This window comes from Drosophila rhopaloa, unplaced genomic scaffold (genome assembly GCF_018152115.1).
Source record: "Drosophila rhopaloa isolate 14029-0021.01 unplaced genomic scaffold, ASM1815211v1 contig_3, whole genome shotgun sequence".
NCBI classification, from domain to species: domain Eukaryota; kingdom Metazoa; phylum Arthropoda; class Insecta; order Diptera; family Drosophilidae; genus Drosophila; species Drosophila rhopaloa.
Window position 1 is genome coordinate 7258757 of NW_025335123.1, and position 247395 is coordinate 7506151.

Sequence of the window (247395 nt, forward strand, 5' to 3'; positions counted from 1 at the left end):
TAAGCTCGATTTTTTTTCTGCGCTGTTCTTTGCTGCTCAATAATAACAAAAAAAGATTTGCTTGTGTGTGAATTTTTGCCTCCCTGGGTCTTTTTGCGCTTGTGTGTGTTCAGGCAGGGTTGCATTCAACGGACAGTGTTGGTTAACGAGCAAAGGGCGCGCAATTTTGCCCAATATTTAAAAGTTAATTGGTTTTTGGTTGGGTCGTCACACAAAAACTACCTTACTTTTGTTTCTCTTGCTGGATGACCCCTTCCACTTCTTGTCCTACTCCTTTCCTTTTGCCTTCTTACCCTTGCTTAGACCCACACACACTGGGACACAACATTATTCTCACGGACACACAACGTCAACACAAAACAAAATACATACAACAGCGACCAGCAAAATGTTATTAGCTACTTTTTCGAAAACAATCATTATGTTTAATATTTAAGAAAATTTAAAACCAAAATCCCAACCAAATATAAGGTTAATTTTTTGACACATTTTTAAAACAATAACGATTAACAAATTTAAATTTTTTAATAAAAAAGTTTTAAAAACCCCTTTTCTGTATCTTAGGTAAACGAACTAAAATAAATTAAACATAGTAATTAATATACTTATTTATCATGAGTAAAAATGCTGTTACGGGTATACAATTTCAATAACTGTTGCCTCGCTAATCTTGGAAATATGTATTAGAAACTGTGGTTTGCATTTGAATTTTACTGAAGTAAATAGTACAATAGGTTTTTATCCAATATACATTTTTTTTTATTTGTTATTATTTTGCCCATCACTGTGCTCAAAGGACTGCCAGAACTTGGAGCCCAAAAAGGGAGCAGAAAAACGGGGTGAGAGGAGATCTGAGGGGGAAGAGCTGACCTAACAAGCGGAAATAGGCACAAAAGAAACACACCGAAAAGCAGGCGGCGCGAGCGAGAAGGATGGAATATAGGCGAATGCCGAAAGTGCGACTGAGAGCGCGATTGCCTCAGTGGTTGAGCGTCATGCGATAGACAGTGGGGCAAAAAGACCAACGAATTTTTGAATTGGATAATTAATATAGATTTTTTTGACAAAACAAATGGTCGATTTTACAGTAGAAATTAGGAGTTCTTGTACAAATATTGAATCAACGATTGTCATTAGTTATTTTGTATTGAACAAAATTTAAAAAAAAGCTATATATAATAGCTGATCTTATTATTGCAAAAAAAAAATACCCTGTTTGTCGCGAAATGTATTTTAACGGCCCCAGTGTACGTTGGGTCTCGCAGCGGGTGATGGGGAAATGAAAGGGATGGGGCGAGAGGTGGAGAAGCCGTTTTATTTCGACAGTTTTTGAATTGCGCTCTCTTTCTCTCTCTTGTTTCTCCCTTTTTTCGTGTGCTGCTCCTGGAAATAAGAGGAAGATGGAGAAGAAGAAGGCATCATCACCTTGGAAGAAAATTTTCAATGGGAAATAATTCGTTTCGTTTTTTTTTTGGGGGGGTGGTGGGTGGTTTATTGCTCAGTGATTTTTTGCCGGGTAGCGGGCGGGGGTGAGTAACATATTTTGGGGGTTGAAAACACACGCACACACACTGCCACACATAAAAAAAGGGATAACAAGGGTTAAAGAATATCCGCACAATAAAATAATATAAAATAAAATCCACACACAAAGGCAGCTGGAAACTCTCTCCCCCACAGGCACACACACTATCAAAGAAAAGAGAACTAGTTCTTTTTGTTTTGCCATCTCTTATTCTTAACTATTTGGAAATCACATATTACACATTTGCATGCAATATACAAATCTTTTAATTGTTTATATTATTAACTGGCACCGCTCTTTTTTGTGTTCTCTTCTTCACACTTTATTCGTACTTCACGCGCACTCACACACCCACACAAGCTACACGCACACTCCTTTGGCTTTTCCAATGGTTTTACTCACACTTAACATCACATTTTCGTTTGTTTGCCTGTGTGTTGCAATGCAATTGGGTTTAGTTATCACTGGTTCTCTTTTGTCCGGTTTTTTAATGTTGCTTTGATTGCGTTTTATCTCCTTTTTGTTTTGTTTTGAGATTTTTTTACGAAACTAAACTTAAAGGTTGGTAGTGTGACCAAGGCCTGAATGTCGAAATATACCATTTCCCATTGAACAAAATACCACTAAGGTGATTAAATACCTCAAATTTGCAAGCCAACACAGAGTTGTCTTTGTTGGGTATTTTTCATTTATCGGTATATAGCTTACTTTTAAAACTTCGACAAACTGTTTATTTTTGAAAAGTTTTTATTACTGTATAATGTTTTCAATGAATATATTTATTTCGAGACCAGTGATTCTTACAAGAATCACGACAGACTGCACGCAGAATAGCAAGCATGGTCACACTGGTTAACGTTTTTTTTCGATTTCGATATACACTTACACTACAGGTTTGAATTCGAACAGAAATCTAGCCTTACGTTTTTTTCCGATCATCTCTAACGTTGAGACTTACGTTATCCCGTTACGATTCAATTCAAATCAATCTTAATTAATAATTTATACGCTTTATACTCGCAGATTAAGATGGAAAATCGATGTCTTATAACGGTCATGGGAACTATTGGGTTAAATTGGTTAAGTTTGACATTTTTGAAGAAATTTGTGCATGTTTTTATCTAGTTTTATACAGTTGGCTGTTTTTAAAAAATTATGTGAATATCTCGCTGTTTTCTGCCTAATATGGTAGTTTCATATCATTTCGATTCCTCTTTTAAAATGATTTAAAATAATTCAAATTACGATAAAATTCGATATAGCACGCAAAATACAAAAATATATTTGGTATCTCCCTTCAAAACCACTTATGAAAAATATTTCAGCAACCATAACTTAAATTTAATTTATTAAATTTATTTTTTAGTACAAGGAACCAATTTGTATTCCTACCAAAAGTATTTTAACGTATATGACCGATGTGTACTCATATAAACCATACAGAAAATAAATAGTATACTGGTTTTCTTCAAAGAGACCATATAAAAGTAGAAACAAAGAACTCACAACACAAACTTGTTTTTATAAGTCTCGTCATATTTATTTTTCTTGCTGATAAATTAGTATTTATTACCAATAAATAGTTACACTTTGGCTTTGCCATCCAAAACAAGGTATAATTTGTATTATTAACAATTTTTTATATTTAATTTTAGACAGTTTGCAATTTTAAAAGAAGTGTTATACACGCGCCCCGGCAAAAATTTCCCATCGACCAGCTGTTCGAGAGAAAGTCAGAAAAGAGCTCTCTCCCATTTGCGAGAGAAATTTAACATTTTTGGTTTTCCGAGATTCAAAAACTTTGGAGATTTGCCCTTCATTGCAGATGGCGCGATATAAAGCGTGGCTAATAAAACTAAACAAAACAAAAGTAAGCTAAATTAAACTGAATAATGTTATACAATTATAACTTTGATAATTTAATTGGATTTATAATGTTAAATCCAGTTTTCAAAAATATTGAAGGTTTCTTTAGATCTAATGAAGAAACTTTGAAATAAAATTGTTAAAATGATGGGCGTAAAAGGACAGATACCTCTTTTGTGCAATCCATTGGTAACTTTAATTTAAAAATATTAACTCGAAAATGGGTCAATGGAATTTGTTTAAGCTGGTACCTTTTTCAGAGAATCAAACTCATACATAATTTTCTTCTTACAAACATATGTAGTTTACAGAATGTTAACCGTTTTAACCGATTGACTTTGGAGTTCCTAAATTTTAGACCGCGATTCACCCCCTCGTAGACAAGAGAGAAAGAGAGGATGTCTCAAAAGAGCAGGAGAGAGAAAAACAATTCCCTCTCTCTCAGTCTTCTTCTTCTTTCTTTCAATTCCAATCAACAACCGTTTATTTCTCTTTCTCGTAACGCGAAATTCACTCTGTTTTTTGCAGCGCGCGCGGTCGCATCGAGGCGGAGAAAGCGCACAGCGGAGAACGTTAACGAGAATCACCGAAAAACAGAGAACTGAAACGAGAAAACAGAATCAAAAAACAGCACAAAACGCTGATCAGAATCGCTGAATTAAATAAAATTAAAATGCGGAGGTGAAATACGTGAAATAATTCAATTAATTCATTTTGCGAACAACACAACGTTAAAAGAAAAATGGTTGTATTTTGTTGTTACGTGAACGTTGCGTTTTTGAATTTATGAATCAATTTTTTGTTGCCTCCCGCCGCGTATTATTTTCTCATTATTTTTTTGGCACTTTTTTTTACTGTGTATGTGAAGACAACAACAATAATAATAATGGTAACAAAAACAACAGCAACAACAAAACATAAACAACTACAGTAAACAGACTAAAACAACGGCAGAAAGCGGCTAAAAACAACGTAAATATAAAGTTCTACGCTCTCTTTATTACGTTACGTTTTGCTAATTTTTTTGTGTTTTAGTGTTTTTTTGAAATATTTTTTAGTTTTTTTTTATTCGGGGATGGTGTTTAGTTTTGTTGTGTAGTTAGTTGGGCCAATTAGCATTTTGGTGTCACGGTGTTTGCTTATTGGGATATGACAAAATTCAACAAAGCGGTGCAAAATAATAAGATAAAAAAATCCAGTGGCAAGAAGCAGAAAAGCCGCAACGTAGAGAGCGAGAGAGCGCGAGAGCGAGTTTGTGGTAAAAAATTACACTGATAAAAAAAATGTTAATTGTAGTTTGTCTTCTGAGATGTTATATAAACAGATTGTGCGTCATCCGCAATGAACAAAATGCAAAATTCAGCTTTGTTTAAAGAGTGTTTTTTTTATATATTTTAAAGATTTTTTTCATTTTATGTGTATGTCATATTTTTTCAGTGTAATAAGTTAACAAACTGACGACGTGTTTTTTTGGTCTAAGGAAGAGAGAGAGAGAGAGAAAGAGAGCGAAGCTGGGTGGTAAAATGAACAAGGAAGTGAAATAGGAGGGGGATTGGGGAAAAGCAAGAGAGCGTTTCATTGATTTTTCCCACTGAGAGCGCGAGAGCAGGAAAACAAAGGAAAAACTTGTCTCGGCGTGACTGCAATTCATAATTAGATGGCGGCAATTGTAATAAAAACAAAAACACAAGCAAATACAAATACAAAAATCCAAAACGGGTTACCCCCTCGCCGTCCCCTTCTTGCCCACCTGCCGCCTTGCGCCCCCCTCCTCCCGAAAAAGCCACCACCAAAACCAAATTCTGTGTCTCTCTTTTTCGACCACCAACAAAAAGTTGGGTAAAAAAAACAACGATAAAACACCAACAACAACAATGAGAGAACGTGGGCAAAATGACGGGGAATTTAAGTTAGTTAGTTAAGCCGAAATTTAAAGGCCCTACGTTCTATGAGAACATGTAACTAATTGTTACAAAAATTCAATAAAATCTTCTTATCCTGAAATTCTGATCAACTTGATTTACTTTTTTAAATTTACAGTTAATCATTTTTAAATTATAATTTGTATATCCTGTAATAAACAGCGAACCTTAATAATTTAGTAAAAATAGAACATGATTCGTTTTATTTAACTATAACTAATAGAATTTTTATTGAAATGTAATCTAACAAAAAAATGAACTTCAACAAACATTTTAGCGAATTTACATAATTATAATTGCCATTTTCAATTTAATTTAATAATTCAAAGAAACTATAATCTTTTTTATTTACATTTTCGGGTTTGTTTTTTCTGATATACACCGTTAAGATAATTAAAACTGTTATTTTAAATTTAAATGATATTTTATAGGTTATACATAATTTTTGGCGATTAAAACAATAATGTAACTCAATATAAATCAAGAGAATATTCTCCGTAATTTCAAAGAAACGTATATATAAATTTCCTAACCATTTTTTAGCCACGAACAGAGGAAGTTGAATGGCGGTTCTACTGATCTTCTTGATCGATTGAACGCGTGACTTTCATTTCCAAGTATCTTTATTTTATTTCGTAACGAAATTACCAACTTCTCTTTCTCTCCCTCTCTCGTTCGCTCTTTTACCGGTTCTCCCCCTCTCTTTTGGCCATAAAAAATAACAACTACAAAAAGTGGTAGCAGCTCAAAGCCAACAAGCAAAGCAAATGAAACGCAATGAGACTCGCTCTCCGTATTGGAATTTTTTCTGTTGACGTGCAATTAGCAAAGTGGCCGCATTCAAAAATCCGTAAGCAAAACTCGGAATCGTATAAAGAACAAACAAAAAAGAAGAATCACCTGCTCTATTCAAACCAAAAAAAAAGTAGTACCTACTAGCCACCAACAAAATTTTAAAAGAAAACAAAAGTTATAAGAAACCAGTCATTGCTGCTGTGCCTGTTTTTTGCCACGCCGGTTTTTCTTCTTTGGTTTTTTTTTCTAATTATTTCTTCGTTTTCGTACTGTTTATCATACAATTTAAGTGTATTTGAAACAAAAAAGAGCTTGCCCATAGTAGAAGAATGTAAAACTGCATTTCTGTAAGCCCAAAAAAATTTCCCCTCTAAATGCCCTTCACTTCCTTCCTTTTCCCCAAAAAAAAAAGTATGAGCAGATATTACACAATTTTTGTATACAAAAAATCCTGCTTTCTTGATAACCTTCAGTTTTTTTTATATAGTTGAGATTTATGTACACAATAAAAATGTATAAACATTTTGCTAAGCTATTTTAGTAATCAAAATTTAAAATATTTCGGTAGTGGCTAAGTTTTTAAAATGGTAAATATATAGTTCAAATTTTCATACATCATTTTTTTTTTTTGCATAAAAATTGCCTTAAGAAATAGTTAACTTATTAAATCATAAGGCAGTTAACAAATTTCCACCCCAACCAAACTGGATTGCAAATAGAACGCTGTCTTCTTAGACATTTTTCCAATAAAACCCCTCGAAGAGTTTTCTTTTAACACAGCTGCGTTTCTTTTATAGCCTTTCCATCGCCAGCTGAATCAAAAGCACACCTTGTTCTTCAGGTGTGTCAGCGTTATATATGTACGCTATTTTTTACTAGCCTCGTTCAGTGGTGTTTGCTGAACGTTTTAGAACTTCGAGGCTTCGACAGTTTTCCCATGGTTTTTCCAGCACTTTAAGTACGGCGGGGCATTAACCCCAGTCTTATCGTCGGTGCGTGACGAGCCAAGAAAACTATAGCTAATATACAAAGTGTTTATGCCAACTGACCAACAGAAGCATAAGCTAATGAAATGGATCATTGGCCAAGTTCCACATAGATAAATACGCTAAAACGTGGTTTTACATTAATCTGGGTCTAGATCTTGCCGGGAGTTAATGCAAGTCAGTTCAGCTCAGATAATGCATACAGAAAAAAAAACCAACCAAAATAACAAATAAAACGAAAATTATAAATGCACATAAATTCCCCAGACAATTTTCCACTTTGCTCTGTGAGCAGCCAAGAAGTGAATGAATAATGGAACGAAAATTTGCTCCATCAAGCACGTGTATGCCGCCCTGTCCCCCCAAAACCCATACCAAACCGAACCCCTCACATCCACGCCCCTGCAAACCACTAACACCCCTCCCCCTTAAAAACAAAACCTAAATCCCCCGAAACTTAACCCATGGCAGATCAAACGAATATTTAGAATTTTGCTTTGTAGCTGGATTATATGTAAAATAAGAATTTAATTTAATTTTTTATGTACCTACTCATTTTAATTTTGAATTATCAAAACCAGCACGGTGCGTTTTATGGCCTTAGGGAGGTTTAAATAAATGAGATTAAATATACTGAGGCAACAACAAATGTATTGATAAACACTTAAACAATAATGGAAACAGATGCATCATATTATTTATTAGGTTTAGTTCTGAAACTATTAATAAATTACACAACATGAAAAGATAGAATTTAACAGTTTTCTCACACTAAGTAATTTGCATTTAACTGAGTAAAAAAATAGTGTAAAAAATATACTTAAATCAGGCTTTAAACTGACCTACGCCTCTGAAACGCACTGTACCCAATCATACCGGAGTTATTGCATTCGTACTCATGTACCTATTTCTCTTTCTCTCTTTTTTTATGTATGTCACCACCACAACCACCACACCAAAAATCACCAAAACCTCAATCAAAATAATTGAAAAATATTTAAAATTTTTTATAAAGTGTGCAATTAAAATATATAACCAAGTATTATATCAAAAAATAATGCAAATTTTGATAAGTGTCGACGGGAAATGTTGCTCAATATGAGCCAAAAAAGCAGCAACAACAACGACAGAATAATAGCTGCCCCACAACAACAACAACAGCAAATTAAAATTGAAAAAGTGCAACAGCACAAATGATGCATATATAAAATAAAATCAAAATAGCAAACAAAACAAAAAATCCAGCCAAAAAAATTAAAAATTTGAAATAATAATTTTTTCCTCCCCTCCAATTGCCTGGCAATATCTAATTGTTTATATATATATATATAGCATTACCATCTTCATATATATCTATTATATATGTAAATGTATTATATATTTGTGTATCTGTGTGTGTGTATTTTCGTGTGCATTCCATCCATTAATTCTATAACTCAATTTATGTAAAACAAAACAAAAATAAATAAAAACCAAACACAAAAAAAAAATAAATAAAAACGAAAAACAAACAACAAAAAACCGCATGTAAGCCGCGTAAAACTAAATAAATAAATAAATTTACAACTTACAATTTACAATTAACACCCGTGAATCAAACAAAATAATCTGAACCAAAAATCGTGCACCAAAATGGCGGACATCATGCGTCCGCCGTACAGTGAGATCAAGCGGCCGGACGAAATCGTCAGAATGACAACCGCCGACAATCTCAAGTTCGCCGTCCTCATCGGCCTCATCGAGGTTGGCCAGGTGACCAACCGGGAGGTGGTCAATACCGTACTGCATTTGGTAAGTGCCAATTAACCACATTAGCTATATTTATAACAGGTTTTGTTACTTTTGGCCGAAATCACCAAGAGTTGGCCAAATATCGACAGCTGTATCATAATTACCAAATTGTGTTTGTTGTAGTCTTTTACCAAGGCCTTTATTTTAAAATGTTTTGATAGTTTTAATGATAATTTTCATCAGCATTTCACATTTATGAAAAATATATTTTAAATCAATTTGGTCACCTTTGCCCACCTCTTAAGAATATTAAAATTTTTTTAAATGTTTTAAATTAAAGAATAAGCAAAAGAATAAGCAAAAGAATGAGCTTTCCATATTTCTAAAATTTGATTTTAGTCGAACCAACTCCTTTCAGCTTATTAATTTGGGTAATTTTATTATAATTTAAAAATGGTAAGGGTCATTGCTTTTCTGGGTCATAACATTGAAGTGAGATCAGAAAAGTGATTTGGTCAACGCATTGCTTGGAACTCGTCCAAACTGGTGCTTTATGGGTTCCATATGAGCTCACAAATGAGAAAACATTGAGTTAGACATTAAAACAAATTGAAGCAGTCCACAATTAGCCCAAAGTTGAAGTTAAATTAAAAACAAAACAACTTAACAGCTTTTTTCAAGGCTGAAACCACTTATCAAAAATTATATGTAAAACGAAACATTGTTTGTAGGTTATACAAAACACACACTTTTTAAATATATTCGCATCTTAAAGCTCTACATCCATTAACAAAATAAATAGCATAAAAATTAATATTCATGCAGGTCAATGCGATGCGCACAAAAACTAAATGCGGTTTAATTACATTCAGGTGTCGCAATGTTGCGTAAATAAAATTAAAATCATATTATATCATTGAAAATTGTCTGCCACATTTAATTTGGCTTGAAAACTTTAAGAGCCTGACAATTAAAATGGGAGAAAAAAAAGTTCACTTCAAATCTCGACAGCAATTTAACTCTCTGTTTAGAAAGTAATTTCCTCACACAGCAAGACCGACTTTTTCTCATTCCCATTAGAGGAAAATTAACATTTCCAGCAAGCCGCAAATGCAAAGGATAAGAAGGGGGTGGTGTGTGGGTGGTTGTGTGGGTGATTGTGTGGGAGGTTTTTGGAGGTCGCTGTGAATGTGGGTTAAATTATAAGAAGTATGCCAAAAATCTCGCCCGACTGTGGGGCTCTGATTAGGATCAAAAGACTGGGGACTAAGACAATGTCTATGCCAACTTGTCTTCTTCCTGTCATGGCATTTTCCAACCCCCACATTTTCCCTCCCACAACATTTCCACCCTCCTTAGATTTTCCCCAACACCCTCACGTGGAGAACATTATTATTATAACATATTTAAATTTCTAAAGCTTAATGAAAACACGACACCGTCGCTCATCATTACCGCTCAGTTTTTTCCGCCCCCTCGTGAAAATGAGAAAAACCCAGCGTCAACTGAACAGTCTCCGCCAGGTGGCGCTGCCACTCAGTCGGAAAAGTTATCCGAGTTCCAGCGAAAAAAAAAATTATAAGAAAAACAGCACCTCCACCAAAATGAGGGGCCACTTATTTGGCGTTGGCTCAGCTGAAAATATGGAAAATATATTTATACGCCTACAGTGGAAAAAATTGCAATCTACTTTGGAAGTGAAGTCAATTTTTTTCACCGACTTAACACTCAGAAGGGTTGTGTTTGAACCCCCAAATCGTGCTGCGGATCTGACATAATAATTGAATGTTGTTTTTAAATCAAACAAAAAAATGTATATTCTAAATTAAAAGGTATTTTCCATCTGTAGAAAAGTCAACAAAAATGGGCAAATTAGGCAAACGAAAGGGGTAATGAAAAGTATTAGAGGGTGTAGTTTGGTGAGTGCCTCGTAATAAGAAATTTTATAGAAATTGAATTAAAGTTCGTCATCCGCTCAGTGGCGTCGTCGCCGTCGTCGTCGTTTCCATCGCACTCGAATAGCCCCAGATAAGATAAGCGCAGCCAACCCGGCAGATAAATTGTAGATACAGACCGGTACACAGGTGCACACACCTATATAAATATAAAGCAAAAGCGGAATGTGTGCCAAGTGGGGGAATATATATGTACGTACAAACCCATATAGGTACATTATATGGCACGATCTGATAAGCGTGAAAAAATGCGTTGACGTGTTCCAATGCCAGCTACAGACTCGAAAAACTCTCCTCGCCGCCCAAAAAATTTGTGCCGCACAGATAAAAAATAAAAAAAAAAGTGAAAAATGTAGGAAAGTACCCACTCCATGTAAGAACCATGAAAAAACCCCCCGAAGACATCGCAAACCCTGAAAATCAATAGAAACAACGTGGTCGATTAATGTTTATGGATATGGAGGTGCTAATGGATGGCAAGGTTGATAGGGATATGAGTAGAAATATGGATATGGATAAATTAGATTGGAGTAGGTAAGGTAGGACTAGAACTAGGGGGTTTTATTTTGGTAATGGAAACGATTTATCGTATCTCACAGATACGATGGTGGATAATGGATGGCTACAAATTTGGAAATTCCATTTGGTTAAGGTTTTTAGCTGATTAAAGTACAGATAATTTGGTTTTTGCAAATATAAGTTTAGTGTGACCAAAAATGTAGTTTTAAGGCATTGCTAACTTTTAGTATTCAGCTTAAATAATTAATCAATCATTTTTTTTTTTTGCTATTATTTGTATCAGCCAAAATTTGATGCACGTAATTTTAATTTAACTTTATATGCATTATATAAATTTTGTATTTATTGGATTCTTAAATTGTTATTAAAAGTTATGAAGAGGCCACAAACTTGATCCATTTGCCTTGGGATCATGCATTAATTTTCTCTCCTTAAGAGCTTTTTTCTGTTTAAGTTTTTTTACGGCCCCACCTCAACAAAAACGAAACCAATCCGAAGTGAACTCAACTCATTTGGCTCACTTGAGGGTCACTCGCCATGTTGGCTTAATCGGTCATTGGGCTTGTTATACGGCTCAATTATGCCCGTTTTGCCATGTGGCGCATTTGCTTCTGGCCCTCAGCAACTCCCTCTCACACCCCCGCACTCCCCCTGTTCTGGCCACGGGCCATGGGCCATGGGCGGTCCACCCTCTTGCAAAAGACCACCCACCCACCAAACCACCACCACCTCTCTTGAGTCCAGAGTTTCAGAGCCTTCTGTTGGTGTCACGTGCAAGAGAGGCGAAAGCCTTTTAATCGATTTCTCGTTTTCCCTGCTCCGCTAGTAAAATAATCGTTTAATGCAAATCGCTTTCTGTTAAGCCCCTAAAAATAAGAAGGTATTTCTTGCATTAAAAATCCAAGAGGGAAATGCATAAAAAGGATAACGACTCGGTTGTGTTTTGTCAATGTTTTATTCTTGCTCCTTTTTTAATTACATTTTATTTGAGTTGAAAAACACTTCCTTGAAATTTAATTAGGAATTTACAAATAGAAGTGGTCGTAAAGTTATTGGACCCTTGCAGATGGTGTAAATGATACAAATTTTAGCTTTATTGTATTTTCAAAAATAGGAATACACTTTGTTCATTGTTAACATTTTCCAAAAGTCGGTTTTAGTTTTATAAACATCAGCCGACAAAATAAAGAATTCGAAATTAGTAAGGTACATAATTAATTCAGTTCATAAGGTAATGATAAAACAAAAATGTATTATAATTCTAAGTCTAATTCACATAATACATTTTTGTAAAATAACCATAACGAAATAATTAAATAATACAAAAATATAATGAAATTGGCCTCTGCAGTTAATTAAATGAAATTGAAGTGGTATTCTAAAAACATTCATACCTTCCTCAAATATAATGCATAAGGCAATTAGATGAATTTATAACATCACTTGAACATATAATAGTACTAAACAGCTAATTTAATGCCATGTGTAAATTCACCATATGAAAATTTGTTTTATAAATATTATCTGGATACATATTTGCACACATTCGTTTCACAATCAGCGATTGTTGTCGAAAAGGCAGAAAAAAAAAATAAAATAAAAGGTGGAGTAGGTTGTTCTTCTCCACATTTATTTGGTACTTTGCTTTTCACCCTTCTCTATTTATCTTATTCTACGTAATTCCCCTTTTTGTTTAGTTCGCTCTTCACCTTTACATATCATTTTCTGGCTGATAAAGTCGTTCAGAACGAAGAAAAAAAGGTGGAAAAATACAAAAAAAAAAAAGAAATGAGGGTTCTACTAAATAATGTACGAACATACTTTGCTACTTTTACTTAATTTAATTAACGGCCCGGGCAACGACAACAACAATAGCAACATGACTTTGACGTCGACGCCTGTCAGCTGTTCAAGTGTCAGAGAGGAAACAATGAAAATAGGCTTTATATTGTTGGCATCCTGATGAAGGACACCGTTGCCAGATGAGAGGGGGTGGTTTTAGGGGGTGGCGGCGACGAGTGGGTAGATTTGGCGGCCGCAAAGAACACAGAAAAAAATTACAGAGTTTCTAAGCTTATTATTTTAAAACTTTCTTTTAAATATAGCTTACAAAGAATATGAAAACAATTCTTTATTGCTCTGCATATTTAAAACTAATCTTAAATTAAAAATGAACTAAGTAACAAAAGTACTAATACGTGTAATAATAATATTCACAATAAATAGAAAACTTGGTATTCAATAAAATTCGTGATAAATGATCTTTCGATCTAGTAATTTTTCGAAATTTAACAAATAGTCATACATTATTAAGGCATATTATAACTAGTATTAAAATGAACAAATAGCCAAAGTTAAACTACTAATATAAAGTCATGATTATTATTTGTATAAAATATTTTTAAATAATATTATTTTTGTAAATTTAATTTAAAAAAAAACTTTTTTTTTCCGTGACTAAGTAAAAAGTGGAGAGCAAGGAAAGAAAGTGAAATGAAGAACAAAGGGAGAGAGCGAAAGGAAAACTTGCCTAGACAACGTGTGGAATGCAAGTGGGTGGATCAATTTTCGGGGGGGGACTCCCACCTCCCCTCAACCATCCCCTCTTTTTTTTATCCCCTTTTGCCCTCTCTTATCAGCCAAACGAAATGAAACGTCACTAACTTCTTCTTCTTGTGAAAACGAAACGTTAACGTTAATACAAAAACAAACAACAGGGATGGGCCGTTCGCCCTTTCTCGCTTGCTCTTTCACCCTCTGCACCTCTCTCTCTCTCGCTCTCCCCTTCAACCCTAAATGGAAAATTAAACAACAACAAAACGCGACGAGAGACGGCGCCGCTCTGTCCTCAGTTTTGTTTTTGCTTTTGCTTTTCCTTTTGGCCAACTGCTTCTGTTACGCGCCCCTTCCACACTTTCCCCACTTTCACCCCCTTGCTTCCCCCAGTTTTTGGCCTGTTCTGGAATGAAATCGAATGGTTTTGGGCTGCTTTCTCGTACTTTTGCCAGCAGCAGCACCTATAACAAAAACAACAGTGATAAAAACAACAACTGGAGTACCCTTGCACAATGGTCAACAATATACGAAATTGGTTCACATAACTACAAAAGATTTCCAAATAATATTTGCAATACGATAGTTTCAATACGATAGTTTCAAACATTTAATTTTAAATTTGTTAAGCTGTATAATATAAAAGTGCATTACCAGTGCTGCAGATGCGCGTTGTACTTTTTCGAACACAACATTAGAATTATTCACATGAATTCAATAAACTAGGCTAGTGAATTTTTTTTTTTCAGCAAATGCAAAAAACATTTATGAAAACAAATCAACGACTTTTTCCCACTGCGCCCAACGCATTTAAGATTCACAGCCAGTTGGAAAACGTGGCCACCAAAGGCGTTTCCCATGTGGGCGGTGGGTGGTTTGTTGGATGGATGGATGGGTTCACAAAACAGCACAAGGGAGGAGCGGCTGAGTGTGGGAGTGGCAGGGGCGTGGGCGGGAAAATAGGTGGCAAGGGGGTTGGTTGGGAGCCGCGCCAAAACGAAGACACGACAACCGCAAGAGATTTAACGACCAATAAAGAACAACGCAATGTTATTTAAGGACGAGTCTACGACTGAAGGGATTCTCGCATGCGCCCGCCGCATTACGCATTACGTGGGCACGTAAAGCCGGGAAAATCTAGCTACGGGTTTTTGGGCGGTACGACAGACTACGGACGTATTATGTGTAACCGGTAGCCATTTCATCGGCCCTTTGATTGCACGGCTCGACCATTGGTTCAGGCTGTGTGTTTTAAATGCACTTTCCAGAAGAGCATAACTAGTTTGGCAGGTCATTTGGTTATTAATTATCAGCACTCAATTTATTCCAGAATGGGCTTATAAATAAAGGCGACTCTGATACAAGCTGGAAACAAATTATTCGTATATTTTTGACCTATCAATCCATCTCTTAGAATTTCTATGTTCTTAATTTCTAAAACATAATATGTTTAAAATATAATTTTAATTCAAAGTTTATAATTTTTTGAAATTACTTTTCTTTAAGAGTAGTTTCATTGCCGGTTATCTAAAATATTATTTTCCATTAGTTTTCCGTGTTTGGGCTTGTTGTGGGGATGGTGGAAGGTTAGAAGGGAGGAGAGGGTGGATAAATTGAAGGCGTGACACATTTATGGGCACATTGTGTAACGCAACGTGGCAAGCTGATGAAAACTTCTGTGGCAGCAACTGTGGAACTTCATTAACGTCATTATCAGTGTGTGGCTCACTTCGTAAGTGTGCAAGGAAAAAGAAGTCGAAGCGTAGTGGAGGTTGTGGTGGAAAATCGAGGAAATGGAGGGTCTACCCACATCGATACACCCCTGCACCACCCGTTGCAACCACTGGCTTATAATGCCTCTTGGCCAGTGGTCACATTTGTTTTTTCTCCTCAAAACAACGTTCGAATTTAAGGGACCCCATATGTTTCTGACACTTTGAAATATAATTTCGCCTTGCTATTTATCGTTTTTGTTTTATAACTTAAATATATTATTTAATATATGTATAAGAATATTTTCAAACTTAATAATTTAACTTATATTTGTTGATTCGATTTTTTAAAGTACGTAATGCAATAAATATAATTTCAAAATATTTATTAATCTAGCAATAATAGTAATCTTTAACAAATAGCACTTAATGAATTCATCTACTTTTTGTTTTTAATAATCCAAATAGTTGCATTTTTGTAAATATTCGTATCTATATTCTCAACTTTTTGTTGTCTATATAAGCCCAGATCTTCTGGCTAATCAAGTTTTATCTACAGAACTTTGATGGCAGCGATAAGAAACTTAATATGGAACCGAGATGTTTCCTCTTCAGATTTTAATAACATTTTCAAGAATGGCGAACACAAAGGGGGCGGGTTTATTGGAGCGTGGGTTGGCAAATTACGTTGACGACAAATGCTGAACCGAAGTCGAAGAAGAAGCAGCAGCAGTGAAAAAACAGCAAATGAAACGTCGAAGAAAAATCAATAAAATTCAATAGGAGGCAAACGGTTTTATGGTCGCTTCGGGTGGCTATATTAGTGATAAAGCTGACGGTAGTGGCGGCAAAAATCTGTTTTAATTTTTTGCGCTGTTGTTTCGCATTTGCCGCCCACCTCTCAATTTCCTTTTTTTGGTGCCCCTTCTTGTCGCCTTTATTTATTTATATGGCATGTATATGGGAAGCCTGATCCTTGGGTTCCCGGACTTTTTTGGGTGGTCCGCAGTCCTCTGTCGCCTGCTTATTTATGTATGTTACTTTGGTGGGGGGAAGGCGGAGAAGTGGGCGGGGCTGGATAATGGATACCATGGGGTAGCAGTACGAAATCGGATTAACATTTGGTTGATGCCGGATGTGTTGAAATTTATCTCGTTCGGCCCTTAAATGATTGCATTTAACTCGTTTTTGTTATTTAAATATAACGTTTCTTTAGGTTTTGTCATCAGATTTGTGAATATAAATTATCCACTATTAATCCTGGTTTTATTTTATACAGTACAGTACAGTAAAGGAGTTTTTGCAGGAATATTTTTTTTAAATGGTCTGTTTAGAATTTAAAAATGATCTGTTAAAAAATGTATTTCTCAATTGAATTCTTAGTACAGGTATGCAGAATGTGATATGTTTTATTTCAGAGTTCGGCATTAACCCCAAAATGGATGTGATTTATTTGTATGTATATTTTATCCTAAATTTTATCTGCATTTTGAATGTCTGACAGGGTCAACAGCTCTATGTGGAGCAATCTTACCGTTCGCTTTGTGCGTTAATCTGCCTGTCAGCGATTCCTTTTCGCCCAGCCGACAATTTTCGCAAAAGTTCTCGAGAGGGGATCTGTAACCTTAACCGAAACCGAAACCGAGACAGAGACCGAAAGAGAAAAGGATACAATAACCATTCCAACCCCCTTGGCCTTATTCCTGTTTTTTATTTTATTCAAGGGACCCCCAACCCCTCCCCTGGAGAGACTTCCGCAGGACACTTCGAGGAATCCTTGGGCTTCCGTGTGCGAAAAGGAATCGTTTGCGATTATGTAATTGACGGCATGGGATGAAAGCTATTAAAGCGTGTTTGCTTCTATTGATTTAATTTAATTTGCCGTAGAAAAGAGGGAAATTATGCGCTTTTTGGTTATTTTATGCTTTTCTATAAAATATTCAATGATAAATAAACATCAACTAAAAACAAGAAAGGAAAGCTAACTTCGGGCGGAGCCGAAGTTGAAATACCCTTGCAGAATATTCTGCAAATTATATTCTCCAAAATCATTCATAATGCATTCTTAATACTCATAAAAAATCCCAACTTCCTAACTTTAAAAACACCAATGTTATGGCATTTCCAATCGTTCAGTTATATGGCAGTTATAGAATATAGTCGGCCGATCCTTATGAAATTTAATATGTCGGATTGATTAGGCAAAAATAAAACCCATAGAAAATCCCAACTTCCTAACTTAACAAACACCAAAGTTATGGCATTTCCGATCAATCAGTTATATGGCAGCTATAAGATATAGTCGGCCGATCCTTATGAAATTTGGTACGTCTGATTGATTGGCCAAATATAAAACCCATAGAAAATCCCAACTTCCTAACTTTACAAACACCAAAGTTATGGCATTTCCGATCAATCAGTTATATGGCAGCTATAAGATATAGTCGGCCGATCCTTATGAAATTTGGTACGTCGGATTGATTGGCCAAATATAAAACCCATAGAAAATCCCAACTTCCTAACTTTACAAACACCAAAGTTATGGCATTTCCGATCAATCAGTTATATGGCAGCTATAAGATATAGTCGGCCGATCCTTATGAAATTTGGTACGTCGAATTGATTGGCCAAATATAAAACCCATAGAAAGTCCCAACTTCCTAACCTAACAAACAGCAGAGTTATGGCATTTCCGATCAATCAGTTATATGGCAGCTATAGGATATAGTCGGCCGATCCCGGCCGTTCCGACTTATATACTGCGTGCAAAGGAAAGAAGGGTGTGTGCAAAGTTTCAATTCGATATCTTTAAAACTGAGAGACTAGTTCGCGTAGAAACAGACAGACGGACAGACAGACGGACAGACGGACAGACGGACATGGCTATATAAACTCATGAGGTGATCCTGATCAAGAATATATATACTTTATAGGGTCGGAGATGTCTCCTTCACTGCGTTGCACACTTTTGACCAAAATTATAATACCCTCTGCAAGGGTATAAAAAGATGGATCACCGACAGATTCAAAATAATATTTAATAAATCTATTTCTATATTAATGCCAATAAGGAAAAGTTCGAGGGGGTTGAATTTTATTGATTGATTTTATTGATGATGATAGCTATGATAGCCATATTCTATGACATATTCTATGACTAAGTACAAATTTTCTTATATGTACCAGAAGCTCAATAACAATTCTAAATTAGGTTTAAAGGTAAATCTGAAAAGATCCTGACGAAATTTGGTATGTCGGATGATTGGCCAAATAAAAAACCCATACAAAATCCCAATTTCCTAACTTTAAAAACACCAATGTTATGACATTTCCGATTGTTCCGTTATATGGCAGCTATAGGATATAGTCGGCCGATCTTTTTGAAATTTGGTAGGTCGGATTGATTGGCCAAAAATAAAACCCATAGAAAATCCCAACTTCCTAATATTACAAACACCAAAGTTATGGCATTTACGATCGTTCAGTTATATGGTAGCTATAGGATATAGTCTGCCGATCCTTATGAAATTTGGTAGGTCGGATTGATTGGCCAAAAATAAAACCCATAGAAAATCCCAACTTCCTAATATTACAAACACCAAGGTTATGGCATTTCCGATCGTTCAGTTATATGGCAGCTATAGGATATAGTCGGCCGATCCTTATAAAATTTGCTAGGTCGAATTGATTGGCCAAAAATAAAACCCATAGAAAATCTCAACTCCCTAACTTTACAAGCACTTAAGTTATGGCATTTCCTATCAATCAGTTGTATGGCAGCTATAGGATATAGTCGGCCGATCCCGGCCGTTCCGACTTATATACTGCGTGCAAAGGAAAGAAGGGTGTGTGCAAAGTTTCAATTCGATATCTTTAAAACTGAGAGACTAGTTCGCGTAGAAACAGACAGACGGACAGACAGACGGACAGACGGACAGACGGACAGACGGACAGACGGACATGCTTATATCAACTCAGGAGGCGATCCTGATCAAGAATATATATACTTTATATGGTCGGAGATGTCTCCTTCACTGCGTTGCACACTTTTGACCAAAATTATAATACCCTCTGCAAGGGTATAAAAAGATGGATCACCGACAGATTCAAAATAATATTTAATAAATCTATTTCTATATTAATGCCAATAAGGAAAAGTTCGAGGGGGTTGAATTTTATTGATTGATTTTATTGATGATGATAGCTATGATAGCCATATTCTATGACATATTCTATGACTAAGTACAAATTTTCTTATATGTACCAGAAGCTCAATAACAATTCTAAATTAGGTTTAAAGGTAAATCTGAAAAGATCCTGACGAAATTTGGTATGTCGGATGATTGGCCAAATAAAAAACCCATACAAAATCCCAATTTCCTAACTTTAAAAACACCAATGTTATGACATTTCCGATTGTTCCGTTATATGGCAGCTATAGGATATAGTCGGCCGATCTTTTTGAAATTTGGTAGGTCGGATTGATTGGCCAAAAATAAAACCCATAGAAAATCCCAACTTCCTAATATTACAAACACCAAAGTTATGGCATTTACGATCGTTCAGTTATATGGTAGCTATAGGATATAGTCTGCCGATCCTTATGAAATTTGGTAGGTCGGATTGATTGGCCAAAAATAAAACCCATAGAAAATCCCAACTTCCTAATATTACAAACACCAAAGTTATGGCATTTCCGATCGTTCAGTTATATGGCAGCTATAGGATATAGTCGGCCGATCCTTATAAAATTTGCTAGGTCGAATTGATTGGCCAAAAATAAAACCCATAGAAAATCTCAACTCCCTAACTTTACAAGCACTTAAGTTATGGCATTTCCTATCAATCAGTTGTATGGCAGCTATAGGATATAGTCGGCCGATCCCGGCCGTTCCGACTTATATACTGCGTGCAAAGGAAAGAAGGGTGTGTGCAAAGTTTCAATTCGATATCTTTAAAACTGAGAGACTAGTTCGCGTAGAAACAGACAGACGGACAGACAGACGGACAGACGGACAGACGGACAGACGGACAGACGGACATGCTTATATCAACTCAGGAGGCGATCCTGATCAAGAATATATATACTTTATATGGTCGGAGATGTCTCCTTCACTGCGTTGCACACTTTTGACCAAAATTATAATACCCTCTGCAAGGGTATAAAAAGATGGATCACCGACAGATTCAAAATAATATTTAATAAATCTATTTCTATATTAATGCCAATAAGGAAAAGTTCGAGGGGGTTGAATTTTATTGATTGATTTTATTGATGATGATAGCTATGATAGCCATATTCTATGACATATTCTATGACTAAGTACAAATTTTCTTATATGTACCAGAAGCTCAATAACAATTCTAAATTAGGTTTAAAGGTAAATCTGAAAAGATCCTGACGAAATTTGGTATGTCGGATGATTGGCCAAATAAAAAACCCATACAAAATCCCAATTTCCTAACTTTAAAAACACCAATGTTATGACATTTCCGATTGTTCCGTTATATGGCAGCTATAGGATATAGTCGGCCGATCTTTTTGAAATTTGGTAGGTCGGATTGATTGGCCAAAAATAAAACCCATAGAAAATCCCAACTTCCTAATATTACAAACACCAAAGTTATGGCATTTACGATCGTTCAGTTATATGGTAGCTATAGGATATAGTCTGCCGATCCTTATGAAATTTGGTAGGTCGGATTGATTGGCCAAAAATAAAACCCATAGAAAATCCCAACTTCCTAATATTACAAACACCAAAGTTATGGCATTTCCGATCGTTCAGTTATATGGCAGCTATAGGATATAGTCGGCCGATCCTTATAAAATTTGCTAGGTCGAATTGATTGGCCAAAAATAAAACCCATAGAAAATCTCAACTCCCTAACTTTACAAGCACTTAAGTTATGGCATTTCCTATCAATCAGTTGTATGGCAGCTATAGGATATAGTCGGCCGATCCCGGCCGTTCCGACTTATATACTGCGTGCAAAGGAAAGAAGGGTGTGTGCAAAGTTTCAATTCGATATCTTTAAAACTGAGAGACTAGTTCGCGTAGAAACAGACAGACGGACAGACAGACGGACAGACGGACAGACGGACAGACGGACAGACGGACAGACGGACATGCTTATATCAACTCAGGAGGCGATCCTGATCAAGAATATATATACTTTATATGGTCGGAGATGTCTCCTTCACTGCGTTGCACACTTTTGACCAAAATTATAATACCCTCTGCAAGGGTATAAAAAGATGGATCACCGACAGATTCAAAATAATATTTAATAAATCTATTTCTATATTAATGCCAATAAGGAAAAGTTCGAGGGGGTTGAATTTTATTGATTGATTTTATTGATGATGATAGCTATGATAGCCATATTCTATGACATATTCTATGACTAAGTACAAATTTTCTTATATGTACCAGAAGCTCAATAACAATTCTAAATTAGGTTTAAAGGTAAATCTGAAAAGATCCTGACGAAATTTGGTATGTCGGATGATTGGCCAAATAAAAAACCCATACAAAATCCCAATTTCCTAACTTTAAAAACACCAATGTTATGACATTTCCGATTGTTCCGTTATATGGCAGCTATAGGATATAGTCGGCCGATCTTTTTGAAATTTGGTAGGTCGGATTGATTGGCCAAAAATAAAACCCATAGAAAATCCCAACTTCCTAATATTACAAACACCAAAGTTATGGCATTTACGATCGTTCAGTTATATGGTAGCTATAGGATATAGTCTGCCGATCCTTATGAAATTTGGTAGGTCGGATTGATTGGCCAAAAATAAAACCCATAGAAAATCCCAACTTCCTAATATTACAAACACCAAAGTTATGGCATTTCCGATCGTTCAGTTATATGGCAGCTATAGGATATAGTCGGCCGATCCTTATAAAATTTGCTAGGTCGAATTGATTGGCCAAAAATAAAACCCATAGAAAATCTCAACTCCCTAACTTTACAAGCACTTAAGTTATGGCATTTCCTATCAATCAGTTGTATGGCAGCTATAGGATATAGTCGGCCGATCCCGGCCGTTCCGACTTATATACTGCGTGCAAAGGAAAGAAGGGTGTGTGCAAAGTTTCAATTCGATATCTTTAAAACTGAGAGACTAGTTCGCGTAGAAACAGACAGACGGACAGACAGACGGACAGACGGACAGACGGACAGACGGACAGACGGACATGCTTATATCAACTCAGGAGGCGATCCTGATCAAGAATATATATACTTTATATGGTCGGAGATGTCTCCTTCACTGCGTTGCACACTTTTGACCAAAATTATAATACCCTCTGCAAGGGTATAATAAATCTATTTCTATATTAATGCCAATAAGGAAAAGTTCGAGGGGGTTGAATTTTATTGATTGATTTTATTGATGATGATAGCTATGATAGCCATATTCTATGACATATTCTATGACTAAGTACAAATTTTCTTATATGTACCAGAAGCTCAATAACAATTCTAAATTAGGTTTAAAGGTAAATCTGAAAAGATCCTGACGAAATTTGGTATGTCGGATGATTGGCCAAATAAAAAACCCATACAAAATCCCAATTTCCTAACTTTAAAAACACCAATGTTATGACATTTCCGATTGTTCCGTTATATGGCAGCTATAGGATATAGTCGGCCGATCTTTTTGAAATTTGGTAGGTCGGATTGATTGGCCAAAAATAAAACCCATAGAAAATCCCAACTTCCTAATATTACAAACACCAAAGTTATGGCATTTACGATCGTTCAGTTATATGGTAGCTATAGGATATAGTCTGCCGATCCTTATGAAATTTGGTAGGTCGGATTGATTGGCCAAAAATAAAACCCATAGAAAATCCCAACTTCCTAATATTACAAACACCAAGGTTATGGCATTTCCGATCGTTCAGTTATATGGCAGCTATAGGATATAGTCGGCCGATCCTTATAAAATTTGCTAGGTCGAATTGATTGGCCAAAAATAAAACCCATAGAAAATCTCAACTCCCTAACTTTACAAGCACTTAAGTTATGGCATTTCCTATCAATCAGTTGTATGGCAGCTATAGGATATAGTCGGCCGATCCCGGCCGTTCCGACTTATATACTGCGTGCAAAGGAAAGAAGGGTGTGTGCAAAGTTTCAATTCGATATCTTTAAAACTGAGAGACTAGTTCGCGTAGAAACAGACAGACGGACAGACAGACGGACAGACGGACAGACGGACAGACGGACAGACGGACATGCTTATATCAACTCAGGAGGCGATCCTGATCAAGAATATATATACTTTATATGGTCGGAGATGTCTTCTTCACTGCGTTGCACACTTTTGACCAAAATTATAATACCCTCTGCAAGGGTATAAAAACTTTTCAATAATTTAAATTCCTTTCTAATTTTTCAAATTAAAGCATTATTTGATTAAAGCTTTTTTTTGTACTTGGGTCTCTTCTGAAACATTTTAGTAAATAACTGCTTGACTTTGTTTCAAGTTTAAATATCACACACTAGATGTCAATTGGCCGGGGGAAATGGAAATCCTGCGGCACTTAATTGATTGTATAATACTTTCCGATGACTGCACTGCAGTCATGATGTCCAAGGACATATATACATATATATATATACATTAAATATATATACGCAGCAGGTCCTGCGTCTAATGGCGATTTTATTTTCTCTTTCCCGTCTCTTGATGGCTTTTCAAATAAAATGCAAACATAAATGCGAACCGAGCCAGCGGTTGAGTGCAAATAAAAGCGAAAATCTTGCCAATTGAGCTGAACAGATTCTTTTTTTTTTTGTTTTTCTTCAGCGGAGCTTTGGGAAAATTTGGTACAGGGGGTTTCTGCGGAGGGGTAGAAAAATGGGCGGGGGTAGAACCCACAGGGGAGCCGTGACTCGGTGGATTTTGGCCATTTGCGTTTAGCCAGAATTGCGTTGTCAGGACTTAACGATGACACGAGCCTACAATTCGAGAAAAGAAAAGAAACACAGAATTATTATAAATCATTCATGATATTTTCTTATCTTTCCGCAGACTTACAATATTTTATTCTCTTTCTTGCGATTGCATTTTTATCAGACAAAGAAATTTTGTACATATTTTTGTAAGATAATTCGTTGAACTTTTAATTACTATTTTTTTAAATATATTTATTTAAAAATATATTTTTTTCTTATTTCAACCATATGTTTTGCTTTTATTTATTTACTTTTGTTAATTTTTTTTACTCTCAAATTTTATTAATATTGCTTTTAAATGTTTTCTATTTGTTTTCTTTTAAATTTCTTCCGTATTTATTCTGTCTCTTTCCTATCTCTTTTAATTTATATGCTTTCTTTTTTTTCTCTTTTTCTTTTCTCACTGCACTGCGGATATTTTCATTTTGTTGCCATCTCTCAGCGGCAAGGCAAATCGAATCAATCATCAAATCAGTGGGGTGAGGGTCAGCTCCCCGATTTTCCCCAGTTTTCCCATCTCCTTCAAGTGCAGAATGTTGCATGCATAAATGAATGACATATATTTCACATCTTCGCCGCTCCCTCAAAGGAAAAGTGGCAGAGGAAAACGTTAACATTTTTTACCGCCCCTATTTTTTCCCTTTTTTTTTTGCTGGTGAAAAAGCGGTTTGAGGCCAATCAATATGTTTGCACGGGGGAGCAGAAAAAAATAGAATTGCGCTGCAACAGTTGGAAAATACTCTGGCAAAAGTAAATTAAATAAAAATTCCATTTCAGAATAAAGTGAAAAAAATAACTTAAGAAAACATGTGAGCATTTTTAATATGTCAAAAAATATATATTGAAATGATTGCTTAAATAAACAAGGATAGCTCAACGCCGAACAATGAAATCCAACTATATTAAAAAAAAAGAGTTTGCAGGAATGCACAAAATATAATTTTTGTAGTCAAACTAAATAAGCAACTTTAAAATTTATTATAAGTTATTTAAATTGACCCCCCAAAAAATAAATCAGTAACTGTGTACTCTTTTTCTGCCCCAAAACCAGTACAACATGTTCGATAAGAGTTATCAAGGAATTCCCTAGAAAATTAAGAAGGATTCATGTGCCAACCACTCGGTTTAATATCCTTTGCCCTTCTCTCCCTCTTTGAAAGGACTTTCCCTCATATGGTCGTGTAATGTGATTCATAATTTATATAACTTTAATGAACAACATTAATATGCGAATTATGACAAGCCAGGGGACAACGTCCCACGCCTTTGTATCCTTCGTTCGCCACCCTTTTTTGTTATACTGGTAGTCAGGACATGCCGCAAGGACATTGTCCGCCCACATAGTTGTGGGCTGCCCGCCATTGCCAGCTGGACACAAACAGAAAACAAAAAATGTATAAAGAGGGGAAAAAATAAACTGAAAATGAAATGAAATGACAAAAACTCGACAACACTTTTGGGATAACATTGTAAATTTTATTATAGCCCATAGAAAGGATTGTCCCGAGAGTAAGGGAAAGGGCAAAGGATCCCAAAAGGGATTTCGCTGGCGCAAAAAACATAACTAATTTGTTGGGGAGCAAAATCAAATGTGAGTGCGCTCCGTATGGCACAAAGTATATAAATTAATTTACTGGATCCCAAGCTTAGTCGGGGATTACGATAGATAAATGGAAGCAGCACAAGTGGAGTACGGTAGAAATATGCTTAACAATCGCAACAATTTGTCAGGGAAGGTAAGGGATAACAACCCGACACGAATGCGAAACTATTCACATTTAATTAATGGTCAAGTTGGAAACAGTTTTTGTATTTACAAAAAATTAAACAATTTACATTAATTATATTTCCTTTTTTTTAAATGAATGAATCATTTCAGTTTATAAATGCAATTAAAAAGTTAATTCTATCTATTTCCTGGCAAATAAACATTAATTATTGTTATGGCATACAAAAGATAAAATCTCCGAACATTTAGTACCTGGTTTAGTTTATCTTAATCAGCTTTTATCAGTTTTATAGCCCCGCAAACATTTGCCAACTGACTTTTCCAGCTTCCCTGCAGTGTCACAGTTGAAGTCAACCGAATTTGAGCACTCTCTGCGTTCTAAAAATATCAAAATAAACCCGACAGACAGTCGTTCCATGGCAACCCGCCGTGTGTCCGTGTTCTGGTGGTCAGAATGCAGCTCCACTGTAAAAAATATTATACAATATATTATTGCAAAAACATTTTACTTGTAGGTTGATAACATACATTTGCATGCATACAGTTAGCATTAACAAATGTATAGAATTAGGCAAATATTAAGTTTAAAAAATCATTTCGGTAATCTTTTTAACAATTTTCAAACACTAACTAAAACATTTGATTTTGGTTTCGAAGAATAACTGTAAACATTATTGAGGATACTTTTTATAAAAGTTTGATTATTCTTTTGCTTTATACACAAACGACAACAAGTTTACCAAGCGCAAATAGTTTTCTATATAAAATTTTAATTGAATTTATTATATTGCATAAAAAAGGAAATTCAAAAATAAAATAAATTAATGATGTTAAATTTTTTGTTTATGTGTGGTTAAAAGCTAGCTGCCACACACATACTCTGGGGCTTATGTACATTCCTTGACAATCAATATATCCGCTGCATGTGCACATCCGTTTGTCAGACACAACAGCAACATCGGATCGGCAGGAGCAGGAGTAGGAGTAGCAAATTCAGGAGCGACACGGACAAAGGAAAGGTGTGCTGCCAGGTTCATTGTTTGTTGGCCATGTCCAACCATCCTTCCATCCCACTAACCTCCCCGAAAACCGTCTATGTGTCCATCTGTCCATTTGGCCATCAGCTTTCACCTCGCGGGGCTGCTCCTCTCAGTTGACCCAACATTGTCGCCATGTTTTGTGGTTGCAAATGGTTGCGCCGGTCGACCAACAGAAAAGGAATGGCAAAATAAATAACCAATTTCAATATCAGACAGCGATGAGTGCGTAACGCAATATGAATAACGATATAACAAATAAGTCACTAAAGAGAAAAATAAATAAATATTTTTTATCTTCAAGGCTATTTAAAAACTTACATAAAAGTCAAAAGAAGCTAACTTTAAAATAATCTTTATATTTATATAAAATAAATATAGAACAAAAATAATAAAGTAGTTTTTAGTTTTACAATTACAGTTTAATGAGCTCTTATTTAAATTAAAATAAGCTTTTGAAAGCATTTTTTTTATAGATTAGTTCATTATTTTGCAAAACCATTTCCGATGATATCCTGCAGAAACAACTCTTAAACACTTTCATTGTAAAAACTCGTGTTTAATTGCTAAGCGAGCTGCAATTTAGTTGTCATCGCCCTTTGGAAACTATTTACCAGGGTGGGTGTGGCGAAGTTAACCCATGCTGACCAACTTATTTACGCCTGGATCAGATCCTTTGTCCGGTAGCCAGTTAGTTGCCTCAACGCCTGTCCATTGTTGTGGTTTCAACTCTAATGGTTAGCCATACCCCCTGTTTTTTTCACATTTTTTTCTTGTTTACGCAGTCTTTGGCACGTGTAAAAAGTGACGCATTTAGTTACTATCGTTGAAAAGAGTGGTGTAGAAAAATAGCTTAACATAAAAGTCTCATCTCGTTGGTAACTTAATTAATATTAATTGTATTAAATCATTTTGGCCAGCTTTTGTGCGTAAGTGTGACTGCTGCTCAAAAGTTGCAACGAAAATATTTGTTTCGCAAAAAGTTCACCATGAGCACGGGCTTTTCTCTGCCCGCCAACAATGTTAATTACAAACTTTCGAGTTGGACACAGAACTAAAACAAATTACATGAGCGTTGACTGCCGAATGGGGGTGGGTGGTGCACAGGGGGTTAAGCAACCAGGGGGTGGTGTGAAAACGGTGGGGCGGTGTTAAACTGACAGCAACAGCAGCTGCTCGACGACGTAAGGGTGCAAAAAAGAAGAAACAAAAAAGGAAATACATTAAATGTGGAGTGTTAAATACCCTTGTTAATATGTGAAAAACTTTTATACATTAAAAATAAAATTAACACCATTAAAAGTTCTTAAGTAGAGACTAAAGATAAAGTTTACTAGACTTATTATAAAGCATTCGACATTTTTTTGTTTTATTAGAATGTGATTAATTGTAAATATTCCAAAATATCGATTTCTTTTTACTCAATATTTCTATGACATTTTTTTTTGTCAATAAGAAATATTTATTTTTTTATTGTAATTTAATTTTCCAATATTTTCCCTTTTTTATTAGTGTAGTATGTGTTTTTGTTCATTATCTACTTTGCTCGTATTTAGGCAATAGATTCATTAATAATTAATTACCAACGGAAGTCTGTTGAAGATGTCCGTTAACTGTTGCAAACTTTGAGGAAAATTGTTGCATAGTTAGTGGAGCTGTTTCCCCTTTCAGCCAACTTCCCTTCGACATAGTTTTAAGTGGTGCATGTGTTGGCCATTGTTGCCTGTTTGGCGCACTCGTTGTTGTCTAGAGTTTGCCAATTATGTGCCTAAGTAGTTGCTGCTCTGGTAATCATGTTCGACACGCCCTCATTTTGGGGGCGGTCCCTCCTGCCCTTCGATCTTTTGTTGCTGTTATTGCTGTTTATATGTGCTAGGCTCGATAATTGATCTAATTGATGAATTAGCAAAGCCTGGTGGCTTGTGTTTATTTTTGTGGCGATCGGAGGTCAATGACATAAATTCAGTTTGAAGGGTTTTTACAGACAATGAATAGAGTAATGATTAGAGTAGATTTTATAAATGGCATTTCTAATATTTGTAATATTTTTAGAACCAGTTAATGGAGCATTTTGGAATTAAATTTAATCTGTAATAAAATGGGCTAATAAAAAATGTGTATTTCAATCGATCCAAAAATATTATTCTTGCTGTTTATATATGTTTTCTTCTGAATTCAGTATAAATCCTTTTATTTAAGGGTTTATAAGGGCTTAATGCTTCTCAATATATTGTATAAATTCTTTTTATTGCTTGCATTTTAATATTGAACTAAAAAATGGCAGCCATTTAAGAATGATTTATGTTCTTAATAAATGTCATACAATTTCTTTGTGCTCATATGATTTTTATAGATGGGCATTTTATACGAAGCTCGTATTCATAATGGGGAAAAATGACAAATCCGTGACTGAACTCTTGCGCAACTTGAACCCACAATGCAACTTTTGTGTTGAGGGAACTTTCCCCAAGGATGTGATTATGTCCTCCATCTTTCATCCACATCTCTTCGTATGCTGCTCAACTTTGTGGGCGCTGTTTATTTGCTCTATATGGTTTGTTCCTTGCTTTTTCTGCTTTGGCGCACTTAAAAAGCAATTTACTCTAATTACATTAAGTAGAAACAGCGGCCAACTTGTGCGTGTGTCAATAAACAAACGGTAAAAGTACTCAAATATACGTAAGGTCTTACCGACTTGCCTGCAGGAAAAAAAAAAACAAAAAACACACGGAAAATGATGGGAAGGGGGGCAAAAATATTGCGCTTTTAGACCATAATTACCTGAGAAGTTTTGCCTCCAACTTCTCTTCCTCTTGCCGGTCACTTCCGTTTTGCCTTTTGTCCCTCCGGGAATCTGTCGTTTCCTCCCTTTCCTCCCCCCGAACCACTCCCCCCTATTCATTATTACGCATTATTATTACTTGGCCGCCGCATCTTTTTCTTTTGTTGTTTGGTTTTTCTTTTGTTTTCAGTAAATAAATCAGCGTTGCCCAAGTAACTTTTTCACACACAACAAGACACAACAAAAAAAAAATATTGAGATGGAAATGGGGATTTGATGGAGAAGATTCTGGTAGAACGATCTCCCGGGGACTTTGACTTTGTCTTTGGCGCTTCCGTTGTTGTGTCGGCTCTTCTCGCATTGATTGGTTAATTATAATGAGCTTAGCCACTAGATGAAGATAGCCAAACAGCGAAACGGAGAAGAGTACAAGAGAGAAAAATATAACAATTAAAGCGATAGCATATGGAAATCTTATTAAGAGCATCAAACACCCAGTGATATCCTCAGAGCGAAGAAAAATATATTTTCACAAAGAAGGTATATGCAAATTAATAAAAATAAAAAAGCGATTTTAAGTCGATAAGGATTTAATATTATTTAATTTGAATAATATTTTATATTAAAAAAATATAAGCACATGCATAGATTATATATCCTAAAAGTGCTAAATTTTTTCGCTGTGGACACAAAAGAAAATAATAAATCTGTTGTCGGCCACGACTTCAGTTTGATAATAAACTTAATTGCGTAACGAACAGGATTCAATAAATGAACTGAATATAAATTTCGGAGACTTCAAACAAACTTAGGTTGCGAGTCTCAATGTAAGTTTTACAGCAGTTACTTGGCTTGCGGATTTGATTTGATTTTCAGAAAATTGTTAAATGGGATAGCAAGAAAAACGAAAAGCTTGGGGTGAAGTGGTCGTGGATTGAAAAGAAAACTGGCAAATAAATCAAATGAAATTTGTGTGACATTTTCCCTCTCTCTCATAAACACACACACACACAGTCTCTAGATATGTCTGTCTCCTTTCCTCTGCCCACAAGTCATGTAAGCAAGCAGAAAAACAATGTCCGTATTTATTTAACGTTATTTTCTGTTGTCAAATAAAATACAATGAAAGCTAATTCAATGCGTCACTTTACTTTCCCCTGTTTTCCCAGATTTTCTCTGTTTCTGTGTGTGTGGGATTTTCCTCTCTGCGAGAAAATTATCCCTAACAACCAAGAAAAACACAAAAGGCATCATCCCCCCACCCTCGTGTTGACCTCAAAGCACAGCAAAATGTATTACAAATTCAATTATCAAATATGTTTTAGGGGCTCTTGGCTTCCAGTTACAAAGCAGCCAAAGAAAAAAACAAATACTTTTCATTCCAATATGTGTGTGTGTGTGCATGCTGAGCCAAACAAATTTTCCTCGAGGCGGAAACGTTCGGAAATGGCAGGAAAAATTCGAGAGCATCACCAAATTACATCCGAGAGAAATTTAAAATCTCGAGCTGCTGTTTATTTGGGCTTATGGTTTTTTACACATTGTTTTCTTTTGCTTGAGTTTAAAACAATAACGAAAATTTGTATTGTTGTTTATTGAAGTTTTAAGAGAACAGAATTTGTTATATTTATTTTAAAACCATTTTGAATTATTTTGTGCCGTCTCATTATTGAATGGGCAGATATTCAAAAAAATAAATCAAATGAGAAAACAAAACGAAACAAATTGGTGTAATTGAAGAGATATTAAATAACAACTTTAATGTTTTTTTTTTGTATTTATGGTAAGATAAAAGTAGTTTTAGATGTAAGCCTACTCTTAACTAACCATAAAGACGAGAAAACAAGATTATTTGGTATTTCAATTTAACCCTAAATGCAAACCAAAGTTGGCTTCCACTTTAATAAAGATCCTTGAAAAACTTTCAAATGCAATAAAAATTCAGACCCCAGGAAATCGCAATACTATTACAGCTCAGTAGATGCAATCAGCTTTCCCGCCCGATTATGACAATTTTCTCTGCCTCCAGAATTTTACCGAGCTTCCTTTATTCCTTTTATTTTTTTTTTTTTGGCGGCGGATAAGCGACATTGAATGGGTCACATGAGTTGGCTGCGATATTTCAATCTCATAATGCCAACATCACAGGCAAATGATAATGACTTTGCGGGGCTTTGGGGGGTGGGAAATACGGGATGAGCTGAGAAAACTTTCCTTTTCCGCTGCTCTTTCCTTTTTTTTTTTATTCCAGCTTATGCAAATCAAAGTGTTGTGCAATTTTAATGAGCTGCTGCCTCCTGCTGCCTTCTCCCTTTTTTCCCAGGATAGCTTGAAAATGACAGAGGGAAAAGGGCGAGGGAAAGTAAGTTTCCTCATACACACGCCTTGGATGTGCAGCAGAATTATCAAGCTAAAAAAAAAGAAAATGCCAGAAAGGAAAGCTCAACGATTGGCTTGGCCTAGCTCCCTTTTTTCCAAAATGTAACATACTAAAAAAATAGATCTATATATAGGTACAAAAAAGGAGAAAAAAGGAAAACAAACCGAAACAATGAAATGAGGGAAAACTTGAGCGAGGATGTATTTTTGATGGCAAATCGAAGGCAAGACAAGTCAAGTGGGCTGAAGGTTCTCCACCTCCTCATCTCGCCCTCCTCCCTTTTTCGGCTGTAAAGTGGGCGTGGTAAGTTTAAGTGTGTGTATGTGCGAGTGTAAGGATTCCAGGCAAGCGATTTGCATATAAATGATTACGGAAATAAAAAAGGAAGTTGAAAATAGACAAAACTTTCTGCGGCAAGAGGGGTGGAAAAAGAGGGAAAAGACACTCAAAAAAATATAACCCAATTGGATATGATTTAAAAAGTCGTATTAGAAAATATACTTCTTAATTTCTCTTTATTTTATATGTATAAACTATAATTCAGAAGTCAAGCTTATATTATTAATGGTCTTAGTATCAGATTATGTTAGATTTTTGGAATATTAGAATTTTTTTTATAATGAATCAATTTAAATTGCTTTTGGTTTCAATTAAATATGTCTTGAAATCATATTCATTTGTTTTGGTATAATAATATTTATAAATAAATAATATATTAAATATATATATAAATTATGTTATAATTTTTTTTCTGTGTTGTGAGGCCACCATGACTTGTCGTTGGGAATGTTTTTCGGGGGTTCCAAGGCACCGCTAGCCAAGTAAGATGTCATTGCTAGGCACTAAAAATGAAGGAATAAGAGGGGCAAATAAGAGCAGACTTAAGGGTGGTTTCGGGGGTTAGAAGAGTAGCATTCTCTCCATCTTAAAAAATAGTGTGGGGGCCTCCAAGTTGGAATGCATTTCGCTTACATTTTTGCCACATTTCTGCCAAAATATTTGTTGCAATGCAGCCAAGAATAAAAGCAAGAAAAAATGCAAAAAAAAAATGAAAAAAAATGAAAAAAAATGAAAAAAAAGAGAGAAATTTGGAGAAAGACCAGTGAAAAATGGAGAGAGAACCCCGGCGATGGAGAGCTCTTTGGCTTAGTTGGACGGCTGCCCGCTGCCCGCATAAGTATGCTCTGAAAATACTTTGGCATCTGCATGAAATGCAACGCAAACCAAACCGAATAAAATTTCAATGTTTTGGCCCGGATGGAAATTTCAATGAGGCGAATTCAAACCCTAAATAAGCCCAAGGATTTTGTTATTTAATGAATTCTACTTCCTTTAAAATTCGAAATGGTTTTGCAAATGGAAAATATGATAAAATTAAAGGTTAGCAATTTCAACTTTAGTTTTGTGCAAAAAGTTAAACTTTCTGATAGTGAATAAAATTTATGGAATGGAGAAAAATGTTAAAAAAATTATATACAAAAGTCCGATATATAAATAAATATATATATAAATTATAAATTATATATATATAAATTCGAATTATCAAAAATAGACCTTTATTAAAAAAAATACAAGCTATTTACAAGTTTAGTTCATTTCTTGGAAAGTATTTCTTAATTAAACATTTACAAAGTTGGTTTCAATACATTTTTTTAAAATTCTTATCCCCTTATCAAACAAATTTCAGATAATCTATTGCAATTTTGCATGCCAAATTCGTTGCGTAAGTTTTGTATGCTAAGAAGCACTAGCCCAAAAATAAATCATACGCCCCGTGTTCAGCTTTGATTTACTTACCTTTTCCGGCCATCCATCCACCTCCTCCTTCTCCGCATTGCACTATGGGGTATTTGCCCGATTTTTTGGAATAAATGTATTTTTTAAAAGTATGCCGATTTTCAATTTTTTTGTTTTAATGTATTAGGAAAACATCAAGCTGTTTGGTAACATACCGCAAATGTTAACTTAAAAGTCTAGTATTTAAATACCAACTGTTAAAGTCAGCTGTTGCAAGCGCACATGGTTTGTTTACATTTTGCTTAACTTTGAAGCTCACTTTCAAATCATTATCTCTGCAACAAAATAACGTAAGACAGTCAAATTTGAAATGATTTCCAATTCTTAAGGTATGTTCTGTGTAAAAATACTTATATATTGCTTAATATGTGCGTCCAATTTTAACAATTTGTAAATGTAGCAGGTGATGTTTTCGTTTGGGTTTTGGAAAGAAAGTTAAACTTTCAATAGAGTTTTAAAAAAATGTTCAACTTTGTTCAGTAAGTGTCTATATCCATGTTGTAGAGTCATTAATTCCGAACTCAGAACATATTGTCTCATCGTGCGCTTCGTGCGACTTTTCGCGTAATTTAATTTTTTAGAAACCAATCTTTTGATCATTTGAAGAAGCGCGTCCGAAAACATAAGCTGCTTGCTCTTCCACCAGAAGTCATTTAATTGTTATTATGCGAATATGAACCTGGAGACGAGTCTTTAGATGTTGATAATTATGAAGAAGAAAACGACTATGATTTTTTGTACAACATTGAAATTGGAAATTAAGAGCATATAGAGCTAAATTTGTATTAAAAAAAAAAAAAAATTTTGGTATACTTTCACTTTTCCAACAGGTGTGTATAGGTATGTAGAACACTATAAAAAAAACCTCACTGAAATATGTTACATAGTTCGCGAGTTATTAATTTATTCCAAAAAATCGGGCAAATTCCCCATAGTGCATTGTTGTCATCATCATCATCCTCCTCCTCCTCCCCCTCCTATTCTTCTTCGTAATCCTCCTATGAGCTAAACAAAAGCGTAACAAAATTGGCAAAGGACAACAAAGGGAGACGAAGGAGGGGGAGAAGAAAGCGGAGCAAAAGCAAAAGCAAAACAAAGACACGAAATGACATTGATGAACGATGCCCGAAATGATAGATTGATGAATTGATAGATGAAGCCACGTGCTCTCCGTGTGTGTAACTGTGTGTGTGTGTGTGTGATTGAATGGAATGACTGAGCCAATCTCTATTTGCCCCCCACCACGTCCCTCCCAACTTCACCGAACTTCTTGAATTGATAATGAGCAGCTACGTCTCGCCTTAATTAATTTTTGCACCACGCCCACTAATTAAACTTTTCTTGCGAAATAGAAAGAGAGGAAGAATAATGGAGTTAGAACGAGAGAGGGGGAGAGTGAGATGGCAAACTTTGAAAACTTTAACTAATTTCAAATTTGCCCCTTACACCCAGAAAAAAGAGTTTCCAAAAATTCCAAAAAATGATTTTTACTTTCAAAGAATTTTGATAATTTCAAAATTAGTTCTTTATTTTCACGAACTCTTTATACATTTTAACAACATATTCCTATGAATTGAAAAAAACAACAAACAAAATGAATAAATTTTATTAAAAAAGATTTAATAAAATTTTGATCTCCAGTTTCTACACATTTCCGAAAACTATCATCATTCCCTAATATTTAGCTTATGAACTTATAAAACATTTTTATTCAAAGTAAGAAACAATTTCCCATTTGGTTTGCAATTAAGTAGCTAAAATATGTGTTTTTTTTTGGTGTAAGTATGAGTAGAAGGTGACGATTGACTAACTGACGTATTGCTGGAAACAACAGCATCCAACTGACCCCCGACCGGGCAAAAGTTTTAATTACCAAGCAACAAGGAGGAGTAACGGCAGGACTACAGGACTACAGTACGGAACACGGAATGACGACGAGGAAAGGGACCTGCTGCCATAGCCAGCGTCTTTCAATTACAGTGGACTAACCAGGCCCGAGGGCGTCCGGCGAAACAGAAGGACATCAAACCGTTGGAAAGTCCGGACTTTGGACTCCGGCGGACCAAGTGGAAGCTACAGAACCAGACGAAACCCACTTGTTTTCAATGTGGCCGAAAAACTTATTGTGTGCCCTCCCCCTCCCCCTTCTCTCTCAGGACTCTGAGACATCACCCGCCCTTCCACAAAGGTGCAACACACCCACAACAAAAGTTGAAAAAAAAATAAGTTGAACTACAAAAAGCGAACCGGAAAAGGCGAGAAAAACAAAGTTTATTTGAGTCGAGTTGCGGTTGCAGTGGGCAAGGACTTTGCGGTTATTCTCGAAAAGGAAATGAGTGAACAAAGAAGTGAAATGAATTGAGAGCATCCAAAAGGAGCTATTCAAAGATTATAACAATATATTGTATAGTAGAGAAATTTAGTAGAGAAATTCCAGTAATGAACATTACTTGAAATATTTTATAGTTAGAGTACTATAAGATAATAAAACTAGAATTTATTTTTGTAGAAATATACATTTATTTATGATCGAAATAAACTCATTTTAATCATTTGTGACATCCAATTTTTTGTTTTTTATTTTGCCATAAAAATATTAATATAAATTCATTATTGTAAAGTCTGTTAAATAGGAATTCCAAGATACCCCTGATACCCTTCAGTGTCAGATTTATGGGCCAGTGCTGGATGCTTAGAGGAGTGTCGGAAAGAGCGGTGGCCTGCCAAAGTCCAAAATTATTTGCCAAGCCAAGGCAGCGCATGAATTCAAAATGAAGCGAAAACAGCCGACCCACCGAATGCGCCATTTCCCCCCATATCCCCCATTTTCCCAACCGAAACTCACTATTCCTGGGGCTGTGCAACATTTTTATTTGCGCTAAATTAGCCAGGCCAGCGTCCAAAAAAATAAGGAAGGAGGCACTGTTCAAAATTCAATATCTACGGGCGGTCGTGGGTTAAGAGGGACCGAAGGTTCGCTGAATCATAAGCTTCACTGCCACTTCAAAACCCGCCCACCAAAAAAGAAAAAAAAACACTCACGTACCAATAGGTGCACAGACTTCTGTCTCTGGACAGAAAAAAAAAACAAAAATGAAAAGAAGGCAACTGTTTCGAAAAGTTTCCTCGGCCGAAAAGTCGAGACAGCAAATTGGAAATTTTATGCCATAGTTTCGACACCCTGCCCCTCCCCTTTCCGTCTCTCATTTTATTCCATTTTTTTAAGGATATTTTTTTTTTATTTGTTGCCTCTCATAAAACAGACTACGTGATGGCCAAGTCCAGAGTTTTATTTTATGGGTGTGTCTACGGGGGTGGATTGGGGATTCGAATGCATTCAGGGGTGGTTGCATGGGCTTATCCACTTAGGCAATTGCACAAAACTCGGAAGTTGCAGCATATTTTTTCTTAAAGACATTACCTAAGCTTCGAATTTAATTAATAACATACAAATGTTACAATTAGAAGACAAAGGTCACACAAGATACTAATGCTATTTGTATTTGATTTTTAAAAATGTTTAGAATGCTGATTACTTTTTATTTACAATGTTTGAATAATTAAAGATTTTGTAAATATTTAATATAGTTTTTTTGTACTTCGGCATTATTATCATAAATCCTACGATGTTCAATTAAATAAAAAGAAAAGTTAAATTTATTTCCAAAGGTTTTCGTAGAGTTTCTAATTAATTGTTAAAGCTTCTTTTATCCATAAATTTATTTCTGCCCCTGTTTTTTAAACCTCATGAAATGTAATCCAATTGAAATATTCTGACACCAATTGTCTCTACCTTTCTTTTTGTCCTTTTACACAACCCGCGTAGAAGTTTCTCAATTTTTTCTGCATGTCTTTGAGGGTCTTCAACTTGGGGTCCAAAAGTTTAGCTTGATTTGAGGCTTGCTGGATTATGGATTATTTATTCATTCATAAATTATTTAAAATGCCTTCAATCCACGAACGAAAAAAGGTCTCAGATTCGCTTAAAGTTTGCCGAAAAGTTTGAGGGGATGAACGACAAAAAAGAAGTGCTTCCAGCTGTGGAGAGTTACATAACCTGTTGCTAAAATATTTAAAATGTCGCATAAAGGTGGAATCCCTTGCATATAGTACGTATATCTATATATGTGTGTTGTGACAAAGTCTTTAAATATTCCATGGCACTTGCCATGGTTTTTATATTTATGAGTAACTGGGGGATGAGGACCAGAAGTCATTAGGCAGCAACTCCTTAGTGTATATTTACCAGAACTTCATCTTGTTTTTGCCTTGTTGTTTTCTGTTTTGTGTTGCACAAGGACTTTGATGTCCTTGTCCGGTCTAGTTTTTAAATAATAAATTGCTTTCTGAAGCTTGTTCCTGGCTGTGTTTCTTCCCATGTCATCCAACCAGCCAACCCTTCTTCTGCAGGCCATAAAATTTCATTAAGAATTTAAATCAAGTTTGACCTCTGGCCTTTGCACATCTCGCTTCATCGCTCAGGTGATAGTGTAAAGATTGTTGTTTTGACCAGAATTTTATTTTGGTCGGATTTGGGTTTATTGAAGCCTTTCGCATCCTTTCATTTACGAGTAGTTGGCTCGGATTTCTGTGCTTTGGGGTGATCTTAAAAGTTTGTTTGGAATGATACCATTAAATGTATGGAAAGTTGATGGCTGTGCATCACTGAATGTGGTTCTGAACACGTATGAAATATTTAATTTACTAGGTATTTCATCAGAAAAACAAATTGTTCATATTTTTATTAATATTGCAATGTTTGTAATAAATGTTGCACTACGGAAGCTTTAAGAAACGCCTATTTTACCACATCAAATTTATAAATTTCACTTCCCAACACCCACAAGCTAAGACACTGGTCACGTAAACATTACATAATGTTTTAAAATAAGCATCGATAACTTTGCACTGGAAACAAACCACAAAGCACACATTCCCCACCAGCCAACCAATATATGTATAATCCCTTTTAGGGATCCACATTTACGTGTACGTTTGGCTAATTGAGTGACTCTACATAAAGCTCAGAGGCTAACTTTGGTTGCCCAACTTTTCTGTGCGTGTATGTGTGTGTTTATTGTTATGCAAGGAGAAGTGAACCAAAAAAGTTGTAGCTCTGTAATTGAAAATATGTTTGCATAGAGGCGACTCAATTCATTCAGCGAGCAATCCATGCTGGTGCCCAAACCCCAACCCCAACCCAAACCCAACTTCAACATCCCAACCGAACCAAAACCCACGCCCATTTCCATTCCCAACTTTCCACCATCTTGCCAACTCATTTGAAGCCCTGCAGCATGGCAATTGCTTGCACAGCGTGGTTATATTGAACATTCCGAAATTTAAGGGGGGTTAGGAAAGTGGTGGTTCATGGGCGTTGGGTGGCGATGATGGAATTGCCAGAGGCGCTGGGGCAATAACAGAAGCAGAAATGCTAGAAACTGATGTAGTAAACTACTGCAGATCGTTTTATGCACTCGACAAAAATACAATGCAACACTAAGATGCCCATGTCTGATGAGTAAACTGTCATAACGAACAAAACATATAGGTTTTCTAAATAACAACTTGGGAATTATAAACTCACATTTACGGCAAAACTTTGAAAGGTACAAATGAACAAAGTTATAATATATTGTAGGTACAAATCTTTCAAAATTTTTCCGTAAATGTGAGTTTATAATTCCCAAGTTGTTATTTAGACAACCTATATGTTTTGTAAAAATTCCGAGTGTTCCCTCCCCTTTGCATTCAACCATGCATATGACAAAAGTTATGGCATGCAGCTTGGCCGAAAGGACTTGAAGAGGCATCGGCTCCTGAGCTTGGTCAAAAACAAAACTTTGATTTGCACTCAGATGTGATCCCACCCCGTATCCCCTCAATTGTGGAAAAGTCGAAACACTCTCCCCTCCCGTTTCTGGATACCCTTCACTGTTTGTGGGCCCGAGAGGAAGTTCTATTTGCCCTTTGTGGTTAGTTAGCTATGCGTACAGTGCCTCCCAAACCTTGTTGCGGAAGGAAGTGCGGAAGGGGTTTGAGAGGGGGTGCGAAAGGGGTTGCGGAAGGGGTTTGAAATGGTGGGTAGTCCCATTTGGATCGCCTGCTCCCTCGCTTGCATACATACAAAATGCACAAACTTTATGAAAAATCTAAAGCAATGCAGGAAGCGAAGACAGGGACACGATGCAAGGCGGGGAAAACCGGGCGAAAAATTTTCTCGTTAAATTTTTCACATTTTTTTTTATCACCAGAGGGAGAGAGAGAGCGATTTTTTTTTCAGCTGTTGCAGTTTCAAACCAACAATTTGTAGGGATTTCGTTCTGGATTAAGTGTTGGCCAAAGTTTCCAATTTTATCTATATTTTTTTTTCATCTCGTTTTTCTTTAACTGCATTATGTGCTCGATTGAGGGAGAGAGCGAGAGAGATAGAGATAGAAAAATCTGGAACGGAAATTCGATGGTAAAATATTTAAAATTTGGCTGCCTTGGGGCCAGTTAAGAAGATTAGTGAACAAGATAGATGAGTGGATTTTCGAAAAAAGTAGTTCTGAGCGGAAGCTGAGCCTTAATCGAAGACTGTGACTTATCAGATTGCCTGCGTTTTGCATGAAAGTTGTAAAATTGCATAAAGCTGGTAACGGTTTTTAACTTTCAATGTAAATGTAATTCTTAATAATTATATTCGGTTAAATGTAAGTGTTCTTGCTCATACAGAAAGTTCTTTCATTTTTTAATAAACACGTTTTAAGCTCATGAAATACATTAAAATTTAAGTTATAATTACCTGCAAACATTTCTCTTTTAATCTACTTATATTCGTAAAGTAAATACTTTAAGTCTACAAAAACCTGCTCGTATAAAAAGTGCACAAAATTAATGTTTGCCATTCTCTTTTCCTTTCAGGTAAGTCCTTTGGAATGAAGTACGATGCCAACTGCATTTACCAACACTTGCAGCTCTAATTTGGTTTGAGACCTTGACATGCCTTTATTGGGGTGGAATTTTTATTTTTTGGGGGCAATTTTATCAGCTGACAAATGATTGAACAGGACACAGACGATAACTAAGTGTGCAGAAGGTGAAATAAAATGGAAATCAAAATGGAAAAAATACACTCTGCACTCAAGGTGCCCCAAAAAATATGCTGAGAAAAGAGTGGTGTTTTATTTGGTAAAAAAAACTGATTGAATTTGTAATATTGTTCACATTTAGTTTTGTTTTATTTTTCTAAAACAGACTTTAACATCACTTTTGAAAAAACTTAATTATATAAATTTTAAGTTTATATTGTAAGTAGCTAGTGTTCATGTTTTCAGTTTCTTTCATTTCTTTATACATTTTTGCTTATATCTTATATTCTTTTTAACGGCCACAGCTCGAGCAATCAGTGAGAAAGAATTTCGAGTGGCAACGTGTTAAACAATACAGGCAGGTTTCAAGAGGTGGAGAAAGTGTAACGAAATGAAATTCGCAACAAGAGCAAAAAACAAAAAAAGAAAAAGGTTGAACACACACACACTCACACAGTGAAGGGACGACAGGAAAAAGTGAAATTAGTCATTTGTAGCGAGCAGTTTTTAAGGAAACAGGAGGGCAGTGGGTGGTAAGGTGCAACAAAATGTTGAGGTGGGGGGCGTGGACTGGCACGGCTGTTGCACATTCATATAGCATGCAATTTGCGCTGGAACTTTGCCCTCCTTTCGAGCATTGTGTTTGCCATTGAACACGCACACATTGAATGCCCCTCTGAGTGTATGGGTGGCTACATCTGTGTGTGTGCGTGCTCGAAGCCATTGTTCACAGACACTCTCCCACACACAAACACCTCGAAATTCTGTAAATGGGCTCACGGGCAGCATTGTTGCTGTAATTGTTGCAATTGAGCGTAGTTCGGAACAAAAGCCACCACCCACACTAGTAAAATTCTTCAGCTCGCACATGCAGTCATATAAGTTTATATATATGTATATATAGAGCTTACAATGTGCCACGCAAACCTTCACTAATGTTATTATTTTTTTTTTTTTTTGTTAAAATTCTGCCTAGCAAATTCAGGTTATTTAAATGTGTTGGTATGTGTGTGCCTTATAAATTAAGGTATTGTTATCCAGAAGTGTTGGAAAATAGGTTGTCATTCAAGTTGGCAAATGGTAATTAACGAGTAGAAATCAGGGTAACAAATTGTACATGCATATCTTAAGAAACTTGCAATATATTTTAGGAACGGCTTAGATTATTCGATATAATTCGCAAATTCAACATTTAAATTGCAAAACCAAGCTACTTCCCAACACTTTAGTCAGTAGTAACAAGTGTTGCAAAGTAGCTTGTTATTCAAGTTTAAGAACGGTATTTAATGAATGCAAATCCCAGAATTTTTTTAATTAAAAATTTTTGGTTTAGGAGAAGGTATTGTTAGAACGATTCCCATATTAATATTTAATTTAATAAAATTAACAGAGAATAGCAGTTAAAAAAGGATTTTTAACAAGTTATTGAAAGAAGTCCTATGAAATGTAGTCAACAAATCGATTCAAAGATAATTGTTTAAACGTTTTATTTCTATTATGCATATTTCGGCATTCACCATCGCTTGAGCCGCCCCCTGTGTTCCATTTCTTTCGAGTGTCTCAACCTTGTGCGAACAAGAAAAATGTCAATTTCCTCGAGAAAATGTTTCTCTAGATTTTTACATTCAACTGCAACTTGAGTGTGAAAATAGAGGCCGGGGATTGGTGGAAAATTGTGGAAAACGGGGAAATAGGAGAGGATAACATACAAGCAAAACATAATTTACACGCCAATATCATGTCGTTTCACACTCGTGTCTCTATGCGCGTATGTGTTTGCAATCTAGCTCGCCTACACACACAGGCACACAGACATCAGACACTCAAACGAACACTCCAGCCACTCACACACACTCACACTCGCATAAAAATGAGGTCAATAACAGGTAGATTATCAAATAACTATTACACATTGCGTGTTGTACGAGACATGAAGCCGACGAAGACGAAGGCGACACCAATAACGTTCAGGATGTGGATGTGGTTGGGCATTGAGAAAAACATATTGTAGATTTTCTCAAAAGTCAATTTTGATGTTAGAAAACTAATCTTCGGTAACACAATACACAGTTTAAAATTTGTTTCAAATATGTTGTTGCAAAAAAAAAAACCTCTAAATTTTACTCACGTTGTCTTTCGACATTTATCTTTAGGAATTCCGAGATGAACGTTATATACGTATCATTATTTAAAGCAAATTTTTAAGTTTATTAAAAACCTTATATGAAATGTAATTTAAAAAATATCAATTAACTTTTTTTTTATAATTTTTTCTATGTAATGTGTTATAAAAGTCAAGATACTTTTTTACTTGAATTTATAATAAAAAAAATAAATATCCCCACTCTTTATTTTGTGCATAAGACGTTTAGATTTTAGAATATGTTAGTTCTCAATCCCATTTATCCGCACTGTGTAGATGTTGTTGAAAACATATTGCCTTCGTGCCACACATCCTTCCACAGCTTGTGGCTCACGCTCAAGACTTTATAAGTTGGCTTCGTTCGCTCATCTCTTGTTTCACCTTATTCAACACCACCCACCCCTTCGCCCCCCCCGCCCCTTTCTGGCACCTCCTCCACTTACCATCGCCCACATTTCCTTTCCTTGGCAGTTGGGCAAGTGGCCCCGGCTCATGTGGTTAGCAATCAACGCCTACACGACTTGCCTTGCACCACCCAACCACTCAACCACCACATCACCAAAAACCCGATCCCAATTCCAAAACCCATCAGCCATGCGTGAAGGTCAATTTATCGCCTAATGACGTTGAACAATGACAAGGGATTCCAGATTCTAGAAACTGTGGAAACGTAGCGAACATTTAGTTTGATTTATCTGGTTGGAAAAGCGAACATTAGGGCCAGACCATCGATAAATTTGACTGAGTATTTCTATCTAAAGGCATAAATATTAATTTATGCAAATTTAACTCATTTATCTGTTGAAAAATGCAATCATTTGAATAATGCATTTAAAGAATCGCAAAATCAAGGTACCATGAAAAAATACATTTTATTTACAGTGAAATAGGGTAAAATGTTTTAATTTGAAAGCCCAATAAAGCAAACAAGAATAATTCTTAAGTGGAATTTCAAATTTTACCTAACAAACACAGAGGCCTAAATAATCTGATTAGGTGCAGCCACTTGACCCAATGAACACTAACAATAACTCAGAAAATGCATGTTTAACTATCCTTTTGAAGCGTTCATTTATAGTCATGGGGATCAATACCAATGCACTCAGGAAGGCAATTGAAACGGAAAGCCCAAACATGCGTAACCATAACCAACTTAGCAGCATCCTGGTTCCAGTTATAGAAATGCGGTTAGGCATTCAGCTCCCATCTTCATCTTCCATTTTGGCCAAAGGAATTTGGCTTTTCAGCCCCATGATTTTGTGTGTGCCACCCCTTTTCGTCGTAGAGCCACCTGACGATGTTGGGTGATGAAGTCACAGAGGGCCAGCAGGATATATAGAATCCAGGTTTCAGGATCCGGGAGTTCCGAGCTGCCAAAAACAAATACAGCAAACTGACTGAACAAACAGAAAAATAAACAAAAGAAAAAAAAACTGAAATTTACCAAAAGAAAAAAAAAACGAAAAAAAAGAGAAGAACATTTTGGAGGAAAAGCGGAAGGAAAAATTGAAAAGAGAAGGAACTTATTGCTCGGCAAAGCGTGAAATGTTTACGAGCGAGTGACGATGGCGACTCAAGTGCTGGAGGATTGGAGGGGTAAAAACAGGAGACAGGGGAAAGGAGTCTCGTAAAGAGATTTGTGTGTGTTGCCTAGTGCAAATCTCGTTCTACACCACCCCCCCTTTGAATTTTCCTTGCTTTCGCTCGCTCTCTCGCACAATTGTAAAGAAAATGTTATTAAGGATTTTATATTATATAACAAAAAGGCGCACTAAAAAACACACTCTCACACACACACACACACACACAAATCGGAGGTGTGTCTGTGTGAGGCGCATTAAGCACTTGACATATACACGCTTTGGAATTGCATCCATCCGCCATCTTCTGCCGCTCGCATCGTCGTCGTGAAGTGGGTCCTTTAAATACTCTTTCCTTGAGGTGACCAATTTTCCAGGTGCAAAATGGGTTTTTTCATTCATATCCCCCAAGGCAAATGATGAGATGTACAGATTTCAACAGTTTCAAGAGATTTAATTAAACAAAAAAACAAATGAAGACTAATTGTATTCTCTAACATTTTTTATCAAGTTGGCTTGGACAAATTGAGAAATTAAACTAATAATAACTTTTATTAAATTCTGTTAAGCAAAACAATTTCAAAATTGTAAATCATCTGAAGCGCATTTGAAGTGCCCACGTAAATTGCGCATACGACACGTAGGACAGATTACATTTTCAACAATTTTTAACTTTGCCAACGTTGCGTATACGTGACAGTCTTAGAAAATGGTTTAATTAATCATTTTCATATCTTAACTCATTATTATCAGAAAGCTGTTTATTTCTGGCAATAAAAAAATATTCGTGTGCATTAAATTGAGAGGGAATAATAGTTATTACATTTTGTAGATTTACTTATTATTTTCATAATTTTTCTCATTGCTATTTTAAGATTATTATTATTGCTATACCATCGAAGATATCAAATCATTTCCAAGATAGAGTATTACCAAATCGTTTTTCGACTGCAACGCGCTTTTCATTTTGGGCGCAGGCATTAGACGAGTTTTCATCTACTTAGTTTTCAATGCCCCTCTTTCCTTTCCTCAAGTCCTTTTCTCTTTGCGAGTGTGTGTGTGCGCGTCAGTCAGAATGTTGACAAGTCGATGACGGTTCCTAAGAATGTGTGTGTGTGTGTATGTGTATGTGTGTATTTCCTTTAGCGTTTGTGTTTGCGTTTGTCCGCTTTTCTTCTGTCTCTGTGTGGGTGCTCAAGGTTTAGCTACGAACATTAGTCAAGTCAACCCAAAATGAGCGACCAAAAGTGGCGCAGTCAAGCAAAAAGGCTCTCGTTGCAATGACTGAATGACTGAATGAGTGAATGAGCGGCTGACTGAGCGAGTGAATGCGAGTCCGAATGAATGACGGAATGCGCGACTGACTGGATGACTGACTGGATGACTGACTGACTGCTGGATCCTTGAAGGGACCGACCTACCAAAGGACCCCACGCGGCAGCTGGAATGCATATTTCTTCGTCCTGAATTCAAGCTCCCACTTCCTTGCCGACTTATTTTCATTTCACCTCGCGATTCCTATTTCGCTTGCATCTCCTTTGTCACACTCTTGAGGAATGCGACGACATACAGCGGCACAGTGGAACAATTGGCCAAATATGGTTCCAAAATTGTTTGCAAAATAAGCTGCCTTGCAACAAAATTTAGAAGATTGACAATTTTAAATCGCACTTGCAGGGTCTTTGGAAACAAATATAGTTAAAATATAATATATAGTTTTTTAATATATATTTTTGTTATATTACCTATTTTTGAAACAATTGATTAGTAAATAGCAATATTTCTCTTTTCATTGATCAATCTTAGCTTTATAAATTATAGATCATTTTTTTCATGGACTTTAACCCACCGTGAAGTTTTACTACTTCAGATGAACGACTGTCGCTTTGTCCTGGCTCCGGTTATAAACATGTTTTCCTTTTCTTTTTATTATTATTATATTTTCTGCTACGGATTTTACGCTTTTTCACTCCCTTTTTTATTTTTATTATATACAGCAATGCTGTACTTTGACTTTAACAATGTCAACCATTTTGTTCTTTTGTGATGCCCTCGTGCAGAGAGAGGCCAAGGGAAATGCAGTGAACATAAATACCACGACTGACACGGGTAGGTGGAAAATGAAAGGCAAGTGGGTGGTGATAGCAGCCTTCTTCAGGGGTTAGAAAATCCGAGGGTGCCTGCTGCAATCTGTTGCAATCTTCTCGAGCAATTCGTCGTTCGTTCCGCGATTCGATTCATCTTGGTAGGGCAAAAAGTGCACGACTTCGTTACGCATTCTTTAATTGAATATTTATCATGGCTGCAGAAGGAGCTTTAGTGCACAGCGAAAAAAACTGTTGTAATTTTCTAAAAATATCTCTGTAAAGGGCACCTTGATTTTAAAATATGTACACAGAAAAGGTAAGCTCTGAAATTCGACGGGTTAGGTGCAACTACATCGTAAAAACAATTTAACAATTAAATCAAATGATTATAAAAATAATAAGTAAATATAAATTTGTATAAAGCGTTTTATGTATAAAAATGTTTTTCCCCTGTTTTTGCACATTTAACTTTAGCTAATATTCTCTATGGTATAACATAATGATTTTAATTTTTCGTCAAAAGTTTTCACATTATGGGTTAAATTTCATTGCTGTGTTGAGACACCTAATAAAATTTTACTAACTGTCACAGCTTGTTAAAATTGTTTCGTAATGTTTCTGGCACCACGAAATAAGTATTAATAGCTAAAATATCACTTTTGAATAACCCATTTTCCAGTTGTAGATATATTTTTTGTGTGTAGTATAAGCTGTCACTTCCTTTTATTCAGACCTTTCCGCGCCCTTTCTCACCATCTATTTTTCGGTGGATAGGCAACCTGATTCGACGTTTTCGCGTCCTTGTAATTGCAACTAGAGCGAGTGCGCCTTGTCAGCCTTGTTTTTCGCCATCGGTTATGCATTGTGTGCTGCATGCCAAGGCACTGAGGATTCCGTTCCAGCCCGGAATACCCCCGCGGTTCCACCCATTTTGTAAACCATATCCTTATCCTTGCCTGCATATGCAATGCATCTAAATTGCTTTCGAGTTCTGTTTGTTTGTTGTTTTGCGGGCAGAGTCGCATCTGCTTTGGCTTTGAGATTTACAGCTTTGTTCGTTCCGTTCTGTTTCTATTTCGATTCATCTCTGTGGGCCACACCTCCCCACCCCCTCCCAGTCGTCTTTCAGCAGTCTTCCATTCAATTTCTTTTCCACATTAGTAGGACTGCTCGAGATTCTCCATTCTGTGTGCATCCTTGGTTTGACATTTTAAATGTTATTTAATGGTCCCCGGAACTTGGTAGCTGCACCCTGGAATCCCCACCATAAATTCATTATTATTATTTTCCCTTCATTTGATTCTATGTAGAAGAAGGTGAGCCAAGTCGAGGCGGTTTACTCTTGATTTATATTGGCTCTTTGTGCGCAATTTATGGCCAAGAACAAAAAAGGAGAAAAAGATGTTGGCTCGGCGACGAGCTCTCGATTTTATTGGCCATTTACTCAACGTTTGAGCGATTCAAGGTTAAGATATAGGGTATATGCGAAAAACTCGAGCTATTTATTTGTCTTTTGCTGTATCAATTAATTGGATGTAGGATTTTCGGGGATTTTCCGTGCTGAAATATACTTACGATGTCATCGTTAATTAAGATTTTATTTGGCTTAATGGCATTTACGGAAATAAGAATCTAGTTATAACATTTTTTATACCGGTATATAAGGTTATAAGCACACATTTAAGGCCACAGTTTAGTTGAAAATGTAACCCTTGCTCCAAATTAATAATTTTTTTTAATGTTTAACCAGCTTTCTTGTTAACCCCCTGTTGACCCCGGTTGTTTTTTTATTCTCCTCAACCGTTTTTTCCTATCGCCAGGTGAACACTCGCTTTTTAACCCCTTCATCCTTTTAGTTCTTAGACGCTTCCACAATTTATCACAACTTTAATCTGTGGCACGACTGTTGGGGACAAAACCACCCCCTGCACCCCCTTTCCCATCATAACATCTGCTAAGCTTCACCCGCGGCGATTTCTCGCTGTGTAACTAAATCACCAGCAAAACAAAACAAGAAAAATAACAAAATAGCAGGAAAAACGTGGAAAATGCAAGGAAAAGCGCGTTGAGAAAAAATCCAACAAAACAAAATAATTACAAAAAAGTTATACAAATTACCAAGGATCCTTCGGTTATCCCCACAGAGCTCCCTTTTCAGCTCGCTTTGACTGTAATTAAATGATGTTTATTAAACGCTCTCCATTGTTTATGCCTCGAGCGAAAATAACAGGGTGTGTGGTTGGAATGTATTTGGTTTTTAATTTGCAGAAGATCGGTACTTTAGTAATTTGGTTAAATTTAATGTGGTTTGATTGTCTTCAAAATTTCTGCAGAATTATTGCATATCAAAGAGGATTATTTTATGGGAATTGAATTAATATTTGATTTAATCGTAAGATTCCGTTATTGAAATACGCAAACTATTTAAAACTAATAATAATTTTTTTAACTTACAAATTATCATTAGTATTGTTTTAAAAAAATATAAAACATTAGGTAAATAGGGGTCAACTTGTTATGATTAAAAAATTTAGAGAAATAAAAAAATGTAAATTGAGTTTCGCACTACGAAATGAAATGGGTATCAAAACAATCCATCATCCTTTTAATCCATAAACATTTCCAAGCAGCACGAGTTGTTTTGTGGCTCCTGTTGCGCTTTTTGCATTTGCCAGCAAGTACTTGAAAGTTTAAATGATGGTAAGACAAACAAGACTTATATACGAAGTAAATTATATAAGAGAACATGTATAAAATGTATATAAGGCTGGGAGTATATACTTTTTGCAAAGCAAAGGAAACACACAAAAACCACAAAAATGCCACCTTCTCTGGATGCTGATATTTTCGTTGTTGTTGGAATTCTGGGGCGGCTGTGACGCCCATCAAAGGGTTAGGGCGAAAGGGGTTAAGGGGTTAAGGCTAAGGCAGAGGTCGGATTTTGGAGGTGGCAGATGGGTTGGTTTAGTGGAAAAGCGGCAACACATCCGCTTACCCTTGCGGCATATCCTGTAGCTGAATTTCCCAGCCCTTTTACCTATGTTTCCCTCCGCATTTTCCCGAGTTTCCCCACCTGTCAGTTTATCTAACACGCACTCCAGGCTAAAGAGAAACGGAAGGATATTGGGACGGAGGCGGTAAAGTGCCAGGGAAAACGGCAAAAATAAAAGAACAAGAGAAACGAGACCAAAAAATACGTAAATTAACAAAACCTGCCGCCAATCATGAGTGTGTGTGTTTGTTTGTAGGTAAATGAAACCCTGATGGGAGAGTTTTTTCATTTTAGCAAAGGGCTTTTTTGTAAACTGAAAAGCATCGGGATACACTTTCAATCTCCGATGGGATAAAAAAAAACTAATGATTGGATGAAACCTTGCAAACATTTTAAAGATAATCAGAAAACAAAAGCTTAGGCTTGTCTAAACTTGAAGTTTTTAATTTTTTTTAATTTTAAAGGGTATTTTAAAAATTCGACTTGTTTTAAACGATTTCTCCCATGTTGTGTGCTTTTCGCCCCTTTTGTCAGAAAACAAGCAACAGGAACAACAGGAGGTACTAACTCCTGTGGCGTGACTGTGTGCGTGATTGTGAATGTGAGTGTGTGCGTGTGTGCGTGTGGGTGTGGGTGTGCGTGTGCGTGAGGGTGAGTGAAATTAGTTTAGGGCAACGAGGCGCATTTTTGAGATTCATAAACTTGCGTGCGTGTCGTTGTGTGTGCGAGTGTGTGTTAATTTCAAGTTGACTCCTCGTTTCACTCGTTTAATTGGCCCGACTGACACTAAACACACTCACAAAACACACATCCTTACACAAACTAAACATGGAAAATAACGAAAAAAAAAGAAGAAAATTAACAAATGAAGTTCATGCTTATGAATTAATGACGCAACTGGAGAACGAGAAAGAAAAATGAAGGTAAACCCAAATGGCAGACCTTGGAGGAGAATTGGGCTTAGGTTCATTGAACCTCAATCCATGGGCTTGACAAATTTCAATTAATTAACTCATTTCGTATTCATCTTCATTAGCCCAAATGCAATGAAACAGTTCAATTAAGCCAAGTCAATAATTCATGGTTCTAGAAGGACTCCTTCCTTAAGTAGCCATCGAAAATTCTGGCCAAATAAGTATTTGTTATACTGCATTTGAAGCAGTTGAATGATGGCAAATATATTTTGTTAACTAAAATTCAAACTTAGTAACCAAGTATATTGTAAATGTTTATTTAATTGCAAGAATGTCCTTTTGTTAGTGGTGAATATTTCGTCCTCCACCTTACACTTGAATTATATAGTATAAATCATTTTTATGTTAGCTATTTCCAACTTGGTTATAAGAGCCCATAACTTGTTGTACTTACAAAGGTATGCCACTAATGTTTGTGGTTGAATTCTCTTATAATCTGCAATAAATGATTTCTTGTTAATTTAACCATTTTCAAAAGCTTGAAGCTTAAGTCTCTAATAATCTACATATACATTTTTGTTTAAAATGTTTATGTAAATACTTAAAGCCTAAGAACAAGGACAATAGTAAATGTTAATTAAATGATAAGTTTGTGGGAAATTTTGCTTTGCGTCAGTCACTTGATTAATTCCAAGGAAATGTGCAGATTTATTATCTCTTTTAGTAGGCTTTCGTTTATTAACCAATTTAAATGCACATGTACGAGTATGTGCATCGTAATTTTCACGTTTTGTTATCAGGATTTTTAAATTATAAATCTTAAAGTACGGCCTTTTGAGATGCTGCGAAATGATTATTGCATGCCATATAATATTTACGGACAACACTTTATTAATGCTCCGCAAATACTGGCGAAAAACACAAGCTCGCACATATTTGCGGAGCATAAATTAAGGCGTAAAGCGAAAAATATTCCCCACGTTGATGGTTGAAAGTCAAAAAGGCGATAATTTCATTTACAACTGTCGCCCACACATCCATATACGGTATATGAAACACGCCCACTGTCCACCCCTTTTTTTTTTGTTAGCATTGGTTGACGTCAATTTATTGATACTCGCCAAAAAAAAAGGAAAAAAAAATAAAACAGAATTGGAAGCAAAGGAAAAGCGAACCGGAGCCATAAAAATGAAACTGAAAATGAAGGAAAATTGCCAAGAAGTGATGGGAAAAATCGGGATGGTGGTATGGTTGGGCTGGTGACTGAAGTTAAGGCATTTGTCAACACAACGCTTGTAATTTTTGTGTTTTTTTGTTGTGTTTTTTTGACTTGTTTTATTTCTTTTTTGGCGGCTAGCAAAGGGCATGACGTATACGCCACGGGGCACTTTGTAAATTTTCTTTGATGTTGGTTGGTTCAATTTAAGGTGAACACTAAATCATTTTTTTACTTTGGTATTCGCTTGTTTGGTTATATCTTTAAGAGTGGTCATCCAAATTTAGTATACTTTTCGCAAATAAAAAGTCACATGCATTTTAATTTTGAGGGTCACAGCTGAATAATAAATCAAATACAAATATTTGTATATATACTTCATTTAAAACGTTCATCATGTTTCTCTTATCTGATTTGAATTTTTGGTCCACATTTTTGTCGTATTGTGTTATTATTGTTAAAAACCAATTGTAGTTCAATCTATTGAAAAAAAATTGTTTTAAACGATACTTTGGAATAATCATGTAAAATAATAAAAATAATATTACTACGGTAACTCCCTGTTGGCATATTCCTTCATAATATTTGTCTTATCTCCGTGTCCTTTTGCGTTTTTATAGTTCTTGGTTTTATTTACTATTTGCTTGGCTGCGGGTGTCGACGAGTGGCGACGTAAGTTAAGTCAGTAGGATGCCAGGACATCAGGACACGCTTATCCTTTGCCACCACGCCGTAGTCTTCAGTTTTTCCCCAGTTTTCTTCAGGTTTTTCCTAGCTCGTCCCGCATTTTCCTTATCCATTTTTTCTCGGGGTCTCATCTTGTGCTCTCGTTACGGACGAACTGTGGAGAACGCGTAAAGCGTAAACTACAAATTGTTTTGTAGTTGCCTCAAATGCTTCTTGTTCTTGTTCTTTTTCTTTTTTTTTTCTTGTTGCGGCAACAGCAATTGGCTTCATTTTTATTGGCATTTATGGGGGGGCGTGGCAGGTGGGAAAGACCCACCCACAATTGGGGCAACTTCGTTACGCTCTTTTTATTTTTATTTTATTTCATACACGGTTTCCTTTTCTTTTTTTATACAGTCCGCCTCCCATTTATTTGACCTCGCCATGTGTGTGGGTGGCTGGGCGGTTGGGTGTTTGCTCACGTAATTCCCTAATTAAATACTTAAATTGTAATTGCTTTCGAACAGAAAGCGACGAACGCTTCGGGAGTCCTGTCATTAAAACGAGTATATATAAACTCGTATATATATAGTACACATATATATATCAGTAGTAGTCCATTGAAAAGAAATCAAGGTGTGTTGCTTTTGCAGCTGCTTTCTGGGAAAATGTGTAAAGTGTAAGGTGACTAAAAGATGTGTCCACATCATGCTTTCATTTTCAATTCAATCTGCTTGAATAATTCATCAGGAGGACTTGACATCGCATCACACAGACAGACATCCAATCGAATCAACTTTAATTGAATGAAAACAAATCATGCCAATCATATTGACTCTTCCCCAATTAAATTAAACAAAAATATTTCAAACATATCTAAGATGGTTTGTATCGATTTAAAAGTGACAAAGCCAAATAGAATTACATACATTTTGGGGGAATGAAAACGAGTTCGAACACTAGTAACCTTTCAAGCCCTTTAGACTTAACCATTATGATAGCTTAAGTTATGAATTTTAATAAAATCGAAGTTTTATGTTTTATGTATTAAAAAACACATACAATGGTATACCTTAAAATCAAGACAAAAAAATACATAAAATAGTATTCAGATGTCCTTCCATTGTTCAAACTTAAGAAAAAACTGTCTAAATTAGATTCATTATATATTATATTAATATTGTTACCTAATGGTAACAGTTTGTTTAAAAATTGGTAAAATTATATAACTTATGAAAAACTTAAAAATTAGAACAACTAATGTTAGTTATATATACTTAAAACCAGAGAAAACTTAGTTTTATAGAACCAAATATGTGCTTTAAAAATGCAATTTTGCGATAATGTACCACTAAGTTTATCTAGAATTGCCATCAAAAAGTGATGTAAGTGGAAAGCCAGAAGCTCTAGTGAGTGACTACCTTATTCGCTGGCCGTTAAGCCATATAAGTCATCGCTTTAATTTTAATTGGCCCGACTAAGCTTACGCTTACGCCTCTGTTGACCCAGGACCTCCGGCCACCGGCGATTTTCCTGTCTGCTCCTTGAACTTTCCTCGTGCATCCTGGCCACGTTTTTATGTGCTTTTAAGTGCGCAATTAAAGGTCAATTGCCGGCCAGGCTGGACAGCCAAACGGCTCACGCTGAAGTAGCCCATAAATGAGGCGATGTGAGGGTGACCCACCACATCTAGCTATATGTTACTTATTTTTTAAACAAAAACTTTATTGCTTTCAATGTGCGTTTAATTTGCTAAATAAACACGAAGAATAAAATGGTGTCTATAAATGATACACCATATAAATTATAGTTTTTTGATCCAAAAATAATATCCAAGCATTGGTAACAGTGCGGATGAGTGATAATAGCTAAAAATGTATGTGACTGTGCGTATGAGTAATTCTCTTTAAAATTTTCCTTTGTCGAAGAGTGGTTTTTTATATAATTTCTCTTTGATAGCGCTAACCTAAAAAATGTTTTTTTATTTATTGACAGAAGAATAAATATTTAGGCTTATGCTTAACACTCGATACGGCCGTAAACGCATAAACTTAAAAATAAAAATTAAATATATTTTATTTGTTTTAAGACACAATCCAAGCAACCGTATGCAGTTGTTGACAATGTAATTGTGAAATCTAGAAATCAAATCACTCAAAGCAGTCGTAATAGCTTGAAAATTTCCTGTAGAAAATGGCTGAATCGCAGTCCCTCAATTTGATCGAATATAAGGCCGGTCGCATGATCATGCTGGGCAAGATGATCGAGCCCGATGGGCGCAAGGGGCTATTCTATATGCGCCGAACCGCCGGCGATAACCAGGTGCACATCCACTGGATGGACCGGCGATCCGGGGCCGTTGAGCTGGACATCGTGGCCACGCCGGGTGCCCTCGAGTTTCGCCGCATCGAGCAGTGCGTAACGGGTCGGGTTTATGTCCTCAAATACACCCGTTCGGCGCAGCGTTATTTCTTCTGGATGCAGGAACCGCAGGCGGACAGGGATGCAGACTTTTGTCAGCGGGTCAATGAACTAATTGCCACCGGTGAACGGAAATGGGATGAGATTGCAGCGGTCGAGGGAGACGTGGATACGGATATGGAACATCGAAATTCTCGTCGCGGCGGCGGTGGTGAAATCGAGGAGTTGCGAGTCCTTGAGCAAATGCGTCAATTTCTAGCTGCCAATTTGCCTGAAAAGCAAGAAACTTGCTCTCAAACTAACCAAAGTTTGGCAAATTCACAGACGGGCAGTGGAGAAGTACTGGCCTTTCAAAATCCCGATATGTGGACACCAAACATGGAAGCTATTTTTCGTCCTCATGCCATCGAAGCCGTAAACAATCTTCTAGTGTCCCCAAAGCGGCGCCAACGATTGCTAGCTCAATTACCCAAGGATCCCGAAGATGAGGGAAGGAAGGGGGAGGAGGGGGAGACCAAGAAAATACTCGACCACCTGCATTCCCCAGAATTCAACGAAGCATTGTCCGTGTTTTCCCAAGGCCTGCAGTCGGGGGTCCCCAGATCGGTCCTGAAGCCACTACTTAAAGACAAGAAGGCCTTGAATGCTGCCCGAGCTGGAGATATTGAGCGTTTTCTACGTGTCCTGCATCGGAACCCACGAGATTACAGTGGGCCAACCGATTGAACCAAAGTGTCTCATAAATAAGTCAAAATAACAAAAAAAAAAAAACGCAGAAATATACAAGTATATAGTACATATCATACAGACGAAATAAAAGAATAAAATAAAGAGAAAAGCGTACAAAATGCAATAACTGCTTGACTCCTTGGCCGTCGCCTCTTCCTCGTCTCGAGTTACGAAGATAAATGAGTTGCCATAAGTTAGACGACAACTTGCACAACTCCAGACAAAGACCAAGCGGATAAAAGTGTGCTTGTGCTCAGCAAAAAAAAAAAAAGAAAAGCGCACTAAAAATTGATATAAAATACACAAAATCCAAAAAAAAAAAGTAACGCAAAAAGAAACGATGAAAACAAAAGAGGGAAATTTCTCAAATAAAAAATAGTTTTTACTTCCAAGTTGTGGGCCGGGCACATTGGGGAGTACTTAGGATCGGGTTAGTGGGGCTGTGGGGATGCAACGTTCAGTTCTTTTCCAGTTTTCCTTTGCCTCATTTGTATGGCGCCCTGTACTCTTATCCCTCCTTCCACCCCTATTTTACCAAAACTTTTTCCACGTTGTTTTAATGAAACTAAGTGAGCGGCAAAATGGTGGACAGCGGGGGCAGTGTTAAGAGATGAGCTCTGCCATTGGGCAGATAAAGCATTCAAAAATTCTGGACCGAAACATTTTTCGTTTTTGGCACGAAAAGAATACTTAAGAAACGCAAAATGTTCAAAAAGTTGTTGCATTGTGTCAGAGTTTGGACAAAGCCGTGGTGACGGTGGAAAAAATAAGGAAAGAAAAATACTGATCTAAAGCAGTAAAGTGTGACCAGTTATGTATGATTTTCCATTAGTGTGGCTGTACTTTGTCTCTGATGTGGCTCCAATTTTTACTTCTTTATAGGTTGTCCTAAAGATTCTTTAAAGATTCTACAACATTTTAAATGTTCCTCGAATCCAGTTATTTAAATAAAACATATTTAGTTTGGCGTTCATCTAAGCATGCCATTCGTGCAATTCACTTTAATTCTATTATATTTTCCATGAATTCCCCGCATTTAACCAACTAAAACAAATAATGCTTCCCCGCCTCTGGTCCCCCAGGGACCCACATTAAACTTAATGGTAAATGGCATTGCAGAGAATTGCCATAAAAATTACTTAAAACCCAACCAACAAGCAGCTTAAATATGCCGCTTATTGATGTTCTCCACAACGAAGCAAATGCAATAATAGTTAAGAGAAAAAGGGGCAAAAAAGAGTGGCGGGGGCACAGGGGGAATGCAACATGGGGAACTAGCTCTTTAGCCGCTTTGCCAGCTCTCAGCTCCCCAACTTCATTCCCATTTCCATGTCCATGTTCATGTCCTTTTCCACTTTTCCATCTCTCCTGCCCCTGCTGCTGCTATGCGTGTTGCATACTAATTTCAAAAATTTGCCATTACATTTGTACTTCGCACTGCTCCATGGCACTGCCACAACTCCATCCACCTATTTGCCACCCATTTTCCTGCCCTTCAGTTTGTCGGTTTGCTGCCATCTTGAATTACGCAAACACACACAGAGTGTGTGTGTGTGTGTTTTTCTGTTTTTGGTGCTGGATAATCAAGCACACAACTGAAGCTGAAGCTGAAGCTGGAACTGAAACTGAAACTAAAACTGAAACTGGCTAGAGGAGCAAGGGAATCATGGGGTAATTCACACACGAAATTGCCGGAATTTCTGCTGTAGTCAAAGGTGAAGCTTAAGCATCTTAGCCACACATGCAATGTACTCCGCACAAACAACCAACATTTCTAGCTCAAAGTGAATTTTCATTCCGGGCTAAATGTAAATAAAAGTTGGCTCCTTTGTTTTGGTTTTTTTTTTTTTTTTAACTATTTGCCAGGGACGCCAGGAGGAAATGCCGAAAGAATTTGCCACCTCATGGAGCTTTCAGGCAATTGGTCAATTATTTTTGATGCCATGTGCTGGATTTTAGTGCTTCAGTGTGCAGGAAAATAATTTAAAATTAGCTAAATTCACTAATTTAAATTATACATGCGTATCCCAATACAAAAGAAACATTTCTTACATATTTTTGTTAATACTGTTCTTGTGTATTCCTAGTTATTTATATTATTTTAAGAAAAAGTCTAAATGGTTTTTATACAAAATACTTGTGAAAGAAATGGGAATTATTTTACAAATTTATGGGTTTTTTTTTCTGCAGTGGTACTAATTTAAACTGCAACTTTGTTTGTTGGTTTACAGGAATTTATCAAATAGTTTAATTTATTTTGAAAATAAAATAAATATGTAGTGAGCATCTCTAAGCAAACACAGCAAAACACCTTTACACACGATTTCTTTTTGGCCTGTGGCCTTATTGGCATTTATTCCAATTTGAGTTCAGGCAATTGCAAAAGCCAAAAACATTTGATTAAGTTGATTGCGAAATTTTCGGAATTTGTGTGCTGCTTCAATGGGACTTCTAATGAGGATTTCTTTGAAGCGCCTCGAGTCAAAGTCGAAAACTTTAAGCACGTGTCATAATTGTGAATGCCACAGCGCTCTGGGAAAGACTCACACATATTACATATATAAATGTATATATATATATCGGATATCTGAAGTATGCTGCGGCAAACGGAAGCCAGGCAGACAGAGAAGCTGAAAATGGTAGACAAATGGGAGAGGCATTTGACATTGACCAAACATTGTCGCATTAAGGAAACGCACTGGCCTCAAGCATATCCTTGCCAGAAGACACTCATAAAGAGGTCGTCAAACATTTCCTCTCACCGATTCTCAGTTTATGGGTCTCTTTTCAGTTTCCTGAAAATATGGCCCTTGAAATGCCGCAAAATAGAGATGTCAAAGTATCGATAGAAACCATCGAAAAAATCAATTTTGTTTGATATACGAAAAGTTTGGTAAAAACATAGTTTAGAACGATTGTTAAAAACAATTTTGCTCATGCAAGCATTTGTATGAATAATTATTTTTTTCGGGATCAACTTTTTTAAATTACTGGCACACTTTTTTTTTTTGAAGAAAGCGTTTAAAATTTATTATTATTATCGTAAATATTAACATTTTGGTTTGATCAATCAATGGAGAGTACATTTTTTTGGGATTACATTATTTAATTTATGTCTGGATTTATTGGTGAATTCTTTGTGCAACACATTGTAATATATACTATCGATAAAGTTACCATCTCTCCAGAAAAAGTGTGCAATGAAAAAATCACGCCAGACCGGAGAAAAGTTGCCAAAATGGGCAGCGACAGTTTGGCTGGAAAAACCTCTTTCCCCAGCTTTTCCCGCCACCCCCTGAATTTCTCCCTCTTTTTAGTCACTGGCCTAGTTCGCATTGAAGCCGCAGTCCATGAGACAATAACTCGTAAAGTGCGGCGAGGGGCCAAGCGGAACCCGAATAAAAATCAAATAATAGCGTAAAAGCTCTCTCCTTAAAAAAAAATAACCAGAATATGAGTAAGGAGGAGGATTCCGGGGAAAGGGGGACATTGGGGGAAAAACCCTGTCCAAGGGACAACAATAAAATGTCGCCGTCGAGCTTTGTCCGCGTCGCCAAACCAGAAAGTTAACCCAGTTGCAGGGAGCAATGAATAAATTGTCCAGCTGAAGCTGGAAAAACTTTCTTGACGCACCCAAAAGCAAAATTAAATAGCAAAAACAGAAATATAAATAAAATAAGATACCTTTAAAAGAGGCGTACAAATAAAAATGATCAAACCATCTTAATTCATGACACGTTTGCAATGCATTTGCCATTATTGACTGCGACCAGCGCTCTCTAATTAACAGAAAATAAAACAATTTTTATTACAAGATAGTTTTATATGAGTCACAAAAAATATAAACAATTTAAAAACATGCGCACAATATTGTAATTCACATTTATTTCGATTTAAGCCAACAATTATTGAATCCCTTGAATAACTTGACTGGCGCCCCATGACTCGTGCTGTCATTCTCGGGTTAAGTGCACCGCTCGATATGCCAGATGAAGAGGACAAAAGTGCATTTAACAAATTAAAATCGCAGAAACCACCGTCCAAACGAAATGGCAATAAAGCACTGGCTGCACGCAAAAAAGGGAGAAATGGCTTTTTGGGCAACGTCCAATAATAATGTTGTTGCCGGGACCTCTGGTCCTCTGGTCCTTTGGTCCTTTCGTCCTCCTCGACTTGCCGACTGCGAAAATGCAATCCGAGCCGGAACTGACACGCACAAAAGGATATGCAACATTCACTAATAAATTTCATATTTATGTAGAACACAGAATGCAGTCGACGAGGGCTACGGGAAATATCCGGCGAAATATAAACGTGAAATTGCCGGCCAACCAGAGTTTGCTGTGTGTGCGGTTCGGAATGCAAATATTTGGAAATGGGGAGAGTGGGTACTTTTTGGGCACATCTGACAATCACGACGGGACAATAAAAACGAATCGAAATTAAACCGAATTTGTGGAAATCTGCATGGAGCAAAATGCCCAATAAAATCGTTACATATTTTGCTAGCTCATTACATTTTCAAAGATATTAAATAGAAAACAATTTATAACATCTTTCTTATTAATCATTATGGTAAGTTTAATTTGGGTGGTTGAAAACCTAGGAAAACAAATGAAAATACTTTATAACATGATTAAAAATACAAGAATTTCATAAGTTGTAATTTTTATATCCTGGTTTAATTAAACAGTTTTGTGATTTTTTCTCTATGTAAGTTTTGAATTCTCTTGCTAGCCATTTCATGTATTAAACACATTTACCCAGGAAAAATAAACATAAGATTAAAATCAAACATAATTTTGAGGTACTTTTTCCAGCCAATAAAAATTGCAACCAAAACACACAAAACCAGAAACCATAAACCAAAACCAAATCATTTTAATAATCAATTGCGAATCAATTTATTTCATTTGTGTTCCAATCATATTTTTCGCAACACAAGCGGCAATAAATTGTAGGTGGTGAAGTCCTCTTTTCCATTTTTTTTAAAGTGCCGTAATTTGCATAATTTGAAATTATTAACAACTGCTTTGAATCCGGCTGAAACTCTATAAATATTTATTTAATCATTTATTCATGCATTACATTTTCACAGTTTTAATGTTTACTTATTGCAAAACGAATTAAAGGCAACATAATAAAATAAATAAAAATATCCACGCTACAGAATTATAAATACTTAATGAAAATAAATGCCATAATGTTTCTGTATTTGTTTTGGTGGGATTTTTTTTATTGATTTGCTGTGATGCTTAGGTATTTGCAATCATGATTCATTAGCAATTTATCAGCTCTCAATTTAGATTAATATAGATAAACAAGAAAGGAAGAAAACTATTTCGATGCTTGAAAACAATGAAAATTACTATACTTCGGAGTATATGGTATATTAAGAAACAACGAAGTTATAATTTTATTTTAAGACACAGATTTTTAGAGAATAAACTACAATCATTTAGAAGTATGTTTTCGTATTTTCTGCAAAGAATTTTTGTTTTATAAATGGGAGTTGCATATTTTGAGGACTATTTTATTTTAGAATATTTGAGTTATAAAACGAATAAAACGAACGGAATAGTTACAGAATATTTTCTATATTACATTTTTGTGAATAACCACTGATAGGCTTTGACATTTAGTGACTTGAGTTTAAATATAAATAAACCATATTTGTCGGGAAATAACTTCTGTTGATTAAAGTATTATACTGTTTACCATTCCTTCATCTTGAATCAATGAAACTCTTCTCAATTTCCGCAATTTCGTTGGTAAACATATATACGTATGTATATTTTGCAATTATTAATTGATGTTGTAAGAAGAAAACTAAATGGATATCCGCCTGTGTGTGTTTGTTTTACTATTTTGCCTTTGGCTTGTGCAGTTGGCCGTATTTGCCTTTTGCTCCCAATTGCCTTTCGTAGTATCTGTGTGTCTTGTGTGTGTCTTGTGTGTGTGTGTGTGTGTGTTAGTGTTTGCCAAGCCAAATTCAAACTTGAGCACTTGACATTTCACGCTTGCATAGATGGCACTTGGTAGGCAACGTAACGTCAGCCGAAGAGCTGCTGGATTCCCAAATGCATTTGGTTCCTGGGACCAGCCAACCAACCATCCATCCCTCCATCTATCCATCCAGCCACCCATCCATTCATCCACCCATCCATCTATCCAATTTTCCAACCAACCCACTCGCACCCGTTTTTCCACGACTTCAGCCCGTGCTTTTCCCACCATTTCCCCTTTTTGGCCTCAGCTGACACTGATGATGTGCTATTTATTTTCGGTCTAGGCCCTCGCATGTCCTTTCGTCCTTTTCGTCCTGCTGCGTTGATTAAACATTTGTGTTATGAAATATATACAGAGTTCCACGGCTGCCTCACACACTAATCCGCACATTCAGCTCCGTGCGGGTGTCTACTTTATATGCATACGCCTCTTTTGATTGCTGTTTACTGGCTGCATCCATCCTTTTGGCTTGCAGTTTTGATCCTTTAATAGAATATTTAATTTTAATTACAAACATTTGATTTCCCACTTCAGCCATCGTCGTCGTCGCTTCTCTGGTTGCTAGCTTTAAAAATTCATGGCACAAAAACAGTGGCGAAAAAAATACCTATCAAATATAAAATTAAAATTTCTGGTTGGCCTAAATGTGAAATGTAAAATTTTGAATTTTTTAACTTTCGAAAACTTTATCGTGTATGTATAAAAATACAACTTCATTTTTCTCTTTAGAAATGTTTAAACTTTCTTTGCTGCATTTTTATGTAGCTAAAAATTTAAAAGCTGCGATGATTTTTAAAACTTTTTAACTTGGAGTTAAACTGACATTTTAGTTATAAGCTCAGAAAACAAAATTATAAAAAGCTTAGTACAAGAGATCCTTTGGAGTGCATTTTACAAGCCAATGGGCTATGATGTGTCTTCTTCAAGTAATTAAGACATATTTAAGCATTTTTTCTCAGTGCAAACAGGGACCGAGCAGACCATGTGTTTGTGTGGGCTAGCAAATTGAATGCGTGTGTGCCTGAAAGCATAAGCCGGCCAAGTTGAGCGAGACGACGACCGAGACAAGAGCCAAGTTACTTGGGGCTTTTGTCAATGCCACGATGACGATGACGAGGACGGGGATGACTTCTTATGGAACACTTGCCACGCCCCCTGGGGGGGCGGTGCATACGGGAGCTGGGGCAAAAGACCAAGCAATGACCTCCACAGCTTGCAGTTGGGCTAAAAGAAAAAGAAAAAAAAAACCCATTCATGTGTGGAACTTGAAAAAGAAAACGCTCTAAGGTTGGGTGCAGAAATTAAAGTTTAATGACGGAAATTAAAGGGAAAATTCTTGGCAGGAAGTGGGAAACTGGCGGCAGTAATTTAATATTTTTAGTTGATAATGCAATGCGAAAACTTTAATTTCGACTGAAGCCGTGTTCAAATTGAAACTAATACCGTTAAATTAAACCTAGTTGAGTTTTGATAATTATACCTAATAGTTTCTACTTTGCTTAATTGATAATTGTTAATTTCAATTATTAAGTTAATAAGGATTAGGTTAAAGTTGACTATATTCAAAGTGTTTCATAAAGCAAATACCTATTTTAGTTTTATTTAATTAACTCGACCAACAGAATTGAAAATCTCTCCGACAGGTGTGAACGTTTTAGTCGTGTTTTTTTTATTGTGTAATTAATTTTGTACAAAGTTTCAACTCAAGCACTTGGCTTTGATAAAAAGTTTTGACCCGATGAAACCTTTGCTGCAGTCTGAAAACTTTTGAAGAGCTTAGTAACTTTAGCATTCCACTGGCCACCTTTTACGTACAACATAATTTAATATTCATTTATCAAGTTCAACAACCTCGACACAAATCAAATCGCAATTTGACGTGATAACTAATTGAATTTCTCTTCTTATTTTTTCTTTCTTTCCAGGTGAGTTTTATGGTCCCCAGACAAATATGTAATATGCACGTAAGACAGAGACGTCTCCAAAGAAAATTCTCCGTTCGAGTGGCTGATCCATCATGAGGGTTGGGTGCCCTGTCCATCCCTTCTTATATTCCCTTAGCTACTAATTTTCCCATACCATTCGCAGAATAATCCCAGAGATTCGTGGCGCGTTCCATTTGTCAATGTGCAGCACGTACTCAATCTTCTGGCTTGTCAAACTTGGCAATGTTGCAACCAAAAATGTTTGATGTTCGTTCAAGGAACTGTTGGTGGGGGAGCTTTTGGGAGAAAGGGGATTCCCGCGGGCTGGAGGATGTGTGACTTATGAAACAGTCAGGGAAACACTCTTAAATATAAATTTGTTTTATGCCTAAGTGAACGTTTAAGCATGTTACAACCATGTTATCTGTAAAATGTATCCTTCACTTATAATCTACAAATTGATTATTTGCATTTTTATTTAGCTATATTTCTCTACATTGAATACATCTATGATGATGATATTCAATTTCAATAACTTGGAAATATAGTTGCCTAGAAACACAGCATGTAAAGCTGAGTTCTTGGCTCATTATTTTTTTCAATAACATATTTAGTTACAATTCCTTTTAAAACTTCCTGATACAATTTTTGTTTTTAAAGATTTACTATTACACATCCCTGGTTATATTTTGTTTTTAATAGCTTTACTTCAGGTTGCCTCGAGGGTTTCCTTAACTTTTATTTTTTCTTTTCACCACGTCCCACAAAATACGTGAATGTGTGGGTTTATTAGTGGACGTGAGTGTGTACGTGTGTTTGTGTATGTGTGTGTGTGTGCGTATTTGGTAAATACTTGTCTATAGTTTCAGGCAACGTAGGAAAAAGAAAAAAAATAGGGGAAACAAGAGAGAACGCTATAGTCGGGTGCCCCGACTATCAGATACCCGTTACTCAGGTAAAGGGAGTGCGAGGGAGATGGAGATAGAAACTTTGATCACGCATAACTTTTTAACGAATGGTCCGATTTGAAAAATTTCTTCTACATTTCGATAGGTATTGATAAACACAATAAAACTGCATTTTTACTTTTCCGAAATATTTAAATTTTTAAAATCGTATATAAGCGATTGTGGGCGTTAAAGGGGGCGTGGCACCTTTTTGAAACAAACTTGCGCTGCGTAGGAACTCCTAAAATCTACATGCAAAATGCCAATCTTCTAGCTTTTATAGTTTCCGAGATCTCAGCGTTCATACGGACAGACAGACGGAGAGACGGACAGACGGACAGACAGACGGACAGACGGACATGGCTAGATCGACTCGGCTAGTGATCCTGATCAAGAATATATATACTTTATAGGGTCGGAAACGCTTCCTTCTAGCTGTTACATACTTTTGCACGAATACAATATACCCTTTTACTCTACGAGTAACGGGTATAAAAAAAAGTTGAGATGATTCTATTAGCCAAACAAACACAAGCAAAAAGGATCGATGGGCCGATGCAGCAGGACAGTCTAAAAATATCAACATATTTTATTTTGTTGCCCACACATATACGTATATGGATGTATATATACAAATATAGGGAGTATATCCTTGCAGGTCCTTTGCTGCTGTGCACATAACGAAATTACAAGTTGCCAATAATAATGGAGGGGCGGTGGGTGAGGGTGTGTGTAGGTGTGCCAACAAGGACTACAAAGGACACGTCGCCCAGTCAATTTCAGTTCAGTCAGCTGTCCATCCATAGCGTTGCGATGGTCACTTGCCGGCGGGCTTCCTCTCCTTCAATTTGCAACCCTTTTCCCGCCCCGCCGATTTTCCCTAGATTTTCCTCCACCCCCCCGCACTCCTCCTCGCTGCCTTTCACGGTTGAGCTGCTCTAATAATGCAAATACACAATAAATAAACGTGCAGTGCAGTCAAGAACTCAACCAAACTCAATTCAACTCAATTTCTGACACTGTGAAAAAATATATTTTTCAAATGTGGATTGCAAATTTTATTTAAACTGTGTTGATTGTAGAGAATGACTTTTTTCTTAAATATTAAGCAAAAACAATGGCATATTATAAAGCATATTGTTCATAATTTTTAACAAATAAGCTTTGATATATAAAAAAAAATTAATATTAAATTTAATCGTCCTTGAAAATGTTGGGAATTATGTGAATATGTTTGGTATATGTGAATAAGTTCGGATTTCGTACATTTATATAAATAAAACACATCGTCCTTGAATAATGTGAAAAAACTATACAAAATTCATAAAGTAAAAAATACGCGATTTTCTGGATTTGCGGAAAATGAAACAAATAAACAATCATTCAAAGCAATGACAATTGAAGAGAGCAAAGCAATAAAAAATGTTTTCCATCGTAAAACTGTTATTAAAAACTGCATATGGCAGCAATACAAGTACTTTGAACATGAAAATGAAACCAGTTTAATGAGCAGATTTTGTTGTGATTTTTTTTTGTGTGCAGGTCAGTTGGTTCACCTCCCAGCGAGCAAATAAAGCGCTAACTGAACCATTCCGAATTCGGAATTCAATACTCCACTGTTTGTTGCCCGGTACTCTGTGCCATTTTCTCGAGCAATGCCAATTATTTTCAGCTCTTTGTCATAATTTACCAAGTGAACGACTGCACATGACGATGGAATTGCATTCCCCATAAGCTCCGTACTTTGTTTAGATATACATACAAATATACATATGTATGACTAAATGTGTATATTTGCTTACCATTTGGCTGACATGTGCAAGGATTTCCATTGCCTTGAACTAATAATTGGCAAAAGTTTAACGAAGTTCAGACTGTTTGCTGTGGAATATTTCACAAATATTCCCCGCACGGAATATATTGTTAATGAAGAAGGCCGAAAAGTGTTTCCAATTAGTCTAGTCACTTCTTGGGCCAATTTAAATAAATTCAATTGCAACTGACCACAATAAGTGTAGTCAATTTACAGAACAGTAATTGGGAGTATTCTTTAAAGCTTTAAAGCGTTAAATGGATTATTCAGACTATTGTTTTTAATTGTCAATAGCCTATTGTAGGCTTATTTATTTAAAACGTAATAGATCTTTTAATAAATATATAATAATTCAATTGCCTATTAAATTATTTATTTTGTTCAATTTGCTTAATAAAATTTGGAAACGTGGTTACTTAAAAAAAAATACTCAGGTTCTTTTTCTACATTTTTTCTAAGGCGTAAAACGCAGTGTGGTTAAATATTTCCAAGCCATGTTAAATGGTTTTATCCACCATCTCTCAAAATCTCTTCACTTTCCGTTGACCCCAAAAGGAATTTAATTGTTTTCTCATTACAAATAAAGCAAGGATATTAAACTTCCCATTGACTTTTGAGGATATTCGAGACCCGCTTATTGAGCGCCTTTGTTTGCCCTTGTTCCGGAACCAACAAACATTGCCCCCAATACCCCATTGTTTTCCTTTATTTTCCAAACCTACCCAGTAAAAAAAAAGATGCAAAAACAATGTGAAGATATTTTGTGGCGCAACCTTGAGGTGCACCACACCCACTTCCAACCGTCGCCTTTCATCACTCACTCCGATGTATAAACCATCCCCCAGTGTTTCTTATACGTAAATTTTCCCTGGTTGGGTTATTGATTTTTTACCCCCGCTGTTGTTTCCATTTTAATTTGTATACCCTTGCAGAGGGTATTATAATTTTGGTCAAAGGTGTGCAACGCAGTGAAGGAGACATCTCCGACCCTATAAGCATATAAATATTTTTGATCAGGATCACCTCCTGAGTTGATATAGCCATGTCCGTCTGTCCGCCTGTCTGTTTCTACGCAAACTAGTCTCTCAGCTTTAAAGATATCGAATTGAAACTTTGCACACACCCTTCTTTTCTTTGCACGCAGTATATATGTCGGAATGGCCGGGATCGGCCGACTATATCCTATAGCTGTCATATAACTGATTGATCGGAAATGCCATAACTTTGGTGTTTGTAAAGTTAGGAAGCTAGGATTTTCTATGGGTTTTATATTTGGCCAATCAATCCGACCTACCAAATTTCATAAGGATCGGCCGACTATATCCTATAGCTGCCTTATAACTGATTGATCGGAAATTCCATAACTTTGGTGTTTTTAAAGTTAGGAAGTTGGGATTTTTATGAGTGTTAAGAAGGCATCATATGAATAATTTTGGAGAATATAATTTACAGAATATTCTGCAAGGGTATTTCAACTTCGGTTCCGCCCGAAGTTCGCTTTCCTTTCTTGTTTTTTGTTCACGTTGGCTCGCCTGCTTCAAGTTGATTATTATTTATAATAAAATCCGCGAACGAGCTAACAAGAAAAACAAAAATCAAAGTTTTCTGATAAAATAAACCTGAAGTTCCTTCGCAAGCCGGGATGGGAAAGTCCGTCTGGCGTGTCCCACATATATGGGCATTATTAATTCCGTTAAAGTCTTCCAGTTTGCGAAGACCGGAGACCATGGAGCTCATTAAAGCAAAAGGGCCAGAAGGAGCGGGTGATAAAGGGGTCCTGAGATACGGCAACAGGGCCGGCAACTTGCAATTTCAATAACTCATTGTAAGGATACAGTGGTTGCCAATTTTTTGTTAAACGTAGGTGAATATAACCCATTAAATATTTGTTTTAATAGGATTTTACAAATTTTTTGAATTTTGTATAATATGAATAAAATGATTCATGAATAAGTCAAATAAAAAGGTAGTTATGTTTTATAATAGTGTATACAAAAATTAATATTATTATTTTTTTGTTATTTCTGTTAGAATAAGGCAAAATCATTACAGAAATAAGTGAATTTGTTATTTCCAGCAGAAAGAACACACATTTTATAGTTTTGGGTGGTGTAAATGCTATAATTTGTTGGGCTTTTGATCATTTTTCCTGGAACCACAACTCACTGTGGCTGCGCTTGGTTAGATAAGTAAATGAGGAGCGTGCGAAAGGAGGGCGATGGGGAAAGTAATGGTGGTGGTTGGAATCGGGTGTAAGTTGGTCTAGTGCTATCACAGTTTGCTCCAATTTCAAGGCATTACGCTTATGAGAATTTATGTTATGTGCGGCATATACACATACGCAGGACCTGCTGGCGCCCTGCTGAGCGGCTCGTTGCTGCTCGTCCTTCGTCCAACGTCCTACGTCCCATGTCCTACGTCCTTCGCCCTTTTAGGCTGGAAAACCCTCTGGATTTTGATCCGATTCCCGGTTCAGTTCGCCTCCTGTGCCCTGCAATTAGTTGAGCATGATAAAAATGCTGTGTGCCGGCGAAGAGTGTCCTTTTCCCATTATCGCCGCTCTCCTCGCTCCCTCAACTTTGCCCACCACAAAACTCCAGCCCGAATGCTCATTGCTCCTGCAGTTTTGCCAACTCATTTGGCGCGACTTACCTCACATACTTTAACTCACACGGGTACACTGTGAGAAAAGGTTAATTACCTATACATATACGTTTTTATGTTATCATAAGAATAGCCTTTGATATATGTCATTCAAATATATTTTAAATTTAGCTCGACATGGTTGTTAAATTGTATTTTGAAAAGCTTTCTCTAATTATCTATCAAAATCATGTCTTTTTTAATACATTTTAGGAACAAAATGTATATTATTGCTTAATTGTTTATTCCGTTAAGAGCGACTTGTATCTAATTTCTATTGGTGTTGACATTCAATTTAAAAAAAACTTAGAAAGTTATAAAATGAGTATGTTTGAGTATTATGTATAAAATCCAAAACGAAAACCAATTTTTTTCTGTATAGCTACACTAATAGCTGCCATGTACTTGCAGCTTTGACTCTGAACTCTACCCCCTGGGAAAACCCCACTAGAAGGTCCTCGCATCTCGTTTCCTGTCATCATCGGTGCGACTGCCTAATGAAGTCGCCAACGCTCTATACCCACCACAAAACTTTGTCTGCCATTCCTGTTTGTTGTTATTAGTTGCGGCTGATGGGGTTGCCGGGCGGAAAAAGTATCATGTTGCAATCAATTAATTATGTAATTTTATAGGCCCAGGCGAAAAACAACAGTCGTATAGTAAACCACATTAAAGGAAAACATTTCCTTCATTTTTTGCTTAATCAATGAAATTAAAATTGCTTTCAATTCGTTTTAATTGCGAAAAATGAAAAACCTTTTGAACTGTGTGTCTTTGTAAATTTATTTTATATGTTTATACACATGTTTTCATATTTTTTCCAAGAAAAAACACTTTAAAAGAGGTGAGGCTTTTTACGTGTGTTTTTAAACTACGGACATATCAATTTATTAATAATAATTTTTTTATATTTGCAAAGATGCAAACTTACAAATTTTTCACACAAACTAAGTATAAAGTATATTTAAATCAATTCCTTTACCTTTTAAAGCGATTTTTTGTATGATTAAGCCTTACATTTTCTGATTTTTCGCTCGAGGAATCCCTTTGTGTACCAAGGTCCGTTCATGGAACGTCTGATATTGACAAGTTTTTTTTTTTAAATTTCACGTTACTAATAGTACAAGTATGTACATTCCGCTGCGCACACATAATCTTCGGCTATTATGAGTTCTGCCACAAGGGTGAAACTTTGCAGCTGGTGGCAGGTAGTGATAGCATCACAATTTATGCAAAACATGACAACAGAGAACGGTGAGGAGGGGGGGAGAGCCTGGAAAGCTGGTGAGCGGGAGGGGGAAATTGCTGAAAATCTTGCATAAATTGCTGGGTGCTCGAAAGTATGCAATAAAAATCACAACAAACATGTGTGTCGGTTTTCCCGTCCTTTCAGCTATCTTTTTCCACCTCATCCTCCCCCTTTTTGCAGCCCCCTTTCTACATATTTTCCGGGGTTTTTGACAAGCTTGACGCTTTGGCGGTACACGGAAACGTTATATAATGTTTTGATTATTTTAATTTAAAAATTTAAATAATTGTATTAAACATTGTTCATATAAAAAGGTAAATCCAAATTATTGAGATATGTAAATTTATAATTTTATTTTTCAAAATAAATATGTAATTTATAATCTTTAAAATTTGCAATATTTCTCTAAAACTGTTCACGGCATGTATATAGTAAACTTTTTTTTAAAGAATCCTAGCTGCAAAATTATAAATATTTTCGTAGTGTCTGTGTGGCTTAAACCTTAAACATTATGGAGTACTGGCTAGTGCCACGCCCACTCTGGTATCTACGCCCACACCATTTGGCGCCACGCTTCGACGAAGCTGCGAAGCTTTTAATTAAAGCATTTGCATTTTATATCAGTCCTTTATATATATTTGTACACACATACATATATACGTATATATATATATATCTCTACGCACACCATTACACCTGAGCGGTGCGCCGCAAGTTATGCAGTTAAAAAAAAACAGCATTTTTTCCGCACATTTCAGAGGGGTTTGTCTGCATTTTTTATAACCGCGATGCGTTTTTTTCGTACTTTTCTTTTGTTGTTTGCGAATGGCGAGCGGTGCTTTTGTATCTTAATTGATTTCGCAATGTGTGTGGGTGTGTAAGTGTCTGTGTGTAAGTGTGCTAATTTTATGATTTGAATAGTGCCTTCCCCTCCGCCCTTTTCCGCTCTCTTCTGCACACTTCCTCCTATCCTTTTATCCTTGTGCGTAACTGTGTGCAATTAAGTGAAAAGTGCACACAGCAATGGAGCCCAGGAAATTGCAATTGTATTTGAGCGTGTGTAATTGCCAGTGTGTGTTGGTGTGTCTATGTGTGTATGTGTGTATGTGGACTTAGACAATGAACCCAAGTGCAATAATTAATGAAGCAGAGTAAAATCATTACAATCGAGGGAGCTTCAATTTGATTGATTCCCGCATAATGGATATTTTCATTTGGTTATTTTTTCCAGTTCTTCTTTAAAACTGTTTTTTATTTCATTAAATAGGCAAATGCCGTATTAAATGTAATATTCTTTAAAGGCAAAAAAAGGTGTACCATGGGAAATAAGTCCAATATTTAATTTGTGTCTTTGCTAAATATTATTACCTTATTCGGTATTTAAATATCGAAAGTATTATATCTTGGCATAAATTTCTAGAATTTTGTTTGTTGAAAGGCATTTGAGATTATGTGTTATGCTTATTTTTAATTATAGTTCTTATTCTCGTAAAATGCTTGATAATTGTCTGCACATAGCGTTGCTCCACAATGTTTTGGGCTTAACTTGGCAAATCCAACTGCAATCGCAATTGCAGTAGCAACATGTGCAGGACATGTTGCCAATGTTTACACAACTGGCAATTTGGGGCCCTAAAATGTTTAGCCTTGTGGCTAATGCCATGGCTATGGACCAAAAACTGACTGATTGACTGAGTTCAGGTGGCATGACGCTATCAAACATGTTGTTGCAACTTGTGGCACTCGCAGACAGAGGCTCTATCCTATATCCCCAACTTAATTGCAATTGTCTGCCGCCCTGGAGTGTGCATTTCGGTCTAGGGTTTCATGCGTCCAGGGTTGTCGCGTGTGTTTATGCATATGATATGCAAATATTGTGGTATCAGTGTGCCTGCACACACATGCCGTTGAAATTGCCTTGCATCTGTTAGTTCTACACTGCGGAAATGAGGCTGAAGACTCTTCATATAAATAAAATAAAATTCTTTAAGTTTTTATAAATTGTTGTACGTCTTAAATTAAATTAAAAGAATTTGAATTTTATTTAACCACCATATTTTAATAGTGAAATGTCTTAGTGGGTAGAACACCATAAGTGGTATTAGTATTTTCAATTTTACTATTTCTGTTGTTTAATCCTTATTTATATTTCAATATTCAGATTTGTTTTACAAGTCCCTAAATTTTTTCCAACTGCATTTGTACTTGTATCTCGTAATTTTTGCTGCCACTTTTGCGGCAACCTTTTGGGAGAAGGGGTGGACAACAGCAATTTACACAACACATTTGCTTAATTTATATTTATAACCTTAGCACACACAACGCACAACGAGGGAGAGACACTAGTCGGTTTTAGTTTGTTTTTTGCATCTGCATAATCGCTTCCAGTGAAAGAGATGGCCATAGTGTAAAAGAGCAGGACAAAGCGTTGCAGCCTTTAAGGTCTGTGACTTTTGTATTTTGCTCAACTTTAAAGTTGACTAGACAAGAGGAACTGCCGCCACAAAACCGAAACCAAAGCCCCAACCATTCAGGCTATGCTAGCCATTAGTCATTCCAGTCGGGGAGGGGTTTGCGACGGGGTGAAGGGGGTTTTTCATGGGCGTGGGAAGTGGGGGATAGGCGACCTAAAGGGTTGCGTCTGCCACTTGAGACGCGCTCAGAACGTCCGGCAGCGGCAAATTGCAATTGGTAGCAGTCTGATGCTGCCGGCTGCATTGTTTACACTTGATTTTTTATATCACTGGGTAGCCAAAGGTATGCTCAGAAAAATAACAGATATTAAAAGGGTATCTTATGGCTCAAAAATTCAATAGATGGTGTTACTACCATCATATTTACCATGAATATTTAGTTAAATATCACTGGATATTAGACATCCAAAAAAAAAACAAAGAAATGCTTAAGAGTAAGGAAATGAGATGGCTGATTTCTTATGCATTTATTAAATACATGAAGAGCTTAATAATAAAATAAAATCTTTTCAATAAAATGTTTCAAAAACTTGTATAGGGCATTGTACAGGTCCTCTGTCAGATTAAATAAATGATTGCCTTTACTCTCCATTTTGTGCAATTTTCATTGCAAACTTTTTGCACAGCCTCTTCCTTCCGACGTTTAAAACATATTTTTTTTTTGTTCTCCTCATTTGCCATTCCGTTTTCATTAGGGTGCAGCGTAAAAAATATTGCCTACTTTTTGGGGCCATATCCCCTCTAATGATGCTGAAAAGCAAAGACGATGATGAAAGGACAGCAAATGTTCGGCCATATAAAATGTAATTACAGATGGAAATGCAATACAACAAAGGGCGGGAAAAACTGGAGGAGTACGCCGCAACTTTTCACAATTTTAACTTCAGTTGCAGCCGCCGCAAAAAAGTCGAGAGGATAAAATCAAATTTATTTTTGTATGTCCTTTTTTTTCTGCTTTTGGACTGAAATAAACCACAAAGCGCAGTCATTGCTGCATCATCCTCAATCGCGGGTATATATATTTATATATATATTCCTCTTGCGTCCTGCCATTCACCTTCAGTTTATCGTTTTTCATTTTTGTAGTGGACTTTGGGATTTATGCGCACACTTGAATTTGCATTTGGCCACAGACCAAACAAAAAGGGGGTTTTGTTTTTCCTGCTCGGGTTTTCTTTTTTCTAGTTTTTTTTTTTTTTTTTTTGAAACAATAGCCACAACAAAGCAGAAAAAGAAGCAACTTTTTTCCGCTGGTGGGGATTTTTAGGGGGAGGCGAAATCAAGGAAAATAAGGGGCGGTTCAACAGTTGAATGGCAGCTTTAAGCGGCGCCATGCTTCGCTTGATTCATATAAATGGCGGGCGAACATTTACGGTAATTTATTGAAACACACAACTTCCGCCGCTGCATGCAACATGCAACCGTTGACAGCACTGCACACACTAAAAAATACTTATCAATTTGAAGTGAATGTGAATCAAGTAACATTAACCTTTTATGATCATTTCTGGAATTCCAATTAAACCTGATCACTTTGAATGAATTTTTTCCATTTTAATTTTTACCAAACTAAAACTATTCGAACAAATCATATGCAATAAAACTTTTTTCTTCCTGTGCATACATATTTCTGTTGAAATGTATGTGTTTCGCGGGATGACCACAACAAGCGATAATTTAATTCTAATGCCAACTAAACAGAAAACGGAGAACCGAAAACCGAAATCCGAGTAAAGTTAACTAAGAGAACGAGCCAACGAGCACATTAACATCAATTGAAAATTGGCAATTATGAAATGACCGGCCAAAATAAAACGGTCATAAATTGTTTTGCATATCCTACGTATAATTTGTGATTTGAGTCGGAATTTGGAATGCATTCAAGTGACAGTTTAAATGGGTTTCATTAAACCCAAAAAATATTATTGGGTGCATTTGTGGAAAATGAGATTCAATGGCTATAATTTTTTAATTATTAAAATAAATGCAATGATGATTGCGATACAAAAGGTTTATTATGTGGTAATGTTTAACAAGCTGGAAGTCTTACCTATACTTTTATAAATCTTTAAAGTGTCAGCCTGTGAACTAAACCCTTTTTGGCAGTTTGCAATTTCTAACTGGCACTGCCTTTTACTTTGCCTGTTAATTTTCCCCCAAAACGGTTTCTCGGCCTCCGTTCTTGTTGTCATTGTCAATTTGGCCTTCTAATTTTCAGGCTGATTTCAATTTGAGTCCTCCCACCGCCTTCCCCATTTTCGAAGGTCTGTGAATGACATAAATATTTGATGGGGCCCTAGGGTCAAATGTTCCGGGTGGCGGGGGGATAATGTGTAATGTGTCTGTATTTGTGTTGGCCAAATGTGTCACCCACCCTCACTGTCCCTCTAATTTGATTGTTTTTTTTCTTGTCGATTTACGTCACCCGAAATGCAAATGACAAACGAATTTTATTTGCTGCCGTTTGTTGGCAACTAATTAGGCAGCGACATTTGTGGTTGACTTGCTGCTATTTTCGCTTTTTCTTTTTCTTACAAACATTTCTATTTCCATTTCCATTTCAATTTCGCGTGATTTAATTAAATGTCAAAATGAAAATTTTCGGCAATTTATGCAAAGGCAATTTTATGTTGGCTCTTGAGGAGAAGAGCCCAAAAGCTTCGGAAAAACTCACCCATTCACCCACTAAACCACCCAGAGCCACAAATCTTCTATATTTGCCGTTTCCTTTGCTTTTGCTTTCGCTTAGATTTGCTTTTCATGGCCGCAATCCGCTAATGCGTCTAATTGCATTTTTGGCTTGGAAAAGCTGGCAGTTCTTCTATATGTATGTGTGTGTGTATGTATATGTTTCTGAAGGAACAGGTGTGTGTTTGTGGAGGTGTGCTTGTGAGCTACTTAGGCAGGTGCTCCCATTACCAGGCACGCCGTAAAAATATACTGTGCTACAAATATATTGTTTCAATTATAGAAAGATGAGGGAATAGATATTGAAATATCTTATTTATCGTAAAATATTCCCACGCTAAAATGAATATGAAACATTTGTATTTGTATTTGTTTTGGAGAATTAAATTTTATTATATTTTTGTAGGATATATGTATAAAGCATTTTATACTTTTTGTTAAGTGTGTTTTTAAATTTTATTAAGTCGTACATTTCTGCTTTAAAATTAGCTAACTTTAGTTAAAATTTTACATTTAGTATATCACTGTTATATCGGAATGTGACCTCGGTATTTTTAGTGCCATCTCTAGGTTGGGCACAAAGAGGAAAATCTGCACAAGCGGAAAAGCGCATTAATTTTTGTCTCTCTGAAACGCGTTTTTCCACTCACTCACATTCAACTACTACTTTTCCTGTTTAATTAAACAGCCCGCAAATGTTGTCAAAAGCAAACAAAAGATTTTAAGAATTGGTTATCAATCCTTCAATTACATGATTTTTTATTTTGTATATATTTATTTTAACAAGATTATTATAGGCTATTTTTCATAAACAGAGATTAATTTAAATATAAATTGTATTTTGTTTTTGTCTAGCAATGGTACGAACTCAGAAAATATGTGTCCTCTTGCAAGTCACATAAATCAAGATCCACTTGGATTTGTCACAGCCATCGTGTTTCTGGAGATTTTCATCGCCTGTCTCGTTTATCCCGACAGAACCACAGCCCCCAAATTTCCCGCCTCGGAAAAGCCAACAGAAAAACCCCTCATGTGTGCTTGTGTGGGGTGCATTATTTCTAATTAGGAAAGTTTGTCTGTCAACTGAGGCGAGTGTGCGACAGACGGCAATGGGAAAACTTCTTTGACTTGTGCCGAAACCCAAACGGGCAAATCAAATTCAAGTAGCGCCAAAATGGCAAATAAAAAAAGGGCGGGAAATGGCCAGAGGAGAATGACAAAGGAAAACTCGGATTTCCCAACTCTCAATTCAAGCGCAATTGAGAGGAGCAAAGCTCGGGGCAAAAACAATTTGCACACTCCATCATCCATAAACTCGGTCCAAAGTTAATGAGCAATCTGTATATAAATACAGATATTTGAATATATATGTACGATTGTGTGTTGGGGCAACATTTACATTTTGTATAACTTCCGGTTATCAAGTGCATAAGCATAAATGACAAAACCCATAACTCAAACAAAGACAGGAAACGGCAGAAATGTTTAACTTTTGCTTTTCACCAACTTTTACTCTCGTCCTTTGAGTTTTCCCCGCGCATCCTTTCTCTTCTCCTTAGATCATACTTATTTCATATTTTTCTTTAATTGTTTAGTTTGTGTTTATAATTTCCTTACAATTCAACTTTGTATATAATTTTTTTTTTTTTTAAGATATTTTGAAACTTAATTGCTTATGAATATCATTTTTACCTTGTTAATTGGCGTGTGCGATTAGTTTTTCACATTTATGATTCAATTATAAAGCCATATTAACACTAATTAGATACCATAATTGTTTGCCAAATTGTAATAAACTGGTTATGGTATTAATTTGTTTACTTGTCTAAAAATGTTTGTTTTCAATTTTTAAGCTAAATAATATGCATTCAATTAAATTAGACTAAATGGTTTTAAACATTTATATTTAAGTTTTCTTAAACACGTACTTGGAGTTTTTGTTACTATCAATTAATTTATTACTATTTTGAAGTACAATATTGTCTCTTTTTGTAAAATTGTCAAATCAGTTATTGCTACAAGTTTTGTTTTCTCTTTTATAATAGAAAATTATTTATGCAGGCATGTTTCTATATTGGATAGTTTCATTTTTAATTTGTACACAAAGGTGACTGCTAATCTAATAATTTGTGTTGTATCGCAACGACTAAAAATTACATCCAACACATCCATAATCTTTTATTGGAGTACTCTGCCTGTGCTTCCATGGAAAAAAAACCAATTAAACAAAAATGCCATCCAGGTGGGAGTGATATTCCATTAATTTATAGTAATTGAATTTGGCAATTAGCATTCAACTGTTATCAGGCATAATTCATTGAATATTACTAACCAAATATATGGTTATAAATGAAAACGAATGGAAAAAATATGCTGGAGAGCAATCAATGGGAAATATTCAATTTCTAGTGATTAAAATTAGCTGATGACACAGACGTTTTACAGTGGGTGGAATGGCAGCTCGTGTTCACATATATATATATATGTATATAATTTATTCTATAGCAGGGATAAAGTTCCGTTGCCGTTTTGACTTGGACTAGTTTACGAAATTTATTGCATACATCTTTGATGAAGTTTGGGGATTTTCGGGCTTGGCAAAAGTTTTTACATTATACAGTTTATGAACTTTTCTCCTCCATCTCCTGATGACTGATTCGTATTTCCATTTCGTGTCATAAATATTTAAAGTAATTTTGCCATACCTACGTATATATCTATATATGTATTTTTAATTTTTATTACTCACTCTTTAAAGTTGGAGAACAAACCACGAAGGACATTCCCATGGCAAATGTATATATATTTATATATATCTCGTGTAAATCCATTATTTATAGGCACATCTATGTCGTATATACACGGATATCTGCCTTGTTTCGTCGGCCATTTGCAAATCCAATTAGATTAGATTAAACACATAAAATGCAACAACAATAAAAAATACAGGAGCGGGTATTTCCGAGCAGGGGGTTCCCAAAAGGGGGGTCTTCCGAAAGGGGGGCTGATATGCAGCGGGGACATTTCTCCAGCGACATGGACAATAAATCTTGCATACAATTTATTGACAATGCTTTGGGGCGCTGAGCAAACAATGTCCTTCCGTTCGGGGCAAAAGGACAAAAGGATATGCAGCTCGCTGTGGGTTTCTTTCCGGGAGTTCGTTGTAGTGCCGAAACTGCATAGTATATTTTTATACCCTTGCAGAGGGTATTATAATTTTGGTCAAAAGTGTGCAACGCAGTGAAGGAGACATCTCCGACCCTATAAAGTATATATATTCTTGATCAGGATCACCTCCTGAGTTGATATAGCCATGTCCGTCTGTCCGTCTGTCCGTCTGTCTGTTTCTACGCAAACTAGTCTCTCAGTTTTAAAGCTATGGAGTTGAAACTTTGCACACACCCTTCTTTCCTTTGCACGCAGTATATAAGTCGGAACGGCCGGGATCGGCCGACTATATCCTATAGCTGCCATATAACTGATTGATCGGAAATGCCATAACTCAGCTGTTTGTTAAGTTAGGAATTTGGGACTTTCTGTGGGTTCTATATTTGGCCAATCAATCCGACGTACCAAATTTCATAAGGATCGGCCGACTATATCCTATAGCTGCTATATAACTGATTGATCGGAAATGCTATAACTTTGGTGTTTGTAAAGTTAAAAAGTTGGAATTTTCTATGGGTTTTATATTTGGCCAATCAATCCGACCTACCAAATTTCATAAGGATCGGCCGACTATATCTTATAGCTGCCATATAACTGATTGATCGGAAATGCCATAACTTTGGTGTTTGTAAAGTTAGGAAGTTGGGATTTTCTATGGGTTTTATTTTTGCCCAATCAATTCGACATATTAAATTTCATAAGGATCGGCCGACTATATCCTATAGCTGCCATATAACTGATTGATCGGAAATGAAATAACTTTGGTGTTTTTAAAGTTAGGAAGGTGGGATTTTTTATGAGTATTAAAAATGCATCATATGAATAATTTTGGAGAATATAATTTGCAGAATATTCTGCAAGGGTATTTCAACTTCGGCTCCGCCCGAAGTTAGCTTTCCTTTCTTGTTTTTGTTAATATTAACAATTAACGCGACCGTTGGAAGTCGGCTTGATTTATTTGTTTTCTGTTTTCCACCAAAGATTTTACGTTATAGCAAAAGCTAACTTAAAAAAATATAAATAAATAAATATTTAAAGTAGGAGAAAAATTTATTTTAATAATAGTATATAAATCAATATTTAAATCGTTGACAAATGATAAAGAGTTAATGCTTTTATCATTGATGTGTTATTTTCGCCCTGAAAATAAACGAGTAACAAATGTACCAAGGAATTCCAGAATTTCAATTAATGTGGAACTATATTTCAATTATATTTTTAAATTTATTTTGTAGCTTCCTGAAAATTATATTGTAAGTTTTTTGAAAAAAAGGAGGTAAATCGTATTGCAAAATTTAAAAGGAAGCTTGGACTCCATGTAAAATTACGTGCTTTTTCCTCTACACAAAGTAATTGTACAAACAAATTAAGGTTTTTTTTTATAGCAAAACAGATACTTTTTAAAAACGCTAGGTGGCGCCACTGGTCAGGAGATACCTAAAAATGCCTTGATATTCTTAGAGTGTCTTAATATTAAGTAAAATTTTTCAAAGTTAATCATTTAGAATTCAATAAAAAAAAAGGAACCAATCGTTTCATTTTAAAATTACTTGTAAAAGCTTAATTTTCACCTGGTTGTCCTGAAAGAGAAACTAAGAGAATCTTTGCTATAAAGGACGTGCCATAACTAAACTTTTTATGGCAAAAGCTCCACAAGCGGAATTTTCGCGAAGCATGAGTAAAAAGGATACAATTTTTAAGAGGGAGAAGGAAGGAAAGTTTAGGCAAGCAGAAGTGATCTAAATGAATGACTCGCAGGCAGGACGCAAACTGAATTTTAATTGAAACATGAAGCATGATTCAGTTTTCCATAGCCAGCGGTTATCTAAGAGATTTTCCGGGGGTGTGTCTGCCAGACGGAAAAGACTGCGGAAAAGTTTTCAACTTGCTCTTAAAGTTTTGTGTTTTTGGGCCAATAAATTGTTGTTGAATTATTTTTGCACTGCAACTATTTATATTGTTTTGACTTTGCCTAGTTGGTGGCATTGCCGCACTTTTGCTAGTGTTTCTGCTGGCTGTTTCTGTTTTTATTGCTGCCGCTGACAAGGCATAAATAAAATTCTTGGTTTGTTTTTAATTTGTTGCCCCCCAAGTCCAGTCGCTTCTGTTGTTGTCAGTTTTATGTTGCTGCTGCTGTTTTGGCATAAAAAAGTGCAACACTGCGGCAACTGTTGCAAGTATTGCAGCCATGGTCTACACCCCAAATTTGGGTCACTGCGGTAATGTTCTGTCGAGGTTTTTGTGCCTGTTGTAGACTGTGTTTTTTTTTTTCAGGGATAGCAAAAAGTTAATTCCTCAATTGCTTCGAATTTCCCTCAATGGCTCCTCGATTTCTGGCCAATTATGCTGGCAATTTTTCATAGATGTTGTTGCTGAAACTTTAATCGCATTTCTGGCCACAGCAGCAACAATGGCTTTGAAAATGGAGACCAAAACCAAAAAAAAAAAAAAAAAAAAAAAAAAGTCAACACGAAAATTGCAGTTAGTAGAGAGGGTGTGGAAAATATCCGATAGAGTGTGGAAAATTGAATGGGAGGAGGAAAATGCGTTGGGCAAAAAACTTTGTGCATATACATTTATCAAATTGTTGTTGCATTTGGAGCGCAAATAAGTGGTTTATGATGAAGCCCCCTCTGCTCTTCTCTTTTTCCACTCTCTCGGTCTTCTTCCCACTTTATTGCCACCTCCTTTTAACCCTTTTTATCCCTATTTTTCTTAGTTTTGCTGGTGTTGCTGCCGTTGTGGGTGATTTTGCCGTTGAAACTGCTAACACAGATGAAAAAAACATCGGTCAAAAAGTGCAAGGTTCAAACCTCTATGCTGCTGCAGTATGAATTCGTTTTATTATGTTTTTTTTTTTTTACAATTTATGAAATATATAGTTGAATTGGCAGCCCCGGGTTGTAATCACATTATTTTTGTTTTTTATCGGGTTAATTTATCTGTCCTCTTATTTGGATATTATAATATCATTACAAAATAAATGAAACAAAATTATACGAAATCATCAAACAATTTTTTTTTGTTGTGCAGGGCTGCTGCGTGGGTTGTTGTTGTTGCAGTGACTGCTGTTGCTACTGCTAATGTTGCTGTTGTTACTTTTGCTGTTGCTTCTGGTCTATTTGTTGCTGTTGCTGTTGCCACTGCTGCTGCTGGTGCTGTGCTGCTTCATTTTGCATTTTTACGAGCATTGGCAATGTCGTGTGTTGTTGGTAGTAGTGTGTGTTGATGCTGCCGCTGTGCAAGTTGTTGCTGCTGGACGCCATAAATTGTTTATACGGTTCACTTGGCTTTCGGGCCATTTGGGATCACAACAACGCATACACAAACACAACGGAGGCAAACAAATTTTCATTGGACGTGCTTGAAAATCTATTAAGCGTTGATAATTCAGCGTTTTCCGGCTTTCCAAAAGGGTCAAAACAATATAAATGGACAAACACGTACACATAACACATCTTTTCATGTGTTAACATTTAATTGAAGCACTGGCAAATACTGGAAAAACATTAAGCTGATTTAATAGCAATAAAAAACATTTCCATAAACCCCAAAAAATGTACAAATACAAATAAAGACAACAAACGTAATAATTTTATTTGCCACTGATAATCGTTCGCTTAATTGCATTTGAAGTCAGGCGTAAGGAAATTTGAATTATTGAAACAATCTCAACAATACAGAAATTGCAAACAAATGTCAGCAATAAATTCAATTAAATTTCCCATAAGAGTTGATAATCAAATTCCCATTCCAAAAATGAAAATCAGAATGGTTTATTAACCCAGGGAAAAAGATTGTTTAATTAATAAATGGCAATTGGCAAAAAAAAAAAAGACAGCGACATGACGACAGCAAAATTTGACACGAAATTTAATTAAGTTGGAATATATAAAATCTGTTGTTTATCAAACGGGTTAAAATGATTCGATTGAACGAAATATGGGTTAAGGAATATTAAAATCGGATTTTGGATAATATTTATTATAAAATTTGTCATTCCAAGTCAATATAAGGAAAGTAAGAACTGGTAATTTTAATTGTAGAATTTAAAGATGCTTAACTAAAAGCTATTCCACTTTTTAGTTTTTAAGATGTTGTAGCTCTGTCGTTTGATTTTGAAATTCAGGCAGTGGACTAAAAGTTTTTATCGCTCTGTTTACGATGTCCTTTTACCTGGTCATCCACAATCACACATTTTTCTTATGGACATGAGAAAGGGTTATTCTACTGATGCCAGCCCATTCGTCTTCGACCTCGGGTAGCCATTTTGTTTTATTTGTCCTGCGCTCGGGATCCTCCGTAGTCCTTTTCTTATTCTACAGCTCCTGCTGTTGCTGTTGCTGCCGATGCTTTGTTTCATCTTTCTTTTTGGCTGCGGGTTTTGATGCTGATTGTTCCAGCCACGACATTTCGTGCTGTGTGACAATTGTTTTTGCCCCAGCAACAACTAACATCAACTACAATGACAAAATGAACGAGAACAGAAGGCTGTCTTACACTTGTAAAAATACAGTTGACAAAAGAATTTTTTTTTAATTTTAACAATACAAATATTTAACAACTTACATTCAGATGGAATATAATTGGATTTGATGAGTTCAATGTAATCAATTTTTTTTATGAGCAACAATAGCTTAAGAATATACTAAAATATTTAAATTATTTTCTGTGCACTCACTCGCAGCTTTCTCTCTCTTTCTGCCTGGGTTGAATGTAGTTTACAGCACCGCGAGGCACAAAAATTCTTAACCATGCCACATGAAATATGGTTGAGCTTGATGTTGTCGGTGGGCGGATGGGGTTCCTCTTTTGGGGTTGGGTGGTTGGGGGGTTGGGGGTGGAGGGTCTGATGAGGGACTGGTGGGAGGCGACTTGAATTATAAGACGTTGTCCTTCTGGTTTCAGTCTTTGTGTCGCCTCCTCGTGTGGATGGGGCGATGGTTAACAACCAGCTCACTAAAACAAACCCCCCTTTGCCACGCCGCCGCTGCTCTTTTATGCCTTTCGCCATATAATTTATATACGCTCAAATATAAATAACAATGAAACGAGAAGAACAAAATGCGTCGCATATTCTGGTTTTTGTTTTGTCGCGTTTTCATTTTATTTTTAGCGGTTTGTTTGCTTTAGTCAGATGGGTCCAAAGGCAGTCCCCAGCCTCTCGAAACTTTTTCCCCCGATTTCAGCCGCGATTGCTTTCATTTTCAGCTAATTATAAGCCAGCATCTGAAAGACAATGAATTATTTCATTAAACAACAAAGTTAAATCACAATTATTCAATTTGAACAAATGTTGGATAAAATATATATAAGTTTACTCTATCCCTTTAAAAAGGTATTTGCAATTCGCCCTTCTTTTTTAAACAATTTAGAATCTAATTTTATGTATTGCCTAAACCGACAAAAATAACGATTTAAACATGATATCAAACATTTAAACCAAACTCAATGTCTACAGAAAATGTAGCTCGCAAAAAACAAAAAAAAAATTGAGGACAAGAACAATTGAAGCAAGACAACTTCAAAATCAAGTGGCAGATTGCTGTATATTTCTGCTGACTCTCGATGTCTAACAATTGTCGCCAAACTCTGACCAATTGCAACTTGTCTGAACGAAAAGCGAGGAGCTGCAAGAGTTTGGGCTTTCGTAGATAAAAAACTTGAAACCCAAAACTGGTTGTGGGTGAAGGAGGGGGACGGGGGAGTGGACTATAAAAATTACTAAAACTACAAGGGAAAACTTTTCTGCAGCCGCTTAACAGTTAACAGTTATAACCGTAGGGGTTGGGTTGTGCGGAAAAGTCGGGAAAATGGTTGGGAAAATCCCCCTGGACTTCGCCCATCATATTGTCCATCAGTTGGGGCGTCTTGGAGTCAAGTGCTCGGTGTCTAATAAGTTAACTGGTCTGTAAATTGTCTGGCTCGATGTCCCACGTTATTGCTTCTTCTTAAGCTTTCTTTCATTTTTATTTTTGTTTTTGGTGCAGCCACGTTGCCTTGGTTATCCTCGTGGGCCATATTTAATAAGTTATGGTCAACAGTGTGGTTTTAGAACCATAAAATAATGGAAATAAAAGATGAAAAACTATTTAAAATAACGTGTTGAATTTTGTTGACGAAATAGTACATATCTACATATCTAAATAAGTCAAAATATACATATTTTTATATTCCTAACCACTGTACCTATTATGGACTTAAAATTCCGCTCTGTTCTACTCCACTTCTTCATAAACCTCAATTTGTTGCCGTGCTAATTAGTTCTTCAACTTCAATTCATTGATACAATAAAACTGTATATATAATATACGAGCACAGGTATTAAAATAGAGGAAAAAATGAAAAATAATCCTGAAATTGCTGGGGTATTTTCCCGCTCTTCATTCACCCACAAAGGCCTCCAGTTTTTCTCGCTTTTTCTCAATTCAAGTACTTTTCTGGGTCTTGTGTTGTTGTTGCAATCGCCGCTGTAATTGGCAATCGTAGCAAATTCTATAACTGATTTCAATGTTTGGTGTATTCGAGCGTTGAGCGTAATCAATTAATTAACTACAAAATCGCAGTCGAGGTAATGAAGTTGTGTACAGAAACATGAAAATCAACAAGGGGACCGATACAAAAATTATGAGACCAGCAAAAACAAAAACACCAAAGCCAAAATCAATTGAGTTCGATTATTTGCATTTTGCATTTGGTTTTTGTAAACTGTATGGACTCTGATTAAACAGAGCTAATTAGTGATGAATAGATGAATAGACTGACTGGAAACGCTAGATTTATGTGAGAATAAAGTAGTTATAAGGGGTTTTAATTACAAAATGTAAATACAATGGCAGAGGCTTTGAAAATGAACAGATATTTTCAAGGAAATTGTAAAACTAAAAGAGAACGTGCATTTAAAAATTGTATATATTTGCAATACCTTAAAATTGACCTAATTTATTTACTAGCACTTCTGTATAAGCTGTTTAAATTAAAGTGTATCGATTTCTCGGTAAATGGGTTCAAGTTTGATCTGTCAACTCATTTAGCGTCAATTTGCAATTCGAGAGTCTTAAATGCCGCACAAATGTTGCAATTGCGAAACGTATTATATGGTATATGTTAGCCATGCTCTATTTAGTTGTAATAAAATTAGGTAATTGATTGAGAGGTTTAAAGGCTAATAGAACTTGACCGCAAGCAAATGCGAAAGCCAAAGCCAAAACTTCAAGCAATTGATTGATGGCAATGCGAAACACAAGAGTTCACTGCAAATAAGTATTATCAAGATTTATACCTCATATATTTGTAGATCATGCTAAATTATTAAAAATATGAATATAATGATAAGTTACCGTTTTAAATAACCATTTATTTATATTGTGTTCCCTTTGGTATACTTGATTTGGTATAGTGACAAGTGTAAGTGTGCTTTGACCAAAAATATAATCACAATTAAAAAAACAATTTTCTCTTGATGTGTATTTTTCTCAGTGCATTTCGAATCACAACTGCAGGATATCATAGTACGGAAATCACTTCAAAATCCAACTTGATTGAGTAACACACAGCGGTCACGTGTCGCTGCAAATAAACAGATTTCCATTCCAACGCCACATTCCAATTCCAATTCAAATTCAAATCGACACTGAGACACTAACTAAGCGAAAGAGAGGGGAATATTCGAAAAGAATGAGATGGGGCATGTGCGAGAAAGGTATAAATATATAGACTTGAACGAATCTAAGTAGCAGGGAAAGACCATACAAAATTGTAATGCCGTTAATTCAAATCAAGAACTTTTAGCTTACAAATTAAAGTTAAAATGGATTTTTGGTACCCAAACAAAAATAGAAAATGTAGACTAATTCTTTCCACCAAGGCATTAAATATTCCGTCTGTGATTTGCCCATTTTCCCTTTTTAACTAAAAAGAGTGACTTTTATTTTTCTTAACCAATTTATTTACATATTTTGGGGAACTCACGTTAGCCACAAAAATTCTGGACAGTCGACTGTTAACATTTTGTTGCTCTCTGTCATATCCTTCACCTAATTTGGCTGCTGGCTGTGCTTCATGAAAACTAGATTATGGTCAACTTAGTGCTGGCTACCTTTTATTTTTGCCAGCATTTTTGTTTGTGTGGTCAACATTTTCGGGCTGCTGTGCTCTCCTGTGGTCGCAAAAATGTGCAGCCACACAATTAAAACCGCAAAAAATATAAAGGCAGGACGCAAATGAAGGTCCCACTAGCTGGGTCTCTTTCCCGCCGCCTGTTTCCGTCTCTTTCTTTTTGTGCCGCCTTACCACCCTATTTCACCCCCCCCACATTTGTTTGGGTCTTTTGTCTTGTGTTTGTTGTCGTTATGGTCTAATTATCTCTATTTATTTATGCTACTGCCAAGCAACTTTTGTTTGCCATCTCAAATTCTCCCTGTCTCTTTTGCTCTTATCTTCTGTCTCTTTTCTCTCTTTGTTTGTTGCGTTTTGCTGTTAGTTCTACCCCTTTTCTCGTCTTTGTTTTGTTCTTTTGGTAGTTATATATCTTTTTTTTTGGTTTCTCTAGCTTATACTTTTGTTAAAATCACACACACATGCACTTTGGGAAAATATTAAAAAGCTTAAGTTGAACGGATTATTTAACTCTGTAATTTCGAAATTTTGTATATATATATACATTAGGTAAATAAATGTTTTTTTTGAAATATTCTAAATTTTTAAATGCGCTTGGGCAGTTTTTAAAAAAAGTTTTGACATGTCAAGTTTTTAAATGCCTTAGACTTAACTAAATTTAATAAAACTTAATTTTAAAAAAAAGGTTAAATTTAAGGGAATAAATTATTGATTTAAAAACTTAAGAAACCGTTATTTTGGTATATTTTTTCTGTGTGTAGAAAGAGAGGGGTGAAAGTGAGGTAGCCAACACACGCACATGCAGAAAGACAAAGATAGAAGGCTAAGCTTACCTTTGCTTTTAAGGCCCAGACATTTCGTTGGCCATTATGTTATTACAGCTGCCTGCCATTTCTCTTTCACCCCATCTCCTAAATAACCGAGAGGAAAACTAAAGCCAAGGCAACCAGAAGCCCCCCCTCTCCCCCTCATGAAATGTGTTGGCGTGTGTGTGTGCTGGAAATGGATTTGGACCGTAAAAATGCAGATAATGGGCCCAGCTCATGTGGGTGCAGTTTTTAAGCCATACCCAAAAAAAAAGACGAAGAAGCTGTATTTCTAATATTCCCCCGTAATACTTTCCCCTTCTCACATGCAATTAACAAAACAACCTGAATAGCAATGTCGTACGGGCCGTATGCGTAATCTACTGTTGGGTGCACAGAAACAAATGGTTTTCTTTGAACAAAAAAAATTACAATTAAAATGTATTTACTCCTCAAACACACTCAAATTTTTTTTTTCAATTTTAATAACGATAATTTTTGATTTGTATAGTTTTTATGAAAATTTAATATTTTTTTTTGTATCAAAAAATCACAAATCATTTTTTTAATAATGTGATAACTAAAATTTATCAACCGTAAACAGTTTGTTTATAGATTTTGGATTCTAAAGTTCGGTTTCAAATTTATCCTTAGCAAAATTTACCGTTTGTTCTTTCATTTCTCCCTTTTCTCAAAGTTCGTTGTATTCTTTGTGTTTTATTTTAATGAGTAGTTGAAGCTTTTGAAGAGCAGCAAATTTACAGTCAATTAAATACGGACCCCCAGAAACCCCCTATAAACTCATCCGCATTAAATTGAAGAAAGGTGCGAAAGAGACAGGACGAGAGAGTGAAAGAGAAGGAAAGGGAAGATTTCACGGAATATGCCTAATGAGCTGAGCCAAAATCTGAAGCCACAGGGAAACTCAGGAAAATAAGTGCCAAACGAAGGGGGGTTGAAAATTGAGAAAAAGGGGGATGTGAAGGAAATGCCTCTTGGCCCCTCCAGTCACGAATACATAATTACAATCGAAAATGCTTTTCATTAATTTCAAGTGCTCTTCAAGCTTACTATGAAAAAAAAGAAGTTAAATACAAAAAGAAAAAAAGCAAAAATAAAAATTTGTTGTTAAAATAATCTTGTGTAAAATTAATTTGAAATTCGTCTTCATTTTTCCCCATCTCGTTTTGGGTCAAAGTTGGTAATGAAGCATGCGGCCTTAAAGCTTAGTATATTATGGGGTGGGAAAGGTATGGTTTCGAATTTATAGGATAATTTAAGTTTTTGTATGCTCTAATACAAATATTATAAGATATATATAAAATTATTAATGATTGCCGCCTTTTTCTATTTTTTTCTAGCTTAACAGCTAACTTAAGAATTAGCATTACCATTTTTCTATAACAGTTATTATTATTTAGTTAATTTTTCACAAATTATGAATTACGACTTTAAACTACTTAAAGCATAATAGAAGTGAACAATAAGCCTTTAACTTTCGTATTCTCCACTAATAACAACAAGTTTTTAACAAGTTTAAAAAACTATTTCAAAACTAATTTAAGCTAATCGTCATATTTTCGCCATCCGGAAAAACAAAATTTTTCTGAATTTAGGTCCAAAATCGTGACTGAAACTTTAAGCACTTTGTTTTCAACTTTGAAGTCATCACAGGACCAATTATGTGGCGATAGGAGGAGTATAGAGGGGAATTATGAGCCAGTGGATTAATACCCCTGCTCAGATAGTTGGGCAAAATATATAGTATACCTAGTAGTATTGCGGCCCAAGATGGAAAAGTTTCTAATTGTTTTTTAAGTTTCTGCACCGCCCCCTCAAGTTTGCTGCTGCGGGCGAATTAGGCTACTGAAATATGCAACAAACCTGAAAAAAGCCAACAGCAAAGTTTCAACCTAACCAGTTAGTAAAATTTAGCAATAAACTTTTATTTAATCGATTTTAACACTTGACTGACAACGTTGACGAGACGATGATGATGATGAAAATACCTCTGTATATATATATATATATCTGTATCTGGATTTTCAAACAATTTGGTCTCTCGGAATTTCAATTTCAGGCATACAAACTTTTTGTCGCCAAGCATTTTCCTCAGTTTTCTTGTATTTTTCTTCTTCTTCTTTTCTTGAGCTTGTCCTGCTCAGAAACATAATGAATTTTTACAGTTAGTTGGCTCGTGATTCATTTTCCTAAAGGCCATCGTGTCCTGCGAACATCCGAACACATCAAAAGGAGCCGAGAGCAAGGAGAAAAGTTTCGCCTGGGCAATAGTTTATTCCACTTTGCTACCAATTAGAGCATTCAATTGTGCCACCAGCAGGTGCACAATCATCAAAATACCACCCAGCAATAACCAACCCAACAAAAAACCCGGTCAAATCCACCAAGGAGGGCGGGCAATTCATTTGCGATATTATATTGCAGTCGTCGGTCTCGATGGCAATCCCCTAATGGGGTTTATTGAGACATCATCAATCTAACTTTAGTCCACTTCCGTAGCGATTTCCCGCCCACAATTTCCCAGGTAGTTTGTGCCGTGTGCATGCGGCCAACAAAAGTTCCAATAAAATGGCCAATTCCAGCCAACACAATTGCCGAACACAATAGCAAATGCCAAGAAAAACAGAATCGGTTTTGATTTGGCTTCAATTTACGTTGCCTTCCATATTTTTCATTTGTTTGGGGTTTATTTTATTTTTATATTGGTCTTTTATCATTAAACCGATTCAAAGCGGGGCTTATTATCATTAGTTTATGACTTTAAAGTTTTGCTTAGGGTATATATTTAAAACGTTTAGAGAAGCATACAGATAAAAAATAAGAAAATTACAGCATAAACATAGCCAAAAATAGATTTAAAGTGTAATAAAAAAATGTTGATGCAAAAATTACAAGTTTTTCATAGGTATGTTTATCTACTAAAAATGGTAAAATTATTGATAAATTGGGTCACCTTTCTGCAATTAATCGGATATAGTTTAAAAATGGGTCTAAAAAGTACAACATGAACATAAGCCTTTAGACAGGGTGCCACTTCGAACAAACAATTCAATGGGTCAAGTTATGTATGCGAAGTTACTATTCCATATTCGAAAAATCAGTTTCCACTATTAACTGTTTTACGTTAGTGCTTAAGTGTTTTTAAAAAAATGTATAAATGCTTAACGTGCTAAAGAAATCTTAACGTCAAGGATAACCTCACTAGTGAAATTCACTTACTTTTGGCCCAAAACAATTTGCAGCAAATTCCCAACTCTCGAGGCCCAAAAAAGTATGCAACAGAATTTTGCACTTTACTCGTGTCAAAGTTGCGTACACTTTTCCCTTCTTTTTTTCATTTTTTGAATTGTAAGTGGGCAAAGGTCTTGTCTACAGAAAAAATAAAATAAAAAAACGTTTTAGATATATTTAAGTATAAGTATATGTGTAAAATAGGATAACTTTTTGCGACCCATCTAACGTTTTTTCCTTCTCTCTTTCTTTTCAGGTGAGTAAACGCAATTTTCCTTGGCCAGAAAAAGAACACATTGATGTGTAAAAGTGAAATCCCCTTTGATGTTCCATGCGGTTTCTTCACCCAGGGAAATCTTTGAATATGTAAGGGGGGCTTGGTTCTATTTTTGCGGGGAAGATATCATCGCTTTTTTCTCACTGTTGAGGTAAGTTCGTGCACCGGAAGTGCCACAAATTTGAGGAATATTAATGGCAAACTTAAGGATATGTTCGTGGGTAAACTTACAAAAGGGCAGCTACGCAAAAATTTGCTAATTGCTTCATTAAATGTTTGCCTAATTTCATTCGAATTAGCTGTGTGTCCTGTAGTGTTTTACGCACACACACACACACACACACAAGGCATCTTATTTGTGCTTAATGAGTGCCACTCGAAATAACCATTAAACCACCCAACCACCCATTCTGTTTTCTGCCATCATTAAGTAAATCTCCTTTTCTCGATTTCAGTTCAACTGTTGTAACTGTTGCAGTCCATCTCCTAAAAATGTACTGAAAATGTATGAAAAGTAAAGCTTTAAGGCGAGCTTTCCATTCTCTTCTCAATGCAAATTTGAACCCACCATAATTTAAGAGAGCGAATTAAGAGTGCGAAAAAGGCAGGGCGAGGGGTTTGTTTTGCTTTCGGTTTATTTGATTGTTTTAAATGATTCTAAAGTGCTGACTAGGGAATCAAACAAAAAAATTGGACTTACTTCAAAAGTAAGTAAATGAAGTAATTGGTGTCAGACTATTTAAATAATATTATTTACTTAAAAATAATACTTTTTCCCAGACAATAAAAAAATAAAAATATTAACTTACTATTGCTCATAAAAACATACGGCTTGCGAGTTGGTAAGGTGCGGCTTATACTTATTATGTATTTTGGTGCTTTTAGGGCATACTTGAAGGAATTTCCTTTAAGATATGCGTTTTCGGGGTTACGCATTGTCTTCACAGTTTATCACTCATGCCTCTGATTAAATAAATTATTTAATCTGGAAACATGTCGTATACGTAATTTTTAAAACAATTTGCTATCAACGTGTCGTATGACTAATTTTTGAAAAAATTTTGCGTCAACGTGTCGTATGAGTAATTTAAAAGAAAAACAACATGCAAAGTTTAAAATAAATATGTTTGATAGTTTAATAAATTTATTGCACACCAAATCCTACCATATTAAATGGTAAGACCATACTGACCATCCTAAAGTACAAATATAATGGGAATCAATTTTAAACCATTACATTTTTAAACGATTTTTTTTTGGGGGCATTTGCACAATTTGCTCTTAAGCCGGCAATAACATGATCGCAATGACACTTTCCTCAATTTTTCCACGATTTCCACCTGCTCAAAACATCAGAGCTTTTCCTTTTCCACCACACCAAAGAAGAGAGCAAAAGAGAAGAAAAGCCGAAAAAGAGATTTTCCGATGGGAATGCCGTTCGGCTTTGCTTTCGGCAATGGTATTAGTGCACACACACAACACACACATAGCGGATGCTGACTGTTTGCAAAAAGAAAATGGAACAGAAAGCACAACAACACAGAGTTGCCCGCCATCTCTCCGTATTTCTATGTGTGCGTTTGAGTGTTATTCGTATGCGTATTCGTCTCTGCTCGGCGAACACGAACGCTCGTCTGCAGCACTTATCTTCATGGGATAAATCTCATTGCTGGTCGCCGCAGTCTGTTTTCTATACGGGCGTAAAGCGGTCGTCGAGCACGGTTTAAAGAAATATTAAGATATACCCCATAAAATAAACAAAATAAAAACAAATTTTAAAGACTAAAAAAAAAAAAACAACGAATTAGCCAAAAAAAACGATAATGAAAAATATAGAGAAAATAAAAACATACATATAATAAGCGGCCAATACAAATTAGAAGCGGAAGGAGTTAAACAAATTAAGGTAGCCACAAAACTACCTATCAATAAATGTATAACTAGAAGAAATGAAAAAAAAATACATTAAATAAAAATCAACAAAAATTTTAATAATAATTATGAAAAACCTAGAAACAAAATAAGATTAAACACAGAACAGATCAAAACGCCGACGACTTTGTTGACGCGCGCCCAAAAAAGTGTGCTACAAAAAATTCAACCTAATAATTCATAATCAAATATTTCGAGTATTTTTTGTTGGTCTTGACTCAATTTTTTTTTAAATATTTTTTTTATTGTTCTTTGCTGTGTGCCAAGTGAAAAATCAAGATAAAAAAATACATTTATATATATGTATCAGAAAAATGTAAACAAATGCTAATAAAAGAAATTGTATGTGTGTTTGCGTGCATTTATTTGTTTGTTTGCTTGCTTGTGTGTGTGTGTGAGTGTTCGGTGAAGCATAAAAACAACAATAAAATATATTACACAAAAAAAGAAGACAAACAAAATGAGCCAAAGAAAAGTCCAGAAAATGGGATTGGGGAATATGAACAAGAAGCAGAGCGATAACAATTGCAATAAAAACGAGAACATAAACAGCAATAGCAACAACAACCAATGAGTGTGTGTGTGAGGGATTTTTCTGTGTGCCTCAACGGAAACATCATCAAAATCATTATCGTCATGTTCAGTTTCATTATCGATGAGCCAGCTTTATATCGGGTTTTTTGTATTGCGGCTTTATTTTTATTTGTAATTCCTTAATTTTGTTCAATAAAAAATTTCAATAAAACATTTTAATTCTGAGAAAACCTTTTTAACTATGTATAACAACCAAGTCTAGATAACATTTAATAAAAAAAATAGAGGCAAATAATCTTAATTTTATCAGTTTTTAGAAATCCAATTGATAATGGGTTCAATATGTATACATTTAATTGTAAAAAAAACATCTTTTGAGAGATTATTTTTTGAAGCCAAAAATCAAATATTTTTGTACCCAAACTAAACTCAAGGTTTCTAGTACGTTAAAATAGAGTTTGCCAAGCAAATATCAATCAAAATGGATTTGTTAGCCTCAGTCTTGATTATAATTTAACTAAGAGGATTTTAACGGCTCATTGTCGAATTAAACGCAACATGGGGACATAATTAAATCAGGGTTGTCCATTCAGTTGAGGCTTTTGGACTTCAAGCCCGGAATCATCACTATATCCAACACCATTTATGGTTGCAACCATTTTGATTTGGCTTCGAGCCTCTGAGCACCCAAGCGAATTCATCTCATTCAATATGCTCAAGACTGCAAAACCTTTTGTTCGACTAATTGTTTATTGATGGTTGTTGCTATTGCTGGTGTTGCTGTGGGCTTATTGCTATTGTGGATGCAGCAGTTGTTGTTGCTAATGCTGCTCTAATCAATGGAGTCCATTTTGAAAGAGGATTTATGGTGTTTAAGGAGGAGCAATGGACCTGCGGGGGACTTGGTTGAGGCAGTTGCAAATGACTAATCTAAGCTTTTGCACTAGCACATACACGTACACAAACACCCACGTATATATATCTAAATATATATATATATAGAGCATGCAATGCACGAGCACAGCTTCGAGGCAGAAGTTGTTGGCTTAAGCTTTTTGGCTTTAAATGTTCAATATTCAATTACACACATGTTTGACAATGGCGTGGCAAAAATAAATAATGCAAATAATTAATTTATAATGATGCGATTGGACCTCTAAAATGTTGAATTTCAGGGAACATTTAATTGGGTTCGAATTCAGGGTCCAAAAAATAGAACTCAGGGTACGACCATTGAAATAATAAAAGCTAAAAATGTGTATGGGAAACTTAATTTTATATATTTTTTATGTAGTAAAAACTTTAAACAAGTTTTGGATATATATTTCATTTTAAAACCTTTAATGAGATTTACATTTTCTTAGAAGTTAAGTCATTGATTCCAGGACTTTAGCTTAAATTAGCTCTAACTGACCCAACTCAAGTTCAAGTTTTCTTTATTTTCGGCTCTGGATTTTTTTTTGAACCAGATAACTTCTTTCTTTTCGAGGGGTAAAGTGTTTGAATTATGGCTGAAAAAAGTACTTTATAAAGAGCTGCCATCTCGGTTTAATTTCCACTCTCTCTTTCTCTCATTCAAGGATTTTTCCAGGGTTTTTCGTTTAAAGAAGAAATGACTTTTTAAATATATGGCATATAAAAATAAATGTTGTATTTAAAATAAAATATAACCCAAAATAAGTATATCGTAATTAAGTAGAATACTTATATTTAGTGACTAAATTCAAACGATGCATTTTCCTAATGCTGATTTTCTTTTTTAGCTTCTTTTTTGCGAGTGAGTGTGTGTGTTGATGTGAGGAGCAAGTGTAAATAAAGAAAAGTCGTGCCCGTTGTGCAAGCACTCAAAAGTGGCTGCACACACACACACACCTGAGTTTCACCTGCAATCGTGGCACGTTTCTTGGAGCTTGTAGCCACTTCTACTAAACCAACCCACAGCTTCGTTTTCGTTCTTTGCTTCTTACTTGATATACTCAGGGTCTTCTCCTTTTTTCGTTTTTTTTTGTTTTCTGAGGGGTTCTAGGCTAAGGTTTTCAACAAGCACTTGTCGTCATCGATGTTTGCACGTTTCGCTTTATTTATTTGGAAATCTTTTCTTATTCCGCTCTTTTCCCCTCTGCCTGCTTGTCCTTTTCTTCTTTCACTGACAAAGTGTATTTGTATTTGCTTAAAAATCAATTACGTCATCATTGTAAAATGGCAATTGGATATATATAACGATGGCAACTCTGGCAGTTGGCTTGCTCTTATATAACCATGACAACCCTGCCATCAGTCGGACTCTTTCTCTTTTGTTTGTTTGTGTGTTTGTTTGTCGCCAGTCTTCCACTCCACCACTTATGTCAATACTTATCGGGTAATATTAACGTCACTGTGACAGGGTCCACCCCCAAAAACGTCCCAACCCCTGCGCCAAAAAAAAAAACAAAATTTCACCTGGCATCTGTTTGTGTCACATGTCTTTTTCCTCCTCAAAATCTTCCTTATTGTTTGCGCCATATTTTATTTATGTTTAGTCAATTTTTGTGCAACTTTTGCTCGTCTCTTTGTGTTGCTGCCTTTTACCCTTCACCCTTGTGACCCCCCTTCACAGCCCCCCTTTTACGCCCCTGCAGACTCATAGTAAATGTTATAACGCAGCAGATTTGACAGCTCCTTTGGGCCATTTCATTTGTGGCAAACTTTTTCAATGGCCGTCAAATAATGCAGCCAACATCCCAGCCATCTGACATTGAAAGGTGCTTGTGTGTGTGTGTGAGTGTTAAATGTGTGTGGAGGGGGCGTGGCCATAGGGGAGTTCAAATTCATTCCATTATTGTTGTTTTGTGTCAGATCCCCAATGGGATTTCCTGGTGCTTATCATCGATAGGCGTGTGTGCTGACAATTGGAAAGGGAAATTGGTAATTGGATTGCTTCGACCTAGTATTTTCCCGATAAAAAGTCATCGATAACATGGCTTTGTTATTATCGACTTAACTAATATTTGTACAACAATTGCATACTGAAAAACCATCGATAAATATTTTTTCTTTTGAGAAATTATCGTCAAATACATTTTTTGTTGAGAATTATTTATTTATTAAAATTTTTCCTTGCGAGAAATCAATATTTTTATAGGTTTTTTAGGAAAAATATACACAACAAAAAATTAGATAGATTAAAACAAAAACAACAGTACATACTACGTAATTTTCTATTAAAATCAATAGCTAATAGGCAAATTTGGTTGTAAAAAAAAATGACGTCAAAAGAAGTTTTAAAGGCACAAGATTTCCTGCAAAATGGCTGTGAAAATGAGAATGCAAACGTGGAGTGCCAAGGTCCTATGTCCATTTGCCTCTCCCCAGGATTATGGCCTCCCATGAATCGGACGAAAACATATTCCGATCTCCATCATCCTTCGTCCTCCTTTCTCTCGACTTTTTCTTCTTCCCGGCCATTCAGCCATTCAATTCGAACAGATTTCGATGAACAAAAAATATATGGAAAACCAAGCTGAGAACTGTAATTCATTTAAGTGTTCCATTGAGTGCTGCACCCAGCTTGTGTGTGGTGTGTGTGTGCAGTATGTTGTGTACCCCCATGAAATTTCATATTTTTAATGACCATCTGAAGGGAAAAAGCAGAAGGAAGAGTTAATACAAGGGGAGGGGCGCAGACAGGCAGGCAGGCCTTTCACAAAAGGCATTCTTCGATGCGATGCGCAACTGAAAGCAAACATCATGGCCGAAGCGATGGGAAATAAAATAAAATCCATATATGCATACTTTGCATATTAAAAATAGCATGGAAAAGAATTTGAATGCGAAAGGATATAATATGTTGGTATACAAAAGCGTTGCTGAAATACAACAACATGCCAGTGAAATCCCCAAAGGACTTAAAGCTTACGCCGCCTTGTGATAGCTTTAATGTTTGGTTAATTATTTCGCAACTCCCGCCACGACGACGAGGAGCACATTCTGCAAATCTTCGACAGCCGCGGGCTTTTGCTTCCACTTTCAGATGAACTCGCTCGTCTGCTGCTGAAGATGTTCTTAATGGTTCAGTTGTTTGCTCAGCAAATTGAACGAAAACAAACTTCAAAAGTTTGCACCACGGATATGCAGATGGCACGAGAAGTGCTGGAATGGAAGTGGTTTCGGGTGGTCGTGGGTGGACTTTTAGTGGAGGGGGTTTTCCAAGACAACCATCATTAAAGTTCCACAAAGGCTGCCGCCACATATGATTTCTATAAATCATTGGGACTTAAAAAGTTTATTTTATTTATTATTATCACTTGAAGATGTACTTTATAGTTGTTTTTGATCAAGTTTTTTTCAAGTCAAATTCAATTAAACAGCTATTTGTAGCAGATTTTAATGAAGCAGATTAAAAAGAACTAGAAAAACTCGGCTATTTCAAGATTGTGTTACTATCCCATCATCAGAAAGTTTATAGCTTAAAAACTACTACTCACATGCCACTTTATATGAAACAATTACGTATGATGCTGCGAGGGTGTGGCAAGCAACAAGGGCAAGGTTGTTGCAGTTGACAAGCCGCAGTGGCAAGAGTTTGTTAACATGACCTGCTGAGGTCCGAGCCTCGGTTTATGTCCTCCTTCCGCTCCACAACAATGTAACCAACGACGCAACACTTATGTTGGTTTAGTTTTGCTACCAGTCTTTTTCCGACCTGACCCCCATTTTCCTTCCATTTTTCTACGAAAATTCGTTCGCCAAACAAATGTCTCGAATAGTAAACAATTGCAACTAAATTTACCAGTTACCGTTTGATTGCTGAATACTATTACATTTTTATTAGCATTTAAATTTAAATTTGAGAATTTCGAATCAGGCCACAATGCGATTATTATTAATAGCTCTTGTTCGTTAACGCTTTGCTGGTTAATATGATTGAGTTAATTGACACTTGATGCGACGCGTTCGCATTCCCCAATAAAACCTCAATTCGCTAGAGATATGGGAGATACATGTGCATTTATGATGATGACCGCAGAGTGCGTGGCCATAATGATCTCATGTTTCCGTTGGTTTTTGCGGTCAGCTTGTGAATGTGAATTTCACAAGTTGTTAACTCGTCCACTGGAACTAGTGCTCTGTTTCCCTGTCGCTTTGCATCTGGTCAATTTATGTGTGCTGCTCATTGAGTTTGTTGTAATTGTTTTAAAATTGTCACAATTGCTCGTACTTTTCTGATGGCTGGTTGCGGGGGTTGCGTTTCGAGGGCGTGGCAAACAACAAGGGCAAGGTTGCTGCAGTTGACAAGCCGCAGTGGCAAGCGTTTTAAAAATGGATGCCCCAGGCACAAGGACAAAATGGGGGGGGCGGGGAGGAGGAGAAAAGGGGGTTGATGGTTGGGTCAGAAGTCCCAAAACGAGGTTAGTTAACATGACCTGCTGAGGTCCGAGCCTCGGTCCATGTCCTGCATCCCGTTTCCACAACAATAAAACGAACGACGCAACACTTATGTTGGTTTACTTTTGCTACCAGTCCTTTTCCGACCGCCTTTTCCTACCACTTTCCCACCAGAAACCCCGCCCCTTTGGCCACACACAATGAAGTGCCTCGAACAGTAAACAAGAGCAGCCAAGAAAACTGCTGCAGCTGAATTCCAGCAGCGTGACAATTGCCGTTGAGATATAACCTTCAATGCAGAGAGTCCACAGGCAGGGTCGAAAGTCTTAAATGCTGGAAAATGTCTATGATGTACAAAATACTTAACTTGAACTCGTTTCAATATCAACTAACTAAAAATGTAGAAAGAGATTGGTCAATGAGTTAAGAAAGATACTAAAAATTGAAGTCACAAAAAACTTTACCAATGATTTCAACAAAGTATTTTACAGAGTATTGAATTCATTGGTAAAGTTATTTGAAACTACATTATTGATTATTTTGTATTAAATGGCCAATCCTTGTGTTGCATTTTTGCGAATTGATTAGTTAAATTATTGTTCTAAAAATTGTGAATGTTATTGGTAAATTAACTGGTAAATCAATTAAATAATGATGAATTTGGTGACAGCCAAATTAAATTTATTGATTCATAGTACAGATTTTTGTAAACAGTTTACAATTGATTTTCAGGGACAAATCTGCCTCGATATAAATTAATGACAAAACGTATGTATTTCCCCGAGAGAATTTGCAGTGCGACTTGGTCGAATTGTGGGCTATTCCGCATTTTCATTTTGTTTGTTGTCTTCGCATGTGTTGACCATGACATGAACTCGTGTGTGACGAAAACAAATGACTGACGCAAATGTAATGACATCCCTTTACAACCCAACTGCCAGACTCTTTCTGTTTCTAATTAAAGACCATGTAAAATGAAAAAAAGTGTGGGGAAAAATGCACAAACTGTGGAATTTAATTTTATTAAAAAAAATAGAAAAATGGTGAAATGAAATTAAGGAACTTTCCATCTCTCTTCCCTATCTCTTCTGTGCACTTTGGCTGACTCGTTTCTTTACTTCTGGTGACCATAATCACAGCTGCATTGTGTATAGCAATTAAAGCAACAACAAAAAAAAGGGAAAAACTGAGGAAAACTGTTGGAAAAATCACGGGGAAAAAGAGGAGAAGGGAAAGTTCTTGTTGTTTGCTTTTTAATGGTTTTCAATGATTAAATTGTTGATAACAATTTTAAGCTGCACTCGTTCAGGCAGCACTCCTTCTCGTGCTGTCTCTTTCCCTTACTCTGTGGCCATCTCTTTCGCTCTTATATACATATATATATTTATATATGTGTCTCTCGTTAGCATCTTGTTGTTTTTATTGTTCTGAACTAACTTTATACAGACTATGGGCCATGTAAAGTTGAACGTGGGCATAACAATGTGCCCTTCACTTGGCCCACAGACTGCAGTTTTCTCTGTCTCTTTCTCACCCCTTCTAGCTGTCTCTTTCTTTCCCTCTGTCTTTATCTTGCTGTCCCTGTCAATTTCAATGTGCAATTACTTGGAATTTGTTTGAAGTTTTCCAGGCAGCAACAGCAGCAGCCGGAAAAGTTTTCTCTTTTTTAACCTCCTCTCCCTTCCACAACACACATTAAAAATTTAATTAGAGAGTGCCTCGACATCAGAAATCAAAACAAATCGGGCGAAAAAGTTCTTTTGTTTTTTTTTTTAGCAAATTGAGTTGAGGTTTTTTTGGTTTGAGTTGCATAATCTCAGCCTGTCATCCCTAATTTATTGCGGGGGTATTCATTAGCCGTGATTTTCTGTTAAATTTTGAGCTTTTAATTTGTCAACTTACGTACAAAAACTTTGCCTCATCCATTGTGAAATTAAATTAAGGAAAAATAATTGGGGTCATTTATAGTTTATTTCTATATGAGCTTAATTATTTATTGAGAACTTTTATTAAGTAAGAAATTATTCTGTTTTAATAATATTCTAAAAAAAGGTGGTTAAATAATTGGCGTTTTCTAGTGTATTTTTTTTTTCTGTGCGATGCCTTAAATAAACTCCTTTTTTTTGTATTTCCTGTTTTGGCCGCCTCAATTCGTTTCGCGGCTTATGCATTCTCCGGGGTTTTGTTCTCCGCTTTGGGGTCTTTTTGGGGCCCGAGGCCCGCTTTGTCATGCTGAGGGTTAAGCCGAAGTGGTTAGAAAGAGGATTTGAGAAAGGGGTTGGGCATAAATAACGACACGTTGTGCATTTTGATGGGCACCAGGGGGTTTTGGCTTGGGGATTGGCCACGGTATATTACTGGGGGTTAACAAGAAAAAAAAATGGGAGATCTCGACCCTGACTCCGGTTTTACCCTTTTCCGCATCATTGACCCACTGTAGGGTTAAAAAAAATAAAAGGGGGAGCTGTGTAGAACCACACGAAAATGCTTTTATGATTATTATTCGCATTTTTTTTCGTTGATTTTTATGATTATTATGACTTTGATGTCAGTTAAATGATTGTAAATATTCATCGAAGTCATGTTAAATCTGTTCAATTGAAACTTAAACATCGAAAAAGGGCCACTATTTGCCCTCCATTTGTGTTAGCCAATGAAGTTGTTTACATTGGAGTTTAAGTCCATTCAATTTTCATCGCAGTCAGTTTATCAAATATGGGAAATATTTCGAAATATTTCAATTGCATAGCACTCGAATAGGGTCGAAGCAATCCAAACGACCTGCAATCCAACAATATTCGCAATAATAATGACAGCAGGGAGTCCGTAAACCGATGGCAACTAGCAAACAAAAGAAAAAAAGCGAATATGTTTTGTGATTCGTCCATAAAAAGTGCAACAGAATCTCAAATGCAAACAGTCGATTTACAGAGAAAGAGAAAGAGTGTGAGTGTGGTATAAAATCCAAACAATATCCATACACATATAGTGCAAAATGTTCAATGCATAAACAAGCTTATTTCATCTTACTCCGAACTCCAAATACACCATGAATAGGGAATGAGCTCAAGTCGCTCTGCACTGAATGTTCTGTGAAATAATTCACATTTATGCACACTCAGTCGCCAGACAGTTTGTATAGGCTCTTAGGGTAACTTATCGATTAAATTGAGAGCCGAGTTCCATTGGTAATCCTTAATAATTCAACGAATATTTTGGCATTTTTTAAGGTTTTAAGGGTTTCAGTCTAGACATTGTTTATAAGTTATTGCTACAACATTTTAGGATTTTAAAGGTTCAATTTTGTTATAAATTTTATAAAGTCCTGCATAATCCTCCATTTTATAGAAAACTAAATTCCACTGAAATTCATCAATATTTTAAAGGATATTTTAGGACAACCTTTCCAAACTGTAGTTACTTATTTCGAATTTAACTATTCGCTCCTTTGAGGATCCTTCTGACACTTTGTGTCGTCCCTTATCAAGTGTTTAAAAAGTTGCCAGCTTTTTCGGGGGCTTTACGAGCTGTTCTATGGAGTCGCCACTCCCAGGGGTCTCCAGTTTTATGTTTCTTTTATGAATTCGAAATTTTACCACACTCACACCGATGCCAAAAGCCATTGCAAACTTTTCACACACACACACACACGCAATCAGCACAATAAACATAAAAACAAAGCTAGAACTTTATTCCACTATCTGCTTTGCTGCTGGCCAGAACTGCTGTAAATAATTATATATAGTATATACTCCATATAAATTTTGTATATATCTATATATATATATATATTTATATATATATCGTAAGTGTACTGGTATGTGTATGTGTCAATGTATGTGCGTTTGCCTGCCTGTTCCTTAACCGTTTCCGTTGCCACCAACAACTACAACCAAAGCACACCAAAAAATCTTTAACAAAAAATATATATATATAAATGAATAACGTATTTAATTTATGCAAATGAAAAGTGCGCAGGGGCCAAAGAAAGCCGACAAAACAAACGAGAAACAAATTCGAAATTAATTTGCATTGAATAACAAAGGAAACGCTTCAGTTTCAATTTCAATTCCAGCCAAGGATAAAACTCAACCCCTAGACAAAAAAAAATCAAAAGAAAAAAAGCTCAGAAGGAGTAAAAACTCATACAAAAGAGAAGCCAAATGAGGGAAAATGAAGTGCCAAAGTGTTGAAAATAAAGCGAAAGCCAAGAGACGAAATTGAAATTGAAATCGAGTAGAAGAGAAAAAGGTTTTACGTTCAGTTTTCGGTAAACGCGCGAGTTAACTTCCGTTTCGTTCCGTTGCGTTTCGTTTCGTTCCGTTTCGTCTCGTTTCGATTGAATCACGCTGCCGTTTCCGTTTCCGTTTCGCTCGGCAAACATTTAAATGGCTACCAGCTGCTTATGATGGAGACATTCCTCGTCCTGGGCCTGTGTTTCATCCTGTACGAGGCATTGGATTTCTTTCAGGGCTGCATCCACAGTAATACCCCATCGCCCAGTGACCAAATCGAAGCCTATCGCCGCGAACTCGACGAACAGCGACAGCAGCAGCAGCAGGAACAATTCCTAGCGGGATTGACGCCATTGCTGGGCGCTCAGTTTGCCGCTGCCGCCGCCGCGGCCGCCGCTGCCGCCGGTTCGCAGTCGACGTTGGGCAGCACGACCACGCCCACCGCCTCCACGGCCAGTGTGATCAGCGATTCGTACGACCAGGAATCGCAATCCCAGTCGCAATCACAATCGCAATCTCAGTCTCAAAATCAACAGCACTTGCATTCGCTGAGCACTCCCGGTCTCTTTCGTCCCGCCGCCTTGGGTTACTACGATCCGGAGGATCCACTGCATGCCACAAATTCCCTGCCGCGGGACTACTACTATCTGCAGCAGCAGCAGCTAAAGAATAAGGTCAGCTCAAGGTCACTGCTCTCCAAATTCTCGTCGACAAACTCCGATAATCGCATACATCCAGAGGCGGGTGCCGTTTCAGGACACAGTGTTTTGGGAGCATCGGCTGTTATAACCAGTCAACCCCTTCCAGCCGGTGAGATACCACCCAGTCTCTTTGATCAGCCCGGAAAACCGGCGGTAGTGGCACCGCTGCAATTGAAACCCTCATCGCCACTTTTCGTAGAGCTAAAAAGGGCCATCATCAGTCAGAATCAAGGTCATTCGAGGACACAAAAACAACAACTACTGCAACAAGCACAACAGGAATCACCCGAAGAATCACAGTGCCCACAGTGCGAAGAGGAACAGATACAATATCTGGCCGAGAATATAGACGATCTTGTTGAATCCGAAGAGCAGCAGTATTCGCCTGGCGAGGAAGAAGACAACGAGGACGACGACGACGGCGAAGAGGACGAGGATCGGGAGGAACAGCATTCGTACGTGGGTGGAGCCACCAGTGAACCGGACATTTGCGCCGCCACACGACAGCAACAGCTGACCAGGATCCATCACATCGCCATTGACGACATTGCCAACGGACAGGATCTTCTTTCCGTTTCGGGCCACACGTTGGGCGCCAATTCTCACGCCGACTTCAGGGAAATCGAGTGCGAGCGACTGCGACGCAAGTGCGTTAGCGTTAAGCGCATCTATAGCATATCGGAGAAGTTCTAATTCAGATCAAACAGCCACCACCACTCAATCTCAATTCGATATCTCAGTTCTCATACCTGTACAGCCCTCACCATATTGCACTTCAATCGAAATATATATATCGAAAGCAAAAAAAAACGAATCAAAATCGAAAATCGCCAAATCAAAAAAAGTCACCAATCAAAAACAAAAACCAAATCAAATCGAAGCCAAAAAAAAAAGAAAAGCAAAATCAGTTTTCAAATTCAGCTCACCAACAATCGAACCAAATGCAACCAAAATCACAAAATTGCCCAAAGCGAAACACCCCACACAAGGTTAGCAAAAAGTCAAAAGTACCACAAAAAAAAAAAAAAAAAACCATAAGCCAACAAACTGAAAAAGAAAATAGAAAGTCAAACAAAACGAAATGGAACCTTAACCAAGAAGCAAAAACCGACACAAAAAAATCAATGAGACTTTTCGAATATACAATATTGACCAAAAAAGATTTTGCACAGCATTTCGAACATGATTACATTTTCGCTTTTGTTTTCTCACCTGCCTGTCTCACTGCTCACCGGTTTTTCTCCCCACCTTTCACTTCAGGTTCACATTGGATAAGTTTGGTCCCTCAGCTTGCACTTAGATCACCATAGCTCACCACAGAAAGGTTATATTATTTTACCTTGATTAATCTCAAAATATTTGGTTACGACAAATATCACGATAAAGACGGTTATGTTTCTCACCGTACTTAACCGAAGATAAGGTATTTCCAGAGAACTGTTCACCCTATGTATTTTTCACATTTCTGCACTTATTTTTTCAACCAAAGTGCATTTTTCACTCGCTTCACTGGACAAGACAAGAACTTGCACCAAAACACCCACCCACCTTTTATACGTAAATCACCCAAATCTTTTCTTCATAGTGCACCACATTCCACCCACCAATTCACCCCCTTTTCTCTCTCTCTCTCTCTCTTTATCTCTCCCACACATTAGCCACCAATTTGTCACCTGCTCTCTACCCAATGTTTTTTCTCTCTCTGTATTGTTAAGCCCGGTTCTAATAATTCCCAACTTTTTGCAGCTGCGAAACCACTCAACACAATCGCACACGTGTGGTGTCCGAAGAGTACTAGTAAGGTTACATCCAAAACTACCATAACATACAGATTCTTGCATATTTTATTTCGAGAAAAGGATGTTGAATTATTTTATTTTTTTGGGTTCAGATTTATGCGTGTTGTTCGGAGCACAGTTTTAAATCCTGCCTTCCATGTGGTTGGTACTCTCGAAACTTTTTACTTTTGTTTAGATTGTTGGGTTAACTTTCCTTTTTTTTGCTACCCTGCTTTCGTTTTTCTAGTTTCTATTTCAGTTTTTTTGTTTCTCTCTGGTATTCCTTGCTTGCCTTTTTTTTTGTATTTTTTCTCCTACGAGAATTCCTTGGGTCTAAAGCCACTTGGTGGACTGAACAACAAATATGCTAACTAGTTGGCTTTGGCCAGGTCTCTGTCCCAGTCTCTCTATTCCTGGCCCAGCTTTTAAACCTCTGCTTTCGAGTGTTATGCAAAGTAAATTGTACATAATTGTCAGGACTAGCAAAACACACATACACTTACAACCTCTCTCACATATATGCAAATGACAGGAGCTGAAGCCGAGGACAATGACTAATTTTGCTGTCATTGTTGGAGGAAAAATGAAAACAGGAAAAAAGGGAAGGAAGGCAGAAAGGGAGAAAGAGAGGAGGAAAAGCTGTAGAGCATTACTATCATATCTTACAAATTGTCGCAGCAGACCCCCTCTCTTTTATATATATGTATATATGTGTATATCCTTTCAATTATTCGATATGCTCGGGCCTTTGCGAGTATGTGTGGTAGAATTTTCTTGTTGTATTCTTTTATTCTTTGGACCTCGTTTTCATCTTCAGTGACCATGTGTGTTTGTGTATCCTTGGCCCGCATCAAGTTAACTTTCCCCACATGTCCTCCGCCCTCTTCTCCTTATTCCACTGGCCTTCTCCTTTTCAACCATTTGTCTCTCCCTTTTGTGCTCGGCGTTCAACGTTCAACGTTCGTAATCTTTTGGTCTTTTCTTCATCATCGTTTAGCTTGATGTGGTTTTTCCCGACTTAATCAGTTTTACTATTGTTTGTTTTTACCAAGCGCATAGCTACCCTCTTTTCCAAATGCCAGCGTTTGTGTATATATATATATGCCTCATATAGCAAACATACAGATGCGAGCACAATAATAGCACTAAAGATTGTTTTTAAGAACAATACCTCCCCACATCAAAGAGAGCGACATATGACTCAATATCTGTGTTTCACCAAACGTGCTATTCCTTTAGGTCTAAAAGATCTATTTTAAATACATTTTTTATTTTTTGAATTTATTGAGATCTGCAGCAACTAAAAATATTAAATACTTCTATTTAGAGATATACATTTTTGTTCAAAATGTATAATGCTTTTGAATATCTAGTGATTTATAACTTCATCAATAGCTTAAAGTATTCAAAACCATGATTTTTTCTTTTTTGGAATATAACAAGTTTTTTGGTGCCAAAAATACACATGTTTGCTATGACTTTACCCGCTATTGTATATGTTTTCAATGGATTCATCTTTGTTGTGTTTTCGTCCAGGGCAGAAAAGTATGCTATGATTTTTGTTTTGTGTTCGACAGCCAGGAACTGGCAATTATGTTGTGCAAAAAGAAATGTGTGTGCGCGTGTGTGTGTGTGTGTGTGGGATTTGCCATAAACGCTACATCATTGCAAGTATTTAAGCCATTGAAAAGTATCTTTCTCCGCTTAACTCCCAAATCCAGATACCCATTCATCTCGGCCTTAACCCGCTTACGGCCCATGCTCCGATTTTCGGCGCTGGTTCATTCAAGGGCAATATTCTTCTGCATCATTAACCCGCCGACCGTCATGAGAAATGACCGGCAGCCATGCAGTCACGGTCAGCTTAACCCATTCGTGCCTGCCATCTCTCACAAAAATTCAGAAAATCGAATCAATAGCCGAGTCAAGTGAAATTAATTTCGCTTTAAGGAAATTTAAGTGAAACAAATGCTCAATACTTATACTCAACTTAATTTACCCTGATCCGAATGTGTGTGTGCGGGCTTTTGGCCCCCACTCATCTATCGTGAGTTAATTCCCAAAGACGTATTAGCCCGGCGAAATTTATCCAACTCAATTAATCTCGGCGTTCTGTTCTGTGACTTTACAGAATTGATAGCCTCGTGCGAGGAGGCGTGGCAGGGACGCCCCTTTTGTGATTTATACTCGATTTTGCTACGTGTTTGCTTTGGTTTCGTTTTTTTCCATTATCTCTTTGAGTTCCCTACTTGAAATATAGTCCATTTCATATGATAATTATAGCTTTACATTCAATTAAACATTTTTAAAAACAATTTTGTCACTCAAACCGTAAACTTAAGAATCTTAATATTATTCACAGTTTCAGAATTTGTATAGCAACACAAATAATTAAATTAATTGTGTGCTTTTTAATTTAAGTTTATTTTCAATTACTATTCAAGCACTTTAAATGCTCAACGAAATTATACTTATTTTTCAAAATAATGTAACAAAGTCACACCCTTTTAATTAAACTTTATGTAATAATCCCTGAATACTTTTAAAGCCCAAGCATAAGCCAGTTATTAATTTAAATAAAAGCTTTCTTTTTTTTTTTTCTTTTATGGTTAATTATTTTTGCAGTTGCAAATGCTGCACGATAAAGTTTACTTTTAGTTGCACTGATTCCAGAAATACGTATGCATTTAATTTATTTGAATAGAGAGGAAAGCGATAGAAAAAACTTTGTTTGCTCTATCGGCTGCGGCTTATTGTGCCAGTCGTTTTGGTCTGTCTATATGTCTTTCTGTCTGCGGTCTGCAGTTTTAACTTGTTGAATTGACAACAAACAGCGAGGAAAAACCAGCAGTCACCCAAAGAACACAGAAAAGTTGCCACCCCCGCAGAGAGTAGTATTTATGCTGCAAGTTTTAATTCCGCCAAGCTCGAAAAGCCATCTATGCCATTGTCAACGTGAGCAGTTGTGTAGTGTGTGCCATATGTGTGTGCATTGTTTTTTTTTTTTTTTGGTTTTCATATGGAGGCATTAAATTGAAATGGAAAAACTAACTATATTCGGAGCCCATCTTCTTTTTGTTCCCGGCATTGGCGACACGACCCTTAAGCGATTGTACAGCCAAATTGGGCAGACAGCCGCGCTTTTGTAGATCATCCAACTTGACGGTGATCACAGTATCGATTTCCTTTTGTCGCTGAGCCTCAGCAGCCCGTTCCCTTTCGATGGCCAAGTGTTCGTCCTCCAGTTCCCGTCGACGAGCCTTCTCACGCTCCTCAATTTGACAGGATACGCCAGTGCGAAGACAGGCTTTCTTGAAGGCCTGCTCATCGGCCTCTCGCTTCAGTTGCTCCTCCTGCTTCTGCCGATACAGGATCATCTCCTTGAGTTCCCGCTCACGTTGCACGTAATAGCACGCCTTCATTTGGCTGAGATGCTCCATTTGTTCCATATTCGCACGCTTAAGATCAGCGGCCATTTTTCTCTCCTTTTCGGCGGCTTTTCTTTCGTTTTCCCTGTACTTTCTTTCGAGACGTTCGTGCTCGGCCAGGAAATGCATCTCCTCGCGATTGTCCTTGGCATCCATGATCTTTTGACCCACTGCAAAGAGCACATCCCGTTTGCGCTTCACATCCGCTTCCAAGGCTTCGCGTTCGGCTCGTTGCTGTCTCAATTGTTTTTCCTTCAGCTTCAGATATTCATATGCCCTGTTTTCATCTCGTTGATCCTGTTCACACATCATGCGCACGAAATTGCGATGCAATTTGGTGTATTTATTCAGCTCATCTCTGTAGGCCAACTTGCGGCGAGATCGGGACTCACCCTCGGCCACCTCCGCCTTTTTGTACTCATCCACAGCGGCACGTAAGTCTCGAGCTTCCATTCGCAGGCGATCTTGGGCCATGTATCTCAGCTTTTCGCGATCGCTGATTTGTTCGCGAACAGCATTGCCAAATTGCCGGCGTCGCTCTTCTTCGGCTTGATCGTGTTGCTCCACGGTGCCCCATTTGGCATTGTTGTAGTCCCGATTCTTGCGCGCCATCTCCTCATCGTGGTCGAGTTGGATGCGATTCAGGAGCTTTCTTTCCTGAATCTGAGCCGTCCACATGGCACTGCATTTGGCCTCGGAAATTGCACGAGTGGCGTCTTTCACCCGTGCATCTGACTCATATTTGGCATCCAGGGCGCGATGAAGGACCTACAATTGGGGATGTACAGGAAAGTCAGTATACGATTTTGAATTCAATATTTTAAGTTATATCTCTGTGACAAATCTTTTAGTTTTGATATACCTTAGAAACCATAGTTTATCGAAGTTTAGGAATAAATAACTAATCAGAATGTTGATATTGGTATAACTCCTTTAACTCCTTTATGCAATGAGATACATCATGTGATTAATCGACATTGGTTTCTTATAAATATTTCAAAAATGTGAAGCCAAATTTAATCGGAAGTATCTATTATCTATTAGAAAACGTTTATCATACTAAATGATATTGATTCAATTTCAAGTTCAATATTACTTTCGGCTGTACATTCCTACCTGCAATCTCTTGGCCTCGACCCTTCGGTCCTCATTCACATCCTCGTCGGCCTCGTCGGCGTTCTTCTTCTCCGTTTCCCGTTCCCTCTCCCTGCGCTGCTCATCGATGTCATGGAAATAGTTACGCATACGTTCCGCCTCGGCGGTATGGTATTGCTGCTCCTCCATTCGGCGGTCCTGGTCCGCACGCCGCTCCTCGGTGGTCCTCGGTCTCGATGCCCGCATGCGTTCCAATTCGCCCTGCGAGAGTTCCGCATAGCCCTTGGACTCCCAGGATTGTCCCTTGATGTGAAAGAAGGTGGCCTTGGCCCCGTCGTATTTGCGAGCTCGAGGTGGCGCCTTGCCACCACCCACCGCCGGTCGCTTGGCATTGGGTCCTGCGATGACCGCAGGATTCGGTGGTCGTGTGCCCGGCGGCAGTGGACGCCTCTGCTCCTTGGGCTTCACGGGCTTGTCCCTGCGCACCCCACACTTTTTCTCCTCCTCGATGGTTGATAATGGCGGTGTTTCCAAGTAAATCGGCTTCTTTAGTCGATCATAGCAGTCCGCATGTAGTTTCATAGCGGCCCGCGAACGACATGGCATCACCATTGGCATCTTGGCGAAATATATACAGTATACAGTATGTGAATTGATTGATAAGTGGAAAAGAATTGCAATAGCAAATTTTTTCCCTGAGCAGGAATTGTACGTTTCCGAGAGTTCTGTTGTCGTCGTCTGTTTGTGTTGCTCGAAGGCTGTTGTTTTGTTTGTTTGCCTGTTTCGTTTGCTTATCCAATCGAATCTGACAGGTTATATAGACAAACGCCCACCAGCTTGCTGGGAATAACTAAATTACAGGGTATGCTGTGGGAATTGAAGGAGGCTTAAATATAATCGAACTTTGATTTAGGTTAGATTAATTAATTTTATACACCACTATACCCTTTTATAAACCCTTATGTAAAACGGACATCTAAAAGTATTTCTTTTAGTCCTATTACATTTCACCAAAAATATTATTTGATGAATATGCAATTGGTAAATATGGCGACATTTAAATAGACCAAAAAAAATGAGTGCCACGTATCTTAAAGCAGCTATATTCAAGTACGCTGTTTCTACCTGTTAACACCTGACCACTTGAGTGTCGTTTGTCGAGTGGCAGGTGAGAAGGAAAAAATAGCGGAAAGAGGTGGAAAATTGACGGGTGGTAGAAAAAAAGGTGTGGAAATATGGAAAAAATAGGGAAGAAAAGGGAAGCTGCTGCTGCATTTACTTCCGCCTGCTTTGGCTGCATTCAAAGGCGTTGATGCTTGCATTTTGGAATAGCCCCGACAATTTGCATTCTTTGTATGCCACTCCCATATTCCGCCATACTCCCTCCCCCCTCCCCCAGAGTTCTTCGCCCCTTTTCCCTTAAATCCAACCCACAGGCAGGTGGCATGAAAATTTAATTACACGCCTCGCTGAAACGCTGTGGCTGAATCCGGGGTCTGTGTAATTTTTGTTTTTTATTTCTTCGGGTGGTAGCCTCACCGTCGCCTGTAGATTAGGCTGGCGAAAAAAGGATAATGGGGAAAATGGTTGAACATTTTTTAAGCAGGGTTATTATACCATTGCCTCTTGAGAAATGCTTCAAAAAATACTTTACTTTTCTCGCTCTAAAAATAGGGTCTCTAGCTTATGAAATCATAGTTTTGCGCTGTAAGAAATGAACTCATCAAATATTTGACTTATAGTTATATATTCTACGTTGAACTTTTGCGATAGATGGTATAAGTTAACAATGATTTGATTCTTGCCTAAAAAGTAGGCGTTTCTGTATTCTTAAATAACTACCTATTAACAATTTTGTTTCTTTAAAATGCTATTTTAGGTAAAAATGATTTCAAGCTCTTTCCATTTGAGTATAAGGTAACAAGTAGCAAAGGAATTTCGAGAGTTCTTTCGTTCGATTCATATCTAATCCTGACCATCTCATGTTCAAGAGTCATCTGTCGAAAGTTGAGGCGGAATCCGAAACCATTGACTCAATGTCCAGCCTCTAGTGGCCACGCATTGTTTGTCTTGTCGATTTGTGCGTCGGTTGTCAGGCGCACAAAGACATATTCGATGGCGGTGTGATGGCCGTGGGCCAAATGGATGGTTCTCTATGGACAACCGCTGACCAAATCGCCCATGGCACCCTCTTTCCGAAATATTCCGCCACAATATACGAGTGTACCGGCCACAGAATATCATTTACTTTACTCCAGACATCATCATGATGTTCGTTCCCCTCCTTTGACGACTTTGCCAATGAACTGAGCAAGAAATTTTGCCATAAATATGAATTATATTCTGGTGCGCAGCTAAAAATCATATTACATATATGTGCCCAGCCATCGCCGACGCCCCCAAAAAACTTTCTCCGCATTTCAATGGCAATAAAAGTGATTTAATAAGGCGCAAAACAACAACACAACAAAAGGGGCAAAAAATAGGCAGAGGGAAGCCAAAGGAAAAACGAAATCAATTTGATTTGTCGCCGCCGACGATGGTGGGCGGATTGCCCAGGATCTGCCACGCCCATTGCGTGTGATTAAGTGCGCGTTTAATGTGCACGCCATGGCCATAAAACAAATTGTATGCAATCCTGCCACCGAAAGCTTCGCAATTTACTCACCCACAATTCCAGAGCCGAGTTTTCCCCATCCAGCTACCCTTGGCTTATCCCACTTTACTCGCAATCCTCTATTTGAGAGTTCCGTAACTGATTTCGAACCGTAGTCGTCGCTACTCGGTCGTCGGTCGTCGGGAAGGCTAAAAACTTTTGCCGCTCGCCCTGTTTGAGCGCTTTGAAATGTAAATACAGCTCATTATTTCCAATGCCTTGCCATTCATTTGCAAAGTTTCCAGTTTGCTATGGCCCACACACACACACACACACGCACACACACACATGTCTATGAAAATCTAAAATCTAGTGGACCTCACATACGCCAAGTCACCATGGGATAATTTCCGGTTCAGTAGAATTCAGACTTTGGGCATTAAATTTAGAAAACCACTAAAAAATTTTCTTGAAGTATGACTAATTTTAATCGTGATGGTATCAAATCATTTATAAGAAATTCAATAATCATTTTGACTATTATTATTTTATTGTTAAGGTTCTTGTCAGTAAATTTATTAATTAAGCTTTAATAAAATAGTAAATAAAAAACAAATTTTTACACTCATCGATCATTTTGATTATTGCTATACAATTCAAAATATATCGGTAATTAGATTTATACAAATCTCTAAACTGATATATTTCTTTTATATATTTTCCTTATTTTTGTTACATGCTTAAATCCCCCATAATTTTCTGTTAAATTAAATCGAATTTCCTGTGTTTGCACGGGGTCTGTGACTATAGGCTCGCCTTTAATTAACTGTAATGCCATCAGGCAGCAGGAAATCCGTTGGTCAACGTGTGTGTAATGCCCCTTTGCTTTACCTTTACCTTTTCCATTACCCATTCACCATTCACCTCCCAACAAACAGAATGTGTGCGTAGAGTTTATTATTTTCACTTAATTTTTGCTGGAGTTTTTTCCTCTGTCGTTGTTGTCTCGGTGTTTTTTGTTTACCCCTGGAACCTTTGGCCCCGACCATTCAATTTACGTGCCTCTCGGACCGTTCGTCCCCAAATGGCAAATCATCACAGCTAGACAGAAAAGTTGGAGAAAAAAGAGAAGAGTTGCTGACACCCTTCGAAGAAGACGAGAGCCAAGAAACGGAATGTGGAATCTTGTTTGTATAACCAGAGCTGCGGCAAAATACTGTTCAAATTGACTTGGGGGTTCGGATGACTCGGCAGGTGGATCGTAATGTCCTTTCTGGGGAGTAGTAAAAGGACGAAAACGGAGAGAAAACCGAACCGATGGGCTTCCTGCCAAAATGGGACGAAGTCAGCGACAAAAGGAATGTTTCGCCTGCTGCACAATGGCAAATAATTCATAACTTGGCTCAAAAGTTTGATTTAGCTGCATTTAATACACTGGGCTTCCCATTTCTCTTTCGCCGTTTTCTTTTCCCTTGCCCATCCTAAAGTTCCTCTGCTGTTAACGGCAAAACACATATATTTTTGCCTCTCTCATCCTGTTGGCCATACGTCGGTTTGCATAAATTTTACTCGGAACGTAGGACTCCTGTTGACAGCAAGGATTCCCCTGCCTTTACTGCTCCTCCAGCTGCAGATAAATTACGCTCCAAGCGCCAGGACCAATGGAAGCGGAAGGGCCAACGGATGACGGCTGGCAAAGCCAAAGCCAAAGCCGTAGGAAAAGCTACAGCAAAAGCCAGAGGAACCAAGAGCACCAGGAACTGTCTGACTGTCAAGCTGCTGTATGCTTATTTTTCTTCAACTGTAACTGTTGCCAGGACTTAGAAAAATAAAATACGAGAAAGACACACACATACGAGGCACTTGATCAGGCGGCAAAAGTTTCCACTCGGTTTTGCTGACTTCAAAATTATTTGGGGTATTTTTCAAACCTCTGTTAATTTTATATCAAAGAAGAATTTCAAAGTTATGTCAAGTTTTGGTCAGTTTTTAGAATGTTGGTTTTGTTTGAAATCGTAGTTAAATATTTTAAATACTATAAGTGTTAGGTAGCTTATTTTAAAATAAGCAAATAAATACAAATTTGTTTTTAACTTGCATTTAAGGTTAATATAAAAAACAAAACGTGGAGCTCTAAAATGTTAACTTATACGTTATATAATAACAGAAGGACTGTGTGTTGAGAATATTCTGGACACATACTTGCTTAAGTCAAGTATTTAATGGTTCCCTAATTGAATATTTAACCTATGGCCAAATAAAAATGGATATCATAAATCTAGAATTTTATTGCTAACTATTTTTTAAGTCGGCAAATGTCCCGAACATTTTTGTGGAATGCCTGCAAAATGTCAGAGGAGCAAATACTCCTGTAGGATCCCCTGTCAGCTTTTTGACTACATCTGTGTGCCCCTCTTCCCTCTCTTTCACACCCGCTCCTCCACCATTTCATGCCGTCCCTGTCTTGCCATTTGTGGCGTCTGTTGCTGTTTTCTCAATGCCTTCAAAATGGCATACGGATGTTGAGGCGTCTGCTATAAATTTTTAACAACCATTTAACTTGAATTTTATTAGTCCCCAGTCAGCGGTCAAATGTTCGTTGTGGGGGGGGGGGGGATTTGGCAGTTGGGGGCGTGCCTGATGCTCTCAGTCGCCGTCATGTTGCCTTCTTGGAATTTGCTCGTATATTCCGTATACAAAGTGCCCAAATGCTGCCCACAATGTCATCACAATGACATTTTGCATTTCGCAGTTCATTTCTACTCATCGTACCATTCTCTTCACTGCTTTCTGGTGTTTTTCGTTGCCTACTTTCTGCTGGTTATTGATAGTCCTCGTACCCCAGATGTTTACTCTATCTCTCTCCTTTTCCCTGTCTTGGCCATAAATTATATTCGGAGTGTACTGACTTGTGGGTCACTTGTTTTGCTGCAACTTCAGTTGTTCGCCTGCCGTTGACCGATAACCATGTACTCTCCTTCTATTTTTTTTTTTTTTAATAAAAGTTTGTTATTATTTACTTGCTGGCAAATTGTAATGCAAAGTTTTTTTGTGATTGGTTTGTTTGTTTTCGGTTTTTGTGGGTTCTTTTTTTTCAACAAATCTAAAAGAAAATCGAAAAATCGGAATTACTTGCAGTTGAGTAAAATGTGCGCTGACAGACTAAGAAAAACAATAACCACAACCAAAACCAAACAATTTGAGTGCAACTAAACAGGAAAACATAACAAAACCACGAGGAATCGAGAAAAACAAAATTACAAAAAAGAAAAGGAGAAACAAAATCAACGATTAATCCGATAACCGATAACAGATAACCGACGTTCCGATAACTCCCGCCATGGACTCGCTGGAGCGCCTGATGCGAGCGGCGCCTTTGCCCCGAATGTTAACCAGTGGTGTTGTGGCCACAGCCGCCGCAGCCGCTGCCGCAGCCGCCGCCGCTGGCAAGGGCATTGTCAGTGTGGGCGGTGGTGCTGTGGGCGGTGGTGCAACAGCCGCCGGCGGTGGACAACAGAGGGCGCTGGTCCATGCCTCGCTGGCGGCGGCTACTGTGGGTCGCAAAGGACGCCATCTAACGGGAACATTCTGCTTAACAGGCGACACCATGGAGGGCATCATACAGTGTTTGGTATTTCTCAAAGCATTCTCGGTAAGTGGAGAGGGTGATGGTGTACCAAAAAAAGAAAAAAAAAATGTATTCCACATTGTAGAGATCAAGGGAGAGAGACCCAAATACCCAAAGACCCATATACACCCAGACCCACACCCACTTTCATCCCCATGGCACAATTCAATTTAGTTTTCGGTTTGCGCTCGACTAAGTTTTTCTTTTTGCCTCACTTTTTTTTTGTTGTGCGGGGCAACTGCCATCAAAATGTGCAATAGGCTGTAAATAGGCAAATACATTTCGCAGAGCCCTGCCTGTGGCAAGCTGATTTTGGGATTTTATAACTAAATTTTTGGAAGGCATGCGGGGAGAACCTTTGACCTAGTTTATGGGCCCTTTTTAAACCAACAACCATAAAGCCACTCCCTCCCACCCAAAAAAAAAGAAAACACACACACATACATATGTGGGCATGTGTAATAAAGATTTTCAGCTTGTCTACACAAATTTTTGACCCACTCACTAACGCTTTTCCCCTCTCTGTTTTCCTTTACTTGCAGGTGAGTCCAAGCGAAGATAATGAAGAGCAAATACCCAACAGATTTATGAATCTCCATCCCAAAAAAAAATATAAAGCTCAGGTATTCCAGGTATCTGGACAGTTTGTTGACTTGTCATGGGGATAACGCATGTGATTTGTGTCTGGGAAATGAATCTGAATAACAATGAAAGCAGTTTACGTCGCTGGGGTGAAATTTTCGACATTTATTTAATACATTTAATGTTGGATCACTGGGCGGATGAGTGATGTTAATTGAATTAGTACTCCGACAGGTATTCAATTGCATATGACATATAATGGATTTTCGTTTAATTATTTAAAATAAAATAAGGAAAATGTCGACTGTTATTGTGTAATATTTTGATAGACAGTGAAAATAAACGATTTTGTTATTTTTCCTCTTTTAAACATTTACATTTTTTTATAAATTATAATAGTAGTAGTTATAAAAATAGTACAGATTACAGTCATTTCAAATAAAAGTAGGGTAACTAAAAAAACACTTAGAGCTATAAATATGTTGAGACAGTCGTATACAATTTCAACAAAAAAACTATTTTTGTTAAAATTTGAGAATCAATCTTTTTAATTAGATATTTTTAATTTGGCCAGTGCGCGATCTGAAAAAGTCCACTCATTTATCTGCACCATACGGAGCTACGGAGCGTATGCGTAATATTAAACCAATTAGTCCACTGTCCCAGCTCAAATGGTGGTTGGTTAAAAAAATGGTTGTATTTCTTTATTATTTGGATAAGCCGAGTTGTATCTCAATTAGCCTACGTCACTGCAAAGGTTACTTCCATTTCAGTCGGACAAAATTGGAAATTCCATTTTTATTTGAGGACCACTTGCACTTCAACTTACAGTCAACTGTGAATGCTAGTTTTTCATAAACATAGTACTACAGGTTTCTATAAGGCGAAGCTTGGGAACTGTATTCTAGGTCGGTCCTTTCAATCTTTATACATTTGTTCCCAATAATCGTTAGCCATCATTCGATGGCCATAAACATGAGTAGTAGTGTATGTGCTTGTAATTTGGAACCCCTAAATCAGCCTGCAATCGGTTTTTTTTCCCTTTTTTCATGTTTGTCTATTGCCCTCTGGCCCGGAGCTTAATTGCAGGCGCAATATGTGGGGGAATGTAGGGCTGGAAATGCACTTAGCACCCAATCGGTTCCAGCGAAGCCTCGCTAGAAAAATGGAAAGAGACAGTGGCACGGCAGCAGAAAGAGACAGCGACACAGACAGCGACAGAGACGTGGACCGACATCAAGCGCCTGCGAGAATTGCAGGCCCATTAAAACTGACACATTGCGATTGCTTTCCCCCTTTATATCCTCTTTTTTTTTGGCCAAGGCTGAGGAGACAAACAAACCAAAAAGAATAAAAAATTGACTGTAAAGCGGGAGAAACGTACAAAACACAGACGGAGAGATGAAGAGATAAAATCATTCTGTTGCCATAAACAAATTATAAATGAGCCGACGGCCGGGTACCCATTAAATCAAAGGGCTTTCCACCTGTACGAAAACGTGCACTGCGAAGATATTTGGGTTTATATGGAAGCCAAAAAGCAAAATAATAAATTTGTCTGTAAATTTCGAATGTGCTGTTTATTAGTTTGATGTGCCACACATAGTTTAAATGTATATTTTGTAATGCGACTCATTTTAATATATACATACTAATGTCTTCCATCTTCATTTTTGGAGGGCAATTTGATAAAAATATATATTTTTTGCGGTGTGGCCATGCCCCATTTGAAATCGGCGAGAGACTTTTCACGCATCGTTAATTTCTCCCCGAGGCCTCGACTCTTTAGTGCCGTCTCTTTCGATTCGAGTGTCTTCCGTCTCTTTCGGGCGGTAGTCAGTTGTTCATCCACTCATTCATTCATTCATTCATTCAGCCTGTCAGCCAGTCAGTCTCGCATTCAATCAGCCTTTGGGGCCTGCTGCCTATCGTTATAATGATGTTGCCGGGATTCATCCTTGCCTTTTTTTTTTTGCTTTGACATCAACACCATCTACCAAAGTCGTGATTTACTTTCCACCCACACTTTTCCACCGCCCACTTTCCCAGCCAGCTGTCATCCGTTTTTCTCTCTCTTTTACCCAGTTTATTTCTGTACGTTTGCGAATTTAAATGTTGCACAAATATGAAAAGCAATTTACATAATATCCTGCCAAGTGTAAAATGATTGTCAATTCTGTCTGCCACTGAAGCAAAGCGAACCGAGCGAACGGAACGAAATGGAATGGGAACGGAAGGGGAACGCGGCAATGGAAAAATAAGGGAAATGAAAACGGAAAGAAACCACACTAACCGTGGAAAATTGTGGCCTTAAATCGTTTCGATTGGATTCCATTTTTTTCCCAGATCAATAATTCTCCAACGTTCAGTGATAAATAGGGTAATATCACTGGTGTATAGGAAGGAGCATAAATAAGAAAATAGTGTTTGGAAAGTAAAGGAATGACAGCTATAATTGGATTATAAACCTATCTGCTGAGGAAATTGACACTAGGTTATTCGGGAGATAGAGATGGCATTGAAGGTTATTCAAGCTTTATAAAATAATATTTGTATCCAACGATTTTGTACCGAAAGTTGTTTTTGTATTTTGAAAACAATTATAGAACAGTAAAACTTCTTAAAAATTCGATTTTTTCTCTCTAAAAAAAAACCTTTTTCTTAGCTTGATACTTAAAATTAAATTCTTCAAGTGCCGGGACAGCTGGTACAGTAGGTACTCAAGGAGATAAACGCGACATTTTTGCTCCTTCAAGTGGCTGAACGAAAAAGAAAAACTTGAGTGGTTGTGTGCGCGTCATAATTATGGGGACACTCGAGATAGGAATTAATTACACAATTTGTGAGCGGATCGAAATGAGGGGAAGAGCAGGCCCGCCACGTTAATTAGCGTTCATCAATCATGTTTGACCGCAGCAACCGCAGCAGCAGCAGCAGTGGCAGTGGAGTCAGTGACCAAGGACACTTGAGCAATTACACACCCGCCCCAACCATCCACCACCCACAGGATCCTTCAGGACATGCCCCCTTTGCCGATGTCTCCGTCAGTCTGGTGCAAATATTGCGCAATTTGTCGTCATTATCCAGGATATTGAACCTCATAATGTGCGTCGACATCATCAATTCCAAAAATGTTGACGTGGGCGGCACTTCAAAAATTTCGGAGGTGGTAGAATGGGTGGTAACTTGGTAACTTGAGCCATCTTAAAAAGATGATGCCAACCAAAAAAAAACGTATGGTGCAGACAATCGATTAAAGTTAACACTCCAGTATTGTAGAAGTATGATCCAAAACTGACTTTAAATTATAGATTTTTAACTTTTTAATCCAATTATGTTAAAAATTGTATATATAAATGGTCAACATAACGTAATACCTTTTTGTAATGGTTTTTTCTCATACTTGAAGTCCTCATTGATTTTGTCCGTTAAATTTAATATAGTGTTGCGAGAATTGTAAGCCTTTTTTCCAGGATTTTTGCCGTCTTATCAATTGGATTTTGTTTCTCGCGTTTCCCTTGCAATTTCCCTTACCCATTTTGGACAGGTAAGCCGCGAACGTGATTGTGGAATCTATGCAAATTTGCATACACTCCGAGTGCGGGAAACATGCACAAACATCATCCCCTTTTCACCCGTTATTCAGCCCCTTTTCACCTCTCTAAACCCCTTCCCCACATTGTCCCTATCCACTGACGGCTGTGGTGCATCATCAGCAACCCAAACAGAATCGTTGAGGTGGCTTGTTCCACTCGTGTTGCTGTTGTTGTTTGCTTTTGAGGCCTTTCAAGCACTTGCTTATTATGCAGTCACGTGTGTGTGAGTTTGATGCATACATACATGTGTGTGTGTGTGTGTGTGTGTGTGTATATGTTGCCAGTGGCACAATTTGAACAATAAGTTGGCTCGACTGTTGAAGCATTCTGTCTGCCACTCAGCCGTCTGCATTTCAAAACTTAAACAGTTTATTAAGCGCAAACTAAACCCATAAAACAAATACACATACGTATACACTAAGCGAGAATATAAAATCGGGAGTAGCAAAACATATAAATAGTTTATCCAAAAAATAGTGGCTAAAAACCTATTTGGAGAATGCATTACCTTTTTTTTTTTAAATCCATCATAACAATCAACTATAAAATAAAAGAAAATATTTTCTATGCGACAACAAATTCATAGAATCGCAACTCAGTGTGACTCAGTTTTCTGCAATAGATAGTTAGATATATTGATTACATAAATACGTGAAACCATATTTTTATAACACTTTGAGCTGTCACACATTTTTTATTTCAATGAAGAGAATTAAAATTGATAATTTTTGGCAAAGGAAATCAACAAAATGAAAAAGTAGAAAGTAAATACGAAAATATGAAAAGCGAAGCGGATTTTATGGGAAAAAAATTTCTTAAATAAATAAACGTAATTTAAAAATGTATCTGTAAATGTAGCCTTGGCAAATAAAAAAGGCTAACAAACTAAATAAGCATACATATGTAAATGTTGACAAAAATGTTTTAGAAATTTAAAATCGTACGTTCCAGGACACTTCATCTTTGAGATGCAAGTCACCCTGCCAAAACGTGAATGTTTTCTAAAATGCAATTTTTTTCTATAGACCAAATTGTTTTCCAAAACTAAACACTTATAAGAATGGTGAATTAGCAATCCTCTTCTGCATGTAAAATATTTTTCTTCTTTTCTTTTTTTGTTTTGAAAAGCTTTTGCAAATACCAACAGGATCAAATAGTTGGCAAGACCGATTCAATTTACGAGGCGAATGCCTTTCCTCGCATTTTGGCACTTGAAATTCATTGTCTGTCTGGAAAATGTTGTCAAGAATCTGGCAATTTCGCTAGTGAGTGTGTTAAAAAACAAAAGAAAAAGAGAGAGACAGAGAGAGAGATAGGAAAAGAAAGAGATGGGTAGAGGGAAAGAGCGGGGGAAGAAAGAGAGGGCAGGTGCATATGGCCCATCATCTATCTAAATGGATATCGCGGCCCCTTTTTGTGCCATCTATCTAGTTATCTATCTCCAGCCATCTCTTTTTGGCCTCTAAGCCTATCTCTTTCTCGCTGGTATAACGCCATCTCATTCTGTCCCTGTGTATTGTTGCACGTACATGTCGTAGACTTTGTCTTTTGGATAAAACTTCACTAAAAAATGAGCATGGCATGGCGTTGAGCATTTAAACTAGCTACAAAAACACCAGCAACACCTCCCCTTTTTGCAACATCACGCCCCCCTTCCCGCCCCTTTTTTTACCTACGTGATTCGCATGCAGAAAATGGACACGTGTGTTGGTGTTTTCTATTTTTTTTTTTGGTCTTAGGGTGTGTGTGTATGGTTGCCAAGACAAAATGCGGGTAATGTCCTTTTTTTCCCCTCCTTCATATTTTTTATTTTTTTCTCTGGGCTTAGATTTACAATACAGCGTAAACGCGCTTATATATATATATTTATGCAATTCTTTGTTGTAGATTTAATGGCACTCTGGCCCTGAAAGAACTTTAGCCGAAAAAAGCACAGCCAACGCTTAAGAGTGTGCTACAATTTTTGCTCAACCACTTAAATGGGGTGGCGTAAAAAAATCTAGAAAAAAATCAAGAAAATTGTATAGGGTGGAGGGAGCAAATAGGAGAGTAGTTAAACAGGGAAACTTATTTCGTTGCTGTCGCTAATTTGGCTCAGCATCAGCCGCAGCAACATCTAGCGCATAATAATTGCCTACTCGCACAAGACTCGCTAATTGGCAGCAATTTTGCCAGTTTCCACGTTCTCGGTGGTTCGTCGTCGGTTCGGTGGCTCAGTGGGTGGTGCTGTGGAATTGGTGGTTGAAAGCTGGAATTTCGGTTTTCAGCAATTAGCAAAACTTCCACTAACGCACAAGAATTGTTTGCCTTTGCCAGCGGCAAATTGAAAATCTTGCCTTATGGATCATGATAATGCTTTGGGGTTTCGGTAAGGTGATGAAATTATCTACACATTTTATTCCAAAGACTACTCAATTGATTATCAGTTTAAAGAAGCATTTCTTATCTTAGCTGGAAACCAAATTTATACAACTTTAATATTTCTCCATTCATGTAAAATGGTTTCTCTTAGATTACACTTTAATATTTCCTGCTCTATCACTTTTATTATCCTTCAGTTTTATTCCACCCGTTTTTTCCCCACGAGGCAATCAAAAGAATTGCTGTAGCGCCTGCGAATGGAACTTCATCTGGCAATTGTAATCGAATAGGAGCATAAGAAAAGCGAGGCAATCGCAAAGTAAATTATAACACATAGTTTGCGCTACTTTCTCCTCTTACTTTTGACATTTATGTTGTGTACAGTGGAGTGTGGAACTGTTTTTGGGTGGTCCAGAAACTTATGCCAATTCATTAATTAGTCTGCCACTTGCCACGAAAAGCAGCGACAGCTTGACAAACTTTAACCCACCAAGTCTGCAGTATATTTCCCATTCCCTTTTGGCACAGAAAGAAAAAGTATTACCTGATAGCCACTGCATCGCAAAGCCACAAAACATAAAATGTTATTAAATATATTTTTAATTCATTAGTTTTGTCGCTTGAAGCAGTTTAAAATCAAAGGATTTTTAAAGAAGCTGAAGAATTCGCGCCTAGCTTTCTGTTATTATTCTTCACCGATTACGTTCGTTCTTTTCTCTCAGTGTGGCCCCACATGTTCTGTTTTCTCCTTCCCTGAGCACATTTCGCCACGAAGTGTGTAACTCGATATGACCTTCTACTTAATAAAGGCTCTTCATATTGCCGCACTGGACATGAGTCCTTATTGTTGCTGCCGTGCTGTTCTGCTGTTGGTGTTGCTGCTGTGCCGTTGGTGTTGCTGCTGTGCTGTTGGTGTTGCTGCTGTGCTGTTGGCGTTTCTGCTGTGTTTTGCCATAGCATATATTCCATATTCAATGCGCGTGGCCATCGCCTGATCCCAGGACATAGGACATATAGCCAGTCCATCCAGCTCCATTCTGTTGACTCTGTTGCTGTTGTGTTCATCGCCTCATGTTGGTTCAGTTTATTTGATTAGTTCGTGTGCGTGTGTGTGTGTGTGTCTTCGTGAGTATATGTACATATATGATATCAGTGTGTTTGCGAGTCCATTGTCCATGTGTTAGTGCTGGCACGGCCGATAAAGTTTCAGCAGCTGCAAATATGGCAAACAATTTCACAAAGTGGCCAATGGCAAAAGTTTGCCACTGCCAATCGTCTTATTAGCTAATCGTTGACTCTGTGCAGACCTCTCTTTCTCATTTAGTTTTATTTTCCCTTCTTTCTTTTCTCATTTGGCACCTAATTAGTTGACTTGTCCAAGCAACTGACTAAAGGGGGCAAAAATACCAATGAATTGTCTTAAATTCGCCCCTTGGCTGCCTTTAAGTCGTTGTATTCAACAAAGGCCGAATATCTGATCCTATTAGGAGGTTTAATTCCAGTTTAGTTGCTTTGATAGGCATTCTTAAATTTAATTCAGATTTGTCTAAGCTTCTATTCTGAAATAATAATAATAATTTACTTAAGTTTAAGGTCTTAGAAGCTTAATTATTGCGTTAATTATAAACTATAAGTTAATTTGTAAGGTCGCTATAAAATACAAAAGTAGTTTCTTTTATGTAAGATCAAATGAGCTTAAGTCTTTAATAGATCCTCCTTCGAATATCATTCAAAAATGGGTTTCATACAGAGTTTGGTTTTTCCTCAAAATCTCCTTTAAGAAATCCGCATTATGAGTTTGCTGAGCCCTTTTTTCTCCTGAAAGGACTTCATCCTCCGATGTTTGATATAATCAGATATTTAGATACTGCTCGTCGGAGGAGCTTTTGCCTCTTTTAACCCCGCTCCCTCGTAAACTGACCTTATCGGGGCAACACCATCTCCATCTTGGCATTAGGTTGTGTGCGTGTGTGTGTGTGTGTGAGCCTTTTGGGCTTGTGGGTCTAAAGGGATGTGTCCTTATCTATGGCAAAACATCGCAGTCTCGTTCACTTGCAACTTTTATACTAAGACTTCTACGGGTTTTTCTCCTTCTTTTTTGCTAGCATGGGAAAAGGAGGTGCGCTGAGGATATTCTCCTTTGGCTTTTCATTAAAAAGTCTACGCCTATCGGAGCGTGTAGATCTTTTAACTACGACTAGTCGCTCTCTTTCTATTTTCCCAGACTCCCTTTTTATGTTACCTTTTGTCTGAGAGCATAAAATTGTCGAGTTCTGCAGAAAATTTTATTGCTGAAAGGTGCTAAAATGAAAAGTGCTGATGCTGATGCCAAATGCTGATGGCACTAGGTGGTGGTGGTATTTTCCTAACTTGTTTTATTTTTTTTTTCGCACCAAGCTTCCGTGTTTCTTCTTCGGCTGATAAACTCAAGTTGTCACCTTTTCTTTAATTATTTAAATTAAAAATTGTTCCAGCCGGCGGAGGAGAGACATGAAGTGTCGACTGGAGCCACTTGGCACAGTTTTCAATCTCTAGCCACAACGAAACTGGCGCGTTTAATTAAGCAAAGTGGCCACCTTTTCTGCCCCAGCCCCATTTTCTCTTCAGCTTTTGGCTTTCAAGAGTTTGTCTCCTCATCCTTCCCCCTTTTTTTTATATTTTTTATTCCTTTTGGGCTGTTGCCGAAGCTAAGCTTCCTTGCTAATTTTGTCTAATTTTGCAAAAAGGAAAATGCGAAAAGCAAAAAGCGGGGCGGAGCTGCAAAGGACGTTGGCTTTTCAGCTGGAAGGCGCATTTCCCGGTCTCTTATTTTAAGTTTATTCCCTCCCTTTTTTTCCCGTGCATCGTTTCTTTTGTCTTTTACCTGTGCCAAAACGAAGTGGCAGCCGCCATAAAGCCTCGCCACTCCAATTGCAGCAAGGAAGTTGCAAAGTGCTTCCTTCTGCAGAACCGCCCACATTTTTCCCGCAGCATTTCGGCCGTTTGTTTGTGCAAAGGCATGCGGAAAACATTTGTGAGTGCATTCCAGGAATATCGCCAAAAAGGGGGCGTGGCAATGGCCGGGCATCTATTTCTTAGGAGCACTTAAAAACTAAGATGCAACGGAGAAAATGTCCCCTTTAGGAAACTTTAAGCTTACATTTACTAGTGAGTTGCTAAATAAATTTATTGGTGGCATAAATTCCACAATCTGGTACACAATTGATCTCTTCAATTAATGTACTTAAACTTTCAGCAACAAATTAATCAGTTGTCTAATGAATGCAAATCTTTAAGCACAATCGTTAGCCTAATTAATGATTTAATTTAATAAGAATAGCCATTGAGCTAATAGAGCAAAATCAAAATTTCTAAGAAATTTTCATATGCTTACCTAAACAATTGTTCGACTGTCTTAATAAGAAAATGTCCAAATTAAATAGCTATATTGTTAGGCCAATGAAAATATTCTGGGCAATTAAGTTAGACCACAGAGCGTAAAGAAAATTTAATTGTGAGCTTAAGAAATATTTCCAAAGCATTGTTATCGTAAAATACCGAATTTCAATGGAAATTAAATTAAATGTTAAGCCATATTGAGGTTAATTGCAGTGGGTTTTAAGAGAAGCATAACAACAAAGGCAATTGTGAAAAGTATTATGTTCACATGAGCGGTGACAATTCACTTTTGGTTTTTTCTTAAAAATGACTAGGAAATGTTGCAAGCGGCCTCTTTAATCATTAAATGAAACTGCCCTGAGCAAATCGAACTAAATAAACAGAGAGTTTCCTTGATTGCAACCAAAATCCCAAACACGAACACACTCATCAATAATCCAACATGGCCGCATGCCAGATTAATATCCTGTCATCTAATTTGTTCCAATCCTGAATCCTGTCTCGCATCCTATTCGAGCTGTCTTGGCCAAAGTTCCTTTCCTGATGAATTGCGGTCGAAACGAATGGCAACAACGGCAACAACGGCAGCAACAGCAACATCAGCAGACAAATGCATTCTTGGCATGGCCAAAAGCCACAGAAGAAGAATCCTTTTTCTCCGCTTTTCCATTACTTTTATTATTTCTCGCTGAGCGATGCTCTGAAAAGAAGATTTCTTAATTTTTCATTTTGTTGTGCAAGTAATGTGTGCTTTTCTCTTGCTTCTTTCTCACTGTCTTTATTTTTTCCATCGACTCTTCGTTGGCTTTTTGTGCAGATTGAAAAGCGCAGTCAAGCAGTACTTATCCATCTAGCCCGCACCATTTTCAAATTGAACTTTGCGGCAGTGGAAGAGCCAGCAAAAGTCTATCTCTATATATCCTATGCATATACACGAACAAAATACAAGTGGAATTTTTCGTTATTATCTAGAAGTCAGAGCAGTCAGCAATCAAGGCAAGTGCAGGTGCTTTCGTGCTTAAAGAATCCGCCCGCCATCATCAGTGACTTCCACATTTTTCTTATATTTTTTTTTTAAATCATATTTTACGCTCAATTATTGACGTTCAAAGTCGAGGATGTCGCAGACAATGACAAACTAATGGCGCCCCCCTAACCACTTTTTTTTTTGGGGGCAGCAAGTCCCGACAGTCAAGTCAATGTCAAAGGACAAGGAGAGGACTGTCATTTGGCACTTAATAACTCAGCGTTTGCTTCTTTCCCCGGCTCAAATGACAATTTGTAAAGCTTTCAAAGGAGCAGCGCCTATAAAATATCTACGTGATGGCTATGTGCCACCAGTGAAGCAGTGAAGAGGGTGGTTTTCATCTCACTGGGGTTTGTGTGCGGGGGGTGGGGTTTGTCTAAAATTGTCGAAGGTGCCTCGCCAGTAATCAATCACTCAATCAATCAGCAAATAATATGCAATTTCTCGTCTCTACAAAATGTTTGCCAGCCGAAAACTTCCGCCAAAAGGAAGCTCATTGTGGCTAATGGTGGATCGTGGATGGATGTTGGTTCGCTCGAGGGTGGTTGATTTCGGTTTCGGCCTGGTTTGGCAGCCAATCAACTGGGAAGGTAATAATTGTAAGCCCCGAAATCAAAGTCGAGAAGGCCAAAGGATATTCAGATGATGAAAAGGAAGTACACACGCACACACACACAGGAATTGGGCAGAGTTCAATTGTACGTTTGCCATCCATTTGATGTCTAATTTGATTTGAATTTATTTTTGTGCGAATGGTTGCACTATGGGTAGTCGAGTTTCTTGGTAATTGAATACTATCTAATCTTTGGATGCGCACTAAAAAACAAAATGAAATTAAACAACAAGTTGGCCATTAAATCCTTAAGCAAGGTGCTGAAAAACTTATACACCAATAAATTCCAAAATAATATAGGGTAATACAACATACAAACATATAAATTCTTAAATATATTGAACACTAAAGTATAAAATATCACCAATTAGTTCACTAATGAATTGTTAAAAAAATTCACCAAAGAATCAATGATTTTAAAGTAATAGTCATTATATAATCAAGATTTGAGATATAGAGGATATTTTTTCTTCGACCTACTACTGCATTGCGAGTTTAATTTTTGATTTTCATTTGTTTTTCGTGAAATAAATTTCGCAGTGACCAAGCAACTCTTGTGGCGCAAAACTTCGGTGATTAACTTTTTCGATTAACTGAAAACGCACACAGGACACACACACACACACATGCCCTGCAAAGTATGCAATGGAAAATAGGAAAAATAAGCAAGCAAACAAACAAAGAAACAACAAGAACAACCAGTAGCAGGGGCAAACTGAAAACTTTTCATGGCGATAAACAATTTTCAGCGTTTTCTGTGCTCAGTCAACCTCCCAAATCCTCCCAGTGCTTATATATATATATATACATATATGTAAAGGGTTAAGGCAGAAGAGCACAGCTCGTTGTGAATGGTATTCAGCGATCTAGAGAACAGCTGAATGAGAAACCGGAGAAGGAATTACGACGGAGATTCATTCGCAGAAGGAAGTCGTAAGAAGCGGTCGCATTTAAAAGTCGTCAAAGTTGCCTAAAGTTGCCTTCAGTTGCTCAAGTTAAAATTAGAAGCTAAGAACGTTGCTGTAAACATTGATCATTTATTTACCATATCTCAGCGTACTATTAATTTAAATATACCACTTCTAATACCAACTTTACATTTGGGGGCTCGCACCGGGTCTGAGATAACCAAATAAGTGAAAGAAATTAAAAGAGTTACGCAGAATAAGAAAAAACACTAAGTAGCCAAGTTGTGAAATTCAAAGACAAGTCTCACCATTCAATCATAAATGACGCGTCGAACGCCAGCAAAAAAGAAGCAAGAAAATCAAGATCTAAAAGAGGTGGAAGAGGATCAGAACGAGACAATGGGTGAGGAAAACAGTCGAATGGATGTTGCTGAGATGAAAAAGCAAATGGATGGTATACTTCAGTTGCTCTCTTTAAAAATTCAAATTGACGAGAACACAAGTACTTACGTTAAACCGCAACATGATAATTTCGAAAAAGTTATTAACGATTTTGACGGTCAAGCAGTTCAGCAGTGGTTCGACATTTTTGAACAAAATGCAGACGCATACGAGCTCACATTTAAACAGATGTATGTGCAAGCAAGAGGAAAGATGGCTGGCACTGCTAAATTGTTTTTACAGTCTGTGTGTGTGAGTGACTACAACGAGCTGAAACGCGTTCTTATTGATGAGTTCGCTAGCAGCGCCAACAGCGCGGACGTGCATCGCCAGCTACAAAACAGGAAGAAACAAAAGAGCGAAACATTTCACGAATACATATTACAACTACGGCAGATTGCAGCAGCAGGTAATGTGGAGGAATCAGCGATTCTGCGGTACGTTGTAAACGGACTAGTTGATATGAAGAACGAGTACAAGGCTATTCTTTATTCGTGCAAAACTTTTAAATCACTCAGAGAGCAGTATGGCATCATAGAGCAGCTGGACGACAAGCCTCGTAGTTCCTGGAATAAGAGCGGTGCATCAACGAAAGAAGACCAGCGAAAGAAAGAATTTTGTTTCAAGTGTGGTTCAGCAGAGCATAAAATCAAAGATTGCCATTCTCCGACAAAATGCTTTAAGTGCAATGAAAATGGTCATATGTCCCGAGATTGCCCATTAGTTACAGAAAGTGTTCGCAAGGTCGTTGATCAAAGCCGCAGCAAGGTGATCTCTATAAATGGTGTGGACATTGAATGCCTAATCGATACAGGATCGGACGTATCACTGGTGACAAAGAATGTTGCTGAAAAGATAGAAGACATCGAAATTTATAAAAGTGTATCATTGCTAAGCGGTCTGGGACAGAAAAAAACAAGACCGATTGGATTCTTTACAGCCGATGTTCTTGCTGACCAGTTGTTCACACAACAAAAGTTTTTGGTCGTGCCTGATAACGTGATCGACTGTGGTGCTTTGCTAGGACATGATTTTACCAGGAAGTTTTCATTTTGCTGCGACGACTATGGCTTTAAGTTAACGGGCCTAAGAGCTGAACCGAAAGAACCAAGTAGCCTTGGCTCAGATGTGTATAACATTGTAGAAGCATCTAACTTGTTTACTGTTGCTCCCCCGTACGTAGAATCAGTGACCAAACTCATCGAAGAAGTCCAGCATATACCACCAGTACCTTTGAAGCAATGCCCAGTCGAACTGAGGATCACTCCGGATGGCGTAATAAAACCATTTCATCAGTCTCCATCTCGTCTGTCCGTAAACGAAGCAGAAGCAGTAAAGAAGCAAGTTGATGAATGGTTGGCCCAAGGAATAATACGTAAGTCAGCATCAAACGTAGCTAGCAGAGTCGTCGTAGTCAAAAAGAAAGACGGTACGCTTCGAATTTGTATTGACTATAGAAAACTAAATAGTATGGTATTGGCTGATCGTTTTCCAGTGCCCTTGATGGAAGAGGTACTGGAAAAATTACAAGAGGCTTCCATTTTTTCTACGCTCGATCTGGAGAACGGTTTTTTCACGTTGCAGTGGAAGAGGCAAGCAAACCATTAACTGCCTTTGTAACAAAAGAAGGATTGTTCGAGTTTAATAGAACTCCTTTTGGTTTCAAAAATTCTCCGGCTGCATTTATCAGATATCTGAATCAAATATTCCAAGACTTGATCAATGACGACGTAATGCAATTATATATGGATGATATAATTATATATGCACCCACTGCTGACGAGTGTATGAGCAAAACAAGACGTGTATTGGAGACAGCAGTTCAGTTTGGGCTAAAAATTAAATGGAAAAAATGTAGCTTTATGCAATCCCGCATACACTTTTTGGGACATACCGTGGAAAATGGACGTATATGGCCAGGCGAAGAAAAAACATCAGCCGTAAACAGATTTAAAACTCCAAGAAACATTAGAGCGGTACAGTCATTCCTTGGACTAACAGGTTTTTTTAGAAAATTTATTCCAGGTTATGCAAATATTGCTCGACCGTTGACCAATCTTCTAAGAAAGGACGTCGAATTCAAAATAGGAAGTCCAGAGCTGCAGTCACTTCAGGAGCTTAAGAAGATTCTAACCAACGAACCGGTGCTAAACATATACTGCAGAACAGCACATACTGAGCTGCACACGGATGCCTGTAAGGATGGTTTTGGGGCAGTCTTACTTCAGATGTTTGAAGGACAACTGCACCCTGTATATTTCTGGAGTAAGAAGACGACAGCTTCAGAGGCCGAGCGACACAGCTATATCCTCGAGGCAAAGGCGATTTATTTAGCGCTCAGGAAGTTTCGACATTACCTCATGGGCATCCACTTCAAACTCGTCACGGATTGCTCAGCGTTTAAAGACACTACAAGAAAAGACGATATTCCTCGCGAAGTTGCAGCATACGTGATGTATCTTCAGGATTTTAGCTGCGATGTTGTTCACAAGCCAGGAGAAAAGATGAAGCACGTGGATCACTTGAGCCGGCATCCACAGTTAGTCAGGATCGTCACAGCAGAAGTAGCAGCCCGTATTAAGAGCATACAAGAGAACGATGAGTACATCAAGGCGATTCTCGTAATCCTCCAGGAACGTCCATACCAAAACTTCAAGATCAAAGGAGATATCCTCTACCGTACAGTCGATGGAAATGACCTTATAGTTGTCCCGAAATCCATGGAGAAAGAAATAATTCGAGAGTCACACGAAGTCGGCCACTTTGCAGTACAGAAGACCGTTCATTCCGTAAAGCAACAGTTTTGGATCCCTCATTTGGAGCGGAAGGTAACGAATTTTATTGCCAACTGTATTAAATGCATTATTTACAGTAAGAAGTTGGGAAAGCAAGAAGGTCTCCTCCACTGCATAGCCAAAGGAGATGTTCCACTGCATACGCTACATGTGGATCACTTGGGGCCGATGGACACTACTTCGAAGCAGTACAAATATATTCTGGCAATTGTAGATGGCTTCGCCAAATTTGTTTGGCTTTACCCCACGAAAACGACCGGATGCGAAGAAGTCATCAGGAGATTTACCGAATGGTCGAATGTTTTTGGGTTTCCGAAACGAGTTGTCAGCGATCGAGGAGCAGCCTTTACATCTGGTGTATTTGAAGAGTGGCTGAATAGCAACAAAGTGGATCACGTATGCTCAACTACTGGAGTTGCTCGTGGAAACGGCCAAGTCGAGCGGATTAACCGATCGATTATCGCTGTCATCGCCAAAATGTCTACTGAAGAACCAAGCAAGTGGTTCAAGTATGTGCCTCAGGTGCAAAAGGCCATAAACTCACAAGTGCATTGCTCAACAAAGCTTTCACCCTTTGAGCTTTTATTTGGCACAAAGATGTACAGCCAGGCAGAGGAGCGTTTGCATGAGATTTTAAACGAGGAGTTTGTTTCCCAATACAACCTTGAGCGAGACTTAATGCGACAAGAAGCAAAGAAAAACATTGAAGCTGCTCAACAAGTATACAAGCGAAACTACGACAGGGGGCGGAAGCAAGCTCACATCTATAGGTTGGGTGATCTCGTCGCAATCAAGAGGACTCAATTCGTTGCAGGAAGAAAGCTAGCAAGTCCATACTTAGGACCATACGAAGTCGTTCAAGTTAAGCAAAACGGGCGGTACAACGTCCGCAAGGCAGCTCAAATAGAAGGACCCAATTCCACAAGCACCAGCTGCGACAACATGAAGCTATGGCGGTTCATATATGATAACGACGACGAATTTGTTTCATCTGGGTCAGATGAAGATGAGCAGGAGGGCCGAGTGTAAAGGGTTAAGGCAGAAGAGCACAGCTCGTTGTGAATGGTATTCAGCGATCTAGAGAACAGCTGAATGAGAAACCGGAGAAGGAATTACGACGGAGATTCATTCGCAGAAGGAAGTCGTAAGAAGCGGTCGCATTTAAAAGTCGTCAAAGTTGCCTAAAGTTGCCTTCAGTTGCTCAAGTTAAAATTAGAAGCTAAGAACGTTGCTGTAAACATTGATCATTTATTTACCATATCTCAGCGTACTATTAATTTAAATATACCACTTCTAATACCAACTTTACATATATATATATAAATATGTGTGTGTATTTTTATGGCATAAATTTATTTTAATGTCTATGCTTAACAATTTCCAATGCAGAGGAGTTGTCCCCGCACCCCAACCCCTCTGTCCACTGGACTATACACTCAATCAGCTGCCGCCTAGCCAAAAGTTTCCAACATGCCACGCCCCCTCCGCATTTCTTCGCCTCCTGCCGGAACGAACTTTTGCATATTGATAAGGAGAAGCCAAGGAGCGAAAGCTGTGCCAGATAAAACAGATTAAAGGCAACGAAAAAAAAAAAAATAAATGCTGAATGCCGAAAAAAGGGGCGGGAAGATATAGCAACCTGAAGACAAGACATCTAGGTATACACAGGCAAAAATTATTATTAGCAAAACTGGGTTAAGATAAAATAAAACTTAAAAAAAAAAGTAACAAATATGTATTAATTTTTCAATTAAATGAAAAACAGTTAAAAAATATTTAATACAGTTTTGTCTTGTCATTATTAACATGGTTAAATTTAATTAAACGGATATTGCATTGATTTTCTCACAGTGCGCCATACACCTATTTTTGTTTATTGTTTTTCTCTGGTTTCCTTGCTTTTTTCCCGGATGATGTCTGTCAGTTATACGTATATGTGTGTCTGTTCCACGGAATCCTTTTATCAAAGAAAATGAGGAAGTGAAAGGAGGTGGAAAAGTAATAATTATAGGAGAATGTTTTGGCCCAGGGCAATTGTTTGTGATGATAAATGATGTGGGAGTTTTGGATTTGGGAACGATAAATTTCCCCCCACTCCCCCAGATCATCAATAATTCCCCAAAAAAAAGGAGATATATTCCAGACCCCAATGGAGTCACAACTAATGAGGCCATCAGGCAGTGAGTTTGCCGCAATGCCAGCTGTAAAATATTCAAATAGAACAATCAAAAGTAATCTACCAAGTTGCTTTTGGGAAGCCCTCAAGGAGGTGCCAAGAAAGCCAAAGGAAATACAAAAAAAAACCAAAGAGAAACAATAAAAACTTGAGCAGGAAAATTTCCCCAACGAGCAATTCTTTTTTTTTTTGGTTCCTTTGGTTCCGAGCAAAAGTAAAACAGAAATTGAGTAAAACACACAAAAGAAGTGAAGCCCAAAAAAAAAAAAAGAAAGAGGGAAAACCCAAAACCAAAACCGAAACTTAAAAGTAGCGCTAAAAAAAGGAATACGTAAAAACGAAACTGTGGCAACAATTTTTACGTATGATAAGCGTGGGTGGAGAAACTCCAGGGCCTCTGTACTTTTCAAAACTGTTTTAAAAGCTTAACCACGAGAAAACTGCGAATATTCCCTAATGACACAGGAAAGGGGGTGGCTGTGGGTGGAAAGTGTGGAGAGTCGGCAAATTCGCCACAAAGCCGAGGGGGGTGAAGTGGCAAGGTGATGAGGGCCTTGTCCCAGAAAAAAAAGGAAAAAGAACAAGGAGTGTGGGTAAGTCTGGCGAGAATAGTCGGAAAAGCCAGAACAGAACGCATTTCCCCAAACAAGAAGAATTGGGGAAGGGGGAAAAGGCGGCTTTCCCCGAGACCTGCGACTCAATTGCTGTGAATATCTGCATAGGCGTAATCAAGGTTCTTGGGGGATTGCCAATGGCTCGGGAAATGTAGCCAAAAAAATTAGTAAGGATGTTGAGCGAAGAACGAATCAATACACATAATAATCGACAGCAAAGTTCGCTTAAAACCAAATTTAGTTTGGATTTTATTTGAGTTTTAGATGAATAGATTTAAATGAAATTATGTTGGTAAAAATATTGAGTAACACAGTAACATCACCAATAAATATGGACAAAATTAAGGTCCTAAATGTTATATACAAAATTTGTTTAAATATTCGAAGGTTTGAAAAATACAATATTACACAGGTGTTTATAATTGAATTTAATTAATTTAACATTTTACAGATTAATTTGTTTTTTCTTTAAAATGCCAGCTTAAATTATAAATTCTCAAATTTATTACATACGTATTGAACTCAAACTTATTTCGTAACCAATTCATTACTGATATGAAAATGATAAAAGTTTCGTGCCATAACTGACTTTTTTATTTATTCAAAAAGTTAAGTCAGCCCCAATTACAGTTTCAATGCAGTTAACGCCCCTTTATATTTTCCTCTTTTTTTGTGCCATCTCCTTGTTCAAATCAAATTGAATTACAAAAGAGATAAGGCAAACTCTCTTTCACTTTGCAAAGAGATTGAAGGGAAATTCCCCTTACCTAAGAAGAAGTAAAAACAAAGAAAGAAATTTCGGTCTCATTGCCAGTGTAAAATTGTAATTTTTACACCTTCACACCGCCCAAATAACCCCCGGAAAACTGCCGTTTCCACTCTTCTCCGGGGAAATGCTGCCACTTGAGGAACTTTTAGAGCGTCTCAATGCGCATTTTAAATAAAATAGAAATTCAATTTACTTTAAATAAGCGCCCAGGTGGGTGGGGATAACAAGGTGACTGGCGGATGGGCGACACGTCAATGCCAGAGTTTCCACAGCTTTTCCGCCGCACAAATGAAATGTAGAAGAGAATCTACAGCAAAGAAAAACGAAAGAAAGGAAAAACTTTTTTTTATTTTTTTTTATTTTCAAATGAACTTAAAATTGACTAAATGTGCTAGAAAAAGGTGCGAAGCTCAGGCTCCTTGGGGAAATGCTGGAAAACCGTTGGGGAAAGAAAACTGTGGAGATTTGGGCGAGGGGAGAGGGGCGGCGGCGGGGTGGGCAAACGAATATAATTAAGCGGCGTTTAAAATGCTTGTACTAAGACACGTTGCGGAACAGGCTGAAATTGTGGGTGGGCACAGTTAATTGGGTGGTGGTGGATGGGTAGGAAAACTCAAAAAACTTTCCGCAAAGTTTAATTTAAATATGAATGAGCGTTTTTCCTCTACCCCACACTCCCTTTTTTATTCTTTATTACACTTTTTAAAATATATTTTCTTTTTTTAATATATGAATTGATTTGGTTTAGTTAATTTCTATATATGGTATTTATTTTATCTAAAAAAGAAATCATTTCCTTATATAATATTGGTAATTTTTATCCCAATAAATGCGATAGGAAAAAATTAATTTCAAATTAAATGGTATTAATTGGCATTTCGCAATAAAGTTCGGCATGAATATAATGTATATTATATATAGCTTTAATTGCTTTCGAGTGGGCTAAGTACAGTGAAATGAATTCATCAGAGACATCAAGTATGCGCAACTGTTTTTTGTGTTTATGCTGCGAAATAAGGGAAATCCTTTTGTAGAGATTGGCAGTGGTTGGGTGGTTTGGCTTGGTTTGGTTTGGTTTTGGCTTGGTTGGGCGTCCGACTTAAAGGGGCATTATAAATTGCTCCCTAATCCGTGGGTCTTAGAGGGCTCTTCCGCTGTTTGTTTTCATTGCCACGAAAAGCGGGGGAACAAATGCGGGGGTGAGAAGTCTCTGGCTTTGATTTCGCTTTATGTTCGCATCAAAACAGATTTGCTGGCCATATTGTTACCTGCTTTTCTTTTTGTTTTTTTCCCTCTGTTGTTGTTGCTAGGTGATAAGGCGTGGGCGTGGCGAGGGCGTGGCCGTGGCTATAAACCGCAAAAAGGGATCAAAAAGTGTTGGGGGGGGGGGAGGGGGAAGGGGATGGAGGAAAGCCGGTAAAATCGTTTTCGCATAATTATAAAGCAGCTCTCGAGTGCACTCGCACAAAAGTAGTGGGTGAGTTGGGTCTTGGGGGACATAAAGGAAACTGGATTGTGGGTGTGGTCCATTGATGGCCAGGCGCCAAACTGTCGGCCGCCAAAGCACCCCCTTTATTCCCCCTTAGTTTTGGCCAGAAAAAATGCGAGAAAAACAAACAAAAACAGACATAAATACAGTTGCGGATTTATATCGCTCTACATGTGTGTGTGTGTGTGGCGGGGGGGTGTGTGTGTCTGGATGTGTGTGTGTTTGTGTAAGGACACTTGTAACCACTTGTGAGCTAGACAGAGCACAGTTTCTCTCCCTCTCTCTAGTTCTATTTCCCATTCACTCTAATCAATTTATTGAATTTATTTTTGTTGATTTTATTAAAGCGCGCAAAAAGCAAGAAAAAAAAAACATTTTATTTTTGGTAGAAAAATATATATTGACAGTGGGTAAAAAGCAGGGGCGTGGCCCTGATTTTTCGGGTGTTAAAGGGGGGCGGGGGTCCTGAAATTTCGGAGGAAGTGGATTTTGTTGGCGCCTGGCATAATTAAGTTAGAACCTTTTTTGCCGCCGCCGTTTTTGTGACGTGACTGGGGGGTGTTTCTTACTCCACCACCACCCCTTCTCAACATCCTTGATTGTTATTGTTGTTGCCGCTGAAAGGGCGGCCTGATTGCTCCTCGATGGCAAAAGGATGTGTCTAGGACACGCTCTCAAGCAGTTAACACACTCGACTGTACTTAGCCTAAGCCCACGGAAACTAAAAGCGGGAAGGGGGGCGGAGAAAAATAATGGGGGTGAAAGTAGAAGGAAGGGAGGACTTTCCTCTCAAATGGCTTGCTAAATGATAATCCCTTCCCGCTGCCATCGAAATCTCACTTTGCGATAAGAAAATGAAGCATAGATTTGGGCTTTTTAAATTCGGATCATCATCCATCAAAGAGAATTAAGTTTAAGGAATTTTAAACCACTACCCATTGGAATTTATAGTTTTGGTGCTTAAATTGCAAAAAGAAAATGACAAAGACTTTGACCGATTGTCTTTTGAACTTAAAAAACTAAATTCAAGATATTCAAATTATACAAATATATTTGATAACGATTAGATATGTAGATTCGACCAATTAATTTCTATATAAATTCCAAACTTTTAAAATTTAAGGTAGACTTTAAATCAATAAGTATTCTATGTTGATGGGGTATATTGAAAAAAAACATTTCGAACTACAATAAATGAAACTTTACCAAAACACACACTTATTTGCCACTTTGAGTTTGAAGTCCAACAAAAAAAAAACAGTTTTTAGTTTAAATAAATAACTAAATAAAACTGAACTGCGAAACATTGAATTCCATTTCAATTAAAAGCAGCCGGTAAAGTTATCTGGGGCTTTGCACTGTTGTGTGGTCTAGATAAATGGAAACTACATTGATTTTATCCAATCAACGGATTTAAGCCAACTGTTAGTTGTTCGTTCTCCTCTGGTCTTTTATCCCATGGTCCTCGACTCCCTTAAAACTTTTGTCAGTCATTTCCCATTTTCCATTTCCCGTGTCCGCCCCACTTGAACACACGCTTTCAAAACACACATCCATTATTTCCAATTCAAACTTTACCAATTACAAATCTGCCTTCAACTTTTCGCATATTTTTACCCCAGATTATCCACATGCAGAGCCAACAAAATAAATTTAAACCACAAAATAAAAATATGAAAGGCGAGAAATGATTTTCACTAATTGTGAACACATTTTTCAACAATTCCCCATATTGTTTATACAATATTCCAACAGCACACATTTAACTCATATATATTTCTATATTTTTTAATTTCTTTGCAGCTGGTCGGCGGTGAATTCGATATGGAATTGAATTTTGTGATACAGGATGCGCAGAATATCAAACATATGCTGGAGCTGCTGGATCATTGTCCGCCCAATTTGCAGGTGAGTTCTTGTTGTTGTTGTTGTTGTTCCCCATTCCCAAAAACATTCGCACAATTGAAAGGAACCGGCAAATCCCAGATTTTCGAAACATTTATCCTGACTGCTGTATGCTGGTGACTTTTTAATAGAATTTAATTCAATTTGCGCTGCGGCATCAAAGAAAATTAACAACACGAGGGGCGTGGCAGCCGAAATTGCGCGTAATGAAAACGCAACATCAACACGAAATGCCTTTCAACTTGCTCCACCAGCTTGTTTTCCCCCTTTCCTCGGCGCCGGCTGGTTTTTCTTTTTTCCACGATTTGCATATGAATATGGTTTACACAAAGAGAAAATTATACTTTTTAAATTCAAGGATTTAGGGCTTCTTTCATAGACATAGCTTATTTTCTTAATTTTGTTTCTTTTGTGAATTGTTTTTCTTTAATCACTTTAAAATCAAATTTTAGAACTAAGGCCTCAATAATTTTAAATAGTGCAATGGCCTAGAGGGTAGAGTAATCGCTTCTGGTTTATAAAATATTGTTAAGTCCCCGAGCTGCTTATTATTTGTATATATACTAATTTTAAATTATGTTTTAAATAACATAAAGTACTAGTGCGTAGGTGCAAAAGGGCCAAGTCTTTCTGTTCAATTGAACTTGAAATATTTTCCTTTATTTTTTAATTTAAAAAAAAAAAAATTTTTTTCTGTGCATGGGGGCGTGGCGTGTGTGGTTACAAGTGGTGCGTGTGTGTCATCCTGCTTCTGTGTTTGCGCTTAACAATATTTTACACCTGACGTTGTCGCTGCTCGCTCGCTTGTGCCATCAAATTATTAGCATGACTGCTGGCGAAAGGATCCTGTAACTTTTCACATGTGCCAGTGTGTGTGTGTGTGAGTGGGTGGTTTTCCTCGTCCCTCTTACCATCCCACCGTGTGTGTGATGACAGGAAGTGTTTTCTTCTGACAGGCTGAGTGGGTTGCTGGTTTTCTGGTTGTTGCCGGTGTCATTCAAAGTGCGGGGGTGCAGACATCGGAAGTTGAAGCTTCAGGAGCTATATATTCATATAAAGTATATATAAATATAAGTATACGGATAGGCAAACACCAAGCGTAAAATCGCAACAAAGTTCCCGCTTTATAAGTTTCCATTGCATTGGTTCGTTGACCCTCTTGAAAATTCATCCGTTTAACCACTAGACTTAACCGTTACAACAAAGTGTGTAAATTCCAGAAACAGATGCACGAAATTCCACGAATAATAATTTATTTTGCACCTTAACGCGCTCTATAATATCAAATTTCATTGTGGTAATTATAATTAACGAGGATAGCGAAAAGATATTCGAATTTGCTGCTTGGAAAATATTAAATTTAATTGATGAGGGTTTTAACCTGAAGATAAAGAAGCGTAGGGATTATGGAGTTCATTGAACTTTAATTAGTATTTCCACATTTGTTATTTGCACATTAAAATGTTTAAATACAAAATTGACTATTATTTACGTTTTTAATTAATTGCCTTGTCTCTCAGATCTCTTGAAGTATCTAAAGAAATAATCATTTTTTAAGAACATGTCAGGCTTAGACTTTTAAGTATTCAGTTTAATAAGAATTTACTGTAAAATGTACTTTTTGCAATGTTTTAACATGTCTCACATGCAGTAAAGCTTATCATTTATTTCGCTTTTGCCAAAATGCCATTTTTCAGACCACTTCTATGCCGCTTGGTGGCTTCAACTCTTTGTCCCTGATTTTGCGTGGGTTAGCGTATGGGTGGGTGCTTTTCGGCAACTTTTACCTGCGTCACAAACAAGCGATCCATTTAAGAGCGTCTTATATAGACATATCTCACACACAGCAAAACCACCCACCGCACCACCCAACCACCCAGCACCACCCACTGTAACTACTCTTTAATGATATGCGTCAGTTGCTTGTTTCCGCTTTGTTGGCATAGATGTTTGCTCTTGTTGCGGTTGAAGCTTCACAATTTATTTGGCTTTTTAAATTAATGAAAATTGTCAGTGACAAATTTTGGCAATGTGTGCGTGTGTGCGGTGGGTGGTGTGGGTTATGCTGGGTTACATTCTTTGGGTGGTTGGGATACGCTACGAGCATGTGTCCCTGGATTGTTGGCATATGTAAAACAAGCATCAAATATGCATCACCCGGTGGCAACGTTGTTAGATTTTCTGGAGCCAAGATCTTTTACTTCATTTGGCATGCGAGGCAGGTGTGAGCCACCAATAGCACCGCCCAACCACCCACTGAATTTACAACAATTTTATGGGCACTAAGGGCAGCTGCCTACCTCTCCATTTTATGTAGCCTTTCAGAGGGTATTACATGTTAGTCCTAAACTTTACAAGGAAGACAATAACTTGAATCCTGCAAAGTATATAAATTCGTTACTTTGTAACAACATATTTAGAGGGAAGTGCGTTTATTATTTACATTAAAGATTTAAGTAGCTTTTAAGTCATGTTCTTAGCTCTTCAGAGTATTTAGTGACGATATTGACTATTGACTATATAAAAGAGATGGCAATCTGTTGATTTTAAATAATAGTTTAATTAAAATTATCGACAAATTATCAAACTGTAGTTGTAAGTTATAAAATGCTTCCTGATAATCAAAAAGGAATTTTTATAAACCAATTATAGATAAGATATGTACTATTAACGTGTATCTACGGTATTCTAAACTCTCTCCTTGAGTATATTATTTAATCATGATTACTGAGAATTAGAGAATTAGAATTTTGAGAAAACATCAATGAATAAGATTGCTAATATAGACTAAATTGATCTTAGATATTTACATACGTTAATCTTGTACTTTCCACAAACCCGTATTGCTACAGTATTCCAGAATTCGAGCCTTGAGTTAACCGAAATAATTTGGTTGCCTCTAGCCGTTTTCCAACTGGTGTTGAGTAAACATTTTGCATTTAAAGGAGGCGACTTAAATGATTTATGCCCAACTACAGTGCCCACTCGTGTGTCCCCTGAAATTACCACCCCCTTGTGGCCACGCACCCCCTTTACAACAGCCATGGAATTTCAGCATCAGCCGTTGTTCAATTGATTCGGCACGTAACTGAGCCAAGTGCAAATAACAGTTTTAGTCCTTGTCCCGCCGACAGGTGACACGCCCCCTTAAGCCTCTCCCTGGTATTTTTTTTTTGAGTCTTTACTTCACGGCAATAACATTTTATACTCTCGACAATAAATTCATCGCCCTTTGGTCGTGTTTTCCCTTTAAATCAAAGCTCCTTTTGGAAATTAAGGTCGTAATGCGGCCCACCAGAGTCACCAGATGGGGGAATCACCAACAGAACCTATAGAATCACCATCACCCCATCACTCCATCGCCCCCTGAACCGCATGTTTGTCCCGGCTCGTCGGCTGTGTGTATGCTCAATAAAATTTTACAGCCTTTGCCAGCTCAGCAATTTGCGTAACTCTTGCCACAGTCAAAAAGAGCTCAAAAGGAACACACAGAGTCGAGAAGATGGCGAGAAATGACCCAAGACCCCCAGCTGATTTCTGCGGCTAAAGTGGAGGAGGGTCGAATCAACAGACGAACACCTTTCACCTTTCGTCGAATTGGTTTCCGCTCTTTGTTTTTCCTTCTTTGTTTTCCCCTTCTTTGTTGCCGTTTTGCATTTACCTTTTTTTTCCCTTTCTCCATCCGGAGCTGTAAATAACGTTGTTAAAGCTGCAAAGAATGTCCCACAGTTGACCAAGGCAGGTGGTCCTCAAAAATAAACAGCTGGAAAATGGGATGCTGTACTATATACCCTTTGCTCTGCGATTTGGTTTTTGACTTAAACATTAAGACATATTCGAGTTTCATTCATTTACTTTCAAAAGACATGTTCTCTTTTACAGCTGAGCATGCTTTACTTAAGAGCTTGGTCACTCTAACCTTTCAGTCTCTGGTCACACTTATTTTGATGTTTAATTTATTGTATTTGTTCGTAAGTAATAGGTAGAAATAAGCGTTTCCGATCACATTAAGTATATATTTGTGTATATATATATATTTTTGATCAGGATCACTAGTCGAGTCGATCGTCAAGCTTTGCAGATTCTGTTGTAGGCACATAATAGAAAACATGTTTGGTGTTTTGGCCTCAGAACACACAATACACATACCAGCTGGCCTTACATACACTTGATAAATACTGTCTTATGCTTCTGTTGAGTAAGTAAGTTTGGTCACATGCTTTTGAGTAAATAAAAATGCAGAGGCTTACCCTTATACTTCATACACATTTGTAACATTTTAAAGTATCGCCATATTTTAAGTTTTCTGTTCAGATACCTTTACCTCTATGTGTGTTGAGTCAAACATCAAAGTTGGCTTAAGATATCCGGCTGAGGGGAAGGGGAAACCCTACCAGAAAGATTCTCTTTTGGCATTATTGCAAAGGAATTTCCACCTCTCCATCTCTTTCTCCCTCTTTCTCGTTTTCTGACTGACTGCGATAAAAATGAAACATTTTTAAGCTGCTGCTTTGGCTGCTGTTTTTGAGGGAGTGCGAAGCCATCGCAACATTTCAGTTTGGCAAGTATCTGAAAGTTGTATCTTTGGCTTAGGGCCGCTTATCTACATTCGAACAGGGCGGACCGTGCCCCACACAAAGTCCCCGTTTTTCCAACCTGCCCCCGGAAAAAAGCACTCTACTGCCCAAATGCCCAGTTGCTGGTGGTAAAGTTACACGGAGGATTAACTTGTGATTATGTTGGCAGTGGCAGTCAGTGCCAGCCAGCCCAACGATTTTCCGTTGCCAGTTGGCAACTTTTGTCGAATGGGGGAAGGAAACCTAGGCCAGAGTTTAGAGTCTAGACCGCGTCGTAATTATCTGGAGTATGTGTTGGCCCGTTGGTAAATCATCAACTGCTGTTGCTGCTACTATTCCTCCTGATTATGTGGCCATGCCAAAGTCGGGGCAGATATGCAGATGCCTTCGTTTCTGCGTTATCCTCTTTGGTATCCCCCGACAACCTCAACAACATTATGGAGGCACATGCCATAAAATACATAAAATAGAAAGCAGCCAAGGGCTATACATGAAATTTATTCATGAATTGAATTTGTATTCCTCGCAGATATTTTATAAGTTTTCCATTTCTATTCTCCACTGGAAATTGCGTGGTTCTTGTTGTTGTTGTTGTTGAGTGCGCTCGCGCTGCCTCTTTCCATTTTGCCAGTGTGACTGTATTTTGTGTAATGCTGAGCAATGAGCATAAGAAGATTATGTTTTGGCGGCGTTCTTGGGGGATTTATTTTGCGCTTACTTGTTTTGCTCTGTTTGGTGGCACGCAAAAGTTGAGTTATATTCGAGTTATTATTTTGCAATCATGGTGTGAAATTTGGCAGCATAATCTGCACTGGTCACATTTCGAGCTTAATAAAATAGATATTTTTATTTCGAGATTAGAGACTTAGTGTATTAATATTATGATGTTAATTTCTTAACAATTATGTTTAATTTTGTTCTCACTTTCCTAAGTTAATGTTAGGTCACTATTAAAAATATTTACAAAGTGGTCTTACTTTGATCTTATTACTACTTCGCTGCATAATGTTTATGTGACTCTGGTCCCACTCTGACAACGGGTTGAATGAATTAAAATGCAAGTCGCTTGCTGCAAGTCAGGCAAGTCAAGGCCCTGAATGCCAAAGCCACTGCAGGGCAGCAGGAATCGAACTCGCCATTAAATATGAATTGTGATTGCTCTGATAGGAGGTTCGGAGAAAGAGACAGGGCGAGTCGGAGCAGAAAGAGATGGACAAAAGCAAAAAAAATGAGATGAAAAGGGGCAAGCGAGACAGAATCGAATTGAAATGCACACAAGAATAACAAAAGTTTTACGGACACATCGGACGTGGAGAAAGGAAGGCAAGCATCTAAAAAGAGATGGACAGATAAGGAAAGAAAGAGACTGATATAGAGGGGTAAAAGAGACAGAGAGAGATTGGGCAGGAAGGACACACTTTGAAATGGGTTCAACATTAGCCGGGACCTGGCATTTGTATTGGCAGCGTTGCCTTTTGTGTGTTTTTGGCCTTTTGATGCCGCCTTTTATTACATTTGTGTCGCTGGCGATATGCTTTTCTCCCCGTCCCTTTTCATGTTTTTATACCCTTTATTGAAGTATTTCGAACATTGGGGGACTTAACAGTAATTTGTATATTCCCGTAATAAAATTATTAAAACTATTTTTCGATTTCTTAGCTTGTTAAGTAGATGAGTTGATTTGACTACAACAATTAAGATAGTTGGCCACACTATAATTGCCTTGTGATGCATATATAACTCTGGTAACATTCTGACAATATACTTAAGATATTGCGACTGTGTGCTCATGAATTTTATGTTATCCAATATAAATCCTGACTTCCCCAGCCAGGGTATTTAACCTCCGACATTCGATATGTTCTTGAAATCCGATTTTAGCCCACTCTTTCTTCTTTTGGTGCCCCTTTGGGATTCTTTTCTTGTTTTATTTTTTGTTATTGGCAGCACTCGTCACGTAGGGGACAACGGCGATGCCAACGACGACAGTCAAACACATTGAATGACCCGAACCTGACCCCGAGCCCCTGTCCAACCTTCCAGCACAAACCACCCATCCACCCACTGCCTTGCGGTGCTTTTCGTCCTGGGGCCACCCGTTGAGTTTAAAGAATTGTCTGGCATGTGAAAAGGTCATTTAATTTCTTTTTGATTTGTTTTTGCTTCGGTTCTCTGGGTTTTTGCGCTTTGGAGACCGACGCGCCGGCGTCATTAAAGTGTAAATGTATTTTTAAGTAGACGCCTCCTCCGCAGGAAAAATAGAATTACCAAAATGGTCTGGAGTGAAATGGGCCGAAATAGCGTAGCCGAAAAGCCCAAAAGCCGCACAAGTTTCAATATTTTTTTTTTCCTTCGCCTTTTCGTCCTCTTCGCTTGAGTTAATAGCATTTTAAGTACAATGGGTTCGGGGTGTTTTGGCGGATTTTTGGATGCACAAAGCATATAGGCAATAGAACTTTTATACAGCCAATCAAAAGCGAACTTGGAAGTTAATTTCAATTGAAATTAAAATCACATTATTGGCCAGAAAGAAGGGAGTGGGAATTGGAGAAAAAGGGAAGATATTCCCTGATATTTTTGACCATAAGATAGATAAAAGGTCAATTTTTAATTATATACATTTCCTTTAAATATTTTTAAGAATGTGTTTTATTTTTTGCCTATTTCTGATTCCAGTTACATTTGAAAATTTCCTTGGCCATTTTTTTTCTTATTTTCTTTTTCCATCCGCAGTTTTTTCCGGTGACCTTGACAAATCTCATGTTAAATGCCAATTAGCTACTCATTTCACTGCAAAAAGTGTAGAGATCCAAAAGCTATGGAAATTTTGTGTTATTCTTTTTCGCTGCCTTTGGCTTTTTTTTTTTGCCTTATATTTTTTTTTATTTTGTTGTTATGCTGCTTTTCCGCTTTGCTGCTAGCCATGAAAAATGTATAAAGTTTAGAGCTTCTTCTTTTTCTTCTTGTTCCGCTAAGGCCTTAGGACAAACACACGAGCCATATGGGGCGTGGCCGATCGGAGGGGCGGTCGGAAAACGGTGGGCGGGAGGGAGGTGGGATGGGCGTTATGTCTGGATTTAGCGGTCGCTGTGAAAAACTGTTTGGAATACTTTCTGAGCTGTTTTGCATTTTGGGCTTGTGGGCTTAGTAGCATCGACGCACATGTGTCGCCGGTGGAAAATGCGCGAGAGTTAAGGAAAATGAAGAGAGAGGGGGTGTTTGCGGCAAAATACCGCACACATGAGTTTTGTCATTCAATTTTGACACGCGTTTTTGCGAAAAACCCCGCTAACCCTCGCCTTGGGCAACTTAGATTTTAGATTTCGGATTTCAGATTTCGGATTTTCCATTTTCCACCCACATCCAGATCCAGATCCAACACTGATTTCTCAAGCCTCATCAATATGCAAAAAGGCAACAGCCGAAAGCTGAAGCTTTTTGAGTAGGGAAAAAGGGGTCATTTTGGCGACAAGGGGTTAGCCCTGCCCACTTTTCCCGCCCTTTTTGTTCCGAACCTCGGCCCACATCCGCTACTCAGTCGTGCGTCAAAAGCAATGCAAACTTTCTGCGGCCGACAAAAAATCCCAAATAAAATCACAGAGAGTGCCAAAAAAAAAGTTGAAGAAGCCAAAAAAAGGGGAAGGGGGGGAGTAAGAATGAAAAGAAAATTATTATGGAAATGTCAACGTGAAACTTTTGCACAAATACGATGCTTCCGCTTAACCCTCTACTGCCGGCGGTACGCATATGCTAGCAGCACTTTCGACCACTTTTTTGTCAGCACAATTGAATTTCATGTTTGACACGACCCCCCTCCCCCAGCTGCCCCTGGAAAAGCCACCTGACCACCCACTAAAGTTTCCTTTTGTTTTCCCCGGCGCCTCCCCCGTTTTTGCGATTTATGCGAGAAATTTTAATGCGATTCCCATTGGCTTCGCTGGGGAATTTGGATTCGCATCAGATTCGGGATACGGATTCATATTTTGGATCACATTTTCTTGTCCCACACACACCCACAATGACTCCATTTGTCCGAGAGTGTGTGTATGCCTTTCAGCGGTCGAAAACAGACTGGAATTTGCATAAGAATTAATTATAAAAAGCCACGTTTTTGCCAGCGGTTTAAAAAGCTGCAAAATTCAGTATTCTATTGTCTTTGTCAGCTTGCAAATATTTGGCTCTCTCAAATAGAAAATGCTTTAATGTAAGCTAATATGTTAAATTGTGCTCAATTTAAAATATTATAATTTATATAATAATATAAATAGAACATTCCAGATTTTAGAAAAATGTACATGTTTTCCTGAATTAGTTTTAAAAATACAAGTTCAAGAAGTTTTCACATGTAAAAATAAAAGAGTCGTGGGAAAAGTGTGGAAAACGGGGGAAAGAGACTCTGTTGACTTTGCCGACACCTTTTCTTTGTGCTTAATTCAATTTGCGGCACTTGACAGCATCAAAAGGTTGACATAATTCGTTTTTTCTGAGCCTTCTTTATTTTGAACAGTCCTCTTACCCTTTTCAGATTTTTCATAATAAGTTTTTCCTTTTGCTCCGTCTGGCGTCAGTGATTGTGTGCGCGACTTTAAGCGCGTTTTTCGCAGCTCGCTTTCAATTTGTGACACCTTAATGCCCAACTGAGCAGGGACAACGTGCTCGGGTCTCCGGAATCGGTTTCGGTCAATTCTTAATTACAGCTCAGCCCCATTCACCCCAGGGAAAATTTAATTCAACGATGAGAGAACTGAAAATTGCTCTCAATTAACTTGTTAGTGGAGTGTTGTGCCCAACAAAAACCAAAAAATAAAAAGAAAAAAGGGTTAAATGCCTCATCGAACTTTGTTTGCCTTTCTCCCCCGCACCAGTGAAAAACTTTTAATTTGCGAAAGATAATTTTTGAGGGCAAACAAACCCACCGACCAAAAAAAAATCATTAGAAGGCGCCCAAAAAAAAAGCCAGATTGGTTGGAAAAACAAAATAAATAAATAACACTGGGCAACATAGAAATTTTGCTTAGATGAAAAAAAGGGTTCTTGTTTCTTCTTCAAATACATTACCCTGAATTTGTTATGTCGTCTAGTGTAGTGCTGTTTGGGGAGACAAACAAATATCAAGCTAATATATATTTATTGCCATTAAAAAATACTTCAACCCTTCAGCAGTTTGACATAAATTAATTAAATAAATTAGAAACTGTGACCGAAAAGAAAATTGAAATGGTATACTTTGGTGTAATTAACTCGGGCGGAAGTGAAGCCAGGAAGCAAAAGCGGATGTTGTGAGAGGGGCACAAAGGCAAAGGCAAAGGCAAGGGGTCAGAGGTCAGAGCAAGTAATTGCCCTTTGTCACATGGCACTTGAGTGGCAACGTGGCAGAGTTCGAGTTTAAGTCGTCGTTGCAACAAGGAGCAAACCCAACCGGCAACAACAACATCAACACGACTGACAGGACGTCCATTAAAGATATAGCAATCTATTCGTGAACAGACGTTCGTCCCTATCAACCCCACAAAACCTGTCGCAAACGATTTGCCACCGCTTTTCAGGCGCACTATATAATTTATGAGTGGAAAACTGTGATTCCTGTCAGTCAGTTTTTACCATTTCTAGATATACGAGTATGTTTCAATTTTATAAATTGAAATGCATTTGGCAGTTTCAATAGCAAGCTAAAAGCATTAAATTTGATAGGTTTTTTCAGTCTCGTTTTTTTCACTAATGTGAATTTATTTGCCTATTTATAAGCCAGTTGCAATATCAATGGGGTGGGTCTAATAATTGCAAATAACAAATAAATTCGTTTATTTACCTTTGCCTGTACACCTAAAATTGGATTGCTTTTGTTTGCGGTGACAATTTGAATGAGCTAGTTTTCTGTTTAATATTAATTGGGCTTAAAATAGTTATGACAAAAATATGGTTTATGGTAAGTTGGTTTTCTTGCGTATTCTCAATAATGACCATTCAATAAATGGCAATTAAGTATGTTCGATTTTTGCTCTGAAAACTATCTATTTCTACCGGAGATATATTGATGAGCAATTCCAATACCGCCACTTTGTTCGCCTGTCTGGCTTTGATGGGTGACTCATCGGAGAAGCAGTTTCCCGGAGTTTCCCCCCATTTTCCGGCCCCCCTGCCCAACCCCTTTTTGGCCATGACTGCACTTTGTGTCAATGTTATGCACATCAGCCGTTGCAGAACGTCAATGGCAGTCAGTGTCTTTGCCATTCAGTCAGTCGCTCAGTCATTCAGTCGCTCAGTCATTCAGCCAGTAGACATTGCCGAGATGAAGCAGGCACACGCTACTTAGTCCGCAAAATTGCCGACTCTGGCATTTTGCATGTGCGTATATGCTATATGGCCCTCCACTTTTCCCGCTTTTCCCCGATTCCCCCCTTTTCCACGATGATTTTCCCCATTTTCCTACGGCAAACTCCTTTTTCTTGCACAGTTGTTTGCATTGCAGCGGCAGATGCTGTCAATAATAAATTTCCGTTAGAGCCGCAGCAGATTTGCAGAAGGGGGAACCAGTTGGCTCGCCAGGCGGCACGTTCGGTGGGGAAAATTGGGTGGAAAATGGCTTGAACACATTGAAAGGGGTGTGGAGTAGAAGAAGGGTGGTGAAAAAAGGGGGCAAGGAAAGCCAGGAAGGAAGCATATAAGCGCATTGCCCAAGACAAGAAGGAGATTGAGGAAAAGGAAGGAGATTGCAGCTCGGCACTAAAAAGATGACATAAAGATAGAGACGGGCGGGTGTTGAAATTGAATAGGGGTAACGAAGCGTCAGGCTCAGGGGGTGGGGGAGGAAAAATCAGGGAAATGGGGGGGTGGGGGGGTGGTGTGTGATGCTAAAAGCAAGGAAAACGAGGGGCAAAAAGGGGGCCAAGGAAAAACAACTCGCACTGCAGGCATGCAAACGATGCGCTGTCGCCTGATAAAGTATACGACCGATTGCCCGTTTCTGCTCGACGGGCCAAAAGGAAAAATCGCAGACGCTCAACCAGACGGTGGATGCAAATGAAAATGGAAAATCATCAGGAAGCTGGCTTTCGGGGGAAAAGGGGACGAGATCCATGGCATCAAGATGGAGAAAAGCGGGAGAGGCAGGGGAAGTAGCCAAGACGAGAGCGACACGTTGATAAATTTATTGAAATTCTATTGAAACGAAACGATTTGACTGCGCCAAGGACCAAGGACCAACGACCAAGGACCAAGGACCAAAAGACAGAGACAGAGAGCGAGAAAGGGACGGGGAGACCCACACAAATCGCTGATAAAGTGGAAAATGAGTGCAAAACAAAAAGAAAAGTGCAGAAGAAAATTGTCTCCATGTGGAAAGAGGAGGTTCAACTGTAGTAAATTGCAAATAAATTGCATGATACCATGCACTGTAATAATATAATGATTAAGAATTTTGTTAATGATAAACTTAATTTTTGATTGAGGAAGTCAAAACAAAATTAGGATTCTATAAGCAAATTAAAGTACATTTTTATTTTTAGTGAAAAAGTAAACCGCTTTAACGAATTGAAAGCAAAGTAAATTAACTTCTTATACACTTTTTTTTGATATAGTAAAAATGTTATATTTAACCTGTAAACAAATGTATACAGATGTATTTATATTTGCAATAACTTTCTTATCGCTTTTCTTTCTATCAAGCTATAAACAATTATGTTGTTATGTTATGTTGTATGAAAGTGTTTAATTTATTTCTTATTAAATTGGGTGTCTGTTACCATTAAATGTAGCATTATTATATGCGGGTACTATTTTTCCGCCTGTCGTATGAAATTGCACCCACCGCCTGAGCAATTAAACTTTTGCCATTGCATAAATTTTATCTTGTTCTGGCGGGCGACTTTTATAGGTATTTTGCCTATTTCGGCACAACAAAATCTTGGCAAACTTTGCACTTAATTTTTAATTTTCTTCCATTTGGCCTTTGACCGGCCGCACTGGACAAGCGATGCTCAATTTAACCTGGCCAAGGAGAATGGAGACGGAAAAGCGAGCAACAAGCAGATGAAAATGCTCGACTGAGTTCCGTAGTAAAAAAAAAAGAAGGAAAAGTCGGAAAATCTCGGCTCAAAGAAGCAGCCGCATTTCTGTAGCATACTTAGTGGGGGCTGTCCGTGGAAAATGATGGAGGAGAGACAGATATAAAAAAAAGAAACAAGGAGTGGAGGGGGGCCGTAGAAAAGGCCAAATTTAATTTGTGCTCAGTGGCTGTGGCAACTCTGGGCCCTGTTGTTGTTGGGCCGTGAAGAAATTGCTACCCAATTACGTAATAAAATCTGACTGAAGTTTCTACTCTTATTATTTAATTTTTTCTTTATCTTTCCCTCATTCCCTACTCCCCCCACCTCCTCAATGGGGAGCAAATTGTTCGGGAAAAAAAACAGTATAAAGGGAGGTGGAAAATTCGCGGTGAGCCTGCTGGAAAATCCCGCTTGGCGCTTATTAAGAAATAATGCTGTAGAAACAAAACGCAACGACGTCAAATCAACTTTTGTTTTGTTTTCTTATTTTGCCAGCAGTGAAATATTAAATGGGCTAAAATACAAAGAAAATAAATAAACAAGGAATAACAAAGGCAAATGCAAAATAAGCCTAGGCATGAAGCAAACAAGATCAAGCATCAAATTATTTAAGATATCTAAAGAAAATAAACACTATCTAAAGACCTTAATTATAAGATGCTCTAACTCCTCTGGATTGTTTGCATTGAAATTGGATTTTTAAGAATTAAAACGAATTAAAATCGTTGTTAAGGTGAAGAAATAAATACAATTTAAATTAAAAATTTTGAATAGAGATATTTAGAGAATCAATTAACGAGTCATAAGAGGTATGTCACTTCCAAATCGGATTAAATTTGAAAAAGTTATGGACTATAAAGTCCGATTTTGCGTCACCATTGTACAAGTCATCGGAAACTTGGAAATAACTAACATGAGAATGGGTCAAAAATTCGAATGACGTTAAGTCATCGGAAACTTGGAAATAACTAACATAAAAATGGGAATGACGTTAAATTGAAAATTTTGAATGCAGATATTTAGAGAATCAATTAACGAGTCATAAGAGGTATGTCACTTCCAAATCGGATTAAATTTGAAAAAGTTATGGACTATAGAAGTCCAGTTTAGGGTCGCCATTTTACAAACCATCGGAAACTTGGAAAAAACTAACATGAAAATGGGTCAAAAATTCGAATGACGTTAAATTGATAATTTTTAATGCAAATATTTAGAGAATCAATTAACGAGTCATAAGAGGTATGTCACTTCCAAATCGGATAAAATTTGAAAAAGTTGTGGACTATAGAAGTCCAATTTTGGGTCACCATTTTACAAGTCATCGGAAACTTGGAAATAACTAACATGAAAATGGGTCAAAAATTCGAATGACGTTAAATTGAAAATTTTGAATGCAAATATTTAGAGAATCAATTAACGAGTCATAAGAGGTGTGTCACTTCCAAATCGGATTAAATTTGCAAAAGTTATGGACTTAGAAGTCCAATTTTGGGTCCCCATTTTATAAGCCACCGGAAACTTGGAAATAACTAACATGAAATTGGGTCAAAAATTCGAATGGCGTTAAATTAAAAATTTTGAATGCAGATATTTAGAGAATCAATTAACGACTCATAAGAGGTATGTCACTTCCAAATCGGATAAAATTTGAAAAAGTTGTGGACTATAGAAGTCCAATTTTGGGTCACCATTTTACAAGTCATCGGAAACTTGGAAATAACTAACATGAAAGTGGGTCAAAAATTCGAATGACGTTAAATTAAAAAGTTTGAATCCAAATATTTAGAGAATCAATTAACGAGTCATAAGAGGTATGTCACCTCCAATTTGGATTAAATTTGCAAAAGTTATGGACTATGGTCGCCATTTTACAAGTCATCGGAAACTTGGAAATGACTAACATGAAAATAGGTCAAAAATTCGATTGACGTTAAATTGAAAATTGGAATTAACCCCATTTAAGGAATGAAAACAACACTTAAAGACTGAAATTATTATTTGAAATACCAAATTTGGATTGCAGACTTATAAGAAAAAAAGTGCCTAAAATAACTGATGATTTGCTTTCAAAAATAAAGCTCTCAAACGTTTATTACCGAATGTCGAGCTCTGAAGAACTTCATTTCAATTGTTGAACAAACAGCAATAAATGAGTTTTGGCCAACAAACTGTCGTTTTGGCCAGCAGAGAAAGAGAGAGAAACCACGAAAACCAGAGCCAAATTAAAAAAAACAAGGAGGAAATACGGAAAACGTCGGAAATGCGGAAAATTCTTGCGAAGGACCAAGGACTCATGGAAATAATAAGTGCCCTGTGGTGCAGCTTAGTAAAGAGCAAAGAAAGTATTTCTCACAACACTACATTTTACGTGTGTACATCAGTGAGTTTGTGATTTAAGTACATTTTGTATATGTACAAACAGCTTTTCAAAATCCCAGGTGTACTTTGAAGCCCTAGCGGAAAATTGTGTGATAAAGCGAGAAAAGCCTGAATTTTGTGGGCAATTTTTGAATCTACGAATTAAATTATGCGTGTGCAGTACATTAGAAAAACACAAACAGGAAGCGGAAAACAGAAAAAATATCTAGAGGGCGAGAAAAAAAATAAAAACAGCAAGAAATTAAGTAGATAACGAACGAGAAACATAAAATAAAGACATGGAGAGAGACGAAAAATAAAAAAAAATGTATTCTTAATGTTCTGAATTTATATCAAACTAAGAAATATTTTATGGCAACTAAATTCTAAAGATGTTAATGTATCAATATTTCCATTTCTAGAACCATTTACCATTCCGAATGTTTTTATTTCGCAAATTAGGAAATGGTGAAATAAAATTGACACTAATGGAAAATCATCAGCAGAATACCAACCTATAATCAGGCCATTATCTCTCTTATTTGTTCTTATGAAACTAAATACATAAAATTCCTGACAATTTTGTTTTGTTTTTTTCTTGTTATCGAAATTGTGAAAATAGCAGAAATAACTGAAATACAGAAATATATATTCAAAGCGATATTCCCAACGCTTTTTCTGCAATTGCCAATCAATGTGCAATCTTCTCAGTTTCAGTGAATGTATCTGTTTGTGTGCCCTATCTGTGAGTGTGGGCTTGGGCTTGTGTGAGTGTTTGTGTGTGTGTGTGCCAAAGGCAATAATCATAAAAAACCGTCAAACGCTTTGTTTTTGTTCTCGAGAATTGAGGCAATAATGCTGAAAGGAAAAACGAAATTCGAGAAGGAAAACTCGGTCTTGGCTTGCGATTTTTTTGCCATTACTTTCCATTATTTTACTTTATTTCAATGACTGTTTACATTAGGCACACACACACACACTCGCAAAAACACAAGCACACACATACACACTTAAGGAGAAGAGAGAGAAGTGAGCAGATAAGTGCTGCATACTTTCGAGCGCGTGAGCTGCTTATTTTGGCCTTTCGCTTCCACTTCCTGCCTTTGATTGCCCTGGATGTGTGTGCGTGTGTGTGTGTGTTTTTCTGCAAGTGTGCGTATGAGTGTGCGGGTAAGCGTGTGTCTGTGTGAGCCACTTTACTTTTGCTTATTGAGCTGGGCAAAAGGCGAAAGGCAACAGCAATACTTGATACTTTGATTTCGCCACACACTTTTTCTCTCTAGAGATTTTCTTTCTTCCTCCCAACAGATACAGTTCTTATCTCTATATTTGTTGATAGCCATTTAAAATAAGCCTTTGTTTGTTCTTCAATTGCAGGCGGAGATTTGGAGCGTATTCATCGCCATCCTGCGCAAAAGCGTACGCAATCTGCAGGCCTGCACCGATGTCGGCCTCATCGAGCATGTCCTTGTCCGCCTGCAGCGCTCCGAAACGGTTGTGGCAGGTAAGAAGTCCTTAAAAATAATTAATTTATCTACTAAATCAAATTTGAATTAAGCAAATCAAGTAAGGACCTCAAAAAAGATAAAAAAAATAGTTGTAAAAGCTAAACAGCAAGCTTAACAATTAACATTAATGTTCTTTATATAAGTTAACATTGTATATTTTGTTTAATTACTTATATCCCTGACTTTTAAAGTGAAAACGATTATATATTTAACAAAGTAATTATGTATGACTTAAGAAATAGGTATAAAAAACTGTTAAGGTGACGTCAAAATAAATACTTTGTTAATTCAATGGTTCAAAGATCTTCTTATGACTTAAAGTAGCACTAAAATGCTCTTTTTTCCAAAAAATAATTTAAAAGTATTTTTTTTGTTTGTTTTTGTTTAGTTTTATAAAGCCTCTTTGTAGGAATTTGAATATGCTATCGAAACTCAATTGAAAGTCTTTTATAACTTTTTTTACTTTAAAACACTTGGTTAGAATTTAATGATAAACATTTTCATTTTTCGGTCAGTTTATGTGCTTAATCAAAATTTGGGTGGAGCATTACAGGGTTTTCAGTTTCGTGGAACAATGGAGTTTACACATTTCACCATTGTTTGACTGGTATGAATAGATCCGAAGTTTGGCTTTGGTTTGCTTTTGCTCTGGTCCGCTGAATTGCCTCTCGATTAATTTCACGCTTGTCAGCAGCACTGACACGCCCAGTTGCGCCCCCCATTCCACCTCTGTGGAAACCACTGAACCACCCAGAAACCGCCCACAAGACCACCCAACCACCCAATAGACCACACAGTAAAAAGCCAGAGAAATTGGAGGAGTGGAATGGAGCGGCGCAGCTCGACAGCAAATTTGCTCTTCATTAGCGACCGTCGCTGGCCCCGCCCACGGGGCCACCCAACGCCCACTGCACCACCCTCTGCCCCACCCCTCAATCTTACCACACACACACACACACGCTGCTGCCTTAAGCATGTGCGTGCCTTTGGCTTTGATTTTGATTTTATTAAGTCAATGACACATCTGCGGTCTCCACAAAATCCCAGTACCCACTCATCCACCACCCACCGACTCCACCCTTTCCATATATCTTTTTGCACTGACTTCACCCACCTCCACCCCACCTACACACCCACCCAACCCCTTCCCCTTCTTCATTCCGCATTTAACGAACTGTAACTGCTGTCAATTTGCAGTCGCTGACTTTTGAGCTTCATGTGTGTGTGTGCGTGTGAGGCCCGAGAAAGGAGAAAGCAGAGAAGGGAGAAACGGGAGAAAGGCCACAAACAAAGACATAATTTCATACGTACACCGAGAGAAACAGTCTTAAATTAGCCACATTTGAGTTTATAATTCTATTACACACTTACAAACTTGATTTGTATGTCAGTTTGCTATCGCCTTATGTGAATTAAGGAAACTTCTTTCCTTTACAAGTAAAATTTTTACATTACAATGTTGAAGACTTAAATTACTTAATGTTTTAGTTTTTTTTTAGTTTTTTTTTACTTTTTAACAGAAATATAATTTAAATGATACAATTTATGACTTATTAATATTTATAAGTAATACGTTCTTAAGATGAAAATACAATTTGTTTGAAAATAAATTTTTCTTTGAACTGTAGAACAAATGTTAAGAAAGAAATATAAAATATTGTTAATTTTTTCCTGTGCACAAGGGATGTCTGTCTATTCCCCTTTACTGCCCCACCCTCCCACATTTCTTCGTTGCGGAATGTGTGCGTGTGTCACCTGACAAATGCCAAAACGTGACACTTGCCAAGAAATTAGATAAGTTAAAAGTTCGTTGTCTCGGGCAAAGTTCAGCTTAGAGTAGCAACTTCTCGGATTCCATATAACATTTATGTCTGCGTATGAGTATCTATGGGTATGGGCATGGACATGGGTATCTGTATCTGTATTTAGGGGATCCATTAGATCCATTGCCTTCTTTTTCTCAAGTCCAACTTAAAGTGCTTAAAAACTCGACAATGCAATTGCAAGAATTTGATAAGATAAATTGTTGCGTTAAACGCTCTCACTGCTTTCCCCTTCCCTTGCTCTTTATATATAGGTTTATAATATACATATATATTCCTCTCCCCGATGATTTTTCTCCAGCTGAAGATGATGATGATGAGCTGGGGCAGTAAAAACTTTGGCATGCCAAGGAAAATGTAATTAAATGCTGATGAAGCTGTGGCGTTGGGTGAGGAAAAGCATGAGAGAAAGTAGAGAAAGCCAGGGGAGCTGAATACCAACTGGGGACCAAGTGGGCGACATTGTCGTCTTGGGAATGCCGCAGGGAACGGGCAGTGGGATTTGGGGTCGCAGGTTGGATAACTTGGGTCAGCCAGTGGCCCAAAGGTTCAACCTGCCAGAGTTACTCAATTTCTGAACTCAAGCAACCTAAAGCGTGTTGAATAGTGTGTGTGCACTGAAAAACAGGCTATTGCCTAGTATTCCTAATTTATTAAGCAAACTGATTTAATTATCTTAACATTTTTGAATAAATAAAAATGTATGCAATGAAGAAACTATTATTTATTTAAACTATTTGAAATGTATCAAAATTTTAAAAATGTTGGATATTTTGACGTTAAAAACATGATCAGGAAAATACCTCAATACCCTCAAAAAAAACAGAAAATATAAATATTATAAAATACTTTCGGTGCTGAAAGTACGTGTGTGTATGTGTGCTAGAGAGGAAGCGTGTGTGTGGGTGGTGGGTGGTACACAAGGGCAAGGAGAGTGAGTGAGAGACGAGAACAGAAGGTGAACCAAACAGTCCAAGCATTAAAACGGCCCGATCGTCCCATTTCAATTAGTGTGCATTACAAATGAAGTTTGGGAATAGCGGAGCATTCGCTGCAAAACCAGACCCCAAGGTGTGGGCGTGGCATGAGGGCGGCGGAGTGGGCGAGGCAGTTATAGACGGAGCACAAGAGAGAGAGAGAGAGAGGTAAAGCCAGCGGAGGCAATTAGTTTGAACTCCGGAATTAATAACTATTTGCCCCAGCTTTTGGCTAAACTTGATTGAAAATGCAACTCCTTCCCACAAGAGTGAGATGGCAAAAATCGAGGAAGACGGGGCATAACTTCCCAAAATCGAGTGAGAAAGAGACAAAGACAGAGAGAGAAGGAGCTAGGGACGTAGGACTTCATCTTCGCGGCTCATCGAAGACATAGACGAATGATGAAAATAGTTTTTGGCTCAAAAACTTTTTACCCCGGGGAGTTTTTCTTTTAAAATTTCATAATTTAAATTGCAAGTCAATTGAAACTTTACAGTTATTTGAAGGAATATTTATCCCAAGTGTTTAATGCTATTTATGAAACATTATATTCAAAATGACGTTTCAATTATTTCTCAGATTTGCCAAGTAGTATGACATCTTATAGTTTGACAAGCGCAAAACTCTTGCCTTTAAAATGTCATCTATTCATGTTATATATTATTTGATCTATTCTTCTTAATGATTCTAAAAATATGACTGTTAGTTGAAGCGCTGTGGCAACTTTTTGCCGGCTTTTGACCTCGCTTCAAATTGGAATTCCATTCGCGCGGTGGCAATGGCAATGCTAGATCAAATGCAATATAGCTGATGGCCTTGCGACGAACACGACCGCGACCACGCCCACCTACGACGCCCCTGCCACGCCCCCTTGTCTTTTAGCATTCGCTGTGAGAGCGCGTGTCCTTGCCACTTGGGTGAACGCGAGGACTTTGCATTCGGTTTCGCATTTGCATTTGCATTTGCAACTTGCCACCTGAGTTAAAACGGGAACTTGATTGTTGCCACAAACACGCACACACACACACACACACACACACGCAGTTGAGTTTGGCAGGCTGTCAGCAGCATTTGCGCATATCCTTTAGGCCTTCAACCCATTTCCTGCCTTTCCGCATTTAATGGCTCGGACATTTTGCGTGGATGACTCTGTATCTCGGTTTGTATCGCTAACAGTGTTTATGCGGGCATAAAAACATATCACGAAAAGCTGTATTAAGGCTTTTTTTCTGCCTTCAATTAGCATTCATGCATACGTAACATCCATAGTATAGGGTTTGCTTAAAAAATAAACTATTGAGTGTATAAATAAATCTATAGTAATACCAATTCAAAAGTCTTAAAAATTATTTTAAAAAAATTTAATTTAAACTAATCATAATTTTACTTTATCGATGACAAATGACCATCATTTTGATGGGCAATGTTTAGAGCCTTTTAAGATTAATGAAATCCTGACATGGATTGCATAAACGTGTATTTTCTGCAGCCGATACTAATACATTTTCCCCTCTGCTTTTCAGATCTGCTCATCGAGATGCTGGGCGTGCTGGCCAGCTACAGCATAACGGTGAAGGAGCTGAAGCTGCTCTTCGGGACGATGAAGGCCACCAATGGCAAGTGGCCGCGCCACTCGGCCAAGTTGCTAAACGTCCTCCGGCAGATGCCACATCGCAACGGACCGGACGTGTTCTTCAGCTTTCCAGGCCGCAAGGGATCGGTAAGTGCTAATCGACGATGCCACAACTAATGGTCGATTTCATTCGATGACTCAGTAATAAGCGATAGATAATATATCGTTCTGGGGATCCTATAAAGAGACAATAAAAAACTTCTTTAAAAAGCTATATACTGATATTAATTAAATTGCTCAGGGAAAGAGAATATTTTTAAATTAAAATTTCCTTAACATTGGATACCAGCTTTTAAGTGTATAAAACAACTACAAAGAGATATTTCCGATGTATAAAAAACAGTACTAATACAACATAGCCAAGGAATTTTTCCATTTTAATCAAGTATTCAATGAAAATACTAGACTATAAAAACAATGGTATGAAATAGCAAAGAATAAAGTTCACAGTTTTTGTTAGATATTTTTGACTTTGAGTTATCAGAATCTTAATTAAATTGCCTTTTACCTGCTGGTTCGTCACATTGGGGGTCCTCTGAGTGATATTTTTCATGCAATTCGCCAGAATTTTTTCCTTTTGAATGCAACTGGCTGGGACAAAGGCTTCATATACATCCGCACATACAACATAGGATGAGGTACCCCGGGGGATCCCCATTGCGCCCCATCGACATTTTCAGGGGGCTTTTATTTTATTGCGTCGCACTTAAAACGAATTCGAAATGTGTTTTTTCCCCAGTCTAGCTTCGTGTGTGAATGTGTATTTTTCCTCTATCTATGAGTGTGTTTGTTAGCCATGAGCTTGACCAATTCCATTTTTTTTTTGGTTTTGGAGGAGGAGTTGACGACACTCTATCGACGTGTCCATCGTCCCATAAACACATAAAAAATGCCATAAAGTGAATTGGAAGTCAAATAGGAGCATTGCATGGGAGCGCTTCGCAATTGTCACAAAATGTCTAATAAATAGACTGGTGCCACCCAGTTGAACCATCTCAATTCATCCACCTATCTATTCAATCCACATCGTATGCAGGAGCCTCTCTTTTGATGTTGTTTTTCGATGGGGACATTTGGTTTCTTTTTTTAATTTTCCGTCAAGCCCGCTTTTTTGGGGGAAATTCAACCCACTTAACCGCCGATCAGCGATCCACAAGCACGCCTAATGCCATTGATGGTGCTGATTGCAACAGGGCGACGGGACTCGATTCGAATAATGAGATTTTCGGAAAAGCCAAAACCGAAAATCACCAGGGCACCATTTCAGTTTATCGCTGGTCCCGTCCACCTCCTCCCCGGATTTTTCCCTCTTCTGTCACGGGAAATGGTATCAAATTGGGAAAATGAGAGGGGGAGACAGTGGCAGTGTGTGTGTGTGTGTGTGTATGTGTGTGGTGCAAAGTTGCCTGCAACCGCAGCAAAACTCCAACAGTGTCAGTCTTTGTCACGTCCGTCTGGCCTTAACCCATTTAGCCCGGTCGGTCTCTTCTGGGACCCCAAAAAGTGGTCTCCATTTCCCATCTCCCATCCCCACTCGAAAAGGCGAGACCACTAGATAAGTGCAAAGTAAATGAAATTTGATCTTTGTGAGAGGGTTAAATAGTTGCACAGAGTTCAAGAGCGAACAAGTGATTTAATAAACTGAACGCAGGATGAATTACTCAATAAATAAATAAGGAAAATAAATCGTAAATAAATCAATGACTTCAATTTAGGATTCAAATCACTTTAAGCTAAATGACTTACTTAAATGATGTTTGTAATAGTAACAGTCTAAAAACCATGAATAATGAAATATATGCCAATATATAATGACTTAATTCTTAAATGTCCACAATTAAATCCCCGAATTTGATTTAAATCAAATAAATCATCGCAGCTTATTCAAATTATTTAAGTCAACATTAATAATGGCCAAACCAAATACTTGAATAGTAAAATGTATGTATAAAATTAGGTGAATAAATCAACTTAAACATACAACCTTAAACTGTTAAGCATTAAACTGTAGTAAATCATAAATATACAAACAAATTTGACTAAATAAATATTATTAAGAAAGTGTGAACTAATCATTTAGAAGTATGCAAATTTGAAATAGGATGTCTGTAAAAAAAAGTTATGGTCATAAGAGTACAGGCTTTAGGTCACTTTTCAGCAATTTACGAAAAATAGGCCCCAAAATACAAACTAAGGTGAAAACACCGATTTTTAGAGAGCTAAACCACAATTATTTAGAATTATGCCATTTTGATATCGGATGCCTGTAAGAGAAGATACTGGCCTTGAAGTGCAGTTTCAGGGTTAATGACTAACCCAAATCATTAAAATAATTATATATCAATATTTGCTTTAATTTGCATATTAGTTCAATGCAATCAACTGAGTCAAATATTTAAAACCATCATGGGGCTAATAAATAATATTGTAAATTGTCTCAAAGGGAAAACAATGAGGGACAAACTCAGTGACTTGGCCATCACATGCATAAATATTTGTTAACTGATTGGAGATGCATTACTTGATGCCTCGGCCGGATAATGTCAAATGGCATTTCCACAGAAATAATGTAATGGTATTTTCTAAACGATTATTTGAACAGGCAGACAGGCAAAGTGGAGTGTATTAATATTAAATTTATGAACTGCCAGCAAAATTTCACCTGACTTATCCAGCCAAGTTGGAAGTTTATACTGCTAGCTGCCTTCATCTTGAATTTATCCTTTTTGGCAAACATCGTCGTCGACCAGCCGTAAAGCCACAGAATTGATGATAAATCAAATTTGCTCATTTCCTTTTAATTTCAGTTCAGTTCTGTTTTGTGGCTTCTTCTGTTGAATTCTCCAGCTGTCTTTCCATTTGCATTTCAGACATGGCTGAAAGGTTGCCACAGGAAATACATTCGTGTGTAGTTTGTGGAGTGGAATGTGCCGCAAGTTCCCAGCCAGTCAAAAGTGTTTTCCTCTGTACACAGCTTCGGTTTTTGGCTTTGGAATTTGATGCCGTCTTTGGGGCTCCATGGTATTTGTTAACGGGTTTCGTATCCATGTGCCAAGTCAATTATGCGGCTTATTAATGCTAATTGCCCAAGTAATCGAATGGCAAACTGACCATAATCTATTTAACGATACTATGTCGATCAGTTTTAAATTGGCCTTAATCGGTTCTCGGTTTCTTTCCGTTTTTAGGCCATGGTCCTGCCGCCGTTGGCCAAGTGGCCCTATGAGAACGGATTCACCTTCACCACCTGGTTCCGCCTGGATCCCATCAATTCGGTGAATATCGAGCGGGAGAAGCCCTACCTTTACTGGTGAGTACTGCCCAAAGGCTGAAATGAAATTTGATACGAAACGATGTCACTACAAAAATAAATCCATTAACATCCGCTTAATATTTGCAGCTTCAAGACATCGAAGGGCGTGGGCTATACGGCGCACTTTGTGGGCAACTGCCTCGTTCTCACCTCGATGAAGGTCAAGGGCAAGGGCTTTCAGCATTGTGTCAAATATGAATTCCAGCCACGAAAGGTAAGATATTCTACCAACAACCTCACTCTCATCCTGACTTTGAATTCGGTTTCTGTTTCAGTGGTATATGATTGCCATAGTGTATATATACAATCGTTGGACGAAAAGCGAAATCAAGTGCCTCGTTAATGGACAGCTGGCCTCTTCAACTGAGATGGCATGGTTTGTTTCCACAAACGATGTGAGTACCGGGCATCTCAAAAGCCCAATTCTATAAATATTTATTAAACGTGTCGAGTTGTATTGTATTTTGTGTTAAGCAGGCATCAATTTATGCTTGCTTTATGTCATAATATGCCATGTTATATTATTATTCAATTTATTTTCGTAAGTGCACTTGAATAATTTATGAAACGCTATCAAATATATCGACAGTGACTATCTAAAAAAAATTAATGAAGCTTTACTTAATTAATTAATCTTCTTAATTGAAGATTACAGTTTCAAATCTAATAATCGTCATCAATATTTCGAACAATATTACTTCGTGGAATTACTGTATCATTAATTGATACTCCATTTAATCTATATTATTAGTTATAATTACAATTAAATTATCTAGTTTAACCTCCACATTTTACCTTTGCAAATATCGAAAATATCGATTACAAATAACATTTCTTGTTAACTGCAATTAATTTACATCGGAATTGTATAAAATAATTGTGCTATATTAAGTAGGAATTAGGAATTGACCTTTTCTTCAGTTCTGAGATCATAGACTATTAAATGCACATTAATCTTTGAACCAGTGTTATTTTCTGGTGCACTTTAAATTGCTCAGGCATCCTTTCGCAATGTTTTAAGATGTTATATAGGAAGTCTCCCCATTTTTCCACACCTTTTCAGCCCTTTGACAAGTGCTACATTGGAGCCACCCCCGAATTGGATGAGGAGCGCGTGTTCTGCGGCCAAATGTCGGCGATCTACCTTTTCAGCGAGGCGCTGACCACGCAGCAGATCTGCGCGATGCATCGCCTGGGACCCGGTTACAAGGTAAGTGGGCAACCACCTGACCCAGTCCCCACCCTCACCACCACCCATTGCCAACCCGGCGATGGTCAAGCGCACGCACCACTGCACCACTACATTGCACCGCCGAAATGCCGCAGCAATATTGTCCTCGTCTGTACAAAAATAACGTCATTTGTTCATATATGCCGTATCTCTTTTCTTTTTGCTCTTTTTTCTCTCTCTTTCCGTGTTTTTACAAAACTTCCTGTCCGCTGCACTGCTAAAAAAAATACAACAAAACTTGCACAATACACCGAAAAACCAAAAAAAAAAAACAAACACTGTGTGAAAAAACAGTCGCAGTTCCGATTCGACAACGAGTGCTATCTGAATCTGCCGGACAATCACAAGCGGGTGAGTCACTTTCAACTTCTGCCAGCGACCTTGGGGGCATCATCACTGCCGGGCGTGGGCGGTGGGAGTGGCACCGGGGGCGGCGATGCAGCAGCAGCGGCGGCAGCAGCTGTTGCCGCCGGTCAGCAGCAGCAGTTGCAGTTGCAATTCCAAACGCTGGCCGCCGAACAAGAGGCGCGTGCCATCGATTGGACGGATGAAAAGCTCGATTTGAATGAGGCCTTTGTGAAAATCCGAGCGGTCTTAACCGCACGCAATGCAGTTACCTTGGCGGGCAGTGGCAGTAGCTCTACTGCAGTAGCCACCGCAACAGCAGCAGCAGCAGGAGCAGCAGCAGGAGGCACCTCTCCCGCAGCAACATCTGCCCTGCCGGCAGCGGCAACACACAATGAGAATGATGCAGCCGTGCAGCAGCAGCAACATGCAACACATCTGGCGGCAACATCATCGGGCAATGCCGACGATCCGCTCGGCCATTTGCCCACTGGAAATACTTCTTCTTTTGGTATTTACACTGTTTTTCATTTGCCATTTTCATTTTGCATTTATAATTTGTATTAAACTTTTCATTTGGGGACCACTCAGAGCAACTGCGTCGAATGTCCAGCGTGAGCAGCTTAAACTTAATGGTCGGATCCGCCGACACTGAGGAAGTCAACCAGCTGAAAGCTGTAAGCAAACTTTGTTTTTATAACATTTTATTTTATTTCGTTTACCATTTCCGTATTGTAATTTTTTAAATATTTTAATTTTCGTGATGAAATCTTGGGGAACTAAAACAAAAAACAAGAAACCAATTCAACAAAAGCTGTGAAAGATTGGAGCTATATTTTTTTCATAAAACTATGCCAATCTGATTTTTGATTGATTTTATATCACTATTTCGCTTTCAAAGGTTTTGCAAATATTTTCATACCACTTTCTTTTAAAACCTTTAAGTAATTAAATTTAATTTAGGTTCAAATTCTTTAAAAGGAATAAATAGTTAACTTAACATTATTTTTTAATTTCTGTTTTTTAGTGTTTTTATACAACTATTTAAGTCAGTAACTCTAATACAGTTTTTCAAAAAGTTAATAAATTAATAAGTTACTGCTATCAGTTAAAGCGAGAAGCCTAAAGTTTTTTTCATACAATTTTAAGTTGTACATGTATTGATTTGTATTTCCTTTTTGAAACTTAAGGCTTAAAGTTCTATAATTTCGACGAGCAATTAAGAAGTTACCGCCGGCAATTAAATCGATACCTTAAGTTTGGCTTCCAGGAATACAATGTTTGGGTTTTAAAGTTGAAGGTGGCAAGTTTATGGGAGTAACAGTGCCCGTTCTTAGCAAGGAGAAGTAAATGTAGCGTATACCTGGGCAGGTGTCTCAAAAAACAGCCCCCCGCCCGAAAAAAAAATAAAAAAAAATAAACCCAACTGGCGGTAGACAAAGGCGAATATGTAAGGCCAGAAAACCCACCACCACCCACCGGAGATTGTTGGAAATCTTTGGGCGCGCATGTTCCATATTCCGCTAGAACATTTTCTATGCCCGTGTGCTCCACATTTCAGGACCCGAAACAGCTATTATGTAGACAGCCACCCACCTTTCACTTGCCACCCCCTCTTTTTGCCACCCCACTCACCTATGCCAGGTATTATACCATTTTGTAGGGGAAAAACAGGGGGTTTCGTGGGGGGGGGTCTGGTGTGTAGGTTGAAAAAGTGAGTGCTTTAGTTATTTTGAATGTTGTTTTTATGTGCCAAATCGGGAGTTGAGTTAATGGGATGGGAAAACACGGCCACACACACGTGAGCACGCAATCACATTTACACACAAACATTGCGCTTTTAAGGGAAAATGGGAGGAAAATATGTGGGCAAAAGTTATGATCCCTGGAAGAAAACTGTGCCAAGGAAATAAATGTAAAAAGAAACGCTCACTCAGCCAGTAAAAGCGGTTTTAGATTTTAAAGATTTTAATTTTGGTACAATTTACTGTTTCATTTCAAGTTGTAAACATAGGTAGACTTGTGTTGCTCTTTTAAAACTTACACTTTAAAATTTGGCCTATCACATGTTAAGTTAAGATTTGGATCTATACATTTGTTTTTTCTTAAAAAGTGTATTAATGTTTTTTCAGTCCTTTATTATTTTACTCGAAGACTAGTTCAAAGGGTACTTCATAAATTCATTTATCCTTTAAATTAAATAAATGCAATCTTTCTTTCTTCTTAATTGCTTGCTTAAGTTCTCTATTGTTTGTTCTTTCTGGAAATATCGCAAAGAAGTATTTTTAGCAGCAAATTAGGCAGCCAAAAATAAATAATTTTAATAATACTACCAACACACAAGCACCAGCTTACATTTGTAGCACACACACACAAACAGTGAGCAAAAGCCACACACACACACACACACTGCAAAAGTGCACTAAAAGGAGAAGAAAACTCGAAGCTCGAGGAAAACCTGCCGCCGAACAAGAAGCAAAAAGCAACGATGCGTGTTGTGTATATATTGTATATACATATATATATATTCTTGAACAGCATTTGAATAGTTTTATATTAAAAATACACACACACACACAGTGCCGTTATTGCGTTTGTGAGCGTATGGGTGAATTGTTATGACCCGGCAGTGTTTTTTATAGACTTACAGAGAATTTATCAGAGCACGAAAGACTTTATGCAAGAGCTGCCCATAAATTCCTGATCAGCATTGAAATACGTATTAGACCTCGTTCAATTTCTGGTTTATTTCAGCTTTACAAAGCAGAAAGAGAACAACACATTGCTATTGTTATTTTTTAAATAATTCGAATTCCTCAGACATCTTAAATCATCATTCATGTTTTATTTAATTTATTTGAAAAACTATATAAATTAGGCAGAAACTTTCTATATTTATGTTTAATCAATTTGTTTGTCCTTTAGTTATAGTCAACTTAAAATACTACGAAGTCATTTTGAATTTTGTAATAACGGTTTAAGACTTTAAAACTCTGCTGGGTATTTAAAGCTTCGGATTATCGAACTTGGTTTTTCCTTGGTCTCTAGTAAACGTGCTTTTACTTGTGTGTGTGTGTGTGTTACTGTGTGTTATTTTCTTTTGTTGTTTGTTGTGTGTCAGCTTAAAGCCAAAGCCAAAAGCAAAGCTAAAGACAAAGCCTAAGTTAATTGCAATAACCTGACTGAGGACCAATTGTGGGGTCCATGGAGTCCATGGGGTCCTTCCTTAGTGCCCAGCTCGATGCCACTCGATGACTCGCCGAAAGCCGGGCCTAATCCCTGCCACATATATATGCTCCTGCTATCGGGGCTATTCCCCCGATTCCTCCATCCTCTATCCTATTCCACATGACCACTCGCCCACCTGACTCAAGCGTCTTGTTCGTTCTTGTTATTGCCCACAGGTGCTGTACGATGGCAAGCTATCGAATGCCATCGTGTTCATGTACAATCCGGTGGCCACCGATGGTCAATTGTGTCTGCAGTCGTCGCCCAAGGGAAATGTTTCATATTTCGTGCACACGCCGCATGCGCTGATGCTGCAGGTGAGTAAATGACAGGTGAAAAGAAAAGGTGGAAGGGCCGGGTGGGGGGAGGTAGTGGTAGGTAGTGTTCACTGCCTCCCAGGGAACATAAATTTCATGCAGAAATTTTACGACACCGGCGCATGCCTTGGCATTTCTTATTAGCCAAAAGGTCCGAGGTCCAAAGTCCAAGTTCCGAGCTCCGTGCTCCGTGCTCCAAGTGCCCCGAGACCGGAAAGCACGGCGTAGCGACTCCTGCAAAATTATTCAATAAATTTTGTAGTAATTTCTTGGGCAAACAACACACAAATCATAAGAAGCAGGAGCGGGAGCAGGAGCAGGAGTACAAAGGAGCATGGCAAAACGTGTCCCGTGCAAAATACGGGGCTGATGACAGCTTAGGCGATTAATAGACCTCTGATTAAATTGAAATTTGCTTTTGCAGGATGTAAAGGCCGTGGTCACGCACTCGATACACTGCACCCTCAACTCGATTGGCGGCATCCAGGTGCTGTTCCCGCTCTTCTCGCAGCTGGACATGGCCCACGAGGGTCTGGGCGACATCAAGCGGGATCCCACGCTGTGGTGAGTTGAAATGGCCAGGATCGGGGGTGTATATGGGGACATGCTGGATGCAGGGGATAATATCCAGAAAACTCTTAAAAGACTTTTTTCAGGGCTTTTGTTCAACAGTAAAATAAACTCCAAGTGCCTGGAATGGCAACCAATCGCTAGTATCAATGATTATCAATAATGCCGTGTATTTTGTTCACCATCCTTTCTCACAGCTCCAAGCTGCTGGGCTTCATCTGTGAACTGGTGGAGACATCGCAGACAGTGCAACAGCACATGATCCAGAACCGGGGCTTCCTGGTCATCTCGTTCATGCTGCAGCGCTCCTCCCGCGAACACCTGACCCTCGAGGTCCTGGGATCCTTCCTGAACCTCACCAAATATCTGGTCACCTGCCTGTCGGCCAATAGCGATCTGCTACTGAAGCAGGTAAGTCGGCGGCGAAATTACACCTGCCTGCCAATTAGCCTATTTATTATATATACATACTGTATACGAGTTTATAAGGAGGGACGATCGGATGTATTGCAGAGACCACGCTGCGTATGCGCAATGTCAATGGCATGCCGTGTTTTTTGTGATGAATGTAAAATGTCTATGTATTATATACTATAAATATTACAATAACTAAGTTCGAACTAAGTGCCAGTTATTTTTTTTGGGGGGTGGTTAAGCATGCGAAAAGCCCGCCCCTCAGCAAAGGATCTCCTTGTGAATTTGATTTACAATTTTTTTACGCGTTCTTGTTGTTTGTTTACACCCGACAAAAAAAAACCAAACCAAAAATGAAAACCCAACCCATCGATTGTTTTTCGGGTGGCATGTTAACCCATCTCTCCGAAAAAAAAAGAAAATCCCAAAAATGATATGCGAATTCGTCTCGTTTGTTGCTTTCTCTGTCTCTATCTCTCTCTCTCTACACACATAAATATAAATACATTCAACTCTATCTATCGCACTCACTGTGTTTTGCCTTTTTTTGATGATGATTTGATGATGATGATGATGGTTATGATGATGATGGCGCACAGTTGAACACAGGCCTGCGTAATCCTTTCAAAAAAGTAAACACAACCGTAAACAACTGCTCACATTTCTCGTTATAAGTAACTGCATTTGAGAATCTCTTAAGCAAATATACTCGACTCGTACTCGTACTACTCGCATATACTCACAAGCAACCAACGTCAACCCCCCACCCGATATATATATATATACATATAAATCTATCTCCGGCCTATTTATGTTTGTTTTATGCCATTTGCCAGCCTGTGCGACCGGGAGGAATTGTATTCCTCCTCGAAATCCCATTGGTTGCCCATTGAATTCTATAACCCGCTTAGTTCAAAGGTAGAGCAGAGACTTTGTTCTATTATTTAAGCTGAACGGAATATGGAAAAAAACGATTGACTCATGATTTGATTTTTTATCACTTAAGAAAGTACCCCTATTTATTTCAATAATAATTTTGTTGGCAAATTGCTTTTTCTTAATGTGTAAATGTTATATTTATCAAAAAGTCTTATAATCTTTATTTCCGTACAGTTTTTTGAATTTAGTATTGGTTTTAATTCTTATTTTATTAAATTCATTTATTATTATTCATTTTTGATCAACAGTTGTTGGTCAATTACATACTAATTGAAGACTTTAATTGAGTGGTAATATTTATACCCTTGCAGAGGGTATTATAATTTTGGTCAAAAGTGTGCAACGCAGTGAAGGAGACATCTCCGACCCTATAAAGTATATATATTCTTGATCAGGATCACCTCCTGAGTTGATATAGCCATGTCCGTCTGTCCGTCTGTCCGTCTGTCCGTCTGTCTGTTTCTACGCAAACTAGTCTCTCAGTTTTAAAGCTATCGAGTTCAAACTTTGCACACACCCTTCTTTCCTTTGCACGCAGTATATATGTCAGAACGGCCGGGATCGGCCGACTATATCCTATAGCTGCCATATAACTGATTGATCGGAAATGCCATAATTTTGGTGTTTGTAAAGTTAGGAAGCTGGAATTTTCTATGGCTTTTATATTTGGCTAATCAGTCCGACCTACCAAATTTCATAAGGATCGGCCGACTATATCCTATAGCTGCCATATAACTGATTGATCGGAAATGCCATAACTTTGGTGTTTGTAAAGTTAGGAAGCTGGAATTTCCTATGGGTGTTATATTTGGCCAATCAATCCGACCTACCAAATTTCATAAGGATCGGCCGACTATATCCTATAGCCGCCATATAACTGATTGATCGGAAATGCCATAACTTTGGTGTTTGTTAAGTTAGTGTTTGTTAAGTTGTGATTTTCCAAGGGGGTTATATTTGGCCAATCAATCCCACCTATCAAATTTCATAAGGATCGGCCGTCTATATCCTATAGCTGCCATATAACTGAACGATTGAAAATGCCATAACTTTGGTGTTTTTAAAGTTAGGAAGTTGGGATTTTTTATGAGTATTAAGAATGCATCATATGAATAGTTTTGGAGAATATAATTTACAGAATATTCTGCAAGGGTATATCAACTTCGGCTCCGCCCGAAGTTAGCTTTTCTTTCTTGTTTTTATTACAATTCGTTTATTTTTTCAACCAGTTTGGTCTTTCCTTAACGATTTTTTTGTCACACTGTTGCATGCATTTATCGCGCACTCTGCATGTGCTGTGCTTCGAGGAAGCTTACCGATTGGCCGATAGCAAATTGTTCCATTCTTGCGTTTCGATTGCGATCAGTTGCCGCCATTTGATCCATTTGCGTTTTATACCGTTTCGTTTCGCTTGCACTTTGCACCTGCCTGGGCACCGCTTCGATTCGCTTGATCAGCTCGAAAAACATAAATGAAATTAATCAAAATTAATACTTTCCCTAGCCAGAAATCAGCAAGACAAATGAAATGCCAAAAAGAAGAAATATTAACTACAACTTAACTGTCTTCTTCTACTTTTGTCTGCTCTCTCTTTCACTCTCGCTCTCTATTTCTCTCTCCCCTGCCCTCTTCTCTCTCTCTGTGTTTCCTGCCACGCCCACCGTTCCCACACGTTCCACACTCATGATCGCTTTTCCATTTCAATCGTTCCCCGCTTCTTGCTATTGTGATCGTTTATCGATAACTCAATTCAAATGCGCCTCATCAACACTCAAAAAAAACACACACCCACACAATTAAATACAACAACAACAAACGAATTATAAACAACATAAAAATCAACATGAACAACAACAGTTCTACCAGGTGAAGCTCAATTCTCGAATTCTCTGTACTCTCTGTACTTTACATATATTCCGAATACTATATATAATTTGTGTAACATATATATGTTTCCGTTTCCGTTCCACTGTTCATACCGTTTCGTTACGTTTCATTTTGTGTCTGTGTTTAGCGTAATTTGTTAATCATCATTTGTACATAAAAGTAAACTCCCATCTCATCATCATCTCCGCCCATTCATCGATTTGTACCGATTTGTACATATATATTTTATAGCCACCAACTCATTTCAGTTCTTCATTCCATTTTGTTCCGTTTCGCTTTGTCGAACCGCAGAACCGCAACGATAAACCGCATAATCTTATTAACTCCGGGGGAAACCCCAAAGACCCCTTGAAAACCCCAACGTCAAACCCAGATTTTACTTTTGCTTTGGTTTTTCCTGTTCCCTTACCACACTCCTTCCTACATACTCCGTTCCTCACTCAATTTGTTCAATGTGTCATTTGGATAATTGAAGCGAAAGTTGTGTTCACAGCACCGAATCGCACCTTCCTAATTGCTCGCCTCGCATATCGCCGATCCCCTCTCTCTCTCTATGTATATATATATACCATTCCACAATCCGAGATTCCCTTGTCCTTCGCAAAATGAATAAATTTCTGGCAAAAATAAAAAAGTAAAAAAAAGAACGAAGAGTTGAAAAGCTGCAAATATTTTTCGTGGCACCTTTGGGGGTGCTGGTTGCGTGTTTTTTTTTTTTTATTACATTCGGTGCACAGCTTTTTAATTGGGAAACTTCTACGGCAGTCGAGTGGGTTGGGTTGGGTTTTGTAAGAGAGGGGTTGGGTTTCCCAGGGGTTTTGAGGGGTGTGAAAACCTTGTTGCATTGTTGCCAGAGAGCCATGGCAACAACATTGGCGAACACTGGTTTTGACAATCCAACAAGTTGAAGCGATGGCTTAACAAGTTTTGTTTGGGCCCGGCCAAAGGCAGATTAATGAAATTAAAGCCGATTGCGATTCCCACTCGCCAGAAGTTGTCCTTAACTGGATTACGCTCAGATATTTTGCACACTTTAATGCCATTAATTAAGTTACTCTTCGGGCGATATTTTACTGGTCTGGTGTTAAGCCAACTGCAAGATTCAATTAAGAACATACTGCTGAAGTTTATATTGCAGGTTGCACTAGGACAATATTTTTCAATTTTATATTTTTGTTTGATAGTTTTCCAAATTGTTACTTGATTTTTCGATATTAAAAATGGGATGCAGTTAATCAATTTCTTGATTTGAGTTTGTTTTTATATCATTTGGGACAGTTAGGCTAACCAGTTGGTTTCGGTCAGTATAACATAAATAAAGTCATTAAGTCATTTCGTCATCACAATTTATATTCAAAAAACCTATGTGTTAATTACTCAAACAATTTTAGCCCTTACTTATTCTTATTCTTAGTCTTAACTTAACCTTACCTTAATTAGCCTAGCCTAGCCTAGTTTTAGTTTAATTTAGTTTAGTTTAGTTAAGTGTTTACCCCTAACTTTTGATGCTAACCTCATGAATACCGGAATGCAATTGTTTGTTTCGTTTCATTTCGTTTCGTTCCATTCCGTTGGAATTTGATTTTATGTTCGTTGAATGCCGTTATGCTGTTTGCTGCATGTGTTACCTGTTTTACCCCAAAATATGTACTACTACTACTACCCAAAAATATCAACATCAACTACAACAACAACTTTGACAACAATAAAATAATAAAAACCGAAACTCATGTTTAACCGTATGTATACCGAAATCAATCTCATAATTTTAAAACCTGCACTCTCTATTCCTTTTTGAAATATCCACACACTTAAACCTTTTTGCCTATCCCTAACTATATATTCTTCCTATCTATGAATCTTAAAATCTATAAATCTATATCTATACACACACACTCTTCCTTTCCGAGCTAACCCCACCACACTTTTTGTCCACGAGACAATGTCACCCATTCGAAATGTGAGAGGACAGCATAAGTTACTTGACTAATTCGCCGCAGTTGTTCTGTTTCTCGTTTCTCACGTGGCAGCTGCTGGACCACGTCCTCTTCAATCCAGCCCTGTGGATATACACACCCGCGAATGTCCAGGCGCGACTCTACTCCTACTTGGCCACCGAGTTCCTCTCGGATACGCAGATCTACAGCAATGTGCGGAGGGTCAGCACGGTCCTCCAGACGGTGCACACCCTCAAGTACTACTACTGGGTGGTCAATCCGCGGGCCAAGAGCGGCATCATCCCCAAGGGACTGGGTGAGTTGCTCAAGTGAAATAGAGCCAAGAAAAATATATTATTTTTGTATACCAATTATGGTTAAAAAAAAACTACAGAAATATTCCTAGATCATTTTTTGTAGACCCATTTTATTGGTCATAAAACCAGAGATTTCAAACTCATACTTTCTAAATTAAATCATCAAGACTATAAGTAATTTAAAAATTAAGAGGTTCCCAAAATTGTAAATGTTGATTTTTAGAAACTAAGTCTCCAATCCTTAAAAAAAAGTTTAATAAAGAATTTCAAGAAAATGTAATAGTATCTTAAATGCTTCTATAATGACCTCTTCTTTGCCTCTTTTTCAACAGATGGACCTCGTCCGGCTCAGAAGGACATCCTGGCCATCCGGGCCTACATCCTGCTGTTCCTCAAGCAGCTCATCATGATCGGCAATGGCGTGAAGGAGGATGAGCTGCAGAGCATACTCAACTATCTGACCACCATGCACGAGGTGGGTGATCCTGGCCAGTGACTCGCTGCCCTGCTCTGCCCATTAATGATTTGAATTTATTAATTGGAATTATTTTGTTCCTATTCCTTGGTCGACTTTCAGGACGAGAACCTGCACGACGTGCTGCAGATGCTCATCTCGCTGATGTCGGAGCATCCCAGCTCCATGGTACCTGCCTTCGATGTGAAGCACGGAGTGCGCAGCATCTTCAAGTTGCTGGCGGCCGAAAGTCAGTTGATCCGTCTGCAAGCCCTCAAATTGCTGGGCTTTTTCCTCTCGCGCAGCACCCACAAGTAAGTACAGTGAATACTGGGAGTGGGTAAACCTTTATAAGGGAGGCTTTTGTTTTCGACGAGCAGTACTATAGCCCAAACTTTCTTTTTTTTCCTCTATTTTCCTCAAAAATAGACGCAAATACGATGTGATGTCACCACACAATCTGTACACTCTGCTGGCGGAGCGATTGCTCCTCTACGAGGAGTCACTCTCCCTGCCCACTTACAATGTCCTCTACGAGATCATGACGGAACACATTTCGCAGCAGATCCTTTACACAAGGCACCCGGAACCGGAGAGTCACTACCGCCTGGAGAATCCAAGTAAGTGAAACATTGCAGATTTTATCCACATTCTTTATTCCTCACCTGAGAATTAAAACAATTTTAACTTTACTATATATTCTCAATGAAAAATAGCTCAGTATATCTTAATACATTTTCAAGATAGTAATTTATATACACCCATATATTATATATATTGTATATCTCAGAAAATAATGATTTGCATTGCTTATTAAGAAAAAGATTATATTTTAGTTTACATTTTTAACGTTCTTAACAGTTTGACATAATTTAAAGAAACAATGTTGTGTTGCCTATAAACTAGGAGAAATCATGTATAATATTTTAATTTTGTTTCATCTATAAAAGTAATCAATAACTTTTAATCATCAGACCAAAAAATGACTTTATTATGTTGAACACTTTTTTTTTTTTTTGAAGAAGAATTCTTTGTTTTTAGTTTTAATATTATTTAATAATTGTGTGGATTTATTTGTGCCCGTCTAGTGATCCTCAAGGTGGTGGCCACCCTGATCCGGCAGTCCAAGCAGACGGAGTCCCTGATCGACGTGAAGAAGCTGTTCCTGCAGGACATGACCCTGCTGTGCAACAGCAACCGGGAGAATCGGCGCACCGTGCTCCAGATGTCCGTGTGGCAGGAGTGGCTGATTGCGATGGCCTACATCCATCCGAAGAGCAGCGAGGAGCAGAAGATCAGCGACATGGTGTACTCCCTGTTCCGAATGCTGCTGCACCATGCCATCAAGCATGAGTATGGCGGCTGGAGGGTTTGGGTAGACACCCTCGCCATTGTCCACTCGAAAGTTTCGTACGAGGAGTTCAAGCTGCAGTTCGCCCAAATGTACGAGCACTACGAACGCCAGCGAACGGATAACATCACCGATCCTGCCCTGCGCCAGGCCAGACCCATCAGCACGATCAGTGGCTGGGAGCGGGAGGAGCTGCATCAGCAGCAGAATGGCGGAGCTGCTGCTGCAGTGGCTCCAAACCAAGCAGCCGCGGCAGTCAAGGCCGCCGTTTCCATTGCCTCCCTAGAGGATGTGCCGCCAGTGGTCGAGGAGGAAGTGGAGGAACTGGAACTGGAGGAGGTTGAGATCCAAGAGGGTCCGATCATCGAGGAAGCCGAACCCAAGTCCGTGATAGCCAACATTTCCGATGTGTACAACGAGCAGATCAAAACGGATGCCACCTGCAATGGCAACCTGGAGGAGGTGAAAGAGGAGGATCCGGCCGAGGAGCATGTGGAGGACCTGGTGGAGAAGCAGTCGGAGCCATCTCCCTTGGGAGCACTCCGGGAAACCCTGGAACTGGGCGATGATATGGATGTGGAGGAACTCGAATTGGCCACCGCCAAGGATGCCCTCAATGCGGAGCAGCATGTGGCGCGGGTTCTGCAGGCCTCCGAAGCGGCGCTCAACGATTGCAAAATGGCCGTCGACGATGTCCTGCAGGAGGCATCCTCCGTCCTCAAGGACGAGGAGATCGAACTGGCCGTCAACGAGGTCGTTCAGGGTGTGCTCAACAACGAGAAGAAATCGCAAGCGGACAAGGAGAAGGATAACAAGGAGCAGCAGGTCGGGCAGGATGTGAATGTTAGCCTGCTGAACAGCAAGAATCTGCTCAACAACAATAATAATAACAATAACAATAGTCCGAGTCCCACGCCCACAACGACGGCGACGACGGAAACGGAAGTCGAAACGGAGGTCAATGCCAACGAGATCGTGGCGCCCAAGGAGGAAACAGCAACAGAAGCAGAAGCAGAGAGAGAATCAGAAACGAAAACCGAAACAAAAACAAAAACGGGCGCGACAGAAGTGGAATCCCCGGAAGCGGCCAAGCCAAGCCCATTAATCCCCAGCCCCGTAGTAGCAACCAATCAAAAGACTGAAGATGCAGCCAACAAGCTGAACAACAACGAGAAGCTGGCCGAGATCAGTGCGAGTCCCGAGCCCATTGTTGTGGAGACGCCAGAAGCCGATCTTCTCCAGCTCTCGGACACCGAATCCAAGCCGGAAGTGAAAGTGACGAAAGCGGAAGCAGTACCGGAAACGGAAACGGGAGCAGAGGACCCAGTGGCTTTGGCCGTTCGAGGCATAGTCGAGCAACTCATCGACAAGGTGATCGATGCCACAGAAGCGGAAACGGCCAGCGAAACCAAAACGGAGACCAACAACAATGAGCTACCCAAAGATGAGCAATCGAAATCAGAGCCCGAAGAAGTGGAAACTCCAGAGAGTTTGGCCGCTGCCGCCGAGGAAATTGTCCAGGAAGTGGTGGAAGCCGCCCTCGTTTCGGTTCAGGAGGAGGGTACTTCGGAGGAACCGGAAAGGGAAGTGAAATCCCAGGAACAGGAAAAAGGAAAGCCAGAGGAAGACGATCTGTTGCAGCTGGAGGAAAAGCCAGCTGCAACTGAGGATCGGGAGAGCAAGGTGCCTGTAGAGGAACCTAAAGATTCCAAGTCCCAAGAACTTCAGGAATCAAAAATCAAGGAACCTGATGTTCCCAACTCCCTGGAAATCCCCGAAGAGCTGGCCCAAAAAACCGATGATCATGTGGTGACCATCGTCAACCAAGTCCTAGACACTCTGGTCGATGAAACAGTCAAGGCCGTGGCCGCCGAGCAAACCACCCAGACCTCGCCCGCCCCCGAGGAGCAATCTCCACAGATCCTGGCCAAGGAGACATCTGTGACACCAGTGCGTGTAAAGCCCACTGAAGTGGACTCCACCACCCAGACTACGCCCAAGAACGAGGCGGGCGCCAATCTAATGGTTGAGGAGGTGCAACAGGTGATCCAGGAGGAAGATGTCCAGATCCAAACATCGAGCGGAATCGCCATCGAAGACGAGGAGTACTCCAGTCAGCAGGCGGCATCGGGAGCCGAGAGTGCCAGCCAAATGGAGGCCAATCATTATGGCCCCGGCAATCCGGAACCCAAGCAACAGCAGCCGCAACAGCGCTCCAAATCGGGATCCACGCGACCCATGTTCAGTCCCGGACCGACGCGTCCACCCTTCCGCATCCCGGAATTCAAGTGGTCCTACATCCATCAGCGACTCCTCAGCGATGTGCTCTTCTCGCTGGAGACGGACATCCAGGTGTGGCGCAGTCACTCCACCAAGAGCGTCCTCGACTTTGTCAACTCCAGCGAGAATGCCATCTTTGTGGTGAACACGGTGCACCTGATCTCGCAGCTGGCCGATAACCTGATCATCGCCTGTGGAGGATTACTGCCTTTATTAGCCAGTGCCACGTCGCCCAATGTGAGTACATAGTCCTTGAAAATGGGGTCATTAAAATTACTCGACTTTATGAGCATCTTAAGCTCTTATTCGATTCCCCCATATAATATTACACCCAACATGAAAATAGTTCAAAAAGATAAGGTTAAACATCATATTCATAGGAAATTAATTCGCAAACTTGTAAATATAGGTCTCTTAGATATCGGTTCATTGTTTCTAGGTCACTTTTTAACAGCCAATCGGAAGTTTTTAATTTCAAATTATTAGAGTATTTAATAACAAACTTCTTACAGATATGCTCTATACTTTATGGTATAAATATATACTGTAGAAGTATGCACTCTTTAATCAAAAACATATAAATAAGCAAATAAGTGGGTGGGAAATTAAGTATAATTGTAATTCCATGCGGAAACACTGAGCCTTGCTTTCCTCCACAGTCCGAACTGGATGTGTTGGAGCCCACGCAGGGCATGCCCTTGGAGGTGGCCGTGTCCTTCCTGCAGCGTCTGGTCAACATGGCCGATGTCCTGATCTTCGCCACCTCCCTGAACTTCGGTGAGCTGGAGGCGGAGAAGAACATGTCCAGTGGTGGCATCCTGCGCCAGTGCCTGCGATTGGTGTGCACCTGTGCGGTGCGGAATTGCCTGGAGTGCAAGGAGCGCACGCGCTACAATGTGGGTGCTCTGGCCAGAGATGTCCCGGGAGCGGCGCACCTGCAGGCCCTCATCCGCGGCGCACAGGCATCGCCCAAGGTAAGGAATCCCCGCCCACAACAGCCATCCTCGGCTCCTCCTCTAAAGCCCCTTTTTGAACAGAACATTGTCGAGTCAATCACCGGTCAATTATCGCCCGTCAAGGACCCGGAGAAGCTGCTCCAGGACATGGACGTCAATCGCCTGCGCGCCGTCATCTATCGCGATGTGGTGAGTGTATAATTTAATTGTTCGGACTCATTTTTAACTATTAAAGCGTAGTTTGAAGATTTTTTTAATTTTGAAGTTTAATTTTTCTAATTGCAATATTATATTATTGCAATGTATATCAATTTTCAAAATTTAAAAATGAAGTTCTTTATAGTTAAAATTTAAAAGAAATTGTTGACATCCAAATTTTAAAATTGTTAACTTTTATGATAGCGATTTTTGATAGAATATATATTTAATTTAATATTTACCATAATTAAAATTTTTAATTTATATTTTATAATTTTTAAAACGGAAGGAGTATTAAACAAGCCAATCCTTAAGATGTTTTTTGTTCCAATCCTAATATTGCTTTTTGTTTCTACCATTCCAGGAGGAGACCAAGCAGGCGCAATTCCTGTCGCTGGCGATCGTCTACTTCATATCGGTGCTGATGGTGTCCAAGTACCGTGATATCCTGGAGCCGCCGGCAGAGCCGCAGATCCAGCGTCAATCGCCAGTGCTGCAGCGCACGGCGGGCGGCGGTAAGTGGCACCCAATTATCCCATGGACCCTCCGATTTATACCCCCGAAACTGGCCGACTCTGGTCGGAATCGGTCCCCGGAAATGCCATAGATAATATTATATTATACCCATTACTAGAGATGATCTATTCTGGAAGGGGGAACACGAACTTCTGCCGGCGGCAGTCTTTCCGTTTCATTCTCATTTCGTGTTCCGTTTCGGTTTGTTCCACTTGTGTTCCTCGGTTGCGTTTCGTTTTCCGTTTTCGTTTCGTTTTCGATTTGATTTCCCTTTTCTTGCTGCACCAAAAACTTCACGCTCGTTTATGGTTTAAATCCTTTTGGCTCTGTTTTCAATTCGGCCGCTAGTCTAACTGGATTTGTTTTATATTAACTATATATATTTCCTATATATGTATATTTAATTGATTTTATTGTTGTTTTATCAATTTGTTCCATTTATCATCTCGGTTTCGGCTTATTTCCGCTTTTGGTTTTGTGTTCTGTTTTTTGAAAAGCTGAAAAAAGAGTTTTTTAAATGGTAGTTGCCACTTGATGAGAATTTTTCGATCCACCTTAAAGCCCTTGACCAACAACCCCACAAACCACCGCACTTTAACCACTGGATCCACCTTAAGTCCCCTCTAGAACTCCTCCCATGTGCGTGTGTGTGCTCCCTTTTGAAAAATAAATCACCTCTCCCACATCATTACTCCATACACCACCCAAAAAACCCCCACCCACCAGCCCACTCCCGCCCTTTTTATTACTATATATATATATCTATATATATATATGCATATATTTATATAATCACTAGCTATTAAGAACACAAAAATATCTCATGTCTGTCCATTTTTGGAGATACTATTCGGTTTTATGTTTCCTTTTCTTTGTTCCGTTTACCGATGATTTCATTTCACGCTGCTTTTTCGGATTTATTGTACAAAAAATAACATAAACTAAAACAAAACGAAAAAAACAAAACAAAATTCATTAAAACGGAAAAACAACGAATACCTCGCCTTTGCCACAACCCGCCCTTAAATATGTGTGTAAATATGATAAAACAAAAAAACCATTAAAAACTCTAGAAGCCGCCAGTGCGCGTCCTTTGTTTCCCCAATGGTCGCATCATGTTTACCCGCAATTCCTGCCCGAATCGCACCAGAACCACAACAGCAACATGCAACACCAGCAGCAGCAGCAGCAACAGCAACAGCAACAGCAGCACTACTACCAGCAGCAGCAGCAGCAGGTTGCCCATAATCATAGCCATCATCACATGACTGCTGCTTACTACCAGCAACAGCAGCAACATCAGCAAGTTGCTGCCACCCAACAACAACATTCACCCACTCCTTTGGCCACACATTCCACCAGTTCTTCGGCCAGCTCCACGGCCACATCCCAGCCAGCCTCGAGTTCCTCGCTCTCCAGCTTGGCATCCCAGAGTCAGCAGCAATCGCATCGCCAGTTGCACAAGCAACAGCAACAGCAGCAGCAGCAACAGCAGCAACATTACCATCCACATCAGCCGCACTATGGATTGATCAATGGACACCAGCAGCATCAGCAACTGAATGGTAAACATTACGCGGAAAATGGATCGGCAGCGGGATACCATCAGCATCCTCATCCACATCCGCATGGTTATATGCGAAATGGCGAGTCGACGGCACAGCAGAATGGCATTTCGGACTATCAGGCAGTGGGACTGATGAATGGACATGGCTCCGGTGCAACGGGTAATAACAACAATTCCAGTCTGATGAACAACATGCGAAATTTGAGGAATGGCGGAGCAACGTCATCGTCGTCGCCGGGAACCCAAGGTGTTGCTAACGCGGGAACTGTGAATGCAAATGCTGTTGGTGTTGGCATGGGCGTGGGTGTGGGCATTGGGGGCGTGGCAGGGGGCTTGGATGGAGGCGTGGCCTACAAGACGAGCGCTATAAATAATAATTATCGCTACAATGGACGCAACGCATCCGCTGGAACAGGTATCGCTCGTTCGACTGTCGTAGAGTTTATAGAGTTAAAACTTCGCACTACTGCCCAACTATCTATATGTATCTGTAAACTGTAATCTGTATCTAAATATCTGTAAATCTTAGCTAAATAGCCATGTTCCATTGAAAAATCAACAATTTTAAATAACCTTTATTAACTGAATTTGAGAGGCGCTTTTCAATCAACCAAATAAAACATCAACAAATTTCTATAAATAAGAAAATGAATTCAAAGTTACATTATACAAAGTCAATTATCTTTTAGAGCGATAAAAACTAATCAAATTTCAATGTTTGCAATGGAAATGTAAATGTTTTAGTATTACCTTTTGATTTTTCAATGGAAAGTGTCAATATACCAGTGGAACATGGCTTTACTTCTCTTTTAGCTGCTAGAATTTTGCTCACTTTCTTGCCTTTCCTTGCGATTCGTTACGATTTAATTTGTTTTCGATTTTGGTTTTGTTTTTTTTGTCGTTTCACTTGCCTTTCATTTCCTTGACTTTCCGTATTCGTAGATGTGTGTGTATAAATAGCTGACCTTCTCTACGTTTAACAATATATAGATTTGTGTACATATAAAACCTTCCCCTACATAAAACACACTGAAACGTACTGAGACATGGAATTATGTAAATATTGTAAGACAACTCTTTCTGCTACTTTTTACCTATTCGTTGGATGTGTGACTGTGTGTGATTTTGGTATGGGTTTGTGTTGTTGGTTGTATATAAGTATATTATATATCGGACACAAACACACACTCATACCTCAGGGAGTAAGAGAATTTTCATTTTTGGCCTCCTATTGTTTGGTTTTTAATTGGTTTAACAAATATATACACCTTCGCTCCAATTTAAAATATAAATTTAAAGAAAAATATATATAAAACAATTGAAAAAGTTTGTTATTAGCTTTGCTAGGCGCCAGCTATAAAAAATATTTTTTATTGTGAATTTACTTAATCGCCTCGCATTCAGCGCATCAAGTAAATAATTACCCCATTTAATCTGCTTGATCACAGCAGTTTTCTCTGATGATTTATCCATTTCTTTTTCATTTTTCTGCTGCACATTGCACCATCAATTTTTATTTGTAATTCGGAAATTTGACAACCATCTCTCCTTTCTAGTTAGGAAACTTTTCATTTTGATTTTATGTCTCGCATTGGAGATACCAACATTTAATTGAGTAATCGAAAAAAGGTTTTTAATTGGGTTTCTGGCTTCTAATGTGTGGGGAAAATGGCAAAGTTGGTGTAATGGCTAGCCCGAAATTTCTGGGCCGCACAACGGTATCCAAATATGCTTTTAAAAACTGCAATCTATCTTTGTAAAACTCGCACATGCACACAGTGACAGCTAGAAATTTTTTGACACGTTCGGGGCTCTAGGACTTTCTCCCTCTTTCTCTTTTGCTTGTCATTTTTGTGCTGTCAGCAAAAATCCATTTCATTTATCTTCATTTGCAATACACTTACAGGCCACACGCATACACACACACATAGGCAGAGTGAAAGCTGGAAAATGTTGAGCACACCCCCGAAACCTCCCAAACTTCCCCACCGGCAATGAAACATAATTCGTTAATTTTACATTTTATGAAAATGAATTACACGAAAATTATACAATTTGCCATTCATACAGGGTTCTCTCTCTCTCTTTTATGTGTGTGTGTGTGTGTGTGTGTGTGCGGGGGCAAGTGTGAGTGCGCATAAAACATTTCGCAGACAGGCCATAAAACGGCATTCGGCACGCCTGCATTTTAAAAATTGTAAAAATGGCCATTGGACATGGTCAGGGAAAAGTCCAAGGGAAAGAAAATGGGAAAGCCCAAAAAATTGAAAGCGAATTGCTTTTTATTTCAATCTGAATGAAAGAAATACCCTGTGAACAGATGGAAAATAGGATAAAGCTTAAATAACTTATTTTTCCAGTTATAATGAAAGAAATCTTATTTGAACTGATTATAAGTTAATAATATAACAATTGAAACTTTTGAAATATTAAATAAGTAAATATTCATACCATTAAAATACTTATTTTTATAAAAACTCGAAAATAACCTTCAGTATTTAAGCTAAAACAGTTCATTTAATTCTCATAGTTAGAAAACACAACCATTTTTTTTTCGTTTTTTGCATAAAATTTTCCAACCGAACGTTAAAGCAATAATCAAAGGACGCTGACCATAGATCCTTTTAACACAGCGTGCTGCAACAACAACATTTCCATTACGAAATTAATGGCAGCGACAAAAATGTAAATTAGTCTCACCGAAAAATACCAAAAAAATAAAAAAAAATAAAACATAACAGACTGGGAAAAACTTTGGGATAATTTATGAAAGGACAAGGGAAAAACACAGAAAAAAAATGGAAAAATGGGAAAACAGTTTGTACAACTGTTGGAGCCGATAACACGCTCCGACTTCTGTACAAAAGTAATTTGCGGCCAGCTCTCTCTGCATCTGTGTGTGTGAGTGGCGAGTAAGGGCGTGGCAGTGCATGAAAATAATTGCAAAATTAAACCAAAAAAAAAAAAAAAAAAACAGAAAATTAAATAAGGGGGTGGGGGCGAAAAACGAGTGCACAAAAGTGTAGCATACTTAACAGGGCCGGCGAAAGAGATGGACCGAGTGCTTGTAGACAGAGACAGAGAGCACGTGTCTGCGGGACAATCATAAATTTCAATTAAGCCAGATCAGGACATGGCCAACAGTTGAACAAGGTTAATTTGCAGATAAAAGCCAGGGAGCCAAGTCCAGGAAAATCTTACAAATTATGAGCTCTTAGCTACACAGAAAAATTGTGGGAATAATAAATGAAATTTCTCACACAGATTTTACTTCATTGCCATTGGTTCTAGATTGAAATATCCAAGAAAAGAAATCTAAGAAATGGTTCATATTGTTTTTCTGTGCACCCCATGCTTAATCCTCTAAAACACCTTTGTGTGTGTGAGCTTAAGTTGGTTTTTATTTTGTGTTCTTGTTTTCTTATTTGGTTTTACTTTTTAAGTTCTTCTACAGCTTCGTAAAGTAAATTCTACAGATTTCTACTCTAGTACTGTAATTGTAACTGCAAAAGCAAAGAACATATTTGAAAAATTTAAAACTAAAATATTAAATAGACAAAAAAATTAATATATTTGTTTCTCTTTCTTGCATCTTTTTCTGTGTTTTCTTTTTCAGGTGGTCGTCAAATTCAGGATAGTGACTATGAAATAATTGTTGTCGATGAGAACAATCCATCCGTCTTGGCGGATAATGATTCACATTCCAGTGGACCCCCATCCATAAAGGTGAGTTGGTATATCTAATTACTATAAAGCTAATTTATGTTTAAAAGTTACAACAAACTAGTGTCTCAAAGTAAGCATTTTTGTTGGAACCTAATTTTTAAAGTGATTTAAAATCACTAGAGAATTGCCATAGAATTACATTTTTTTTGTTGAGAAGTGTGTGTGTAAGAGAGCGTTGCATGTAAGAGTGTTGCAACATTGTGTGTGCGAGTATGAGCATCCTCAATTAGACTTAAATCATAAGTTAAATGCCAAAAACAAAAAAACTAAACTTCATTTGCATGTGCAACCAAACTAAATTATTTGTATGCAAATCAATCACAACGAAAAATGTCACAGGCCAACCAGACAACAACAACAGCAACAACAACAACCCATATTAACAACAACAACACTAAGACTACAACAACAACAACAGCAAATGCTCCAACAACTACAACAACAATTAAAATTCAACAACAACCATTGTCACCACCCAAGCCGTTGGTGCCACAAAAATTGCCAAAGGTAAAAAAGATCCCAAAAATCTGCAATAATAATTGCAACTGCAACAGCAACAACAACAGCTTTCGACAGTCAGTAAAAATAAAAACCCACCCACTGCACCACTGTGATAAAAAAAAAACAAAAAAAAAACAACACTGAACCACCCACACACGTACAGCTACAAATACATTTGACGCACTCAAAAAACCCCCGAAATATCTGAATATTGAAAATGTATACTCACTTTTCGGTTTTATTTTTCATTTCTCGCCACTCATTGCGTTTTGATTTTGTGTGCTTTTTTGTTGAGCTCTAATTGCTGTCGCACATTTGTTGCCTGTAGCCATTGTTTATACTTGATATATTTGTCTGTAATTTGGTTGCCAGAATTTGATATTCTAGAAACGATTGCAAAATCATCATTAAAATTTATTTTTTAAACGTTTAATAGGCAGCTTATCACATTTTTGTGTTGTATTTGTAATTTTATGTACAAAAATGTTGGTCAAATCCAATTAATATTATACAATAACAATAAATAAGTGGACAAAACATTGTGTTATAGAAGAAATTAAAATATAACCAACGTGTGACCTCGATTAATCCAATTGCTTCAATTTCACAATATCTTTATTTAAAAACCTAAAAAATGTGGATGGAAGAAAACTATTCTTCAAACTTAGCTATTGTTCATTTGCTTTAAGTACGTATTATTTCCATAAAGAATCATAAAAAGAATATCAATTTCAATAAAGTAAACTCATGACTTAAGCCGAAAGCCAATAATTAACGTAACGATGTATTAAGTAATATTATCCAATCGCTGTGATTGTTGGCTTCCACATTTGTTTAAGATTTGACTTGACATTTAAATGTGTTTCATTGATTTCTGGGCCATGAGTTGGCAATTAAGTTGGATCCATGTTTCATTTTGTAATCTTCTCCGACAAATCAAAGCACTTAATGAGTCGTACCCAGCCACCCAAACACCCAAACACCCAAAATGCTACTAAAACCACCTTGTGGCGCCTGAAAGTATGCATCATTGTGTATACATATTTGTGTGTGTTTCTGTGTGTGCGTGCTCGTGATTTATCCCATTTGTGTTTGTATATGTTAATGTCTGCGTATGTCTTGTGCAATTAGTGATACATAGCTGTAAAACACACACTCTTACACTTAGTCTCACTCTCACATAGAGCACTTCTTGGCTTTTATCGCTTTTTTGGGGTAAACCCCTGAAAACCCCACACCCCAAACACCCTAATGAACTACTACACTCGCATTATTTATGCCTCCCCCCCACACACACACTAGTGATTAGCTGTCGCTTGTGTGTGAGCGGGTGAGTGCTAAGTGCAATGCTACCTCTCTTTCGCTCTTTAGCTCTCCCTTTTCACGTACATTCCCTCCCCCTTCCCCCCTTAATGAATGCGTGCATATATCACAGTTGACAAGATTGGAGACCCCGAAATGAGGCATGGGTTTTGTGGGCAAAAGTGGGGTTGGGTTAAGAGAAATTGGAATTTCTGGGTGCCCAACCAGGGATACGGACACCGCACGGAAATCGAGGGCAAACAAAGGCGATTGATTTCGTGTTGATGACAAGCCGGTGCCACACGCAACAGCTGTCCCAGGGTTTGGGTTTTTGGCAGTTCTAAGCCCCCTCCCCCCTAAACCACCCCTTCAAAAACCCCCTAGAACCCCCTGATGTAGGACATCGCTCCCTTGAGCGGACAACTCGAACACACGGACACGCCTATAGCCGACATTCGTGTTGGTGTCTGACAGCTGACATTTGTCAAACGCTTAACAAAATTTGTCATATGCCATGCGTGTTTCATTCCACACCATTCCGCACCGTTCCATTTCGGTGCGTTCCATTTCGCTAGCCTAATGTCCTGTTGTCCTCTCCCAAAATCTGTGGGTTCGAGGGAATCTGGACTACTTTTATGCAAATCACTTGACAAACTGTCGCCGCAATGGACGCCGATGAGTGACAGTTGTTGAATAAACAGGGGAAACAGGTTGGGGGATTGAGGGATGGGGTGGGGGGGGGGGTGATCCCGGTTCGAGTTGATGACAAATGCATGTGTTGACAAAACGGACGCAGGGGGGTCAGCGCTGCTTGGGAATTTTGATTTATAGTCCAATGTGCATAATTAATGTGCAAATGATAGGCACACATCAAAACCCACACAAACACAGCATACATCAGCACGCCCACGCACACCAAAAAGCGAAAGAGTGAGAGAGAGTGCACTGGAAAAATAATCAAATTAAAACAAAAAAAAAATTATTTTTAACATGAAAATAAATAAGCTAATTTTTTGATTTACATTTAATGATAAATATGCCTTAACACCTAAAACGATATGCAATTGGACATATACATATATGTACATTAGTTTGAAGAAATCAAATCACCTTAGCTCTCACCACTAATATACGTCGTATTTTAGAAATTGTTTTTCAATATTCGTAAATGTAATTTTTATTTTAAACTTCACCAAAACAAATCACACTTTAAATAATGCCGAGACATTAATGATTTTTAAAATTTCACTATCATACTTGCATAATATTTTGCTGAGTGTTGTAGAGATAAACCCCCGTCCGAAAGTGGGAACTCACTTGATTGCTCTTCTACCGAAATCCATGCATATTTTGATTGCCTACTTATTTTCATATTTCTTTCCCAAACAAAAACCCCCCCACCCCACTTAAATCGCAGAGCGTGGATTCGGATGTGGGCTCGCTCAACATGAACTCCACGGAGAACGAGGTGCCCGAGGTGGAGTCCTCCAGCGAGATCCTCATCGATGACCACAAGCCGAGCCACTCGAACGACGAAAGCTGGACGGATGTGAATCTTAACGAGGATGCAGCCGTTCAGGCGGCCAGTGCCGGAATGGTTGTGGGCCTGGTGGATAATGGTGGTAATGTTATATCGGACAAACACGATCCATCGCATCACAACCAGCAACAACAACAGCAGCAGCAGCAACATCAGGCGGGGATTATTGGCCAACAGCATGGATCACTTGGCCATTCAGAGCGGGGTGATAAGCCCGATTCTGAAATTTCGGTGGTGCGTGTACCCGATGGTTATGGTGGTGCCGGTTCCGGTGTGAATCCCGGCCAGGGTCAGGGTGTTCCGCCCAATCAGCGTCCGCGTCCCGAGGAGCTGCCCATGAAGGCTCCTGCCTTGGTGGCCCAACTGCCGCTGACCACACCCTCTCGCGAGGCGAGTCTCACCCAGAAACTGGAGATTGCACTGGGACCGGTGTGTCCTTTGCTCCGTGAAATCATGGTGGACTTCGCACCCTTCTTGTCCAAAACCCTAGTTGGCTCCCACGGCCAGGAGCTGCTGATGGAGGGCAAGGGTCTGACGACCTTCAAGAACTCCCATTCGGTGGTGGAGTTGGTAATGCTGCTCTGCTCCCAGGAATGGCAGAACAGCCTGCAGAAGCACGCTGGACTGGCCTTCATCGAGCTGATCAACGAGGGGCGACTGCTCTCGCATGCCATGAAGGATCACATTGTGCGGGTGGCCAACGAGGCGGAGTTCATCCTGAACCGGATGCGAGCGGACGATGTCCTCAAGCATGCCGACTTTGAGTCGCAGTGCGCCCAAACGCTTCTGGAGCGACGGGAGGAGGAGCGGATGTGCGACCATTTGATAACCGCTGCCCGTCGCCGGGACAATGTGATTGCCAGTCGCCTGTTGGAGAAGGTGAGGAACATCATGTGCAATCGCCATGGAGCCTGGGGCGATTCGAGTGCCAGTTCGGGTGGCGGCGCCATCGTGGGAGCGGTGCAGAAGAGTCCGTACTGGAAACTGGATGCCTGGGAGGATGATGCCCGACGTCGCAAACGGATGGTGCAGAATCCGCGGGGCTCCTCGCATCCGCAGGCAACGCTGAAGGCTGCTCTGGAGAACGGTGGACCCGAGGATGCCATCCTGCAGACACGCGACGAGTTCCACACCCAGATTGCCGTGTCGCGGTCACATCCCTCGGGTCAGCACAATGGCGAGCTGTTGGACGATGCGGAGCTGTTGATCGAGGATCGGGAGTTGGATCTGGATCTCACGGGTCCCGTGAACATAAGCACCAAGGCGAGATTGATAGCCCCCGGCCTGGTGGCACCCGGCACCGTCTCCATAACCAGCACGGAGATGTTCTTCGAGGTGGATGAGGAGCATCCGGAGTTCCAAAAGATCGACGGCGAGGTGCTCAAGTACTGCGATCATTTGCACGGCAAGTGGTACTTCTCTGAGGTGAGGGCCATCTTCTCGAGGCGCTATCTCCTGCAGAATGTGGCCCTGGAGATCTTCCTGGCCAGCAGGACGTCCATACTGTTTGCCTTCCCCGACCAGCATACGGTGAAGAAGGTGATCAAGGCCCTGCCGCGCGTGGGAGTGGGCATTAAGTACGGGATACCACAGACCCGTCGCGCATCCATGATGTCGCCCCGCCAACTGATGCGCAATTCGAACATGACCCAGAAATGGCAGCGCCGCGAGATCAGCAACTTTGAGTATCTAATGTTCCTCAACACGATCGCTGGCAGGACGTACAACGACCTGAATCAGTATCCCATCTTCCCCTGGGTGCTGACCAATTACGAGTCCAAGGACTTGGACCTGAGCCTGCCCTCCAACTACAGGGATCTGTCGAAGCCGATTGGCGCCCTAAATCCGTCGCGCAGGGCCTATTTCGAGGAGCGCTACGAGAGCTGGGACAGCGACACCATTCCGCCCTTCCACTACGGCACCCACTACTCCACGGCGGCCTTCACCCTCAACTGGCTGGTGCGGGTGGAACCGTTCACCACCATGTTCCTGGCCCTGCAGGGCGGCAAGTTCGACTATCCGGACAGGCTGTTCAGTTCGGTGTCGCTGTCGTGGAAGAACTGCCAGCGGGACACGTCGGATGTGAAGGAGCTGATACCCGAGTGGTATTTCCTGCCCGAGATGTTCTACAATTCGTCGGGCTATCGGCTGGGTCATCGCGAGGATGGCGCTCTGGTGGATGACATCGAACTGCCGCCGTGGGCCAAGAGTCCCGAGGAGTTTGTGCGCATCAATCGCATGGCCTTGGAGTCGGAATTCGTGTCCTGCCAACTGCATCAGTGGATCGATCTGATCTTTGGCTATAAGCAACGTGGCCCCGAGGCCATTAGGGCCACCAATGTGTTCTACTACTTGACGTACGAGGGCAGCGTGGATCTGGATGGTGTCCTGGATCCCGTAATGCGCGAAGCGGTGGAGAATCAAATCCGGAACTTTGGCCAAACACCCAGCCAACTGCTGATGGAGCCACATCCGCCGCGCAGCTCGGCCATGCATCTGTCGCCGATGATGTTCAGTGCGATGCCGGAGGATCTGTGCCAGATGCTCAAGTTCTACCAGAACTCGCCGGTCATTCACATTTCGGCCAACACGTATCCGCAGCTCTCGTTGCCATCGGTGGTCACCGTAACGGCGGGCCACCAGTTCGCCGTGAATCGATGGAACTGCAACTACACGGCCTCCGTCCAGAGTCCCAGCTACGCCGAGTCGCCCCAATCGCCGGGCTCCAATCAACCGCTCACCATCGATCCGGTTTTGGGTAAGTTTCTTTGGCCGATGCTACATGACCGATTCCCCAATTAATCCTCCCCTTTCCAGCTGTCCATGGCACCAATAACAATAGCAATGCGGTCAGCCGACGCCATCTGGGCGACAATTTCAGCCAGATGCTCAAGATCCGATCGAACTGCTTCGTCACCACGGTGGACAGCCGGTTCCTGATCGCCTGCGGATTTTGGGACAATAGTTTCCGCGTTTTCGCCACCGAAACGGGTGAGTTTGGCAGCCTACATCTGGGATTCCTTAACCCCATTAGGATAAACATTTTTGTTTCGGTTTCCAACGATTTTTCCTTTGCTTTGGTCAAGATAAAACACTTTGTTAGCATTAAAAAGTAACTTCATTTTATATGCAAATCAGTACAACAGTCATATTTCAACTTTCATTTAGTTAAAATGTTATTGAAGCAAAAAAATAATACAAAATTTGTTTTAAATATATGCAATGTCAATGTTTCTTTTGTCTGGCTTTAAAGCTATTTAAATGATGAGAAGTTTTAAATTAGTTCTTAATTTAAGTATAAATAAATTTAAAATAATACTCAAGGCAGTTAATTGAATATTATTTAAAGATATTATCGTATCTCATTGTGAATAAATAGTAGTGGAGAAAGTAGTTATCCAGCTTTAATCGCTTAATGGTCTCAGTTTGTTTATTCTTTTTTAATTTAGGATTCTAAAGCACCTACTTTTTTAATTTAGTTTTCTAAAGCACCTACTTTTTTTCTATTTCCAGCGAAAATCGTGCAGATTGTGTTCGGTCACTTTGGAGTGGTGACGTGCATGGCCCGTTCCGAGTGCAACATCACCTCGGATTGCTACATAGCCTCCGGGTCGGCGGATTGCACGGTGCTCCTGTGGCACTGGAATGCCCGAACCCAGAGCATTGTGGGCGAGGGCGATGTGCCCACGCCACGGGCCACTTTGACGGGTCACGAACAGGCGGTGACCTCGGTGGTGATCAGTGCCGAATTGGGTCTGGTTGTCTCCGGATCGTCAAGTGAGTGTTTTTCATCGGGGGTATTCAATTGGTAAGTCGGGGCACTAAGTCAATTCTCCACTTCCAGACGGACCCGTACTGATCCACACCACTTTTGGCGACCTGCTGCGCTCCCTGGATCCACCGGCGGAGTTCCACTCCCCGGAACTGATCACCATGTCCCGCGAGGGCTTCATTGTCATCAATTACGACAAGGGCAACGTGGCCGCCTACACCATCAATGGCAAGAAACTGCGCCACGAGACGCACAACGACAATCTACAGGTGGGTTTGCCTCCCCAGTTCTTTCTATCTACAAATTTTCCAGATTCTTTGGTTCTTAATCATAAGTTTATTTCATAATTATAATGCAAAAAACTGTCATTTCTTGCCCCTCAATTTTGCAGTGCATGCTGCTGTCGCGCGATGGCGAATACCTGATGACCGCCGGCGATCGCGGCATCGTGGAGGTGTGGCGCACCTTCAACCTAGCACCACTTTATGCCTTCCCCGCCTGCAACGCGGGCATCCGATCTTTGGCCTTGACCCACGATCAGAAGTAAGTGAAATCTTGAAAAAAGCTCCCTTAAATTACATATTTTAATCCCCGAAAACGCATTCTTCACATTAATCATTTAATGTTGAAATGTTTAAGGATAATATTTGATTCCCAAAATAGCACTCTTCTTATCTTAGCGTATTTGTTAATGCATATTAAAAGTATTAAACTAAAAGCTATTTCGATAAAAAAATACTAAAATATAATTTAGTTAAGAATATAGTTTGAAAAATTTTCAAGAGTGCCAAACATTTTGGTATAAAGAGAATCATTTTAAAGCTTTCAAATTATTATTTTAGGCAATTTATTGCTTTTAATAATACATTATGGTTTTATCCGTATTTAACCATTTCTTTTCCCCGCTCTTCTTCCTTTCTTCCCCTTTCGTCTCTGCCAACTTACTAGATACCTTCTGGCCGGACTCTCGACGGGCTCGATCATAGTATTCCACATCGACTTCAACCGCTGGCACCACGAGTACCAGCAGCGCTACTAAGTTTGGACACTTGGGCATTCCAAAACCCCCCGACTCGCCAGTTAACAGAGGCCAAGGAAATGGAAACAGAAACGGAAATGAAAACTGAAACGGAAACGGAAATAAAATATGGAAGCGATCGCAAAGCAACTACGAAGTACTTAAAACAAAAGCGGCACGGAGGGAGGATCGGTTTTTTTCTATATAGACCTTTACAACTTTAGGCTAGTAAGCGAAACTATGTTTTTTTTTGTCTAGTATTAATTGTGCATTAGTGTGTGTTTGGCCCATAAAAGCCAGTCGAAAAAAAGTAACAAAAAAAAAAGAGAACGGAACAGAACAGAACAGAAGATGAAAACATTTTTTTTACTAGTATTAACGAAATGTATGTTAAGTTATGGCAAAATGGAGGAGGGCAAAAGCAGAAGGCAGAACCAGAAGAAGGCGACGGAGGAGAAGGCAAGAGGATGAAGCTGGCGGCTTAAGTAAGTAGTTGAAATAAGACAAATGAAGTTAGTGTTTATAAAACGCAATAAGCAGTTAATAAATCTAAAAGTAAATCTAAAACTAAAGCTAATTCCACATGCATTATAATACCAACGTAGCAAAAGTTCTCATAAAAATTTAAACAAACAACAAAAAAACGCTGCGCAACGCAAATGAAGGGAGAAAATGATGAAACTAAAGCGGCCAAAATGGAGAAAAATGGTAGAGAAAGCAGAAAGCCAATTTTTAATTATAGCGTTAGTTCTTTGTGACAAACCCACACACACACACTCCAAAAAAACACACCCCATTATAACAGACACTCACACACATAAACAAGGTAACCAAGCAAGGACAATGCCAAGGCAATAAAGCTGATAAATAGAGAAGAAAAGAGAAAGCAGAGGAAAACGGAGCAGGAAACGGAAGTGAAGCAAAAGGCGGATACGAGATATTTTAGTACACACACGCATATGTATTTGTAGCTAAACTAACAAAAAACGCTAACTAAAATCTAAACAACAACTAAATTATCAACGCTGCTAAGAGCCACAGAAAATAATAATAAATAAACAAACAAAACAAAAAAAACATATTAAAAGGCATTTTATATATATATAAACTTACACATATATCCGCCAACGGAAGCGGAATATGCAAAACTTATCCAAGCGAAAGGCGGCGATATCGTTTTTTGTTCTCGATCCACAAATATCACGCATACGCCATGCTGCACCGCCTGCTAATTTCGAAACGAGAGCGAACACAAATAAAAACAATCGACATGAAAATATAGTCTTTACACACATTCGTTGTTTTTTTGTGTACTCTCTTCAATTGTTTGTTCTTTGTACTTTTTTTTAGCTACATTTGTTAGGTAAAAGTGAGAAAATTTTCGATTGCGTCCAAAATTAGCCTACTACCCTTACGTCTACCCCCACAAAATGAAAAATTGGCTTCCTCAAAACAAAACCAATCAACGTATGTCCAGGATGAGGTGTTTTATATATATTGACCGCAGATTCTGCCTTTGATTTTCCCGAGCGATTTGCAAACCAAACAAAAAAAAAAAACCAAACAATCCATCCATGGCGCACCACTCTGGCACTTACCGATTAGATTTGTATATAAAAACGAGAGCTAAGGCAATTACTATAACGATACTTCAAGTATATATAGAGTTTACGGCTAATAACGTACACATTCGGTTGTAAAAGCGCAAAAGCGATACAAATTGAATCAAGTCCAGCTGAAAGAAACCCTCCCCCAAATAAAATTGGAACCCACATATAGGTATCGTAAATGTATATGTTGTGTAGAGCTGAAGAATCATCCTGTTTTGCAGATAAACATAAAAAATACGGACGTTTCTTCAGCTCTAATTGTTGTGTCTTGTCCGATTTGATCTGGAGATTGAAGAAAATAACCTAAGACAAATGATTTTTGACGTATTCTTTTTTCTTTCCGTGTGCGTTTTTTTGCAGATTTAAAGAAACTCCACAAATTTATTACTTAAAATACAAACTTAATTCGCTTTTAGTACGGACTCGATTTTTCCACTCTCTGTGTGTACATATTTAAGAAGCATAATGCAAATAGCAGCTAGAACGGAAAAAATAAACAAGGATCCCAGGCAAATTTAAAAATTAAATAAACATTTAATAATAATCCACGCGAACGGCAAATATTTTATTTTCCGATTTTTTCGTTTTGTTGCGTCCACGAGAGTTAATTAAATACCGGGGCAAAGCGAAGGTGACGATAAAAATTACAACTATTAGTGATTTAAATGTTGTACATAAATCCATGGAAAACGGTCCTAAGAGTAAAATATTTTTAAAGCCCAATACGAAAGCAACTAAGCACGCAAACGGAAAAGAAAGAAGGGAATTTAAATCAAATCAAATTAAAGGAAATGCAATGAAGCGAAAGCGGAAAACTTGAACTCGATAGAAAAGTCGAGGCAGAAAACTCGCACTCTGGGCAGTAACTACATTTTTTTTTTGCACACACAAGCGTGTGTATCTAAATATGATATGGGATTAAAAGTTTAGCTATTAACTGAAAGAATATAGAAAACATGAATATTAACTGCGGACGCCAACAATTTTTAATTACGCACTTTTTATAGAACTTAGCGAGGATAAAAAAGTTGGAAGATCGAGACGGTAGTTGTATTAAACATAACATAAATATAAATAAATTACATAACGTTTTTATTAACGACAACAAACAACAAAATGGCTGACAATTTTAAATTTATACAAAATGAAAACGAAAACTTCACAAAAAGTAAAGTTATAAATGAAGGAAAAATACAAAAAAAACAAAAAACAAAAAATATTTACGAAATTTACTCATGCACGGGCAAGAATTATTTCATATAATTATTTACACTGGCGGAAGAAGGAATTTTAAAATTAGTGAATAAAGCCGAAAATCGCAGGCAAAGTTAAAGCTAAAGACAGGCACACACAAAAACACACACACACACATAATCGAAATATATATAGATATACATGTGTATATATATTTTGTCAACATTGTTAAATAGCAGACTAACAAACAAATGAGAGCCAAAAACAACAATTTAATCTATTCAGCAGCAGCAACAAAAGCAAAAGACAGCAAAATACGAAATACAAAATACAAATAAAAAATTACAAAATGCAAAATACAAAATACAAAATACATAAAGAGATAAAGCTACGAAATAAATGTTCATTAATATTGCTAAACGAAAACCATTTATATATATATAGATATATATAAATGTAAATTTTTTTTTTGCAAAATGCGTGCAATGAAATTGATAAAAGCAAGCGAAAATTTAACACATTAAATAATTAACAAAGACGGGAAATGATAATGCGAAAAGCGATGAAGCGGCAGAAAAGAGAGGTCGAATGGTTAGCTAGCGAGGGGCGAAGGGCAAACAATTTATGCATATTAAAATTAAATTTAAAATACGCTACAATTCTAACAAAATAAGTTTACACACAAACACACACACACACCACATTCCCCCCTAAAAAAACACACTCACACAACACTATAACTAAACAGAAAGATTAAATTTCATGGAAGTAATTAAAGGTCGCGCGTTGAAAGAGCGTTGAAGAAAAATTTCAAATTAAATTTAAGCTACAAATTTAACAAGCGAAAGTGAGCAAGCATTAAAAGTAACAACAACAAAAACAAATTATTATGTTCAATAAAGAAAAACAAAAATGCAAAAAAAAAAAAAACTGAAGAGTAAAAAATACAAAATAAAACCGAACAAAAACAATGAAATCTTACAAAAAAAAAAAAACAAAACAGCAAATTTGTTTTCTATTTTGGCGTAACGTGGGAAGGGAAAGTCAATTCATCTTGGCCAAAATCCTCTTTTTCAGCTGTGACCTGGTTTTGCCGTTTCTGCCAGCTTGCAATAATTTCATTTTCCCAACAATTGAACAGCCAGAAAGGAAAAATCCCAGCCAGCCAACAAATACGAAATACGAGAAAGAAAAAAAAAAAAAACGAAGAGCGGGAAAAATGGAAAAGCGAGACAACAATTCCATGGGCTAAGCAATTAAAGCGCCTCGTTCGCGTTCCTTGGCTCCTTTTTGCACGCTCCAATTGCGTTTCCAGTTGCAATTGCAGGGAAAAGCGGAAAAGCCGTGGGTGGAGGGGGGTAAAGCGGTGGAGATAAAGGAAAAGCAGGGCCAGGCGCTAAGGACAACTTTGGGGGCAGCTGTCTAAACACGGAAAATGCATCAAATTGCAACAGCAGCAGCGGCAGCAGACGCCGCCATCCACGTTGTCATCAAAAGTCATATCTCTTTCATATTATTCCAGTTACCCACCACTCCTTCCCCGCCGCTGTGTGTTTTCTGGAGCGTGTAATATCCGTTTCCTGCATTTCCGGTTGCAGGCAACAACAACAGCAAACACAACAGCAACAACAACAACAAGAACAACTAGGGAACACAGGACGAAGGATGAAGTAGCAGCAGGAGTTGCCTGAAAATTGCTAGCGGAAATGCTGCAAAATTAACGAGCAACGCGGTTTAGAGACGGAGCATCGCCACACTGCCAGGTGGCAGTCAACAGGCAGACGCCTCCATTTACTATTTGCCAGGACTAAAACCAGGACCAAAACCAGGACGAAGCCAAAGTAAATGCAAACAATTTCTCACCCACTGCCACCGGGTGTGTGGGTTTTTATACCCTTGTCAAGCGTATCATAATTTTAAACGACAGTTTGCCTTACAAGAGATAATAATACATTACCTGGTTTAATTATTTTTACATTCGTTATTTGGAACCATATCTGGGTACTTAAGACTTGAATATTTCCATAACAGGTAATACAACGATGCTTCTAGAAATAACACAACAAATACCAATACATTGAGTATAGTCTAAAGAGATGTAGTCATTTTCTTACAGTTTTCTCGCTTGAAATTTAAAGTACTTGAAGCTTGGATAATTTGCGTATGCTAAAAAGTAGAGAAATCATGTTAGATTTGAAACAAAATAAAGCCAATAAATCCAAGAGTATTTGAAGTTTTATCAGTCGCGCAGCACCTTGTCATCCCTTTTTTGCTAGCTCCTCTCACTTTCTTTTCTCGTTTTTGCCTGCTTCACGGAATGCAAATTTTTCCCTGGCAAATCGAGGGGAGAGGGGCGTGGCAAAGGGGCCTTGGAGGAGCCGTCCAGCTTCGGCAGCAGCTGCAAATTAGACGCATCGCTTAACCAGCAATGACATAAAGCAGCCAAGTGGCAGCAACAGCGCTAACAACGTACTGGAGTCATCATCACCATCATCACCAGCATCAGCATCACCATCATCATCTTGCGTCCCATGCATCTCGGTTTTAAATCAACACACAAATGAGAAAAAGCAAACTGAATTTGGACTCGGATAGAGATGGGGATAGCAGTAAAGGTAGAGATAGCAATAGAGATGGCACCACTAGCAAAAAAAAGGGACACAAATAAAGCGAGATGGGAAATGTTGCAGGACAGTTGAGGGCAAATAAAGCATATAAAATTAATGAGCTCGTCACGTTTTGCGTATGGCCAACCGGTTCGGGGTCACCTTAATTATGGCCACAATTAACAGTTGCCCCATCAAGGGACAGAGATAGAACGATGTTGAGAGCGAAAAAGACGGGGAGACAGCAGGTGTTGTATCCTCGCTATATATGTGTATATATGTATGTAGGGATATAGCTCTGCTCTGCGTCTCTGTCTGTGTGTAATCTCATTACAAATTCAAATGCTCTGCATCAGCTGCCAGCCAAGGCAGCCCCAGAATATACCGCCCACCCACTGAGCCACCCACTCAACCACCGAGCCACCCAACCACCCACCACCCCTTTCTGGCTGGCCAGCACTTGACGGTGTCCGCCTGGCAAATGTTTCAGACCACGTTGTCACTCAATTATGTGCCATGTGCGCAGAGCGTAGCATACTTTTCAGCACCACCCCTCCGGGCCGCCTGCACCACCACCACCACCACCTGCACCACCAACCACACATATGTATGCACAAAGGTGCCGCCACAAGGGGAGGGGGGAGCGGGGAGCCGGAAGGGGAAAGCTACAACTGACCAGGTGACATAAATTCAAAAGGATTTCCGAGAGGGTTCCGAAAATACCAGTGGATTGTGGAATAATGTGGTTCTATTTCTCGACCTAAGAATACCTTCTAGCGGTTAAGAATTAACACTATAGAACTATTTAGTTGCTTATAATCAGTTTGTAATTTTCATCTATATGCATAATAATCCAAATCATGTTTTAATGTCCAACATTAAAGGTATTTTGATTAGGGTACTAATGTGTTTGCGTTCGACCTGGGAATACCTTCTTAGAACTTTTAAGAGTTAAGTACTTAGATTATAGACCTATTTAAGTTATTTACATTTGTTTTGCAATTTCCATCTACATGTATAAAAATCCAAATCATGTTTTCATCTCCATCATTACAGAGATTTTAATAAGGGTACTACTCTAATGTGGTTGCCTTAAACTTAAAAAATCGATCAGAATAATATGATCGACATGTTTTTTGCGCATTGTGATTAAGGATCATCTGATCCTATTTGTTTTTCTATTTTATACCATTAATTTCAAAATATTATGATTAAAAATGTTATTGTCGGCTCATAATTGAAGAGATATTTAACAAATAAAAAACATACAAATCTAATTACTATAAATAATTTATTCGTGTTCAAATGGATTTTCCTAATTTTCAATGAGATTAGTTGGGCTATGATTTTCCTTTGTGGACAATTAACGTTTATACCACATAAAATACTTACAATTTTCATTAGTTAATGGCTTACTATTATATAATATTTACTAAATACACATTTGGCAAGACCATTTTTGCATATTTAATAAACACATAATTAATTAGGTAGCTTAACGAGATGCAAATTATAAAGGAAATAGTTCCGAAACGTTGTCAAAACTAATTTAAATTATATTCTTTGTTATGCACATTTCCAAAAGGGTATCACAGGCCACCAAAACTTTCCGCTTAAAGTTGCAACTTTAGTTTCCCGTACGTATTATTGAAGAATCTAAGCTGCCGCATGCAAAAGACTGCAGGAGCTGAGTTATTTGTGGGTGAAAGCGGAGAAATGGTTGTGGCCGTTGTAGTAGAAGCTGAGGATTCCTGAGGATTCCTGGGAACTCCTGTCTCCAACCACCCACCCACCCACCCACCACACATTCGAATGTCGATTATCGTTGAGCTCCTGGATCCGAGTGCCTTCGCCACTCCGCCCCCTCAATCTTCGTCCTTGGGACTCTGCAGTTTGACGAACTTTGTCGCCCGATAAATAATGCAATTTGTAATTAAGTCAGTCAACCAGTTAGTTGAGGGGGCGCACGGGGGGCAGAGTGGCAGCTGCGGTGAGTAATTACAAACCTTTGCCAAACAACAAAAACAAGAGCGACTGCAAGATATTGAAATGCGAAATACGAAAAAAAAAAAGGAAAAACACGAAGGGATTTTTATTTGCTTGCTAACAGGGTGTAAAAATGTCAGAGCAGCCTAATTGAAAGCGATAAGTGTGTGTGTGTGTGTGTGGGTGTGTGGGTGTGTGGGGGAATGTTTGATTAATGAAATATTCAGCAGGTTAATTAAGGTAAATTGGGTTAGCCACAAGAGCCAAAGTTGCCCCGGCGGAGAAGCTGTCTTTCCCTATGAAATGCGGATTTTATTGGCACACACTTAAACGCACTCCAAAATGCGCACTGAACGAACTATAATTATGGCAGTTTTAATTTACAAACCACAGCGATTTACTTATCATTAAAACTCCTAAAAGTTTTAACGATCAATTCTCTATGGAAAGTACACAACTCAGTATTTTTAAAGAAATTATTAAAGAAATACTTTTTTGTGCCGATGAAGATAATTTTAAAGATGATTTTCAAGGAATTTTTAATTCTACCAATAAAACAGTCAAACATTTTAGATTCTAGGGGACTTAAGCGAGTTTTAAATGTTTTATATTTAAGATATGTTATTATCCCCCTATAAAATGAATAAATATTTTTGCACAAATAATATTTCAAATATAATTTTTTCATGTGCACATATGCCCAATGAAACACTATTTCTTTTTTATTCTTTTTGGGCAACTGTCAACGCCCGCAAATTGTCATTGTCCTGCGGGACTTTGGCTCAGTTCCCATTGTTCGCATTTCCCCGCTTTCCCCATTTCCCCCGCACTTTGCCCACTCCACACATTTTCCCAGCCCCCGCGACCCCCTGTCATTTGTTACAGCTTACGCTTAATGCACAAACCAGACAAATTTCCCCCGCCTTTATCCTTTATCCTTTCATTTGCATGCCCCCATGCCATACATATATGCGCACCCATATATAGGATATAGTAGGAGTCGCCGGGATCGGGCGAAAAGTGCAAACTGCCGACCGACTATTACGCAGCATGTAAGCGTATTTGTGCAAAATTAATTCTTTATCTGCTCGCCGCTCCTTTGTTGATTTTGTTGCCTTTCAGCTGGCATCGTGCCACAGACTCTGCATTTTCCCGCTGCCCTCGAAAACAATGGAAAAAAAGGAAATAAGTAGCGCACCAAGAAAGTTATTTAAAAAAGAAAAACGCGCCAGCGGGAAGGGGGTAACATCTGTTGGCACTAAAAAAAAAATGGGGGGAAACCCCATGAACAGTCAACTTTATGAGGATTTCCGAGAGACTTCAAGGAAAAGGAAGTTGCGCAGCAATAGACAATCAGCAACGTACCATTTTCTTTTAAAGAGATTTGCATAAAATGTTGAAAACAATAATAAATTCAAAACTGTTTTTGAAGAAAACTAGTTACTAAAGGGCAATCGAAGAAATCGCATTCTAAAAGCTAGTTTTTCTTATAATTGTGTGCGCTTTTGAGAATTGAGGCTTAAAATGAGAATTCCCAAATTAAAATATACAATTATTTTTTATTTGATTTTTAAACTATAAAAAGGATAAAATGTTTTATTTGTCCCATATATATTTCCTTTTATATTACAAATCGGAGCAGAGATCAACGAACCGCTTGTAGGCGTTTGCTTTAAAGTCCGCCCCTTTAGTTTTTCCCGCTTTTCCAGAATGCAGAATGCGGTGAATTTCCCGCCTCGATGTGATCTTCGTGTGCTGTTGGTAAATATTTAATGGCCTCGGCCGGATGCGGATGCGGATACGGATGCGGATGCGGAAGCGGTGTGGGAGTGGGTGAGTGGGTGAGAAAGGCGGATGTGGAAAGGGAAACGGCACTTTGCGGTCAACAGCAGGCCACGCCCTCTCGTTCACCTGTGGTGGTGCTTTCACCTCCCTCTCCCTCTCCCACTCCACCACCATCACCCTCTCTCTCGCTCCCTCTTTCTTCTTGTCTGTTTTCCGTCCTTGTTCGACTCCCAGTGGATGCGGTACACGTTTCATTCAATTTATTTGCCATTTCCCATTTCAATTCGTTTCGGGCCGCCAATTACACAACATGGCCATGGCAATGGGAATGCCTGTGTCCGCTGTGTCCGCTTGCTCTATCCTGCTTTCCCTGTCCCCCCTTCCCTTCCCTTTCCTTCCCTTCCCCCATCGAACCCCCTTTGCAACCCCTTCTCTACACATGTCCCATTTCTCTGGTCATTTGCTTAAAGCCTTTTCACGCAGACGATGTTTCTCGTGTTGCTTCTGTATTGCTGCTGATTTTGCTGCCCTTTCAAAGGCTGAAAACAATAGTGAAAACTGCTTTTGGGGAAAAGGGGCGGCGGGGCGGGGCGTGCAGCTGGCAGCGCCACATCATCATTAGCATATTGACATGTGGCCAAATTTGGTCACGTTCCATTTCATTTCAATTCATTCTGACATTGCCAACGGGGTTCGAATCAATTTCCCATCCCCAGTCATCTTGCTTTTGTCTGCGCAAAATACTGATAACTCAAGAACCACACTTGCTCCACAATGGAGATGAAAATGAAGACGAACTGCAGCAGCATCCGAAATGCTTGCGAAACTAATTGCTGGTGGGTCATACACTAAACGAAAAAAACAAATCATCTCAACTCTTCATAAAAATTACTAAAAATCGACCCAAAAATACAAGCAAAGCTGAAAGCACAGATTTTTAGAGGAGTAAGGCACGATCATTTAAAAGTATGCCACTTTGAAATCGGATGTCTGTGAGAAAAGTTATGAGCTCAGAAGTGCAGGTTTTGGGTCACTTTTCCCCAAAGCCAGTTTTCGGAAAATTTGGAAAGGGGTAAAAAGTTAACATCATTAAAATGACGAAAAATCGACCGAAAAATGCAAACCAAACGGAAAACACAGATTTTTAGAGAATTAAGCCACGATCATTTAGAAGTATGCCACTTTGAAATCGGATGTCTATAAGAAAAGTTATGAGCTCAGAAGTGAAGGTTTTGGGTCACTTTTCCCCAAAGCCAGTTTTCCGAAAATTTGGAAGGGGGTAACATTATTAAAATGACGCAAAATCGACCCAAAAATGCAAACCAAACTGAAAACACAGATTTTTAGAGAATCAGGCCACGATCATTTAGAAGTATGCCACTTTGAAATCGGATGTCTGTAAGAAAAGTTATGAGCTCAGAAGTGAAGGTTTTGGGTCACTTTTCCCCAAAGCCAGTTTTCGGAAAATTTGGAAAGGGGTAAAAAGTTAACATCATTAAAATGACGAAAAATCGACCGAAAAATGCAAACCAAACGGAAAACACAGATTTTTAGAGAATTAAGCCACGATCATTTAGAAGTATGCCACTTTGAAATCGGATGTCTATAAGAAAAGTTATGAGCTCAGAAGTGAAGGTTTTGGGTCACTTTTCCCCAAAGCCAGTTTTCCGAAAATTTGGAACGGGGTAACATCATAAAAATAACGAAAAATCGACCCAAAAATACATAACCAAACCGAAAACACAGATTTTTAGAGAATCAGGCCACGATCATTTAGAAGTATGCCACTTTGAAATCGGAGGCCTATAAGAAAAGTTATGAGCTCAGAAGTGATGGTTTTGGGTCACTTTTCCCCAAAGCCAGTTTTCCGAAAATTTGGAAAGGGGTAACATCATAAAAATAACGAAAAATCGAGCCAAAAATGCAAACCAAACTGAAAACACAGATTTTTAGAGAATCAGGCCACGATCATTTAGAAGTATGCCACTTTGAAATCGGATGTCTGTAAGAAAAGTTATGAGCTCAGAAGTAAAGGTTTTGGGTCACTTTTCCCCAAAGCCAGTTTTCCGAAAATTTGGAAAGGGGTAACATCATTAAAATCACGAAAAATCGACCCAAAAATACAAAACCAAACCGAAAACACAGATTTTTAGAGAATTAGGCCACGATCATTTAGAAGTATGCCACTTTGAAATCGGAGGCCTATAAGAAAAGTTATGAGCTCAGAAGTGAAGGTTTTGGGTCACTTTTCCCCAAAGCCAGTTTTCCGAAAATTTGGAAAGGGGTAACATCATTAAAATCACGAAAAATCGACCCAAAAATACAAAACCAAACCGAAAACACAGATTTTTAGAGAATTAGGCCACGATCATTTAGAAGTATGCCACTTTGAAATCGGATGTCTATAAGAAAAGTTATGAGCTCAGAAGTGAAGGTTTTGGGTCACTTTTCCCCAAAGCCAGTTTTCCGAAAATTTGGAAAGGGGTAACATCATAAAAATAACGAAAAATCGACCCAAAAATGCAAACCAAACTGAAAACACAGATTTTTAGAGAATTAAGCCACGGTCATTTAGAAGTATGCCACTTTGAAATCGGATGTCTGTAAGAAAAGTTATGAGCTCAGAAGTGAAGGTTTTGGGTCACTTTTCCCCAAAGCCAGTTTTCGGAAAATTTGGAAAGGGGTAAAAAGTTAACATCATTAAAATGACGAAAAATCGACCCAAAAATACAAAACCAAACCGAAAACACAGATTTTTAGAGAATTTGGCCACGATCATTTAGAAGTATGCCACTTTGAAATCGGATGTCTGTAAGAAATGTTATGAGCTCAGAAGTGAAGGTTTTGGGTCACTTTTCCCCAAAGCCAGTTTTCGGAAAATTTGGAAAGGGGTAAAAAGTTAACATCATTAAAATGACGAAAAATCGACCCAAAAATACAAAACCAAACCGAAAACACAGATTTTTAGAGAATTTGGCCACGATCATTTAGAAGTATGCCACTTTGAAATCGGATGTCTGTAAGAAAAGTTATGAGCTCAGAAGTGAAGGTTTTGGGTCAATTTTCCCCAAAGCCAGTTTTCCGAAAATTTGGAAAGGGGTAACATCATTAAAATGACGAAAAATCGACCCAAAAATACATAACCAAACCGAAAACACAGATTTTTAGAGAATTAGGCCACGATTATTTAGAAGTATGCCACTTTGAAATCGGATGTCTGTAAGAAAAGTTATGAGCTCAGAAGTGAAGGTTTTGGGTCACTTTTCCCCAAAGCCAGTTTTCCGAAAATTTGGAAAGGGGTAACATCATAAAAATAACGAAAAATCGACCCAAAAATGCAAACCAAACTGAAAACACTGATTTTTAGAGAATTAGGCCACGATCATTTAGAAGTATGCCACTTTGAAGTCGGATGTCTATAAGAAAAGTTATGAGTTCAGAAGTGAAGGTTTTGGGTCACTTTTCCCCAAAGCCAGTTTTTTAAAGTTCCGATAAATTTTTTCGGTCGTTTCTATGGCAGCTTTATGATATCGTCTCCCGATTTTATAAAACTAAAATCGTTATAAATTTAATAAGTCGCAGAAAATTATTTTTCGCCAAGCACTTTGCCCTGGTGTGACAGCGCGACGAATCAACAACATCAAAAACAGGAAGAATCTGTAGTCAGCTGAAGTGAAGCGGGCGGATTCAGGGCCGGATTCAGGGCGTTGATTTTTTCAAGGGGGGTCAAGGATGATAAGGGCAGTGGGGATGGGGCAATGCCAGTGCATTCGACAGGCCTTTATTGCCACACCCAGAGCGCTGTCGATAAAGAAAAGTTGAATGTCTTCGATTAGTTTTCCCCGGATGCACTATTTTTTTGTATATACCTCACTCCTTTTCAACCACCAACCGTCAATTTTTTTTATATATCTCATTTTGATTGTCTTGAACAGCAACTTTTCTTGCTGCTCCATTATAAAATGCAAGTGCAGTGGGTACCGAAAAAGGCACTTACCCTCGCTCTCAGCCTTTTTGACCCTTTCCTTCCGAGCTCCTTTCCATACCCTACCCTCACTTCACCGCTTTTTCACCACTTCTTCATCCCTGACTCTCCGCTTGCCTTATGAAATACAAGTAAAGTGGGTAACAGAAATGACACAGCGCCTCCCAAAAACCCCTGCAATGCCATTTTGCCACCCTTCCCTGACTTTTCGTGGACAGGGGGATGCCAGCAGCTTTTGGCACGAAATAATATTTGCATAATAGCAAACAGAACCGAGTGCAGCTCCTTCTGGTACTTGGCCAAAAGATGACAAATGACATTAAGGAGGCTTAGCGCCTGCGTTTTTCCCGCTTTTCCCGCTGCCCCCGGCGATCCCCCTTGCGCCATCCCATCAACATCCTCATCATCGCATGGGGAATTTGACTTTCAAAACGAATGCCAACACCAAACCCCCTCCGCTCGTCACCCTGGTTTTTTTTTTCAGTGCACCCCCTCCCTTGACATTTCCTTCCCTTTTTTGCAAACGCATACTTGTGCATCCGGCGACCTCGTCCTTTGCCGCCATACCAGAAAACCCCCTCTCCCACCGCCACTGCAATTATATTATTTTTTTTCCAAACGTGCAACGCTCTTTGATCCTCTTTGGCCATATATTTGCTAACGACAATGACAACGATGTCTAGCTAAGATTCAGGTGTATACATATATATATATATGGGTTTATATGTATGTGTGTGAGTGTGCAAAGGTGGGCACTCCTAGAACCTTTTTGGGAGGGGGGGAACCCCCTTTTTGTTTTATGACCACGCCCGCCACTTGGGCCAAGTGCAACTGCAACTGCAGCCAACTTTTTGCACGCCGCTCGCCTCACCACTTGAAACTTCTCAATGGCACTCCGGCAATGGCTGCTGTCTCCAGAGTTTTCCACCCTCACCCCCCACCCCCTGATTTTCCATCACCACCCATCCCAAATCACCACCCAATCCGGAGTAAAAGTCATTCCTAATCCCGCAGTTGCATATTTTTACTGCTAAGCACGTCGATGGATGCCAAATTAGAGAACAAAATGGCGGCATTAAAAAGGGGTGGACGAAAATGGGGGGGAAATGGTGGGAAATCATTAGGAAAAATATATGGGAAAGGTGAATGAAATATACATAGAAAGAGCGGAACGCAAAATTCCAGTGATTCGATTGATATTGATTTAACTTTAGGTATTTGAGTGCCGGGGAAAGTCGCTAAAGAAGAACTTGACAGCTTCAATGAATATTTTATCTCTCATTGCAATTATTTTCTAAAAAATACTGACAAGTTTCATTTGGAATTAGAGATTGTATTTTAATTGATTAATGGGCTTTATGGGCTTTCATTGTATATTAGCAGCTATTATAAATAAATACTTGATAGACGTGTTGCTAAGCCTTTGTTTTTTTAATGTTAACCCATTTAAATTCTCAATTTTGTTGATATTTACAATTTGGCTCTTTAATGCACTTTTAGTGAAAAATTCATCTCTGGCATTCAGAATGATCCGCCGTTTACATGAGAGTACAATTTTCAATTCGCATTCCGTGAGATTCGAATCGTCATTGGCCATTGGCTATTTGGGATGCTCGTTATCAAAATGTCAGCTAGTTTTATTGCAATTGCAATTGCTGTTGCTGTTGCTGTTGCAGTTGCTTTTTCTCTTGGTGTTGCTGTCATTGTCAACGCTCAACGTGAGTGCCATGAAAGATTGTGCTGCATCTTTGGCACGTTTGTTGCAAAAACCTGTCCAGGTTGCCGTGCAATTTTCCAATTTCTAACTCGACTAAGTTGACTTGAGGCAGACGGGGGAAAATGGGTAACAAAAAAGGCAAAAAGGCCAAACAAAGACGCTGACGGAGTGGATGCAACACGAAGAAATATGGCAGGAAAATTGCAAAACAGCAGGGAAAACAAAATCAAAAAGCACTCACATATTTTCCAATTTAGCGAGGGGCAAAGCAGCAACAAAACGACGACCTCTCGTTGGGGATGTTGCTCCAGTGATGTTGCTGCTGCTGCTGTTGCTGTTGCTGTTGCTTCTGTGTTGTTTATGTTGCTGTGGAAAGACCTCAGTACACAGCCATCGGACTGGAGCGCTGAAGTTGGAGTGGCCATTTTTCATTTGCCATTGTCCAGTGCAGTTTTGCTCCTCCGGCTGTTGTTGCGTGGTCATTACCAAAACCAAAACCAAAGGCAACGGCAACAGTTGCTCCATGAGCAAAAAACACTCCACCCAAAAAAATAAGCTTAATCAAACACTGATGGTGAAGCTGAAAAAGCGAAACAAATATTGCACTCATTTTACCTAATTATATTAGTAATTATTCAAAAAAAAAAACCTAACACTATGAGACCTCCTAATTGGGAATATATTTTAAAACACAAACATGGAATTACCGATTTTTGAATTATCAATAATTTATTATAATGTTTCAAGGTATTAAAAGTGTTGCAGGCAGCTAAGAAAAGCTAGATTTAGCTGTACAATAGTGCAGTTTTCAACACTGGCCAGCACAATCAAAACCATTCATCATCGTTTGGCCAGGCAAACTGAACAACGACAAAATTTAGAATTATTTTACATGGCCCGAGGCTGCCGAGAGTCAACAAATCAATCAAGCTGTCCAAGGAATAGCACAAGCTATATATAAGCCACCTGGACACGGGCATGGTAACAGATACGGATACATTTCGGATCCCCCAGATACTTTTCCCAGGAGCAAAACAAAGGCGATATGCTCAGAGCCAAAGAGAGAAAAACTTATGGCCAACATTTTGGGCAGGAGGAAGTGACAGCTGGCGACTCGAAAGTGAAACAGCTTGCAGAGCAGGCCGAGTTTTGGAACTCGGAACTGAGAACTGGGAACTGGGAACTCGGAACTCGGACCCACCAATTCCCATTCCCTGAGGTCACTTCCCACTCGGTCCCCAATCCCCCAAAAAAAGGACAGGCCTGCTGGCTGTCATCGTCAGGGCATCTCCAACTTTTGGTAGCTCTGGGAGCTGAACCATCATCGTCCTACAAGAATCCAGGAAACAGCCTGGGAGTGCAATTAATCTTGCGAGAAGCAACAAATAAACAATGCACAGAAAATAAAAGCATTATCTCGTCTTTTTATTCTCTTTTTATATCCATACCAGTTAAATTTACGAAATTTACTTACTAATACCAAGAAATAATATAATTTTAGTTAAAGAAGCTAGTATTGAATTAATAGTAGAAAAGGAAACTTTAAAACATTGCAATGCATGTAATATGAGAATACAATGTTTTAAAAAAAATAAAAAAGAGGTTTTAAAAGAAAAGGATACATAAAGAAAATATATTTTTTTTCCCATGTGTAAATGCCATGTGTGGCAGCTCCTCTTAATTATTCCGAAACCGAGCAAATCAAGAGGCCACCTACTTAGTATTCAGAGTTAAAATTAGAACTCTCTTGAATCGCACAAACTAATAATTCTACGGACAAGGGAAAATAAGAACAAAAAGGAGTATCATCTTGGCCAGGGAAAAAAAAGAGATATGTTGAGCCAAAGGACCAAGGGAGAACTTTTTGCTGGAATAACCACAGCAGGATTTCATAAATAAAAGGGCCAACACCCACATACAATTGCAATCAAATAGGCAAGTCCCAGGTCCTGTCCCTCGACATATGTCCATCATGTAAATTCATGCATATGCATGACCAGTTTTTCATCCTATGTATGTCCTTCCACCCATTCACCCCTTTACCCCTTCAGCCTTCAATTCAAGGCCGCTGGCATTACGGTAATTGCAAGGATTTGTCACACGACAACAGAAAACAACAACAACAACAACAGCAGGAGCAACTATAAACATGGCATAAAATGGATGATCAGGGGCGTGGAGGGGGCACCCAAGGACCACAGGCAAATGCAAATATTTGTTTAATCAATTTTATGTGTGCATGCAGACAGTGCGCGTCGAAATTGTAATATTTATATTTTTTGAAAGCCTAGTTATTGATTTTCTTAATAACTAAAATTTTAATTAAATATAATTATTTTGTTTTAAGATCCTCATTGAATGTATAAATGCTTGAAAGTTCTAAAAATTATAATAGCATTGAGCGAACTAAAGTTTCTAATTCTATTATTTACCTGTTACTATCGTTTTATAAAGAAAAATGTTTCATAGCCAGAGTTTCAAGAAAATTTTAATGCGATTTCCAATGATAGCTTTTAAGATTTCCTGCATTTCTATTTAAAATGGTTTCGCTTCTAGGAATTACTCAAACATATTATTTACCGCACTGTCTTTTGTACCCCACCAACCCGCCAAACTGCATAACAAATAGCATCTACGTAGATATTGAAATACTTATATACATGCTTTTTCAGGTTATATGCATATCAATGTTTACCCCAATGCCTGCGGCCAATTTGCATGGGCGGCGGTCAGGGGCTATTCCAATGGGGGATAGCAATCAGTTTTTTTCTTTTTTTTGGGGGGGATTACATTTTTTTCTATCGCTTTCTCTATTTGTGCAGGAAAGAATTTTGTGCTGCAATTGTGAAATGCCAGCAAATTGGATTTTCTAAAGCCAAAAATAAGAAATATACCAAAGAAAAGGAAAACTTTTGAGTGAATCTATGTGTAGGAAGAATATATGTGTACGCTTATTTTATTTAATATTTAACTTACTACATATATATTTCTCTAAAAAAAAGTACTTGTTATTGAATTTAAAAACTAAAAACATATGAACAAAAAATATAAGTGTGTCGAATTAACTTACTCAGCCTTTCAGCATTTATTTCACAAATTCCCCACATCATTTGCCACAGATTTTTGCGTGCCAATTAGGAAATTCCACATCGACAATACAGCCATTGAATTAAAGTGCAGAATGTTGGGGGGCGTTCAAGAGTATTGGCAATACCAAACTGTCATTTCCCTTCCCTCCCTTTTTTAGTGGTGGTTTATCTAACAAAACATCTTGCATCTATTTCCAGGCACAAACACAAAGGGAGCAGCGGTGAGGGGGACGGGGATGGGGGATGGGGAGGGGTAGCGGACGTATGGCAGTTGCTTTATGGCAATCACCAAGGTAACTCCGGATGGCAGGATGCCGGGATGCTGGGATGCCGGGATGGCACCTGCACCGGAAACACCTCTATGTGGCGGTCCTCCTGTCGGGCTTAAATTATGCGACAACAGCATCAGCAACAGTAACAGCATCAGCATCAGCACGGCAGCAACATCAGGAGCACGGCAGCAACACCAGCAACATTCATTGCAATTGCAACTAGCGATAGCGGATAGCAGCATTCAAACGGATTGTAGGTGTCAATGCCCATCGGGCCAAGGGGTGCCGAAATGGGGGGAAAGGAATTTTAACAGCGCGAGGGGATAGCAACTGGTTGCAAGAATGACTGCCACACGCCCCCGCCAACAGTGAGAGAAAATACAACAGCTTACCACAGTTATTTGTTGTTTTTTCTATGTAAATTGATTGGTAATGATATTTCACTTCATTTTAGGAATTATGACATTTTTTGTTAAGACTTTACAACAATCTTCAACAAATAAATAATTGAAAAAGTAAGAACAATAGGAATAGGACTCCTAATTTTGCTTAATGTTTAATGCAGGGGTGCTCATATCCATCTTATGGCAGTGTTCACACATAACTAACAACATTATGGCAAAGCACGCATAAATATAATAGAATACAAGTAATGAAAATAGCACGCCCACATTAATGAAATGGTTTTAGGCTTACTCGGTTTTAACAGGAAAGGATATCGACAGAAAGAAGACACCGTACCATAAGACACGTGCATTAACAAAAACAAATGTGCTCCAAGTGCATAGATGCATTCAGTGCAATATGTCAGAACAGAAAAATGGATTTTACCATTTTAAATTAAACACTTGCCATCCTTTAAGATGTCATATTTTTAACAAGCATAATTTATGCTAGAATACGTTTGATTGCCAGTGATGAGGGGCAGTATTATTTTTAAGAATCGTTCGTAAATCAATAATTCTGTTTTCCCGAGTGGTTGTTTTCTCAGTGCCCGTTTTCCATGTGTTTTCATTGCCCACTCCTGAATCCTGAATCGTGAATCCTGGTTGTGCGTGGATCGGGGAATGGAGATGTTGATGTAGGCCACGTCCGTACAATAGACGGCCCTGATCCCCGCCTCCGGATCCATTTCTATAACCCCGCGTCATGAGCGCGTTTATTTTTTCCATGGCGTATCCCTGTATCCCCGTTGCCGCTGCCCCTCTCCTCCAGTGCCATCCTGCTCTTGTTGTTCAACAAAATGTCAGCCTCGGCGAATTTTGCAATTTGAAAGCCACACAAATCACAAAACAACAAGTAGGAAAATACACAGCAAAACAACAAGGGATTTGCAATAACCGATGGCTTAAATACCCTTTAAAGATCATGTGAAGGAGTATGGAAAACAGGAAGGATTCGTCATTTTAATCGTTCGAGCTTGCCACTCCAATATATCCCTAAATAAAAAAGTCAGAAAAATCATTTAGATATATTTTGTTTATACGAATATTGGTTTTGCTTTGTTGAAAACAAACAAATAACTGGAATTAAAATACAAATTTTGGAACTATTAAAAAACGGTATTATAAAAAGATATACTAATAGGTTTAATAGCGTTATAAGCATTAAGTTTATACATAAATATTATCTGTTTAAATAGTCTTAAGGAATATGTAAACGAATCCTATTATTTTCTATCCTTACCTATTGCTTATATAACACAACATTTTTAATAGGTTTTTTTAACATGCTATCTTGCTGATTACAATATGATTAAGTGCCAAACCAAATTGTTTTTTCCTGAACGATACCCCAATTACAGGGTATGAAAGAAAAACAAGCTGGAACGCAAATGTTTCAATTTTTTGCTACTCGTACTGGACAAAGAGCAAACATACGGAAAAAATACAGAAACAGAAACAGGAAAGTGGCAGAGTGCAGAAATATGCAGACCGAGGTTTTAGCCAAAAGCTGAAACTGAAACTGAAGTTGAAGTTGGGAGCCAGAAGCTGGATTTTGAGTGAGAGGTTGAGTCCGTTTGTGGGACTGTCCTGCATCCTGAGTCCTGGGAATAAACCCGGGGTCTAAGGGTGCCTGCTTAAAAGGCGTGAAATCTTCAGTTTCCATTGCCAGTTGCAGTTCTGTGTATTTATGGGAGTCCATTTTTGCAGGCTTTATTTAAGAATAGACTCAATGTCGGAGTGCAGTTAATAAAAGGATCTATTGAGCATTAAAGCACCAGGCTTGGTTCTATTCTTAAGCATCTCCTCTTGTTTTTCCCATCCATGGCAACTAAATATTGTATTTATTTTAATAGTCTTTTTGTGTAATAAACTCTTTGGTGAGCCCACCCTTCTTCTACATCTTAGTACCGGCTTTTCTTCGCCCGACTTTTCTTACCATTTTCCCCGTCGCTTTTCCCGACACTATTTGTGTATTGAGTTTACCCAGTCTTGAGCGTTTTGTTGTGTGTTGTCTATCGCTCATAAGCAGATAGCTGCTGCTTTTCCGACCCACCTCCCCCCGTATTCATTTTCCCAGCTCATCTTTTCCCGCCGCCCCTCCTAATCGTTGTGAATTCTTTTGCCTGCTCAGCTTTCTTCCCTTTTTTTTTTGCTCGCCGCACTTTGCAATTTGATTAATTCATGCTTCCTTGATGCCGCGGGTCATGGCATAAGTCCATTAAATACCGCTACAAAATGGCATACAAATCATTGGAGCTCTGAAGTGACTAATTTGTTGTTTAAAAATAATAATTATAATTTTTTCCTCCAGTAGACAAGTACTATTAACCTTATTTATTAACCATGGTTAAATGGTGGTAGCTTTTTAAAAGAAAATAATAATTTCTTTCCATAATCTTAAATCAATTTAAAATATTTAAAGTAAACAATATAGCTTATAAAGTTATCCATTGAGGAACTGACACATTGAATACATTCCCCCCTGGAGTACAGAACATTTCGAAGCAATTAGTGAATGGGTTAAGCCTGGACTTCTGCAATGGCAATTAAGGGGATGATGGTGGCTTTAAAGGGGAATCCCCTTTCAAAGAACATTTCCCCTCCCCCCTTAACACCACCACCCCCCCACCCCTCTTCTGATGTCGTTGTGTGCGTAATCGATAGCTAAAAGCTTCGCATTTGCTCCGCTACTTGAGCTGTCATCAAAAGCTGCTCAATTTTTGATTCTGATTTTGATTTTGGCTATTGTGGGCCTCCTTCCCATCCGCCGCCATCATTTACTGGCATCTCCGATTTGCTGACACCCCTGGCTGATTTTTGATTGCGCTCTCCATGAGCAACAACATTTCCCCTTGGCGCGTTTATCAATTTCCGTCATCGACAGCAGCAGTAGCAGTAGCAGTAGAAACTTTGGCGGCAAGGCAACTAGAATATCCCCATCAACGTCGGGGAACCCGAAGAAGACTCCACTTGAGTTTCAAAACGGAGGGCTTGGTTTTTGCCATGCGGGCCTCCAAAGGGCTGCCATTGCCATCCATATTTCCCCTATACTTTGTTTGTCCTTTGCTTTTCCCCATCTTCTTCCTTTTCTTTTTTTCTTTTTTTCTTCTTGTTTCAATATCTCAGGACAGAAGTTCCCTTTACCATTTCCCATTGGCATTTCCAATCTCTTCCGCACCGCCCAGACCCACCAGACCCACCAGACCATCCAGCGTATCTCCATTGCGGTGGCCACTATTAGCCCGAGCTTTAGCTGAGATCGATCCTGGGGGAGCTCTTAAAATGGTTTGCATGTTTTCCCCGAACCACCCACCCGTTTCCATGACCTCGGGGAGGGGGTGGTGATGGGTATGGCATACCATCAGCCTCATACCCTTTGTGTGCATGACGCTTTATGCTTTATCCACTTGAACTCTTTCAGTTTTTTATCTATTAAATCATGATTGGCTACAATTTACACAAGTGGGCAACGTCCTCAACTTCAGTCCCCCTTCTTTTTCTTAACCCTCGGCATCTTGAAGCTGCAACTCCAACTGAAGTTGCCTTGTGCCTTAACCCCTCTTTTGCCCCCCCCCTCTCCATCACCATCTCCATTTCGGGTTCCCTCAGCCATGTGCTTCAAATTGGATAGCAGCACTTGGCTCGAGAATCTGGGCATTCGACTGGTCGGGATTTGTCATATCATCTCGGTGGTGGCCAGCCCCTGGCACAAAAAAAGGCCAACAAGAGTAATTCAATTTGGCAATTGATTCTGAAGGCATGCCAGGCTTGAAATTAACGGGGAAATAAGCTCAGGTAACATAGCGAAAAATAGGTAGAGAGGGACAGTAGGACAGTAGTACTAAGCCCCAATTACTGAACACTTATCTTTTGGTTTACCTAAAGATATAAAATATATATCAAAATATATTTAAGACTGTTTTAATTCAACTATGAAAAATAATAGGTAAAGTAGTAAAGGGGGACAGTAAACAAAATAACTGAGTTCTATTTAAAAGAACCCAGGAATGAAATAATAATCATATTAACCGTAGATAACTTTTTCCCAGATCTCAGATAAAGACTATTTCAATTCAACTATGTAAAATAATAAGTAAAGATGTAAATGGGGACAGAAGAAAGTAAACAAAATAACTGGGTTCTATTTAAAAGAACCCAGGAATGAAATAATAATAATATTAACCGTAGATAACTTTTTCCCAGATCTCAGATAAAGACTATTTCAATTCAACTATGAATATAATAGGTAAAGTAGTAAATGGGGACAGTAGAAAGTAAACAAAATAACTGGGTTATATCTAAAAGAACCCAGGAATAAAATACATTAACCGTAGATAACTTTTTCACAGATCTCAGATAAATATATCATTGCAATCAAAAAGCCAACTAGTTTCGCCGTTAAAGTATTCCCCTTAGAAACGTAACCGCGTATTCTTGGCCTGCCCATATTTATTTTCTTAACCCACAATTTTGGCTGCTCTCTTTTTGGCGCATTTTATTACATATTCGGTTTCAGTCATGCGTTGTCCCCATCGTTGGCGTCTTGCGTTATTCATTTCTACACTTCTTTTTACTCGCATTTCGATTTCGGGCTTCATTGAAATGCCTGTGTAAGGGGTTCCATTTCGATGCTTTGATTGGTTTCGAGCATGTAGTTACCAAAAATTCCAATGCCCCCCACGATTGCCCTCTGCCCTTCGGATTCTGCCCCCATCACAACCGACATTTGAGTCTCGCACACACGAAAATTGCAGCTGTTGGCAGTTCCCATCGACGCAAGGACACACACCAGGATATATCAGTGGTTGGGACAGTCAGTCAATATTAAAGTGCCATTAGTTAAGGGAGGGAGGGTGGTGGGTATACGGGAAGAGCAATAGAAAGAAAGGGGAGCGCATAAAATAAAAAGAATTTTCCTCACTCGAGGGAAAACAAATCCGTCGCCACAACATCCGACCACATTTCAATTTCTGCTCCAGCTGAAAGTGTTAACGATCCATTTGTGGATTTGCTCAAATGAACTTAGTGCATCGATTATTCCCACTGATTTCCCATAACCCATATCCAATATCCATTCGGTGGCTTCCTCCGAGCATCTCGATATTAGTCAACTGCTGTCGGAAAATCGTACAACGGAGCTCGAGTGCTAGCTAGCATGTTGCCATAAATATTGAAGGACCACGGACCCTTGCATCATCTACTTCATATACATATATACAAATGTTGCAATTTAAAAAGGTTTATGTTGGAGATGTAGAGTAAAATTCAATTTACGTTCCCACCGGGAGCATTTTTAGCATACGTATGAGTATTTATTTTCAATTTCTTGTATTTATTCATAAGTTAAAGGAAAAATAAATAAACTAAATATATACTAATATAAAGACTATAAAAACCGTTTAAAAAAATTGTAATATCTTACAAATATTACATCTGTACATTACGTATACGCCTGTATTTATTTTCTATTTCTTGTATTTATTCATAAATTAAAGGAGAAACTGCTAGATATATACTAATAAAAAGACTATAAAGACCCCTAAACAAAATTTAATATCTTACAAATATAACATCTGTACATTACGTATACGCCTGTTGTGACTTAATTGATAAAATCGTAGATAACATTAAAATCTGATGACAATTCTTTGAAATAATTAAAAATCACAAAAAAAGGGAAATTTAAATTATAAAATGTAGAGGGAAAAAAGTTCAATCAGTTGGTCCAGCAGTTAACACAAAAAAATGAAAGTCATATGGCCACATATACATTTATGGACGCATATTTATTCAAAGATGGGTATATATTGCTGGCACTGAAATCACACTGCAAATCGCATCTTGCGCTGTAAAATTTATTAAAGCGGAAATTATTCATTGCACGATCGAGTGAGTTTTATGATTGCCAGCTTGCCACACAGATTGGGTCGGTCTCTTTTTTCTCCCCGCTCGTAATTGATTGATATACATATATACATATACCCAGACGATATTTATATATGTAAGCTTCGAGTGCATGTGTGATATAGCACGTCTGAATTTGTCGTTGATGGGCACATAATTAGCCTTAGCTCGGGCTCCATAAACAGGCAAAGGAAAATGGACAGGAAAAGACGGAATTGCCGCATTACGCATACGCCGCGTATGACACGCGTCGAAATGTGGAAATGGCAAATGCAATTTGATTTTGATTTTATTCATTTTGTGCATATTTAATGGAAAACCTTAACTGCGAACGAAAGGGACAACAAGGACGTAGGACTGCGGATAAATGTGGAGAAATTTTAACCGCCTTTCAGTTGTCAGTTTCCGTTTGCGGCAATTTTAATTAATAAAAATTGACATTTCGCCTGCATCGGACCAGAAATGCAATTGCAAAAATAAAATTGAGAGTAAAGGAACAAAAAAAAAAATTGTAAAATAAAAATATAAAATGCAGCTGACAATGACGGGGGGTTGGCAGCACAGTGCTCGGGGCATGGCAATAAATATTTAATATTTAGTGGCATCCATTGTTCAGCGATTTGCGTTCGGCGAGGGCTCTACTGTTAAATCCGTAATAATAATGCCGAGCGACATGACAAGGACACAAAGGATCAACGGGGGGACGCAGTGAAATGAAACGGAATGGAATGAAATGGCATGGAATGAAACGTAAAAACATGGAATTGTGGTTGGCATTATTAAAACATGAAATCAAATGGCCCATGGCATCAGGGATGGCAACTAATTTCAACTAGGCTCCCAACACCCTTTGCATAAACTGATATCGTGTGACAATAAACGTGAATTGGATATTACAAGAACCTCATATTTCAACTTGAAATGCCGATGGTCATTATAGTTTTTATTAACTTTTGCCATTATAATGATTTCAAAGGTATTCTATGTTAAAATCAATTCATTTCGATTCGATATTTATGGAATCAAATCAATTCTATACCGAAAACTTTAATTTCATTATTAAATGCTTTTGATACATTTACGCATCCCTATGTAGAGAATCTTTTATTTGGGCCCCTTGCATCCCTCTCTCTCTCTTCCGCAATATACCCATCTCTTTCCGATCCTGCGGTCATCCGTTTCAATTAGACTAAACACACACACATCGCACTGATGGAATCCTTACACATGCATATATAAATGTTGGTTAACCCATTTTACCCGCTCGTTTTCCGCCGAATTTTCGAATTGTAACCAAAGTTGTCCAACTGAAATCGGTTTAATGAAGTTTATTGAGAGCGAAAAGTATTCGCATTCCACATGTGGATTTTCGCTTCGGGACAAAGTGGCGGGCGGAAAATGTTAATTTTAATTCGATTTACCCTGTCAGTTTATTGATTTCTTTCGGTGCCATTTATTTTGGCCTACATTCGGGGTTTCGGTTTCGCGTGTTGGATTACACAGAACCTGATTGGTCTGGCGAATTTCCTAGAACGCTGTCTGGTTGGCATAGCCTAAATTGTTCATCGATTAACTCGATTGCTTTAATCTAATGATAACCGATCTGATAGTAATAATCATATCAACAAAACATTTCATGGCTATCGATATTGTGCAGTGGTGGGCTTTTTTCGAAACTATATAAACATATTTATTAAACAAGGTAAGAATAGACATAGTAGGAATAATTCGTTTCATGTAAAAGAACATCTTGTTACCTTGATCCTTATAATATATCTCTATAATCACAACACATCCATTTCACTTATAACATAACATAAATGTCATTAACATTATTCATACAATTTTACCAAACCACTTCTCTTGTATCACCTCCCCTCAAGAGAAAGATAACTTATCCAACCCTTAACTGGGAAAACCCCCAGCCCCAAAAGCCAAGTGAAATAAATGAGCCAAATTAACTGGTCACTGGCCAAGGGGCCGTGCCACGCCCCTCAGCGAGTGCAATTCCCATCCCTCGGGTCTTCTGGGTCCTCGATATTAATGCATAAGTTTAAGTGTTCCAAATGACGCTGATAATGGGTACAGAAATGGGTGGAAAATGGCTGGAAAATGGGGGGCTGGGCTTGGGAAGGGGTCAGAAAAGAAGGACAAGGGCAATTACTGCTGCCGGGGGAGCTTAATAAGTAATTTATAATTTTGATTGCGCTGCCAGCGTTGACATCAAAGTCACTGCCCACTGTGCACTTAATCCGAGGAGAAAAATGTGGACGCCTTATTAATGCTCAAAATGTGGTGGCCAACTGCAGCTGGCGACCATCATGGCACAGTGGGACGAATACTATTTAAACTTTGGTCAACTTACAAAATTAATTAAGGAGCTTACATTTGGTTCTTTATATTCTTATGTCAGTTAAAAAGCTATCAATTAATCAATCAATCATTGTTCAATATATACTTCAGTTTTATTAATATTATTTGCAATGTGGTTATAGGTAGAAATATTTTTTTAAGCAATGCAGCACTCATTATTATTACTTTTTAAATGAAAAATGTGTATACAGGCTTTTAAAAATAATATTTCAAATTGATCAGTTCCTTTTTTTCTGTTAAAGACTTTGGAAATTTTCCATCCAATTTCTTTTGTTTGCCATCAAATGTTATGCAGATTGATAAGCGTTCTCAGGGGCCACTGTGAACCCTTAACCATCTACCCCCGCCTCCTCATAAAGTGTTTGCATTAGCTGAATGATAAGGGGAAAAAAGGGGCGAAAGGGAAAAAAAGGGGCGTGGTGCGTCACAAATTAATGGAGCGTAATTTATGAAAATTATACAATTGCCAGCATGGTCACGCCCACATTGCGCACACACACACGCATAGATGCATCATAGATAAGAGAGAGGGGGAAAGCGGTAAAGGGGGCTGTTAGGATGGGTTACTTCACTCCCTAAAATTTCATCATAAAAAGCGTGGAAAACGAAGAAGATGCTGGCATCTTCTGCTTACTTTGCCAAAAACTTTATATGAAGAAAGTTTGAGTCAAGAATGAAAATGGGGGAAAAGGGGGCTGAAACCAGATACAGCAGAAGGTGCTGGGATAGGGGGTATGGGGGGAGGGGGTACGCGTGGGTGGAAAACATTTTATTAACAGACATCGTCAATGAAAAGCTTAAAAAACAAAAATTAATTTAAATTACATATTTGCCCACAAAACAATGTCTGGGGGGATTGAGGGGGGGTTGAGAGGGGGAGTGTGGGGGGAATTTTTCTAGGTGCTACACTTACGCTGTTGTTGTTGTTGTTGTTGTCGTTTCTGCCACTGCTGTTGTTTGGCTAAGAAAAAACCTCAAATTATACACAAATTTACGATGTTTTGCTAAGCTCGCTCTCCTCTCTTTCACCCCCTGTATATCTTTCTCTCTCTTTATCAGATGCGTGCCAAAAACCATAATAACAACAAGAAAATACAAATAAAAATGGTGAGCAACGAAAAAAACAATAAAATCCACCAACTCGCTAAACGAAACTTAAATGCAGTAGGAAAATATTTGCGGAAATGTGGAAATTCAATCTGAATAATTCATTTCCTGAAGAACTAATTTGCAATAGTAATATAATTTCATAAATATTAAACAAAACATTTGTTATGAGAACGATATACATTTTGGTATAAGCTGCTAATCCGATCTTTTATTATAACAAAATATAAAATATGTAATAATACCGGTACACCATAACAGCATAAAGAACAGCATGTAAAAACTTTCACTATGGATAAGTAAACTCATTTTTACATTCGGTTAACTGACTTTCAGGTTTTAATCAATTAACCGATTTCCCGGGCATCTGAAGGCCTCAAACTAAAAGACTCGAAATAGAGGGTGTTTCAAATGGGTGGCTGTTTGTGTGTGTGCTGGGTTTTTGGAACAAAAGCAAAAGCCAAAAAAAAGTTTTTGTAGCGGAAACACGGAAATGTTTTACATGCACGCGCATAACGAGCGCACCCAGGGGGTGAAGTGGGTGGTGAAAGTGGGCGAAGAAAGTGGTTGAAAGAGAGAGAGAGAGAGGATAAGCAGGAAGGGAAAAAAGAACCAGCTGTTGGGGAGAATTAAGAAAGATGAACACTCTTCAGCAGAAAAGTCATGTCACTTGATGAAACCCCCGCCTTCTCTCACCTTCTTCCACTTCCGCTTTCCCTAGAATTTTCCCGGAAGTATCTCAAAAGTCGCCGCAAAGTATGCAATGGAAAACATCGCTTACGCACCTATTAGTTACTGTCACAATGTGAGTGCCTTTCTCCCCCACTTATTTTTGTTATATATATATAGTATATATATATTTATATCTATATATTTATATACGGTTGTATTTTGCGCTAATTAGAGATACAAGCAAAATTTCCCGGTGTTTTCCCCACTTTTACCATTTTTTTTGTTTTGCCCTCGTGCTGGAATATTTGTACAAATTTTTGCCAACGCCACAGAAACCGCACGAACAATAACAAAATACACAACTTTATGACTATTATTTACCCGAATCTAAACCAGCTGGCGCTGAAGAAGCATAATAACAAGGAAAATTAGGGAGGGAATTTCCCAATGGCCCACCGCTAGCCGTGTGTCAGTTAATTAGCTCATAAAATATGCAGAATGGCGAACAATTCGCACCTTCAGACCCAAACGAGCTTCAAAGGGCTGTAAGCTAGAAAAAGGCGGGGCAACAGGGGGTTAAAGGTGGCCGAAAAGGTGTTAAGGGGGGCCAGTGTAAATGGGTGTAACCAAATGAAATAATTGAGTGCCACAGCGGCAACAAAAGGAACTTTTTGGTTAGGCAAGCTGCCACAAAAACTTGGCGCATTAAAGTTGCTCTAATGAAAATCATAAACAAAATGAAAACAAATCGCTGAATGCTTTTCTATTATAGATACTATTTAATTATCTGTTAAGAATAAGAATTCTTTGTTTGAAATGATGTTCATTAAATCATTTAATATTTATTCCATTCAATAAAGATTAAACATTTTTTTTTTAAATTTAAAAGACTCCGATTCTTAAGAAAACTTATAGTTTACATTTCTTGAAAAGATTAATATTTTGAATCGAAGACTTCAATAAATATTTAAAAAATATATTGACAAATGAAGAATTGGGTTGGATGTTCTTTGGACAATCTGGGTATACTTACCGTCCAATCTCGTAGTTTTTGTCCCAGAAAAACAAAAGGCGACACGGCGAAAGGGGTTGGGGCTGCCGAGTCCCTTGTTGATTCTGCTGTTGTTGCTGTTGGTCATGTATGGCAGATGAGCGCTTGCGAAGTTTATGAACTTTGTAATTACACACTTTATTAATTTATGCGCTGCGGGGCGCGAAACGCACGAGCTTCCAAGCGAAGGAATGGCGTAGCGCAAAACGTGGAGAAAAGGGACGTGTTAATGCCTTATGAGCCAAAGAATGAGACCCCAAAATGATGAGAACTCCAGTTCCCAGTCAAGTTACACAGCCCTGTAAAAATCCCTCATCAAGCGGCTTGACTTTTTAACCTTTCCCCTTGAGTTGCTTCATTTCTCGGGCCAAAAAATGTACAAACATCACAAAATTACACTGGCCAACATCAAAAATGGTTGTTTGATGTTTTATTTTAAAAAAAGAATGATATATTTTTCACTCTGTCTCAATATCGCATAATATTATAATTTAGCTGTAATATTTCTATTACAAATTTATTTTATTTTTACTTTGACATACACATTTTTTGCTTTGTGGGTCTGTGTTATATTAGCAAGCAAAAGCGCAACATTTGTGGCTTTGGAATTCGGAATGGGAATGTTTTGAAATTTTAATTTGCGAACGTGACTGACCGGTTGAGCTTGGCCAAACGGAAAAGTAAGGAAAGAAAAAGAAAATGTCAGCGAAGAATTTCAGGTGACTTGGGTTAAGTAAAAGTTATTTCCCCGAAAATGCAGTGCATAAATTCAAGTCGAAACTTTTAGCTGGACTTTCTTAATGGCATCGATGATGCTGTCATCAGTTATGAATCAAAAAACCCATATCCGGAATCCGCTTTTCGCTTTTTCCCAACTTGTTTTGTGAGTAGCACTTGCAGCTATTAGAGTGCCTCAAGTTTGGGAAGTTTTACACCCAGTTTTCGACCTCTATTTTTTCCTTTTTGAGTTCCCCTGCATACATAAGTCATAAGCCGAAAAGGTCAAGACCTATGTGACCTATGACCGAAAAGAGCGCAGTGACAGCTCAACATGCGTATGTGTAATCGGGGCAAAAATGTGAACATTACCCATACGCACCGTGGGCAGTGACATTTTGCTCATCATGTTTTTTGGCAGCTTTGCTCTTTAATTAAATTGTAAATATTTTATTTCGCATGGCCGGGGACAGAATATGAAAATCAATTCAATTTCTATTTGAATTTGTGCATTACAAATTGCTGGCAGTATTCGCGTACACATGAATGCGCTGCCAAATTAAATTTAATGGCACTAGGATGTGAGTGCAGAAACAACTTGTATTTGCTTATTTGTATTTCTTTTGGTAAACTGTCAAAAAAATCAAAGTCAAGTGTGCATTATTGTTGAAAATGTAAATACTCTTGGTGCATTCGAGCCTGTAAATTATTTATTACCCTATATGAGTGCAAATGTTTCATACATATTAAATGTCTCTTTTTGTTTTTCCTTTCGACAAACTTGAATAAATTATTTTCGAGTTGAGCACAGATGTCTACAGAACAGTGGAATTTTTTATTTTAGATTGTAGAAGTGTAATGCAGCAATCTATATTTTATATACATTTTATATAATTTTTCAGACCTTATAAGTATTATGTATAAAAAATATCATGTAGTATTAAATATATTTTTGTAAAAATATTTTAAAAACCCTAAACTTTCTAAAGTATTAAAAAAAAAACCCTCACCTAAATAACAATACTCGCTTTTCTAAGACAAAAAAACCAACAGTCTTAAAAAGAATATCTGTGCTTAAAAGAAAATTGCTTTTCTACATGTGACAGCAATTTCCTTCGCTGAAGTCAAAATTTCAAGCTCCGTTTCCCGCTGACGATCACGTTAATTAACTTTCTTCGACCTTGGCTTATCGACTGGATATCTCTTCCGATTTTTCCGTTTTCCTGACTGTCTGAAGAGGAGCGACTGCCTTTCAGCTGGGTAATTGAGTCCGTTTGTGGGATCCTGTGCCAGTCGACTTCTTAACCGACCGAATGTCAGTCAATCGCTGTCGAATGTCAGTGCAAACAGAAATTTAAATGCGTCAGCAAATGGCAGACAAAGGGGGTCAGGAGAATTGGGATGAAATGTAGGTGGAAAGTGAGGAAAAGTGGGCGGGAAAGTGCCACTGACATGTCACACTAGCGACGGCAGCAGCAACAATTCGTTGTCAAACAACAAAAGTGACAAAATAAATTAAATTGACTTGCCTTTGTCCGACTGTCTCCCCACCCCGCACCCCTCCATTTTCCCATTGTCTAAGTGTGCGTGCCTGCGGTGGAAAAGCGGCTGCGCTTTTCCATAGTTTTTCCTTATGCCTTGACTCTTTTTTTTTCTATTTTTTCGTCTATGCCTTTGCCCACACACACACGCAACACAATGAAATGAGACAATTGAGCGTGCGATGTTATATGGGTGTATGGGTGTGGGTGTGGAAAGGCGTCGGAAAAGCGGGAAAAACGGGGAAAGGGAACGCCCCTGATGAAGACATCAGCATAGTCAAACGTCAGGACATGGCAACTCAAGCGTCACGTACTCCCGCCTGTCAGAGGCACGACTTCGACTTCTTCGACTTCTCGACTTCAACTCATTTGAACCTTGACTGACTGAATAAATATCCCAACTAAAAGTCGGCCGGCAGTGAACTAAATTAAGAGCAGTAACTAAGAACCCATATCCGTCCTTACTTTAATTTTAGAGACGCATGCGTGTCCTCGAAAACAGGACAGGTTCACAATAAATTGTAATAATGCCGAATGACCAGAGGAATTTGTAAATAAAAATTTTCTATCAACGTAAGTTTTTTCTAGATTCCAAAATCAATAGCAATTTGATTTTATATATTATAACTTAAACTAGGTAACCATGGTATGATTTCTTGCAAAATTACACAAGTAAAGAAAATACTAAACTGATCGAGCGAAAAAGAAATAGCTAAAGAAAGCGTCTATGGTGCCAATTCCAGGTGAGCAAACTGGAAGAGCTTATCAGCAAAGAGATAAGGGAAAGGGAAAAGAAGGTGAGAGCTCTTCCCAATTGCAACAACAACCAAAGCAATCGGATTTTGCGAGAGGGCAAATGGGACAATGGAAAAGTAGAAATCTATAGGAACAACTTAGCAAGTAACGCTTCTTGTGTGGAATTCGATGATATTACTGTTCTGTTCTTAAAGTCTTAAATGAAAAAAATGTGTTTAATACAGTGCCTAAATAATGGCAAAAAGATTACTAAATTTGTGTTTTGTTCTTTATTACTTCCTTATTTATTAAAGTACAAATATCTAGGTAAATCATATGTAGCACTGACAACCAAAAGCAAAAGCAACAACAATAACGGCAACCTCAGCGGGTGGTGAATGTTGCAACAACTTATGTTGCTGACGTTTGTGCGCAATTGTTGGCAACACCGACAACTATAGCAATAACAACAACAACAAGGCCATATAGCAAAACAATAGATAATGATGACGCGTCAGCTTTTGTCATGTGACAATGAGCACAGCAATAACAAGAACAAGAAAAGGAGTAGGACGAAGAAGAAGATGAAAAGGGAGGAATCCCCAAGCAGCTACAACTATAGCAACAAGAAACACACGATGCCACTCGATCTCGGTTATATATATATACATATATACATACATACATACATATGTATATATTGTATGTTGTCAGCAGCAAAGACGCGCAGAATGGGAGAATCTTCCATCTTACTTGCACTCGCAGGCTTGTCTAGCATGCTGAGACAACAACAAAAACAGAAGTAAGTAACTTTTAAGACCAAAGAACTTATACACCCTTTCAGTTGTTTAACAGAAAATATATATATTTTATAAGCATTACATTCCAAAGAAAAACTGCCTTTTTATTATCGAATGTTTTAATTTTTAATATTTTTTTTAAATATATAAATCAAGATGAATTTTACATTTTTAATTAATATGATTAATTTACTTTTAAATATTTTCAACATCAAAAATATTATTTTACTTTTGTATCAGAATGAATTCGGAAATACAGTTTTATGTCTTTGTACATACTTAGTCCGAAATGATGGGTAAAACCATTAGACCTTAACATATTTTCATAACGAGTGGTCAAAATTGTCAAACCTCTGCAAGGGTATAGAAATGGGGAAAAAGACATTGAATCCACAAGGAGCTACTGCGTCTGCAGTCCTTTTCATGCAAATCATGTTGAGCGTGGAATCGTTTGCTCCTGCCATTCTTCCTCTTCTACTGCTGCAGGAAGTCACCGTAGAGTAACGGAAAAACAGGCGCACGAGCACAGACAAACAATTGCGAAAAGTTTGGACCAAGGCGGCCAACAAATTTGTTTTTGGCAACACTGATCTGTCGTCGTCGGTTGCGGAAAAGTGGGTGGGACTCAACCTTTTTTGGTTCCTTTACCTTCATATTTTTGCAAAATTTATGCCAGTTTTTTAATTTTATTTTTAATATTATATTGCTTGGACTTTAAAAGCCAAGTTGCGAATATTTAATAATTTTGGCTCTCACCTATGGTTAAGCAAATCTTAATTCACATTTTAAACATTTTCAAAAGGGGTAACGTCAGTAATGGCCAAAATATAAACCCAAATGTGGTATACATGTACATATGTACATGCATATGTAAATTAATGTGTTTGGTTGGAAAAATCTGAAAATAGCAACCAAGAAGAAAACTCAGACTTTTAGAGAATTAAACCAAAATTGTGTAAATGAAAATTGGCAATACCATCTGACTGGGATTGTAGACCAGGATGCCGGCTCAAGCAACTCTCATGGTATGTAGACTATTATTATTATTATAAAAATTCTTATTATCTAAATTCTTATTCCTGAATATATGTGTGTGAGTGACTGAGGAGCGATTGCCGGAGGCTCACACCGCTACCATCTTGATTTGACCGGATACAGTCCAGTGTATCAAAGATTTAACGGGGTATTTACTTACCTTTAACATAATAAATTAAGTTAAATTAAATTAAATGAATATGTCATATTTCTACGAGGTTTTCATAAAGAACAGAATAAATCCATTTCAACATACTTTCACAATTTGAATTTGGGATTTAAGGCTAAAAGACTATAACTTTATAAACATTTTAAAGTTAATTACTCTACATTTACTGCCAAAAAATGTGATTTGCAATGCAAACTTTTACTGGTTCTAAAAACTGAAGTCCCCCCACTTATTTTGTTATTTCTTAAATGTTAAGAGCAGACAAATTCTAAGCAGATTGCTAACTATATTAATTTTTTTGCGCTGCCAGCAAAAAATGTCCCCTCTATTTATATTTCACTTCTCTGGATTTTTTGACAATTTTTTGCGGATCTTGAGGGGAAAGTAAACTCGACTTTTCTGTTGACGCTCCGTTTTCAAAACTTCATTTGCACCTAATGCACTGGCATTTCAGCCTCGCCTGATGTGCTTCATTATAATTTCAGGAACTAACCACTGCCACGCCCCCCTTGGCTCACTTATTTTGCCCAGATTTTCCAAGCTGTGTGTTTATTTAGCTTGGCAGCTGCAAAACTTCAAGTTGAACGCCTCGCTGCCATTGTCATTGCCAGAGATTTTCCACTGTCTTCAAATGGGTGAGTGTGTATCTATGTGTCACAGTTACCGTCTACGTTGTGTGTGAGTGTCTAACTAACTGACAACAGCAACATCACAGCAGCACAACAGCAACACCAACTGCACTGCAGCAACATCACATCGTTGAGCAGCAGCAGCTATTCGCACTCTGTGTGCTGCACATTTATTTGCTCTGTGTCAGTTTCGGTTACGTAAGTAAATTAATTAATTTTCAATTGCTTTAAATAAACAAACAGCTTTCCAAAAGCAAACAACTTTGAGCAACAACAGCATCACGGACATCATCAAACATAATGAACAAGCAGCTTCGTTTTGTTTGAGCATCGCAACCGAAAGAGATGGAAAAGGGGAATTGGTCAGGCTGAGATTACGATGGCGTTAAGGATTGCAATTACGGAGTACACAAGGGAAAATTAATTAGGCAAAATATGTATTACTTAGGGTTTGTCACTTTTCCGAATACCCTTTGTTTTCCAGACATTCTGTGATTACTTTTTAAAGAGTCTTATTAAAGAGCTCAACTCTTAAGTATTAATTCCGTTTTAATAAATGGCGCATTTTTTAAGTCCATTGCTTAATTACAATATAAAACACCTGTCATAATGTATTATTAAAAATAATGTAAGAGTACTCTATATCTAGCATATTTTTGGCTATGATATGTAAACTGTTACAATTTGTAGTTCTTGAACTTAACACATACTTTTATACAAGTTTATCCGCAAAATTTGTATTATTTCTTATTGCATCAGCCGCACTTTAGGCGGCGATTAATTGAAAAACGTAATCTTTCCCATTACACCCCGCCGGCATTTGCTCAAATTTTTAGTGGAAATCTCCTTATGGAAAAACTTGAGCGATGTTGTGCCAGTACAGTAAACACTCGAGCCGGGCGACGAGCACCAGCGAAAGTTTGAAGGCAAACAAGAAAAATGATTCCACTTGTTCCATCTTGTTTGGCTTTGCAGGGCAACTTTCGGTTTTCCGACGGGAACTTTAAAGTGCCCTCTACTCAATGGGCGAAATTTCAGCGCAATTGATATTACGAAAAGAGTATTGGAACCCCGCAACAGGATTCCCCCTTGAAAATCGAACGGGAAAAATGCGAAAATATTTCGTGGCCCATCCGACTTCTATTCTATATACATCTTGTATTTATTTTTAAACCAAAGACGGGCGGCAATTAGCTGGTCGGCTTAAAAGTCTTTGATTTGCCGAAGACACCACAAAATGCTCTTCTCACCACACTCTTTGCTAAAATCACTCATACGCAGCGTGGTCCAAAATCGAAAGAAAATTGTGTTTAATTAGCAAATAAAGCGTAAATCCTTCTCTTCGAAAAGCTTAGTATATGGATGTGAGCTTTTCACCCCTCGTGGATTTAAGGCGCAGGCGCTCTTCAGCGCAGAATTCCCTTAAATTCTCTTAAAATTCCAGCAAGTGAAAACCCCACGGAAACCCAAAGACATGTCAAGCTGTTTTCCCATTTTAATGGCGGCTCCTTCGCCTTTTGTTGCACAGTTGCAGATGCAGATTTTCCGAAAAAAAAGGGGTGGGGAGGGGGGTTGAGGAAAACCCAGGGAGCGGCCGGCTTAAAGCAGCTAAATTGCAAGTGGGTCAGTGGGCCAACAGCGGTGGCGGCAATCAACAACGAAAAAAAACAGTCAACACGCAGTGGATTGCAATGAAGACTTCCTGCCGCTCTGACGTCATCATTACGCGGACTCCCCGAAACGGCGACATAACCTCACTTTAGTTAACGACAGGCGTGCGCAGGCGTGACGCCATCAGCGATAAAGCTAAATAAGACTAAACGCACACAAGGAAAAACATTTTTAAAGATTGCATAAATTATAAATTCTAATAACATTTTTTTACCATATTCATATGGTAAATGAATTTTTGGAAATTAACCACTTAATTAACTAATTAAATTAATTAATTATTTTATATTTTCATACAACTATAAAAAATTAATTAAACAACTTTACATAAAGAATGAAAAAGTATTTGTACCTTTACAAAAAAAATAAATAAATATCGTTCATGAAATAGAGTAAGTTATGTTTTTATATTTTTGTGAATTTAATTTTTTTATTATTTTCTTGACAGTTTCTAGCAAAATCATTTATTTATTAATCAACATTTGTTTTTTTTTTGTGGTAAAAAGCTTTTTAGATTGCACGACTTGCCTATTAACTTGGAGCTCTACAGAATAACTCCAAGCCTCAATGTGGTTATTCTTTTTTTACTCAGTGTGCTCACTTTTTCTGCCCACTTTTCTCGCCCACTTTTCCCGCCCAGTTTTCCGTCAGAAGCAGACAAGGACATCAAGTTGTCCTGTCGCGGCCAGCGAAAGGCAGCAACAAATTTTAAAAGTTGCGTCTGCAATTTTGTTCTTGTTTTATTTTATTGTTGCTTTTTTTGTAGCATGCAGAGCGACAAACTTTGTTTTGTTATTGTTGCCGCCCCCTCGACGTCGATGTTTTTTTTTTATTTCTTGTTTTTGTTCTAGCTGCCTTGTTTTTATTGTTGATGGCATAATAAGAGTGCAGATTTTTTGTATTATTAAGTTGAAGTTGCACGCAGTTTGCGGCCGTTGCTGCCAGAAGCAAAAACAAGAACAGGAAGAAGTCTCCCAAGAAGAAGAAGTCGGGCTAAATGCAAAATAAAGTAAGGAAAAAACACTATGGTGGTATATTTCGAACAATAGATATACATTATTAGTGCAAAATATATTTTTTGTCGGTTGTATTAACGTCAATAAAAGTCAATGCAATCAGTATCCAATAATAATCATAATCTTCAATAATCATAATCTTAAAGCTAACAAAAATGTAACTTAAATATAGCAAAGAACTTTAAAATCTGATTTAAACCGCAAGCACTGCATGAATTTCGAAATATTTTAATTTCCTGTGAATTTAAGTCCAATATACCTCTTCGCCAGAAAAATACCAGGTATAATGACAGCGGGCAGCCGCAGAAAATAGAAGAAAAGGCGGGGAAACCCCTGTTGGAAATAAAGCCGAGCGCTATGACAACGATTAAAGCCGAGACTGCAGCAAAATAATCGAGAGGATACCAGAAGATTGGGGCTCAGCTGAGCCCGATCCAAGTCCCAGAGACAGTTGGCCAGGGAAAAACACATCTACAAAAAGTGGGCAGGAAGGTTTCCTGCATACAAATTAACGTTGGCAAAAACAAAAGAAGGCAAATGCAAGTGAAACGGAAGATTGAACATGCAAATGTGGCACATAACCGGTGGCACAACTTTTATTTCCAAAGCCTAAGCTGCAAAAGGGGGGTTAAAACTTTCAAAGACTCTCACGTTTTCTTTAAGTAGAATTACTCCATCAAATGTACAGTATTGAATATGATTTTTCAAAAATGATTAAAATAACTTTATTACATTTATTTACATGTATTTAAACGAAAGTAAAATCACTAATACGATTAATACTTTAATACTTTACTCTTCAACGCAAAAACTTAAACAACGTTTTAATTAAAGTTTACCAATATCCCATTTAGTTTCTAAAAATGCAAAATTTGATGCATACATGTTTTACTGGCTAACTAAAAAAACGTACACCAACGCTGATTAAATCACCCTCAAATTGCCCATAGCTTATTAAAAACTTATTAAACAACACACACCCACAATTTAAAAAGTTTGAATAACGTTCCCTAACAAACATCAATACTACTTAATAAGCCGCATTAAAACTCCGACAATATAATATGGAAAGCCACAAATATAGTTGAACTACAAAAGCCGCAAATAGTTAGGAAGTTAAGTTTCCCCAACTTTAACCCTTACCCATGACAACTGCAGCCACTTAGGCAATGGGGAATCTCATTTATAATTCCAAAGTCAATGGGTGTTTAGGTGCTTTTAACACCCAAGACGCGGTGCTATGAAAACCCCACGAGCTGGAAATCAAAATGTCGCCATTCAGCGGCTATTAACGCAATTAAGAAGCCCAAAAAAGGGGTGGTTGGGTGGAGTTTTCCAAGAGGGTCAAGAGGTGGCTCTAGTGCTAAATGCACACACACATACTGTCGAGTGGGGGCAAACAACTTAACAACATTGTTCAACTTTTATGAGCATTATTAAAAATTAATCAACAATTTACATTTATTTGCAGAGAAGGTTGAGCAGGGAGAGGGTTAAATGGGTAGTTACTCAGCTGGCCACCCACATTTCCACCCACTTTTCCTCCCACAACCGCTGACCCAAAGCGACCGCACTTCAAACAACAACCAACTGAAACTGAAACTGATGTAGACATTCACTGAAAATTACGTAAATTAAATTTGTTTTTATGGCGTGCAGGCGGTTAAATGTGTGACCTCCTAGCCAGAGGCGCCGACAGGATTCAATTTAGGGGGTTTTCTTTTTTATTTATTTATGGATGTTCTTTGAAACTAACATTTACTTTTTTTAATGTTATATAAAATTATAGATATTGCATTGACAGCATAATAAACTATCTTTTTGAGATTTATTTTAAATAATTATATTTTTATATAGTTTTTTTCTTTATAAAAAAGAGACTGAAAATGTTAAATGTAATATAATAATGTATGTCATTTCGGTATATTTAATTTTGATGCATTGTCCCTCTTAGCATAGTTCATTCTTATTAGGAAAAACTATTTGAGAATGGGGGCTTACGCCACTGTCCCTCCCCCCAAACACACACACACACACACTTACGCACTGGGCTCTTAATAAGCAACACATACACACATGCGAGAGGCCAAGAAGCGACCCCAAAAAGTTGAAATGAACAGGGAAAAAAGGAAGAACGAAAAGGGAACGGAAAACTGAGCAAGACCAGAAATTCGGACTAAGGGCGGCCTTGGGACATGGGTGCCTCGAGGGGTGAGGGGTGTGGGAGGGGTGGTGACCCGGCAGAGAAATGTGTAAAAAGGACGCAATGGGAAGGCGCCAGACCTTTGGGTCATGCCGAGTCGCTTTTCGTTGCCCTGTTAATAATGAGATGGCCAGCTGAAAAAAAACCTGGAAGTAGTGCAAATTCGGTGGGTGGCTAAGGGGGGGAAAAGGGAGTGCGAGGGGGTGTATTTCCCTGCTCAGTGGCTTCATCAATTTCAACTTTCGGTATTTTATGGTCAGCTTTGCCTGCAAGTGCACCGAAGCCAAGAAACTGGCAAAGAAAGCTCAAAAGAAACATTAACTGCTCAGGTAAATACAGCTCCTTTGAGCTGTAAAATTAAATTTATCATAGTTTTTAATTTTACCCCCAAATGAAACTCCCTTCCTTCTTATAACAAACTTATTTTATTTTTACTTTATTTTTTCCCTCTCAAAGATAAACATTAAAAAAGCATAAACTTCATCTTCAGAAAGTAACAAATGGGAATCAAATGCATTTGTAGTTATTAAAAGAAATACATGGTTAAATATTTACAAAGAAATCTTTTATATCTTTCATATTAAAAATGAAACATTTCTGTACTCTTAAGCTTCTCTTTAAACCTTTCTATAATACTTGAGAATTTTCCAAGAAGACTATTCATCGAGTGGAAAGTATTTCTTCATTCAACTATTTAAGCTTTGTTTAATAAGAATTATCATTTTCCCAGAAACAACTTAGTTTGTGTAATGTAAATAACTTACTTCCACCTCTTTAACTTCTATTCATCCTTGAACACTCGAGCTATTTCTTAGTATTTACTTAGCTCTCATTCTTTACTGCACTCTCTTCTCTCGCCATCGCTTTAATAATCATGGCAAAAGTTACAAATTTATCATGAATTACTTAATTTGTTTACTCTTTGCTGAATCGTTTTAACAATTGAAATATCCATTTCAACTTGCTCAGCATTCCCCGGCCACAGAAAACGGAGCAGAGTGCCTTTACCCCTTGCGGCAACCATTTTTGGCAGTACCCATCCCCCTCAGCCCCTCAGCACCCTCAGCCCCCTCAGCAGCCTCAACCCCCTCAGCACCCTCAGCCCCCTCACCCTCAGCACCCTCAGCCCCCTCAGCACCCTCAGCCCCCCTCAGCCCCTTCTGCAACCCCAAAAGCGGAGATTTACCAGGCACCTGTGACTGAGTCCCCATAAGCCTATATCTTCCTCTCCCTCTTGCTTTCCCGCTTTTTGTAGCTCCATCTCTATCTCTCTTTCGAGACTTTAGTTGGGTTAAAAGAAAGGTTTGGGGAGGGGGGGTCGAGGTTATAGAGCAGTTTCTGTTGGCAACTCAAATTGAAGGCCCCTCGTAACTTTCAATGTCGTTGGGCAAAAAGTTTCATTTACAAGCGCCCAGCTACAGCAACAATAATAAGAGCAATGACAATGCCCGGCGCAAATATCAGTGATATGTTTGTTAAAAAACACGACAAGGACAACAAGGACCTTCCAACCAGGCGCCTCTGCCGCCAAACGAAGCCGTCATGGAATAAAGTCTGAACATTTTTTGGGTTTTCCATCTGTTTTTAAACGGTACTCGGCCAAATGCAAGGGTATATTTTTGTAAGGTCATTGTCTGTTTATATATTAAAAACTACAAAAGAAAGTCATTGCATTTTAAAGGAATTGCGATATTTATTAAACGTCTCGGTATCTCTAGAATCTGAATTCACCATTTAAACCATATACTTTTTTTAATATCTTATATTTTAACATAACAAAAATGTTGCCATTTAGGCCATAAATAATGTACATTTTTACAGGTTTTAGAACACCCGGTATATCGTAGTCGTTATCCCCGACAGTACAAAACTCTTTCGTCCTTTTTTTTTTTGTGTTGTTTTCGTTTTTTGGTTTCCAGCGCTTTTTGGTAGGTCATGTACTTGGCCCCTTTTATAACCGAAAACGAAGAGGAATTGTCATGAAGCGGGCAAACTTTTGTGCCACGAATCCTTTGGGCGCAACTCCTTGTCGGTCCTTTTTCTGTTCGCCCGAATGCCGAACACCATCAGAGACCAAGGGCAGCCAATAATTGTAAATTAAAATTGAAATGAATGAAGCCAAATGGTAGATGGAAATTGCGGCCGAGGCTGGGGGATGCGAATGATAGGACGATGGCAACACACCAGTGAAATAGAAACAGAATAACAGGCGTCGGGGCAGATATTTGTAAACCAGAGCCGTGTTCACCGTTAGCGGGAAAAGCGACGGGGAAAGTGCTGGGGAAAACCAAGCGGAAAAGCTGAAAGGAAATTTAAGCAGAACTAGGGCTAACGCGGAGAGTGCCACTACAGTGGAAAGTATATAAGGAACCTTTGAACATTAACTGCAAACTAATATATTTCTAACTATCTATACATAATCCTGCATATTAAATAACTTTTTATAAGAGTAATTAAAATAGTGTTTTTTACAAAAAATATCCCCTTCACAAAAATATAGTACAAAAATCTGTTCTTTTTTTAATTTCAATATTTAATTTCATTTAATATTATGAATATGGAATTGATATATTTTTGAATCTTTTATATAAAATTGTTAGCTTAACTGTTCATCTTAATTCATTTCTATAATCAATCATCCTCATACAAAAGTACCATTGCCAGACGATTCTTGATTGTAGAATAAATTAATTTTTGTTATGATTTGTTATTGTCAATAACTTTTTATTTTAATATTCATATTTTTGTTCAGTGCACCAATGACCCTGTCAAATATTATTCCTGGCCTTTTGTGCCCACTGTGCTGAGTCGTAGAGAAACGATAACTGGGTTTACAGCGGCCTCCCATCGTGTCGCTATATATCTGTCCGTCCAGCTGTCCATCCGTCCGTTTGTGCCCATCTGTGTGTCCGTACATCCTTGTATCCCTGTATTCTTGTGGCTCGATGTCCTGCCTGTATGGATGCGGGCATTATGCGTGGGCACAATGCATTAGTTAAATGTAACAAAAGCGTCCAAAGAGCGGCCTATTCAACGCGTGGAGCTGCTGGCAGGCACAGAGAATTAGGCAGTTGCGATGGCCATTAGGAATTGAGAACACGACCCACGATTAGGGATGCCAGTAGGCATTACGCATACGCACTGTGGGAAAATATGGTCATTTTTGATAATCAAAAACAAAATTCCAACATAAAATGTTACTTAAGTTTTTGGATTCCACATGAAGAACATCAGCACATTATTTACATACGCAATGTAATCAACAATTTAAAAAAGTTTCTTATAAAATATTTTGTTACTTATGTAAAAACAAAATTCCATTGTATTTTCCCAGTTTTTTACCCTCGGTACCCAAATGACAATTTTCAACTTCCACCGTAAATGCAGTTGGAATTCGGTGAAATTTTAAAAACTTGAAAACGAGTCGGACTTTTATATATACATAATTATATAATATTTATATTTATATAAACTTAAGATCAATATTATACATCTTATAAAATTATTTATAGAAGTGTTTCAAAAATCGTATAATTTATCCAACAAAATTAAGGATTTAAAAATATAGCTTTGAAATGTCTTGAAATGTATTTATTTTTATACAATCTAAGACTTTAAAGAGTGTATACTTAAGTTAAATTAAAATCCACATTTTTATATATCACTTTTCGAATCGTTTTGTATTATTCATATTATTATTTTCCGATTTCCTAAGTTTTTTGGTAGGGAGTCCTTTTCGATTCATTTCACTTACTCTGCAATTCCGCTTTCTTATTTTTGCAATTTACATCCCTATTTTCCTGAAATTTTCAGCTCCACCACGTCAATCCTTCTATCGCATGCAATAGTGGTGTTTATCAATTTCGATTTGATTTCCTAGTGTGAAATTCGACAGGCGATTCGCTTCATTTCGATTCGATCGTTGGGCACCATGTGACAAATTTCATCCTTCCCCTCATGGATACCACCCATTTTTGCTACCAATCTGCCACGCCCATCCTGGAGGCGGCATAAATCAATTAGCATTAAGACTGGGCAAACAGAAAAAAAGGCGAAAATAAAGCGAGGCAAGCGTCGAAAATCTGTACAGACCATTGCCCAAAGGGCAAACACTTCACTTATTGTTATCCAGGCACATAAATAAAGTGCCACAAGAGATGGAAGGAGCGGAAATGAAGGGGGAATCACAAAAGAAAGGCGAAAAATAATAAAGAATGCGAGTAAATACAAATAAACAACCCCGAAAAGCACTTAATTGTATCAATTTAAGCAGTTAAAAGCACCAAACAGCAAAGCCAACAACAGCGATATTCAACAACAATATTCAACAACGTCATTCATCAGAATCAACAACAACAACAACGACAAGACAAAGTGGTGTAGGCAAGAGGGTAAAGTGTCATCCCAAAGAAGTTATTCAAATTTGGACGGAAAAATGTATACTATTCATTGAATACAAACTACAACATTTGTATTTAAATAAATATCAATATCTTAAAAGGGCAAAATACATAATACATATCCACAAAACAATAATTTTTGTGATATTTTGTCACAAAAGAAAATAAAAACAAACAAGTAATAAATATTAAATCAAGTTGAGGGGAAACTTAAAAGTATAAAATATTTAAACTCCCTCCCCTTAAAACAAATTCTGAGTACGTCCCTGTCGAAAATAACAATTAAAAACGAATTCAGCAATCAGATGCCGAAAAGGAGATGAAAAAATAAGGAAAGCAGGAAAGCAGAGCCCGTAACTTGTTTAAATGCTCCATCAATATGGGAAATACTTAAAACAAGAGGCGAGACGAGACAAGAACTCCCCAACATTTCCCAATTTAATTAGGCAAACTTAAATAGCCAATCAAAATAAAGTAATTGCTTGAGAAAAGCCAAATTAAAGAAGCAATTTGCTGGTATTAAATATTGAAAAGCCGAGGTGAGAAAATGAAGAGCAATATCCGCGTAAGAAGATATTAAGATCCAAAGAAAATATTGATTTTAAATCTAAATTTTATGAAGACTTTAAATTATAGTTATACTAGAAATTGCATATATTTTAAGCTGTTATTTATAATTATTGATACTTAAGTTAAATGTGTTATAAAAGAGCAACAAAATGCTATTTTTGTTAACATGGATACCATAAATGCTGCCTTTTGCTTTGCTGCAGCTTAAAGCCCAACTGATGAATACCATTTGTGGGCCCAGAAAGTCCTATTGGCAATTATCCTTTTCAACTCCTAATGAAAACTCGACTCGACGGCAAAGCCAAAAAGTAGGCATTGTTTCCTGCACACAAACACGTGCACCCAGGACCTCCGAGTTGCATCCTGTGGCAACCAATTATGCCACGGCCTAGAAGTCAGGTGTCTAACTATGGGCAGGTGCCAAAGTCAGTCCAACGTCATCGCAGCCAGGCAGCTGTCATTCCAGAGCAAAATCAAAATCTGAAGAAACATTAGTCGCACTACGAATTTCCTGTGGTCCTAAAATCTTACTCCAGACATTACTTGTAACTTGCTTTAAAAAAAACTACTAAAAATTAAATTATTAACAATAAAAATATAAAACCGTAGTATAACTACCGTAATGCAAGTAGTTTTTTTTTTACCGAGAAACGAACTTAAATATTTTAGTTAGTACATTTGAGTATTAACGTTTTTATCATTGAAAATTATAAATATTTTTTTTTCAAAAATATATTTTACCATCTTTGATTAATATTGGAGAAAAGTATATTAAATTGTATTATTTCTCTCCGAAACAATCAATATAAAAAACAATTATTTATGCAAATTGGATAAGAAAAGTTATTAACAGGATGCAGTCTGCATACAACTCGGATATTAAGGAGTGACCGCGCCCCCTTTACGCCCACTCACACCACCAAACACACTTTATTGCAAAGTAGCGACATTTATGCGTGTGTGCGTGCCCCTAAAGTGTTCGTTTCCCATACTCCAAAAATGTTCACCCTGCCACGCCCACCGCTGGCCACACACCGCCCACCAGTCAGTCCGAATAAATGTGCATTGATTGTTGTTGTTGTCCCTGTGCACTGCTAAATATTTCTTAAACTTTTTGGATAGAAGATTATTTTTCAATACTCAAGCAATTATACATAATGCATTTATTTATAAATGTTATTTGAACTATGGATGGTACTAAAAAAAATAAATGTTCATAAAATAATTTATTCAAAAAAGTAAAAGGTTGAAATATTTATTACATATACTTTTAGAAGAGAAAGCGAAAACAGATTTCAATAATGATGATTTTTTCTCAGTGCAGCCGTTGCTTCTTTTATCCACTTCAGCCCAGTTCCTCATCGTTGATTCTTTTCGAAAATTGAGTGCTGTTGGCAAATTTGAAGGCGGACCAATCTGGACAGCTTACCGCGTTTAACCCATGACATCAAGTTTCCACTAGCAGAAACCACCCCTCAATTTCCAGCACCCGCAGTGTTTTTATGATGGAAAATACTTATCTATGAGTTAATGGACGAAAAGAAAGAGAAATCTTAAAACTTCGTCAAAATTCTATCAAATTGGTAAAATCATTTCAAGTCTAAGGTAATTGATCTTCAATTTTATAAAAAACTTTAAGAATGTAAGACAAAAAATATAAATAAAATTTGTGAATACATTAATAAATATATTGGAGAACATAATATTATTTTTATTATTCAACAACAACTTAAAATTAAATTGCATAAAAAAAAAATAAATAATGGAAAGGTGCATTTAAACATAAATTCTGCAAAATATGGTTATTGAATACATTGCAGAAAAAAAAATTTTGGGTAAAGGCATAGTAGTAAATTGTGGGGAAGGGAGGTAAGAACGTGGACTAAAATCGGAACTGGGGGTGAATCAACTGCTCTTCTGGTTTGGCAAGCACATAATTCAATTGGCGTGGCCATTTTTTGGCAACGTCTGTGGCAGTGAAACGAGCACTTAAACACACAAATGCATGGCTGACAAATTGGAATTTATTCTTTTTTTTAAAGTAACAAAGTTAAATTTAAAGCATTTCAATCGCACGCCTAGATGGCGCTACTTTTCGCACTTTTGATTTTATAGCAGCTTTCAATCTGAGCTTTTAAAATTGTGACACTAGGTGGAGCTAGCCCCAAATGTATTGTAAGAAACCGGATATCTTAACGTTGGATGTAGATGGCATGTCATGTAAAAACATATAAATATAAAACAAAATTACAAACTATTTATTTTTGTTAATAGACAATCATTTAATATTTAAACGAATACATTAACAGTTTTAAGAATCTCTAAGTCCATGGGCAATTCATTAAAATTTAGTATTTGGTTATTTTATACTTTTTAAATTGTTTCACTTTTGTGAAACGTTAAAAAAAAACCTTTTTTGATATTGTTTTTTGAGTCATAGGACTTAAACATCTTATTTTATCATTAAAAATAAAAATAGTTAAACAGTAGTTAAGTAGTACATATGCATTGTTTCATAAATACACACAACAAAAAACACCTTGACTTAAATAAAAATATTTAAAGAGCTGCCGAGTACTAGCCGGTATATGGCCAAAAATACATACGGCAAATCTGAACAATTGGCCCATGGCAATAACCCATTTCGTTGACAACGGCAATAATAACTCCACCCCCTTTGGCTACCCAATAATCCCCTTTAAAGCTTATCAACCGCATTGCGGATCCACGATCTGTTTGCTTGTTGTTCTGTTTTGGTTGTTATTGTATGGGAAACGGTGTGAACAAGTGCCGGTGGGCGTGGTCGGCCCCTCCGCCCCTTTTAGGGGGAGGTTAGGGGGTGCAGTAGCTGAAACAACAAACGGAGATTATTGTTTATTAGAATAACAATGACCCAAAGCTGACACGTTTATTAATTGCCCCGAAGTCAAAGCTCACACATTTTGGCCAGGTTCATTCACTCACTATAATTGCTGATTTCGAATACGAGTACGAAACTGAATCCTTGGTGGTTTTGGCTTCTGCTTAATATTTAATTAATTAATGCAGTCATTGGTTTTTAATGATTTTATTAACAATTTATTGTTGATGGGGCGCCGGAGGTGCTTAAGGGATCACAAACGAAATAAATCATCAAACGGCATCTGTAATTCCAAAATTTATATCAATAGATTATGATAAATAAGCCGTGGGGACATGATTAATATTAGTTAAATACTTTTGGCATGAGCAATGCAATTTTGCAGAATATACATTCTGAAATTAAAAGCGGAAGCCATCAGAAAATACATCAGAAAACATTCGATTTTTTCACATTTAAAGTGGACAAAATGCATTATGTTTGTAAAACTATCGATTAATATTTGATACAATATTTGGTTTTTTAACAATCAAAACATATATTTATCAACAAAACAAACTTTTGTCCAACAGTGTGCAATTCGATATTTGAATCTATTTAATTTCCCGCCAGAAATTAACCGCAGCTTTGATGAAGTCCAGCCAGCAATTGCATTTGACATCGATAGCCCCACAATCTGAGTTGAATGCACGGGTCCTTTCACTTCCCCCCTCGGAGGCCCACACCTTTGACAGCCTAATCAAAGCCAATCCACCAAAGTAAACAAAGCCGAAAACAATATTAGAGGCCAGTGGAATAAAAAAAACACGCATTTCAAAAGCGCAACAACAAAAGCCCAGCAAAACAGAAATATTCCGGTACACAAAACAGAGAGTTTGCAAACGCGTCGAAAAAAACCCAAATACCGAGGGACTGACGATATATACCCATAAGTTTTAGCTCTAAATCGAAGGGGGATGGGGGGTGCGTGATATTTTGGCAGGGCGGTAGCCAAAAGCCTTCAACGGCTAACCGATTGAATGAATGACCGATTGACAGACTGGCCAAGTTCACACAGCAAAACACAAGCGGACAAATGGACAAATGGACAAACGGACAAACGGACAAATCGGACAGACTGACATTTAGGAACAAAGACACAATTGACGATTAATCGATTAGTTGAAATTTGACACATGAACAATTATCGGTCACGGATACCACGCAACAGAAACAACACAAATTGTCGACGGGAGGTATAAATTATTGGATGTCAGGTGTCCGCCGTGGAAACTGGAAACTGGAAACCCAATTAGTGGTGTCAGGTGTACAACAGAGGTCGAATATTGGCCAGCAATTAAGAAAGCTCATTATACCAGAGCCCAAAACATTGCTGATTCTGATCTTTAAAGGCGCTTGAAAATATTGATATAGAACATATGTTGATCGCTCAGTCTCATAAGTCAGTCCTATATATTCCTATATATATTTCCTATATATTAGCCAATTCAAAGGGCTGTAAATGTTTAACTAAAAAATCAAAATGAGCATTTAACATAGTTATATAAAAAATAAAACGTTACACAAAAACTATACATCTAGTTCAGCTCCATTGAAACTCTCGAATTAAACTTTTAGAGTACAGGAAACTTTATTTTACTTTTTCTCATGCCCGTTTTGACTTAGATTTTTAACAATAAGTACTTATTGAACAACATTGTAAAGAAATATTAAAAAGATATGCAGTTTTAAAATAGTTAGACTAAGCCTAACACTAAATATTTGTATTTAATGACATATTAGATGAGATTAGATGATAATAAATTTATGAAATGATTAAAAATGAAATAAAACGTTTTTATATTTATTAATATTTTTCAGAAAAACATTTATTAAATTTCTTAGTATAATTAAGAAACGTTAAAAAATAAATTAATATTTTAGGCAAAAAGTATTAAAGTGTCAGACAATCTTACTGCTAATGACGCAAATAAATAAAATCAAATTTTAAGTACTCTTAATGCTATTAAATATCTATCATCCCCTCTTAATTATTCATCGATTTCGTTTTTATGCCATAGTTTTTATATACACCAATCTTGTTTTGTTTGATATGGAGATCATAACGAGATTATGACAGTTTTGTAGATCGTTCGCCGTTTTGTTTTACGATGGCCCGAAACGAAAATTGCCCTTAACGATCAACAATCAACGCCAAGACTGGAGCAACTTTCGATAGATCAGAATTCAATATTTTAATGGCTAGCCTTAAATAAATTTGCACACTATATGTAAATATTTGTGGCTGGTTTACAAGGGAATTCTATTTTTTTAGCTGGCACCCTGCCACGTTTTTAATGGGCGTAGGTGAACTCGACTTAGATGGGGTTTTATGAAAAAAGGGTGAGATGAAAAGGGGCGAGGGTGCATTGAACCCTCGACTTTTGAGGGGGAAACTTTTGTTACCAGCCGACAGAGAAATCACAAAAGTTTATGGCCCTGGCTGTATTTAAATTTCAATTTATTCAAATTTTTTATAGTATCATTTTGGTTCTGCAATCTCTTTATAATTATAACATATCTATTTTATAAAATTGTGTATTTCAGGGGTATGTTAAAGTATTAATTAAAAGGGTTATAACTAAGATTAAGCTAGTAAAGTATTTACGCTTTTTAAATCTCTTGCATTGGTACTTAATATGTGTAACTTGAAGAAAAGTTGCCCACTCTTATTTTACTTTTCCATTTTACAAATAAATATATATTTCCCCTTTAAATAAACATCCATAATGGCCATGAAAAGTTCAATATTTTTCTCAAGAAAACTCGAATCGCATTTGACATATTATTTGCGGATGTCACTTGATTTTGGTGAACAATAGTTTTGCGATAAAAAATGCTTTATCTCAGTCATAAATGTCAGCACTTTTACTATCTGCATATCTGTGAATGTGAGTTTTCCGCATATACAAAATATATGTATTTGTTTGGCCTATTTAAGTAACATTTTGCTGGTAATGTCCACAGGACTTTGAGATGAGCACTTTTGCATAGCTAAATGCCTTACAAACACCCCTACAAAAAAACACCACAGCAGCATCCTCCTATCTTTTGCCTTATTTTATGTGACAGTTTTATTTATTATTTTCTTTTTCTCTGCATTTGTTTCTCTTTTCTGCTTTTTCGTGAGCTTGTTGTTGTTAGTTTTGGCCTGTCACAAACACACTGGCACCAAAAAAACACACACTCACATAGAAAAATAGCAGGAGACAGTGAAGAGCCTTTGCATATGTCTATGGGTTTTTTTTTCTATTTTTCTGCTTGCTGTTTTTCTATTTATTCTACTATTTTTCTTTTTTTTTCCCCCTATTCTCCTTATTTTGAGAGATGCATTTTGCCCTTTTTTGCGGTTGCTTGGCTATGTTAATGACACTTGCAAAACCAACAACAGAGCCCAAGAAATGTCACACCGACAAATGGGGAGGGGGGGGTCAAAGGGGCACCGAGAACTATGCATCTTGCAAATCCCACATCCAACACCTCTTTAGGCCCCGCACTCCCCTAAACACTTTCTAGACCCTCTTCAGTTACCCTTTTTTAAACATCTGAAGCAGGCACAGTGTTAACAGTTTAAAATTTATACCGAAACCTTTAGCAAACAATACAAAAATGTAAGTGACTAAAATGTAGACATTCTGATTTAAATTAGTAAAATAAATGGACGTAAAACTGATATTAAAGCCAGCCATTTATAATAAATCTATAGCAATTAATATAGAAAATACTTGTGATATTTGGGTTTAAATAAATGAAGTCTCTTTACAAGATAGTTTTAATAAAATAGAGTGCAAATATATAGCATAAATATTATTTTTAATAATAAAACGTTTTATACAAACTATGAGAATCGTATTTATAAATATTTACTTGGAACAAATTTAAGTTGTTATAATTTTAAAGAAAACTGAGTAGAATTGGGTATAAACTGCTTTATGTGTAGCTTAATATATGTGCGCTGTACTTGCCGGTACTTAACATTGGGCAGCTAAGCACGGTTATAATCTAAGTCCCATTCTGTGACCCCCTTGCCCCCCCTCAAGGACCACCCCTGCCCCTCCATACAAAAGTCCACCCAACCACCCCCTTTGGCCCTTCACTTTGCCACTAATGGGACATTTGCAATTAAATTACTCGAATAAAGCATGTAAATTGCCAGTGAATGAAGGCAGCCCTGGCTAACCTGACCCCCTCCCCTCCCCCCTTCTCCTTCCTCTAAACCCCTGGCAGAGGTGAAAGTGCGGAGCCAACGGTGCGTATGTGTAATGTGCTTGGGCCTGGCTAAGTATGCTAATGCTAAGGCAACACAAAAAAATGTATGAAAAATATATGTATATAAAAAGCTAAAAAAATTATATATACATAAGAAGCCCAAATGATAAATTTCGAGTGAATTAAAAATTAAAGCAGGGATTCTTCGCTTTAAAGTTTTGGTAGAAATTTTAAATTGAATTTTGGGCAAGGCATTCCGCTGTTGTTTACCTAATCATTCCGTGGGTGGTGGTGGGAAAAACGAGCGGAAAACCAAAAGAAAGAGGGGATTGGGTGGGATAGGAGGAGGAAAGGAAGAGAAGAAGTCATGTCGCAGACAAGGACGAAACAGGAATCACAGCCAGGACGAAATCCTAAAATTTGACCAGCTGCCAGAAGTTTCGCCAATAAGGGAAATTCACTCTGTCATCTGGTAAGTTCTCCCGGCTTCTTCGTCTTTCTCCCGGCTCTCTCTTTCTCTTTTTCTCTCTCGCTCTGGGACTTTCTCCCAGTCCTGCGCAGCTGGAAAAACTCTCTCCGAGAATATTACAAAATCAGACCAACAGCTGTGCGGAATTTCCCCGAACTGTTATACGAAAATGAAGGCGGGCATTTCAAAAATCGCAGTTCATTGAACCGCGCTAGAGAAAAAGTTGTTATGGGTTTTTAAAGGTATTCTATTTCGACATTTTTTCTAAACTTTTTTTATATTTTTTTTTGTTCCGCCAATTACATTTGGGCCGTGTCTTATCTAAAGCTTCAAGTCACGATTTCAATTTGCAAGCGAAAAGAGCCCGAAATCGATCTATTGATTTCATATTCAGCACTCAGAGTGGACGACATAAATCAAAATCTGGTCGGCTGGATTGTGACATAAATGAGACGCAGTCCAAGGGTGTTGTTAATAGGAAATTAAGGGGGATTAGAGTGCAGAGTTTTTTTCTTTTTATGGTAATTA

General features: G+C 38.1%; 5 protein-coding genes across 23 annotated transcripts in view; 3 read left to right on the forward strand and 2 right to left on the reverse strand.

Moving 5' to 3' along the window:
- LOC108039375 (putative uncharacterized protein DDB_G0288537) overlaps window positions 1-2111 on the reverse strand; it is an 8558-nt gene extending 6447 nt beyond the window's left edge. For 2 of the 3 annotated variants that reach the window (XM_017116366.2, XM_017116365.2), the window contains exon 1: window positions 1-177. This exon is cut by the window's left edge. The gene's annotated coding sequence lies outside the window, so the exon portion shown is untranslated. Of the gene's footprint in view, window positions 178-1927 lie in introns of those variants that run through there. The other variant, XM_017116364.2, reaches the window with a different exon arrangement.
- Window positions 2112-3905: 1794 nt separating this feature from the next.
- On the forward strand, window positions 3906-195084 carry LOC108047614 (neurobeachin). 16 transcript variants are annotated; one of them, XM_044461041.1, is made up of 33 exons: window positions 3906-4363; window positions 8110-8885; window positions 139305-139409; window positions 155764-155890; window positions 160219-160415; window positions 163517-163638; window positions 163729-163855; window positions 163917-164036; window positions 164705-164851; window positions 165167-165728; window positions 165809-165894; window positions 168622-168762; window positions 169187-169326; window positions 169530-169743; window positions 170346-170378; window positions 172543-172551; window positions 174573-174825; window positions 175159-175301; window positions 175404-175594; window positions 175710-175900; window positions 176369-179148; window positions 179571-179885; window positions 179949-180056; window positions 180430-180580; window positions 181655-182563; window positions 185765-185874; window positions 186214-186381; window positions 189095-191975; window positions 192035-192208; window positions 192731-192994; window positions 193062-193258; window positions 193381-193532; window positions 193938-195084. In XM_044461041.1, the coding sequence occupies exons 2-33, from the start codon at window positions 8727-8729 to the stop codon at window positions 194026-194028; spliced, it is 11367 nt and encodes a 3788-aa protein (XP_044316976.1). In that variant the 5' UTR covers window positions 3906-4363; window positions 8110-8726; the 3' UTR covers window positions 194029-195084. The 16 variants fall into 16 exon arrangements, with proteins under 16 accessions (XP_044316976.1, XP_044316981.1, XP_044316985.1 ...); XM_044461042.1 differs by lacking the exon at window positions 3906-4363 and adding an exon at window positions 5661-6163; XM_044461046.1 differs by lacking the exon at window positions 186214-186381.
- On the forward strand, window positions 54536-56213 carry LOC108047621 (proteasomal ubiquitin receptor ADRM1 homolog). The gene has a single exon (XM_017127884.2). The coding sequence runs from the start codon at window positions 55133-55135 to the stop codon at window positions 56084-56086; it is 954 nt and encodes a 317-aa protein (XP_016983373.1). The 5' UTR covers window positions 54536-55132; the 3' UTR covers window positions 56087-56213.
- On the forward strand, window positions 91507-106276 carry LOC108047617 (probable serine/threonine-protein kinase fhkB). Of its 2 annotated transcripts, XM_017127879.2 has the most exons (3): window positions 91507-93367; window positions 103349-104874; window positions 105974-106276. In XM_017127879.2, exons 2-3 carry the CDS (start codon window positions 103697-103699, stop codon window positions 106023-106025), a joined length of 1230 nt encoding a protein of 409 aa, XP_016983368.2. In that variant the 5' UTR covers window positions 91507-93367; window positions 103349-103696; the 3' UTR covers window positions 106026-106276. The 2 variants fall into 2 exon arrangements, with proteins under 2 accessions (XP_016983368.2, XP_016983369.1); XM_017127880.2 differs by lacking the exon at window positions 105974-106276 and having other exon boundaries at window positions 91531-93367; window positions 103349-104922.
- LOC108047616 (trichohyalin) lies at window positions 108898-112305 on the reverse strand. Its single transcript, XM_017127877.2, has 2 exons — window positions 110550-112305; window positions 108898-110201 (listed from the first exon to the last, which is right to left on the reverse strand). The coding sequence occupies exons 1-2, from the start codon at window positions 111144-111146 to the stop codon at window positions 109053-109055; spliced, it is 1746 nt and encodes a 581-aa protein (XP_016983366.1). The 5' UTR covers window positions 111147-112305; the 3' UTR covers window positions 108898-109052.
- Window positions 195085-247395: the final 52311 nt, after the last annotated feature.

Coding starts and splice junctions, on each gene's coding strand:
- LOC108047621 (XM_017127884.2), top strand. CDS start 55,133: ATGGCTGAATCGCAGTCCCTCAATTTGATCGAATATAAGGCCGGTCGC.
- LOC108047617 (XM_017127879.2), top strand. CDS start 103,697: ATGATGGAGACATTCCTCGTCCTGGGCCTGTGTTTCATCCTGTACGAG. Junction 104,875..105,973: donor TGCGAGCGACTGCGACGCAA/GTGCGTTAGCGT, acceptor AACTTTTTGCAG/CTGCGAAACCACTCAACACA.
- LOC108047614 (XM_044461041.1), top strand. CDS start 8,727: ATGGCGGACATCATGCGTCCGCCGTACAGTGAGATCAAGCGGCCGGAC. Junction 165,729..165,808: donor TGGAAATACTTCTTCTTTTG/GTATTTACACTG, acceptor GGGACCACTCAG/AGCAACTGCGTCGAATGTCC. Junction 175,302..175,403: donor ATCTGACCACCATGCACGAG/GTGGGTGATCCT, acceptor GTCGACTTTCAG/GACGAGAACCTGCACGACGT.
- LOC108047616 (XM_017127877.2), bottom strand. CDS start 111,146: ATGCCAATGGTGATGCCATGTCGTTCGCGGGCCGCTATGAAACTACAT. Junction 110,202..110,549: donor TCGAGGCCAAGAGATTGCAG/GTAGGAATGTAC, acceptor CCCCAATTGTAG/GTCCTTCATCGCGCCCTGGA.